Raw genomic sequence first — 276,038 nt, forward strand, 5'->3', positions numbered from 1 at the left:
ACCCAGATAAAAGAATTTTAAAAAATGAAGAAACCTTAAGAATCATGTGGGACTCTATCAAGAGAAATAACCTACGAGTGATTGGAGTACCAGAACAGGCAGGGATAACAAAATACAGAAAAGAATTGTTGGACATTTGTTGGCAAAAAACCTCCCTGACATTGTGAAAGATGAGACGATATCTATTCAAGATGCTCATTGAATTCCACATCAGGTAGATTTTAAAAGAAAGTCACCAAGACATATTATAATCAAATTTGCCAAAACCAAAAATAAAGAGAGAATTTTAGTTGCAGCTAGGGATAAATGAAAAGTCACCACAAAGGAGAGTAAATAAGTTCGGACTACTCGGCAGAAATCACACAGGCAAGAAGGCAATGGGATAACTTATATAAGGCACTGAAGGAAAAAAATTGCCAGCCAAGAATCATATATCCAGCAAAACTGACTCTCAAACATGAAGGTGAAATTAGGACATTTCCAGATAAACAGAAGTTTAGCAAATTCATAAAAACCAAACCAAAACTGCAAGAAATGCAAAAGGGAGTTCTTTGGTTAGAAAATCAATAATACCAGATATCAACCCAAGACTAGAACACTGGACACAGCAATCAGATGTCAACCCAGACAGGGAAATCACAAAAATTAATCAAGATTTTTTTAAAAAGCTCAAAACAGGGAAACAGTGATGTTATAATGCAAAAGAAGACAACATTAAAACAATAAAGAGGGACAAGGAAATGTAGTTATAGATCTTTCATATGGAGAGGAAGACAAGGCAATATAAAGAAATAAAAATTAGGTTTAAACTTAGAAAAATTGGTGTAAATATTAAGGTAACCACAATGGACACTAACAATACTACTCATCAAAATAAAATACAAGAAAAATTAGAGACTCAGCAGAAACTAAATCAAAAACAATGAATAAGAAGAAAAGACAATATATAAACTACTCAGCACAAAAAATTAAGTGCGAAAAAGAAACTGTCAATGACACACAAAAAAAGACATCAAAATGACAGCATTAAATTCATACCTATCCATAATTACGCTGAATGTAAATGGACTAAATGCACAAATAAAGAGACAGACAGTGGCAGAATGGATTAAAAAACACCATTCATCTATACGTTGCCTACAAGAGATACACCTTAGACTTAGAGACACAAACAAACTAAAACTCAAAGGATGGAAACAAATATATCAAGCAAATAACAATCAAAAAAGAGCAGGAGTGGCAATATTAATTTCTGACAAAATAGACTTTAAACTTAAATCCACCACAAAGGATAAGGAAGGGCACTATATAATGATTAAAGGAACAATATACCAGGAGGATATAACCATATTCAATATTTATGCACCCAATGACAGGGCTGCAAGATACATAAAACAAACTCTATCAGCATTGAAAAGTGAGATAGACAGCTCCACAATTATAATAGGAGACTTCAACACATAACTTTCAGTGAAGGACAGGACATCCAGAAAGAAGCTCAATAAAGACGCGGAAGATCTAAATGCCACAAGCAACCAACTTCACCTCATAGACGTATACAGAACACTCCACCCAACAGCAGCCAAGTATACTTTCCTTTCTAGTGCACATGGAACATTCTCTAGAATAGACCACATATTAGGTTATAAAGCAAGCCTTAGTGGAATCCAAAACATTGAAATATTACAAAGCATCTTTTCTGACCATGAGGCCATAAAAGTAGAAATAGATAACAGAAAAAGCAGAGAAAAGAAATCAAACACTTGGAAACTGAACAATACCCTGCTCAAAAAAGACTCGGTTATAGAGGACATTGAGGATGGAATAAATAAATTCATTGAATCCAATGAAAATGAAAACACTTCCTATCAGAACCGTTGGGACACAGTGAAAGCAGGGCTCAGAGGTCAATTTATATCAATAAAAGCACACATACAAAAATGAGAAAGGGCCAAAATCAAGGAATTATCCTTACAACTTGCACAAATAGAAACAGAGCAACAAAAGAAACCTTCAGGCACCAGAAAAAAGCAAATAATAAAAATTAGAGCAGAATTAAATGAAATAGAAAACAGAAAATCAATTGAGAGAATTAACAAGACCAAAAGCTGGTTCTCCAAAAAAGTTAACAAAATTGATAAACCATTGGCCAACTGACAAAAGAAAAACAGGAGAGAAAGCAAATAACCCAAGTAAGAAATGAGATGGGCAATGTACAATAGACCCAACTGAAATCAAAAGAATCATATCAGATTACTACGAAAAATTGTACTCTAACAAATTTGAAAACCTAGAAAAAATGGATGAATTTCTAGAAAGACACTGCCTACTTAAACTAACACAAACAGAGGTAGAACAACTAAATACACCCATAACAAAAGAAGAGACTGGAAAGGTAATCAAAAAACTCCCCCCCGCCCCACAAAAAAAAAGCCCTGGCCCAGATGGCTGCACTGAAGAGTTCTACCAAACTTTCAGAGAAGAGTTAACACCACTACTACTAAAGACATTTTAGAGCTTAGAAAAGAACAGAATACTTCCAGACTCATTCTATGAAGCCAGCATATCCCTGATGCCAAAACCAGGTAGAGACACCACAAAAATAAGAAAATTACACACCTATATACCTCATGAGCTTAGACGCAAAAATTCTTAACAAAATTCTAGCCAATAGAATTCAACAACATATCAAAAAAATCATTCACCATGACCGAGCAGGATTCATACCAGGTATGCAGAGATGGCTCAACATTAGAAAACAATTAATGTAATCAATCATATAAATAAAACAAAAGACAAGAATCACATAATTTTATCAATTGATGCAGAAAAGGCATTTGACAAAGTTCAACACCCGTACATGATAAAAACACTCAGCAAAATAGGGATAGAAGGAAAATTCCTCAACATAATGGTGGGTATTTATACAAGGCCAACAGCCAACATCATCCTAAATGGAGAGTATCTGAAAGCATTCCCCTTGATAAAAGGAGCCAGACAAGGATGCCCTTTATCACCAGTCTTATTCAACATTGTGCTGGAAGTCCTAGCCAGAGCAGTTAGGCTACACAAGGAAATAAAGGGCATCCATATTGGCAAGGAAGAAGTAAAAGTATCTCTATTTGCAGATGACATGATCTTATACACAGAAAACCCTAAAGAATCCTCAAGAAAACTACTGAAACTAATAGAAGAGTTCAGCAGAGTATAAGGATACAAGATAAACAGACAAAAATCAGTTGAATTCCTCTACACCAACAAAAAGAACATCAAAGAGGAAATCACCAAATCAATATCATTTACAGTAGCCCCCCAAGAAGATAAAATACTTAGGAATCAATCTTACCAGACATGTAAAAGACCTCTACAAAGAAAGCTACAAGACACTACTGCAAGAAATCAAGAGACTTACTTAAGTGGAAAAATATACCTTGATCATGGATAGGAAGGCTTAACATTGTAAAAATGTCTATTCTACCAAAAGAGATCTATAAATACAATGCAATTCCGATCCAAATTCCAATGATATTTTTTAATGAGATGGAAAAACAAATCACCAACTTCATATGGAAGGAAAAGAGGCCCCGGATAAGTAAAGCATTACTGAAAAAGAAGAACAAAGTGGGAGGCCTCACACTACCTGATTTTAGAGCCTATTATATCACCCTAGTAGTCAAAACAGCCTGGTACTGGTACAACAACAGATACATAGGCCAATGGAACAGAATTGAGAATCCAGACATAAATCCATCCACATATGAGCAGTTGACGTTTGACAAAGGCCCAAAGTCAATTAAATGGGGAAAAGACAGTCTTTTTAACAAATGGTACTGGCATAACCAGATATCCATCTGCATAAAAATGAAAAAAGATACCTACCTCACACCATGCAAAAAAAGAGCTCAAAATGGATCAAAGACCTAAATATAAAATTGGAAACGATAAGGATCATGGAAGAAAAAATAGGGACAATGTTAGGAGCCCTAATACATGGCATAAACAGTATACATAACATTACCAACAATGCAGAAGAGAAACTAGATAACTGGGAGCTCCTAAAAATCAAACACCTATGCTCATCCAAGGACTTCACCAAAAGAGCAAAAAGATTACCTACAGACTGGGAAAAAGTTTTTAGCTATGACATTTCTGATCAGTGCCTGATCTCTAAGATCTACATAATACTGCAAAAACTTCAACTACAAAAAGACAAACAACCCAATTAAAAAATGGACAAAAGATATGAACAGACACTTCACTGAAGACGACATTTAGGTAGCTAACAGATACATAGGAAAAGCTCACAATCATTAGCCATTAGAGAAATGCAAATCAAAACTACAGTGAGATTCCATCTCACTCCAACAAGGCTGGCATTAATCCAAAAAACACAAAATAATAAACGTTGGAGAGGCTGTGGAGAGTCTGGAACACTTATACACTGCTGGTGGGAATGTAAAATGGTACAACCACTTTGAAAATCAATTTGGCTCTTCCTTAAAAAGCTAGAAATAGCACTACCTACGATCCAACAATCCCACTCCTTGGAATATATCCTAGAGAAGTACGAGCCTTTATACCAACAGATATATGCACAGCCGTGTTCACCGCAGCACTGTTTACAATAGCAAAAAGATGGAAGCAACCAAGCTGCCCACCTACAAATAAATGGATAAATAAATTATGGTATATTCACACAATGGAACACTACGCATTGATAAAGACCAATGATGAAACTATGAATCATTTTATAACATGGATGAACCCGGAAGGCATTATGCTGAGTGAAATTAGTCAGTTGCAAAAGGACAAATATTGTAGAAGACCGCTATTATAAGAACTCGAGATATAGTTTAAACAGAGAAGAAAATATTATTTGATGGTTGCGAGAAGGGGGAGGGAGGCAGGGAAAGAGAGGAGTTTTCAGTAATTAGGTAGTAGGTAAGAACTATTTTAGCTGAAGGGAGAGATAACACACAATACAGGAGAGGTCAGCACAATTGGACTAAACCAAAAGCAAAGAAGTTTCCTGAAAAAACTGAATGCTTTGAAGGTCAGCGTAGCAGGGGCAGGGGTTTGGGAACCATGGTTTCAGGGGACATCTAAGTCAATTTGCATAATAAAATCTGTTAAGAAAAAATTCTGCATCCCACTTTGGAGAGTGGCGTCTGGGGTCTTAAATGCTAGCAAGTGCCCATCTAAGATGCATCAATTGGTCTCAACCCACCTGGAGTGAAGGAGAATGAAGAACACCAAAGACAAGGTAATTATGAGCCTAAGAGACAGAAAGGGCCACATAAATCAGAGACTACATCATTCTGAGACCAGAAGAACTAGATGTTGCCAGGCTACAACTGATGACTGCCCTTACAGGGAACACAACAGAGAACCCGTGAGGGAGCAAGAGAGCAGTAGGATGCAGACCCCAAATTCTCGTAAAAAGACCAAACTTAATGGCCTGACTGAGACTAGAAGGACCCCAGTGGTCACAGTCCCCAGACCTTCTGTTAGTCTAAGACTGGAACATTTCCCAAAGCCAACTCTCCAGACAGGGATTGGACTGGACAATGGGATAGAAATTGACACTGATAAGAATAAGCTTCTTGGATCAAGTAGACACATGAGACTATGTGGGCATCTCCTGTCTGGAGGGAAGATGAGAGGGCAGAGGGGGTTAGAAGCTGGCCAAATGGACACGAAAAGAGAGAGTAGAGGGAAGGAGCGTGCTGTCTTATTAGGGGGAGATCGATTAGGAGCATATAACAAGGTGTATATAAATTTTTGTATGAGACAATGACTTGTTTGTAAACTTTCACTTAAAGCACAATAAAAATAATAGTAAAAAAAAGGAATATTACCAGTGTGCCCTATGCGCCCTTAAAAAATCATGTATATGAGTCCAAATGGTCAAAAAGTACTCTAAAGCAAAGATGAGAAGGCAAGGAGGCAGGGAAACCAGAGCACTGGAAATGGTACAACCACAATGGAATGAATGAGAATAATGTGACATTGTAAAAAGTGTAACCAATATTGCTAAATAATTTGTGTAGAAATTGTTAAATGGGAACCAAATTTGCTGTGTAAACTTTCACTTTAAACACAGTAGAATATTATTTAAAAAAAAAAAGAAGTCACATGTCTCAAACGAGGGTCTTTTCTCCGTAGGTAACAGTGGATTGGTCTGTTGGTTAATTTTTGCTTTATCTCCGAAGCCAGTGCTTCTCAGACTTTGGTGGCATAGAGTCACCGGGAGAATGTGTTATTCACATTCCAAGTCCTGTCCAGCAGAAGCTGATGGACTGAGCCTGGGGTAGAGCCTTCTTCTGTCTTGTTAGCCTGCTCCCTGATGACAGTCAGCTCAGGCTGGCAAAACCACGCTCTGAGGCCATCAAACCGAAATACCTATTTTTAAGCTGTTTGTCTTCCTTACCTTCCTCCTACTCATCCAACTTCTTCTCTGGCGAACACATTTATCCATTTATCTTTATACAGCTTCCATGAGGTTTTGTTGTGTCTCACTTGAAGAGAGTTGCAAATAGTTATGGAAACAGTATTTTTTTTATATACAGGTTTTATTTTTAACCTCTCCTATTCTGTTGGATCCATGTCAGAATGAAGGGCATAGATCAATGATTTTAAAGCAAAATCTTTGGTAAATATCCCATAACTTTTACTAGCATCCCTTAAATACCCTGATATTGCAAGGCATTTCAAGCAATACTCATTTCAGGTAAACATTTATTCTACAAGTAGTGAGCATGTACTATGTACCAGAGACACTGAGAAGGCCTGCTTCCCTGGCCTGTTTTCCACAAATGTCTCCTTTGGAACCAGGAGAACGACCTGCCTGTGATTGTAGTAATAGTGAGTTGCCAGTTTGTGTTTAATTTTGGCTTTTTATTGTGAAGGTTAGTAGATTCTAACTGAGTTGCCCCCTCCCAACTCCTCAACATGCAAGGTGAGCCAGTGATGGTGCGCTTTCTTTTTCTGCCGAGAAATAATGGAGAGGTCTTTGAGGGGCCTTATGTGGCTCTACAGGGGCAATGGTGGTGGTTCAATGGTAGAATTCTCCATTGGGAGACCTGGTTCAATTTCTGGCCAACGCACCTTATGGGCAGCCACCACCCATCCGTCAGTGGAGCCTTGCGTGTTGCTATGAAGCTGAACAGCATAGCTTCCGACTAACATGGATTAAGAAGAAAAACCTGATGATCTACCTCCAAAAAATCAGCCAATGAAAATAGTATGGATTACAAAGGTCTGATTCCATTATGCATGGGGTCACTTCGGCTCGTGCTAACAACAAATGTGGCTCTACACCATGTGTATGTCAGGCTGAGAAGTAACAAGCCCTTTGAAGACAGACCTGACTGTATACGTGAATTGTTAATAATCACCTCCTTTAAAGTTATTTGAAAAGGTGCTTAGCTAGTTCCCTTTCCAAGATTCCTGAAATATCTCAAGGAAAATGTCACTTTGTAATGAGGATTTTGGGAATAATTATCTGCTGAATTAGTTGAAGTCTGTAGGCCTTGAACATAAAATTGGTTAACATAACTTGTTATAAAACAGCAGTTTGAATTTAGGTGCCGGTACTGTTTCCAACGGGTAAGTGGGTTTGATGGTTAAGGTTTTGTGTCAACCTGGCCAGCCCGTGATTCTCAGTGGCTTGGCAGATATTACGTAATTGTCCTCCATTTTGTGATCTGAGTAAGCAGTCCATCAGTTGAAGGGGAATTTCCTTGGGGTTGTGGCCTGCATCCAATACATATGGTCGTTCTGGCGAAGCTTGCTGTATCCTGGTACCACATCCATCTTGTCATTCTCTGACCTCCAGTTCTTGGGACGTAAGCCAGCAGCCTGCCACCTGATCTGCAGATTTTGGATTTGCCAGCTCCCGCAATCTCATGAGCCAGCAGCCTGCCACCTGACCTGCAGATTTAGGGTTCATCAGCCCCTGCAACCATGTGAGTAAGCAGAAGCCTCCAGCCTGCCACCTGACCCACAGATTTGGGACTTGCCAGGCCCACATTGCATGAGCCATTTGCTTGAAATAAATCTCTCTCTCTCTCTCTCTATATATATATATTTACACATATGCTTACTGGTTTTCTCCTTTAGAGAACCCAGCCTAAGACAGTGGGATTGGCTGTTAGCTCAGATGACTGGTGAGTTACTTGTGCCTTGGCTTGGCCCTATCTGCTCAGTGTCTGGCTATTCTTGATAAGAGCCAGGACCAGATCAGGTGACCTCTCACAGAGAAGGCACAGTGGTTGGCCCCTCGGATAGACCAGGCCCTAGGGGCTTCCACTTCCACTGCACCTACTGATAGAAATGCTGCCCCAACAAGGAAGGACCAGTTTCCTTGTAGCTGCCAAAATAATATTCATATCTCTTCTCTAGTGAACCTCTTCTTGGCACGGGGTCCCTACCCTAGATGATCCCATATAGACAGTTCTTAAAAGAGTATAATGCTCAAGGCTGATATTCTTTACTATTTTTTGTTGTAAGAAGACTTCAGGGGATATTTTTCCTTTAAGTTTTAAAGATCACCTCAGGACAATAGCTTCAGGGGTTCATCCAGCCTCCATGGCTCCAGGGAGTCTGGAGTCTATGAGAATTTGACATTCTGTTCTGTATTTTCCCCCTTTTGATCAGGATTTTTCTTCTAAAGAATCTTCAATCAAATGTTCAGTAATGGTAGCCAGGCACCATCCAGTTCTAGTCTCATGGCAAAGGAGGCAGTTGTTCACGGATGCAATTAGCCTCACATTCCACACCCTCCTCCTATTCCTGACTCTCCTTCCTCTGTTGCTGCAGATAAATAGGACCAATTGTTGTGCCTTGGATTGCCACTTGCAAGCTTTTAAGACTCCAGGCACTACACAACAAACTAGGTGGTAGAACTGGAGCACTAAACACATTATTAGGCCAATTAAGTGGGATGTCCCATGAAACCATGACCCCAAACCTCCAAACCAAATCTCATAAGGTGTTTGGTTGTACATGAGCACCCTCAGCAGCATTTTTTTTTTTTTTTTTTTTTGGTCCCCCTCTCTATCTTCAAGTCTTTCAGGTATACACCTAGGAGTGGAATTGCTGGGTCATATGGTAGTTCTGTTTTTCGTTTCCTGCAGAGCTGTCACAATTTTTCTTAATCATTTTTTAACAAAGGGCTCAACATTTTCATTTTGCACTGGGCCCCACAAATTATGTAGCTAGTTCTGCCACTGATGCATTCTTCACTTTATTTTATTTATTTTTTTATTGTACTGTAGATGAAGGTTTACAGAACAAACTAGTTTCTCATTAAAGAGTTAGCCCACATATTGTTTTATGACATCAGTTAACAGCCCCGTGACACGTCAACACTCTCCCTTCTCAACCGTGGTTTCCTTATTACCAGCTTTCCTTTCCCCTCCTGCCTTCTAGCCCTTGCCCCAGGGCTGGTGTGCCCCTTTAGTCTCATTTTGTTTCATGGGCCTGTCCAATCTTTTGCTGAAGGGTGAACCTCAGGAGTGACTTCGTTACTTAGCTGAAGGGGTGTCCAGGGGCCATACTCTCAGGGTTTCTCCAGTCTGTCAGGCCAGCAAGCCTGGTCTTTTTGAGTTAGAATTTTGTTGTGCATTTTTCTCCAGCTCTGTCCGAGACCCTATATTGTGATCCCTGTCAGAACAGTCAGTGGTGGTAGCCAGGCACCATTTAGTTGTACTGGACTCGGTCTGGTGGAGGCCATGGTAGATGTGGTCCATTAGTCCTTTGGACTAATCTTTCCCTTGTATCTTTAGTTTTCTTCATTCTTCCTTGCTCCCAAAGGGGTGAGACCAGTGGAGTATCCTAGATGGCCACTCACAGGCTTTTAAAGACCCCAAACACTACTCACCAAAGTAGAATGTAGAACATTTTCTTTATAAACTATGTTATGCCAGTTGACCTAGGTGTTTCCCGAGGCCATGGTCCCCGCAGCCCTCAGCCCAGCAATTTGGTCCCTCAGGGAGTTTGGATGTGTCTATGGAGCTTCCATGACCTTGCCTTGTACAGGTAGTGCTGGCTTCCCCAGTATTGTGTACTGTCTCACCCTACACCAAAGTCATCACTTATTTATTGTCTATTTAGTGTTTTTCCATCCCCACCCCCTCCTCCCTCGTAACCACCAAATATTGTTTCTTTTTATATATAAACCTTTTCAGTACAGTAGTGGTTTCATACAATATTTGTCCTTTTGTGATCGACTTATTTCACTCAGCATAATGCCCTCCACATTCATCCATGTTACGAGATGCTTCACAGATTCATCACTGTTCTTCATCGTTGCATAATACTCCATTGTTGGTAATTCCATGCTTCACAAAAAAAAAAACAAAAAACTTTTAACTTTGAAGTAATTATAGGGTCACAGTAAGTTGCAAAGATAATACAGAGAGGCCGTGTATACCCATTTATCCAGTTTGGTTATATGATCCATAACTATACCAAAGGTAGGAACTTGACATTGGTATAAAGTGTACATGAGTAGTTCATGTGACTCACCCCAATCACAGATCTCCCTTTTGCTATCCCTTTATACTCACATTCATACCTCCTCCCCGCACCATCCTTAACTCCTGGCAACCACTAAGCTGTTCTCCATATGTATAAGTTTGTCATTTTGAGAATGTGATATAAATGGAATCACATAGTATGTCCTTTGGAGACTGGCTTTTTCACCTACCATAATGTGGTTAAGATTCATCCAAGTTATTGCAAATATCAGAAGATCTTTTTCTTTTTTTTTGCTGAGTAGTATGAATGTGGCATGGCTTTTGTGAATGATTAAACAAATTATGTAGCTAGTCCTGCCACTGGTACATACTTCACTTTAAAAAAAAACTTTAATGTTTAACCATTCACCTACTGAAGGACATTTTGATTATTTCCAGTTTTTAGCTATTACTAAAAAAAGCTGCTATGAAAAATTGTATGTGGTCATACATTTTCATTTCTCTGGGATAAACGCCCAAAAGTGCAATTGCCAGGTCATATGGGAGCCCTGGGGGTGCAGTGGTTAAGACCTTGGTGGCTAATCAAAAGGCCAGCAGTATGAATCCACCAGAGGCTCCTTGGAAACCCTATGGGGCAGTTCTCCCCTACCCTTAAGGGCCAGTAAACCAAAAAAAAAAAAAAACCAAACCCAAACCCATTCCAGTCGAGTCGATTCCGACTCATAGCGACCCTATACGACACCAGGTGCTCCGTGGAAACCCTATGTGGCAGTTCTATCCTGTCCTTTAGGGTCAGTAAACAAACAAAAAAAAACCTGTTGAGGTCAAGTGGATTCCAACTCACAGCAACCCTATAGGACAGAGTAGAACTGCCCCATAAGGTTTCCAAAGAGCACCTTGGTGCCCTGGTGGCTTCAAACTGATGACCTCTTTTCGATCAGCAGCCCTAGCTCTTAACCACTACGCCACCAGGGTTTCCTTAGGGTCACTATGAGTCGGAATTTACTTGATGGCATCAGGTTTGGTTTTTGGTACAAGTGTATATTTAGGTTTAGTTTGTTTGAAGGATACTATTTATACTGCTAATTAACTTTCAAGTATTTGTATGGCACATAAGAAATAAGGCTGCTCATATATATATAAGAAAACAGGTTGTTATGGATTGAATTGTGTCTCCCAAAAATTTATGTTATAAATTCTAACCCTTATACTCATGGATGTAATCCCATTTAGGAAGAAGTTTTTCTTTATTATGTTAATGAGGCCATATCAGTGTAAGTCCTGTCTTAAATCAATCACCTCCAAGATATAAAACAAGATTAGATACAGAGGAGCAAGCAGAGATGGGGGAAGATAGATGCCAGGCCACATGAAGATTGCCAAGGAACCAGGTAACTGAAGCTGAACAGAGACAACGACCTTCCCCAGAGCCAACAGAGAAAGCCTTCCCTTAGAGCCAGCACCCTGAATTGAGACTTCTAGCCTCCCAAACTGTGAGAAAATAAATTTGTTTGTTAAAGCCACCCACTCATGGTATTTCTGTTATAGCAGCACTAGATCACTAAGACACAAGTCAATGAAATGTGCATATATAGTTTTTAAGAAACTGCCAGACTACTTTTCAGAGTGGTTGTATCATTATACATTCCTACCAGCAATGTGTGAGAGGCCTAGTTTCTCCACAATGTGGCCAGCATCTGGTATCTGCGTGTCCACTTCAGTGCAATGTTTCTTTATGGCATTTGCTCATTTTCTAATCAGATTGTGTTTTTACTGTTCCATTTCAAGAGTTTTTTTTTTTTTTTTTTTAATATATAAACATTCTAGATATGAGTCCTTTATTAGATATGTGATTTGCAAATATTTTCTCCTGGTCTGTAGCTTGTCTTTACATCCTCTTAATAGGTCTTTCACAGAGCAAACATTTTTAACTTTAATAAATCCAATTTGTCACTGTTTTATGGATCTTGCTTTTGGTGCCATGTCTAAGAACTTTTCACCAAGCCTGTGTCCCAATGATTTTCTTTTATGTGTTCTTCTAAAAGCTTTGTAGTTTCATGTTTTAGACTTAAATCTATGATCCATTTTGAGTTAATTTTTTTACAAGGTGTGAGGTTTGGGTTGAGGCTTTTTTTTTGCCCTATAGATGTCCCACTGCTTCAGCACCACTTGTTGAAAAGATGATTCTTCCTTCATTGAATTGCTTTTGCATCTTTGTCAGAAATTAGCTGGTGTGGGCTATTTCTGGTTCTCTCTTCTGTGATCGATGTATCTATCCATCTACCAATACCACAGTCTTGATTAACATTAGGTAGAGTGATTCATTCAACTTTATTTTTCTTTTTCAAAACTTTTTTTAGCTGTTCTGTTTCCTATGCCTTTCCATATAAATTTTAGAATCAGTTTTACTATGTCTACAAAAAACTTTGCTGGAATTTTGATAGGAATTACATTACACCAATAGATCAATTTGGGGAAAACTGACCTCTTTTACTATGTAATCTTCCAATCCATGAACACTTTCTATCTCTCCATTTAGATCTTTCATTTCTTTCATCAGCATTTTGTAGTTTTCAGCATACAAGCCCTACACGTGTTTTGTTAGATTTACACCTGCCTGTTTCATTTGTTTGAACAATTAAAAATGGTATTATATTTTTAATTTCAGCTCCACATGTGCCTTGCATGAACAATTGGTGTTTCATTTATGCAAGAGTACAACTGATTTTGAAATATACATAAAAGTGAGATAGGTAGGGTTAACTGTGCCTGTTGCTGAAGAAAAGAGCTTTTAAAAGATTATCATCTAGAAGTTGGGTAAACAGGAACCACATCCTATCCTGAGACAGACAGGGTTAACTGTGCTGGTGGAACAAAAGAGCCTTTAAAAAGATTACCATCTAGAAGTTGGGTAAACAGGAACCCACCCTGTCAACATGAGATAGGATTGGGGCAGCCCGTGAATCACTATCTCCTTCTTAGTGTCTTTCTAGTCCCCTCCTTATTTGCAGGCTCCGAATGAGCAGAGGACCAGAGTGTGACTACTGTTTGACCTTCCTTAGCCCTCAGAAGATGGCGATGTAGTGCCGAGGATCAAGTGCACGTGTGCTATATCCCATAATAAGTGATGCCAAGGGCTACTGAGAGGACTCCATCTTGAATATCAGCGGGTACCATCTTAGATTCCAGATGCACATGCAACCTAGTTAACATACACCGCCATTCTGAGAAGTACCTGCCCCTTGAAAGAAGCCCACTAAATATTCATTACTCTGTTGTCTCCATATAAGCCCTAGCCTTGCTTCCCTTTTCTAGTCAATCTTTTGGAGAAGCTTAGATCCTCCCTGACTCCTTTTGCTTGACTCAAGCAAATAAAGCTTGCTGAAAATAAAGTTTGTCTGTCGCGTGTGTTCTTACTTGGGAAAAGACAAGGACATTTTGTGTCAGATTGGCAATGGGTAACAAAAGTACAATTTATCTTTGTACGTTGATCTTGTACCCTTCAATTTTGCTAAATTCACTTATTAGCTCTAGGAGCTTTTTTGGCAGATTCCTTGCAATTTTGTATGTAGAAAGTCATGTCATCTGCAAATAGGGATCATTTCATGTGTTCCTTTTCTTGCTCTATTGTATTTGCTAGGACTTCCAGCACTGTGTTGAATATATAGTTCACTTTTAAAGAGAATTTTAAAATTTTGTTTTTCTTTTCTCTTTTCCAAATTACAGTGTACTCCCCCCCCCCCCCCCCCCCATGTATCTATTAAACACTTACTAAGCACTTACTTTGATCACAGCTCTGTGCTGAGAGCTAGGGAGACGGAGGTAAATGATCCCTGGTTCTGTTTGGAACAACTCTCATCCCAAAGGGAGAAGGGGACAAGGAAAAAAATTATAGCTGTACAAGGAGAGACCAGCAACCAAGGAGGCACGAATAGGCACTAGGTACCGGCACAGTGGCTGCTCAAAGCAGCCCTGTTCCCTTCTGTCTCTCCTTCCTGGCAGGCGGGGGAAGGGGTGGTGGGAGATGGGCATCAAAGACTTCGGAGTGGCCCCAGACAGTACCAGCACCTCTACTGGGAGCATTGCTTCTTCATAAGCATGATGTATTACATGGTCCTTACGGTCCAAAACCCTTATTGTTTTGGATCCAAGTGGCATGACTAAAGAAAATGAATGGGAAAACTCAGTTCTGACTTGGGGGACTTTCAGGTGAACTCCTCTAAGTAGGCAAAAGATAGCAACGTGTAGAGGAGGTCTTATGTCTAAATTGGGCAGCTGGCAGAAGCTGAGCTATTGTTGTCCTGTCACAGTGCTGAGTCAAAAATACCCCTGTGATTAAAGGCTAGAAAAAACATATTTATTCCCTGCCAGAACAGGGACTAGTGGCCACGCGGTCCGTCCCTGTGTGTCTGTGTCTGCCCTTGCCTGCCTCACTGTGAGCAGAGGGGCCCGGTTCCCGTCCCCTCCTGAACCCTCCTCGGCCTGTGCTCCCTGCACCCTCTTTTCCACAGTTTCGCAGAGTTTAGAGGGAAGATGAGCATCAGATTGGCCCATCTCGGCTCTCTTTTTCTGGAGAAACGTGTGCCAGGAGTGCAAGTCTCTAAGGCTTAGGAACTCAGTTTCTTCAGAAGTTGAGACCCCTGCCCTAATAAGAAAATATTCACGGCATGTTTAGCCCTTCAAACTCACCTATTTATTTATTCTTTCAATCACACATTTATGCCAAGGGCTGTCAGTATACAGTGCTTCATGTTTTGCCATGTTGAACACACCAAATGCAGAGCTTTAGCTGAAAAGTCTTACTGAATTCTGGGGAGCAGGGAGAGACAGGGGAGTCAGTGAGCAAGGATTCCTGATACTCCCAGGCATACTTGGTTTCTTTTATTCTGCCTTGGTGTCACTCCTGGTGTTTCAGCGTGTACTGCCCTGCGTCTGCTCAGCGACCTCCATTCATCATGTTTACTCTCTGTTGTCCCAGAGCAGGTCCCAAAGATAGTTGTAATCTTCCTCAGGACATATCAGTATCTCCAGTGGTAGCTTCTCTCCAGTTTCTTCCTTCTGGGTCCTCAGATCCTGGCTTTCTTTTTCTAGTGAGATGTTAATTGTTTATTTAGTCTAATTGTTGCCCCCTCATGTCTTTGCACATCAAATTCTCCTAACAGTGAGGAAAAAAAGTGGTAGTCTTAAATTTCTCTCATTTTTTTCTTATCTCTCAGAAACTTCAAGTAATTATATTAAGAAGGCCCTTGTAACATTTATGGCTCCCTGGGAAATGCAAAAGGTTAACATGCTTAGCTAATCGAAAGGTTGGCAGTTCAAGTCCACCCAGAGGCACCTTAAAAGAAAGGCCTGGTGATCTACTTCTAAAAAATTAGCCATTGAAAACCCTATGGAGCACAGTTCTACTCTTGACACACATGTGGTTGCCATGAGTCAGAGGTGACTGGATGGCACCTGTGAGACAGATTGAGTTAACTGCACTGGCAGAACGAAAGAGCTGTTAAAAGATTACCATCTAGAAGTTGGACAAACAGGAACCACACCCTGTCAACATTAGAAAAGGCTGAAACAACCCATCTCCTTCTTAGTGTTTTTCTAGTCCCTCCCCCCTTTACAGGCTCCCCATGTGCAGAAAAACAAAGTGTGACCACTGTTTAAACTTCCTTAGCTCTCCAGAGATGATGATGTAGTGCCAAAGATCAGTGCACTTGCACTATAGCCCGTAATAACCAATGCCAAGGGCTGCTGAGAGGACTCCATCTTGAATATCAGAGGGCTCCATCTTGGATTCCAGATGTGCACGCGACCTAATTAACGTGCACTGTCATTCTGAGAAGTACCTGCCCCTTGAAAGAAAAAAAAAAACCAAACCCATTACCCTTGAATTAATTCTGACTCATAGCAACCCTATAGAACAGAGTAGAACTGCCCCGTAGAGTTTACAAGGAGCGCCTGGAGGATTCTAACTGCCGACCCTTCGGTTAGCAGCGGTAGCACTCCTTGAAAGAAGCCCACTAAATATTCATTACTCTATTGTCTACAGGGAACCCACATAAGCCCTAGCCTTGCTTCCCTTTTCAATTCAGTCTTTTGGAGAGGCTTAGTCCCCCGATAACTCCCTTTGTTTGACTCAAGCAAAACAGTTTGCTGAAGATAAAGTTTGTCTTTCACGTGTATTCTTACTCAGGAAAAGACAAGGACCCTTTGTGTCAGATTGGCAACTGGTAACACCTGGTTGTAGTGGTATAACATTTGTAAGGCACTAGCTCTTGGAATGGGTCCCGCTGACCTCAGGCAGGGCTAAGAAGGGAAAGTATGTATGACTCTGACTTTTCTTTTCCTGGGGTGTGCCCAGTGGCTGCAGCTTTGGGAGCTACAAGTTCAAGAGCATGGCCAGCCCTCAGGTGCCAAACAGCTCAAGCATGGTGACAGCTTTCAGCATTATTGGGAGAAGCCCAGTACTTCTAAAGTTTCAACAGAGACCAGGAGTTTCTACTAGCATATTCCCAAAAACCAGACGGCAATCTTCATACTTAGGTTAAACCTTGAAGTGATAGCTGTGCCAGTTATTCACCTATTGTTCAGGTCAAGCTGGAGCCCTGGCAGCACTGTGGTTAAGCACTCAGATGTAGCAGTCTGCTTCTGTAAAGATTACAGCCTTGGAAACCCTTTGGGGGCATTTCTACTGTGTCCTACAGGGTCGCTATGAGTTGAAATCAGCTTGACAGCAGTGGGTTTGGCTTGGTTGCAGGTTGTCTTAGTCATCTAGTGCTGCCATAACAGAAATACCACAAGTGGATGCCTTCAATGAAGAGAAACTTATTTCCTCACACTAAAGTAGGCTAAAAGTCCAAATTCAAGGTGTCAGCTCCAGGGGAAGGCTTTCCCTCTCTGTTGGCTCTGGAAGGAGGTCCTTGTCCTCAATCTTCCTATGGTCGAGGAGCTTCTCAGGCACAGGGACCCCGGGTCCAAGGACACACTCTGCTCCCGGTGTTGCTTTCTTGGTGGTATGAGGTCCCCAACTCTCTGCTTGCTTCCCTTTCATCTCTTGAGAGACAAAAGGTGGTGCACACCACACCCCAGGGAAACTCTCTTTATACTGGATCAGGGAGGTGACCTGGGTAAGGGTGGTATTACAATTCTACCCTAATCCTCTTTAGCATAAAATTACAATCACAAAATGGAGGACAACCCCCACAATACTGGAAATCATGGCCTAACCAAGTTGATACATATTTTTGGGGGGACACAACTCAATCCATGACACAGGTCAAACCCACCCTTCTCTGTTTTCCAAACTACATTTCCCATTCTCCCTTGCTACCTGATTTCCTTGTAGGTTCTGCCAATGGGAGGTGCTGGTGGATGACCCAAAGTAGGAGGGGAGGAAAAGGAAATCTCTTTGCTCTCCAAGTACTGGCCCAAGGGCACCCCTTGAAAAGACCCAGCATCTGCTCCACAGCACCTTCTGAGCACCAGATATACAACAGTTGCTCAAGTTCCTAGGTTCTGGTAACACCAACTCTTCCCTTTTGCTTCCTCAGCCCTAGGGGTGGTAGCTGCTTCCCACAGTTGCTAATTTCTGGGTTACCTCAAAAACTGCCTTTGTTGTTTTAGATTTCTTGACTCAACGGCAACTAACAACAGCTGTAACCAATTCCTTGCATTAAATTTCTTTTGTTTGAAATGCTTAGTGTGGTTTCTATTTCCTGGGTCATAATTAATTTGGGCTACTAACAGAAAAGTCTGGCAGTTTGTATCCACCTGACAGCACCACGTAAGAAAGGCCTGGTGACCTACTTTCACAAGATTACGGCCACTGCAAACCCTATGGACCACAGGTCTACTCTGACACACATGGGGTAGTCCATGAATTGGAATAGACTTGACAGCAATGGGTTTGGCTTTGGTTTTGATAGTCCTTGCTACCAGGATTAGGGTTTACCTCCCACCTTCTGGGACACAGGTGACTTTCTAAAGCATCTAAGGTAGTTGCTGCTGCCTGCTCATTGGTCCAATCAGCAAGATGTCACCAATGTAATGGACCAGTGTGATGTTCTGTGGAATGTTAGGATTAAGTTCTTTGCAGACATGACTACGACAGAGAGCAGGATTGGTGACATAAATCTGAGGCTGGAAAAGTGAAAGCGTACTGCTCTCCCTGAAATACCTGCATCCTAGATCACGACTGATACAATAGCCATCTTTGAACCATGGCAATTCGTGAGTGAATAACTTTTGGTGTGCATGACGGAACCATATCTGCCCTACCTTCCCTTCAAATCCTCTTCATTGACATTGCAGAAAATATGAGATCTGGTGAAAAGTCTTAAATCTCTAGACTGAGAAAGGAATAAGGTTATTTTAAAACAATGCTAGATAAACAAATTACGGCAAAATCATTCAACAGAATACTATGCAGCAAAGAAAATGAATGAATTATAGCTGGGCACTACCAAAGGAGTTAATGTCTTAGACACAATGTTGAACAAAAGAAACCAGACACAAAAGAGTATACACTCTATGAGTACATTTGTATGACATTCAAGAATAGGCAAAACTAATCCACAGTGATGAAAGACACAATAGTCTTTTGAGGGAGGAGGCACAAGGGAGGTTTCCTGGGCTGCTGGAAATGGCTACACCTTGTGAGAACTGGGAGCCCTGGTGGCACAGAGGTTAAAGCACTTGGCTGCTAACCAAAAAGGTCAGCAGTTGGAACCCACCAGCTGCTCCATGGGAGAGAGATGTGGCAGTCCACTCCTGTAAAGATTTATGGCCTTGGAAACCCTATAGGGCATTTCTACTCTGTCCTATAGGGTCATAGGAGTCAGAATCAGGTCGATGGCAGTAAGTTTGGTTTATTTCTGTGTGTGTGAGAATCAAGCTATACACTTAAGAGCCGTGCATTCTATTGCATGTATATCTCAATAAAAAAGCAATACACTAAAACACAGCATTCCATACAGAGTAGAAATTAAGAGAATATTTATTCCATTTATCAGTAATTCTAAAAAGTTTAGAAATTTTTCATGTTAAAACATGTGCCCAAGTGACATACTGAGTCTGAAAATGCATCTTCTCACGCACTATGGGTCTCAATCAGTTTAAACTACTTCCTATTTCTGAAATACTCAATGAAGTATACATATCTGTAGGTAAAGGTTTATTTTTATCAGAATAGAAATTGATCATCCCTTTTAAGTGCTCAGCAGGACACAGGAATGGAGGATACACATGAGACGGACATTATCCCTGGAAATTACACTCTGTGCTTGCCTTCTGTGAAGGCCAGAGCACAGATACAGACTCTGTCCCTCCAACTAAGACTAGACTCATGTCAGTCTAGAAGGTGGGACAGATAAAGGTTTATTACCCATCAGTGTCTCCCTTGAAGCCTTATTTATGGACTGGTAAATGCCCATAGCTCATCAACGCACTGCTCCTGGAAGGTAAAAATCCAAAATAATATGTATCCCTGGTGTGCAGGATAACTTTATGTTTATCTCAAAACACTAATACTAATGAAGTTCATGTTTATTAAGCATTTTTTACATGCTAAGCCTATAAACTCCACACGGTCTATCAGTTTGTAGTACTGTGGGGCTTGTGTGTTGCTGTGATGCTGGAAGCCATGCCACCAGTATTCAAATTATAGCAGGGTCACCCACGGCAAACAGGTTTCAGCCAAGCTTCCAGATTATGACAGATGAGGAAGAAGGACCCAGTGTTCTACTCCTGAAAAGAATTAGCCAGCGAAAACCTTATGAAAGGCAGTGAAACATTGTCTGATACAGTGCCGGAAGATGAGTCCCTCAAGTTGAAAGGCACTCAAAATACAACTGGGGAAGAGCTGCCTCCTCAAAGTAGAGTCAACCTTATAAGATGTGGATGCAGTCAAGTTTTCGGGACCCTTCATTTGCTGATATGCCACAACTCGAAAGAGATCAAACAACTGCAAACATCCATTAATACTTAGAACGTAGACAGTACTAAGTATGAACCTAGAAAAAATTGGAAATCATCAGCAATGAAATACAACCCATAAAGATTCATAACCTAAGCATTAGCAAGCTCAAATGGGCTGGTATTGGTCATTTTGAATCGGACAATCCTATGGTCTACTATGCTGGGAATGACAACTTGAAGAGGAATGACGTTGCATTCATCATCAAAAAGAACGTTTCAAGATCTATCTTGAAGCACAACATTGTCAGTGACAGAATAATATCCATAAACCTATAAGGAAGACCAGTTAATACAGCTATTATTCAAATTTATGTACCAACCGCTAAGGCCAAAGATGAAAAAATTGAAGATTTTTACCAACTTCTGCGGTCTGAAATTGATTGAACATTTAATCAGGATGCATTGATAATTACCAGTGATTGGAATTCAAAAGCTGGAAACAAATAAGAAGGGTCAGTAGTTAGAAAATATGGCCTTGGTGACAGAACCGATGCTGGAGATCGCATGATTGAATTTTACAAGACCAACGACTTCTTCATTGTAAAAACCTTTTTTCAACAACATAAACAGCAACTATACACATGGACTGCACCAGATGGAATACCCAGTAATCAAATCGACTACATTTGTGGAAAGAGACGATGAAAAAGCTCAATATCATCAGTCAGAACAAGGCCAGGGGCAGACTGTGGAACCAACCATCTATTGCTCATATGCAAGTTCAAGTTGAAACTAAGAAAATTAGAACAAGTCCACGAGAGCCAAAGTACGACTCTGAGTATATCCCACCTGAAGTTAGAGACCATCTCAAGAATAAATTTGATTCACTGAACACTAGTGACCAAAGACCAGACAAGTTGTGGAAAGACATCAAGGACATCGTACATGAAAAATGCAAAAAGTCATTAAAAAGACAGTAAAGACCAAACTGGATGTCAGAAGAGACTATGAAACTTGCTCTTGAATGTCAAGTAGCTAAAGCACAGGGAACAAATGATGAAACAAAAGAGCTGAACAGAAGACTTCCCAAAGGGCGGCTCAAGAAGGTAAAGTACTATAATGACAGGTGCAAAGGCCTGGAGATAGAAAAGCAAAAGGGAAAAATACGTCCAGCATTTCTCAAGCTAAAAGAACTGACAAAAAAATTCAGGCCTCCAGTTGCAATACTGAAGGATTCTATAGGTTATAGGGAAAATATTAACCAACTCTGGAAGCATCAAAAGAAGATGGGAGGAATACACGAGTCACTATACCAAAAAGAACTGGTCGGCATTCAACCATTTCAGGAGGTCACATATGACCAAGAACCAATGGTACCGAAGGAAGCAGCTCAGGCTGCACTGAGGCATTGGTGAAAAACAAGGCTCCAGGAATTGACGGGAATACCGAGATGTTTCGACTAACAGATACAGTGCTGGGAGTGCTCACTTGTCTATGCCAAGGAATTTGGAAGACAGCCACCTGGCCAACTGACTGGAAGAGATCCATATTTATGCCTATTCCCAAGAAAGGTGATCCAACCAAATGCAGAAATTATTGAACAATACCATCAATATCACACACCAGTAAAATTTTGCTGAAGATCATTCAGAAGAGGCTGCAGCAGGATACTGACAGAAAACTGCCAGAAATTGAAGCCAGGTTCAGAAGAGGATTCAGAACCAGGGATATCATTGCTGATGACAGACGGATCCTGGCTGAAAGCAGAAAATAGCAGAATGATGTTTACCTGTATTTTACTGAGTATGCAAAGACATTTGACTGTGTGGATCATAACAAGTTAATGACAACATTGCAAAGAACAGGAATTCCAGGACACTTAATTGTGCTCATGTGGAACCTATACCTGGATCAAGAGGCAGCCATTCAAACAAAACAAGGGGTTACTGCGTGGTTTAAAGTCAGGAAAGGTGTGTGTCCGTTGTATTCTTTCCCCATACTTACTCAATCTGTATGCTCAGCAAATAATATAAGAAGCTGGACTATATAGAGAAGAATGAGGCATCAGGATTGGAGGAAACAACCTGCGTTTTGCAGATGACACAACCTTGCTTGCTGAAAATGACAAGGACTTGAAGCACTTACTGATGAAGATAAAAGATCACAGCCTTCAGCATGAATTATGCCTTAACATAAACAAAACAAAAATCCTCACAATTGGACCTATAAGCATCATCATGATAAATGGAGAAAAGACCGAAGTTGTCAAGGATTTCATTTTACTTGCATCTACAATCAATATCCATGGAAGCAGCAGTCAAGAAATAAACAATGCATTACACTGGACAAATCTGCTGCAAAAGATCCCTTTAAAGTATTAAAAAGCAAAGACATCAGTACACAGCAAGGTGTGTATACGTTTTTGTATGAGATACTGACTTGATTTGTAAACTTTCACTTAAAGCACAATAAATAAAAACAGCAAACACATCACCTTGAAGACTAAGGTGGGCCTGCCCCAAGACATTGTGTTTTCAATCACCTCATATGCATGCGAAAGCTGGACAAAGAATAAAAAAGACTGAAGAAGAACTGACGCCTTTGAATTGTAGTGTTGGTGAAGAATATTGAATATACCACGGGCTGCCGAAAGAAAAGAACAAACCTGTCTTGGAGAAAGTACAGCCAGAATGCTCCTTAGAAGCAAGGATGGTGAGATTAGATCTACATACTTTGGACATGTTATCAGGAGAGATCAGTCGCTGGAGGAGGACATCATGCTTGGTAAAGTGGAGGGTCAGCAAAAAAGAGGAAGACCCTCAATGAGATGGATTGATACAGTGATGTAACAATGGAATCAAGCATAATGATTGTGAGGATAGCGCAGAACTGGGCAGTGTTTCGTCCTGTTGTACACAGGGTCACTATGAGGCCGAACAGACTCGACAGCACCTAACAACAACCAGCCTACAAATGGCTAACATGTATTACCTTATTTAAATCTCAGAACAACCCTATAAAGTAGGTACAGCTACAATTTCTGTTTTACAGATGGTAAATCTGAGTCACTGACATGTGGACTTGTTCTAGGTTTACAGCTAATCCATGTCAGGGCTGAAATGTGAACCCAAGTTGTCTGATTCCAGAGTGCATTGTCTTCAGTATTACCATATATCCTTAACTACTCAAGATAAGTGAGAAATGGTGGAATGCCATGCATCAGGGAGGCAGATGATTTGTTTTTGCGTATTCTGATAATGAATGATAGAGCTCTATCACAGTAGACTGGGGTGACATTTCAGGATCCTGCATGATGAAGCTTCAACCACCTACCTTTTCTGCAGTTTCCCTTTCCCAACTGTATTCCCGATGCCTGCTGGCTTCCTTCTTTATTTACTCAGTCAGGCTACAAATAATTATTGTATGCCCACTATTTGTTTCTGGATTATGCATACGAAATTAAATAACTAAGACACAGTCTCTTCCACATTTATGTCATATACCACCTTCACTTTCTTCCTCCTGTGTATAATTTCATACTCTTTGGGAAAAAAAAAAATTTTTTTTTTTTTTTTACCCTTCAGTTAGTCCAGGCTATTGCTTGCTGACATGAGGTAAAGTCAGAGTGACTTGTCTAAGTTCTCACCCTTTGCCTTTCAGCATCAGTTAAAAACAGCAGGCGCATCTGGGTCCTCCTTTTCAGTAAAATGCATTCTCGGCAGCTCGAAGCAGGGTTCATTTTTAATTTGGAAGTGTTTCAAGTCCAATTTAGTTCCATCATTTACCTCCTGGCAGTGTGATAACCAGGGAGCGGTAAGTTCCTTATCTGTGGGCTATTTAATGACTATATAGCACCACCCTGGGAGCAATAGACCAAGGCCCTTTTCCAGATGCCATGTTTTAAGACTTTCAGCTGGAAAGACCTTTACTATGTGAAATTTATTCTGATTAAGTTAGGATTTAGCTTTGTTATTCAGAAGCCAAAAAATTGACCTCTGGCTTGCTGCCTCCTGCACTTCTGGGTCTAGGCCATATGATCATCTGAATTTGTAGTTTTTCAGGCAGACAGAGAATATTAGAAACTGGCAAAAGTGGCCTCAACAGCAGAAAAGTGCCTCGAGCCAGTGACAGGAATATTGAAGGCTGCTATAGCTGCTTTTGTTTTTTTGTTTTTGTTCCCTCCTGCCCCACAAAGCAAAACTCTCTTCCTTTCTTTTGTCTCTTGGCAGGTTCTCTTTGAGATCGCCACGTCCAGGAGGCACCAGGTGGGCAGTTGCCTCGGGTTTTCTGCCTACTGGTAATTACGCCAAAAGTCTGCCGTAATAGAACTCATTTTGCTTGTGTACGTTATATATTCTAGAGCAGGCTGTTTTTTTGCTGGAAAGCTTCACTGTTAGAAGACATGATTTGCATTTTTCCTAGATACTTTTTTTTGGTCCTTGAAGACAAACATGATAAGAATTCCTTTACGCATTAACAGAAACGCTGAACACAAAACAAGTCTATTTGTGGATGTGAATCTGCGCTTTTAACAATATAAGCCATTGCTTTAAAACACGGCATACGTGTCTTTGCTGCGGGCCTACACAGCTTATGCTTGGAGTGGTTAGGGTAAGAGAACAGGGTCAAATTAACATTTTTTGAGCAACTCCATCTGTAAAAAAAAAAAAAAATCTAAACCATAAAAGCAAACCACGTCAAAATGACAAGTATTTTAAATTAATTTACTCCTAATTAAGAGAAAACTTTCTCCCTTTTTTAGGCCCTTGTCCTGCTAAACACTGAAGAACGTGCTTGGTCAGTCTATTGGATAATCCTGCACTGTGATTAATTCCACTGAAGTAATCTCCAACCTGGAGAGTCGGGGAGTGAGGATACAGAGATGGACTCCTAACGCGAGTGGGCGCTGCTTCCGCCCAGCATCGGACACAGGGTGTCGTCTGCCCCTTCCCGCCTGTCCAGTGCCTGGTTAGCCCCAGGCAAAGCGAGCACAGAACCCGGAACACGTTCCCGCGGGTCTGAGGTCCAGGGGCAGGGCCGTGTCCTGTCCGTCGGCTGGATCGAAAGCTGGCCTGAGCTGCTCCTGCCCGGCTGCTTTCCAAGGCTGCGGCCGGGTCAGACGAGGAGACCGGAGAGCGGGTGCTTTGGGAGCAAAGCCGTTGGCGGCTCAGTGTCAGCGTCCGGCCTGGCGGCGAGGCAGAAGCACCAAACCACGTTCCGAACCGTCCGAGTCGCACGCGGACCATGCAGCTGCGGGAAACCACACTACAACTCCCAGCGCGCCCTGCGCTCGCCCAGGGCGGCGCGCCCGTCGTTCGCTGCGACGGTCCACCTGAGGGCTGGGCGCCGCGATCGGCCCAGTCGGCGCCCGGCTGGCTTGCTTTCTGGGCTCCCCAGTGTGTATGCTCAGCATCTACGTTCCTCCATACCCCAATTGCCTGGGACTTAGCCCCGCGAATAGAAAGTAGCCTCCTAAATTCAACTCGGTGGTGTCGGCGCCAGCCAATGAAGTGAGAGGACTATGGCCACGTGACAGTAGTGGGGCGGTGCTCTGGCGGATCCCTCATCTCTATGGTTTTCGCGACTCGCTAGAGGGCGTGTGGTACGCTGGAGGACTCCCTACATTCTTCCTCCATTACCTCACTGTCTCCGGTGCCTGCTGGGATACCGGAGGACTCGGGTCGCGGCTCGGCTCAGTCCTCCAGCCGCCCGGGTAATACCTTCAGCAGTTCTTCCCCTCCGCCGCCGCCGCCGCCGCCGCCGCTTCCTCCTCCGCCCGCCTGGCCTTCGCCCCGCCCCGTCCGCGCCGTGCGTCCGGCCCACCTGCGGGCCCGCTTCTCTCCGGAGCCCCCACCCAGGCGCATGGCTCCATGAAGCAGCAGGAGGAGGCAGAGTGCGAGAAGTCCCGTCCGCCCCGGTTGCGTTTGGGCCAGAAGAAAAGGTGGGAAAGTCGGGCTACGCCGCGCCCTCCTCCCCGAGGCCAGGCCTCCCTCGCTCCGCCGCCGCCGTGTCTGCCGGGTCTCCTCAGCCTGTGGCGTGCGGAGGGACTAGGAAGGGGTCCCGGGAGTGGCTCTCGGAAGCCGAGGTCGGTTGTCTCGGGAAGTGGGTGCCCGGGGTCATGGGGCGAGGGTCCCGGGGCAGCGTAGAGGTGGAGCTCCTGGGCGTCGGGGGAAGGCGGCGGGGCGGGGCCTGAGGACCGCCTGTCCGGGAGGAGGGCAGGGGGTCGTCAGGGCTTGCTGGGCTGGAGGGCAGACCGATGCCCCTGCGCCGGGCCGCGAGGCAGAGCTCCAGCTCCTTTTCTGTACTCCCTCCTGGAAACAGTCTCCGGTCTGTGTGTGTAAAGTTTGGTGGTCTCCGGCGCCGCCTGGCGGCCCCCATCCGACCGTCCCACGCCCCCTCCCCCGCCTCGCGTCTGGATTCCACCCCCGCGGCTCGGCCCTCGCTGCCCTACCCGTCACTCCCTCATCTCTTCGACTCCCCCGGGCCCCTGCGCTCTCTTCCTCATACCCTTTTTTTTTTTTTTTTTTTTTACCTTTCACCTTTTCCCTCTGCCTCCTTTGCCCCTTCCCGGCCTCTCCTTTCCGTGCTCTATCTCGTCCTTTTTTTTTTTTTAAACACTGTCAACACACGCGCTTTCTCTTCCTCTTTTTTCTAGCCCTCATTTCCATCATCCGTACACCTTACTCTCTTTGAGTTTTATGCCTCTCTTCTTCTCAGAGTGCAGGTTTTGCCCTTCATTCCTTGTCCTGATCTGAACTCCTGTCTTTGCCACGCTCCCTCACCCTCATCCCTCTGGGCCTATCCTCTTTCACTGCCCTCTCCTTGGATGGAGTGGGTGGAGCCTGGAGTCTCCTGTTTACTTCTTTGGGAATAGCTCGATTCTCTGGTACTGGGTTGGGGGAGCAGGGGCCACTGGAGAGAGTTGAAGAGGTTTATCCAAGACTGAGAGTGAGGATGGATGAGTCTTACCAAGAATTATTTCCACTTGGAGTAACAAAGTGGCCTGTCCTCAGGGCCCTCGCTCTGCAGTACCCAAAAACCACTGCCTTCGAGTCGATTCCAACTCCTGGTGACCCTTTAGGTTAGAGTAGAACTGCCCCATAGTGTTTCCAAGGAGCGGCTGATGGATTCAAACTGCCGACCTTTTGGTTAGCAGCCAAAGGCTTAACCACTTTGCCACCAAGGCCCTGGGATACTGTTCAGTAATTCTTCAGCATCACCTTTGTAGAAGACTTGAGAATATGTTTGTATTCTGAAACCAATGGATAGCCTTGAAATGGTATATCCCTGCTGAGAGCAAGTTTTGATCTGAATTGGGGGAGGAGGGGTTTAATGCATGTCTCCCTCAAGTTCAATAAAACCTTTGATCCTCAGTGTCTTTCCCTTTTATTGATGACACTGAGCATGGGGTGACTCAATTGATGGGACCGCCATTGCTGCCTTAGATTTTGAGATGTTTTGAAGTAAAGAGAGCCTGTTCTAAAAAATATATCTTACCTCTGTACTGCCTTGATTTTGCTCGTTGACTGCACCTGCATTTCTGTCTTAGGTACAGGAAGAAGGAATGGAATCGAATGGAAGAAAATTCATTCCGGAGACAAAATAGCTTCCCTCCTCTGTTGTAGCTGTTCCCTGGCAATATAAACTTTCTGCTTTCAGTGAGTAGTATTACCTTGGACATATTTAGAATAGAATTTTGTTGCTGTTTTTGGTTTTAGTCTGTACTAGGACTTTAAAATGTATGTGTACTTTGTTCACTTGTATTTTTCAACCTCATGAGAGGGTACTAATGTTTGCAAAGTTCGTTCCACTTGCTCTCTTGAAATAATTTAAGTATGCAAAGACAAAACATTTACTCTAAGCCCTCAGAGTGGCCTAGCTTTATACTTCCTTTATAATCTATTAAAACATTGTGTGTGTGTGTGTATATGTATAAATAATAAGGCATCCAAACGTCATAGCCTAGAAGTTAATACAGTTCCTAATCAAGGTCAATTATTGGGTCTCTTTTGTACGGTTATAGTCCTTAGAGATTTCTACAACATTTTGGTCTAACTCTGCTATTGGCGATATTATCCCATCACGGATTTGAAAATAGTTAAAATTCCACATGTAAACTTCCAACACAGTTATGGGGGAAAAAATTCATTACTGCAGCATCCCCTGGAGTTTGTTAATGATAGTATGGTGACATTTTTCTGAGTGCCTTGCATTTCATTGGATCCTCACAACCCCTCTGTGAGGAAGATGGGATAAATGAAGAACCAAGACCCGGAAAGACTCAGAAACTTGCCGTAGATCACATCAGAAAGAGGTGGACGGCTCAAAACAAAACTTTTGACTCTTATATTCGTATTTTTCTTAAGCCAACTTGACGTGAAAATACATAGTTCAGCACATTTTTCTAAATCTATAAATCCGAAAGGTGATTGTGTAGGTAAATTGTATTCTGTGGTGAAATTTTTCACTTACCAAGTGTTTTGTATGCGTGTGTACAATGGGGTTTCAAAAATACAGGAACAATTATTTGAAATGGTTACCAGAATGTTTGTGGGTTTTTCACCTATTTCCTGGAATAGAGCCATAAGTAGGCCAGAATTATAGCTCAGATGCCATTTCAAGTACCCATAATATAATTATTAAATTGGAATTTCAGTTCCACACTGTGTCACAAAGAAAAGGACAGCCTGCTTCCTTCTGTGGAAGGCTTGATTTGAGCAGACATCTAGACTTTAAATGATAACAGAGAAAATGTAAAGAATTCCTTTTCTCTTTGCTTCTTTCCCACCTCCCAAATCTGTGTCTTTGTTACGAGGTCATGCTCTCCCTTAAGCTCTTTTGAGGCTTATCTTCAAAAGATGAGTTTCAGTTTTTTGCACCTCCAGGCTTGTGTAGGTAATTGTTTCCAGGTTATTGTTTGAAACCTACCCTTTTCTAACTACTTTGACACAGTAGTTTCATTAGTAACCTGTGTATCAAGACTTAAGACTACAAAATAACATATTTAAGAAATTTAGTGTCTTTTTAGTCTATGTCTATGAGCTTAAATGAGGACTCTTGTAGAGTAGAACTCCATTCAACTCTGTGACAGTCCAAGATTCTTTTTTTTTATTTCCCGGCATCTCACAATGAAAGGAACAGTAGGTGATAGATTAAAAGGCATTGCTCTCCAAAGAGGAAAAGCATCAAGGTCATCAGTAATAATTCCATGTTAATAGTATGATCTTTACCAGTTAGTTCTTAATAGAATTCTGTATGAGAGCATTTATTTCTCTGGAGATTGTGAAAACTCAGAACTATGGCATTTTTATAACTATAGCCTAGCCTTTACTGGTAGGGGGAGTGGTAGTATTAATAGTAGACACTCAATACATAGTAGCTGTGTAGCAAAGAACTGTGCCAGGTGCTTTCTCGTTATGCTCATTGAATGCACACAAACAATCCTCTGGTACTGGGAGCCCAGGTCCCACAGAGATGTGAGAACGCGCCCAAGTTTACATAGCTGGCAATTGGCAAATCAGAATTGGGATCTCACCCTAGACTGTACCTCCACAGCCTAGTAGGCTCTGCCCCCTGAAGGTGGGAGCTGCTCCAGGAAAACATCACCTTATGGTTTTCAATGAACTCAGCCTTGGAAGGGGCCTACAGCAAAGGGAGGAAGGCACTCCTGCCCAGTCGGCCACCTCAGTCAGGGCACCCTCACATCCTTGTCTCAGTACTTTTTAAAATAAGCATAAGCAATTTTTGGGAAATGGTTTATACTGATTCCTGAAGTCATAAATCATAAATACTCTAGTGGGTGGCTTGTAAAGCACCCCCTTCTTCAAAAAGGAAAAAAAAAAAATTCAAGTGTAGTTTGAATGGCATGTCAAAGGAAAGCTGTGAGCCACATAAAATTCAATGAGAGCAAAAATTGTTCTATAGTTATAGCACCTGAGGCCAAGTCCAGGACTGACCAGTTATTGGTGATTTTTAGCAAAGAAGACAACTACCAGTGTAAATCGGACCAAGAAGTGAATTTAGATGATAGCTGACCTAATTTTTAGAATGAATTATCCACATTGGCTGTGCATGTTGCTATGAATAATAATTAAACCATGCTTTGTTTTTTTGGTTTGGTTTGGGCTGAATAGAGTTGGCATTGTTGATAAGAATAGATACTTGTTTTTCAGTCACCCTCAACTCTGGAGACACTCCCTGGTCAGCACTTTACAGTGGAACCAGATATATATAAAGATAAGGCTGTGCCATAAACATTCTGTTTATAAAAGAGACAGACAAATTATTGTATCTATAGATAAGTTTCTTTGTAGAGACCATTTACTCAATCAGTAATTTTGTTTGTTTTTGTATGTGTATGCATACTGTATGCAGGGCCTTCTTAGGTGTTGTGAGAGATAAGAAACAAATGCCACCTGGCTTCTCACTCTAAAGGCAATGATGAGTTCAATGCTGGCTGGAATTTTTAAGTGGCATTATAAGTCACCCAGCCCAGAACAGCAAAGTACTGCTCAGTTTCCCCACAGAGAGGGAGGAAGAGTCATGTCTGGCTGTGTTCATGGACCCTATGAAGTTCAGGCGCCCTCAATTTGTTGTAAGTCAGGTAGAGGGGAGAGCTTATTCTGTAAGGAGCAGGATGATGTAGATGCCACAGCATGACTGAGGAGAGTATGGTGACCCTTTCAGCACAGAGATTTTTTTTTTGTTTGACACTTGCTAGGTAAGGGGGCTGATTAGTCCTAAGAGAAAAGATAACCATGATTCTTATTTCTTACAGCTTTTGGTTAAGTATGGGTATTGTCTCCATCTTGGAGCGACCCAGTTCTAACTAGTTCATTCTCGTTGATTGTTCTGAAGTAGATAAAAAAAAAAAAACCAAACCCACTTCCATCGAGTCGATTCAGAACTCATAGCGACCTTACAGGACAGCGTAAAACTGCCCCATAGAGTTTCCAAGGAGCACCTGGTGGATTTGAACTGCCGACCTTTCGGTTAGCAGCTGTAGCACTTAACCACTACACCACCAGAAGTGGATAAATAGTAGGAAAATGAGATCACTACTGCCCTGCCCACTCTTAAAGTGGCCCTTGAGTTTAGTTCAAGGCTTGGGAGGGTCTAAAAAAGCAAGGCTTTTTTTACACCTAATTCCAGTTATTTTAAGTGAAACATTGGTCTAAGAGTAAACATTAATTTACGTGTATTATGACCAAAAGATCGTAGATTTATAAGGTTTTGGGGAAGAGTGAGAACAAATTCACGCCCAGCTTTAGAAGAGGTGGAGTATGTCATTAGATAAGGTATTTATTTTTAACTGGTCAGACAGATGGTTAGTCTGTTGTATGAAAATGTGGTTACTCAGAAGTGTCTTGCGCTCTTCTCTCAGATGCTGAGCCTCTGTAAAGAATACCTCTTTAATCGTTACAGGGCAGTCCTGGGAGCTGAGTCTGGGACTGCTGACTTCTGAGATGTTGTGATGCAGTGGGTTACTTAATGTGGCCCTTGCAGCTATAGTACTTGTAACTCCTGCCGTATGACTGGGTGTGATTATGTGAATGAGTTGCTTGTGACCCACCAATGGGATTGGATAGCTTGCTAATAATGTAAATAAGGTATGTGGCACTCTTGTGGTGGTGGTGGTGGTGGGGCTATGCGTATAAAGTATATGGAACCCTAACTAGGAGATTGGTCAGCTTTGCCGTTTTGCTAGGCTTAAAACGAGCCATCCCAGGGGCAGGAAGGGAGACCTCATGACCACCAAGAAAGAAGAGCCAGGAGTGGAGCACACTTTTTGGACCAGGATCCCTGCACTAATAACCTCCTGGGTCCGGGAGACAGAGAGCTCTAACATCAGAGATGGCAAGAAGCAGCAGCAGAGAAACAGTGGCAGCAGAGGCAGAGGAACCAGGAGGCTGACAGGAAATGGCCTAGTGGGCTTCCCAGTCCACGGAGCAAGAAAGCTGAGTGCCTTCGAGCACGAAGCTTGCTGGCAGAGTGGGGTGCCTCTGGGCACTTATTGGCAGAGCTAGAAGAGCTTTGTAACACTTGAGCAGGGGAGAGGCCAAGAAGCCAGAGAGAGGCGTGCCCGTGGGCACAGCTGAGAAGAGGCTGTCCTGATCAAACAAGTGTATCCTGAACATTTCCAAACCTGAATTGTAATCTGTTACTTCCCTAATAAACCCCATAATCATGAGTATTGTCTGAGTTCTGTATAACGGTTACAACAAATTATCAGACCCAGCAGTGAAGTAGAGAGTGCCCTGGGAGGAATGATTGGGGTCAGAATTGGTGAAAAAGGTTGGGAGGTGGAGGCACGTCTGACCTCCGCCTCAGGAATCGGCCTTGGGCTGTTGATCTGGATTCTCCCTCCTTCTTGGGAAGTTAGAGGAGGTTTGACACGTCCTCCACGCCATTTTTACAGATGCCCACTTTGTTATATAGAGTAAGAAGAATCTTAAACCTAAAAAGGAAAGTTGTAAAAGTGTGGTTGATAGCAGTTAAAGCCTTTACTTACTGTTAGCACCCTGATTTATTTCACATTCTTTACCTGTGGTTGACTTAACATCTGCTTTATGCTGGTAGTTAAGTAAAATACTGACTTTCTTTAAAATGTACCTTGAAGATAATTCAGTAGAGCGATGGGAGATGGGTGATAGGTGGGGTATGGATGAATTGAGATGGCCCATGTGTTGAAAATGGTTAAGCCGGGTTTTGGGTACTAGAGGCTCATTATACTATTCTCTCTAGTTTATGTTTGAAATTTTCCAGAGGTTTAAATTTATGGAATGAGTTTTCAAAGAAATGGTCTTTAATATGTATGTATATTTTATGGATGGATTTTTAAAATTAATTTAAAAATAATTTAATGAGGTGAAATTCACAAAACATAAAATCAACGATTTTAAAGTGAACAATTCTGTGTCATTTAGTACTTTCACAGGGTTGTGCAACCACACCTCTTCCTGGTTCCGAAACATTTCCATCACTCCAAAGTAAAGCCGTTTACTCATTAAACAGTCTTGGAGTCCTCTTCCCCTGGCCCCTGGCAACCGCCAGTCTGCATTCTGTCCCTGTGGATTTACCTGTTCTGGACATTTCATATGAATGGAATCATATGATATATGGCTATTTATACCTGCTTTGACTTTTTTTTTTTTTTTTTGACTTAGCATAATGTTTTCAAGGTTCATGTTGTAGCATGAACCTTCATTATTTTTTTATGGCTATGTAATATTCCATTGTACGGACATACCACAATTTGTTTATCTGTTTATCCACTGATGGACATTTGGGCTGTTTCTGCTTGTTGGCTGTCGTGAATAATGCTGTTACACACATGCATGTACATGCACTTGTTCTTGGACTTGAGAGGTAATGTGGTAACTAGCTTTTTGAAGAACCACCAAACTGTTTTCAGGCTGAACTCTTTTACATTCCTACTTTTTTTTTTTACTGGCAGTGTACAAGGGTTTCAGTCCCTCTACATCCCCTGTCAACACTTTTCTGTTTTTCTGATATCAGCTATCCTAGTGGTATCTCATTGTGGTTTGGATTTGCGTTTCCCTGTGACTGAGGATATCTAGCATCTTTTCATGTACTTGTTGACTGTTTGCATATCTTCTTTGGAAAATGTCTATCCAAGTCCTTTGCTAGTTTTTTTTTAAATACTTCTTGTTGTTTTAAGAATACACACAGCAAAAACATACACCAAGTTTCTACACGTACAATTCAGTAAATTGATTACATTCTTTGAGTTATGCATCCATTCTCCCTCCTTTTCTGAGTTGTTCTTCTCCCATTAATGTAAACTCACTGCCCCCTAAGGTTCCTATTTAGTTGCTGTTGTCGGCTTGATCCCATATAAACAGATAGATCTTAAAAGAGCATAATACTGAAAGGCAGGCCTTTTTTAGTAGTTAAGCTAAACTATTCTTTGATTTTAAGAAAATTTCAGGGAATGTTTTTGGCTTAAGGTTTAAAGATTATCTCAGGGCAGTAGTTTCCGGGGATTCATCCAACCTCCACGGCACCAGAAAATCTGGATTACATGAGAGTTTTAAATTATGTTCTGTATTTTACCCCTTTTGATCAGAATTCCTCTGTAGACCCTTTGATCAAAATATTCAGTAACGATAGCCAGGCACCATCCAGTTCTTGTCTCATGCCTTTGCCCATGTTTTAATTGGACTGTTTATTTTTGAGTTGTGAGAGTTCTTTATATATGCTGGATACTAGGCTCTTGTCAGATGTATGATTTGCAAATATTTTCTCTCATTCCATAGGTTGTTTTTTCACCTTCTTGATAATGTCCTTTGATGTACAAAGATTTAATTTTGATGAAGCCCAATTTTTTTGATTTGTTGCTCATGCTTTTGGTGTCATGTTTAAGAATCCATGGTCAAATGTTCTAAAGATGTACCCTTATGTTTTCTTCTAAGAGTTTTATGGTTTTAGCTTATATTTGGCTTGCTGCTCCATTTTGAGATTTGTTTGGGTTTTTTAATGTACAATGTAAGGTAGAGGTCCCACTTCATTCTTTTGCATATGGCTGTCTAGTTGTCTCAGTACTATTTGTTGAAGAAGGTATTCTTTTCCCACTAAATGGTCAAAAATCAATTGGCCTTAACGGTATGAGTTTATTTCTGGACTCTGCTACCGTGTATATATATATTTAACATTTTATTGTGCTTTAGGTGGAGGTTTACCTAGCCAGTTATTTTCCCATTCAGCAGTTCATACACGGATTGTTCCATGACATTGGTTGCTGTCTCCACAGTGCGTCAGTGCTCTTCCCATTTCCACCCTGGCTGCCCCTTTTCCATCTCTCCAGTTTCCCAGCCCCTCTTTGCCTTTTCATCTTTGCCTTTGGGCAAATGTTGTCCATTTGGTCTCATATAATTGACTGTTCTAAGGAGTACATTCCTCACTTGTGTTCTTGTTTATAAGCCAATCTATTATTTGGCTGAAAGGTGACCTCCGGGAGTGACTTCAGTTCCAGGTTAAAAAGGATGTCTTAGGGCAGTAGTCCCAGAGGGTTTCTCTAGTTAGTCTCTATCATTCCAGTAAGTCTGGTCTTTTTTACGAATTTCAGTTTTGTTCTACACTTTTTTCCCATTCTAACTGGGGCCTTTTATTGTGCCCCTGGTCAGAGCGGTAGCTAATGTATTTTTGATGTAGAATGTTTCTAACTGCCTTTGATCACCAATTGAGACTATAAATTGGATTGTTTGCCTAGTGGCCTCCAGAGAAATGCTTAAGCCTAAAGAACCACAAGATTGTGGTTCATTCTGTTTATTTCATACTCTAGTTTGAAAGGGTGGGGGCAGTTGTTAAGATGTAACCACTCAATAACACTTGTGATCCTGTCCTCTGCAGGTAAGTGATTGTATGTGGTGTGTATGCCAAGCCTTCTAGACTTGAATTCGTTCGCCTTGGCACAGTTTGGAAATCACTTCTGTTGCTCTGTTTTAGGGTTTCACCAGTCAGATCGCTAGTGTTATCTGCTAAGGAACACTGGAGTTGGTGCCACCATCTAGTGACATTTAGGTGTTGTTACAGGTGTGGTTGGAAACCCTGGTGGCACAGTGGTTAAAAGCTACGGGCTGCTAACCAAAAGGCTGGCAGTTCGAATCCACCAGGCGCTCCTTGGAAACCCTATGGGGCAGCTCTACTCTGTCCTTTAGGGTCGCTATGAGTCGGAATTGACTCGACGGCAATGGGTATGTATGTGTATGTATACAGGTGTGGTTTGACAGAGTGGTGCTGGGAACGAGGAGATACTTATTTTTTAACTTTGCATCTGATTCGTTCAACTTGGGCTGTAGAGGCAGGGCACCTCAGAGCTCTGCTGGCCCTGTTAAAACTCTAGCTCTTGAGATAGTCCTGCTGCTTCATCCAACAAGAGTCCTAAGCCCCCTGGCCACAGTTACGCAAAAGGTAGGAGGTCAAGTGAGAGCCCAGAGGTCTCTGATGATCCGTGGTGGACTCAAATAACAGTGGGGGGATACTGATAATTTTCAGAATGGTGGCTAAGATGTTGGCTTTGAACTTGGTTTTGTTTTTGTTTGAATTTTTTTGGCCTCCATTTTCGTTGGCAAGATTCTGCAGCCTATTAAGTTAGTTTTTAATATACTCTTCAGTGTATAATAAAGGATTTCATTTTATTTGGATCTACAATCAATATCCATGGAAGCAAAAAAAAAAAAAAACCCATTGCTGTCGAGTCGATTTCAACTCATAGTGACACTATAGGACAGAGTAGAACTGCCACAGAGTTTCCAAGGAGCACCTGGCAGATTCAAACTGCCAGTCCTTTGATTAGCAGCCATAGCACTTAGCCACTACACCACCAGGGCTTCCATGGAAGCAGCAGTCAAGAAATCAAACAACGCTTTGCATTGGGCACATCTGCTGCAAAAGACATCTTTAAAGTGTTAAAAAGCAAAGATGTCACCTTGAAGACTAAGGCTTGCCTGACTGGTATTTTCAGTCCTCTCATATGCATAGCTGGATAATGAAAGAGGAAGACTGAAGAAGAATTGATGCCTTCGAATTAGGGTGTTGGCGAAGAAATGGACTGCCAGAAGAAAGAACAAATCTGTCTTGGAAGAAGCACATCCAGTGCTCCTTAGAAGTGAGGACAGCGAGACTATGTCTCACATACTTTGGATGTGTCATCAGGAGGGATCAGTCCCTGGAAAAGGATATCATGCTTGGTATAGTGGAGGGTCAGCGAAAAAAGGAAGACCCTCAACGAGATGGATTGACATAGTGGCTGCAACAGTGGCCTCAAGCATAACAACGATTGTGAGGATGGCGCAGGACCGAGCGGTGTTTCATTCTGTGTGCATAGGGTTCCTATGAGTCAGAAGGGACTCAGTAGCACCTAACAACAACAACATAATGTAATTCCTTTTGCTTATCATGCCCTTAGTGAAAGTATTGAATCTAGTGGCTATTACTGTCAGGCCTACTTCTTGTGGCTTGGTAGGACAGACCAGGCCTTGGAGTCTGAGATAGATTGTGGCCCAGACCTTAGCTCTGACACTTAGTGGCAGTGTGGCTTCAGGCAGGTTTTCCTGCTTGTTAAGCCTGAGGTTCCATATCAGTAAAATTATGGTAACATCGTCCTCCTTGCCAAGAGGTTAAGGGAATTCAATGAAAGCATGTTGAAGAGCACTTAACTCTGCAGGCCCTGAGTACACAGCCAAGTCCAGGCCCTTAAAGGAGCTTCCATTCTAATGGGAGCAGTCAACCAAGAAGAGCTAAATATATTGATGTTTACTAGGTGCCAGGTACTGTTTTATGTAGTTTACGTGTGTTAAACTCATTTAATTCTTAAAACCACTTCAAGAGATAAGCACTATTATTATTCCCGTTTTGAGGAAATGAGTCATAGGTCAATCCTGAAAGAACCAGGATTTGAACCCGGTCCTCTGGCCAGTGGAGGCAGCAATTCTGACCAAGATATTATGCTCTTTTTCTTAACAGTGAACATGACACTGACAAACTAAAAAAAAGCCTAGTCATTGGAGGTTTCATTGTGTCAAATTTACAAGGCTTTGTCAAAAAGACAACTGTTTCAAGCTAGACACTGAAGTGTGCAGGCTATTATCCTTCAGCTACAGACAGCCTTTATCTCATTCAGTATTGTCCCATATGTGTATTTTGCTACAGATAGCACATATGAAGAATGTAAAAAAAATAACGTTTGTGAAATTTTTCTCTCTCTCAACCTAAAAGGCCCCTGAGTGGCACAAATGGTTTGTGCTCGACTGCCAACCTAAAGTTGGAGGTTTGAACCTATCCGCCGAAGAAAGTCCTGGCAGTTTGCTTGCGTAAAGATTACAGCCAAGAAAACCCTAGGCAGCACAGTTCTACTCTGTAATGCATGAAGTTGCCGTGAGTCAAAATCAGCTGACTATGGCAGTGGGTTTTTTTTGTTTGTTTTTTCAGCCTAAAATGGCAAGTTTTTTTAGTACAAGTAATGACTTTGCAAATGGGTATGTAGATATCTATTTAAAAGGTGGTAGGCAGTTCTACTGTGTCCTATAGGGTCACTATGAGTCAGAATTGACTCTATGGCACTGGGTACTGTGTTGTAGAGCAATGCCTAAACAGGTAATTTTGTTCTACATATCTACATCACAACAGAAAATTGAGGTAAGATAGCACAGTTTTTTTTCCAGAACGATAGCATATATAGTGACTTGAGAAAAAACAAAATAATTTTCTGAAGCTAGCAGAATTTTACAAACTCTGATTTATCCACATTAAAGTAATTAGGATCTAATATCCTGATTCAGTTGTGTATTTGACACTTTTCAGACAAGAAAGGCCTCGATCATGTTACAGCTCTACATTTTACCTTCGGCTTTTCCAGGGGAAAAAAATCAGTAGAAGAAAATCCCCACATCTCCTTCACATCGTCAAACAGGAGGTGCTGGCTCCCTGGCCCATCTAATGCCATCTTTTGACGAGTGGCTTTGTGTCTGTCTGCCTCACTGTGATGGCAGAAATGGCCACCTCACAAAAGGACTGGGAGGCTTGGGTCATTTTTATGAACAAAGTTTATACTAGGTTGCAGTTTTCGTGTCTGGGATCTTCCAAGGGTAAGAGACATGTATAGAAATTGGAGTAAGTTCAGAAGAGAACCAAAAGCGATGAGTAAGGCATTGGAGAATGAGAACTGTGAGGACAGAATGGTGAGAGCCTTATAAGTGGGCTCTTGTCAGAAAGACAGCTAATTGGTTTCCACCTTCACTAGGGTTTGGGGCTAAAACTACACAGATGGATTTAGGTTAGCGATAAAGAAACTGCTGAAAGGAAGTGTTTAACAAGGAAAAGTATGAAAGTTCTTTTGGAGTTTTTTAAAAGGTAGGCCAATTCAATCTGGGGCCTACAATAAGTAGAAAGGACAACCTGATGAAAAGTCTGACAAGGTCAAGTGTAGTCTTCCATTTAGTCTCTAAATGTCGTTATCCAGCTTCCAGCCAGCTGCCACCCCAACCCTTCCTTCTGACCTGCGGAGTCTTGCCTGCCTTCCTCCATGGTGATCATAAGCTTTTTGGAAAATAAAAAGTAGTTCCCCTTTAGGAAAAAGTTAGGAGTCCCTAGAATCAGGGTCTCATCTAGTTATGTTGGTTTGCAACCCTTTGTGAACAGGTGAACTAGAGATTTGGAGGGGAGGAGAATCTGGTGACTCTTACTCTTTGTCTTTGATTTTTGTTTTCTTCTTTTAACTAACCATTCAAATTAATACTTAACTGTTATATTTTTGGTTAGGGTTCTGCAGCATTCCAGACCTCAAGCACTGAATCAGGATGGGAAAAAGACGTTGTGTTCCTCCACTTGAGCCCAAGTTGGCAGCAGGCTGTTGTGGGGTCAAGAAGCCCAAACTATCTGGAAGTGGAACACACAGTCACGGGAACCAGTCCACAACTGTGCCCGGCTCTAGTTCAGGACCTCTTCAAAACCACCAGCATGTGGACAGCAACAATGGGCGGGAGAATGTGTCGGACTTAACTCTGGGGCCTGGAAACTCTCCCATTACACGAATGAATCCCGCATCGGGAGCACTGAGCCCTCTACCCCGGCCCAACGGAACTGCCAACACCACCAAGAACCTGGTGGTGACTGCGGAGATGTGCTGCTACTGCTTTGACGTGCTCTACTGTCACCTCTATGGCTTCCCACAGCCACGACTTCCTAGATTCACCAATGACCCCTAGTGAGTAAATCAGCCACGGGACAGTGCAGAAGGCGTGGCGTCATCTTTCTGGGTCATTCTCTTGAGAGGGTCTGCTGCTTATAAAAAGCTGTAACTTCATATGGGGAAAGGGTAATAGGAATAGAATGCTGAGAAATGTCCAGACAATAATTAGACCATCCCCTGGAGTCAGTAATGGAAGAAGACCAGGTTGCATTCGAAGAGCACTAAAATGCTTTTTGTCCGTTGTTTTAAGATGTTTTTGAAAAATGCATTGACCTAAGATCACCCCTCACCTGTTGATGCCACACTGAAACTGTATTGAACAGGGTATGGAGGGCATGTGAAGGAAGGCCCTTGCTCTTTGGGGATGTGTCATTGAGTTGGCAAATCACACACACAAAGCTGAGAGTACTACAGGAGAAGTCACTCCTGTGTGATGACGTTAGAGAAGGGAAACTGGGATGACTTTTAAAGGGAGTGTCATAATGAGATGCCATGGTCAGGAAAGTCTTGGCTGAGCAGGTGGGAGTTCTGAGCATGGGTGGGTTCAAGGGTCATCCATACAGGGGAGGGGCACAAGTATGGAAGAGCAGGTATTGGTCCCAGCTGTAGGGTTTAGACTGTTGTACTCAAGAGTTTGTGTTTCCTTCCTGTAGACAGTGGAAGCCTTGAGGGATTTTTGCTCAGGTTTTGGGACAGTAACTCTGGCTGATGTTTTACTTTTACTGGAGGGGAAAGACAATTGGGAGATTTGCCGTGAGCCTGCATAACGCTGATCAAAGAAATAGATAACTTTTAGAACATAAGTTGGTTTTTAGCAGTGATGAACTCAAGAATATAAGCAGTAAGAATATAGAGATATGGAGTAGGGCAGGAATTTTAGAAAAGGGGCAACTCTGTAACCTCTTCCTAAAAACCCCACCACCGCCAACTATAGCAGCCATAGCCTACTCAAGCATGACTTTGGCCTGGAAACAGAAATTGGCAACTTCTGCTAATAAAAAACTTTCTTCAGAAGACATTGGTTTTCTTTTCTGAGAATGTACGTGGCAGGAGATATTTGTAGTTGCCAGGGACAGACATAACCATGGGGAAAGATGTGGTGTTGCAAAGGAAGCTTGCAGATAAAGGGGGGCGTGTCCAGGCCAAGTGTATTGTGTCATAATGAAGGATGGAGCTGGGGAACATGTATGCTCATAAAAGTAGAATAAAGAAGAGAAATATAAGGAGAAGTAGAAGAAGGAAAAGTTGAGTCCTGGCAGAAGAGAAAAATAGTGCATAAATATGTGTCAGAGTGAATTAACGTTGTCACATGGAACATAGGAAAGGCAGCACAAAGCTTTTTTTCTTGCCACCCTGCAAAGTTTTCCTCTCTGTTTCCAACCAGGGGCTGTTCAAGTCCCAGGAAGGCAGAGGGTCCTTCAGATAGCCGCCAACTCAGAAAACAACCCTCTTGGGGACTAACAGAAATGACCAAGAACAAAGCCTAAAGGTTTTGTTTTTCTACATGATTAATTTGGGGCTGGAGACTGTTTTGTGTTTTCCTTTTTTTAGTCCGCTCTTTGTGACATGGAAGACAGGGCGGGACAAGCGGCTTCGTGGCTGCATTGGGACCTTCTCAGCCATGAATCTTCACTCAGGACTCAGGGAATACACGTTAACCAGGTAATGAATCCCGCCACCAAGATCTGTGGATAAATTTGCTAGAATTGAGAACAACTGACTGACTTTATTTCTTCTAAGTAATAAATTTTGGGGATTTGGTAATCGGGAAATACAGGGAATTTTAATTTGGTGAGTCATTTAGTTAAAACTTTAGTGAGTAATTTAGCATCAAGTTGTTTTAGCATGTTAGTGTTGACTGATAATAGTCGTTCTCCACATACAAGATTCATAAATACCCAAGTCTTAAAGTTTCTCAATAAAGAAAAAAACCTCCTTAAAAAAATAAAGATTCATGAACGTCTGGACTTCGTGGCACCTGATGTTGGCCCGTGACCCCAGAGCAGCCTCACCTGTGTTTTCTGTCCCTTCTAGTGCACTTAAGGACAGCCGATTTCCCCCCCTGACCCGAGAGGAGCTGCCTAAACTTTTCTGCTCTGTCTCCCTCCTTACTAACTTTGAGGATGCCACTGATTACCTGGACTGGGAGGTGAGAACAGCCTCATTTGGAACTCTGCATCTCTCGTTGCATTTGGGTTCGGGTTAGTACATGGTAATGTATCTCCTTCATTGAGAGAGGGTATAAGAATGTGGAAGCAAGATTGGAGCCAGTTGTGGGAACGTAGGTGACAGAAAAGGTGCTGCTATGATAGGAGTAGGAAAAAACGTACAGACTTTGTTCTGCTTCCCCCATTTTATCTCAGCCCACTCTCCCATGTCGTCCTACCATTGCCTGTTAAGAAGTCATAGTGGGGATAAAGGAAAATCTCTCTCGGTAAGCCCTTGAGTAAAAGTTTTTATTAGAAGTCAGATGTAGGGGATCATGAACCCAAATAAAAGCATTGTAATATGTTCACTTAATGGACTAGGTTATAAGGAAAATACTCAAAATTACTGGATGAACTACCAGTAATTTACTACTTTCCTACCTCATACTCTCAGAAAGGTAGCTACACATAAACTCGTACCTGCCCTAAGGCTGAGAGAGAGAGAGGGAGCCGTGACAAACAGGAGAGCCTCATTTGCCCAGACCTAAGTGACGTTGGCGCAGGAGACAATGTCAATTTATGTGTGGGTGGTTGAAGTCCCATTAGAATAAGTAAATGGCATTTACTTGGTTGTGTTTTTCTGTAGGTAGGGGTCCACGGAATTCGAATTGAATTCATCAATGAAAAAGGCATCAAACGTACAGCCACATACTTACCTGAGGTTGCTAAGGAACAAGGTGAGTTGGGCGAGTGGGATTTTGATCAACAGTATCACGCACAGTTTTGCCAGTTAAGCGCAGGGAAGTGAAATGTGCCATCTTTCAGTCTAAACACAACTAAGGATCAGTGCCTTTCTTCCTCCTAATACCTATCAAATTCCGGTAGAACTGGGGGAACTCCCAAAAAAGATCTAGGAGCTAAAAAAAGAAAAGGACAAACGCTTATCCGCCTGCTTGTTTCAAACATTTCACCGAACATTTTTATTTCTTGATTCCCTGAACTGCAGTGGTAATTGTAGCAAAACTCTAGCCACCACCTAGACCGTGTTACAGAGTTCATTACGAAGGGAAGTTGCCCATCTCAGTGGATTTTGAACCTTTGATTGTGTGTTGCTAAATGACGTTATACTTGGCAAAGGGCAAAAGTAATCCCTTCTGCTTTCTAAAAAAACAGTAGTTCTTTTCAATAGTTAATAAGTTCTTACTAATGGGACATTAAAGGTAGGAAGTAGGTTGGGCAGGTTTTCTCTTTAAAAGAATGTCTAGAAAAATATCTTTAAATATTGCTTATGCATCCTATGATATATAATCCAAATTTCTTCCTTTCTTGGAATTAGACTATTTTTGAAAATAATATGTGAAACTGTATTTGTTGGGTGTGAACCGGGAATAGAGAAAATACCCAGTTAAGTATATCCGTGAACTAATTATATGGAAAGTGATTGCCTTGTTTCCATTTTGATTCTATTTAAATTTTTTCAAAAGCAGTGGCATAAGAAGAAGCCTTTTAGCTACCTCTTTGAAGCCAGAACACTAACACATTTCGGTACAAGGAAGCATACCACAAGTATTTGTTAGTAGTGAGATGGGATGATAACCTAGGTAGATATCAAATTTATGCCATTTGAAAGTTGGTTGAGAAAATCAAAGGTTTTGGGTTCTTTAGCATAGTAATCTAGGGATTTTTGGTTGGTTGGTTTGGTTTTCCATTTGTTGTATTTGATTTTATCCATTAAGAATGTATAAGAACAGCAGAAGAATATATATATATATGAGCAAGTATCCTGTCCTTCCTGAAAAAAAAAAAAAAAAGCTTCCTTCCTGCATTAGATTCTCTGTAATAGAAAACAGGATTCCTAGAAGTCATCAAACACTTCTGGAAAGCCACACAAAGGAATAAAAGCTGCAGAATTCTAACGTTTCCTCCCACAGAACAGCCCTGGGTACCGGGACTAGGCCAGTTGGCCCATCTAAATTGGGACCGTGTTTGTTGGTAAATGATTACACATGGGTAACATCTGACAAGAATGCTGCAGGAGCTGGGAGCCCGGGGACAACACTTATGGCATGTGCTGGGCTACCATGTCATGTTTCAGAGACTCCACTGGACTGTCAGGGAGGCAGGCAAGGGCTGCAGGTACGTGTGGGCCAGCGCCTAGGGTTTCCTCTGCCCACGCAGATGTGGCAGCTTCTCGAATCCCATTCCTGTCTCCTCACATTGGTGGTATGAAATCATGCCCCGCTCTTGTGTGATCAGACGCTGACCTCTGTGTGGCTTCTCTTCCTCCTCAGACTGGGATCAGATCCAGACCATAGACTCCTTGCTCAGGAAAGGTGGCTTTAAGGCTCCAATTACCAGTGAATTCAGAAAAACGATCAAACTCACCAGGTAACTCACTGTCTCATTTTCCTTGTTTTAATTTAACGGGGCTTAGAATGAGGATACTTTTGATGGGAAAGGGAAAAAGAGAAATTTCTCTGTTAATGTCCCTGAATTAAAGAAGTATGGGTAAGGTTTAAGCTCTGGGGAAGCAGCGGCAGAAACACAGACTGTGTCCCACAGCACCTGTGCATCTCCACAGCTAAGCTGATACTAGCGCTGGAGCAGGGTTTGGGCTGCTGAGCAAGTGGCGAATGGCTTTGCAGGGCCCACTTGGTTAGAGGGCTGAGGGCTAGGAGTGAAGTTTGGAGAGAAGGCTCTAAGAACGGAAGTAGCAGTTGAGCTAGTTACCTCTCTCTAGCACGAGCAGTCAGGTGGCAGGGCATGCTAACAGAAGAGTCAGAAATGCTTTTTACCAGAAGTTAGAAGGAAATGCCTCTACCAATTTGGGGTGAGTGCTTCTTTTGGGGGGCTGCCTAGTATAACAGAGCTCTCGATGACTTGGGATTCTGAACCCCAGCTCTATCTAGGCAAGTTATTCAGCCTCTTTGAGCCGGTAAAGATAAAGGATAATGCCTCAGGGTTGTTTTAGGATGAGATAAGATAATGTAAGTAGAATTTTTAGCCCAGGGCCAGGCAACATCTGTAGGTGGTCATTAGATGTCAGTTCTCTTCCCAACCCTTTTGACATCAGAAATACTGAGGGGCTTAGTGTCTGGGCCTTTGTGGCCTCCTCATCTGTAAAATGCTGATAATCATATACTAACCTCACAGGTCTGTTTGGAAGATAACCCAGTGTTTTTGAAATGCTTTGGATTCCAAAAGGAAAAAAGAAAAAAAAGAACACTTCAAATACAAAGCATTATTATTACTATTATTATTATAATTTATTTGAACAGCCATTTCCCTGTCAAAATTCAGGAATAATCACCTTGCAGTGGAGGAGTGATTACAGTGGGAAAGAGATGGCTCTGGGTAAGGATTGTCACACCCAGCTCCTGTGGTCTGTAGTAGGCTCCATAGGTTTGTAACACCCCATGCTTTGCATCCTGACTCATGGCTCTTTCCAAGAGCAAGGCCAAAGTGCTCTGAATTCTGTTCTGATGGCCCTGTGATAATGACATATTCATTTGGGAATTGAGACCTGTTTTATATAGCCCCAGGATCCTTTAAGCTGTTTCATCAGAATTTGACCCAGAATTAGGTATCTGTGCCCCTTTTAGTTATAAATAACTTATTTGTTGTTCTTCTGCAAATTGAGGATACATTGTTGCATTTCTGTCAAATCTATCACATTTTAACCTGAACGTAGATATACAGTTTAAACTGGGCTTTGGTGCAGCCATCTTCCAGTATACCACCTGGGTAATTCAACATTGAAATTCTTCATCCAGACCCCAATAGCAGATTGCTTACGAGCAGTTGCTGATGATAAGCAAATGTAGCGTTTGAAGGTGGGATGTTCTGAAAATACATTCTCAGGTGTGAATTGTGATTGTGCTTTTTCATCTTGTTCATTTGTAATAACAACATTGTTTTCTTGTGCTGTCTTTCATTTTCTGTAAGTAAGATTGCTCTTGGTCTTCCATTTTATTCTTTCAAAATATAAAACAAGCTTTTGGTTTTCTCTGCTGAGTGACTCTACAAAATGAATTGTTTGGGGTTCCTTATACTCTTTCCTGTTTCCTTATACAGGTACAGAAGTGAGAAGGTGACAATCAGTTACGCAGAGTATATTGCTTCTCGTCAACACTGTTTCCAGAATGGCACTCTTCATGCCCCGCCCCTCTACAATCATTACTCCTGACACACGGCTGCATGACCAGTCCCACCCCCCTGTGGCCGCCAATGGCTATGACATCATCGGAGCAGATGCCTCCTCTTCCTGGTCCAGTTACTTCTATTACTGCACCATTTTATGATGCTAGCTTCCGTTGCCAAGTCTGCCCCCTGCTGACTGAGGGGGTGGCGGGGTTACAGTGAATGAAACAGAACTCGAGGGGCCCAAGCCTTATCTCAGCCTTTCCTCAATATGGGGTTCAGTTGGATTGGGGCTCCTCCATGCTTAATAAGAATTACTATGTGGGTTCAGAAGACCATTGGCATGCAAGTGCCACTGGTGATTTGCTGCATGTGTGTTGGCCACACAGTGGAAGCTGGAATTAAACATCCATGAAGGCTTACCCCACACACGCCCCTACAGCCTCCCCAGATCAAGTAGGTATGTTCCCCTGGCAGTCTGGGCAACGGAGACCAACAAAAAACATTTTTAGGTTGTTTTAAATTCCTTTTTTTAAACTTCCAGTTTATTGCATACCAAGAGTTGATCACAACCTCCATGCTTCATAACCAGACGCCATGTTAGGGTTGAGTGTGGGCACCATGAGTCTTTTGAGGCTCCTGGACAGAGACCCTCATCAAGATCGGAAGCCCTTTGGATGGCGTTGCAGATCTCATCATTGCTCAATAAGCCTTGAAGGTTTTAAATCTCATCCTACTATCAGTTGGATTTTCTGACATCCTTCCTGCATTGAGTCTCCTGGTATTAAACAGAGCGCTGTGGTGTAGCCTGCTGAGGAATGGAGATGCCCACAGGAGAGCCTGATGTCATCGCTGCACACATGTGAAAGGAGAGATCTCTTCCTTACCACCAGGCTACCTCACTCCTCTACTGGTAGCAGTGCCTATAGCTGGACCTAGGTTCTCAGAAAGCATAGATGTTCAGACAAGCAGCTTGGTTGGTGTTTTATAAGGACACATTGTCCTAGGAGAGAATCCAGGGTCTCCAAGCTGTTTTTCTTCCAGGCAAGCATTCCAAAGGACCCTTAACAGGGGAGTTCCTCCAGGACTGTAGAACAAAACTGTGTAACTAAACAAGGTGAATCTTTATCTTGCCTAATACGCTGGGAGTCTTCACCCCACCAGGGGAAATTCCTAAGTAACTCATTTTATTCAAGATCATTCAAACTTTCACGTGACATAACTTCCCTTTCCCGTTGTTGCTGATTTCCAAATATCTGTCAGCAAGTGTCTCTCCTTCCTCTTGCCTGTTCTTCACTCATTTGGTGGCATAGTTCATAGAACTAGGGGACTTGGAAGATGCTTTGGAAATGTCATAACAGAGGCACTGCTCACATGATTCACAGGAAGAGGTGGCCAGTTGGAAGAAGGGATCCTAAGGATGTTAACACTGGTTTTCAACAACACGCTTAGAGAACTCATGAAGTGGATTGGGTGTCAACCCAGTGAACACATACTGTTTTGATTTAGTATATTAAAGTTTATGTGGTGATAGTGTGGCTTTCCGAAATGGGCAAGTAAGTCAAGAGCTCTTTCGAGTTTTCTTCTGCCGGGAATCGGGGAGGGGGAGCAGGGGCACAGTGTAAGAAATGACATCATGCTATTTTGGGCATCACTGTCTTGTTTCTTGGGAAAAAATGAAAAACCGGTGAGTGGGTTTGCTTGTCACCATCCTCTGCTGTTTGTGGATGTGGAAAGGGCAGGGGAACTGTGGGGCCGGCATCAGGACACCCATGCCGTGTCACGTCTTAACTGTGCTGGGCTCCCGCTTGCCACTGTTCCCTTGCAGTGTTGATGAAAACCCTTAGAAGATGAGGGGATCACTTAATGATTTCCTGCTGCTGAGAATAATAAATGAGTCTTGTACCATGGCTTGATGTAAGGGTGGTCAGCTCTGGACTGAACATCCACCTCCGATTTGTTCGACAGTATTGGTACATAGGGCTACACTCATTAATGTTCAAGTGTTCTACGTTAAAAGTTGTGTTTTATTTCTAAAGATTAAAAAAAGCAAAAAAATTGGTGCTAAACTTACACCCCTGAGCGCGCTCAGTGAGACTGGTCATGCAAGCATTTACAGTGCCATGCTTTTCACGCCTGTTTGTCTGTGTACATGTCGCCCTATTTGTCACCCCAGTGTAGAGTTTGTTTTTTATTTTATTTTATCGAGGGTGGGATAGGATACCTGCCATTTAAGAAAATGAACAGAAAAAATTAAAAACCCACGAAATGGGGGGAAAAATCAGTGCACAAGGATCAGCTGCTTTAAGCCCAGCACCACACTGCAGGTGGGCTCTGTCTTCTGGAGTGAAGAAGCCTTACTCCCTCCACACTTCCTCATTCTCCCACACACGTCTAGCAATGGGAATGCGCTCGTTCCTCTTGCCTTGCCAAGGGGACTCAGGAGTCGACCAAGGAAAACTCTTTGGCCCTGTAAATAATAACACTGTCAAGTGTCAGTCCTGAACAGGGCCTAGTCAGGAAGCGGTCTGCAAGTGTACAGTCATGGTCACCTCATGGACATGCATGGCAGGTGGCTCTCAGGAAAAATACCAAGTCTGGATCATCCATGTGGCAGCTTTGCATAGGGAGATGACAGCTCTGAACTGGAACTGAACTGCCTTCCATGTGCTTGACCAAATCAGTGACGAGGGTGGCCAGATACATGGGATGTGATTGTAGGTTTAAAGAAAGGGAATGTTTCCACTTAGTATTTCCTTTGTCCTTGGGCTGCTCAAGCTGAACAGTAGGTAACCAGTTTTCAAGGAACCAGCCCAACTTTGCTGGCTTGGTTCAGAGTTTGTTTCATCCCTAGCTGTGAGTGCCTTTTGGTCTGGAAAATTGGCTTGTCTCATAATACCCACAGCTAGGACATTCTCTGTAATTATGAATTGTCCTCGTTTCACAGTAAGAGAATGTCTTTGATCACTAGAGTTCGTCGGCGTTGGATTGTTTCCACTGTGAGGTTCTTAAACTTTTTCCCTTTCTAATATTAAAGCAACTCGTGTTAGAGACCTTTTCAGCAAGAAAGGTTTTGTAGTTGAGATATTACATATTTTATTGTTTATAATATCATCTATACAAAAGAAGTCCTAGGTGTTAATATTTGCACAAGATCTGTTTTCCATGTTAACATCTACAATTACACTAACTGTTGATGTTATTTTCTACCGGAATTCTGGAACCTAGGGAACTATGTGTTGTTTGTTTTGTTTTTGTTTCTTTTCACTCTCATTTCCCTGAAACAAGAGACTTTGTATGGCCTTCAGTACAAAGACTTCAGACCAATTCTTTGTATTACACTTGGTTGCCTCTTGGCTATATAACTTCTGAGTGCAAATCATTGAACTCTTTAACAAAGTATTGTAGAGAATAAATCATAATGGGTAAAAATTGTTTTTTGTCCTGCCTTTTTTTTAATCACGTGACTTTTATGTGAAATAAAGGTAACAGTTGTCTTATTTTTTAAGATAGCCAATTGAATTATTCATTCTGTGTATTTTATGTGGTGTTCATGAACCCCTATTAATCTTGCACTTGTATATTTTTGTGTGGTGGTTTAGAGCCAAGTTTCCTGAACTAGCATTCATTCATGAACCTTTTTTTAAAAATGTATGCAGTCCTGTGTATGTAGAGTTATAGAAAGAGGACTCATTGTTTCCACTGGATTTTCAAATGAAACCTTGCCCAAAAAGTTAAGATGGAAGAGGAAAAACTCAAATTTAAGATTTTTTTCTTTTCATAAATTTTATTTTTGGCAAAAATATACACAGGAAAACACACCAATTCAACATTTCTACATGTACAGTGCAGTTAAGTTGATGGCTTTCTTCAAGTGGGTGCAACCGTTTTCATACCCTTTTTCAAATAATTCTACCACCATTATTTACTGCCCCCTAACGGTCTCATCTAACCTTTTGAGTTGCTGTTGTCAGTTTGATTCTGCACCATGCTCAGGGCAGACATTCTGTACTTTCTAAGCTAGGCTATTGTTTGGTTTAAAGATGACTTCAGGGGACAGTTTCGAATTAAGGATTAAAGATTATCTCAGCAAGAGGTACATGAGAATAAAGGATGACTATGGTAAACCCTATAATAAATTATGCAACAACAGTAATAAGCAAAAAATATGTGAGTGGTTACATATGTAGATATGTATGCTATATGGGTGTGGGAAGACATGGGAGTACATGCCTGTACACATACAGGTATATTTCTGGGTGTACGTATATACCTGTTTGTTCTGCATATATATTCACATAATAAAACACAGAGCACAGTTATACATACTCCTTGGACATATCCAAACACCTTGCGGAATTGATTTACTGCGTTTGAAGCCTCAGGACTGTAGTCTTGTAGGACAACTAGGTCAACTGGCATAGCTTAATTCATAAAGAATGTTCTACATCCTAGTTTGGTGAGTAGCATCTGGGGTCTTAAAAGCTTGCAAGTGGTCATCTGAGATACGACTGTTGGTCCCTTCCTGTCTGGAGCAAAGGAGAATGAAGGAAACCAAAGATTCAAGGAAGAAATTAGTCCCACAGGCTTAATGTCCCTGTGAACCACACCTTCTTCTAGCCAGACACCACAAGACCTAGATGCACAGCTACCACTACCAACCATTCTGACCAGGGACACAATAGAAGGTTCTGGTTAGAATGGGAAAAAAAATTAGAGCAAAACTCAAATTCACGAAAAAGACCCAACTTACTGGACTGATAAAGATTAGAGGAACCTTCAAGACTATCCCCCTGAGATACCCTTTTAACCTGGAACTGAAGCCACTCCTGGAGGTTACCTTTCAGCCAAACAATAGATTGGCCTATGAAATAATAATACCCATGAGAACTGTGTTTCTTTAAACAATCAGCCATAACAGCCCAGTCAACATTTACCCAAAAGCAAAGACGCAAAGGCAATGAGGGGCAGGGGATCTGGATGGATGGGGCAGGCAAGGTGGAAATGGTGAGACTACTGACACATTGCAGGGATTGTAACCAATGTCAAAGAATTTTTGTATCAATTGTTGAAATCTAATCTGCTGTGTAAACTTTCACCTAAAACACAATATTAAAAAATAAAAAAGTTCTAGTGGTAGGGGAAAAAAAAAAAATCTCAGAGCAATAGTTTCAGGGGGTCATCCAGCCTCAGTTGCTCCAGAAAAATGGATTCCATGACAATTTGAAGTTCTGTTCCTTAACTTTTCCCACTTTTGATCAGGATACTTCTATAGAATATTAGATCAAAAAGTTGTATAATGGTAGCCAGGCACCATCCAGTTCTGGTCTCATGGCAAATGAGGCAGTTGTTCATGGAGGCAATTAGACGTGCATCTGATCATTGTCTCTCTGCTCCTTGTTCCTTTCTTCTGCGGCTCCAGGCCACTTGAAAGTTTTTAAGACCCCAGGCACTACACAATGAACCAGGAGGCAGAACAGAAACACTAAAAGCAATATTAGGCCAATTGATGGGATGTCCTATGAAACTATGCCTAAATCTCCAAACCAGGAAAACAGATCCCATGAGGTGTTTGTACATAAGGAGCCTCAGCAGCTGCTCTTTTTTGTTGTAAAATATATATATAACAGCATTTACCAATTCCACCTTTTCCAGGTGGGCAGCTTAGTGATATCAATTACATTAACCATGTTGTGCAACTATTACACTTAATTGATGCCAAATTTCCCATCACAGTGAACGAAAACTCCTTGCTTTCCAAACAATGGCTCCCCCTTCCCACCTCCTCCCACCCTAAAGGTATCATTTAAAAAAAAAAAATTTTTTTTTTTCATTAGATGATATTAATTAGTCCAAGCAAGGAACCAAGGACATATCGATGAGGTCTGACCTAAAGGGGAGAGATCCTTGCTGTTGGGTGGCCCAGAAAGGATGAGGTGTATTTTGAAGAAACTGACAAAGAATAACTTTTCAAACATAAAACTGTTCAATTACTACTGGGGATTGTTGGTCTTTAATTTATTTGCAAGGAGGATGCATCTTTTTTTTTTAAGGCCCTTAAATTTTGTAGAACTCACAAACACATGCCACAGATATACAGGCTGTCAGGTTTGGGTAGTAATTTTGAAAATAGACTACAGGAAGTTGGTTAAACACTCACAGACTTTGGTAATAACTGGTGTGTGCCAAGAGGCATCCTCTGTGTTTCTTCAGGAGAAATGGAGGTTCTAGAAATTACATTATGTAACTACACAGCATGGAATTTTCTGTTGTCTGTTGAAATGTGAAGTAAGCCATCTGGTCAGATCAGTGGTGCTAATTTTTGCAGGGGAAGGAGACATGGTAGGGGAGGTGCTCTACAACTGCTTCCAGATCATTCTAGGGTCTGTGACCTTTGCTTGAGTATCTTGTGTTGTAAACACTATTCAATAGGAGAACTGAAGGAACTTGACTTTCTGAATCAATACTGTACGAAGAACCATAGTTCTGAGGAGCATAGAGAACGGGGCAACTTCCACCAAGCCCAGGCCCTTCTCAGTCTGTTCTCCTCATTGTAAGATGGGCTGTCAGACGAGGACTTAGGGTCTTTTCCTGCTTCTCATTTGCTCTTTTTCTATGTGTACAGGTCTTGTATGCCAAGGCAAATTAAAAAACAAGTGACTCCTCTAATCTCAAAACTTCAGCACTATTGATGGGGAAAAGGAAGGAAGGCTGAAGTTCAGCCTCTCACTCAACAAAGCTCTGCTGCCTGTCAGATTCAGCCCTGCCACCCAACCCTGGCTCCCAACCAAATAATCCAGGGTTTGACAGCTGGAACCTGCACAGGCTTGAAGTCTGAGAGGCCTGAGCTCAAATCCTGGCCCTGCCATTTATAAGCCAGACAACTAGTTATTTCTCTGAACCACATTTCCTGCTTTGTGGCAGAATTGTGAATTTCCAAGGCAGAAATTGGAAATGCTTTGCCCAGGCTCCAGCAAGTGGTACACAGTGGTACAATGGCTGGAGGGCTGGTGCGCTGTGGTTATCCAGACTGTCATCTAGTGCTGGGTGCAGATAGAAACAACTGGGGAAGTCTCAGATCCTCTGGAACCTTAAGCTTCTCTAGGCACTTGAAGTACCACTCACCTGTCAGTTTGTCATTCTATGGCAGCATGTGGTGCTGGAAGCTATGCCACTGGAATTTCAAATACCAGCATGGTCATTGATGGTAGACAAGTTTCAGTGGAGCTTCCAGACTAAGACAGACTACAAAGACCTGGTGATCTATTTTCAAAAGTTAGCAAATGAAAACCCTGTGGATCACAACAGAATATTGTCTGATATAGTGCTGAAAGATGAGCCCTCTGGATTGGAAAAAAAAAAAAAAAGACTGGAAGGCACTCAAAATACCCAGTGGCTGCAACAATAGACTCCAGCATACTGATGATTGTGAAGATAGCACAGGACCAGGCAACAGTTCGTTCAGTTGTGCACGGGGTTGCCATGAGTCAGAGCCCACTGGACAGCAGCTAAGAATAAAGGCACTTGAGAGGAGGTAGCATAATCTGGTATAATAACCCTTGAGGTCAGCCTGTGGAAGGGCAGGGCAGGCTTCCTAAAAGAAGTGGATGTTAAAGTATCTGGTTCGACCTCCATGACGGGGGGAGGGGAGGGTTCAGGTAGAGGTAAACAACAGTGTGGGCACCAGCGTGATGGTATGGATACCCTCTCAGGAGGTCACACTGATACAGGCCAAGCTTTTAAGCCTGGGTCAAGTCTGTGACTCTAAATACAGTTTTTTGGAGGTTTTCACACTTGGAAGCCAAGGGATTTTTGCAGAATCACACAAAACCCCCGTATACTTCATCCCTTTGTATCCCCAAAAACTAAACCTGTTGCCATCAAGACGATTGTGACTCATAGCAACCTTATAGGACAGTGTAGAACTGCCTCACAGGTTTTCCAAGGAGCAGGTGGTGGATTTGAAGTGCTGACCTTTTGGTTAACAGCTGTAGCTCTTAACCACTGTGCCACTAGGGCTCCTTTGTATCCCTAAGGACTGTACTAATAGCAAAAGGGAGAAGGTTACATGTGAATGGAACACTGGCAGACAATCACTTGTTTACTCCATTGGCCTCCTTTGTAGCACTTACCAGCAGACTTTCAGCGGCAGGTACCTTTTTTTTTTTTTTTTAATGAATGAATATCTTAAATTGGGAGACTCTGTTCAAAAACTTTGAGTATATGGAGAACTGCGAAACATCATCATTCTCTTTTAGGGGTAGAACACCTAGGTCCAGAAAGAAAACATGACAGATTCAGCCAACAACAACAAGGGTCCTTTGAGAAGCCCTGTAAAAGGTTGCTATTAATTTGTTTTTATTATTCTTTTTATTTATTTTTATTATTCCTTTGATTGAAAAGACACAGCAACATTAATGAAAAATGTACTACAGCAAACATTGTTTGACGTTTGTATACCACAAATAACCCATTACTATTGAGTCAACTCTGACTCATGCAACTCCATGTGTTTCAAAATAGAACTGCACTCCACAGGATTTTCAATGGCTGTAATCCTTCAGAAGTCCATGCCAGACCTTTCTCGCATGGTGCTGCTGGGTGGACTTGAACTGCCATCCTTTCAGTTAGTAGCCAAGTGCAGTTTGCACAGCCCACGTTTGTAAAAGGTCTGTATAATTACATTTTCCTTCACTTCCCCAAAATAATACAATGAAAATGACATTTAAGGATGCTGAAATATGAATTTACCTTAAACAGTGAATATTCCTCTTGTACTTGACAATTTCTTTCATGTTACTCTTTTCCCCATCTCTGAACAATACCAACGCTGTTCCTCCCCAAATCCTCCTGTGGCCTTGTCACTTGTAGCGGAAAGTGGCCTTTTTTCCTCCATATCCTCCCATAGCACTTTGTTTTCTTTTCCCTCATACCAGTCGCCACTTTCTTTTATTATGGATAATGTCTAAATCTTGCATCAGCTACTTTTTGTGAGCATCTTGGGGGTAAGACCTGTAACTGAAAACTCCAAGGCCTTTCACATAAGTGTTTATAAAGGTTTCTTGAATGAAAGTATTATGGATAAACTAACCTATGAAACATCACTATACATATTCTTTATTATTTGCTCTTTTCTCTTCACATGTTGACTTCCCTCCTATTGTCTGTGCACTGAAGATACCAAGTGGTGGTACCCAACTAGCCCTTGGGTTGGCACACAGTAAGGTCTGGCAAGTAGTAGGTGTTCCATAAAGATCTGCTGGACAGATGAAGAATGAACTGGAGAGAACCTGACAGAGCATTTCAGGCCCCTTTCTGCCACTCAGCTGCTGTGTGACCACGGGCTCCACATCAAGTCATCTGTTGTGGGGTTTTAATGAACTGTACAGGAAATCACTTTGAAAACACTAAAAAGCTCTGCCAATACTATAACCAAATTAAAAAACAGACACACACACACACACAAAACCCAAACCTGTTGCTGTCCAGCCAATTCTAATTCATGGTGATCCTGTATATTACACAGCAGAAGTGCTCCATAGGGTTTTCTTGGCTGTAATCTTCACGGAAGCCAGGCCTTTGTTTCATGGCGCAGCTACGTGGATTCCAACCACCAACCTTCAGGTTAGCAGCCTACTGCAAACTGTTTATGGCACCCAGGGACTATGCCAATACTACATAACCTCTTACTTTGCCTAGTGCATTTCTTTTAGAAATACAAATACAGGGCAAATCAACCTTTTAACAAATTCTAAGTCAAAGAATACAAGCACATCAGAGTGAACCTTACTGACCGCCTAAATATTGTTCACTGCTGAGTCAAGCAATGCTCTGATTAGTTCCTTTATTCCACAACCTTTTGTTTTCTTTGGACTTGAAAATAACATCTTTTTGTTAAATTTTCTACCCAGAAAAAAAATATCATCCAAATGTTCCAACAGGGATGTTAAAGTTCTTTCGGTATTGCTGTTCACTTGCCCAGAAGTAATAGATAATCCACTATAAATGAATCAATTTTTTAAAGTGCTTAAGACATTTAAAAAAAAAAAAAATTCCACCCTAAGCCTTCAGTCTCCCAGGCAGTTCTCCTTCCAGTAGCGCATTCCGGTATCTCATCTAACCCTTTCCTCCGCCCCGGGGGGTGGTGTCCTTATCCACGCTTCACAGGTGATGAAGCTGAGGCTCACATGAGACCTAATGTCCAAGGATGAGCAGCGAGGGGATACTGGACAAGGGGAAGGGGGCACGGTTTCTCCGGACGGGGGCCAAGCGGTAGCAGGTTGCCCCTCCGCGGCGCGAGCCCGGCTCTAGGAGCCTCACGGCCCTGGACGACGCGGGGCACCCCGCACAGCACCACCGGTTGCCGTGAAGTCCGCTCTGTCTCACATCGACCCTCTGAGCCCATCGCTGTCATTCTCGGCAGCGCCCGTTTAGCCCCTGTCTCAAATTGGCCTCCCGGCTCCGCCACCTCCCGCCAGATCACGCCCCTTCCCAAGACCCCGCGCGTGACCGCAGCCGGAGACTCCACACTTCCGCTTCCGGTGGCGCCCGGAGCGGCGCGCTGTTGAGATGGCGGCGGGCGGCAGCGATTCGCGGGCGGGCGACGTGGAGGAGGACGCTTCGCAGTTGATCTTCCCCAAAGGTGGGGCAGGGCTGCTCCGGGCTGACCGACTCCCTCCGGCCGCAGCTTCGCGTGGTCGCCTCAGGCCTCGCGGTTCACCCTGCCTGCCCAGGGCTCGGCGTCGGGAGGGAGGGAGGCAGGGAGGAGGCCGGGGCGGGCACCTGCCGGGTGCCTTTGGAGGTATGGAGCCAGCCAGATCCACTTCTCAGCCCCGCACCTTCGGCGCTGAGCCCCGGGCAGCCCGGGCGGGAGAAGTAGGGGAGCTCCTCGCGGTCGTGATCGCTCCTAGCCTGGCCTGGCTCACCCTCGGCCTGCCCGGGAGGGTGGGGGCTTCGGACCGGTCTACGGGAGTGTACAGCAAGCCCAGCTCCACGCTGCCTTCTGGGCGGCGGCCTCATGCTGCCTGTGGTAACAGTGTGGAATGCTTGAGCGTCATGACAGGTAGAGCAGCCTTGTTATCAGGGAACGCCTTCCGGTTAGTGGAACGGATCTCACTTTAATTTGGAATGCCAAAATGAGCAGGAGCCTTAGGATTTTAAAAGATGACCTTACCATTTAAGAAGTATGTTTGGTTTAGTGCAGAAAGGGAGGCATCCCTACTTTGGCCTATTTTTCAGCAGTCTTAAAGGCGTTGACAGTAACAATAAACTTTTTGTATTCTTATTAGTAACTCTTGTTTAGGTATCTTTTTGCATTGTGTTAAAATGTGTATCAAAACCAATTTGCTGTTTTCAGCTAGTCTGAAGTGTACAGTTCAGTAACATGAATCACATTCACTAGGCTGTGTAATTCTTACAGCTTTCGGTTTTCAAACTTTATCACCTCGGAGGAACCCAAAACCCCATTGTCCTCGAGTAGATTCCGACTCAGGGTGACCCTATAGGACGGAATAAAACTGTCCATAGGATGTTTAAGGAGCTGCTGGTGGATTCAAACTGCTGTCCTTTTGGTTAGCAGCCACGCTCTTAATCAGTGCACCACCAGGGCTCCCCAAACAAGCCCCAAAACCAAACCAAACCCATTGCCCACAATCAGTTGCGACCCTATAGGACAGAGAGGTTCCAAGGAGCACCTGGTGGATTCGAACTGCCTACCTTTTGGTTAGCAGCTATAACACTTAACCACTATATTACCGGGGCTCCCCAAACAAACCCACTACCCCTTAAACAGTAACTCTCCATTCCCTCCTCCCCCATCTCCTGCTAACTACTGATAAACTTTTGTCTCTGTGCCTGTCCTGGTCTAAATATTTCATATAAGTGGGATCATACAGTATTCATCCTTTTGAGTCTGACTTACTTCACTTCACATAACCCAGTGTGTGTCAGAGTAGAGCTGTGTTCCACAGGGTTTTCAATGGCTAATTTTTCAGAAGTAAATCACCAAGGACTTTCTTTCTAGGGACCTCTGGGTGAACTTGAACCTCCAGCCATTCAGTTAGCAGCCGAGTGTTAACTGCTTGTACCAGCTATTCATTTAATGTAATGTTTTCAGGGTTCATCCATACAGTCACATACATAAGAATGTAATCTCTTTGTGGCTGAATAATATTCCTTTGTACATATTTACCAAGTTTTGTTAATCCATTCATCTTTCCATCTTTTGGCAGTTGTGAATACTGCTGCAGTGAGCATTAGTGTACAAATATCTATTTGAGTCCCTGATTTCAAGTATTTGGGAATAACTGTATATTTAGGAGTAGAGTAGCTGGCTCATATGGTAGTTTAATATTTTGAGGAACCACCAAACTTTTTTACTGTCCCGGACCACTTATCATTCCCACAAGCAATAGATGAGCAATTTCTCCCGTCTTCACCGACACTAGTCATTTTCCATTTTTCTGATAATAAACCAAAAAAAACCAAACCAATTGCCATCAAGTCAATTCTGACTTATAGTCACCCTGTAGGACAGAGTAGAACTGCCCCATGGAGTTTCCAAGGAGTCGCTGGTGGATTTGAACTGCCAGCCTTTTGATTAGCAGCTGCAACACTTAACCACTATGCCACGAGGATTTCCTTTTCTGATGATAGCCATCCTAATAGGAATGAAGCAATATCTCAGTGTGGTTTTTATTTTCATTTCCCTAATGACTAATCCCCCATGTGTCTATCAGTTTGTCGTACTGTGGGGGCTTGCGTGTTGCTGTGATGCTGGAAGCTGTGCCACCGGTATTCAAATACCAGCAGGGTCACCCATGCCAAACAGGTTTCAGCTGAGTTTCCAGACTAAGACAGACTAGGAAGAACGACCTGGCAGTCTACTTCTGAAAAGAATTAGCCAGTAAAAACCTTATGAACAGCAGAGGAACACTGTCTGATATAGTGCCGGAAGATGAGCCGCCAGCTTGGAAGCACTCAAAACATGCCTGGGGAAGAGCTGCCTCCTCACAGTAGAGTCTTCTTTAATTACGTGGATGAAGTCAAGCTTTTGGGACTTCGTTTCATATGCATGTGAAAGCTGGACGATGAATAAGGAAGACCGAGGAAGAATTGACGTCTTTGAATTGTGGTGTTGGCGAAGAATATTGAATGTACCATGGACTGCCAAAAGAATGAACAGATCTGTCTTGGAGAGAGTACAACCAGAATGCTCCTTAGAGACAAGGATGGTGAGTCTATGTCTCACATACTTTGGACATATTATCAGGAGGAATCAGTCCCTGGAGAAGGACATCATGCTTGGTAAAGCAGAGGGTCAGCAAAAAACAGAAAGGCCCTCAACGAGGTGGATTGACACAGCAGTTGCAACAGTGGGCTCAAGCATACCAATGATTGTGAGGATGGCACAGGACTGGGCAGTGTTTCATCCTGTTGTACATAGGGTCGATATGAGTTGGAACTAACTCGACAGCAACAAATGACTAATGATGTTGAGCATCTTTTCATGTGCCTGTTGGCCATTCATCTGTATTCACTGGAGATATGTCTCTTTAAGTCCTTTGTCCATTTTTTCATTGGGTTGTTTTTCTTGTTGAGTTGTGTAAGTTCCTTATGTATTCTGAATATTTCACCCTTTACAGATATATATTTTCTCCCATTATGTAAGGCTGGCTCTTCACTTTCTTGATAAAGTCCGTTGATGCACAAAAGTTTTTAATTTTGATGAAGTTTATTTTGTCTTTTGTTGCTCATGTTTTCAGTGTCATATCCAAGAATCTGTCGTAAAAAAAAATCTAGGTCCTGAAGCATTACCCCATGCTTTCTTCTAAGAGTTCTATGGTTTTAGTTCTTATATTTAGATCCTTGATTTTTGAGTTAATTTTTGTATACAGTGTGAGTTATGGGTCCACCTTCATTCTTTTGCATGTGGACATCCAGTTTCAGCATTTGTTGAAGAGACTGTTGTTTCCCCCATTAAATAGATTTGGCACCCTTGTCAAAAATTAATTGCTCATAGATTGCATGCGTTTATTTGTTGATTCTCAATTTTATCCTATTGCTCTATATAGCTTTATAAAACCAAACCCATTTCCATCGAGTCGATTCCGACTTACAGCAACCCTATAGGACAGAGTAGTACTGCCCCATAGAGCTTCCAAGGAGTGCCTGGCGGATTTGAACCGCTGACCTCTTGGTTAGCAGCTGTAGCACTTAACCACTATGCCATCAGGGTTTCCTATAGCTTTATAGTGCATCTTTAAATTGGGAAGTGTGAGTCTTTCAAATTTGTTCTTCTTTTTCAAGAATGTTTTGACTATTTGGGGCCCCTTGCAGTTCCATGAACTTGAGGATTGGCTTTTCCATTTCCACAAAGAAAGCTGTTGAGGTTTATAGAAAGATTGAATTGAATCTGTAGATTGCTATGGGTATGTGTTCTTTAAATTCTTTTAGCAGTGTTTTATAGTTTTCAGTGTGTAACTCTTCTGCCTCCCTGGTTAAGTTTATTCCTAGGTATTTTCTTCTTTTAGATGCTATCGTAAATGGAGTTGTTTTCTTTATTTCCTTTTCAGGTTGTTCATTGCTGGTTTATAGAAAGACAACTAGTTTTTGCTTTAAATATTGTACCCTACCACTTTGCTGAATTTGCTTATTAGCTCTAGTAGCTTTCTTTTGGATTCTTTGGAGTTTTCTCTACATAGTATCATGTCATCTGTGAATAGAGATAGTTTTACTTATTTTCCGACTTGGATGCCTTTTATTTCTTTTTCTTGACTAATTGCTCTTGCTAGAACTTCCAGTACAGTGTCGAATAGTGATGGTGGAAGCGGGCATCCTTGTCTTAGTTCAGATCTTAGAGGGAAAGCTTTCAGTCTTTCACCATCGAATATGGTGTTAGCTCCTAGTTTTTCATAAAGGCCCTTTATTATACTGAGACATTTTCATTCAGTTCCTAGTTTGTTGAGTGTCAGTTGTCTTTTCTGCATCACTTGAGATAATCATGTGGTCCTTGTCCTTTGTTCTATTTATGTGGTTTATTACATTGATACGTTGAACCAGAATAAATCCCACTTGGTTATGGTGTATAGTTTTCTTTTAATATGCTGTTTGATGTCATTAACTATTATGTTGTTGAGGATTTTTGCATCTATATATTTTCTTGTGGCATCCTTGTCTAGCTTTGGTATCAGGGAAATGCTGGTCTTATAGAATGAGTTAGGAAGCATTTTCTCCTCTTGTATTTTTCGAAAGAGTTTGAGAAAGATCAATATCAATTCTTTACATGTTTGGTAGAATTTCCCAGTGAGGCCATCATCCTGGACTTTGTTGGGAGGTTTTTGATTACCAGTTCACTGTCTTCCCTTGTTATGGGTTTGCTTAGCCTTTTAATTTCCATTTTCTAAGGCTGTCTTCATGCTGCAGCCTCAGAGACTTGAGACTTACCAGGTAATTAGTTGTTTTTGTTTTTTGCCTCATGTCACTTTGTCACTTTTTGCTCGCAGTTGGGATTTTGTGAGTCATGCTAAGGAGCCCTGGTAGCACAATGGTTAAGTGCTTGGCTGCCAACCAAAAGGTTGGGGAGTTTGAACCCACCCTGGCTTCATAGGGGAAAAGACCTGGTGATCTGCTCCCATAAAGATTTGCAGACTAGGAAACCCTATAGTGCCGTTCTACTCTGTCCTGTAAGGGCTCTGAGTCAGAATCGAGTAAACAGCACACAGCAACAACAGTTCTGCTGTGTAATACCTTTCCACTTACTGCTCTGAGCTGGTAGTTTCTTCACTTGTACTAACACCACCTCAGAGAGTTGAAGATGGAAAGAGACACATTTTAGTCCCAGACTAGGCACTCAGTTTGATATTTCCCGTATGATAATTTCTAGGCTAATGGACTGGAAAGAAAGGTGCTCTGAGGTTCTTCCTGGTCAAACTCTACTGCTGTCAGGTTGGAAATTAAAAGTAGCTGCTGGTCAAAATATTCTATAACAACAACAACAAAAACCAAACCCATTGCCATCAAGTTGATTCCAACCATAACGACCCTATAGGACAGAGTAGAACTGCCTCATAGGGTTTCCAAGGAGCTGCTGGTAGATTCAAACTGCTGCTGTTTTGGTTAGCAGCCAAATGCTTAACCACTGGGCCACCAGGGCAGTAATTAAAACAACACAATTCTGGTGTGTTAATAGACGTATAGACCAATGGAATAGAATAGAGTCCGGAAATAAATTCATACATCTCCGGTCAGCTGATTTTCGGCGGGAGTGCTCGGTCCGTTCAGTGGGGAAGGAAGTCTCTTCAACAAATGATGCTGAGAAAATTGGATTTTCACATGCAGAAGGATGAGTCAGGTCCCATGGCTCACACCATACACAAAAAACAATTCAAAATGGATCAAGGATGTAAATAGGAAATCTAAAACCGTAAAATTCTTAGAAGAAAATGAAGAAGTGAGGTTGTAAGACCTAGTTTTTAACGATGGATTAAGTATGACAGCACAAGCAAGAAAAGACAAAATAGATAAATGGGACTTCATAAAATTAAATACTTAATCAAATGCTATATCCACAAAGTGAAGATATAACTACAGATTGGGAGAAGATTTTCGGAAACCGTGTATCTGATGTTACCAAAAAAAACCAAACCCAGTGCCGTCGAGTCACAGCGACCCTATAGGACAGAGTAGAACTGCCCCGTAGAGTTTCTAAGGAGCGCCTGGCGGATTTGAACTGCCGACCCTTGGGTTAGCAGCTGTAGCACTTAATCACTACGCCACCAGGGTTTCCATGTCTGATGTTAGGTGCCATCAAATCAATTTTGATACATAGCTACCCCATGTAATACAGTAGAGCTTCCCCATAGGGTTTCCTAGGCCGTAATCTTTATGGGAGCAGATCACCAGGTGTTTCTCCCATGGAGCTGCTGGATGGGTTCGAACAACCAACTGTTGTACTACCAGCGTTCCTTAAATATGTGATAAAGGTGTAAGATCCATAAATATATTTTAAAAACTTCTTACAACAAAAAGACAAACAACCCAATCAAAAAATGGGTGGAAGACTTGAACAGACATTTGACCAGAGAGGATATTCAGATGGCCATTAAACAAATGAAAAGATGCTCAATGTTATTTGGCCATTACCAAAAAAAACCCGTTGCCATTGAGTTGATTCCGACTTATAGTGACCCTAATGAACAGAACAGAGCTGCCCCATAGGATTTCCAAAGAGCGCCTGGTGGATTTGAACTAACAGCCTTTTGGTTAGCAGCCGTAGCTCTTAACCACAACGCTACTAGGATGGAGATGCAAATCAAAACTAAATGAGATATCGCCTCACCCCCATTAGGGTGGCAGTGATCAAAACAACAGAAAATAACAGGTGTTGGCAAGGTTGTGGAGAAACTGGAACCCTTATCCATTCCTGGTGGGAACGTAAAATAGCGTAGCTATTGCGGAGAACACTTTGGCGGTTCTTCAAAACGTTGAGCATAGAACTACCATGTGACCCAGAAATCCCAACCCTAGATATATACACAGAAGAAGTGAAGGCAGGAACACAAGCAGAAACCTGTACAACAGTGTTTCACCATAGACAAAAGGTGGAAACTGAAATGTTCATCAACAGATAAATAAAAAAATATGTATATGCACACAATGGAGTATTATTCAGCCATAAAGAGAAAAGAAGTTCTGATGCATGCCACAACGTAGATGAACCTAGAAAACATGCTGAGTGAAATAAGTGAGTTACAAAAGGACAAATACTGTATGATCTCACTTATATGAAATAAGCAAATACACAGAAACCAAAGATTATTGGTGGTTACCGGGGGTGGGGAAAGGGGGAGTTTTGCTTAGGGAGTAGTGAGTTTATGTTAATAATAGTGGAATATATTGGGAAAGGCCAGCAATAAAGGTTACACAACATGAAGAATGTAACCAGTATCTCTGAATTGTCGTTTTGGAAATTGTTGAATTGCTGAAGGTTTTGTTTTGTATATTTTTGCCACAATAAAAAAGTAAAAAAAAAAGCTTTTGAGTGCTTATTATATTCAATAGCAATAAGTATTTTTCAAATAAAAGTAGTTTCTTATTTGACTGTGCATGTTATAAAAGTGAATCTTGTCAGCAAGGTGAGGCTGTTGTCTGGACTGTGACATCATCTGGTGGAGTTGTCAGTGATCACCCTAACAGTAAGCACAACCTTATCACATGCAAATGCAAAATGCAAGGAGTTTGGCATTTCCGTCACTGTTGCTTCCCCTTCATCATCGTGCAGTGTTATAAACCTGAATAGGACATGGTCCCTGTGCTGGGGGCACTTCCTGACAAACGGGAACGGTAGATCCAAACCAGCTCTAACTCTTTGTGATAAGTACTAGGAATATATGTTCCTGTGAGATTGTAGGGAGAGAATGATTTTCCCAAAGGGATAATAGCATGTTTAACAGTGCTTTTCTGAAAATATAAGAAAAGGTTGCCACATATTATGTTACGGAGTCCTGGGCTTCTTTTTTTCAGACCTAATTTTTAAAGATTGCTTCTAGGCATTCCTGTTGGTCAAGAGGATTCTTTTAAATGAATATAAAGGGTAAGAGATTTGGGTAAAATGGTGAGTTGAATTGGGTTTAGTCGATAGGCTGCATTAGACTCTGAAATCTGGACGGTGGGGGCTTCCAGCCCTTTTTTCAGTGCCTGGCAGTCCATAATAGGTAGTGACCTGGTTTAATAGTAAATAATAGATTTGTGCAGGTACAAAAATAGAATTGGGGGTACATTATTCACATGTGTTTCCAGACAGTTGGCCTTCCCTAGCATGTGGTAACTCTTAAAATTGAGAGTATAATATAAAGATTCATGTAAGCTGTAAATAAATAACTTCTGGTTATGCTCCATTGTGAGTTCAGTAACTAGACTAGAATTATATTGTTTTTTAATAGCATGTCCAGGTCAGGCTCCTTGATGTCAGAAGCTGTCTAGGCCAAATTACCCAAATTGTAGTAGTTAGTGGACGCCAGTGTACCTTGTGGTGTTCTAGTGTGGATGGAAGCAGCAACGTGGAGTATAAGGCCTCTGAATTTCTGCAGGGGCAAAGACATAAAACGAAATTTAGAAGCAGACTTTTGAATGAATATTTATCTGACGTGCTTCTCCCAGAGTTTGAAACAGCTGAGACACTTCTCAATTCCGAAGTTCATATGCTTCTAGAGCATCGAAAGCAGCAGAATGAGAGTGCAGAGGATGAACAAGAACTCTCAGAAGTCTTCATGAAAACTTTAAACTACACAGCCCGTTTCAGTCGTTTCAAAAACAGAGAGACCATTGCCAGTGTCCGCAGGTAAGTGCTAAAAGATATTTATTAATCTGAAGTATTGGGCGTCTGAAGGAGCCCTGGTGGCACAGTGGTTAAATGCTCAACTGCTAACCGAAAGGTCAGTGGTTTGAACCCACCAGCCACTCCACAGGAGCAAGATGTGGCAGTCTGCGTCAGTACAGAGCACAGCCCTGGAAACCCTGTGGGGCAGTTCTGCGCATCCTGTAGGGTGCCTATGAGTTGGAATCAACTCAGTGGCAACAGGTTTGGTTTGATTTTTTTTATTGGGCATCTGGATGTAGAATGCTGTCCTCATCCTCCTCCCTCTCCCTTCCCTCACATGATCTGTGAGTTTAATGTATCTAAAATAATGCTTTTGTCAGAAAATTTTTAATTTCTTATAAGGAACTTCTGTTAGTAGGTTGGTGAGTATAGCTCTGCAAACTTTTTCCATGTAATCGCATGCATATACATGCAGCTTAAAAATATGTGTGTATATATATATATATATATATAGCATTGTTTTATAGAGGATTTTTCATTCTTAAATAAAATGGGCTTATTTATTATTCATCTAAAACGTCTTAGAGATCTTTGTGCGTTAATGCATATAGGTCTGATTCTTGAGGACCGTTCTTTCTGCATTTTGCTTTTACCTTTCAAACGGTGACTGACTTTGAGGACTTCTTTCTGTTGGGTTGGATGTACCTTGGGAAATGCAAAGATGTGTTGTGGCATGTAGGAGGCCGCAGAGAAACAGCTCTTCTTCCTAAAGTATCAGTTTTACTTGATGGTAGGTAATTTAAAACATTTTAATATTAAAGCAAGCATACCAGCATATTATGAAGTAAAACAAAAATGTGCATGAATTTTTAAATTAAATCATAAGACTTAAAAACTTGAAGTTCTAGAAAGCCATTTCAGCCTATGCTTTTAGGTCCCCTGGGTAGGACAGACATTCGTTTGTTTTACTTTGGTGAAAATATTTGAGCAGTGCTATCCTAGGGAAAAGGCAGATGGACAAAAAGACAACAATACGCAGATACTTTTTAGAGAGCTATTTATAATAACTAAAGATAAAAAAAAGCAAACTAAACATTACCAAAAAAAAATTTTTTTTTTTTAAAAGACAACAATACGCAGATACTTTTTAGAGAGCTATTTATAATAACTAAAGATAAAAAAAAGCAAACTAAACATTAAAAGCAGTGATTAAATGAATTGTGGTAGATCCATTTGATATGGATTACTTTAGCACCATTTAAAATTGTGGTAGAAAATGAAATTGAAAGATGTTCGCATCTGTTAAGTGTGGGGAGAATGAAGGTGATAAACCAGTGTAGGAATTACACTCTGCTTTTCAAATAGTGTGTATACATGAGGGAAAGATTGGAAGGGAATAGGTAGAGCTTCCATGAAAAATTAACAGACTATTGGACCTAAAAGATGACTTGCATAAGGGAAAGTGGAGGTAGGTATTCATGAGTAAGAGGTCTTAATATTATAAAAGTTATGTGTACATTTAATGCCGTTCTAAACCTCCAAGGGATTTTTTAGGGTGAGAGCAAGTTTAATAAAATGATATTAAGCTTGTAAGAATTATCAGTACATTTTCAAAAAAGAATGACAGTAGTTAAAATAGTGTCACGTTGGCATCAGAATAGACAAATCATTTGAACAGACCTTTGAAGGTTCAGGAACAGACTCATATATAAATCTCCTCTCATATTTTATATTACTCCATTAATTGTTGGGGAAATATTTTGAAACTGAGTTTCTCATACCTTACAACAACATGAATTCCCAGTATTTACATGTAAACTATGATTCACAAAGTTGCTGGGTGATAACAAGAGTGAACATACATATTATCATGGCTGTGGTATGGTCAGCAAGACTTCTGAGTGGGGGAAAATTGATAGACGATAGCTGAATGTAAGCTTCCGGATGGTAGGAACGTCATCTACCACTGTTTTGATCTCGTTGTAGGCACTAAATAAATATTTGTTGAATAAATGAATTTGTACATACATCTTCCCTATATCAAAATAAATACCATATATAAAATGTAAGTATGAATCAACTCGAAAAGGGTTGATATCTTTATTATTAAAAGTTCTTAGAAATAAGAAGGATGACACTCAGTTTTTAAAAAATGGGCTTAGTCTATAAATGTTGAATGTACATAAGAACTTCAAATGGCAATTTTATTCATATAAAGTAATATTTATTCTCAAGAAAATTTAAAAAATGGTAATATACCTAAGTAGATTTAAAAGATTAAAAAGTAATAGTGGTGGCCCTGAGATACTCCATAAACCTTGACCTGAAACTACCCCCTGAGGGCACCTTTTACATAAATAATAGATTGGCTCATAAAGAATATTAACAGTGAGTACTATGCATCTTTAAAGAATCGTCTATATGAGACCAAATGGTCAACAGTTACTCTAAAGCAAAGATAAAAGAGTAAGGAGACAGAGAAACCAGATTACTGGCAGTGAAACATTCAGAAGGGAATTAATGAGAATGTTAAAACATTGTGAAAAATGTAACCAATGTCTCTGAACAGTACGTATAGTAATTGTTAAACAGGAATCTAACTTACTGTGTAAACTTTCAGTGAAGACACAAAATATTTTTAAAGAGTGGTGGTGGGATATTTTGGAAGAGGTTGTCTATAATGGCAGCACAACATAAAATGTAATCAATGTCATTGAGTTCTTCATATGGAAGTTGTTGTAAACACACTTGAATTCTTTGCTGCTTCGAATGTGCATTGGTAAAGCCCTTGTAGGACACAACTTTGACACTGTCTCAAAAGCCTTCAAAAGGGGCATATCCTTTGATAATTCTACTTGCGGGAATTTATCTTTAAAAAATACAACTAACCAAGTGTACATAGAAGTATTTGGATGCATTTACAATGAGGTTCAAACAGTGTTACTTAAAAGTGTTCAATTAAAATATGCAAAAAATATGCATGCGCCTTAGCGAGTATGGTGAGACTTGATTTCACATACTTTGGACGTGTTTTCAGGCGGGACCAGTCCCTGGAGAAGGACATCATGCTTGGTAAAGTAGAGGGTCTTCGAAAAAGAGGAAGACCCTCAATGAGATGACTTGACACAGTGGCTGTAACAGTGAGCTCAAACATAACAATTATGAGGTTGGCTCAGGACCGGGCAGAGTTTCATTCTGTTGTACATAGGGTTGCTGTGAGTTGGAAAAGACTCGATGGTGCCTAACAACAACAACGTGTGTGTGTGTGTGTGTGTGTGTGTGTTTATAATATGCAGGTAGTCCCCAATTTAGGATGACTTTGTTGTGAGTTGGTTCTGACATATGTTGAATACCCTTTTTTTTTTTTTAGTTTTCATTATTATAGCCATTTATTATCAGTATCTTATAAATCCAGTCATTGTCTTTGGGGTTGGAAACGTTACATATAAACTTACAGATATATTTTCATAATATGTAAAAAAAAATACCCAAATCATAAAAATTTAGGCCAAGGATGAAAAAGAGTTGGACGACGTTGGCAGTAATAACTCCACTTGTGGGAGGGTCTAGATGATCTCTGGAAATGGGAATGGCGTTTCTAGTCAGAACATTGGCGATAGTTGTCTGTATAGTCGTTTTCTTTTCTTCTTCCTGTATTTTCCGGTAACATTTCAGTACTTCCTGAATCTGCCTATTAACTTTAGCAAAGCGATCAGCTTTTGGTCCATGTTTTCAAGCAACTGATTCCCTTTATTTAGTTTAGAAAACTATATGGCAGTGATTTGCACAGTAAATTGTAAAATTGAGCACCTGTGAGTGAACATCTGAGAATGATAAAATCAGCAAATTACACGCTGCAACATTGTACGTGGTACATATTACTACCGATAAGATATATCCCCCAGAAAATAGGATGGTTGTAAGTGTGGTTCATCTTAACTTGAATGTGTCATAAATCGGGGACTACACGTGTATATATACGTGCATACATATGTACATATGTATATATATGTTAGTTGCCGCCAAGTCAGTTCCACCTTACGGTGATCTCATGTGCAGAGTAGAACTGCTCCAGGTTTGCAAGGCAGATCTTTCAGAAGCAGGTCACCAGGCTATCTTCCAAGATGCCTCTGAATGGGTTTGAACCACCAACCTTTCTGCTAACAGTTGAGTGCTTAACTGTGCTATCCGGGGACTGGCTGTCTCCCTCTTTGTCTCTTTCCCTATGTGTGTGTAAGTAAGTAAAAAGGGCAGAAAAGTCTCTATAAACTTTTTTTTTTAATTGAGCTTTAAGTGAAAGTTTACAAATCAAGTCAGTCTCTCATACAAAAACTTTTATACTCCTTGCTACACACTCCCAATTGCTCTCCGCCTAATGAGACAGCCCACTCCCTCCCTCGACTCTCTTTTCGTGTCTCTTTCACCAGTTTCTAACCCACTCTACCCTCTCATCTCCCCTCCAGGCAGGAGATGCCAACATAGTCTCAAGTGTCCACCTGATCCAAGAAGCTCACTCCTCACCAGCATCCCTCTCCAACCCATTGTCCAGCCCAATCCATGTCTGAAGAGTTGGCTTCAGGAATGGTTCCTGTCCTGGGCCAACAGAAGGTCTGGGGGCCGTGACCACCGGGGTCCTTCTAGCCTCAGTCAGACCATTAAGTCTGGTCTTTTCATGAGAATTTGGGGTCTGCATCCCACTGCTCTCCTGCTCCCTTAGGGGTTCTCTGTTGCGTTCCCTGTCAGAGCAGTCATCGGTTGTAGCCAGGCACCATCTAGTTCTTCTGGTCTCAGGCTGATGTAGTCTCTGGTTCATGTGGCCCTTTCTGTCTCAGGCTCGTGATTACCTTGTGTCCTTGGTGTTCTTAATTCTCCTTTGATCCAGGTGAGTTGAGACCAATTGATGCATCTTAGATAGCCGCTTGCTAGCGTTCCATGAACTTTTAACACTGTTTATTTCTAGATAGTAGAATTTCAGATGATTTTTCAGCTTTGTGGCATTTTTTGTGTGTGTGTTTGGAAATAAGCATGTGCTCATTTTACTGTGAATTCCATCACATACACACTACATTATGAACCTCTTCCCGTGTCACTAAGTGTACAGTATTTTCTTTATGAAATGAAAATCCCTTTATTAAATGATAAAAAGTTACAAATGTGTGAGTATATATTCAGAAACAGAAAAAATGTTTGGAATGGTGTACTAAAATGATAACATTGTGTCTAGGTGGTGTTATGGGTGGCTTTTAATTTTCTGTCATTATAAAGTTGTAACACTGATTAATGACGAATTTGTTTATAATAGAGTGATGAGCACAGTAAACATTTTGTTTCCTAATGAATAATTGGGATAATTGAAGGTCCTCTCTGAAACCAGTTTTTTTTTTTTTTTTTACTTTTTTTTTTATTTGTGCTTTAGGTGAAAGTTTACAGCTCTACTTAATTTCTCATACAAGAATTTATACACATACTGTTATCTGACAGTAGTTGCAGTCTCTGTAATGAGACAGCATGCTTCTCCTTTCCACATAGTATTTCCCATGTCCGTCCAACCAGCTCCTGTCCATTCCTGCCTTCTCACCCTGCGTCTGGACAGGAGCTACCCATTTAGTCCCGTGTATCTGCTTGAACTAAGAAGCACACTCTTCACAAGCACTATTTTATGTTTTAGAGTCCAGTCTAATCTTTGTCTGAAGAGTTGGCTTCGGGAATAGTTTTACTTCTGGGTTTACAGAGTGTATGGGGGCCATGTCTTTGAGGGTTCCTACAGTCTCAGTCAGACCGTTAAGTCTGGTCTTTTTTATGTGAATTTGAGTTCTGTACCTCACTTTTCTCCTGCTCTGTCAGGGACTCTGTTGTGTTCCCTGTCAGGGCGGTCATTGGTGATAGCTGGGCACCATCTAGTTCTTTTGGTCTCAGGCTGATGGAGTCTCTGGTTTACGTGGTCCTTTTGTCTCTTGGGCTGATATTTTCCTTGTGTTTTTGTTGTTCTTCATTCTCCTTTGCTTCAGGTGGGTTGGGACCAATTGATGCATCTTAGATGGCCGCTTGATAGCTTTTAAGACCTCAGACACCATTCATAAAAGTGGGATGCAGAACATTTTCTTAATAAACTTTGTTATGCCAGTTGACCTAGATGTCCCCTGAAACCATCACCTCCAGACCCCCGCCCCTGCTACTCTGACTGAAACTAAATTTATCATAGATAAGCTTCATTTTAAGAGCTTGTTGTTAGTTGCCACTGAGCTAGATGCATGAAAATCCAAGATATATTTTAACAGTGTTCTTTTATGTAGTTTGAACATTTTTAGTACATTTAAAATAAGATGCTGTTTACACATATATTTGTACAAAGTAGGGTATGCTTGTATTTATTTAATCTTACATAATTTTAAGTAACATTTTGTCTAAGTCAAAATTGGTAACAAAGGAAGCAAGAGAGCATGGTAACGAAGAGCAGGGAGCAACAATATCAAATCCGGGGCCAAAGATTTTTGTATACTCCCTGAGGTATAGCGGTTTTTCAAAGGTCGTGGTAGCAGGGACTGGTCCGCCCTGGGGTGCACTCTTCACTTTCATTGTCGCTATCTGACTTCCCCAGAACTTCCTGTTCTTCAGGAGTTGGAACAGGAAGTGATTTGAAAGCAAAATTTTGCAGCCATACCTAGCTGTATTGGAAAGATTGTGATACCCTACTTCTTTTTTTTGCTGGGTATGTTTGTTTCCCCTTTTCCTGTTGATCATTCTTTGATTTTTTTGTTTTAATTTTCTTCCCTACAATCAGCTTGTTACTCCAGAAGAAGCTTCACAAGTTTGAGTTGGCCTGTTTGGCCAATCTTTGCCCAGAGACTGCTGAGGAGTCTAAGGCTCTGATCCCAAGGTTAGTAGTGGATGTGATAAGTATTATGAATTTTGGATAAATTCCTGTAGGTAAAGTTAATCTGTCTAAAAGTGTGTGTGCATTTAAAACTTAGGTAGATAATGTCAATATTGAATGAGAATGTCTTTTTTGATAATGTATGAAATGATGGTTTTATACCATAAGTATTAGCAAGAAGGTAGAACAGCTGGAACTTTAATACACTGATGGTAAGAGTGTAAATTATAAATTAGTACTGTCACTTTGGAGAGCAATTTGGCAAAACCTAGTAAAGTTAAAGATGAATATATCCTATGACCCCCAAATCCTTTCCTGTGTACATGCCCTAAAGCACCTCCCTCCGGTTCACAAGAAGACATGTTCCAGTGTTCACTGCAGCATTGTTAGTAATAGCGGAAATTGGAAAACAGTTTCTCGGTGAACAATAGATAAAATGTCATAAAATGTGAATGATACAGCAGGGAGAAAATTAATGGATTAGAATAAAATGGAATAGTATGAACAAATGCTAGAGGAATTTTAAGAGAAAAAATTGCAGGTGGATGCTATTTCTCATAACGTTTAAAACCAATGCTATATATTGCTTGTGGATATATATATATATAGTTAGGTATAAAAATATGTATAAGACTGATAAATACCAACTCTGGGAAAGGGAAAGCGACCATACTAAGGGCCATCAGTTGTTTCTCTCAGGTTTTATTAAAGAAATCAAGCTCAAATAGGGCTAATTGTTAAGGTTCGACTCGACGGCAGTGGGTGAGTTTATTAAGGTTAACTTATTTACTGTGCCTTTCATATGTTTGTGATATTTCCTACTGTTTTTAAAAGGAAAAGTGTAGTTGAATGGTAAGGATGTCAGTGTTTAGGCGTAAATGGAAAGGTGGGCACGTGGTGCTCACAGGTGAGCATACACTGAAGACTGTGAGAGACTTGTCATTTGCTAAATCACCGATTTGTTTTGGTTTTCTTCTCCTAGCCTGGAGGGGAGGTTTGAAGATGAGGAACTGCAGCAGATTCTTGATGACATCCAGACAAAGCGCAGCTTCCAGTATTAATACCGAAACATCCTGGTGGGACCACACCCCTGGTACAGCACCACCTTCCCAGGGTGTGGGCTGACCTGCACAGAGATTCTACTCAGAAAACAGCTGGGCTTGCTTTGGGATGCGGCTTGGTTTTTGTTTAGGTTGCCATTTCAAACTTGGCTGTTAAACCACGGTAAGGGTGTCATCTTCAGGGGCCTTGCAGTGGCTTCCTCAGCTTGCTAAATCTTCTCCAACCTCTGGGAAGGGTTAGGTAGGGTGATCCGCATATAGGCCATGCTGTTGACTACCTCATCCTGTGGTATTTGGCCCCTGTGTTATTTTTTATCCTTAGTAATTCATGTTTTAATTTCAGTGTGTTTATAGTTTTTGAAATGAGAACATGACAAGAAGCTCACGATGAAAAACAGTTAAAACCAAGGTTAATTGTGCTGAGTGTTGTGGGCCTTCAGGTAGGCAGGTAACTTCGTCTTTTTGGAATGTGGTTTTGGAGTACGTCAAGACCTCACTTTGTCACCCCAAATGAAGATTTTTTCCTTCATAGATCAGACTTGAGGGTCTGAACACTTTGGAGCCTCCTCCTGTGGGACATACCTTCCACATCTTTGGGCTTGTTCGTTAGCAACAGGCAGTCTACAATGGGTGGGACTTGGAGGGAAAGAATCCGCTGCTTCCAGAGCCATTGCAGTGAAGACAATTGATGTAAGGCTAATTGGGAGAAACAGTTTAAAATCTGTACATTGTAGCTTTGATTTCTCTGAAGGGAGGTATATCTGTTTTCTTCACAGTGTGGGGGTTTTTCTTGGGGGCACTTGCCGTATTCACGATCTGAAGAAAAGACTGGAGAAAGAACCAAGTTGACTTTAAAGGTCAAGATTGTTTTATGTCACCTGTTGGTTAAGTCAAAAATAAACTTATTTTCATAATCTCTTGTAGTTTTTTTTTTTAATTGTACTTTAGATGAAGGTGTATAGAACAAACTAATTTCTCATCAAGCAGTTAGTACACACGTTGACATTGGTTAACAACCCCACAATACGTCAAAACTCTCCCTTTTCAACCCCAGGTTCCCTATTACCAGCAGCTCTTGCAGTTTTTGAAATAACATGGTTTTTAAGTAACCAACTGTTTTTTTTTAATAGCTCATTCTTTTTTTCTATTCTCTGGCTTTATCATAATTTATTTAATCAATTACAAACAGTGCTATAGTGATTATGCACATGTAAGGATATACGTATATGTTAAATTCCTGAGTCCAAGGGTACGGCATTTAAAATTTTGATAGAAATTATAAATTATCCTTTCGTGTTAAACTCCAAATAACAATGTACATGAGTACCTGCTTTCTCATACAAATATTACCTATTTTTTTTTAATACTTGCTTATCTAGTAGATGAAAAATGGTTCTCTCATTTTAATTTGCAATTCATTTATTATAAATGTCCTTGAGCTTTTTTTTTTTTAAATATATTTAAAAGTCATTGTTAAAAGACCTGTTGTATTTAATTTCCTAGAGCTGCTATAACAAATTACCACAAACTGTGCGGCTTCTGGCTGCTACGAGTCCGAATTCAGGGTGTTTGTTGACCCATGCTAACTCTGAAGACTCTATGGGAAGACCCTTTCTTGTCTGTCCCAGTTTCTGGTAACCCCAGGCATTCCTTGGCTTGTAGCATAACTCCTTTATTGGCCTTTGTCTTCACAGTTTGCTGTCTTCCCTGTGTCTCTTTGTGTCTCATTATAAGGGCACCAGTTGTTTGGATTAGGGCCCATCCTACTCCAGTATGACCTGATGTTAGCTAATTACATCTGCAAAGACCCTATTTCCAAATACGGTCACCTTTCATAGGTACTGGGGATTAGAACTTCAACATATCTTTTTGGGAGACACAATTCAACACCTACCCCCTGTATTTTTTTTTTTTTATAATTTTATTTTTGTCGTTGAGAATATACACAGCAGAGCATACACGAATCCAGCAATTTCTACATGTACGATTTAGTGACATTGATTACAGTCTTCAGTTGGGCAGCAATCCTCTCTTCTTTTCCATGTTGTTTCTCCCCCATTAACATAAACTTACTGAGCCCTAAGTGTCCTATCTCATCTTTCAGGTTACTGTTGTCAATTTGATCCCATATAGATGTTAAAGGAGCATAATGCTCCTTTAAAAAGTATTGTTTGGTTTTCGTGAAGTTCATAGAAGAAAAAATGGGATCAGTGCTAGAGGTCCTAATACACAGCATTAACAGGATACAAACCACAACCAACAACACACAAGCTCCCAAGGATAAGCTGGATAACTGGGATCTTCTAAAAATGAAACATGCTCATCAAAAGACTTCACCAAAAGAATAAAAAGAGAACCTACAGACTGGGGAAAAATTTCTGGCTGTTACAAATCAGACAAAGGTCTAATCTCTAAAATCTACAAGAGAACCCAACACCTCTACAACAAAAAGACGAATAATCTGATTTAAAAATGGGCAAAGGAAATGAACAGACACTTGACCAAAGAAGACATTCAAGCGGCCATCAGACACACGAGGAAATGCTCAAGATCTCTAGCCATTAAAGAAATGCAAATCAAAACCACAGTGAGATGCCATCTCACCCTGGCATTACTGGCACGAATCAATAAAACAGAAAATAAATGTTGGAGAGGCTGCAGGAAGATCAGAACTCCTAGGGAGTGCTGGTAAGAATGCAAAATGATACAACAACTTTGGAAAACAATATGGTGCTTCCTTAGAAAGCTAGAAATAGAAATACCGTATGATCCAGCAATCCTGCTCCTAGGAATATATCCTATAGACATAAGAGTTGTCACATGAATGGACATATGCACACCCATGTTCATTGCAGCTTTGTTTCGATAGCAAAAAGGTAGAAACAACCAAGATGCCCATCAACAGATGAATGGATAAACTGTGGTACATATGTACAATGGAGTATTTACACAACAATAAAGAACAACGAATCTGTGAAGCATGTCATAACATGGATGAATCTGGAGGGCATGATGCTGAGTGAAATAAGTCAATCACAAAAGGACAAATATTGTATGAGACCACTACTGTAAAAACTCATGATAAGGTTTACATACAAAAACAATCTTTGGTGGTTACCAGGGAGGGGAGGGGTGGGGCTGGAAAAACACTTAATAGACAATAAGTAGAAACTTTGGTGAAGGGTAAGACAGTACACAATACTGGGGAAGCCAGCACAGCCTGTACGAGGCAAGGTCATGGTAGCTCCACAGACACATCCAAACTCCCTGAGGGACCAAATTGCTGGGCTGAGGGCTGTGGGCTGTGGGGACCATGATCTCGGGGAACATCAAGCTCAATTGGCATAACAGAGTTTATAAAGAAAATGTTCTACATTCTACTTTGGTGAGTAGCATCTGGGGTCTTAAAAGCCTGTTGGCAGCCCTCTAGGATACTACACTGGTCTCACCCCTTCAGGAGCAAGGAAGAATGGAGAAAACTAAAGACACAAGGGAAAGATGAGTCCAAAGGACTAATGGACCACATCTACCATGGCCTCCGCCACACTTGAGTCCAGTACAACCAGATGGTGCCCAGCTGCCACCACTGACTGCTCTGACAGGGATCATAATGGAGGGTCTTGGACAGAGCTGGGGAAAATGTAGAACAAAACTCTAACTCAAAGACCAGACTTGCTGGCCTGACGGAGACCGGAGAAACCCTGAGAGTGTGGCCCCTGGACGCCCTTTCAGCTCAGTAATGAGGTCACTCCTGAGGTTCACTCTTCAGCCAAAGATTGAACAGGCCCATGGAACAAAACAAGACTAAAGGGGCACACCAGCCCTGGGGCAAGGACTGGAACGTAGGAGGGAACAGGAAAGCTGGTTATAGGGAACCCAGGGTTGTGAAGGGAGAGTGTTGACATGTCATGGGGTTGTTAACAAATGTCATAGAAAAATGTGTGTACTGTTTGATGAGAAACTAGTTTGTTCTCTAAAGCTTTATCTAAAGTACAATAAAAAAAAAAAAGTATTGTTTGTTTTAAGAAGACTTCAGGGAATCTTTTTGGTTTAAGGTTTAAAATGTTAAGAATATCTCAAGACAGTAGTTTCAAGGATTCATCCAGCCTCCATGGCTCCAAAAAATCTGAATTCCATGAGAATTTGAAATTATGGTCTGCATTTCCCTGCTTTTGATCAGGCTTCTTCTATAGAATCTTTGATCAAAATGCTCAGTAATGATAGCTGGACACCAGCCAGTTCTGGTCTCATGGCAAAGGAGGCAGTTGGTCATGGAGGCAGTTAGCTGCATATTCCATTTCTTTCTCCTGTTCCTGACTCTGCTTCATCTGTTGCTTCAGGCAAGGTGAGACCAATCGTAACTTGGATGTCCACATGCAAGCTTTTAAGACCCCAGGTACTATGCAAGGAACTAGGAGATCAAACAGAAGCACTAAACATGTTATTAGGTCAGTTAATTGGGGTGTCTCATGAAACCATGACTCTAAACCTCCAAACCAAAGATCTAAATCCCATGAGCCTTAGCAGCTACTTTTTTTTTAAGTCACTGTAAATTTGTCTATCACACAACTTCTGAAAATTCACCTTTTTACAGTTGTACAGCTTATTGACACCAATTACATTAATCGGCTGTGCAACTCTACCCTTCATCAATGTGATTTTTCCATCACCATAAACAGAAACCAACATTCTTGATCAATGTTTGGAAGAAATTATCTATCTTATCCTTGGACAACTTCACTTCTTTGAGTCTTAGTGTTCTCAATTGTAAAATGTGGGTAATAATAGTATGTACCCCATGAATTTTTTTAGATTTCATGAGAAAATTACTATGAAGACCCTGGTGGTGTCTGACACACAGTATACTATCAGTAAATGCTGGCTAGTATCTCATATGAACATGAAAGTATACAAAATAAGTTAGCTTGCTTCTGTAGAAATTAGTGAAAGGATTTTAGCATGCCAACTGACACTGGTATCAGACTATGAAAACAAACCAAATTGCTTGCTCCTTAAGTCTCCAGAATTATTAGGAGAGGTGGTTTTGTGTGCAGGCTGGTACCCCTGGGGAAGTAGAAGAACACAGGCTTGCAGCACAGACCACAGTTAAAACCCAGCTTGTGTGCTGGTGGCATGGGAGGAGCACAGTGCCACCTGTCTGTATCCCCTAAAGCTTGTAGAGTGCCTCGTGTATAGTTAGGCAGTAATAAAAATACATGGTAACAATTAGTAGGACTGGAGCCCTGGTGGCACTGTGGTTAAGAGCTCAGCTGCTAAGCAAAAGGTCAGCAGTTTGAATCCACCAGCCGCTCCTTGGAAAACCTATGGGTCCTATAGGATCACTATGAGTTGGAATCGACTTGATGGCAACGGGCTATGGCTCTTAGTATGAGTAAAAGCAGATTTAAAGAGAAAAAGCTCATACTAGGGAATTATTTGCAAAAGCAGCTTCATGCCATATTACAAGTTCTAAGCCTGGCCAGCACATTCTGCTGAATCGTCATTGTGCTCTGCAGAACCCTTAGTCACCTGTGAACACTGTTTGCAGAAGCAGAAAAGAGTTTGCGGACACACTGAGAGCAAAAGGTGTGTTGGCAAACCTTCACCAGAAAACTACAAGAGGCTTTTCTAAAAATTCTACTCTGGTTTTATTAAAATTTGTTAGATTTGAGGCTTGAAAAATAGCATTACTAGGTGAGACCTCAGTACAAGCTATTTTTAGTGATGCTACTAATGTTTTGGGTTTTTTAAATAATTTGTTTTCGTTGTTGAGAAAATACACAGCAGAATATAAACCAGCAATTTCTACACGTACAATTTAATGACATCAATTGCATTCTTCGAGTTGTACAACCATTATCGCTAACTTTTTCTGAGTTGTTCCTCCCCCATTGAGATAAACTCACTGCCCCCCAAGTTTCCTATCCAATCTTTTGAGTTACTGTTGTCCCTTTGACCCCATAAAGATAGATCTTAAAGGAACATAATGCTGAAGGCAGACATTCTTTACTAGTAAAGCTAAACTGTTGTTTGGTTTATTTTTATTATGAAAAAATTTAAACATAAGAACATTTGGAAGACTACCACTTTGATCACCTATGTGTTCACCTATATTTAACAAAATAGTTGTCCTATTTGTTTCGTGTGTATTGTATATCTTGCTAGGAATCATTTGAAAGCACACATGATACTTCATCTGAAATACTTAAGCATGCATTTTTAAAAATAAAGGCACTCTTCTGTATAATTAGTGCTGTATTTAATATCCAGTTCATATTCAAAATTCCGAGGTTGTTCCAAAAATGATTATAATTCTTGAAACAGAATCCACAAAGATTTCACACCTTGCATGTTGTAGTTTTTTCAGGGGCTAAATGAATGATACGAGGTTTTCAGAAAATTGGTTTGTCAGAGTACTAGTTCTATGCAAAGTTCATAAATGTTTTAAGAAGGATTCTTTGGTCAGATTTATGTTTAGGAAAGGCTATATTAGATACAACTAAGCAGGAATTCTTATGGTCTCTCTTACGCTAATGTACATTTTGGATCTAGGAGGGATATAGAATGCAGAGTCCAAATCTTGTTTAGCTTTGGAATATCTCAGAACTAGCAGGAAAAAAAGGTTTGCATTACAGAAATTCATACCAATAAGTGGTGAATGGGAGCTGTGGTGGCACAGTGGTTAAGAACTCGGCCACTAACCAAAAGGTTGGCAGTTCGAATCCACCAGCTGCTCCTTGGAAGCCCTATGGGGCAGTTATACTCTGTCTTATAGGGTTGCTGTGAGTTGAACTCTTGACAGCAATAGGTTTTATTAAAGTGCTGAATGGGAGCAGGAAATACTAAACATAATTTTTCCTACCTTGTGTTGAAAAGCAGAAATTTGCCCTCCCACTCTTTGAAGAGAATCCTTGCCAAATGTAGGTTGCAAGTAAGACAAAACCTGACTTGTGGGCTTAAACTCCAATGGGAATTTATTAGCTCCTGTAACAACAATTGCAGAAGTTGGGTGGGCCTCCGGTGTGGTTGAATCAGGGCTTTGGTGCTCTAACTCAGAATTTTTTTTTACTACCCTCTGTATTGTTAGCTTTGTACTCTGACTAGATACCCTTGCCTTAGATTGGCTGTACCAGTTCCAAGAATCACACCATTCAGAAGAGGGCTTCTCTTACTCCAGCTATCAACATCCTAGACTTCACCCTGCACCAGCTTGGACAATTCATGAACCAACAATGGCCTGGGAGTGCCATGCTCTGCGTCACCCTATCTGGGTTGATTGTGCATGGCTCAGCAGGTGTTTTACATGAGCAAGGTATGTGTTTCCACATACGTAGGTTTCTTTTGGTTTACTGCAATAGTGTCTTGTAGTTTTCTTTATATAGGTCTTTTACATCTCTGGTTAGATTTATTCCTAAGTATTTTATTTTCTTGGGGGCTATTGTAAATGGTATTGATTTGCTGATTTCCTCTTTGAAGTTCTCTTTGTAGAGAAATACAACTGATTTTTGTAAGTTTATCTTGTATCCTGATACTTTGCTGAAATCTTCTATTAGTTCCAGTGGTTTTCTTGTGGATTCTTTGGAGTTTTCTGTATATTATATCATATCATCTGCAAATAGGAATATGTTTACTTCTTCCTTACCAATTTGGATGCCTTTATTTCTTTTTCTAGCCTAATCTCTCTGGCTAGGACCTCCAGAACAGTGTTGAATAAGAGTGGTGATAAGGATAAAGAGAGAATTTCTGGAGTGGCTACAGATAAACAAAAAGTCACCTACAAAGGAGTGTCCATAAGACTAACTCAGCAGAAACCATGCAGGCAAGAAGGCAATGGGATGCCATATATAAAGCCTTAAAGGAAAAAAATTGCTGGCCAAGAATTATGTATCCAACAAAACTGTCTCTCAAATATGAAGGCGAAATTAGGGTATTTTCAGATAAACAGAAGTTAAGGGAATTTTTAAAAAAACAAACCAAAATTGAAAGATATACTAAAGGGAGTTCTCTGGCTAGATAATTAATAATATCAGATAACAACCCAAGACTAGAACACAGGACAGAATAACCAGATATCAACCCAGATAGGGAAGTCAAAAAATAAGTCAAAACTAAAACACTGAAAATAGAGAAACAGAGATGTCAATAAGTAAAAGATGACAACATTAAGACAAAAGAAAGAAGGACTAAATAAGGTAGTCATAAAACTTTCATACAGAGAGGAAGTTAAGGCAATATAAAGAAATAAAAAATTGCTTTAAACTTAGAAAAGTAGAGGTACGTTTTAAGGTAACCACAAAGGAAACTAACAAACCTACATATCAAAATAAAAAAGAAAAACATAAAGACTTAGCAAATACAAAATCAACAACAATGAAAAAGATGAAAAGAAAATACATAAAGAAAAATGACTCAGCAGAGAAAATTAAGTGGAAAAAAGAAACTGTCAGTTTTCACAATGAGTAAATAAAAATGACAGCACTAAACTCACAAAAAAAAAATTTTTTTTTTTTTTTTTTTTACCTATCGATAATTACACTGAATGTAAATAAACTAAATGCACCAATAAAGAGACAAAGAGTGGCAGACTGGATTAAAAAACATGATCCATCTGTATGCTGCCTTCATGAGAGGCACCTTAGACTCAAAGACACAAACAAATGAAAACTCAAAGGATGGAAAAATATATATCCAGCAAACAACAATCAAAAAGAGCAGCAGTGGCAATATTAATCCCTGACAAAATAAACTTCAAAGAAAAATCCACCACAAAGGATAAGGAAGGACACTATATAATGATAAAAGGGTCGATACACCAGGAGGACATAACCATAATAAATATTTACACACCCAATGACAGGGTTCCAAAATACATAAAACAAACTAATAGCACTGAAAAGAGAAATAGACAACTCCACAACAGTAGTAGGAGGTTTCAACACACCACTTTTGGTAAAGGACAAAACATCTAGAAAGAATCTCAGTAAAGACACGGAAGATCTAAATGCCACAATCAACTAACTTGATCTCAAACATATACAGAACACTCCACCCAACAGCAGCCAAGTACACTTTCTTTCCCAACACACATGGAACATTCTCCAGAATAGACCACATATTAGGCCACAAAGCAAGCCTTAACAGATCCAAAACATAGAAATATTGTAAAGCATCTTTTCTGACCATAAAGCCACAAAAGTAGAAATCAAGAAGAGAAAAATCCAGGAAAAGAAATCAGACACATGGAAACTGAATAACACCTTGCTCACAAACTGCTGGACTGTATAAGAAATCAAGGATGGGATAAAAAAAATTCACAAAATTAAGTGAGAATGAAAACATACCCTACCAGAACCTTTAGGACACAGCAAAAGCAGTGCTAACAGGTCAATTTATAGCAATAAATGCAGACATCCAAAAAGAAAAAAGGGCAAAAATCAAAACATTAACCTTACAACTCGAACAAATAGCAGCAAAAGAAGTCCTTGAGCATCAGAAGAAAGGAAATAATAAAAATTAGAGCAGAAATAAATGAAATAGAGAATAGAGAAAACAATTGAAAGAGCCAATAAGACCAAAAGCTGGTTGTTTGAAAAGATCAACAAAATCAGTAAACCATTGGCCAAAGTGACAAAAGAAAAACAGGAGAGGAAGCAAATAACCCAAATAAGAAATGAGGTGGGCAATATCACAACAGACCAACTGATATTAAAAGAATCATAAGAGAATATTATGAAGAACTTTACTCCAGCAAATTTGAAAACCTACAGGAAATGGACAAATTTCTAGAAACACACTACCTAACTAAATTAACACAAACCAAGGTAGAAAAACCAAATTAACCTATAACAAAAGAAGAGACTGAGGAGGTAATAAAAAAAAAAAAAAAAAAAAAAAAACTCCTAACAAAAAAAAGCCCTACCTCCTGGGGTCTTAATCACTAGCAAGTGGCCATCTAAGATGCACCAGTGGGTCTCAACCCACCTGGAGCAATGGAGAATGAAAACACCAAAGACAGAAGGTAATTATGAGCCCAAGAGACAGAAAGGACCACATGAACCAGAGACCACATCACCCTGAGACAAAAAGAACTAGATGGTTCCTGGCTACAACCGATGACTGTCCTGACAGGGAACACAACAGAGAACCCCTGAGGGAGCAGGAGAGCAGTGGGTTGTGGACCCCAAATTCTCATAAAAAGACCAGACTTAATGGTCTAACTGAGACTAGAAGGACCCCAGAGGTCATGGTCCCCAGACCTTCTGTTAGCCCAAGACAGGAACCATTCCTAAAGCCAACTCTTCTGACAGGGATTGGACTGAACTATGGGATAGAAAATGACACTGGTGAAGAGTGAGCTTCTTGGATCAAGGAGACACATGAGACTATGTTGGCATGTCCTGTGTGGAGGGGAGATGAGAAGGCAGACGGGGTCAGAAGCTGTCCGAATGGGCACAAAAATAGAGAGTGGAGGGAAAGAGTGTGCTGTCTTATTAGGGGGGCAGCAATTAGGACTATATAGCAAGGTGTGTATAAATTTTTATATAAGAAACTGACTTGATTTGTAAACTTTCACTTAAAGCGCAATAAAAATTAAAAAAAAAAAAAAGCCATGGCCCTGACGGCTTCACTGGCAAATTCTACCAAACTTTCAGAGAAGAGTTAACACCAGTACTACTAGAGGTATTTCAGAGCATAGAAGAGGCTAGAATAGTACTGAAATCACTCTGTGAAGCCAGAATAACCCTGGTACCAAAATCAGGTAAAAACCCTACAAAAAAAGAAAATTACACACCAATATCCTTCATGAACATAGACACAAAAATCCTCAACAAAATTCTAGCCAATAGAATTCCACAACATATCAAAAAAATAATTCATCATGACCAAGTGGGATTCATGCCAGGTATGCAAGGATGGTTCAACATTAGAAAAACAATCAATGTAATCCATCACATAAATAAAACAAAAGACAGGAACCACATGATCTTATCAATTGATGCAGAAAAGGCATTTGACAAAGTCTGACACCCATGTATGATAAAAACTCTCAGGAAAATAGGAATAGAAGGGAAATTCCTTGACATAATAAAGGGCATTTATATAAAGCCAACAGCCAACGTCGTCCTTAATGGAGAGAGTCTGAAAGCATTCCCCTTCAGAATGGGAACCAGACAAGGATGCCCTTTATCACCACTTTTGTTCAACATTGTTCTGGAGGCCCTAGCCAGGGCAACAAGGCAAGAAAAAGAAATAAAGCGCATCCAAATTGGTAAGGAAGAAGTAAAAGTATCCCTATTTGCAGATGATATGATCTTATACACAGGTACAAAGAATCTACAAGAAAACTGTTGGAACTAATAGAAGATTTCAGCAAAGGATCAGAATATAAGATAAACATACAAAAATCAGTTGGACACTTCTACACGAACAAAGAGAACTTCGAAGAGGAAATCACCAAATCAATACCGTATACAATAGCCCCCAGAAGGATAAAATACTTTGGAATAAATCTAACCAGATATGTAAAAGACCTATACAAAGAAAACTACAAGACACTACTGCAGTAAACCAAAAGAGACCTACATAAGTGGAAAAATATACCATGCTTATAGATAAGAAGACTCAGCATTGTGAAAATGTCTATTCTACCCATAGCAATCTACAGATACAATGCAATTCTGATTGAAATTCCAATGACATTTTTTAATGAGATGGAGAAAGAAGTCACCAACTTTCTACGGAAAGGGAAGATGCCCAGGATAAGTAAAGTATTACTGAAGAAGAAGAATAAAATGGAAGGGCTCATACTACCTGATTTTAGAACCTATTCGACTCGAGGGCACTGGTTTTTTTTTGTTATTATACCATCACGGTAGTCAAAACAGCCTGCTACTGGTACAGTAACAGATACGTAGACCAATGGGACAGAATTGAGAATCTAGATGTAAATTCATCCACCTATGAGCAGCTGCTATTTGAAAAAGACCCAAAGTCTGTTAAATGGGGAAAAGGCAGTCTCTTTAATAAATGGTGCTGGCATAACTGGATATCCACCTGCAAAAAAAAGAAACAGGACCCATACCTCACTCCGGGTACAGAAACTAACTCAAAATGGATCAAAGGCCTAAATATAAAATCTAAAACAATAAAGATCATGGAAGAAAAACTAGGAACAACACTAGGAGCCTTAATACATGGCATAAACAGAATACAAACCACATCTAAAAATGCACAAACACCAGAAGAGAAACTAGATAAGTGGGAACTTCTAAAAAGCAAACACTTATGCTCATCAAAAGACTTCACCAAAAAAGTAAAAAGACAACCTACACACTGGGAAAAAATTTGTGGCTACAACATATCCAACAAGGGTGTAATCTCTAAAATCTACTAGGTATTGCAACGCCTCAACAACAAAAAGACATATAACCCAATTAAAAAATAGGCAAAGGATATGAGCAGACAGTTCACCAAAGAAGACGTTCAGGCAGCTAACAGATACATGAGGAAATGCTCACGATTATTAGCTATTAGAGAAATGTAAATCAAAACTACAGTGTGACACCATCTCACCCCAACAAGGCTGGCACTAATCCAAAAAACACAAAATGAAGAATGTTGGAGAGGTTGTGGAAAGACTGGAACACTTATGCACTGCTGATGGGAATGTAAAATGTTACAACCACTTTGGAAATCAATTTGGTGTTTCCTTAAAAAGCTTGAAATATCCCACTCTTTGAAATATATCCTAGAGAAATAAGAGCCCTTACAAATAGATATATGCACACCCATGTTCATTGCAGCACTGTTCACAATAGCGAAAAGATGGAAACAATCCACGTGCCCATCAATGGATGAATGGATAAACAAATTATAGTATATACACAGCATGGAATACTACCCGACAATAAAGAACAATGATGAATTCATGAAACATCTCATAACATGGATGAATCTGGGAGGCATTATGCTGTGTGAAATTAGTCAGTTGCAAAAGTACAAGCATTGTAGGAGAACTCTAAGAACTCAAGAAAAGGTTTAAACAGAGAAGAGAGCGTTCTTTGACAACAGTGGGGAGGGAAGAAGGGAGTATTCACTAACTAGATAGTAGACAAGAATTATCTTAAGTGAAGGGAAGGACAACACACCATACTGGGGAAGTCAGCACAACTGGACTAAACTAAAAGCTAAGAAGTTTCCTGAACACAACCAAACACTTTGAGGGACAGAGTAGCTGGGGCTGGGATCTGGGGACCATAGTTTTGGGGGACACGTAGGTCATTTGACATAACAAAGTTTATTAAGAATATGTCCTACATCCCACTTCGGTGAGTGGCGTCTGGTGTCTTTAAAGCTTGTGAGCGGCCATCTAAGATACATCAATTTGTCCCAACCCACCTGGCACGAAGGAGAATGAAGAACATCAAAGACACAATAAAAATATGAGCCCAAGAGACACAGGGGCCACATAAACCAGAGACTCCATCAGCCTGAGACCAGAACTAGATGGTGCCTTGCTGCCACCAATGACCGCCCTGACAGAGCGCCTGATGGGGCAGGAGAAAAGTGTGGAACAGAACTCAAATTCAGGTAAAAAAAAAGACCTGACTTAATGTTCTGACTGAGACTGGAGAACACCCAAAGCCATGGCCCCGAGGTGCTATGTGAACTCAGAACTAAAACTATTCCTGAAGACCACTCTTCAGACAAAGATTAGACTGGACTCTAAAACATAAAATAATGCTCGGGAAGAGTGTGCTTCTTAGTTCAAGCAGATACACGAGACCAAATGGGCAGCTCCTGTCCAGAACCTGGATGAGAAGGCAAGAAGGGACAGGAGCTGGTTCCATGGACACAGGAAACCTTGGATGAAAAGGAGGAGTGTGCTGTCACATTTTAGGAATTGGGATTGCAACTAGTGTTACATGTGCATAAAATTTTGTATGAGAGATTAACATGAGCTGTAAACTTTCACCTAAAGTAAAATTAAAAAAAAAAAAATTACGCTCTGGGGGAAAAAAGTTCTGCTCTTCGAAAGACACTGTTTAGAGTGAAAATACAAGCCACAGACTGGGAGACAATATTTGCAAAACACATATCCAATAAAGGACTTGGATGTAAAATAAAGTAATACCTCAGTTTCAAAAAAGGCAACAAACATGGACAGGAATTACATCCAATAATCAAATTAATGGGGAAATGTTCAACCTACTTAGTTTTCAGAGGTTTTTAAAATGAGGATAGATTTTTTTGCCTAGTATAAAAAGTGTACAAAAGAAAAATACCCCATTTGCTGTTTACTGAGCAAGTTTGTGTCAGGCGCTGTTCTATGCACATGGTGTTACAGAGCTGAACGTGACACCAAGATGCCAGCTCTCATGGAGCCTGCAGCCTCATGGGGCAAGTTCAGCAAAGAAAACCCTTTGTTTACCATGTCTTTTTGTGGTAATTGTTTTCTTTTTCCAGCCTTCCAATAGACAGTGTGAGTATAATTTGTTCCCTTGTCTTTGTCTTCCTTGTACTATTTTGGAAGTTACACTTTCCACATTCTTTTAGCAGTTACTTTTAAATTTTTTAACACTCATAATTGTCTTACTAAAGTCTTTTTACTTCTTCCTAAATAATACAAGGACCTTGGAACGCTTTCATTGTAATCACAGCCTTACTTTCCCCCAATACCTTCATGGTATTTTTACCCAGGGCTTTAGTTTGTCCCTGTTTTTAATTACCATGCTGCAACCCGCCAGCACAAACACTTATTAGTCACTGTTTTACAGTAGATTTACCCACATATTTACCAATGTATTTGTTCATCATTGCTCTCCACATCCCACTGCTTACTTCTTTCACACAGGGTTTCCTTTTACACAAAGATCTTCCTTTGATAGTTCTTTGAATGAGAGTAAGACAGAGGTCCCAGGCTGCAGAAAATTCCACTACATCAAGCAGCTTGCTTGGCACTCCCCATGGCTTTACATTAAAATCTTGGTTGCCTTCTCCTTTACTGCTGCCCAAAACAAGAAGAAATTGGCAGAAACCAGTTTAGGTGCCATGTTGACATTCAGGATAACATTTTAGCTCATTAAATACCTCATGCATAGTAACTTCCCTGCTTCTGGGTGGAGTTTAACTGCCATTTTCTGAACATACGACACATAAAGCTATATGTACACCCCATTGCACCTGTGTAGTATGATTAAGAATATTGCTGAACTAACTCGTATGAACTTCGTACTTGAAAACCCCTTAAAAGTAACCTTCCCCCTCGCCCTTGTCTTGGTGGTGGCAGCAGCCCCAACTGTTTCTTTCCTTGTGCAATGAAATAAAGGCACCATTCTACTCTCCCACCTAGGTCTCTTGTTTATTGGCTGAAACAGATTGTGTGGAGCAGAACCTGGTGTTTCCACCCAGCATCAAGAGTATACGTGAGGGTGTTATGTATGCCTATATAATGTTCTCAAATCACATAAACTATCACAATGCTTTCAAAACTGTTATGCCTTCAAACTGCGTGTGTACAATTCACTCAAAATATAAAGTTAGAAATTTATAGATACATTGCTGTGATACACAGTGACACCATTAGCAGGTGCAAGGAGTGTGGACTGTACTGAGTGACACTGTCAGAGGGGGGTGACAACAAAATAACTGTCTAAAATTTTTGTGCACTGTTTCAGGACAAATGCATTATTTTTTATAAAAATATCTCTGAAGTTAGTTACAACAACAAAACCGTTTTTCAGAAACCAGCTTACATGTATCAATACATATACCTACAAGGCTAAAAGTCTATGCTAATTTGGTTTTTGAACCTTCTAAAGGCCTCTGGTCAGAGCTGTCATTGTTACCCCATTACAATTACACTTCGAATTACATGGTTTCATCTGCACGCCCTGATTTTGTCAAATTTTCTGGTGTTTAGCTACAATATTGTGATAATCAGTATCTGTGAACCTATATCAATAACTTTTTTGAGAATGAGTAATTTAATGAAAAGGAGCGATATACAGGAATTACGATTTACAAGTAACGTTAGCACAAAAAACATTACTAAGGATTCTGTATTGTATGGGAGGAGGTCCATGAGGGGGCTGACACCATGAGTTACTGCACTGGGTGACACCAACCTTGGTGACACCCCTGATAATGCACTTTAACCAGAAAACTTATATGTCATTTGCAATTTACAAGCTGTTAGAAACTGTAAGTCATCAGAAAGCTATTTAGAAAAGTCTAAGTTTAGGAAATGATAAATAGAATGTGGTAAACAACCTCTAGGTGTTGGCATTGCACCAACGTGCTATGATAAAGAAATTGTAACTCATAACCAGATAGAGAATTTCTAGATTAGAAATAGAAAGATGTGAAGTATGTCGCCATGATGTAACATATAGTTAAACCTCCCTAAAGTTGGCTTGTCACATACGTGATATCATAAAAACCTCCCTAAGTTGGGTCAGCACATGTATGACATGAAAAAGGAATTGTGACATAAAATTATCTATCTGTAGGGTAGTTTTGGAGCCCTGGTGCCACAGTGGTTGAGCACTGGGCTGCCACCCGAAAGGTTAGTGGCTCAAACTCACCAGCTGCTCCACAGGAGAAAGATGTGGCTGTCTGCGTCCATAAAGGTTACAGCCTTGGAAACCCTATGGGGCAGTTCGACTCTGTCCTATAGGGTTGCTATGGGTTAGAATCGACTGAGTGGCAGTGGGTTTGGTTTTTTTGTAAGGTGGCCTTGAGATACAGGGTAAATCATAATCAACCCCCTAATCTTGGACCTTGAAGTAAAAAAGGCAACATTCTAGTCTTTGTTAAGCGTAACATCATCTAGCCTGTATTATGTGAGGCCAAATTAAAAATTCACATATATACACTGGATTTCGGCTCATATTCTGAAAGAAGAGCAGAGAGGCAAGAGAGCCCTCTCTAGACTCTAACACTTCCAAAGAGGAGATCCTGCCAGAGACTGGGACTGAGCCTTTGCCTGTGGACACAGGCCTTGGACCCTAGCTAAAAAGGACCTCCGCCAAGTTCCAGCTTTGGTCAGGCCTTCCTCCCAAGAACCTCTCATTAAAGGCGAAAACATGAGTCTGAAAAAAAATTGGGACTCTAACCATCGAACTAACATTGTAATTGTTCATTCTGATTCTCCAGTGCTAAAATGAATGTCGGGAGGTTTAACTTGCTTGCCTTGTCATGACTACCTTGCAATAAACTAAAGGAGTTTACGCATGACAAACCTGAGCATTTCTTTATGTTTAAGATAAAATCCTAATCTATTGATTTCTACATTTTGAAATAAAATCCTACAAGACAGAAGGAAAATATTCTCAGCCTTCCTTTAGCCAAACATCTCTTTCATCCTCTTTTTGAGTAGTAGTTCTTGAATTCTATTTCTAGGCACTAACTTTCCCAGAGTACCTTGAAGAAACTATTATTCCATTGTCTTCTGACCTCTGTTGTTACTGATAAGAACTCTGATAAATCTTAATGTTGTTCGTTTGTAGATAATCTGTGCTTGTTCCTGATTGTTTTTATGGTTTTCTCCTGTTTTTTGTGTTTTACACTTTTCCTACAAGCTTCTAGGTACAGATTAATTTTTATTTATCCTATTTGAGAGCTGCTATGCTTCTGCAATCTGGATTTCTGTCTTTTAAAATTTGTATCAGTTTTTCATCATTGTTACTTTAACTGCAGCTTCCTCTCCTGTCTCCCTCTTCTCTGCTTGACTTTTCTCCAATCTGTATTTGATTTTCTTATTCTCTTCTGTATATCTCGGCTTCTCATATTTTTCATCTCTCTCTCTCAATGCTGTTTTGAATGCTTTCCATGAATCTTTTTTTCAGTCATGAATTTTCTATTCAACTTTGCCTAATCTGCTCTTCAATGCAACCAGAGTCTTATTAATAGCTTTATTGAAATATAATTTACATACCATAAGCTCACTCATTTAAAGTGTACAATTCAATGGCTTTTAGTATATATACAGAGTTGTGCAAGAATCTAAATTTAAAACAATGTAAATTTAGAACATTTCTTTACCCCACAAAGAAACCTTGTCAAATCTATTAGCACATTAGCAGTCACTCCCCATTGCCCCATTCCACCCTGCCCTTCCCCAGCTTTAGCTCTATCCACTGAATTTTTAATGTAAATAACTATATTTTAGTCTTTTCCAAATCATTTTTTTATAGTGTCTTACTCTTTACTTATGATTTCTATTCCTTCTTTTATAATTTTAAAATAAATAATTGTTTTATATTCTCATTCAGACTGATTAGTTATTTAAGGTTCTTAGGGCATGTTCTTCATTTGTTTTATAATTATTTTGGTCTTTAGTGGGGTTGGTTTTACTGTAAAAACATGTGCAGCCTGAGTTGTAGAATCTCTGCAGAGGGGCTTGCACTTCTCCCAGGCCTATGGTGTCAATGGCCCAGGAATATTTCTTAAAATAATTTCTCGGCTTAGGGATTCCTATACCACGTGGGTGCTATACACATTTGAATTCCAAACCCACATGAGGCACATGTGGGAATGCCTGATTTCAATTTTTACTTTATCTCTGGGAAGACTTTTTTTTTACCTAGATCCATGGATAATGACAAGCATCCTTGTCTGCCTGGGCCTGGGGGCAGAACCTCCCTTCAAGTTCCTGGTTTTATGCAAGGGGCGCCATTCTAATTTCCTGCAGGTCCAGGCCCAAGACCCCATCAGTAGGATAAACTGAAGCCTCTAGCCCGTCAGACTCAATGCCACCTTCCCCAGTCCAGCCAAGGTTGCCAGCATGACTTTGAACCTTACCGCTCTGGTTTTGAGTTCCCAATTTATTTCTTGCCCCTATAGATTTCCCTTGCTTTCCTGGAGGCTCAATTATACATTAACTTTTTGGGGAGGTAGGGAGGGTTGATTGTTGACCTATTCTACCAATCCATTTTTTTCTAGGATATTTTCTCGAGGGATTCAGTCTGTAATGATGCTGGAACCAGAAATGTGCAGATAAAATGCATGTGAACACATACATAAAGGAGGTATTTTCACATACTGCCAGACCTCCATAATTTAGCCACAGTGAACTTCTCAGGGTTCTTGAAACCAGCTACCTTCCTTTGGCCAAATATGTGGTTGCCCACTTGGAACAGAGGGTGCTGCTCTCTCTGTTTAGAATGCCCTTACCCTATTCTCCATTTCACAGGTTGCTTCTAGTCCTTCAGGACTTTGCTCAGATAGTCTTTCCTCTGTTGAAACTCTTTTAAACTCCTGTCAGTTGCTTGTGCTCTCCACCTATATCTTGGGTACATTCCACATGGCTTCATTATAGGTATATACTGACCACCTATTCTCAGGCGCGTTCTAGGCTCCAAGGTTATTGTCGTGAGCAAGGCCAAAGATCCTTTCTCTCAGGAAGCTTATAATCAAGTAAGGGGACATAATCAAGTAAACAAATAAACAAGATAATTTCTAGTAAGTGGTAATTGCAATGAAAAAAAAAGCAGCTAATACAATTGAGAGTGATGGGGGTTGACTTTAGGATGGTTAGTCAGAGGCTTCTCTGAGCAGGACTGAATGATGAACGGGATAGCCCTGTGAAATCTGGGGAGCAGAACCTACTGGGCAGAGAGTAGAAAGTATAATATCCCAAAGGTGGAAATAAGCCTGGAGGAAACAAAGGTGGTGGACTTGGAGGTCAGTGCATAGCGCTGTAGAGGAGGAATTGTAGTAGGCTGTGTGAAGGGGAACAGCTATGGAGCCGTAGCTGGTAGGGATATGGGGAGACCAAGAGGGGTCTTTCTGAGATGGAGGATAACAGCAGAAGAAAATCCCACAGAGAGGAGAGAAGAAATGGGGTCCATAGGCTAAGTGGAGAGGCTGACAGGAGCAGGAATGGTTTATCTATTTTAACAGGAAAGAAGGCAGAGGATGTGGACTTGGCATGCAGGCAGTAGGCTTGTCCTATGAAGACAAGTGTAACGATGATCATTTACCTCCAGATATCCCTTGGAGCCTAGGGGCCTAACCATGTCCTTTATCTGTAGAGCATGTGTTCATTTCAGTATCTCTGTTTCCAAGCTTTAGCACGGAACATGTCAGAACCTTTATGATGCTATGATAAACAAAGGAGTTAATCCTTTTTTCTTAGGAGGCCATTACGTGAAATTGAGGTTCGAGAGGAGAGAAGGCATCGAACAGTCATTTTGGAGACTTCAGGAGACTGAATGAACAGGGGAAATGCAGTCATATTGTCTACAAAACCATGCTGTTGTTGTTAGGTTCCACTGAGCAACCCTACAAAGAACAAAATGTTGCTCAGTCCTGTGCCATGCTCACAACAGTAGGCACATGTTCGAGCCGATTGTTGCAGCCACTGTGTGGACCCATCTCATTCAGAATCTTCCCCTTACTTTACCACGCATGATGTCCTTCTCCAGGGACTGTTCCCTCCTGGTAATAAGCCATGGGGCTAGCCATATGAATATATTACAAGTGTTGGAAACCCAACAGAAGTACCTTAGACAAAACAGCGGATTTATTGAAAGGGTACTGGATTCATAGAAAGATGAGTTCAACTTCCAAACCTTGGGAAGGGCATGGATAGAGGAATAATTTAAACCAGGCACCCAAATGCCATCCATGTTCTTTTTCTTAGTCTCTACTTGTCTTTTCACATTAACTTTATTTTCATCACTGTCTTCCTCCACTTAGGAAGGAACGGCCTTCTAACTTCTCCTGAGTTTCAAATTTTGACACTTGTTCCACCTGAGAGGGATTGATTCAGGCTCTTTGGACCTGGGTTCAAAACTCCCAGGGAAGGACTTTCTGGCAGGGGTCTCATAGCTTGCACCCAGGAGGAGATTGTAGAGGTGGGATCTGTTAAAAACATCGTGGCTCCCAGAGAAACGACATGGTTGGTGGTGTTTCCAGATGAAGGGAAAAGTTTCAGGTGGATTATATAACCAACGGCATTTTCCAGATGGATCAAGTGCCTTAAGAATGTTCCTACACTGACCTAGTGATTCCATTTCTGGAAATTATCCTGTGTAGCAAATATCCTAAACACAGAAGGAGTTCTGTGTCCAGAGCTGATTCTCACAGGATTCCTTTACGCACACTCTTTGTCCAACTGGACAGAGATGGGATAGGACATATGGGCACTGGTTCGTGGAGTGTTACCTATGAAATAGGTGACCTTTTGTCCAGATACTAAGTGATTCACAACTGAAATAGTTTGATCTGACTTCAGGTAAAAGTCAGATACCCGAGTAAACAGACACAAAAGGGCTAAACATTGGTCCTTCCTTATGGGACATTTGAAAACGGGCCTGGCTGCACCTAGCGCTATTTCCTTCAGCTTGGACAGAAAAGTGTCAAATGCCCACTTCCCACCCCCTTGGATAAGTAAGCTCTATGTGTTCACTGCTACCGACCCCCACGGGACCTTGTCATGGCTCCCCTACACCGGATTGGCAGGCTCAGTCACACCAGGGCTCCTTGGGCTGCGTCAGCTTGGCTGCAACGCTGCCTCTCACAGTGCCAACCCAGGCTATCCCTCCATACACCATTGCACCAAATCTCTGGCTGGGGCCAGAGCCTGGCGTGTGCGTGTGCAGTATGCATGTGTGTGTTGGGCGGGGAGGGTGGCCACCGCTCTTTGCCTCACATGGGGCTCTCAAGATCTCCCCTATTTGCGCTTCATCATCACGTAAAAATCTACCTCTGTGAGGTGGAAAATATACATGCTGTGCTGGTGGATAAAAATGGGCTGGTTTAGTAATGACTTGCCTCTCTAGGTGTGATTGCACACAGGCAGCTTTCGGCAAAACAGATTCTTCATGGCCTATTCTGGAGACATATTCTCAGAAATTTGCTTCTGCCAGTTAACTATTCCTAATAAGCCCAGATGGTTTCCAAAATGCTTAGCAACTTAGGACCACTGACCTTAATGCCCTCAGGCTTTGACCCTTTAGCAGGGGATTATGGTGAGGTCCGGGAGAGGGGTGGTTTTCAGGGTCTCCTTTTCAAAGTATTTCAATATTGTAATAACCGGTATGGCTCTGGCACATTCACCAGGCGAATCAATCTCTCTCTGTCTCTCTCACACACACACACTCACACCCATGTCCATGAGGTGTTGGCTGAAAAGGACCTGTGACTCCCAAGCTTATTTGCATTCGAAATAGGGAAGAAGACGACGAACTGCTATGGGCCCAGATGTTTGCGGCCAGGCAGTTAAATGTTTTATGTATCTTATTGAAACTTCACCACAACCCTTAGGGTAATTTTAAAAAACACTCTAAGGCAGGCTCTTATGCTCTAATACTCTTAAAATTATCTGATAATTCATTAAGTTAATTCAACAGATTGTATTCAGTACCCGCCATATGGATTGGGATAATAAAGGAGAGCAAGATGGCAAGGTTTCAGCTCCTCTGGAGCTTACATCCTACCAGGGAGAGACAGACAAGAAAAAGGAGAACGGGTGCTACAGTAGACAGGCTACTTAGGTCTGGCTTCTCTGAGGCCACACTGTGAGCAGACAAGGTTCTAGCTATGAGAAAATCTAAGAGAAAAAAAGACTTCCAGACTGAGAAGGAGCTAAAGTGCAAAGGTAGGTGGAGTGGCCCCAAGGTGAAAGAGTGCAGACAGAACAACTGCAACAACTGGAAGGTGAGGTTGCAAATGTAGCTAGACCTGGATCCTGGGGCAAGGGGCTTGGAATTTGCACTGAGCACATTAGGAAGCTATTGGGAGGTTTTAAGTAAGAAGTGATATGCTCTGATTTTTGTTTTAAATGTCAGTTTGGCTACAGTGTGGAAAATGGATTGAAGGTAGATGGAGTTAGGGGGCTGTTGAAACAGTTTGTACAAAAATGGCTTAGACTAGGGTAGGAGCCAACAAACTTTCTGTAAAGGACGTGAAAACAGTATTGAATATTTCAGGGTTTGTGGGCTACACAGAGTTTCTGTCACATATTCTCAGTCCTCTCTTTCTTTCTTTTTTTAAAATAAGCTTTTAAAAACAAGAAAGGCATTCTTAGTAAGCCTGCAGGTGCACTCTGCTCGTATGTGGACTAGAATGATAGCAGAGGCAGATGAGGAGATGTGTTCAGGTTTGCAACTGATTTTGAAGTCTGCACTATATTATTCCTTTCACCAAGAAGGAAATCAAAATTCAGAAAAATCAAGATTTTATGCAGCCAGTAAATTAGAGTGGATAAAATGTAAATTCTGGAAAAGACTTGAATCCAGGACTACGTGGCTAGTGGGGTTCCTGGAGACAGAGAAGTATTTAGGACTTTAAAGGATGAAGTTTCATGGTGGCATTTAGGAGCCTTTGTGGCACAGTGGTTAAGAGCTTGGCTGTTAACCAAAAGGTTGGCAGGTCAAATCCACCAGCTGCTCCTTGGGAACACTATAGGGCAGTTCTACATTGTCCTGTAAGGTAGCTATGAGTCAGAATTGACCAGGTAGCAAATGGTCAGTGGCTTTTTTTTTTTTTTTCCAAAGGCCAAGGGCAAACTCTGGGCTGGGGATTTAATTTGCCAAGTGCTCCAAGAATTCTTTAACGAGCATGACAATGAAGACAACGGAGGCCAGTGCCAGTTCACACGGTGGCAGAGTAAGGATTCTGACCCGGGCATATTGACATGGGGTGCAGTGTTCTTTTTCTCCCTCTGCATGCTTTGCAGGCCAAATCTGCAGTTGTGTATGCAGTATTCTAATATGCATTTTTGTTTCCTGGAAGCGCGTCTGAAATGTATATTTGGTCTTTAATTCAGACATGTGTTGCTTTAATTTGTTCTGTTTCTGATTTGATGCTGTTGTTGCTGGATTGAGCAGGCTTGCTTTCTCTGCCTCCAGAGAATGAAGAGAGCCCTGTGTTATCTGGAGCTGACAGGCTATATTAAGTGTGTAAGGAGCACACAAGGGTGGTCATTGCAGCATTATTTGTATTAGCAAAAGGTTCCTAAAGGCCCATCAGCAGAGAACTGGTTGAATAATTGTTCATCCACACAATGGAAAACCGAGAAACCGTTATAAGGATTGACACATGCCAAGATAATGAAACAAACAAAAACAAAACAAGATAATGAAGGTTTGTATAGTACCCTGTTTGTGTAGACAAAAAACACATATGTAAGCAAGCATTTTCACGTGTGTGTCTTTGGAAGGGTACGTAAAACATTGTTAGTACTGGCTGCCCGCCAAGAGGTGAACTGAATTTTGTAACATCTGCATGTATTACCTATCTTCTCCAAAATAAACAAAACAATTTATTCAACTTTTATTGAAGAAAATTTCAAATACACACAAAAATAGAATACCATAATGAACTCTCATTTATGTATCACCTGGCCAAACTTTATCTTCCTCTTCTTCTCCCCCTCTTACCGAAATTCAGTCATTTTTTCTTGAATAAAAACTCATCAGACTGTTGTAAGCCCTTGATTATTTTCCAGTGTTCTGAAAAACTGAAAAGGGTGATTTTGGCAATTTTTTCTCAGTGTTTTAGTCATTTTTATGGATAGAGGAGAAATTTTTCAGAAGTCCTTACTCAACCATTTCTGCTGGTGTCCTTGGCTAGAATCTTCTAAACAAATCCCAAACACCCAATCATTTTACCCATAAATAGTTCAGATTGTAACTAGGAGATTTTTTTAAGTTAACAAAAATATAATTATTACATGTTACAAATTTAACAATTCCTTAATGTCATCTAATATCCACACAGCCCATGTTCAAATGTCCCCATTTTCTCAAAGTGTTTTTTTTTTTCAACAATCAGTTTGTTCAATTTAGGGTCCAAACAAGGGCTATACATTGCGTTTGGTTGATATAGCTCTTAAGTTTCTAGTCTCTGATGGTTAATCTATAATAGTTCTCTCACCTCCATTTTTTAAATATTATTTTGTTGTTGAAGAAAGTGGGCCACTTGTGTATAGACTTTCCCACATTTTTAATATACTTTAATATAGTTGATTGCACATTTGTAGTATATTTAACAGATTCCTCCATCTCCTCATCAACTTAAAAATCAATTTCCAGGTCGAGACTATGAGACTAGAGGTGCAAATGGCCTTTGCCGTTCATTAGAATGACCCTCCAACTCAGTACATTTTAAGGACTGTAAAGGATCAGGACACCATTATATTCCTGAATGCCTTCCCTATGACCACCTATAGCTATAATTTCTAGAAATGGGCCACTTGCTTGTTACTTCTCTTTTTTACCTTACCTTCAGAATCCAAATTTAGGTTGGACTCCTTAGAGTCACCTTCCTGACCCCATTCCCTGCCTTCGGCTTCCCATCCTGGTTTTCCTGTCTCACTTGGCCCACACTTACCACATGGAGCTGGGATTGTTTGTCTCTTGTACTGAACAAGGAGCTTTTTGGGGTCTGGTTTATTCTGTCCCCAGAAATTAGTAGAAATGCAGGGCAGTAACTATATTTCACATGCATAAGTGGTTTTTTGACTAAGTTATGGGCTCTTTTATAACACACATCCCAGCTCCCCCCAACCTACCCCCAACATACTCACAGACCCTTACTTTTTCAAATCCTTGCGTGTTGCTTCTCAGTTTATGATAATCTCTGCCTTCCTGGATAGGAAAGAACGAAGAAACATGGAGAGGTCAGTGGTTCTGGTATTTGTTAATAATGCTTAGTGGCTTCCAAATTGTGTCAAAACAAATGGAAAGAGAAAGACTACCCAAGTAATATGTGATAAGACATTAAGCAATCAAAACGAAACAGTATATTGTGATTAGTCACAAGTAGAGATGCATTTAATAACATAGATAACATACAACATCAGTAACGTGCTTTAAAAAAAATCCTTTTCTGCTGTGATTACAAAAGCAAAGCACGTGTAATAAAGAAAATAGTTATCCTTAATTCCACTACTAGTGCTAACATTTTAATACCTTTTCTTAGATATTTCTAGGCACATATACGTATATACAGTTGTTTGTATTCATGTTCCACTAAAATTAGATTATAAACATTTCTGATGTCATCATAAAAATGTCTTTGTATAAATACTCTGTAATAATTATAAAATATTCTATTATATGGATGTGGCATTATTTTTTTTGCTGTTAGATCTTTGTTTCCTTTTTTTCCCTATCATCAATACTACCTCAATGAAAGGTTTATATACAAATCTTTGTCACATTTTTGACACAACTTTTTTTTATAATGAAACTATTTATTGACCTCAAACATTTTACCAGGTACTTTATATGTCTCTACACCTATTTTGTACGTTATTTTATCTGTAGTATCTAATATAGTGATGGCACATAGTTGGTTGAATGAACAGATAATTTATTGTAGCAAACCTATGAGGTAAGTTTTAGTACTCTCATTTCATAGATGAGGAACTGAGGTTTAGAAAACCTAGACAATAAAGTTATACAGATAGTAAGGGAGTAGAATTGGAATTCAAACCAAATATAACTGGCCTCAAAGCCTGCGTTGGTGCCACTGGGCTGTTCTGCTTCCAGTGGGCAAGCTTTGTTGTTAGTGCTAGTAAGAAAGGGAAACCAAGGGCCACAGGCTCTGAAGGTGAAAGAGGAGGTTTCCAGAGGGTTGAGAAACTAAAGTTCTAGTCATGTGGGGACACTGGGCGCCACTCTCCTCCACTCCCTCACTTGGATACACAGCCCCTGAAAGTAAAAGAAATAAACTATTACTGATACAGAAGTCCACTTTGTACTCCTTCATCCCCTCCCCCTTTTCTCTCTTTCTGGAGAGGAACCACTGTCTTGAGTGTGGCATGTTTCGTTTCTGTCCACATTTTTCTTCTCTTTTTTAATTATATTTTAGGTGAAGTTTTACAGAGCAAATTGGTTTCTCATTAAACAATTAATACACGTATCGTTTTGTAACATTGGTTGCCAACACCACAACATGTCAATACTCTCTCCTTCTCAACCTTGGGTTCCCCATTACCAGCTTTCCTGTTCCCTCCTGCCTTCTCATCCTTGCCCCTGAGTTGGTGTGCCCGTTCAGTCCTTTGTCTTACGGGTCTGTCTAATCTTTGGCTGAAGGACGACCCTCAGGGGTGACTCAGCACTGAGTTAAAAGCGAGTCCAGGGGCCATACTCTTGGGGTTCCTCTAGTCTCTGTCAGACCAGTAAGTCTGGGTTTTGCGTGTGTGTGTGTGTGAGAGTCAGAATTTTGTTCTACATTTTTCTCCAGCTCTGTGTGGGACCCTCTATTGTGATCCCTGTCAGAGCAGTCGGTGGTGGTAGCCAGGCACCAACTGGTTGTGCTGGACTTACTCCGGTGGAGGCTGTGGAAGTTGTGGTCCATTAGTCCTTTGAACTAATCTTTCCCTTGTGTTCCTTGGTTTTCTTCATTCTCTCTTGCTCCAGATGGGATGAGACCAGTGGAGTACCTTAGATGGCCACTCATAAGCTTTTAAGACCCTGGACGCTACTCAACAAAGTAGGATGTAGAAAGTTTTCTTTATAAACTATGTTATATCAATTGAGCTAGATGACCCCTGAGATCATGATCCCCAGCTCTCAGCCTAGAAATTTGGTCCCTCAGGGAGCCTGGATATGTCTATGAAGCTTTCATGGCCTTGGCTTGGTCAAGTTGTGCTGACTTCCCCAGTATTGTGTACTGTCTTACCCTTCAACAAAGTTACCACTTATGTATTGTCTATTTAGTGTTTTTCCCTCTCCACCCCTCCCCTCCCTCATAACCATCAAAGATTGTTTCTTTTTGTGTGTAAGCCTTTTCGTGAGTTTTTATAATAGTGGTCTCATACAGTATTTGTCCTTTTGTGATTGACTTATTTTACGCAGTGTAATGCCTTTCAGATTCATCCATGTTATGAGATGTTTTGCAGATTCATCATTGTTCTTCATCTTTGGGTAGCATTCCATTGTGTATATGTGTCATAGTTTGTTTATCTATTCCTCTGTTGATGGGTACTTAGGTTTTTTTCCATTTTTTTGCTATCGTGAATAATGCTGCAATGAACATGGGTATGCATACGCCTATTTGTGTGACGGCTCTTATTTTTCTAGGATCTATTCCTAGGAGTGGGATCTGACACTATTTTAGGATAGATTTTTAGAAGAGGGATTATGAGGTTAAAAGTCATAATTATTTTTAAGGCTCTTGATTTATATTGCCAAATTAATTTCCAGAAAGTTGGAGGACAACTCATTTGTTTTGAAGCTGTATTCTGAACTTCATATGAAGGGAATCATACAGTATGTCATTTTTCATGCCTGGCTTAACTCTTAACAATATCTGTGAGATTTATCTAGGTTTACCAGGAGTTAATTATTTCCTATTCCTGTGTAGTAGTCCATTTTATGAAGATGCCACAATTTATTTACCTATTCAACTACTGATGGACATCTGGGTTGTTACCAGATTTTGGTTATTATAAATAAAGCTGCTGTGAACATGCATGTACATGCCTTTGATGGACATATGCCTTCATTTCTCTTGCAGTGGAATTGCTAGGCCATAGGGTGAGGGTATACTATACACTTAGCTTTGTTGTTAGTATTGCTAGGTGCCATCGAGTTGGTTCTGACTCATATTGACTCTATATAAAACAGAACGAAACACTGACTGGCCCTGTGCTGTCCTAACAATTGTTGATATGCTTGAGCCCATCGTTGCTGTCACTGTGTCAGTCCATCTAGTTGAGGGTCTTCCTGTTCTTCAGTCACCCTCTCCTTTACCAAGGATGATATCCTTCTGCAGGGACTGATCCCTTCCAATTACATGTCCAAAGTATGTGAGACATAGTCTTGCCATCTGTCCTTAGGACCTGAGGTTCCTGCACTGAAATGCTACCAGACCAAGGGAAGAAGGATGACAAGAACCTTCCTCCAGAGCCAACAGAGAAAGAAAGACTTCCTCAGGAGCTGAAGCCCTGAATTTGGACTTCTGGCCTACTAGACCGTAAGAAAATTAATTTCTCTTTGTTAAAGCCATCCACTTGTGGTATTTCTGATATAGCAGTACTGGATGACTAAGACACCATCCTTGCTTCTAAGGAGCATTATGGTCGTACTTCTTCCAGGACAGATTTGTTCATTCTTTGGCAGTCTATGGCATATTTAATATTTTTCACCAACGCCACAGTTCAAAGGCATCAATTCTTCTTTGGCCTTCCTTATTTATTGTCCAGCTTCACATGCATATGAGGCGATTGAAAACACCATGACTTGGATCAGGAGCACCTTAGTCTTCAAGGTGACATTTTTGCTTTCCAACACTTTGAAGAGGTCTTTTGCAGCAGATTTGTCCAGTGCAACGTGTCTTTTGCTTTCTTGACTTCTGCTTCCATGGGTGTTGATTGTGGATCCAGGCAAAATGAAATCCTTGACTACTTCAGTCTTTTCTCTGTTCAACATGATGTTGCTTATGGGTCCAGTTGTGAGGATTTTTGTTGTCTTTTTGTTGAGGTGTAATCCATACTGAAGACTGTGGTTTTTAATCTTCATCTGTAAGTGCTTGAAGCCCTCAGCTTTAATAGTGTTAAAACAAAAATCATATTAAACCAGTAATAGAAAATATTGAAGTTTATTTAATATATGATTTGCAAATCAGAGTAACATTTTGACTAAGAAGTCAAAAATGTTCTGGAGATGAGAAATCCTCTAAAGACTTTTATAGTGAATCTTATTAGCATTACCACAGAAATGAGGGTCAAACAGTGTTTATATAATAACGATTTACCCTAAAACATAGCTTCCAACCCAACCCTGGCATTCCTATTTCTCTAAACTGACTGTACATCTTTTTCTTTTGGTTTTCTAAGAGTGATTAGGCTAAGAGCATCTTTGGTTGACAGCACATATCAGTCCTTGGTAAGATGGGAAGTGCCACCTCAACATATCATAGTGGACCCCCCTCCAGGACCCCCACTTGTTATATGCTTAAGAATGATGGCACCAGTACAGTTCAATATCATGAATCATGGCATGAATTTACAAGGGAGGAAATCTCGAGAAATTGTGGCCAGTTTGGAGGAGTTTTGAGTTCACCAAGTTAACCTTTTGTGCATTAAACTACTGGCTAAAGGCTCCTGAAGTAACCAGAACCAGTGAGAAGCCTATTTTAATTGGTTTTTGGAAGCTTCCAAGAGACAAAATGAAAATAAATTTGCCTCAGTACAGGACACGGTGTCCAGGTAAGCAAAGCAAATTAAGGAATTGCAATGCAGCATGGTATCTTCTCCTCCCCTTGCTGCTCCTCCAGAGGCTGGTTCTTTGTAGCCATCTCTACCTTCTTTTCCTGACAACACTTTGTGTGACCTTCCTTGTTATCTAGGGAATCCTCGAAAGAAACCAAACTAGTAGGTCCAGGAGAGACTAAACCAGCAAGTGAAATGCCTTTCAAAATAAAATATCCAAAGGCAAGGGGCAGACATCCTGAGGTTGCTTTTGCCCCCTGAACAAAAGTGGAACTTTAAACCATTGTTAAAGAATTCCCTGACCCTCATGAAGATCCTTAAAAGTTTTGTCAGGAGTTCAAAATTTTACCAGAAACTTAAGAACCTGGACTGGCAGATTTATGTAATGTATTACACATGCTATTGGGACCTGGGGATGCACAAAGGTGGATGGAAGAAGGCAAATGGAAAAAACCTGAGAGATCATTATCTATCTAATGTCCGAGGTGTAGAATTGCTAACTCAGACTAAAGCTATTGTGTTCAATCTAGTTGAATGTTTCTCAAAGATTTTTTCCCCTCAAGACAAATTGGGCCGAGGTTCTAACTTTCAAGGAGGACAAAGATGAAAATGTCTACAATTATAGAGATCATTTAACTAAACTTTTTATGGAACATCAGGGATAACTTTAGAAGACGCTGGAGCCAGAATTGCTTTTAATTCCATTTTTATTAGAGGGCTCGACCCCAAACTGGCCAACTTAGTTAAACATCATCAACTGAATCAGGAAAATAGTGAAACTTCAGAATTAACTACCTTAGCTTATAAATTAGGCCAAACTCTAAGGAATAGGAGCAAAAAGTTAAAGGCGTAGAATAAATTGAAGGCATTACAGTTACAACAATTACAATCTCCATGCTGTAATGATAGATTCAAACCTCGGTTTAGAAATAGACTCAAGGTTCCCCAGTCATGAGTCCCTGACATTTGCTATTATTGCAAAAATCCAGGACATTTCTAGAAGGATTGCCTTAAATGGAAGAACAAGCTTTTACCATCTGCACCACCCAAGCCTGAATGAAAGGGCTCCAGGGATATATTAGAGGCTTTTCCAGTAGTAGCTCTCAATCCACAATGAGAAACAACCCTCCAAATTAGTGGAGAACCATGCAAATTCTTGATTGACATAGAGGTTAATCTTTCCATTACTAACCCTGCAAGTTTGCAAAAGCCTCTCCCTTGAAATGCAAATATCTCTAAAGCAATGGGCGTTTCAAGTCGTGAACAGACTTTAGTACACGCCTAACCTGTTTCTATTTCTTTGGAGCCTATAGAAGATATTCACTCTTTTTACTCAGTTTAGTTACTCCAGTTAATTCGTTAGGCAGAGACTTTTTATTTAAATGAAATTGTCACATCAAAGTTATTGATCAAGGAGAAATTATCTTAGATTTGCCTGATAACTCTTTACTTCCCAAATATTTAGACTCAGGGGAGGTCTTATGCCATTTTCAGGCACTTATGCCTCTAAATCTTTACTTAAGCCCCCTCAATACCATTTAAAATGGGATGCCAGAGAGATTGGCTCCCATAATTCCAGACTTTGTGGCCACTAGTCCATGCAATACTCCATCCCGGTTTTTCCAGTAAAAATGCCCAATGGCAGGGGTTGGATGTTTGTGCAAGATTTGAGGGCACTTAACTGTATTGCCATTCCAAGATTTTCCATGGTGCCCAATCCACATTTGTTTTTGTCTAATGTACCTCCAGATGCAACTCATTTTTCAGTGGTAGATTTGTGCAGTGTTTTTTTTAGTATTCCAGTGCATCTGGACAGACAGTATCTGATCACATTCACCTGGGATAATCTACAATATACCTGGAGTGTCATGCCACAGAGATTTATTGAATCTCTCAACTACTTTCCCCAGATTTTGCATGCTAATTTACAGCCTCTGCAGTTCATCAAGGGATCCACATTATTACAGTATGTAGATGATCTCGTTGTCTGCTCAAATTCATTGCAAACCTTCATAGAGGAAAATGCTTTACTGTTAAAGCATATACCTGCTAGAGGGCACAAAGCGTCCAAAGAAAAATTACAGCTAGCTTTACCAGCAGTTAAATATTTAAGGCACATTATCTCTGCACATGCTCTGCATTTCTCAAGCTGAAAGACCTGAAGAAAAAATTCAAGCCTCGAGTTGCCATATCAAAGAATTCTGTGGGCAAAACACTGAACAACATAGGAAGCATCAAAAGAAGATGGAAAGAATGCACAGAGTAACTGTACCAAAAAGAATTGGTCGATGTTTAACTATTTCAAGATGTAGCGTATGATCAAGAACCAATGGTACTGAAGGAAGAAGTCCAAGCTGCATTGGCAAAAAACAAGGCTCCAGGAATTGACAGAATACCAGTTGAGATGTTTCAACAAACAGATGCAACGCTGGAAGTTTTCACTCATCTATGCCGAGAAATTTGGAAGAGAGCTACCTGGCCGACCAACCAGAAGAGATCCATGTTTGTGCCCTTTCTAAAGAAAGGTGGCCCAACAGAATGTGGAAATAATATCAATATTAATAATATCACAAATAAAATTTTGCTGAAGGTGATTCAAAGATAGTTTTAGCAGTACATAGACAGGGAACTAGCAGAAATTTGAGCCAGATTCAGAAGAAGACATAGATTGAGGGATATCATCGCTGATGTGAGATGGATCTTGGATGAAAGCAGAGAATACCAGAAAGTTGTTAACCTGTGTTTTGTTGACTGTGCAAAAGCATTTGACTGTGTGGATCATAATAAATTATGGATAACATTGCAACAAATGGGAATTCCAGAGCACTTAATTGTGCTCATGAGGAACCTGTACATAGACTATGAGGCACTCGTTTGAACAGAACAAGGGATACTGTGTGATTTAAAACCAGGAAAGGTGTGCATTAGGTTGTATCCTTTCACCATACTTATTCAGTGTGTATGCTGAACATATAATCTGAGATGCTGGACTATATGAAGAAGAACATGGCATCAGGATTTCAGGAAGGCTCATTAACAACATGCAATACGCAAATGTCACACCTTTGCATGTTGAAAGTGAAGAGAACTTGAAGCACTTACTGCAGATCAAAGACTACAGCCATCAGTATGGATTACACCTCTACAAAAAAGAAAACAAAAATCCTTACAACTGGACCAATAAATAACATCATGATAAATGGAGAAAAGACTGACCTTGTCAAGAATTTCATTTTACTTGGATCAACAATCAATGCCCACGGAAGGAGCAGTCAAGAAATCAAATGACATATTACATTGGCAAATCTGCTGCAAAATACATCTTTAAACTGTTAAAAAGCAAAGATGTCACTTTGAGGATTAAGGTGCACCAGACCCAAGACCTGGTATTTTCAAACACCTCATATGTATGCAAAAGCTGGACAACGAATAAGGAAAACCAAAGAAGAATTGATGCCTTTGAATTATAGTGTTGGCAAAAAGTATTGAATATACCATGGACCGCCAGAAGAATGAACAAATCTGCCTTTTAAGAAGTATAGCTAGAATGCTCCTTATAAGGGAGTATGGTGAGACTTCGTCTCATGTACTTTGGATATGTTATCAGGAGGGACAAGTCCCTGGAGAAGGGCATCATGCTTGGTAAAGTAGAGGGTCAGTGACAATAGAAAGACCCTTAATGAGATGGATTGACACAGTGGCTGCAACAATGAGCACAAGCACAGAAATGATTGTGAGGATGGGGAAGGACTGGGCAGTTTTTCATTCTGTTGTACGTAGAGTCACTATGATTTGGAACCAAGTAGATGGCACCTAACAATAACAACATCTCTGCACAAGGGGTTTCTATGTATCCCAAAAGAAAGAATGCCATTGTAGCCTTTCCTACCCCCAGGAAAAAGAAGCAATTCAGGGGATTTTGGGGGCTCTGTGGCTACTGCTGAACATCTTTCCCTAATTTTTTGCTGATGGCTCAGCTGTTATACCAGTTTTCAAAACAGTCTGCCCCTTACTCATATCTTTCACCTGAGAAGTGTGTTCAAGCTTTCTTTAAACTCAAGAAGTCTCTTCTCACTACCCTAGATTTGAGGTTCCGTAATTATAACCTAGACTTTTCTCTGTATCTTCTTTAAATGGCTGGCAACGCCTTGGGATTCCTCACACAAGCTCATGGGTGTCAACGGTGACCTGCTTGCAACTAAATTCTGTGGCCAGAGAGTTTCCCCTCCCCCACCAGGCCTCAGGGCAGTAGCTGCCATGGCTCGATTAGTTGAGGCCACGACTGACACCATGCTTGGAAATTTCTTGCTTGTGTATGTTCCACATGCTGTGCCTGCTATTTTAAATTCTATACTCATCCAACATTTATCCACTAGCAGAATAACCTCTTACGAAGTCCTTCTTTTGGCTACATCCAATATCTAGTTGCATATTGTCAATTCTTTAGACCCAGCCACTTCGTTGCCTTCACCTAGTGATGTTGACTCTGTTCCTCATGATTGCCTTGATTTAACAGATCAGCTACTTATCCCCAGACAGGACTTGCAGGAGACTCCCCTATTTAACCCTGATCTAATTCTTTTTGTTGATAGGTCTTATTTAATATCAAATTCTTCTAGATCTCTTTATCAAGGTGGATACGGAGTTACCACAGCTACCGAGATTCTGGAAAGCAACCCTTTACCAGGTGTCACATCAGCTGAGCAAGTTAAATTGATAGCCTCTGGACAGTCAGTAACCATTTACACAGATCCAAGGTATGCTTTTTCAGTGGTTCATGAGTTTAGGGTGCTTTGGAAACAAAGTGCGTTCCTAACATCCTCTGGAGCATAGATTAAAAATGACCCCGTGGTGGCTGACCTCCTGGAGGCTCTCTTGCTCCCTTCTGAGATAGTCGTAGTCAAAATTCAGGCCCACCAACTGAAAAAGTTTCCTCAAAGTCAGGGGAAATGTCTTTCCCGACATAGCTGCCAACGAGCTGCCTCTCGACATTTCATTTCCCCTTATGACAGCTCCTGCCACGACCAGAATGAAGAGGAGGGAAAGAATTATGCCCTTTGAAACTGCCGAACTCTAACAGTCCATGGCCAATGTCACCTTTGTCACGGCAAACTCTCAGGCATGTCCAAAGTTCTGGTGAGTGAAGACCCTAGACAGAACCCCACAGGCTGGCATGATTTGGCTTGCCCCCGAACAAATGCTCCTAAACCTGAGGTGGGGCAATGGAAAAGGGAAGGCTGTAAATTTAACAAAAACTCTTCATTATGGGAAGGGCCAGGTGTCAAACCTGTGATTCCCAAAGTCCTGCATATACCTCTGGCAACTTCCTTCCATCTGAAGGAATATTTGGGAAGAGAGAAAACCATAGATATTTTGCCGAAATACTTTTGGGTACTGTTATGGATTTAATTGTGTCCCCCCAAAATGTGTTGACTTGGCTAGACCATGATTGCCAGTATTGTGTGACTGTTCACCATTTTGTCATCTGATGTGACTTTCTTATGTGTTGTAAATCCTCCCTCTGCGATGTTAATGAGGCTGGACTCAATCTACAAGATTAGGTTTTGTCTTAAGCCAATCTCTTTTGAGATACTAAAGAAAAAAGTGAGCAGAGAGACAGGGAGACCTCCTACCACCAAGAATGCAGAGCCAAGAGGGGAACGTATCCTTTGGACCTGAGGTCCCTGTGCTGAGAAGCTCCTAGACCAGAGAAAAAGATGACAAGGATCTTCTTCCAGAGCCAAAGGAGAGAGAAAGCCTTCCCCTGGAGCTGGCACCATGAATTTGGACTTCTAGATTTCTAAACTGTGAGAGAATAAATTTCTCTTTGTTAAAGCCATCCACTTGTGGTATTTCAGTTATAGCAGCACTAAAAAAAACAGAGGCGTTTTTAGAAAGCTGTAGATCAAGTAGCATGACAATGTCCTGTTTGCTCTGAATTCAACCCTGGCAGACCTTACTGACCTTCACCTTGAAAGTATCCTTTGCCAACTAAACCGATACTGAAATGAAAGATGGATTTCATCTAGTTAACCCCTTCTAATTTTTTTTAATGTTTATAAACTTGTTTTGGTTTTAATTTGTAGATATTCACATTGGGTTGAAGTTTTCTCTTGCCATAAGGCCACAGCACCTTTTGTGGCCAAAAATTTATTAGAAAATATTATTCCCCTGTGGGGAGTTCCAGCTATCCTCTGCAGTTGCAGAGGGACCCACTTCAGTGGACTAGTAATCACTGTCATATGTAGCATGTTTCCCATTTTTCAGAGACTTCATTGCCCTTATCACCCCCAGTTCTGTGGGCTTGTAGAGAGAACTAATGGTATCACAAGAACTCAGCTGTCAAAGCTTACCTCTTCCATGGGATTGACTTGGCAGCAGGCCTTCCCATTAGTCTTAATGAACTTGAGGGCCACTCCCTTTGGCCCCCATAATTTAACTCCATATGAAATTCTAATAAGCTGAACTATGGATTTGCCATGTTAAGTAGCTATTGCTCACTCAAATTTAATACAAGCAAATTTATTTTAAAGCACTGTCAGTCTTTAATTCATTATGCTAACAAACATTCCTTTCCAAAGGAAGACTCAGAGAGTAAAGATACTGAAAGATCTGCTATTCTACCCCTTTCCCCTGAAGATTGTTTATTGGAAAAGACACCAGCTAAAAGACTTCCTCGAATTTCAATGGGACCTTATTTAGTTTTGCTCACTAATCCACGTACTGCAGAATTGCAGAGTGTCAAAGCCTGGAGTTACCTGTTCCAGTTGAAGAAGGCCCCTGTCCCTGAATGGAATGTTGAATACACTGAAGGACTCAAAGTTTAAATGATCCTGGGACAAGATACAGATGACATCTGAGTAGACGACTTGCTTTCTCAAGATCCTGGACCAGACTTGTATTTTCCATTTGAGCTACTATCTATGCAACTTTTAGAAGATTCTGGACTTAGTTTAGTGATAATAGGCGTGATCATAGTTGTTGAGTGTTGGTGGTATTATTCTTTTGTGTATTCATTTTAATAATGATTTCTACTATTGTTTTGATACCTTTATTGTTTCCTTTTTCTATTGCTTGGCAAGAAAATGCTTTTTATCAAATTAACTCAATCAGCCATTGCTAGCAATTTAACCGAATAGTGGATATGTCAATCTTCCCCTAGGTCTACAAAAGATAATACTGATCCTTTTGCTGTACCAATACGAGATTATAAGTGCACACCTAATTTTACTATTGATTTTTTAAAAAACCTGTTTAAATGGGCTATTCATGTCAAATTATGGCTACCTCCAGAATTATCCACTTACCCACCTGCTCCTTGTTTCAACCTCACTCATGGCTGGTCAGAATGTTCTCTTTCTGCACCTTGTGAGCTTCTTATTAATGATGCTTAATATTATTCAACTAGAAGATAACTGTTCTCAAAATAATCAAATCTCCCACTTGTGCCCGACTCCGGGATGCCCTAGAATTTGGAGAATTATTCATTTGTAGTGACTCATTAACTGCTAATTAGCTCGAAAAGGCCAATCAGCCCATCCCACTACCTAATATTCAATCCGGGGTAGGTATGTTGTGTGCCCCATCTAGATATGTCTTTTTATGTGGAGGATCAGCTTATTCCAGGAAAGAGTCCAGTGATTCACCCTATACTTGGGCTTTGCCACATCTACATGGTTGGAATATGCTAGGCCAATATATTTTAAGAACTCCGGTTGTTCTTTTAAGAGAAGCCCTGGTGGTGCAATGTTTAAAGCACTTGGCTGCTAACTCAAAGGTTGGTGGGAGAAAGATGTGGCTGTCTGTTTCTGTAAAGATTTACAGCCTTGGAAACCCTATCGGGCAGTTCCACCCTGTCCTATAGGGTCACTATTTTGGTTTTGGATGTTCCTTTAAGTATCTACACTCATGCTGATAGCATTCAATGGACAAGTGACATTAAAATCCTTTCAGTTTCTAAAAGGGAGTTAGTGCTGCAGGGAAACCCTATAGCTGATCACCCAGGTTGTGGATGATCATTTCTGCATGCCACTATACCCTAGTTTGGGACCATGCAGTTAGAGCAGTCCATTTGCAGCTTGTCAGCCACAGGGCCCAAATTGCTAATGATGTGGCCCATGGAATGGCCACACAACAAAAATCTTTAGAATTCTTAGCAAAATGATCATGGACTATAGACTATCCCTGGATTTCCTCCTATCCCAGCAAGGATGGGTTTGTGACATTGCTAACACTTTCTGTGTCTCTTGGATTAACACCACTTGAGAAGTTGAACAGGATATTGGTAAGATTTATCAAAGAGCTGTTTGGTTACATTCTTGTACCCTCTATGCCTTTTCCATCCTTTTTAGTTATCTTCAGTTGGCTACCTAATAGTACAGGTTCTTGGTTACAATCTCTGTTGCAACCTGAGTTAATTATATTAATAATAATAGTTCTTATTATTTGGAATTATAAAATGTGTCTCAAAATATGCATCTACCATAGGAACTGATAACCCTGCTTTATCACATGCTCAGAGAATTAAGTATGTCAATAATGCATTAAGGACTCAAAACTAGAGCTTTATGACAGATTAGCCCTTTGAAAACAGGCCAAGTTGCTCCTCCAATGTGGCCATACTCTATCCACTCCATATACTAAGATCACTGAAGCTAGCTGCTCAGCCATGGCATGGTAGACTTACTGGAGCTGGTCAGCAACCAAGGTACCGCTGGTCTTCGACTATGGGGAAAATAGGCTTAACATGAGAAAACAACGAGGATTGAACTGCCACCTGGGAGCAGCATATCGATGAACCCGTGCAGAAGAGAGTTTGCCTTTAGGTGTGATCAAAGGATGTTCTTCAAAATCCCTGATCAAGAGGAGGGAATGATATGATATAAAATCAAGAGGTGTCTGACCTAAAATAAAATGGCTTAAGTAATGTTAAGGCTCTTACCTTTCACACAGATTCAAACCCTGTTGCTTAGAAACCAACGCTATTAGCAAAGCCTTGTGGTAGTCTAAGACTTTAAATCTGTAACCAAACCTTATCAAACTGTCTTAAATCTCACCAGGACATTTTATGTTTGGGGCTAGATAATGTTTAACAACCTATTCCTACAGTGGCTGTCATGCTATTGTCATGTCACTATTTTTTGAGTTGTGAGACACCCTCCACAATTACAAACATATGTAATAATGTCTTCTGTCCAATTAATGTATTCCATGTGTATTAATGTAACAAATGTTAAAAATCACACTTTGCTTTGTGTGAATGACTTCAGTCACTGTAAACCGATCAGAATATTGTGTCTGTAGTTCCTCATATGGCAGTGTATAACCAACGATGATTTGTACCTCTCCCTTTGGATTAGTGACCTTCAGACTCTGAGGTTTTCACAATCCCCATTCGAATGAGTATCTTGGCTTCAATAAATCCCTTTTGAGTTTACGTTAACAGAGCTCAGAGTTTTTTTCTTTACAACAGGTAAAATGGCCTCGGTGGGTCACCCCAACTCCATGGACCTCAGAAATCTGGATTCCAGAAGGATTAAAACGGTTTCTCAGTAGAAACTGTGGAACACTTTTCCAAAGTGGTTGTACCATGGGGCTGTTTTTATAACTTGGTCTCTTGAACATAAGAACCCTCCCTTTCTGCTTGACACTTAAAAAACCAAACCAAACCAAACCCATTGCCATGGAGTCGGTTTCAACTCCTAGCGACCCTAGAGGAGAGAGAAGAACTGCCCGGAAAGGTTTCCAAGGAGCACCTAGTGGATTTGAACTGCCAGTCTTTTGGTTAGCAGCCCTGAGCTCTTAACCACTACGCCACCAGGGCTTCCTGACCCTGTTAGCTGCTTTCAAATACTCAAAATCTTGTAGTAAGTACACTTGGTGCGGCTGCGCGCCCCCCGCCGCCCCCCGCCACCCCACGACTCTTGCGGGGCTCGGCTACAAAGCCTGCTGTAACCACCGAACAACCCAGAACGAATTTCTAATTCAAATTTTGGAAAACGGGTGTTGTTGAGAGCATCAGCGTTAGCTCCTAACCCGAAGAAAATCTTCGACAGAAAACCCAGTACCGCGAAACTCCCCCGTTTCACTCCACCTCCAGGAAGTGGTGCCCTCCAGCTCGCAGAGGGAACAAAGAAGGTACTCAGCGAATTCGCGCGGGGTTCGGGCGAAGCCGCCCCTCACCTATGGACATGCGCAGATCGAGCCCTAAGGAGGCCTGTGGCTCAGGCGCGCGTGACGTACTACCGTACGCCGGTTCGTGATGACGCAAGGTCGTGAGCTCGGTGGCTCAGGGAGGAAGATGGCTGCTGTTTCTTTGGCAGAGGGGGCTTGAGAGGGGTGGAGGGAGGAGGCCAGATAGGCGAGACATTCCCGACAGAGTGAAGCCGAACACTTCGCTCGCCGTTAGGAGCCCTGCCCAGGCCAAACGGTGAGTGCGGCGGCCGCATGAGACCGCTCGCCTGCAGCAAGCGGCGGCACTCCGCCATTTTCAAGCTCGGTCGTTGCGTGCTTTGGGGGGCTTGGAGGGACGCCTGGGAACGGGTTGGAGGAGCCGGGAAGACTGTCCTGCGGGAGGGCTCGTTGAGGCAGGGCCAGGCATTAGGGGAGGAGGATGGGGGCTCGAAGGAGACTAGGGAAGGAGGGCAGAGTAGAATTAGGCCCTGACTGGGGACTGGTGGCGACGAGAAGACGTAGGCAGGGCAGGCGACGGATAAGACGTTTAGTTTGTGGAGAGAAACGTGTTTAAATTGAGGCTTGGGGCTTGGGTGGAACGGAGTGAGTCGAGAGTTGAATGGCCTGTGGCCGGAGTGTTGAGTGGAGTGGTTGGTTGAAGCGTTCACGGGAAGCTAACGCGAAATGTGTAAAACAGATTTATTTAAAAGCATGTTTGTTCTTGACATTGTCGTCACTGGAAATAAGTATTTGTAACCAGGGTAAGTGCACAGCTCGGCAGGGAAAGCCCTGTTCCTTTGGAATAGTTGGATTCCTATTTGGTTTGCTATAGGCCACGCTTCTGCAAGTGTCCCGTTAATAACTCTACATACATCCAATTTTAAGTTGCCTACTGGCAAATTGATGTTTAGGATTTTTAGAAAGCATTCTTTTTTAAAGGAAAATAAAATAGATGTTGATACTTCCTTGTAATCGTTGTGGTTAGTGGTCTTTCAGAGAAAGGAGGAGGAAGGGGATCGAGAGGTAATTCCGTAATTGACCTGTGTAAATCAAATCAGAAAAGCACAGGTTACCTGTGGAAAGCCTCTTAAGCATGTTTTGAAGTAATTTCTACACAGATAACATTAACTTTTCAGTAAATTTGGAAGACGTTGGCGTATGAACGAAAAGCCTTTGTTAACATAGTGACATGGTGATGGTTTCTCGTGTCTGTAAATAGAATAAAAACCATTAAGCTGTACACTTTTAAATGAGTGAATTATATCTCAATAAAGTTGAAAAAAAAAGGAATAACACTGGGAGCTCAGTGTGACTTTTAAGTACATCCTGGAACATTTTTTGCCTGGAACTTGATGATGCAGTGGTAGGTCTCTTTAATTCAAACTATGAAACTTTTTAGATAACTGTTAGTTGAAAGAAAACAAGTTAATTGTTCCCTTGGTGGCGATTTTTTTTTCCTACTCTTAGTAATTGCATTTGACACCCCTTTTTCGTTACTATAAGGTACTTTTGTATTTTTTAATTTGAGTTTGTGTTGAGACTTGAAGTTCCATGTTTAGTTTATTTTCTTGATTTTTACCTTTTTCAAAGATAGGAAGAATTTTGTTATACTTCCTATACTTGTGGTAAGAATTTTGGTAGGAAGTTGGCCTTCCATCACAGCACTTTAGGGAAAAAAAAAAAAATCCCTGTTTATGAAACTTAGGGCCTAACTTGTATTCTTTGGTTGATGGAAAATATTTAAAAGACCGGTGTGCCATCACGATTTTATCCTGATCTGGGGCTTTAATTATACAGTGAAACCTGTGAGAGCCAGAACTCGATGGACTGCCTTGTTTTTCTGAGTCTTGCAAGTTTTCCACCTTGGACAGTTTTACCGCTTTTTTATTGCCCATTTTAATGGAAGATATTTGAGTTTTCCTTCTCTGATATGTTTCTGCCTTACACAGATGCCACCTTTTGCGGGTTTTACTGTATTTTTATTAACCATTTAAAGTACATATTCAGAACTCTTTGTCAGGTAGTAAGCCCATACAGTTTTCACATTACCTTGGGAAAAAATGTTATTGGGATTATTGCAAAGTTTGAACTATTCTTTACTTCAGAATAAGAAAGTGAGCGAGGGTACAGTAAAGCTTTATGATTATGATAGCTATTAGAGATGTTAGTGAAAATTTTTCACTTACGAATACATTTTTGAGGTTGCTTAACCAAAAACTAGGAATTATGTAAGTGATTTTTAGGAAAAGTAGTATTAATTAGTCAGAAACTTTACATTAGAAATCTTCATTATCAAAGTATGGTTAATGTTGTAAACTAGTAAATTGCTGTTTAAACAAGGATTCCAGATTGTCCTAGTTTTCTATGCAACTTGAAGGTTTCATTTGTGTTGAAACTTTTGCTGGTAGTAGATGTTAGTTCTTCTGGAATGCTGTTAAGTTTCTCTGTTGCTGTAGTATGTTGTGTGACAGCGTTTCAGGGTTCTAGTAAGTCACCTGGCTATAGTTTTAATACTTAAAAGTACTTTTTGTTTGGCAGTGATTTAGGTTCAGATTTTTTCTACTGTAACTCACTTTCTCATTGGTAACCATTTAGACTAGTGTAGTACATACAGAGGCTCTTCAGTATGACAGAAAACTGACCCATATTATGCTCATCTTCTCTGGCCTTTGGATATTTAAATAATTTTCTGGTAGAATGACTGACTTCATAAAGTTTGTGTTGTACCTTAAATTTGTAATTTGAGTGCTTATAAATCCCCTGAGCTAGAGCATGGGTTTCAGTAGCAGACAGACCTAGGTTTGAATGTCAGGTGTACCACCAACCAGCTTTTTTATATTAGGTCAGTTAATTAAACTCTGAACTTCAGTTTCCTTATGTATAAAAATGTTAATTATAATACTTACCTCAAAGGTGAAAGTGCCTAATACTTATGAGTCAGTTCCAACTCACAGCGACCCCATAGGGTTTCCGAGGCTGTAAATCTCTATGGAAGCAGACTGCCGCATGCGAACTGCTGACCTGTCCATTAGCATTTGATTGCTTTAACCACTGCACCATCAGGGCTCCTTAATACATAATAGGCAGTCAGTAAATACTGACCTTTTTTTTTGGTAAATACTGACTAAATACTGATTGACTGAAATAATCTTTGTTGAAAACTTACAGTCTCATTCTTCTGCTAAGTTAATTCTTTCTCTGTTGTTAAAGCAATTTTTTTTTTATTATAATGTATTTTGGCTCTACCGCTTTGAGAGCTCTTTGAAGGCAAATACTGCAGTGCTATATATTTTTGTTTTCCTAGAACACAGCCATAAAAATTGAGGAATGAATTGATTTTCTACGAATATTCTCCTCATGACTACCAAAAACAAAAACCAAACCCACTGCCGTCAAGTCCATTCCGATCCATGGCGACCCTGTAGGACAGAGTAGAACTTTGCATAGGGTTGCTATGAGTCCAAATTGACTTGATGGCAGAGGGTTTGGTAGAACCGCACCATAGGGTTTCCAAGGCTGTAAATCTTTACTGAAGCAGACTAGCATATCTGTCTCCTGTGGAGGGGCTGGTGGGTTTGAACCCTTGACCTTTTGGTTAACAGCCGAGCGCTTTAACCACTGTGCCACTCATTCTTCCTCGTGATTCTCCAGGGATCTGTGTTTCAGACCTTCTGTATTTCTGCCCTATGTCCTTTGCTTATGACCTCTTTGCCTGGATTGCGTTTTCCCTTTCAGATTGTTCATATCCTCTCCATTATTCAAAATCCAGCCAAGTTTCATCCTGTTAGTGAAGTCTTCAGTGACTTTTTTATTTAATATAACTGGTCTCCCCAGTTAACCTGGGGTGTGTGTGACTGTGTCTTCTGTTACTTTATGTTCCACACAGTACCTGGCACTATGCCGTACCTGTTTTGAGCAGGTTCTTGAGTGGGATGGTAAATGCAAAACTGTGCTTAGGTTGAGTTTGCTGCCATAAGCACCTGTTCTGTACTCTCTTTACTGTCCCACTTAATAGGGTACTTTTGAGGAGTAACTTCCCTTTTCTAAAAAACTGTGGTAAGTGTATATGTACCACTTCTTTGTATGTGGGATATTCTGGTAATTTTTTTCCAACTTTATATGTTAAGAAAAATTTCAAACATCCAGAAAAGTTGAAAGAATAATACATTGAACACCTGTATAGATTTTGTTTTTTTCTGAAACATTTACAGACATTATACATCTTTTCCTTTAAGAAAAAGATTATTCTTTAAATATCCATAGTATTAACATTCTGGACATTTAACATTAATATAATATCTGATTCTAGATTGAATCCTGAATCATAGAGAAAAAACAAAAATTCTGTAGAGGATGTTATGGGAACAACTGAAGAAATCTGAATTTAAACTGTATATTAGATATTATATTAGATGTATTGGATATTATATATTATAATATCCAATTATCTAATATAATGTCTAATATACAGTGTATATTATATATTATAATATATAATATATTATATCAATATAATATTAGATATATTGTATATTATAATAGATGTTATAATATATCTAATATAATATCTAATATACAGTATATATAAGATAAGATAATATATTAGATGTATTGGATATTATATATTATAATATCCAATTATCTAATATAATGTCTAATATAGAGTGTATATTATATATTATAATATATGTAATATATCTAATATATTAGATATATTGTATATTATATTAGATATTATAATATCTAATGTACAGTATATAATATATTGTATATATAATATAATATTTAATATAAAGTTTAAATTCAGATTTCTTCAGTTGTTCCCATAACATCCTCTATAGAATTTTTGTTTTTTCTCTATGATTCAGGATTCAATCTAGAATCAGACACTGCGTTTAATTGTCAGATCTCTTTAGTCTTCCTTAATCTGGACCAGTTCCTTGGCCTTTTTTTTTTTTTTTTTTCTTTCTTTCATGATTTAACATTATTTTTGAGTACAGGTCACTAGTTTTGTTTTCTCTCACTTTCTTGAATATTCCTATGGTCTCAGTGGGTTTTAATTTTTTCAGTAAGTTGGCCAATTACAATCATTATTATTTTTTTTAATTTATTGTGCTTTAAGTGAAAGTTCACAAATCAAGTCAGTGTCTCATACAAAAAGTTATACACACCTTGCTCTGTACTCCTGGCTGCTCTCCTCCTAATGAGACAGCGCATTCCTCCCCTCCACCGTGTATTCCCCCTGTTCATTGAACCACCTCCTGTCCCCCTCTTCTCATCGCACCTCCAGGCAGGAGTTGCCCCCATAGTTACATGTGTCTATTTGAGCCAGGAAGCTCACTCCTCACCAAAATGTCTTAATAGTCATTATTATTTTTGGTGTTTAGGTTGTCCCAAATGTTGCCAGCTTGAGCCCCTCTTGAAGCTGGCTTCCATATCCTTTTTGACTGTTGTTACATGTTGCTGAGGAGCCCTGGGGTGTAGTGATTAAGCACTCAGCTGCTAACTGAAAGGTGGATGGCTGGAACCCACCAACTGTTCCGAGGGAGGAAGACATAGCAGGCTGCTCCCTTAAAGATTAATTAAAAACAAACAAACAAACAACCCAAACTCATTGCTGTGGAGTGAGTTCTGACTTAAAACAACCCTACAGACAGAGTAGAACTGTCCCATAGGGTTTCCTAGGCTGTAATCTTTATGTAAGCAAATCACCAGGTCTTTTCTCCTGCTGAGCGGCTGGTGGGTTTGAACCATTGCGCCACCAGGGCTACTTTTCCTTTTTTTACTAGCCTGTTGCCATCTAATTGATTCCAACTCATAGCGCCATAGGGTTCTCAAGGCTGTAAACCTTCTTTTAAATTTTTATTGAACTTCAGATGAAGGTTTACAGAACAAACTAGTTTCTCATCAGACAGTTAGTACACACATTATTGTGTGACATTGGTTAACAACGCCATGGCATGTCAGCACTCTCCCTTCTCAACCCTGGGTTCCCTATTACCAGGTTTCTGGTTCCCTCCTACCTTCCAGTCCTTGCCCCAGGGCTGGTATGCCCCTTTAGTCTTGTTTTGTTCCATGGGTCTGTTCAGTCTCTGGCTGAAGGGTGAACCTCAGGAGTGGGCTCATCACGAAGCTGAAAGGGTGTCCAGGGGCCACACTCTTAAGGTTTCTCCAGTTTCTGTCAGGCCAGCAAGTCTAGTTTTTCTTTTTGAGTTAGAACTTTGTTGTACTTTTTTTTCCAGCTCTGTCTGGGATCCTCTATTGTGATCTCAGTCAGAGCAGTCAGTGGTGGTAGCCAGGCACCATCTAGTTGTACTGGTCTCAGTCTGGTGGAGGCCTTGGTAGATGTGGTCCATTAGTCCTTTGGACTAATCTTTCCCATGTGTCTTTAGTTTTTTTCATTCTTCCTCGCTCCTGAAGGGGTTCAAGGCTGTAAATCCTTAGGGAAGCAGACTGCTGCATCATTCTCCTGCCGAGCGGCTGATAAGTTCAAACTGCTGACCTTGGTTAGCAGGCACTTAACCACTGCACCACCAGGGCTTCTTCCTTTTTGGCTGTTGTGTGCTGTGCAGTTCATTTTGATTCGTAGTGACCCTGTAGGACAGGGTATAACTGCCCCATAGGGTTTGGTAGGCTGTAATCCTAATGGGAGCAGATCACCAGGTCTTTTCTCCCTTGGAGCTGTTGGGTCCTTTTGACTAGACCCCCCATTTCTTCAAGCCCTTCTTATACTCAAGTACAGGTACTACTCGTCATTTCTTTCTTGGTTATTGTATTTTCCCATTTCTCCAAGGAGCTCTAGTTTCTTTTGGTAGAAAAATGGTGTTTGTAAACCAAGACTTTGGTGTTAAGTAAATATTGGAGCGCTACGTATACTCAGTTTCCAAAGTGTGTATTGCTGCTGGATTGTCTTTACTTTTAGGCCCTTTTCAGTGGTCAGAGCTAGGAAACTTGTTTTAAAAAAATCGTCAGTTTATACTGGTATTTAAAATTACAATTTAAAGTTAACATCATTGGGATTTCCTACAATAAAATGGATTAAAAAATTATAATACGGGTATTATTATTTACAGTAAATGTATTGTGTGCAACTGATTTTTTTCAGTGCCCTTTTCGCCTATAGTGTATCTTACTAAAGATAACTAGTCAGAGAACTGTAATCAAAAGTTACTTGAAAGTGCACTTTTTTTTCCTGTTATTTTATCTATTTGATATGAAGTTTCTTTTTGTTTGTGTTCATTGTTAAGGTTTGCTTTTTTCTTTTTTAAGCTTTTAAAATATGTTAGGTATTTACATAATTTAAAATTAAAACTATATTCAGAGAGCACTAAAGTCGTGCTTCCATCTCTAAGTGCTCTCTCCCTGTTCTCACTCACCTCTTGTGTGTGTGTAATATATACACAGACATATATTAATTTTTGTTTTCCCTTTCTTAACAAAAAAGTGGCATACTGCATAATACACTAATGTACCTTGTTCTACCAAACAATGTACTGTCGTGTATTCACTCACTTGCCATTATGGTCTAAAGAGGACATATTTAAGAATGAATGGGAAAGCTATTAATAGTTCCTACAGGACAACAGGCATAAGTTCGGGTTCTCCTGGTCAAACTTGGACATACAGTCACCCTACAATTTTTTTGTTTTTAATTGAGTTCTTAGTTTTTTTTAATTTATTTTATTATTGTTGTTGTTGAGAATATACACCAGTCCAAAAGTTTTTACATGTACAGTTCAGTGACACTGATTACATTCTTCAAGTTGAGTCAAATTGGTTTTTTCCCCATTCTTTGGGTGCAGTGGCTTTTAATCATTGTTCTTATGCTTCCGCCTAAGCTGTAGCTCATTATACAGATATAAGACTAGAAATAGTACTAAGGCATTAAAAACCCACTAGTAAGGCTAATGTCTGTAGAATTGGCATACGTTTAAAATCTATGATTTGCTTGTTTCTTCTCATGATTTATGTTCCTTTATGGAGCTTTTCCCAGGTAAGTCTTGATTCCAATTTTGATAACTGATTGCAGATGTTTTTATCATTCTAGTAATAACAGCCCCCCTGCTCGTTAAAAAAAAAAAGAGTACTATATATTTTAAAACTTTGCCTTTATAATATAGTAATATTATAGTTCTGCAGATACTCAGTTACGAAAGTTAGATATTCATAGCTTTGCTAAAAAGCTTTAGTGCAAGACCTATACCAGTAAGGTTTCATAGTACATTAACCATTTTGGTGTGGATGTGCTCTGTATACTGTCATGATTACTTTTGGAAAACTTCTAAAGTAAGTACAAGCTTTGTAAAACACAGTTTTCAATCAGTTTCATATTCAGTAATACCTAGACTCCAAATTAAACTCATTCTGAATTAGGCCAAGTTTAGTTTACAAAAACAAGCTTTATGAATTCTGTGCCTAGAACTAGAGGCACAGAAGAAGTGGGATGGTTAATTTTTTTTTTTCATTTTTGAAGAGAGGGATTTTCATTTTTGTCAAACATTTGTGATTTGAGCTATGAAGCCATAATTTTAATACAATTACTGAATTCCTTAAAATATGCCATTTGAGGTTTAGGAAACACTTGACCATATCAACTTCTCTACCTGTAGTCGTCCCTGAATGTGAAATGTGAATTGAAAGTGAAATGTTAACTATGTCGTTTTTAAATTGTTTACAGTTCTTTCATTTCTTCCCATTTTACTCAGAAGTACTGTCCTCTTAGATATGCCTGAAAATACCAGAAACTTTTCAAGTGTGTTTATGTATAGAGAAACAGTAACTCTTTGGTGGTTTTGATTTGTAGAAAGAGGATATTCTTTTTCAGAATTTTGTCAGCAACTCCAATTTCCACAGATGTGATGAGAGCACTCTGGGACTGCTGATTATATTCCCCGCAGTCTACCTTTTCATCTCTGTTTCAGGACTTACAAATGCTCACAGTTACAGCTTGCCTCATCTTCAGGCAATCTATTAGGAGTTTCAGTAGCGTTGATCTTTGTCGTAGGAACTTCTACATGAATCTGGACTTAGTGGAACCGGCCTAGCCTTCATTTCCATTTCTTCATCCTTCATGTGCACATGATATTTCCATCTTAATGCATTTTGGGTAGCTTCTTTTTCAAAGGTGATTAAGTGCTTATCTTTTTTTTTTTTTTTTAATGCTGCTGTACTTTAGGTGAAAGTTTACAGTGCAGATTTGTTTCTCATTCAAAAACTTATACACAGTTTGTTTTGTGACATTGGTTGCAATCACTGCAGTGTGTCAGCACTCTTCCCCTTTCCAACTTGGCTCCCCATGTCCATCTCCCCTGGCTTCCTGCCTCCTCCTGCCTTTTTGCCATTTCTCTTGGGCAAATGTTGCCTGTTTCTCTTGGGCAGATGTTGCCCATTTGGTCTCATATACTTGACTGAAGTAAGAAGCACGTTCCTCACGTGTGTTACTGTTTTACAGACCTGTCTAATCTTTGGCCAAAGGTAGATTTCAGGAGTGGCTTCAGTTCTGAGTTAGCAGGATGTCTGGAGGACATAGTCTCGGTGGTTCCTCCAGTCTCTTGTTGGACCAGTAAGTCTGGTCTTTTTTTTGTGAATTTGAATTTTATTCTACATTTTTCTCCAGCTCTTTCCCGGACCCTCTACTGTGATCCCTGTCAGAGCGGTTGGGCGTGTTAGCTAGGCACCTTCTAGTTCTTCTGGGCTCAGGCTGGTGGAGGCTGTGGTTCATGTGGCCCGTTCGTTAGTCCTTTGGACTTATCTTTTCCTTTCTTTTTTTTTTTTTTTTATTCTCCTTTGCTCCAGACTGGATGGGGCCAATAGATGTATTTTAGGTGGCCGCTCACGAGCGTTTGACTTTTATTGTTCGTAAGGAACTTGCAAACTCACTTGCATTGAGTAGGAGATATTTAAACACTGGCTGCCATTATCAGGACTCTCTATGGATGTGCGTTTTATCCTTCAGGAATATTAGTCTAGAAGTCTCTGGTGGCCTCTTATAACTCAGTTTCAAGTTTTTGGGTCTCTTCCTTTAGCTGAATATTTTCCTTTGTAATTTCACTTTTTAAATCTTCCATAAATTCTTTTTTTTTTTTCAGTTTCATAAGTTTATTTTGTCAGACATTTTAATTGATGATATAGTTTTATACCAAATAAAAACAATCGAAAAAGTATAAGAAGACTAGGAAGAAAGCTTGATGATCTGCTTCTGAAAGTCGTCGTTGTTGTTGTTAGGTGCCTTTGAGTCGGTTCCTGGTTCTCAGTGCTCCCTGTGTATAACAGAATGACCCTGGGTACAACAGAACAAAACGTTGCCTGGTCCTGCGCCATCCCCATGGTCACTGCCATGCTTGAGCCCGCTGCTGTAGCCACTGTGTCAATCCATCTCGTTAAGGGTCTTCATCTTTTTCATTGACCCTCTACTTTACCCAGCATGATGTCCTTCTCCAGGGACTAGTCTCTCCTGATAACACGTCCAAAGTACGTGAGACAAAGTCTTGTCATCCTTGCTTCCAAGGAGCATTCTGGCTGTATTTCTTCCAAGACAGATTTGTTCATTCTTCTGGCAGTCTGTGGTATATTCAGTATTCTTCACCAACTCCCATGATTCAAAGGCATCAGTTCTACTTCTGTCTTCTGTTTTCATTGTCCAACTTTGGCATGCATATGGGGCGATTCAAAATACCGTGGCTTGGGTCAGGCACACCTAAGTCCTTAAAATGACACCTTTGCTTTTTAATAGTTTAAGGAGGTCTTTTGCAGCAGATTTGCCCAATTTAATATGTTGTCTGATCTCTTGACTGCTGCTTCCGTGAGAGTTGATTGTGGATCCAAGTAAAATGAAATCCTTGAGAGCTTCATTCTTTTTTCCATTTAATCATGATGTGGCTTATTGGTCTAGTTGTGAGAAAACAAAAATTCTGAAAATTAGCCAGTGTAATCCTATGGATCACACAGAATACTGTCTGATATAGTACTGGAAGATTAGTTACTAGGTTGGAAGGCACTAAAAATATACAGTGACCACAACAATGGACTGAAACATAACAGTGATCGTGAAGATGGCCCAGGACCGGACGGCATTCCACTCTGCCATACATGGGGTCACCATGAGTCAGAACCAGCTCAGTGGCAACCAACGACAATAAACTTGTTTGAAATCCCATTATTTGGAGATACCCATGATTAATATTCATATATTAATGTATATTTATGGTATATCATATATGCTTTCTCTTCCATAAATTCTCTTTCTGGCCAGTGCTCCTTAAGAGCATGTTTTGTGTTGTCCTTCTTAGCCTCTCTGATCGGTCCTGCAGGATGACTCTTCTCACCCCACTCCAAACCAGGCAGTGGAATTTTAATGAAATAAGTAAGAGAAAAAGGGGTAACATACTTTGTTGGTCCCTCATTTTTTTTTTTTTTGAGGCTACCAAGATGAGCCTTTTTTCTGAGCCTTGTGAAGCATTAGAATCTAATACTTTGGAGTCTGTGTAATAACTGGCAGTATCTCATGTTATAATCTTAACGTTGTTTACCTTGTCAGAGATATGTGTCTGTAGGTAGTTTTACAACTTTTAAAGTAGAACTTAAAATTTGTCTAAGAAGGTGTACTGCATCTGCACAGCGAGATAAAACTACCAGCTAAGATTGATTTTGAACTAATTTTATTATTTTTTAATAACAACTTTATGAGGTATAATTCATATGCCATAAAATTCATCTCGTTCAGGTGTACAGTTCAGTGGTGTTTAGTATTTTCACAAAGTTTTGCAGCTGTCACCGCTGTAAAGGCCCAGAACTTTTTCATTCTCCGAATAGGAACTCCATACCCGTTAGCAGTTACTGACCCAGCTGCTGGTGACAACTAATCTACTTTCTGTCTCTATGAATTTGCCTGTTTTGGACATTTTATATAAATGGAATCAGACAATATGTGGCCTTTTATGTCTGGCTTTTTTCAGTAGGTCAGTCCTCGAATTATGAATGAGTTCCATTTCTAAGTCTGTCTTTAAGTCGAATTTGTATGTAAGTCGAATTTGTATGGTTCGTATCTAACCTCAGTCAAATGTTTATCTTAGTATATAGTAAAGAGTGTACCTTTCTATGCATAAAAAACATTAAAGAAACACTTTCAGATACACTAAAACATCTTTAACGTAATAAAAAAATAATAACATTTTGGATGTGGGTCACAAAGTAGTACCTCTTTGTTATTACGAACCATCGTATGTACCTAGAATTTTAATATGACAGACTTTATGGAAGCTGGTTTATTATCATGGGTTGTACGTAAGTAACGTGGGGACTGCCTGTACTTAATTTATATTTTTTGCTGAATTACATTCTGTTGTATGGATGTAACACATTTTGTTTGTCATTCATCAGTTGATGGACGTGAAATGTCTTCACTTTTTTGCTGTTATGAATTATGTTATTCTGAACATTTGTGTACAGGTTTTTATATGAACATAATGTTTTTATTTCTCTTGCATATGTATGTACCTAAGAGTGAAATGACTGGGTTTTGTGGTAGCTCTGTGTAACATTTTCGGGAACGTGCAGAATGTGTTTTTTCCCTAATCGGTTGTTATCATTTTATGTTTTCACCAGCAGTGTATGAGAGTTCCGGTTTCTCCACATCCTTCCCACTACTTGTTATTTCCATCTTTTTGATTATAGCCATCATAGTGGGCGGGATGTGGTCTCTCATTGTTTTGATTTGCGTTTTGCTGATGACTGATGATGCTGAGCATCTTTTCATGTGCTTATTGGCTATTTATCTACCTTCTTTGAAGAAGTGTATTCAGATCCTCTGGAAACCCTGGTGGCATAGTGGTTAAGTGCTACGCCCGCTAACCCAAAGGTTGGCAGTTCGAGTCCACCAGGCGCTCCTTGGAAACTCTGTGGGGCAGTTCTACTCTGTCCTATAGGGTCGCTATGAGTCGGAATCGACTTGACGGCAACCAGTTTTTGGTTTTGATATTCAGATCCTCTGCCCATATTTTAATTGGATTATTTTAGATGCAGGTCCCTTTTCAGCAATATGATTTTTGGAAATTTGTTCCCATTTTGTGGGTTTTCTTTTCACTTTTTTGATGTTCTCTACTTTATTTTTCTCTTGTTGATGACACCTTTTTGGTGTCATATCTAAGAGGGTTTTTGCCTACTCCAGGGTCATGAAAATTTACTCCTATATTTTCATCTAAGTTATTTTGCTTTATAGTCAATTAATATGTACTGTAAAAAAAAATGTACTGTAGTCCATTTAAATTTCACTTATAGTAAAAATAGGTTTATAAAAACAAATATAACATTTTTGTATATTTACTGGAATTAGCAGTTGGTCAGCAATTAATTTTCTTAACAAGAATATGCATTTATGTCCATGGATATAAATATGAACATAAGTGTGACTTCATGTTTAGAAAGCTTTAGTTTTGGGTTTAATAAGAGCAATTTTACATAACTGTCCTGAACTTGTAAGGAAAGGTTCAAGTCAAAAATAACTAAGGATATGTATTTCACTGGTGAGTTTTTTTTTTTTTCCTTTTCACTTTGTTTTTAGACATTTGGTTAACTTGCGGTTCATTGCTTCTCTAATAATTACTGTACTTTTGCAATCCAGGCTGACTTGTTTGGGAGGAATCTAAATGTTAAAACAGTATGTGTCATGAGATAATTAAAAGGCTTCGTAAATCCCAGATATACCGAGCAACTAGTTAGTTAGGCTGTTAGACAAATGTGGATAATAGAACTAGAAACTGAAAACCGCTGTTCCAAAATCAAGAAACTCTGAAAAGCCTTAAGCTTGCCATTTGATGTTGTTGACCAGTAGGAATTGGCAGATTTGAAATATTCATGACCAGCCCTTTAGGACTGTATTCTTGGGAGTGATCATTTTTTTGTGTGTTGTGCTAAGTGCTTTTACCTTTAGTTTTAGTTTGTAAGACAGGTTTAAAAATGATCTGAAAGAAATTTGGAAAATGCATCCCTGCTCTCATGTCGTCCTTGCGTGGTGCCAGTGGTTTATCCTTGGCTATTGTCAGAGTTTGGCGCTTTGAATCCACCCAGTGCTGCTGTGGGAGAAAGGCCTGGTGATCGACTTCGGTAAGTCAGTTCAGGCTCACAGCGATCCTGTAGGACAGGGTAGAACTGCTCCATAGGGTTTCCAGGGAGCAGCTGGTGGGTTTGAGCTGCCAGTCTTCTGGTTAGCAGCTGAGAGCTTAACCGCTGCACCACCAGGGCTCTTCTGTGACATCACAGTCATTCTAAACCTCGTGGAGTGCAGCTTCACTCTAAAACATGTGGAATTGCCGTGAGTCAGGGTCGACTTGATGGCCGCGAGTTTGGTTTTTGGATTTTACAGATTTAGTCTCTCGGTGTAATCTTGAAATTATAGAATTCTTTTACTTGTTGTTAGGTGTCGTCCAGTCGATTCTGGCTCATTTTAACACCATGTGGCAGAGTCGAACTGCCCCGGAGGTTTTCTTGGCTGTGATCTTTATGGGAGCAGATGGCCAGGTCTTTCTGCTGCAGCGCTGCTGGATGGGTTCAAATTGCCAGCCTTCCAGTTAGCAGTAGAGTGCTTAATCATTTGCACTACGAAGGCTTCTTCATCTTACTTTTATTGTTCTGTGCCATGGAGCTGACTCTGATACATGCCTCATAGGGTTTTCTAGGCTGTAAGTCATTACAGGAACAGACTGCCAGGTCTTTTCTCCTGTGGAGCTGCTGGTGGGTTCGAACTACAGACGTTTTGGTTAACAGCCGAGTGCTTACCAATTGCACCACCAGGCCTCCTGTTTTACTTCTAGAAGCTGTCAAATCTAGACTCTTTAATTTGAAGATAAGATAAACCCAGGTCACCTGAATCCCGGTTTAGTGTTCTTTTCTCCATCTTTACAAAATCAAAACATTTCGTAGTATAACTTGGAAGGGCTTTTTGGTTCATTGTCTTTAAAAGAGAGCTAAAATTATGTTAACTATATAGCCAGAAAAATCTGAAATAAAAAAATCTTCCATCAGAAATCAAGAGAACATGTTAATTGTTTTGTGGTCCTGGAGTTGTCATATCTAGCTTTGTTCGATTACCAACTAGGGCTTTGGTTTATTTTTATTTTAGTAACCTTTGGTTTAATGATTTTCAGCCTTTAAATATGCCAGATAATCCTGGGATGTAGCAAAAAAATTTATTGTGCTTTCGGTGAAAGTTTACAGAGCGAATTAGTTTCTCATTAAACAATTGATACACAGATTGTTTTGTAAAATTTGTTGCCAACCCTGTAATGTGTCAGCACTCTCGCCTTCTTGACCTCCTGTTCTCCATTTCGGCTCTTCCGGTTTCCTGTCCCTTCCTGCCTTTGCTTTTGGGCTGATGTGCCTATTTAATCTCATACGCGTGGTTGAACTAGTACATATGTTATTGTTTGTTTTATAGGCCTGTCTAATTTTGGCGGAAGGGTGAGCTTCAGGAGTGACTTCAATACTGAGTTAAAAGGGTGTCTGGGGGCCATACTCTTGGGGTTTCTCCATTCTCTGTCAGACCAGTAAGTGCGGCCTTTTTTTTTGTGAGTTTGAATTTAGTTCTAAGTTTTTCTCCCGCTCTGTCTGGGACCTCTCTATTGTGATCCTTGTCATTGTAGTCGGTGGTGGAAGCCGGGTACCATCTAGTTGTTCTGGGCTCAGTCTGGTGGAGGCTGTGTTAGTTGTGGTCCATTTGAACTAATCTTTCCCTTGTGTCTTTGGTTTTCATTTTCCTTTGCACCTTTTTTTTTTTAAAGTAAATTTGTAGGGTTATTTTAAGAATTAGAGAGTTAGCCTTAAAATGTCCAAGTGTCTAGATACCAAATGTCCAGCACAGTGCCTCCTTCATAACGCATCAGGTGCTGAAGTACTCAGGTATTTTTATAGGGCATTATTAAGGAGTTTCTCACTCACATTTCCTGCCTATGATGTTCATTTCCAACTTAATTTTTACATCACTTTTGTGCTAAGAGTAGATGTTTCCAGTTCTACGTCTGAACATGTCCGTAGTTACACAGTTAGTGGCATTACTTTTAAGTTATTTATTCATTCGCTCAAATAGGCACTATATGCATGCATTTAAAAAAACAAAAATAAAATGTGCAAGAGGATATACAGTGACTTGTCTTCTTCCTGAGGCTGTTCTCCAGTCCCGTTTTTATCTGTCCACTAGCCACTGTGGTTATCAGTTGCTTGTGAATTCTTCTAGACATTTTGGGTTATATATTGCAAATGTAGGATTACTACAAGTCTGATGGAAGCTCTATACTTTCTTCTCAGGAAAAAATGTAAATATACACATAAAATTTTACGTGCATTTTCAGGGTGGGGGCGGTGTCATTGAACTCTTTTTGCCCATCTGTACATCCATAGACCTTGCCGTCTTCAGGATGGCGAGATTGGCCTAACAGGCATTTCAGGACCCAGCTCCAGCCGATCCACTTGGATTTTCAGCTTCATTTTCTGCTGCTCCTTGTTCTTGTCACTCTGTCCATGAGCCATTTTTGAAGATTCATTATTTCTATTTTACTGCCGCTTGCTGTTTTCTTTGCCTGGTATTGCCTACTTTTCCTTTTTCCACCTGGTGTACCCCTTCTTTTTTCACTTCATGTGCTAGTTCATCTGAAACTTTTCTGTTCTATATCTTCACCGCCCTCTTGTGACCTCTTGTATTCATAACACTCCCTCCTCTAGCATTTTGTACATACTTTCTCATAGCCCTTTGCCCTGTTCTGCTATAAATATTTGCATGTCTTAAGATTTTTTTCTTATTGTGGCATACATATACACATACGTTTACTAATTCAACAATTTTTAAAAATACTGTTTTATTCTATTTTTGGTGAAAATTTAGCCAGTTCAACAACTTTTACACGTACCGTTCAGTGACATTGATTACATTCATCATGTTGTGCAACCATACCACTATCCTTTGCCAAATTATCCTGCCACCACGAACAGAAACTCAGTGCCTGCTAAGCAGTGACTCCCTATTTCCTCCTTGCTCTCACCCCTGATAACTGCTAATAAGCTTTGGTTGCTATCATTTGCCTGTTTCATATAAATGGAATCATGCAGTATTTGTCCTTCTGTGACTGACTTATTTCACTAAGCATAATGTTGTCAAAAGGAGCCCTGATGGCGCAAGCGGTTAAGTGCTTGGCTGCTAACCATAAGGTTGGTAGTTTGAACACACTCAGTGGCTCTTCGAGAGAAAGACCTGGCAATCTGCTTCCATAAGGATTACAGCCAAGTAAACCGTGTGGGGCAGGGGCTCTGTCACAGGGGGTTGCTATGAGTCGGAATAGACTCTACTGCGCCTAATGACCATAACATTCCTTATCACCTTTTTTTTTTTTAAACCTCCTAGGTTTGGTGAGCTCTTCAAACAATTCTCCAGTTTTTTTTCTTGGGCAACATGTAAGAACTTTTGTTCTTTTTTCTTTCTAGGTTGATTCAAAGACTTTCTAACTCTCTAGCTTTTCACTGTTTCTAGGATCCTGGCACAAGAACAGTACTACTCAAGATCCCATCCACTGACCAGCAGTGTCACTGGAGGTCTTAGAAATGTACGCTTTTGGGTCCAACTCCAGATCTGCTAAATGAGAATCCTTAGGATGGGGCCTGTGAATCAATTTTAACCAGCCCTTTAGGTGGTTATGCTGTGTACTAGTTTGACATGTACGGCTGTAGATTGTTCTCCCTCATTTTATCCATGCTGAGAGTCTGCTACATATTAATTGGCTAATTAGACTTTTGTAATTGTTATTACAGGAGATCCTTTATTTCCATGCTAATTGATAGGACATATGTCTTTGCATAGTGATTCCCTTCTCAGGACTCAGGTTGTTCTAAGATAGAACTTCCCAGTTTTTTAAAAAAAATAATTTCTTCCACTTTTTAGTTTCACAGTTACACATTTTCATTTTGCTGGTAAATTTACATTCAGAAGTGGATCCATGGTTTATTCCTTTTTTTCTATTCAGTTTTATTGTTTATTTAAAACTACCTATACTCCAGGCTCCTATAGGGTCTCTATGAGTCGGAATTGACTTGATGGCAGTGGGTTTGGTTTGGTTATACTCCTGGCTAATGTCTGAGTGTTGTACCATTATTTAAAAATGATCATTATTTAAAATTGGTCGTTATTTAAAAATGACTTCTGTTCCTTTTCACTTTAGGACATTTTTATAGAGCTCCCTAAGGAAGAAGTACTCAGTTGCAAACCAAGTCTCTGTGTTCCTCAGATCTAATTTAGGACTATTTTAAACCACCATTTGCTTTCTCTGTCCAGGTGTTTTTATACATTAAGACAGGTTTCTTGATGAACAGTTATGAGGGCTGTTACAATAAATGCCACTGTTAAAGTTATTCCGGAGAATGATATATTTCTTTAGGTATCTCATGGGTTGTTCTCCCATATCCACATGGTGATTTTGTATGTGCCACACACATCTTCAGTATTTTAAATTAGACCATCCCTAGTATAACCTTCAGGTTTGGTCAAAATCTTTTTAACTTTCTCGCTGTGATACAGAAATAGACAAAAGTTATTGCTGTTCTGTGAGCAAATATTCTTTATTATTGTATTTTTATTAACTTTTTTGAAATAATTTTACACTTAGAGAAAATTTGCAAAACATTTTAAGTTTTAAAAAAGTTTCGTTTTTTTTCTTGCATTTCATGATCTTGACACTTTTGAAAGGTACTTAATTATTTTGTAGACTATTTCTCAATTTGAGTTTGTCCTGTTTTCTCATGATTAGATTAAGCTTATGCATTTTCGGCAGGAATGTCACAAAAGTGGTGTCGATATATCTTATTACTGATGATGTAAACCATGAACACTGGATTAAGATGGTGTCTGCTGGTATATAGTTACTATTTTTTTTCCTTTGTAACTAATAAGTATTTAAATACCCTGTTTCTTCCCAAACGTTGGCCCACTAATTTTAGTATCCATTGGTGGAGCCCACTTGCAGCAGTTATTACTGTGATGTTCCAGTGTTATTTTTCTATTGGCATATCATTTAACGTCTATTACAATTTTTATATATGCCAACACTCAACTACTAACCGAATGGTTGGTGGTTCAAACTCATCCAGAGGCTCTTTGGAAGAAAGGCCTGGTGGTCTTCTAAAGTTCGCAGTCTTGAAAACCCTATGGGATGTAATCCTACTCTGCACACATGGGATTGTTACGAATTGGAATTGACAGCAACTGGTGGTGGCGGTGGTGTGTCAAACTCTATGCAAGACATTGAGAAGTGGATTAAAAACATTTAGCCCTGGCTTAAAAGGAGTGTATAGTTTAGATGGAAAGACAGGCATGTAGTTTTTATCAGTGTGATACATACTTTCTAGGATTATGTATAGTGAGTATAAAGACTGCTGATCCAGAAAAAGCAAACCTGTTGCCATCGAGTTGATTCTGACAGCAAACCTAGCAGAGAGTAGAACCACTCCATAGGACTACCAAGGAGCAGCTGGTAAATTCAAACTGTTGACCTTTGGTTTGCAGCTGAGCTCTTAATCACTGTGCAACCAGAGCTCCAAAGACTGCTGATAAATATGCCTAAATTTACAAAAATAATCGAGAATATCCTTGTCAAAGAGCAAGTACACGCACTCTGTCAAAATGAAAGCAAAGGAATTTATTGGAGGCCAAGAGTTTGAACCAGGGACACACTGAGCCTCACAAAGTGAAACCCAGTGCTCTGGTAAACTGAAGGTGAACAGGTACATTTATATGGTGAAATTAGAGATTTATAATACAATTTTCTGGTTGGTGCTTAAGCATTTAGGGAAATGGAAGGCGGGATTACTTGAAGCGGGGAATCGAAGGGGATTGGTACAAAGTGTATTTATGGGTGACCTGGATTGGTTAATTTTCTTAACAGTGTAGGAATACATGATTATACCGTGTGATCATAGGACAATTAGAGGACTTTTTTTCTGGAATATTCTTTTAAAATAGCTTTTGAGCAAGATGTTTCCTGAGGGCTGCTTAGCAGGAGACTTCTGATAAGCCATTTATGTCAAGACCCTTTTTGGGAACATTCTTTCCACATCCTTAGCTTTACCACAGAGAAAGACATTTCCTGAATTATATGTTACAGAGGTGTTTTGCAGGGGCAGAGTGGAAAGTTACAAAGGTCAGGAGTTTGCATTCTCAGTGTAGAAATCAAACCTTTACTAACAAAATGGAGCCTGAACTTACACTTAAGCCTGTCTTTTTATTATAGTCAAACACCTCGATTTTGGAGCTCTCGTTATTCCCTCCTTTTGATCAAGGATTTCCATGGGCAACCTTTGATCATCATTATAAGAATGCTTTCTTCTGCATGGACTTAAAGAGATTATTCATCTTTTGTGTGTTAAATGACCACTTATTTAAAATAGGCTTTTACGACCCTGGATGCCATCACTTAGATAGCCAAGCACCATTGCTGACTTCCTTGCCATGCCATCTGCTTAGCATTTCTGCTTCTGTGATCTTTGATTATGGGGTTCAGAAGAAAGTAAGGGCACAATGGAAGAATAGCTTGACTATGTCAGAAGACTTTTTATGTCAGAAGACTAGTTTAAGGTTTGAGGTCCCTCCATCTTGTCAGCAAAATGAGTTTCGTCTGTATACATAATCCTTTTCATAGGGATCAGATTTTTTTTTTGAGTTAAAACATTGTAAGTAACTTTCATACAGCATTCGATTGTTCCAGTAAGAATTATAACAACAGTAAGCATCGTTAACCCAATTAGCAATATGGATGTAATCCAGGATCCTGTTCCGGAAGCTAAATAGCTAAAAATATCTAGGAAGGGGGGCTTATACGTAGGAGGTAATTGAAGCCAAGTAGCATTTTGGTGAATTTGTCTGATGTCCTATTCTACTTCTGAGGTGTTCAACTGCACATACTCATCCTTGCTGGGCTTGAATAAAATCAAGGGCAATTCTGTCATCTAATACAAGTTTAAAATTTTTTGTTGAGCTTCTATACTATTAGCGGGTTCATTGGTTCTTTGTATCAGACTACTAGACAAATTGTGAATAAGTTTCTCAAGTTCAGGGATACCAACAAGTGTACCTTGGAGGAATGCCCATCTGTCTTTGGGTCTGTCCATTTATAGGGTTTTCATAATCTCTTTTATGTTGGGTTAGTAGGTTTAATCTATCAGTACAGTGTAAGCTCTCATCATAAGAGTGGAGGCTTAATGGGACTCCAGGAATTCCCAGGGTGCATTGGCCATTCATGTTCCACCCGTCTGAGAACACAAAGCCTAAGCAAAAGGTTCAACACCATAGTATTTCCTCAAATAGGCTCATCCTCCACATAAAAACACATACCCAGGTGGTGTACAAGTAACTCCTTCTGTTGTCTGGTCATTAGGGAAAGGAATAGTCTGATTTGCTTCTTCAAGCCATCTTTCAGTAAAAGAGCCATTGCAGATGAACAGTTCTTGTAGCTCTGATTGTTTTCTAAGATGAAAGCAGGTTGGAGCTTTATGATTGTTTGTTTTACAGGAGTATACTTAAAAAAGAAAAAAAAAAAAAAAAAACCCAGTCCTATTGCCCTTGAGTCAATTCCGACTCAGAGCGACCCTAAAGGACAGAGTAGAGCTGCCCCATAGACTTTCCAAGGAGTGCCTGGTGGATTTGAACTGCCAGCCTTTTGGTTAGCAGATGTAGCTCTTAATCATTACGTCACCAGGGTTTCCAGGAGTCTACTAGGACTGTGTAATACTGATTGTTATTGATAAAAGGTACAGGGTGTCCATTAGAATAAGTAACCTTAGGGTGTGTTCAGACACAAGTGAGAGAAAAGTAAGGCATTAGAAGATAAGTATGGGAGCTAAGTGGATGCCATAGTTTGATGTGAATGGCTTGTTTGGCAGCGGCACTGGTATTGACAGTAGTGCTAGGTGTGAAACTGGTTAAAAATGGATAATACTAATGGATCAGAGTTGTCATGTCCAGATTTTGGAATTTGATGACATATACAGCAATCAGATTATGGGTACTAGCTGCTGACTAGGCTAATCTAACGAAAGCATTGCATGCCATGCATCAGTGGATTTCACAATACATAGTAAGAGAGCACTTACGAAAAGCTTCATAGTGTAGGAATATATAGGGCAAATATAAAAACAATCGCTATGATGAAACAAATTTCTCCTTCAGTTATTTGCATGGGAAAAAGATGTTAAAATGGGATGATACCAACAGTGTGCACTACAGCAACTAACATAAGAATAGCAGTGAGTATAAAACAAAGAGCAGATAGATCAATAGCCTGCTTATATGTTTTTCTTAAAGGCAGTACAAACCTAGCAACAGTAATAATCCAAGAAGTAGTAAAAGGACAGATACTAAAACACAGCAAAGCACAACATCGATAATGTGTTTGAGAAATTCTTACCAATTGATATATCCAAACTGGTAAAATAAGGGAACCTCAGGTGCAGTAAGTATCAAACAAAGTCCAGCAGTTTCAAGAGCTTGCATGAATTCTTGTTCTGTGGTCTTAGGAGGAGCCGTCTGCCTCCGGTGTCATCTGTTTCTGGCTACTTGGGCATTTATTCAGCTTTAGTTATTTTGTGGGTTTAACAGTACAAGTGGAATCGGTGGTAGCCTTCTTTAATTGAGATAGGGGGATCCAAGATTTAATTCCCTGCATTTTGGCAGCACAAGAATTAGTGAGAAGGACCAGATATGGGCCTTTCCAGCGAGGTTCAAGAGAATCTTTTAACTGATGTCTCTTCCAGTAAACGTAATCTGTAGGTAGAATGGAAGGTAATTTAGATATATCTAGTTTCTGATTATCAAAAGCTTCATCAGTGAAGCATTTCCTTTAGGATATTTAATTAAAATTTGGCAATATTTTTACAGACTGACTTGAATCAAATTAGATTTAAGTCCAAGCTGACCGATAGGGAGGACCATAGGTCATCCGGTGATAATCTCATGAGGCCTAAATGGTGTAGACCGTTGGTGTAGATTCAAAAGGGCAAGAGGGAGTACTTGCACCCAAGACAAATCGAGAAAGGTGGAAAGCTTGGCCAGCTGGGTTTTTATAATGCCATAGTTCTTTCCACAAGGCCTGATAATTGTGGGTGGTAGGGGCAATGAAACCTCTGAAATATTGGAAATATCTTACATATATCTCATTATTTGTCCAGTGAGTGCCTGTATCATTGCAGAGTTTTGGGAGTTTCCCAGGTGAAGATAATGTTCTTAAGGCATTTCTTTGCTACAGAGGTTGCTGTGGCTTGACAGCTGGGAAAACCTTCGACCCAACGTGAAAATCTATAAATTGCTAACACGAATTTTATAACCATTGGAGGGTGGTAGCTGGATAATATCCATCTGCCACTTAACTGTGGGTCCTGAAGGTAAAGAACATCTTTCCAGGTGGGATCTTGTAAAGTTTCCCTGAGTTAAATTTGAAGTAACAGAGCAATGTTTGATAACATGATCAGTGGCTTCCTGTCATGGATTGAATTGTGTCTCCCAAAGATATGTGTCAACTTGGCTAGGCCATGATTCCCAGTATTACGTGATCGTCTACCATGTTATCATCTGATGTGATGATCCTATGTGTTATGAATCCTACTGCTATGATGTTAATAAGGCAGGATTAGAGGCAGTTATGTTAATGAGGCAGGACTCAGTCTACAAGATTAGATTGTGTTTTAAACCAATCTCTTTGGAGATATAAAAGAGAAGCGAGGAGAGAGACATGGGGACCTCATACCACCAAGAAAGTAGTGACAGGAGCAGAGTGCATCTTTTGTACCCAGGGTCACTGCACTGAGAAGCTCCTAGTCCAGGAGAAGATTGATGACAAAGGCCTTCTTCCGGAGTTGACAGAGAGAAAGACTCACCTTGGAGCTGACACCCTAAATTTGGACTTCTAGCCTGCTACACGGAGAAATAAACTTCTGTTTGTTGAAGCCGTGCACTTGTGGTATTTCTGTTATTGCGAAAACAAACAGAAAGCCAAAACCCTTTGCCTTCGAGTTGATTCTGACCCAGTGATCCTATAGGACATAGTAGAACTGTGGCATAGGGTTTCCAAAGAGCCGCTCGTGGATCTGAACTGCTGACCTTTTGATTAGCAGCATGATCACTTAACCACTATGCTACCAGGGCTCCTGTTACAGCAGCACTAGACAACTAAGATACTTCCCAAAAGTGCCTCCACTAATATTGGCTCAAAATTTCTGTCATCTTGGGTGGGAGTTCACATGTAATGCTTTCATCAGTGGAATTTGGAGGGACTTTGGAAGAACTGGGAGCCCTGGTGGCTTAGTGGCTAAGAGCTTGGTTGCCAGCCAAAAGGTTGGTGGTTTGAATCCACCAGCTGTTCCTTGGAGACCCCGTGGGGCAGTCCTATTCTGTCCTATAGAGTTGCTATGAGTCAGAATCGACTTGATGTCAATGGGTTTTTCATTTGGAAGAACCGAGAAGTCATTAGGTCTCATCCATATTACTAAAGTAGATTGCTGAGAACAATCATATCTTTTTGACGTAACAGTTTATTCTGCAGGGGCCAATAGTTGATTCGCATAAAGATGTTCAAAAGAAATCTCATTGGGAGGGCAATTTTCTGTTAGTAATTCAGCTGAATAATAGGAAAGATTCTTGTTACCATGATCATGACTTAAAATGCCTCGAATTACAGGTGCCAAAACAATATGAGGAGAACAAGTAGGGCAATAGGAAAACACATGATCTACAGCTGTAGAAAAATCTCCCCACCAGTATTTCTCTAAGGTTTGTATTATTTGGAAGCCCTGGTGGTGTAGTGGTTAAGTGCTACAGCTGCCAACCAACAGGCTAGCAGTTCAGATCCACCAGGCGCTTCTTGGAAACATCATGGGACAGTTCTCCTCTGTCCTATAGGCTCTCTATGAGTCGGCATTGACTCGACGGCAGTGGGTTTTGGTTGTATTATTTTGTCTCTAACTCTAGATGTTTACGTAAGTAATTTCCGACCACAGAGATATATAAACATCCTGTTAAAACAATATTGTTACTGGGTCTTATCCATAATTTGGTTTTCAAATCTTGGTGACAGCCAGCACCTTGCCAGCCTCTTGATTTCATCTTCAGAAGCTAAATATGGGTACTGAAAAAAGCAGCCCCGAGGCTATACGAGGATTAAATTTAGAAAGCATTTCTAATGCAATTTCCAGTGGAGGGGCTACAAATAGTTTAGTCATTTCACTATGTCCTTTCTTTTCATCCTGATCATGAGGTTTATTAAGATCATCATAATCACAAATAGGGATATTATTAATGGGAGGGGGCTGGGAAGCGGCCTGTTTATCTGCTCTATTGGCTAGGTCATTTCCTTTTATTTCTTCAGTTTGGGAAACCCCCTTGGGTTGGTAAGCCTGGATTTTAATTACAGCAATCTCAGAGGGAGGTAAAAGGGCTTTTAAGATGTCTGCCACTAAGGGCCTTTTTTAATCTGGGTTCCAGAAGATGTTAGGCAGCTACTTTGTTTTCTGTAACGTACCAGAATCATTAATTACCCTGAATCAATTCCTCGGGTCCATATAAATATTTATCTACTTCCTAGAAGCCAATTTGCGAGTGCTCTTGGGTGCGAATCAATTTAGTTTGTTGAGGTGAAGCAACTTTAGAAAGGATGCTGCTTTCAAGAACTTCAGTAGAGGTGGTGACAGCACATTCTCCCTTTTAATGAGAACTGGTAGGGTAAGGTCTCAGATACAACCTTCTACAGATAAAATTAAATCTAGGTTAAGAAGTGGAGTTTCTTGTGAATCACCTCTACGAGTTAAAAGTTGGTCTGTGAAATCTAAACAATCATGAGGAGGATAGTCGTCATCATTAAAAAAAAAAAAAAAATCATCATTAGGCAAAGTTAAAAAAGCAACCAGATTCAGACAAGCCATGGTGTGCATTCGAATATTAGAAACTGCTAAAAGGAGGACTTCATAAGAAGTCAATCTGCTGGCTGAAAGATGGAGAGTTAAGGTGGAATTTAAAATAGGAGACACTGCATTAGGTACATAAACATCAAGAAAATTTCCTAAGACTATATCTGCTGTGGCTTCTACTAATTTTGCTGTGGCAACAACTGCCCTAAGAAGGGATTAGTCCCTGGCAACTGAGTCCAATTGTAAACTGTAATAACCAGCAGGTCTTTGTTGTCCCTCATGTTTCTTAGTGAGGATCCCTAAACCATTTCTGGATGCTTCATGCACAAAAAGGGAAAAGCCTAAATTATAATTAGGAAACCCTAAGGCTGGTGTATTTATCAGTGACTCTTAATTTTATGATGGCTTTCTTGCCATCTTTTGATAATTGAAAAGGTTCAGGTTCTAAAGTATTCAAATACTGGTAATGTAAAATTGGGGATCCAGGTTTTGCAACAGCCACAAGGTCAAGGAAATACCTTCAAAAAATTTTTTTTTTGGTAATGGGGACAGGATACACTAGGATGGTCTCTTTTCTCTTGGGGTCAATGGTAATCCCATTGACTGAAATTAAAACTAGTTGCTGTTGGGTCAGTTATGACTCCTGATGACCTTATAGGACAGAGTAGAACTGCCCCATAGAGTTTCCAAGGAGTGGGTGGTGGATTCAAACTGCTTACTTTTTGGTTAGCAGCCAAGCTCTTAACTACTGTGCCACCAGGTTTCCATTTAGATCTCCTAAATATTTGACTGACAGCTGGAGTAGGTGCAGCATTTCTTTAGAGGCCTTACAGCTACCATTAGCTAAGTGTTTTAGTAAAAGGATGTTTTTAGTACAGGTCTGATAAGAATTGGGACAGACTAGTAAGTCATCAACATACTATACTAAAGTAGAACCATGGGCAAATTGTAAAGGTTGTAAGTTGACATGCAAAATTTGAGAAAAGTAATGTGGGGTACTCACTGAAGCTTTGAGGCATCATGGTCCAAGTATATTATTGGCCTCTGCAAGTAAAGGCAAGCATATTGACTGTCAGGGTGTATAACCAAGAAAAACCAAACCCCCATTGCTATCGAGTTGATTCTGACTTACGGCAACCCTATAGGACAGAATAGAACTGCCTCATAGGGTTTCCAGGGAGATGCTGGTGGATTCAAACTGCGGAACTTTTCGTTAGTAGCTGAGCTGTTAACAACTGTGCCACCAGGGCTTCATCGAGGTTTATAGAAATGCTGAAAAATACACTACAAAGATCAACTACTGTACAGTGAGTGGCCTCTGGAGGAACATTGGAAAGGAGTAAATGAGGATTTGGAACCACTGAAAATCTAGGAATTACAGTGCAACTAATGGCTCCCAAGTTTTGCACAAATCTCCAACTTTGGTTATAGGGTTTCTTAACAGGAAAAAATGGGTGTTACAGGGCTGGTGCATGGGATAATCAAACCCTTAGCAAGAAAACTTTGAATTATAGGACCAAGCTCCTCTTTGGCTTCCTTTTTCAAAGAATATTTGAGAAATTTTAGGCAAGGGCTGAGGTATCGGTTTGAATCTTTATTGGCTGACGTTACCAGCCCACATTTGTGGAAGTAGTGGCCCACGAGATCTCAGGAATGGAGGCAAGATCATCTAGAGGAGTGGGAGAGGCAAGGGGGACCGTTGCCTTGTAAAGGCAAGCTGAGCACCTGTAAATAGCAAGAAGCTTTCTCTGGTGAGGTTTCTTCAGCTTCTTTGTAACTGTCAGGGAGCTTGAATAATACTTCACCTTTTTCATTAAATTGTATATGGCAACTTCATTTTTAAATTTCTCCCCACTGAATTAACAGGGGTGTCTTTGCTAAGTAGAAAGGTATGTAAATCTACTTAGGCAGAAGGATATTGGAATGGGTTTAGAACAAGTTAAAATTTGTTCTTGACTAGCAACCCCCACTACCTTAGATGTTTGGTACTCTGAGGTAGGGGCTTTTACAGACATGTAGGGTTAAGGGCTGAGAGTGTAGCACCTGTGTCAATTAAAAATTTGCAAACTTCTCCATTTACTTAAATTACAATTTCCCTTTGAGAATTTAAGGCTGTTCTTGTCCCTGGAGACCCTTCATTTTGTTTTCTTTTGGGTGGCATCTGAAAATAAATCACCTATTTTGTTCAACAATTTGATACAATTCTTTTATAAAGTGTGCAGACTATATTAATGACAGATTCATGGTTTTAGCACCCCCAAATTTAGTGCCTCCAGAAACTTTAAACTTACCATAGTTGGGGGGCTGTACCGGTTGTAATTGCGAAGTCATCAGTGTATTGGTCTTAGAAGTTTGTTTAATTTCTAGAATTTGAGCTAGTTCATGAGCTAGAGTAGTAAGTTCAGAGATAGGGCTATTTTCCGGCACAGATTATGTCTTTTTACTAAGGCTGGAAGTTCAGAATTAAGACCGGATATAAATGACTGCGTTAAAAGCTCCTAAAGCCCCTGGAGTCATTGGATCCAACCCTGAATGTGCAACAAATTTTTGAAATAATCTATTTCAGTAATCGTAAACACTTTTGTGTTTATTCTGCACACAGGAATGAATCTGCGTCCGGTCAACTACTGGAGGAAAAGCTTTGTCCAGGGCATCAAGCAACTTTCTCCCATTTTCTGGAGCTTCCTTAAGTAATTTTTCAGCCGTCTTTTTAATGTCTATGGCAAGGCCTTCTTGGGGGTGTCTCCATTCAGTGTGCTCCAGCCATAGCTGAGTGTCCCCAGGAATAACTAACATATGGACCAGTTGATACAAATCAGAGAGGCCAGGCTGGTGAGCCTCAATGAGGATTGTACATTTCATAGCAAATTTATAAGGATTCTTCTGTAATTCCGGAAAATCTTTATACTGTGCAATTCAGTGCGAATCCAAGGAACAAAGGACACACTGAAGTTTTTTGGGGTTTTCTTTAATACCCACTTTTGGTGGTGTAGGGAGGATTTTAAACAGTATTTCAGTAATTGGTCTTTTTTTATTTTTTTGGTTGGCTCTTTAGAAAAGAAACAGTTCAGAGAGTGTGTTAGTAGAGGGGTTGGAAACAAAGAGGAAGCAACTGGCAAAAGGGAAGAGGGAACAGAAGGAGGTGCCTGGTATTCCATGTTATTTAGCAGTTGTATCCTTCTTGAAAATCATCCTTCTTGGCGCCTGTTGGAAGCTTCCATATACCAGTCAAAGTAAGAATTCAGTTGTATGTGCCAAATATGGGATCATTTCTGTTCTAATTTACTGCACAGAAAAATTAATTCAGATCAAAAGACCCTCAAATTGGCCGTTGACTTTCCAGTGTTCTAAAAACAGGCAAATAATGGGGGCCAAAGTGTTTGTTCATATAAGCAGCTGGAGTGCTCAGAGGTGGCCTTGCAAGTCCCTGGAAGTAGTATTCCTCATTTTACTAAAACAGAAAAATGCACATGCTAGTAAAACCTAAATGGTAACTGAATCCTTTAACGTGCCCTGTGGCCTGAATGTGCGCTCAAAAGGAGAAAGAAACCGTAAGCTGAAACTTAATGGCGGAAACTTCTGGCTCTTCCGCAGATCAGACCAGAGTCTTATCAGGGATTTGTCACTAGATATAAGCTTCACCAAACCCAATCTGGCACTGAACTTGTCAAGATGTTTAGAGCACAAACTGAAAATGAATGCAGGAGAGGCCAGGAATAAACCTCAAAGAACTCAAGATGCGAGGAAATGGAGTTTGGTTCAAGAGGTCATTCACCCATCTGTGGTCCCCTGAGATCTGTGGAAGCAGAGAGCTTCAGGGGGCTTGTGGTGGACCACGGCCTGGTTCCTTGATCCTCTAGGGGGCCACCACCAGCAGTGCACCTTCTAATCCCCCCTTTGATATCAACAGAATGTCAAAGTGCAAGTATACGTACTCTGTCAAAATGAAAGTGAAGAGATTTATTGGAAGCTGAGAGACAGTTCGAACCAGGGACACACTGAGCCTCACAAAGTGAAACCCAACGCTCTGGGGAATTAAAGGTGAACCAGTACATTTATATGGCGAAATTAGAGATTTATAATACTCTGACTGGTACTTAAGCATTTAGGGAAGTGGAAGGTGGGATAACTTGAAGCGGGGAATTGAAAGGGATTGGTGCAAAGCTTACTTATGGACTCTCTGGATTGGTTAATTTTCTTGACAATGTAGGAATATGTGATTATACAGTGTGGTTGTAGGACAGTTACAGCCTGGAACATTCTGTCAAAATAGCTTTTTGAGCAAGATGTTTCCTGAGGGCTGCTTAGCCATGTACGTCAAGACCCCCTTTGGGAACACTCTTTTCACATCCTTAGCTTAAGGACAGAGAAAAACATTTCCTGAATTAAATGTTACAGTGCTGTTTTGCAGGGGCACAGTGGAAATTTACAAAGGTCAGCAGTTTGCATTCTCAAAGTAGGAGTCAAACCGTTAATAACAAAATGGAGCCTGAACATAGACTTAGGCCAAACTTTTCATTATAATAAGCATCTTGATTTTGATGCTGCCATTCATTCTATAGGAATATACCAGTGAAGGTATTGACAAAGTTAGAGATTTCAGATGGGCTTAAAAAAAAAACAAAAAACCAAGAAGCATTACTCTCACCTCATTGTAACAGTACGTAATCTGTATTTGTTGTGGTCAACTTGGAAAATACCCAAAGATATCTTGATGGCAAATGGGTTTGGCTTTTTGGTTTCATTAACTTTTTGATGTGTTCTCTTTTTTTTTACCCTTACACACTAGTACGCAGTTCTTTTAAAATTATTATAATTATTTTGGAATCTGATTTTTTTTTGAACATTAGCTCATGTGCAATTACTGTTTGATAAAAAAATTAAAAAATTTTTTATTGTACTTCAAGTGAAAGTTTTCAAATTAAGTCAGTCTTATACAAAAATTGATGTACACCTTGCTATGTACTCCTAGTTGCTCTCCCCCTAATGAGGCAGCATGCTCCTTCTCTGCACCCTGTATTTCCGTGTCCATTCAAGCCAGCTTCTGTCCCCCTCTGCCTTCCCATCTCCGCTCCAGACAGGAGCTGCCCACATAGTCTTCATGTGTCATGAGCCAAGAAGCTCACTCCTCACCAGTATCATTTTCTGTCCCATAGTCCAGTCGAATCCCTGTCTGAAGAGTTGGCTTTGGGAATGGTTCCTGTCCTGGAGTAACAAGGTCTGGGGACCATGACCTCCAGCATCCTTCTAGATTGAGACCATTAAGTCTGGTCTTTTGACGAGAATTTGGGGTCTGCATCCAACTGCTCTCCTGCTCCATCAGGAATTCTCTGTTGCGTTCCCTGTCAGGGCAGTCATTGGTAATAACCAGGCACCATCTAGTTCTTCTAGTCTCAGGCTGATGTAGTCTCTGATTTATGTGGTCCATTCTGTGTCTTAGGCTCATAATTACCTTGTGTCTTTGGTGTTCTTCATTCTCTTTTGCTCCAGGTGGGTTAAGACCAATTGATGCATTTTAGATGGCCACTTGCTAGCATTTAAGGCCCCAGATGCCACTCACCGAAGTGGGGTGCAGAATGTTTTCTTAATAGATTTTATTATGCCAATTGACCTAGATGTCCCCTGAAATCATGGTCCCCAAACCCCCACCCCTGCAGTGCTGGCCTTTGAACCATTTGGTTTTGATTAAAAATTTTTAAACGTTTAAAATCATTGTATAAAAATCCATGATATAGAAATGCAGAAATTATTTAGTCATCATCCCCCGATGATTGATTCAGCTTGTGTATTGAAGTGCAGGACCTTTTTGCAAAACAATTTTTTAGGTTGCCTACGTAGATCTCTGTTAGATCTCTATTAAGTCATACATTGGTTTTCTGAAATTTATAAATATATAAAGGCACTTCTGGAAATCATGGCCAATTATAAGTTGATTTAAAAATAGCAAAAGTTTTCTTGAATGTTAAATACAAAATTTTAACCAACATTTCTGTGATTTACATTAAGTAATATTAAAGATCTTTAATCATGTTACCTTGTTTTAGAGATTGAGGAAGCAACCCCAGAAATACAAGATTTCTCCAGGGTCTAGAAGTACCAGAGGCTTAAATAGAGTCCTAGATTCTCTAGCTTGTTGTTCTTTGCACTCTAGTGGTGTTTATACTGCCCCTTCCCCCAGGTTTAGAGGTTCTGTGGAAGGTTTAAGACTGACAAAACTTTGTTCTACATCTTTAACATGCTTGTAAGATGTTACTTGAAGGAGTTCTGCTGCTGAGGAAGATTAGAGAGAGAATCCTTACACCATCTCATATAATTCTGTTATTTTCTCTATGAATATTAAGTGCCGGTAAACATTTTGAACACATGGAAATGGTAAAAGTTGTTCCCTACTGAGTCATTTTGGATTGTTAAATCTAGGGATATAAGAAGTATGCTTTTTAATTCAAAATCCAAATAGGATATATACTGAAAAAAATTTTCCTGAACCTAGTCGTGTAGTAGGCAATTGACAAAGGCCTTCATATAGTCAACGTATAACAATAATGTATGTTTGTGTATGTATATGGCAGTATACAAAAAACTAATGTATATAGGGATAGGAATAAAATGGTTAATAAAATGGAAAAAATAAGCGTTCAACCTTATTAATAATCAAGAAAATTAAAATGAAACAGCAGGTTACCACCACTGGGATGGTTATTATCAGAAAAATGGGAGCTAATCAGTATTGACAAGAATGTGGAGAATTTGGAACCCCTGTGCATTGGTGCTGGGAATGTAAAATGGTGCTGCTGCTGTGGAAGACAATTTGGTGGGTCTTCAAAAAGTTAAACATAAGAATTACCATGTTGTTGTTGTTAGGTGCCTCTGAGTTGGTTCCGACTCACAGTGACCCTGTGTACAACAGAGCGAAACACTGCTTGGTTCTGCACCATCCTCACAATCGGTGATATGATTGATCCCATTGTTGCAGCCACTGTGTCAGTCCATCTCGTTTGAGGCTCTTCCTCTTTTTGCTGACCCTGTACCTTACCAAGCATGATGTCCTTCCCCAGGGACTGGTTCCTCCTGCTAATATGTCCAGAGTACGTGAGATGAAGTCTTGCCAGCCTTCCTTCCAAGGAGCATTCTGGCTGTACTTCTTCCAAGATGTACTTGTTGGTTCTTCTGGAAGTCCATGGTATATTCAATATTTTTTGCCAACACCATAATTCAAAGGCATTAACTCCTCCTCGGTCTTCCTTATTCACAACCCAGCCTTCACAAGCATATGAGATGATGGAAAATACCATGGTTTGGTTCAGGGGCACACAAGAATTACCTTATGATCCAGCAGTTGCACTCCTGGGTATATACACTCAAGCAGGGGCTTAAACAGATACTTGTATAGCAACATTCATTGCAATATTATTGACAGTAGCCAAAAGGTGGAAACAACCTAAGGGCCCATCAAGAGATGAAAAAGTAAACAAAATGTAGTTTTTTATTTACATAAAATAAACAGTGGAATATCATTCAGCCATAAAGAGAAATGGAATTCTGATATATGCTGTGACATGGATGAACCTTGTCAGCATTATGCTGAGTGAAATATGTCAGTCAGAAAGGGACAAATACTGTATGATCTCAATTATATGAAATATCTCAAATAGTCAAATACAGAGAGACAGAAGTTTCCATTAGTGGTTACTAGGGGCAAGGGGGAAGAGGGAATGGGAATTATTGAAGGGCACTGAGTTTCCATTTGGAGCAATGTAAAATTTGGAAATGGGTAGTGGTGATGGTAGCACAAAATTTTGAAAGTTAATTAATGTCGGTGAATCATATATACTTCATGGCAAACTTTTCGTCACGTATGTTTATCGTAATAAAATTAAAGGAGGAAAATGCAAAAAAAAAAAAAAAAAAGGAGTTTTTACCTAATTAAAGTAGCAAAGATTCTTTAACACAGTGGGCCCTCTTGTGTATGATGGAAATAAGTGGTTCCGCAGAAGGAGCTTTGTGCACAAAGATGAGCCGTGCAGTCTTTTTTTTTTTTGAGCAGTGCAGTTTTGACTTTAATAGGATAAAATTAAAATATCCGACAATAAGACATTTAAGTAAATCATGGCATAGCTACTTAATGAAACACTAGCAACCTTCAGAAACATTTGCAAAGAGTTTTTTAATACAGAAAACCTTGAAGCTATAATTAAAAACCAGTTGTCATTGAGTCAGTTCTGACTCCTGGCAACCCCTTGTGTGTCAGAGTAGAACTGTGCTCCACAGGGTTTCACTGGCTGAGGTTTTCCAAGTATATCGCCAGGGTTTCTGAGGTGCCTCTGAGTGGACCTGAACCTCCAACCTTTTCGGTGAGCAGTTCAGCATGTTAACTTTTTGCACTACCTGGGACTCCTTAAGCTATAATTATTAAATGAAAAACAATAACAGGATAATAATTATGCATATGATCTAAAATTGTATGTGTATTTAACTAATAGAGGTACTTTTCTTTTTTTCCTCTCTTTTTCCAGATATTTTGTTATTAGCATATATTGTTTTTTCAGTGTAGTATGTCTTTCAAAATACAGAAATTTTGAATGGGCAGTATAAATTTGGCTCACATTTTATGTAATATGTGATAGTCATTGTCCGTAATAATATGACACTGAGATGAAAGAGGATCTTAAAGTACCTTCTAATAGTCAAGAGAGAGAGACTAAATTATGTGCAACATGCTTTTCCCTTATTCGTTCAGTATGTATCTGTTGGTACTTACTATAGTCTGGTCACAAAATGAAAAAGATTTCCTTATCTCCTTGTGGGATGAGACATCATAAAATCATAAACAAGTATTTGAGAAGCGTGAGAGAAAACAGGGGTGCCTGCTTGAAAAAGTGTGGTCACAGAAGGCCTCCCTGGAGAGATGATAGGTAACTGAGCCCTGAAGGATGAGAGGGGTCCAGCCATTAAAGAATCCAGAGAACAATACAGGAGGAGGGAACTTGATAATAGGTTTAAGGAAAGGAAAAGGTGCTAGTCTGGCAGGAGCATGGTGAGCAAGGAAGAGGGTGACACAAAGTGAGGCTAGAGAGTTTGGAATTTATTATAAAATATATTTTTTTGAAAATTGGTGTTGCATATATGGGTTCTCTTAGTCTGTTAAGCCAAGTGTTTCATTATATAATTCTCACCTGACTCTCTATGAGAACACAACATAGTGATCACCCATATACCCTTCATCTGCATTCAACTCTTGTTAACGTTTCGCTGTACTTGCTTTATATGTTTGTATCTTTTTTTTTTTTTTTGGCTGAACTATTTGGAAGATTCAGACTTCTAAAAATGTCAGTGTACATCATGTCTAAGAATAAGGACATTTAAGAAATAGCCGCAGTACCATTATCACACTAGAAAAATTAACAGTAACCAGTATTAACTAATATCAATTCTATATTTGAGTCTCTGGGTGGTGTAAACGGTTAAACACTCTGTTACTAACCCAGAGAAACCTTGGAAGAAAGACCTGGTGGCATTAAAAGTTCTTGTTGTATAGCTCACTCCACCTTGTATTGGTTACATGCTTAACATAAATCTTTGGAAGCTCCTGAATTATTATAGCATGTAGTTTGGGAATAGAAAGTACTGTTTGAGCACATGTGAAAAGGACAACTGTCAAGTTGTATTCCCCATGTAAAAGTAGTTTTGGTTAAAGAATTTCAAATAGACTAGAGTTAGAGCGGTGCGTGAACCTAATTGTCAGTGAGGATCCAGAAATAGTATATTGGACTGGATTCTCCATTGGAGGGACCCATATGTGGCATACCTATTGTTTTTCAGTCTTACAGAACTTCCACATAACTGTCCCAGGTATTGGTAGAAAATCGAATCCAACATAGAATTAGCAGCTGAATTGATATTTTTGTCAGTTGTAAATTAATACCATCTAGCAATTTTTTTTTTTTTTTTAATCATTAAAAGGAGAAGCTCTGGTGGCACAGTAGTTAAGTGCTTGCCTGCTAACTGAAAGGTTGGTGGTTTAAACTCACCAGCTGCTCCGCAGGAGGAAGAAGTGGCAGTCTGCTTTCATAAAGATTTATAGCCTTGGAAACTCTATGGGGCAGTTCTACCCTGTCCAGTAGGGGTCGCTATGAGTTAGAATTGACTCGTCAGCAATGAGTTGGGTTAGTCATTAAAGGAAGTCAGGTAGACCCTTTTGCTTTAGAAAGGCTGCATATATACTGTATGCTTGAATAGAAAAAAGTTTCCTGTATTTCCTAAGTTGATTGAGAGGATTTTAACTGTTTTTAAAAAATTTTATTTTGTTGTTGAGAATATGCACATCAGAACCCAAATTCACCAGTTTATGTACAATTCAGTGATGTTGATTACATTCTTCAAGTGTGCAACCATTCTCACTCTTCTTTCTGAGTTGTTCCTCCTCCATTAGCATAAACTCACTGCCCTCAAGGTTCCTATTTAATCTTTTGAGTTGCAGTTGTTAGTTCGATCCCATATGGATAGTTCTTAAAAGAGCACATTGCTCAAGGCAGATATTCTTTACCAGTTAAAGCAAACTACCGTTTGGTTCTAAGAAAACTTAAGGGAAAATTTTTGGTTTAAGGTTTAAAGATTATCTCAGGACAGTAGCTTCAGGGGTTTTTTCAACCAACATGGCTCCAGAAAGTCTGGATTCCATGAGAATTTAAAATTTTGTTCTGCATTTTCCCCCCTTTGATCAGGATTCTTAAATAGAATCTTTGCTCAAAATTTAACTGGGTATTTAATGCCTCAAATAATGAAACATTATCTGTGAAAGAATTTTTTTTTAATAAAACATGCATATGATATAAAATTCCATATGTACAAGACTGAATTTCTTCTGACCTTCACCCTAAGTCATCGAGTTTCCTTCTCCAGAGGCAGTCACTGGTACTATCTCTGATGTATCTTTCTAGAAACGATGTAAGTATATACAAAGGGTGGTGTGTTTATAGCATGCTTACTCCCTCCCTCTTTTCTGTCCATTCATCATCACAACCATGGTAGCCAACTACAGTAGTTTCATTTATTTTTTTATGAGATTTATATTCATCAAGTGAAAAGCATAGCTTGATCACTTTCATCAGTGAATTTGGAAGCTTAGAAATGGACTAAGTTTTAATATTATTTCACTTGAATAATACCTGATAATACCTTAAACTAGTAATACACTTTGTAAAATTTTTTCTGTGCTAGTTATTTAACCTTTGTAAGGCAGCAATTTTCAAAATGAGGTCAGAACTATTTTCATAATGTGAAGACATTAGCCCTTTTCATTGTGTTGACATTTACATTTATGGATAAACTGTAATGGATAACTGCTGGCGTCTTAGCATGATTCAAGGCACTGGCACCAAAATGTACTACTAGCCATTGTATGTTTTGCTTACCTCCATGCACTGGTAGTTTAAAAAAAAAAAAATGCCCATTTTACTTAAGTATGACATTGATAAAGTAGTAAAAATAATTTTATTAACTCTTGCCACTTGAGTACATATTTTTTAATATAATGTGTGACACAATAGGAAGTATGGAAAAAGCACTTCTGCTTATAGAAGTTAGGCAGTTCTCTTGAGGAAAAGACCTTATGTCACTGTTTGAGTTGTGAGCTTACTAGTCACTTTTTTATGGAACGAGATTTCTACTTGAAAGAATGACAGACTGTCCAAAAAGAAAGAGAAGACCCAAATTAACAATATCAGGAATGAAAGAAGGGATATCGTTACCGACACTACAGGTATTAAAATGATGATAAGGGAGTCCCACAAATGACTCTGTGCTCATAAGTTTGACAACTTGGATGAAATGGGTCAACTCCTTCAAAGGCACAAATTACCAAAACTCACTCAAGAAGAAATAGGTAACCTAAATAGTCATATCTATTAAAGAAACTAAATTCATGGTTAAAAATCTTGCAGCAAAGGAAACTTAAAGTCCAGGTGATTTCACTAGCAAATTCTACCAATCATATACACACCAAAAACCAAACCCAGTGCTGTCAAGTTGATTCCGACTCATAGCGACCCTATAGGACAGAGTAGAACTGCCCCATAGAGTTTCCACAGAGCGCCTGGTGGATTCGAACTGCTGACTCTTTGGTTAGCAGCTGTAGCACTTAGCCACTACGCCACCAGGGTTTCTTCCCAATCATGAAGAAATAATACTGTGTACAGTATCTTCCAGAAAACAGTAGCAGAGGAAACACTTCTCAACTCATTTTACGAGGACAGATACAAAACCAGATACAGCTATTACAAGAAAAGGAAACCACAGACCAATATCCCTCATGAGCATTGTTACAGATTGAATTGTGCCCCCCAAAATGTGTGTCACTTTGGCTAGGCCATGATTCCCAATAGTGTGTGGCTGTCCACCAGTTTGTCATCTGATGTGATTTTCCTATGTGTTGTAAATCCTACCTTTATGATGATAATGAGGGAATCAGCAGCAGTTATGTTAATTATGCAGGACTCAATCTACAAAATTAAATTTTGTCTAAAGCCAATCTGTTTTGAGATATTAAAGAGACAAATGAGCAGAGAGACAGAGGGACCTCATACCCCCAAGAAGCAAGAGCCAGGAGAAAAGCAGGTCATTTGGACCCAGGGTCACTGCTCTGAGAAGCTCCTTGACTGGCAAAGATTGATGATAAGGACCTTCCCCCACAGTTGACAGATGGAGAAAGCCTTCTCCTTGAGCTAGCACCCTGAATTCGGACTTATATCCTCCAAGACTGCGAGGGAATGGATTTCTCTTTGTTAAAGCCATCTACCTGTGGTATTTCTGTTATAGCAGCACTCGATAACTAAGACAAGCATAAATGCAAAAGTCCCAGCAAAATATTACTAAGTCAAATCCATTAATGTATAAAAAGGATAATGCATCTTAACGAAATGGGGTTTATTCTGGGAATGCAAGACTGGTTCAACATTTGAAAATCAATCAGGATAATTCCCCTTGTATTATGGATTGTATGGTGTCCCCCCAAAATACGTGTTGTAAACCCTAACCGCTGTACCTGTGGATAAGGAGCCTTGGTTGCACAGTGGTTAAGCACTTGGCTGCTAATGGAAACCCTGTGAAGCATTTCTACTCTGTGCACATGAGGCCGCCATGAGTCCAGATTGAGTCAACAGCAACTAACAACAATAGCTTACTTTTTTAAATCATTTATACATTAATAGTTTTTAAAATTCAATAAAAATTTATGAGATACAAGAGTATAATATAGTGAAAAGCCTGTCACCTGCTATTTAGTTTTTCTCCTCAGAGGCAACAAACATTATCAGTGTATACTTCAGAGATACCCTGGGTAGACACATGGTTTTTTTTTTTTTTTTTATCCCACCCTAGGAGCCCTTGTGGTGAAGTGGTTAAGCACTTGGTTGCTAACAAAAGAGCTGGCAGTTCGAACCCACCAGCCACCCTGTGGGAGAAAGATTTGGCAGTCTGCTTCCATAAAGATATACAGCCTTGGAAACCCTACAGACAGTTGTACTTTGTCCTCTAGGGTCCCTATGGGTCTAAATTGACAGCAGTGGGTTTTTTTTTTTTTAAATACCTGTGAGTGTAATTCCACTTGTGAGTAGTGTTTTCTTTGTTATGTTAATGAGGTTATGGCAGTGTTGTGTGTCTTACCCAATCACTTTTGAGATATAAAAAGAGCAGATTAGGCACAGCGAGAAGGAAGCACAGATTGGGGAAGATAGATGCCATGCCACATGAAGATCGCCAAGGCACCGAGGAACAGAAGCTGAAAGAGACAAGGATCTTCCCTCAGAGCTGACAGGGAGAAAGCCTTCCCCTAGAGACTGCGCCCTGAATTCGGACTCGTAGCCTCCTAAACTGTGAGAAGATAAATTGGTTTGTTTAAGCCGCTCACTTGTGGTATTTCTGTTTCAGCAGCAGTAAGAAATTCAGACACCATATTGACAGGCCAAGTGAGAAAAATGTACCATCATCTCCATCAGTGAAGAAACAGCATTTGACAAAATGTAGCCTGCTTTCATGGTAAAAACTCTTACAAACTGGGAATAGAAGGCGTTTTCCTCAGTCTGAAAAAAGGGCATATACAAGTGTTCAGCTAGCATTATACTTCATACTGAAGACTGAATGCTTTCCCCGGTAAGATGGGGGACAGTGCAGTCATGCGGGAGAAAAAGAAAAGGCTTTCAGCAGAGGAAGGAAGAAATGAAACTGCCCCTGTTTGCATTGTTATCTGCGTAGGAAATCCTGAGGAATCTGCAAAGAAGCTCCTACCCCATTGCTGTTGAGTTGATTCCAACCCACAGTAACCCTATAGGACAGGATGGAACTTCTCTGTAGAGTTTCCAAGGCTTTAATCTTTACCGAAACTGATTGCCACATCTTTCACAAAGCAACTAGTAGATTTGAACAACTGACCTCTTGGTTAGCAGCAAAGTGCTTAGCCACTGTGCCACCAACCAGGGCTCCTTAAAGCTCCTAGAACTAATAATAAGGTTATGGCATGTAAGGATGTTATGTAAAAACCCATTGTGCTTCTGTATACTAACAATAAACAATTGGAAATAGAAGAAAAAAAAAAAAACTACCATTTTAATAGCACCAAAAAATGAAATATTAGGTATAAATCAGACAGTGTGTACAGGATTTGTGTGCTGAAAACAGACAAAAAGAAATCTGACTGGAAAGATATATCGAGTTTGTCATTTTGAAGACTCAGTATTGTTAAGATGTCATTTGCCTTCAAAATTGATCCATCCCGACTGTCTTAGGTATCTAGTGCTGCTGTAACAGAAATACAAGTGGATGGCTTTAACAAAGAGAAATTTATTCTCACAGTTTAGGAGGCTAGGAGTCTGAATTCAGGGTGCCAGCTCTGGGAGAAAGGCTTTCTCTCTCTGCTGATTCTGGGGGAAGGTCCTTTTCATCAATCTTCCCCTGGTCTAGGAGCTTTTCAGTGTAGAAACCCTGGGTCCAAAGGACACCCTGTGTGCTCCAGTCACTGTTTTCTTGGTAGTATGAGGTTCCCCTCTCTCTTTCTGCTTGCTTGTCTCTCTTATATCTCAAAAGAGATTGATTTAAAACACAACATAATCTTGTAAATTGAGTCCTGCCTCATTAACATAACTGCCGCTAATCCTACCCATTAACATCATCGAGGTAGGCTTTACAACACATAGGAAAATCATATCAGGGCTCTACGGAAGATATACCCATTGCCATCGAGTCAATTCTGACTCATAGCGACCCTATAGGACAGAGTAGAACTGGCCCATAGAGTTTCCAAGGAGCGCCTGCTGGATTTGAACTACCATCCTTTTGGTTAGCAGCTGTAGCTCTTAACCACTGCGCCACCAGGGTTTCCCCAGATAAGATAATAGGAGTGGTAAATAAGTACCTGAAAAGATGCTCAACCTCGTTAGTCATTAGGAAATGCAAGTTAAAACCACAATGAGATACCACTGTTCATCTGTTAGAATGGCTTAGACTCAAACAAAAAATACCCCAATAAACTGATAACACTAAATATTAGTGACAATGTGGAGCAGTTGGAACTTTCATACTTTATTGATAGGAATGAAAAGTAGCACTTTAGAGAACAGTTTGGCAGTTGCCTATAAAGTTAAACATAAACTTACCATAAAAACAAAAAAAAATTATGACTTAGTATTTTTAATCCTAGGTATTTACCCAAGAGAAATGAAAACTTACTTTCATGGGAAAACCTACGTAGGAATGTTTATAGCGGTTTTTCAAATCTCCAAAAACTGGCAACAACTCAAGTGTTCCTTAGCTGTGGTACCTCTACAAAATGGAGTGCTGTTCAGCAATAAAGAGGCATGAATTATTGATACTGCAGTGGCTGAAAGGATCCCTGGAGGCTTGGCTGCTAACTGAAAGGTCGGCAGTTTGAACCCACCAGCTGGCTCCACGGGAGAAAAGACCTGGCAACCTGCTCCTGTAAAGATTACAGTCTAGGAAACCATATGGGGCAGTTCTAATCTGTGCTGTAGAGTCTCTGCAAGTTGTATTCCCCTCAGCAACACACAACAGCAGCAACAGTGGGTGAATCCCAAATGGATTATTCTAAACAGACAAAGCCAGATTCAAAAGGCTACACAATGTATGATTTTATTTATAGGATGTTCTGAAAACGGTAAAACTAGTGATGGGAAATAAATTAATGATGGCCAGGGGCTAGAGGAAGAGGATAGCTACAAAGGGGCAGCATGAGGCAGTATTTGAGGGTGAGGAAACAATTCTGTGTCTTGATTGTGGTGGTTGTAACATGAGTCTGTGAATTTGTCAAAACTCACAAATGAACACCAGAAAGTGAATTTCATAGTATGTAACTTTTTGAAATCTAAAAGAATGGCAAACTGTGGCATTCAGACTTAAGTAGATGGCACTCTCCCATGGAGCAGCTGGGCTGGTGGGTTTGAACTGTTGACCTTTTAGGTAAGCAGCCAAGTGCTTAATCACTGTGCCACCAGGGCTTCATTAAAAAAAAAAAAAGTCACTATCACTTTGATTCTGGCTCTATAGGAGAGAGTAGAACTGCCCCATAGGGTTTCCAAGGAGTGGCTGGTGAATTTGAATTGCGGACCTTTTGGTTAGCAGCTGAGCTCATAAACACTTTGCCATCAGGGCTCCATTAAGAATTAACAACAACAACAGTAAAACAAACCCATTGCCATGGAGTCGATTCTGACTCACAGCGACCCTATAGGGTAGAGTAGAACTGCCCCATGGAGTTTCCAAGGAGCTCCTGATGGATTCCATCTGCTGATCTTTTGGTTAGCATCTGTAGCACTTAACTGTTAACGCCACCAGGGCTTCTCTGAGTTGGAACTGACTGGACAGTAATGGGTATTAAGAATAAGGTGGTTCTCAAATACAGTTTGAGAACTTGCTGCTGTCAAGAAACTTGTCCAAGTGGTTCCCAGAGTTTACCGCATTTTAGAATCACTTGGGAGCTTTTGAAAATCCCTGGTGCCCAGTTCACACCCCATACCAGTTAAATCAGAATAAGGATGGGTGCCATTCATTAGTTTTTTTTTGTTTGTTTGTTTGTTTTTAATTGTGGTTTAGGTGAAAGTTTACAGTGCAAATTAGTTTCCCATTCAAAAATTTATACGCAGGTTGTTTTGTGATGTTGGTTGCAATCCCTGCAATGTGTCAGCACTCTCTCACTTTTCCTTTACAGTCTGGGTTCCCGTTGTGCATTCATCCTGTTTTCCTGACTCTTCCTGCTTTCTCATATTTGGTTTTGGGCAGGTGTTGCCCATTTGGTCTTACATACTTGATTGAACTAAGAAGCATGTTCCTCATGTGTGTTGGCATTAGTATTTTTAAAAGATTTCTAGTTCATTCCAAAATACAGCAAATTTGGGAACTGCTTACTTAGAGTCAAACCCAAATCTTTGAATTCCTTATTTATGATTTGGGACATTACTTTATGATTACTTAGCTTATCTAGAAAGCATGCAATAGTTTTTTCCCCTTTTGCAAAGACAAATTCAGTATTCAGGGAGAATTTGTCCAATTCTTATTGGTTGAAGTAGTTAAGTTAATGTATAATCCAGTCACCTTTTTTAAATGAAATTCTTACTGAGATAATTGTTGACTCACATGCAGTTATGAGAATAATAAAGGGATACTGTATACCCTACCCAGTTTCCCCCAGTGGTAACATCTTGCAAAACTATAGTACGTAGTACTTTATAGTACATTGATGCAGCCTAAGATCTTATTCAGGTTTCCCCCAGTTCTACTTGTACTCATATTTGTGTATTTGTGTGTGTAGGTCTATACAATTTTATCACATGTAGGTTGAGTATCAGACAAGCTATTTAACAGTCCCATCACTACAAGGGTTACTGGTTCTGTCCTTCCATAGCCACAGCCCAGCACCCCAGCCCATCCCTATCTTTTAGCAGCCACTAATGTGTTACTCATTTCTATGATTTTTTTTTTAACTTCAAGAATGTTATATAAATGGAATTATACAGTAACCTTTTGGATATCTACATCTGTCTGTCTGCTGCCATAGTCAAGATGCTGAATCATGTGAACTTTTAAAAACTACTTAAACAGCTTCCTTTTTATTTATTCTTTGAAAGACTGAATGGCCTCAGTGTAATTTCTGCTGATTTATTCAGGATTTGTGTTTATTAAAGGTTGGACAACGAAGAGAAATTGGGCCTGTTGATCATTTTATTAGTAATCTAATCTGTCCTTCAAGTAGATCCCCCCAATTTCTGTGACAGATTAAGCGTCAGATCTCTCTCAGGGTAGACTGTTCATCCTAGGACCTAGTGAATAGGAGATAATCTAAAGCAGAGGTCCCTAAACTGGAGTTCTGACCCTGGGGTCTAGGGCTGTGTTAATGGGATCCTTAAATCTTTTCCTATTTTTAAGAAGCTCTGCAGTGAACTATTTTTAAAAAGCTCTGCAGTGAACTATTTAATGTGTCGATAATTTGCTTTTGACGAGAATTCTGTCATTTCATTTAGGGAAAACGATTTTGTGCTCATCAGAAGCTATGATTAGTGGTTGATATGGTAGAACTTGATAATTGTACCAGACCCTGGTACCATAGCTACTTGCCAGCCAAGCACAAACCCATACTGAACAGATCTTATATGTTTGAACTTCTTTGGCTGTGGATACATAGTGGCAACAGAAATGGGAAATGAGAAGTGATCTTAAGTAGAAGATGCGTAAGTAGGAAACCTGGGCTTTCACCTGATGGTATGTTAACATTAAGCCATTGGCTTTTATATGGTTGACAGATTCACAAGAAGAAAATACTTTTTATCATGTGACCTGATATACACACAATTGAAACAGTAGTTGCACAAAACAGTTCTTTCCTTTAAAATGTGCAATTCAGGCTTATATATTGTCTTTTTTAATTATTAAAATCATGCTGTTTTGACAATTCCTAAGTGTGTATTCATGGATAGTAACAAGTTTTATTGCCTTGGTGATTGTGGTGGTGCCTGTTCATTATCCCACATTAGTTTCTAATTTAAGTCTTACCCCTTTCGTGAATCCCCTCTTAATTCTCCTATCCATTGTTGATCCAATTTTTGAGGTTTTGTTAGCCCTCGTGAACATTTTTTATTGCTTTAATTAAAGGTTTAATTCTATAAAAATGAATTATTGTTTAGCACAATTCTAAAGTGTTAAATATTGTAATGACTTTTAAGAGAAGTATTTATATTTTTTTCTATTCTCTTCAGCTGTAATAAAGTTTGGTAATTTCACATGACTAAGATTATGAAAGAAGTTATTTTGTGAGCAGTTGGGATAAGAAGTAGAATTATAAATGTAACAAAGTATTTTCTAATACTGTTACGAACTCATTGGAGAACTAAGTCTGGGTATTCCAGTTTGTTCAACAGACTAGTCACTACGTTGGATAGAAGAATAATATAATTTCATGCAAAATAGTATCTTTGAACGAGAAGGATTTTTGAGATTATCTACACTAACCTCGTTTTATAGGTTGAGGAAATAGATGCAGAGAAGTTGAGTGATGTGTCTAATTTTGGAGAGTAGTTGAACTCTTGAAGGCGAAGAATATGCTACAGACTTTGGTGTATTCAGGAATCTTTGTATTTGCTAAAGATGGAGATGGGGGTCAGGTACCACAAAATCTGAAATCTACTGTTTATGAATGTGAAAGTGATATTCTGTGAATCAGCATGAAATGCCATACCTGATGCATTGTATAGTACACAGTAGACACTTGATAAGATAAAATTGTGCTGATTGCTTGAAAAGTTGAAGGTTTTTATGTGGGAGAAAGGTATGGTGAATTCAACGTTTCAGATGAATTTTTGTCCTTAAAGCTATTGAGATGACTATGGTCATAGACAAAACCTGATTTCTGGTTTAAATTACAGTGTTTTCATTTACCTCAAGTAGATAATGCAGTGACTAGAAGTCACAGCAATTATTTTTATGAAAGATAATGCTCTTTTTTTTTTCTCTTTCCCTTTAGTTATATATCATCCCTTAAAGTTTAGTCCAGAGTGAAGCCTGAAGAATAGTTTTAATGACTTTTGCATGATGGTTCTTTTCGGGCACTGATTTTCAAACACATGTATTCAGATGTTTGCTGTCCTCAGTCAGGGAAGGCTGTTACAGGTAGTCCTCCACTTAGGATGGTGTTCTGTTCCGCGATTCTGTAGTAAGTTGGTCCTGACTTAAGTCAAATACCTCCACAAAAAAAAAAAAAAAAAAAAAAAAAAATTTTTTTTTTTTTTTTAGTTTTCATTATTATTGCCTTTGGTTATCAGTATCTTTATATGTCTTTGGGAGTGGGAAACATTACATATAAACTTATGTAATACATACTTAAAAAAATATACAAATCATAGAAGTTTACCCTGACAATGAAGAATAATTGGAGGACGTTGGTATTTTGTCAGTTGTGGTAATAACCCCACTTGTAGAAGTTTCTGGATCATTTGGATTATCTCTGAAAATGAGGATGGTGTTTCTAGTCAGAAAATTAGTGAGACTTGTCTGTACGGTCCTTTGTTTCTTCATATATTTCACGGTGACATCCCATTGCTTCGAGAATCTGCCTGTTGACTTAAGCAAAGCAAAATTTTAATTGGAGATCACTGAAGTTGAGAAACTGTAAGCTTTTAACATTTTTCTGTTCAGATGTTAGTTTAATATTGCCTTTATAAGTATGCAAATACGCGTAGTGGAGAGATGTTTTTGTGGTGGTTATTTTGAACCTGACTTAGGTATGTGTGGGACTTTTTGCATTCATTATGGATATAAAATAGTGTAGTTTTCCCCTCTTCCTGTACTATTTCCAGGAAATTTAAGAGGATAAAAGTCAAGTCTTAAACATTTTTAGTCAGTTTTTTATAAAATAGTATCTTTTGGTAAACTTAAAAATGATTTGTTTTGCTTTCAGACATCTAAATGAAAACTTCATTTAAAAAATGTGAACAGTTCCTGGTAATTCTGCCTTCCTTTTCTTCCCAAACATACATACATATCCCAAGCTGTTATAAATTATAGGTTTTTTCCTTCCATCAGACGGAATTTTACAGTGGAAGTTTATTAATACTTGCACTGTGAATTAACCTATTTCAGATGTGTAACTGGTCTCTGCCATTAATCTAAAAGTTCATTTTGTAAGTAGGTTAGTTAAAACCAGGAATGATGTTTGTTAGAAAAGGGAGAAGTGTAAAAAATGTTTATGTAAAAATATTTTCAGACAGTGTTGCGGTGTTGTTATTTGTAGTGAAAGTGCTTTTTCCCTACCCTAGTGTCCTAGAAAGAAGACATCACCATGGCTACAGAAATTGGTTCTCCTCCTCGTTTTTTCCATATGCCAAGGTTCCAACACCAGGCACCTCGACAGCTATTTTACAAGCGACCGGATTTTGCACAACAGCAAGCAATGCAACAGCTTACCTTTGATGGAAAACGAATGAGAAAAGCTGTAAACCGAAAAACCATAGACTACAATCCATCTGTAATTAAATATTTGGAGGTAAGTCCAATTAATATGCTTCAGATGACCAAACTTTGGTTTAAAAGGAAAGCCTCTGAATGCAGGGTAATAAGTGTACTTGTGCTGCTTGAATCAATAGATTGAAGTGGATTTTGAAATAAGGACATTTAAGGAAGGCTTCCAATCCCCAGTACTTTTTAAAATCATCTCAAGATTATTAAGGTAAAGTTAGACTCCAATTTAAAAATAGGTTTTCTTCTAGAGACTCACAGAAAATCTCAAAATAGGGTACTTTATCCCTAGACCAACCTTAAAACAATTAATAACCCACAATGTAGATGAAATAAGAGACTACAGACATAAGAATATTTTTATGGGAACTGACACCAGGAACACAGACTCTCCTAATTCTAAGTCCCTGGTGGCAGGCAGCTCCTGTAGACCGGGCAGAGGGCTCTACTTCCTTCAGAGTTGAGCACCCACTGTAGTCTTATAGGATGAAAATAACTCGGAGGAGTGAATAAAGGCAGGGTAGGGCAGTGTAAGGGCCTGCCCACACCCTTTCTGTGTCTTGGACAGTTTTCCTTTTTGAGTTGTTTACTTGTCTTAACCTAGGAATTAGCCTCTGTGATTTGCCTTTGATTAATAACTCCTGTTACCTTCATTGAATTTTGTTCTACTCTGGTCTTCTGTGAAAATTTGTAGCTTTTCATTGCCTTAGACCTATGGTTAAAGATCTGTTTGCATACTCATCATAATGAGTTTGTTTCTGGCACACAGAGGAGGAAAAAATTCACTCAGAGGTTAAAAAAAAATTTTTTTTTTAGGCTTTTAAATGGGCAGTAATAGCGTCAGAACCTCTCCAACTTCAGGGGGGATAATGACCAGCATCCTCTCAAAGCTGATTCCTATGAAGTGGTGGTCAGGCATACCTCCACCCTGACATGTTTTTACCAATTCTGACACCAGCCATCCCTCCCATGGCCCTCTTTACTTCACTTTTGGATTTGATAACCTGTTGCAGTGGCCACACAGAACTCACAGACCATACTTAGAGTTAAGTGTTTTTTAAAGGAAATAACAGGCTACAACTTGGGATTGGGATCATGAAGCTTGTAGGTAACAATCTCCCTTATGCAGTGCAGGACAGTTTCTCTTCACCGTGCAAGCAAGCAGGCGCATCTCTCTGCTGTGCATGCACCCTCTCAGCCCCCTCAGGACAGATTCCTCATGGCCCTACAGTCTGTCACCACTGCCTTTGCTGCTGGGCCCCTTCTGGGTCATTCCCTCTCTTTAGTATTACAGACCTTGACCCGTGTTACAGCTCTTTGAGGAGTTTCCTTGCTGCCTTTCTCTGCTTTTTTTCTCTCTGTCTTCTGTGTCCTGCTGCTTTTCTTCCTGGTTCTTTCTGTCTTAAAAAAAAAATCTGTGGGGTTGGCTACATATATACATAATTGTTCGTCACTTTCAAGGCACAGCCCCTCCCAGTGAGACCATAACCTGACTGGTCCCCTCTCAGTAGACCTCAGAGACTTCATTTGCACAGTCCATAGTCACTTCATTAGTATAGTATGACCAGTCCCGGCAAGGTACAGACCAGTCACACAGAAAGCTGCTGCCCAGGGTGGAACAAAAAGTATTAAACCTTAAGGTATTTAGCAGCAAGGTACTTAACAGCTTACCTAGGAAATGTCAATCAACCTGAACAAAAGTAACATACCCTCTGGGGTAGCAAAGTAGGGCAAAGGTAACTCCTCAGGGCTTGGGAAAATCTCTCAACCGGTTTTTCCAAAGAACCAAGGCAAAAGGAACACAATTCACCACAACGTTTTTGCGGGTATTTTAGTTGGGAAACTACAAGGGCAAGCTATGAGGAACTGTTTTGTGCAGGGAATTTTGGAAGAATTAGGAATGGTCTGTCTACCCCTATCCTGTTTCCTTTTATTACATGATGTTGTGATACATTGTGATAGCACTTAACCACTACGCCAGGAGGGTGTCTGGTTTTTTTTGGTGATACATTGTCAGAATGTGTTGGGACAACAACATATTGGATGAGTGGGTGGGTCATGATGTGAGAAAGAGAGGAGGGAAATTATAAGCAGTGGAAAATCTCTTTAAAACACTCACTGTTGCTGTGTTTTAAGAACGTTCACTTGAAGCTTAATAAAAGTTATTAAAAAAAAAAAAAAAAGTGGTATGAAGCCCAAATTCTTTGGGTAGGTGGGGTAAATGTGAATTAATAATAAACAATTTGGATAACCAAGAAAGGCAAAAAAAAAAAAAAAAAAATAATAATAATAATGAATAGTCTTCAATCTGTTCTCTTCCCTTTTAGTATAGCTTGCATTTTGTTAATAATTTAAATGGAATATAAGTAGATCTTATAGTTGATAATTAATTTGCTTATTTTTTAACAGAATAGAATATGGCAAAGAGACCAGAGAGATATGCGTGCAATTCAGCCTGATGCAGGTTATTATAATGATGTAAGTGTTTAAGACATGTCATACTAGCTTAATAAAAACTTCTTTCTTAAGACACTTAAACCTAAAAATATGTAAATTCAAATACAGACTTTTTTTATATAATTAAAATATACCCGAAGGAAATAATACATCTGTTTAAGCCATGACTTATGTTTTGTCTCAATTTAAATCTTCCGTTTTTTTCTGATGTTGGATGAATTTTGATTTGGAACTAAAGCAGTATCCTACAAAAAGATAAACTGCCTCGAAATCTGTGTAGTGACAAAGTTAATTTCTAATTTGGTTTATGGTAAACATACTTAATTGTGTTGACATTAAAAAGCTAGTCAGGGAAATTTGGTATTTAATCAGGTACACCCACTCCTCACTTAACTGACATGGTTAAATTCCAAAGACCAGGTCACTATGTGGAAAGGAAATCAGCAGTATGCAAAAATGGAGGATGACTACATCATTACATAAGTGCCAAACCACTGAGAATCATGGCCCAGTCAGGTTGACACATAACCTAAAACAATTACATCCAGCTTTACTGTCATCTCACACCTTAGCATTTGTTATTGCCAGACATGCCATTAATGTTCAAAGCAGTTGGATAGTAGATTTTTTTTACTGTTGACTTAAATGTGAAATGTTGGATAATGAGATAGTCGATAACTGAGGAATGGTTGTACTTGATTTTGCTGTTTAGTAATAATGGTTTTTAACTTTCTCGTATCAAGTTTCCTTCATTTAAGTATAGGCTAATTATAATGTATTACGGTAGTTTCTTGAAAGTCCTTTATAGTCTTGATTTGTCTTTAAATGCTTAAATAATTGTCATACCGTGTCACTGGTTTTTGCTCTTTGTGTAATCAGTAGCTCTAAAAACCCAAATCTCTTTTCTGTAGCTGGTCCCACCTATAGGAATGTTGAATAATCCTATGAATGCAGTAACAACAAAATTTGTTAGAACATCAACAAACAAAGTGAAGTGTCCGGTATTTGTTGTTAGGGTAAGTATTCTGTTGGATATATTTTTTTAAAGTGATGTTAACCCTGAGTTAGTCTTCAGTTGTATTTGGCCGGACAAAGAAAATGAAACATTTTAAATATATTTCTGTGATAATCAGTGTATTGCTAATAATTTCCTTTTGATATACCTAGTCAAAAATGAAGTGGAATGCTTGAAGATTGATATCATAGGCCTTAGTGAGCTGAAATAGACTGGTATTGGCCATTGAATCAGACAGCCATAAGGTCTGTCTGCTATGCCAGGAATGACTAATTGAAGAGGAACGGTGTCACATTCATTCAAAGCTAACATTTCAAGATGTGTCGTGAAGTACAGTGCTGTCAGTGATAGGGTAATATTCATACGCCTACAAGGAAGAACAGTTAATATGACTATTATTCAAATATATATACCAGCCATAATGCCAAAATGAAGGAATTGAAGTTGTTTTTTTTTTTTTTTTAATTTTTATTGTGTTTTAAGTGAGTTTACAAACCAAGTCAATCTCCCAAACAAAAACTTATATACACCTTGCTATATACTCCTAGTTGCTCTCCCTCTAATGAGGCAGCACACTCCTTCCCACCAGTCTATATTTGTGTCCATTTGGCCAGCTTCTGCCCCCCTCTGCCCACTCATCTCTTCTCCAGACAGGAGCTGCCCACATAGTCTCGTGTCTACTTGATCAAAGGAGCTCACTCTTCACTAGTATCATTTTCTATCCCATAGTCCAGTCCGATCCCTGTCTGATGAGTTGGCTTTGGGAATGGTTCGTGTCTTGGGCTAACAGAAAGTCTGGGAACCATGACCTCTGGGGTCCTTCTAGTCTCAGTCATACCATTAAGCCTGGTCAGTCATCGGTTGTAGCCGGACACAGCCATCTAGTTCTTCTGGCCTCAGGCTGATGTAGTCTCTGGTTTACTTAGTGTCTTTGGTGTTCTTCATTCTCCTTTGATCCAGGTGGGTTGAGACCAATGGATGCATCTTAGATGGCTGCTTGCTAGCGTTTAAGACCCCAAACGCCACTCTCCAAAGTGGGATGCAGAATGTTTTCTTAATAGATTTTATTATGCCAGTTGACTTAGATGTCCCCTGAAACCATGGTCCCCAAATCCCCACCCCTGCTGTGCTGGCCTTTGAAGCATTCAGTTTATTCAGGAAACTTCTTTGCTTTTGGCTTAGTCCAGTTGTGCTGATCTCCTGTATTGTGTGTTGTCTTTCTCTTCACCTAAAATAGTTCTTACCTACTGTCTAATTAGTGAAGACCTCTCTCCCTCCCTCCCTCCCCACTCTCATAACCATCAAACAATATTTTCTGCTCTGTTTAAACTATTTTTCGAGTTCTTATAATAGTGGTCTCATACAATATTTGTTCTCTTGCAACTGACTAATTTCACTAATTTCCAGATTCCTCCATGTTATGAAATGTTTCACAGATTCATCATTGTTTTTTATCCATGCATAGTATTCCATTATGTGAATATACCATAATTTATCCATTCATCTGTTGCTGGGCACCTTGGTTGTTTCCATCTTTTTGCTGTTTGAAGCAGTGCTGCAGTGAACATGGGTGTGCATATATCTGTTCTCATAAAGGCTCTTATTTCTGTAGGATATATTCCAAGGGGTGGGATTGCTGGATTGTATGGTAGTTCTATTTCTAGCTTTTTAAGGAAGCACTAAATGGATTTCCAAAGTGGTTGTACCATTTTACATTCCCACTAGCTGTGTATAAGTGTTCTAGTCTCTCCACAGCCTCTCCAACATTGAAGATTTTTTACCAACTTCCACAGTCTGAAACTGATCGAACATGCAATCAAGATGCATTGATAATTACTGGTGATTGAAATGAGAGTTAGACACAAAGAAGAAGGATTAATAGTTGGAAAATATGGCCCTGCTGATAGAAATGATGCCAGAGATTGCATAATATGGTAGTATTTTGCAAGACTAATGACCTGTTCGTTGGAGATTCCTTTTTCCAACAACATAAACGCCAACTATACATGTGGACCTTGCCCAGGTGGGATGCACAGGAATGAAATCAACTACACCTGTGAATCATCAATCAGATACAAGGCTGACTGCAGGTCAGTCCATCAATTGCTTATGTGCAAGTTCATGTTGAAGCTGAGGAAAATGAAAACAAGTCCACGAGAGCCAAAGTACGACCTTGAGTATATCCCACTTGATTTAGAGACCATCTCAGGAAAAGATTTGATGGATTGAAACTAATGAAGAAAGAGAGAAGTCATTAAAAAGACAGAAAAGACCAAAATAGATGTCAGAAGAGACTGAAACTTGATTTTGAATGTAGAGTAGCTAAAGCAAGAGGAAGAAATGATGAAGTAAAAGAGCTGAACAGAAGGTTTCAGAGTAAAGTATCATAATGAAATGTGCAAAGACCTGGAGTTAAAAAACCAAAAGGAAAGAACACACTTGGCATTTCTCAAGCCGAAAGAACTGAAGAAAAAATTCAGGCCTCCAGTTGCAATATCGAAGGCGTCTGTGGGCAAAATATTGAATGATAAAGGAAGCATCAAAACAAGATGGGAGGAAAACCATAGAGTCACTGTACCGAAAAGAATTGGTCGACATTCAACCATTTAGGAGGTAGAATCATCACAAACTGATGGTAGTGAGGGAAGAAGTCCAAGCTGCACTGAAGGTATTGGCAAAAATCAAGGCTCCAGGAATTGATGGAATACCAATTGAGATATATCAGCAATCGGTGTGCGCACTAGAAGGGCTCCCTTATCTATGACAAGAAACTTGGAAAACAGCAACCTGGCCAACCAGTCAGTATGGATTACACCTTAACATAAAGAAAACAAAAATCCACACAACTGGACCAATAAGCAGCATCATGATAAGTGGAGAAAGATAGAAGTTGTCAAGGATTTCGTTTTACTTGGCTCCATAATCAATGCCCATGGAAGCAACAGTCAAGAATCAAACAATGTATTATATTATGCACATCTGTTGCAAAAGACCACTTTAAAATATTAAAAAGCAAAGCTGTCACCTTGAAGACTAAGGTGCGCCTGACCAACGTTATGGTATTTTCAGTCGCCTCATATGCATGGGAAAGCTGGACAATGAATAAGGAAGACCGAAGAAGAATTGATGCCTTTGAATTATGATGTTGGCAAAGAATATTGAATATGCCACAGACTGCCAGAAGAACCAACAAACCTGTCTTGGAAGAAATGCAGCAAGAATGCTACTTAAATGTGAGGATGGTGAGACTGCATCTTAGGTACTTTGAACATGTTATCAAGAAGGACCAGCCCCTGGAGAAGGGCATCATGCTTGGTAAAGTGGAGGGTCAGCAAAAAAGAGGCAGACTCTCTACAAGATGGATTGACACAGTGGCTACAACAGTGGGCTCAAACATAGCAACGATCATGAGAATGACCCAGAACTAGGCAGTGTTTCGTTCTCTTGTTCATAGGGTTGCTATGACTTGGAACTGACTCGACGGCACCTAACATCAAGAAATCGTTTATCCACTCTGTTCACATTTTGTAAGATATTAACTTTGGATATTTTTCCCTTCATGTTGTAATTTCTATAGAATTCTCTCTGAACTTACCCTTGAATAGAAATACTTCTGTTACCTGGTTGTCATTCTGTGGTCTCAACTGTGTATAAAGAAGCATCTTTTATAGCAAGGTGAATGATGAAAAGTTTCTAAATTTACTCGTAAAGAAAATGCCTGAGAAGAACTGAAGACTTGTTGTGTACCATAAGTGTCAGATCCATGAAAACACACAGGCACTCAGTACATTAAAAAAAATATTTTCCCTAAATTTTATTTATTTTTTGGTTGTTGTTGAGAATATACACAGCAAAACACACACTAATTGAACAGTTTCTGCACATACAATTTAGTGACGTTGGTTACATTTCTGAGTTGTGCAACCATTCTCACCCTCCTTTTCTGAGTTCTTCCTCCCCCCATTAATGTAAACTCACTGGCCTTAAGGTTCTAATCTGATCTTTCAAGTTGATATTGTCAGTTTGACCCCATATAGATAGTTCTTAATAAAGCTTAATGCTCAAGGCAGGTGTTTTTTTTAGTATTAAAGCTAAACTGTTGTTCATTTTTAAGATGAATTCAGGGAGTATTATTGGTTTAAGGTTTAAAGATTTATCTCAGGTCAGTAGTTTCAGGGGTTCATGCACTCCCCATGACCCCAGAAAGTCTAGAGTCCATGAGAATTTGAAATTCTATTCTGTTTTTTCCCCCTTTTGATCAGGATTCTTCTGTGTAATCTTTGATCAAAATACTTGGTAGCCAGGTACCATCTAGTTCTTCTGGTTTCTTGGCCAAGGAGGCAGTTGTCCTTGGAGGCAGTCAGCTACACGTTCAGTGTCATCCTCCTTTTCCTGGCTCCTCCTTTCTCTGTTGCTTCAGGTGAATAGAGACGAGTTGTGTCTTGGATGGCTGCTTGCAAGCTTTTAAGACACCAGGCAGTACACAGGGAACTAGGAGGTGAAATAGAAGCAATAAACATGTTATTTAGTCCACTTAGCTGGAATGTCCCATGAAACCATGACTCTAAATCTGCAAACCAAGGAAGTACATCCCATGAGGTGTCACTCAGTACATTTTTACTGAAATATGTGTGTACATAAAATGGATCATACGTCCACATGGTTCAGAAGCAAAGTGGAAGGACTTACCGTGAAAAGTCGTCTATCCCTTTATCCCATGTATCCAGCTGACATCCCTGTAGATAATCAGCAGTCATTTTCTGGGCACTTTAATGACTCTTTCTGCCAGCTGAGAATGCACTCGTCGATTAGTAGTGGTAGTAGTAGCTGAAGTCCAGAGGTATAGGATAGCTAATAGCCAGTGTCGAGCAAATAAACATTCAAAAAAAAAAAAAAAAGGCGGGAAAGGGAACAGAGAAAAGGCCATCCTGGCAAACATTAGTGACAGCTGAGCGGAGTAAGCAGCTCCTCTGCTAGTGGAGAGCTGTGATGGACAACAGAGGTAACTGAGAGATGGGCTGGAAGAAATGCGAGTTTGCACTGCTTGGAAATTCTCGACTGGTTTTAGTCCTCCTGTTTGCCTCAGGGACCCTTGGTGGTACAGTGGTTACGAGCTCAGGCTGCTAACCAGAAGGTCAGCAGTTTGAATGTACCAGCTGCTCCTTGGAAACCTCATGGGGCAGTTCTACTGTGCCCTGTAGGGTCACTATGATTCGGAATTGACTCGATGGCAGTGGGTTTGGGTTTTTGTTTGTGTGTTTGCCTCAGAGGCGTAAGGTGGTAGAAGTGCCAGAAAAGAAATACTTTTATCAGTAGCTTTTGTGTGAATAGAGCCTACCAGTATGTAGTATAATTTTATTAGGGAATTTGGTGAAAGGGCTGTTATGTACAACTAATTTTAATATCCTCTGAGCATAACAGAGAAAACCTTTTGAAATGAGTAAAATCTGAGCATCTTGTTACATGTATTGTTAGATGGAATCTTAGTTGGGGATCAAGGTATAAGGTCTTAGGAGAAAATTGCACATAGTAGAGATCAGTCCAAATTACAGTGTCTTAAGACATGAGGACTGCAGACCTTGTATCTACAGTTTGGCTGCCTGCAGTATTGACTGAGTTAGAACCCATAGTGGATAACAGAAACTAGGCGGGGTTTATTCACTAACAATCAAAATAATGACCTGCAGGTAAGCAATAAAAATCCAGATGTTTACATGTATTTATGTGATTTACCAAATAGTTCCCATTGTAAGTATCTCATACTGTTGTTTCTGTTGTAGTTTTACACTGTCACAGTATTTGTTTTGGTGGAAAATAGGATTATAGCGTTGACATTCTGTGTATTTACATTTTCTAAGGAAAATGTATAATCAGAGCAACTTAATTTAAAAAGTAATTAATCACGACCTTTTTTTTTTCTACTGTAGAAAATTTTCTGGGAGTAGATGAGCATAAGATTTGTCACCGCTAAATACTGTGAATGGAGAGGCTTAACTTTTTTTTTTTTGGCACATTTAGTTGCCAGGAAAAGTTTGATAGCCTTGATGTCTTTAAGTTGGTCCTTATTGTTAAACTCGTTTTTCATAAAACACTTAACTTTTCAGCCTGCTTTGGTCTACCAGCAGTTGTAAGAATCTGAATCCTTCAATCAGTCAGTCTTCATGGTTTTCTGATGACTGATACTAGTTTTACCATATATCCCGCATCTCTGGGTGGTGCAAAGGGTTGAATGCTTAGCTACTAACTGGGAGGTCGGCAGTTTGTATCCACTCAGGTGCATGTTGGCTGAAAGCTGTGGTGATCCACGTCTGAAAGGTTGCAGCCATCGAAAACCCTGTATGTGTAGTTCTACTCTGAAACACGGGGAATTGCCATGAGTTGGAATGAACTCAAAGGCAACAGTTGTTGTTTTGTTTTTTTACTGTGTATCCTAAGAAATCCTAAGAAAATGAAGTCTTTGCATGTTTTGTTTCTAAATGCTTTTTAGGGTGCATGCAAGTGTATAACTTAACCAGCTTGTCATAATGTACTTACTGTTCTCAATAAGTTAATGAGCTAGAACTGCCCTGCTTTATGTTTATATAAGTTCTTTTCTTGATAAAGTACTTGCTGTAAATCTGAGCTACACTAAAGCAAAGGCCAGTATCTTCTACTTAATGTTAATTATTTTAGAAGTGAAGACTTACAAATGTTCTAAAAATCAGTAAAGTTTGAGGGTTTGTCACCTTGTATAACCTGCCTTTTGCTCTGTTCTAGTGGACTCCAGAAGGAAGACGGTTGGTAACTGGAGCTTCTAGTGGAGAATTCACCTTGTGGAATGGACTTACTTTCAATTTTGAGACAATATTACAGGTAACCAAAATCCAAACCCGTTGCTGTCACGTTGATTCTGACTCATACATCGTCAGATCATCCTGTGAAAGTACTTGAGATACACCCACTTTATTGGCACTATTAAACTTAAAATTGGACAAATCATTGCTGTGAGTTAATTTATGCTCCTGTATGCCTTGGATCACATATCCTTTGAAACAATACCTTACAGGTATTTTTCTGCTTTTACAGGCTCACGATAGCCCAGTGAGGGCCATGACTTGGTCACATAATGACATGTGGATGTTGACAGCAGATCATGGAGGATATGTGAAATACTGGCAGTCGAACATGAACAACGTCAAGATGTTCCAGGCACATAAGGAGGCGATTAGAGAGGCCAGGTTTATACACAATATACCATTTTCTGTAGTCCCTATTGTCATGGTTGAACTATTCTCTAAGTGTATTCTCGGTGCAGAGATGCATGGGCTCTGTCAGATTCTGGGAATCTTTCTGCACCCTATGAACACGATATTTTTCTTTGTTTTCACACATTCACCATTTTGCTGGCACCTTTCTGAAGTAGTGTGGTCCTGGTATCTGCCTTTGCAATATGTTAGAGATGTACTGTCTGCCGCATTTTTTGCACTGGTTTTCTCTCTTCATTTATGGTTAATAATGTGTATACGTTATTGCTTTTTATTACCGACTGTGTAAGACAAGAATATTTCATTCTAAATAAAGAATTCAGTCTTTAATTACATAACTGAATAAAATCTAAAGCCTACAGAAAACACTTTCAGAGTTCACACAAAATACAAGAAAAAGGGCTTAAATGAAGAACTGGTTGGCTTGGTTCTGCCACGACTTCAAAAGAAAAGTGTAGTAGGACTAAATCCATCACAGATAACTCTCTGGATGTGGCAAGCATTAACGGATTAATCATGGGTTCTTCAAGCTTTGAAGCTGTAACCAGAGCATTGTCAAGAAGACTGTAGGACTTTTCTTCTGATTCACTGTTGATAACATCAGTTATGCAAATGTACAATAAGTGGAGTTTAAAATATTTTCAGTGAGTTGTATATTTTTACATATCAATGAGATATGTAAAGTAAAACTGAAAAAAGGAGAAAAGGAAAAAGAAAAAAAAAAAAAAGAAGAAGCCTGAAGAATTGCTGCAGCCTCAGAATAAAGGCTCAGAATAAAGCTAAGCAGCATTCTTTAAGGTTGTGGTGCCACCCATACGTGGGAGGAGGTTGACGTCTTTATAGAAACATCACCGCAGTCACTTTTTTTCTGCTTTCGGAATCTTTTAACAAAAATTGTTGGATAAACATGTTTGGGTTATATAGGCCTTGCCCTAGTGTCATGCCTGTACGTTGAGCTTCCGCTGTTGGTCTTATTTACTGAATTCAGAAGTTCAGGGGAATTCTTAACTCGATGGTCTTTCACAACAGGGAGGAGAAAATGCCTCCCCCTTCGCAGCAGGTTCTTTGGCTTTAAACACAAGTCACACCGCTATCTTAAAAGGAGCGACATTCACGGGATAGCTTGCCAGGAAGAAAGTGTGAAAGTTTTCCATAGACCTTTTGAATAAATGGGAAATAACATGTAGAGATGTTTAGCAACCGGTCTTTTAGTAGCCTGCCTGAGTTTTTGCAGCTTATCATTTCATAAAGTACCTGAGGTAGATGGTGATGTTAATTTTTGAGCAGTATTTCTATGTCATTTAAAAGACTGCTTATAGGAATATTGTAGAAATAGAATTCATTTAGTTTCAACACTAAAACTTGCCTTAAACACTTTTTTTTTTTTTTTTTTGGATGGTATGACAGAAATACTATACTGTGGGGAGCATGGGTTTAATTAGTACTGATGATACACTTGTAAAGTTCTCTGAATATTGATTATTGAAGACTAAGGAACAATCAGTTGGTTATTTTTTTTGATGAGATGCATATGTTAGCTGACACTATTCTCTATTAACGGCTTCTTCACTGTTGAATACTCTCCTCTCCTGTTTATAACTCAGCACAGTGTTTTATTTTTCCCTGTCTGAGAAGCACAGATAATCCGTTAAATGCTGACTTCTTTCCCCCACTGTGTGTCTTCATGTAACAGTTTCTCACCCACGGATAATAAATTTGCTACATGCTCTGATGACGGCACTGTTAGAATCTGGGACTTTCTTCGTTGCCATGAGGAAAGAATTCTCCGAGGTATGTGTCCTAACAGTACTGATTGGGATATTTAAATAGGAAAGGCGTTTGTGGCTAAATCATCACAACACCGCAACACTGGCTTATATCTCCATTCAGTTTTTTTACATCTACACCATCTCTGTCAGGCTCTTCAAAAAAAAGCCAAACTCTCCTTCTGGTCCACAGTCATTTTCTAGATTTTTTTTTTTTTTACTAAAAATATCTTTCAATTCTTTCAGCTATAAATTAAATACAAGCATCCTAGCCACATGGGAGCCTCTCTCCTCAGTTACTTGCTTTTCTGTATGCATCTTTTAGGGTCGTATTCCTTTTTCTATCCTTTGTACCCAAGATACCTTTCCCCAGCATACTGACAAAATAATTTTATTTCGATAGTTCACAGTCTGCTGGCAATCATTTTACAATATGTGACAAGGTAGAGGCGTCAGTAACTACACTTCTCAATATTGCTGTTTATGACAGTAGTTGGTTTTTTAGTATAAACACATTTGTACCAGTGGCCCACTCATAACTAAATTTGGGAGGGATTGCTTTTTTACTTTTTCAAAATTATAAATTAACCTTTATGAATTGTTCCATGCTACTAGGGAAATCCATATTTCACTTTGATTAGCTTAGTTTTTGACTTCATGAAGTGGGGAAGTTGAAAGCTTACCAGTATAATGCTAAGTGTATAAATTCAGTGGAAATAACTGTGTTGTACATAAGCAATACAAACACCAAAACAAAAACGTTTACATTTCTAACTAAATCCCATTAGTTTATTATTAATTAGGAAGAAGGCAGTTTTCTCAAGAACTTTCTACTGCATACTCTTGTTTTCAATATGGCAAAAAAGTAAAATCTTCCCCTGACACAAAATGCAGAATGGGAGAGTGGGTGCAACAGATATCGGGTGTTAAGAAATTACTATTTGGAAATTTCCCTTTCTGTCAAGAGCCAGCAGAATTAGTTTTCTCAGTTAAATTGTAAGTTTTTTATAACTTTTTATTTAGCTTTATTTACAACATATAATGTTGATACTGTATAGACAAGAGACAAGCTCTTCAGATATTTAACCCATATTTCAAGCCGGTGTCTTTGATCACATTTGCTCAAACATTTCTGGCTTTGCACAGTTTGTATGAACTTCAATTTCACCCACAATACTTGATTACCGTAACTAGCATAAGGATACAGCACCTGTCTTGTAGAGGAAGTATGCTCAACTGTGAAGGTCTTCATTTTGTATTAAGTACTCTAGAACTAGGAGGATTCTTAAAATCATTTAGTGTGAGTCATTTTATGGATGAGCATGATGACCCAAAAGGCCTACGTGACACGTTCAAGGTAAAATAGGTTCAGAGCCAGAACTAGAATCTTACTTTTGACTCCCAGCCTAATGCCACAGTCATCTTCCATCTTTCCTCTCTGCTGTAGAAGCCTTAATAGTTAAACATAAATAAGGTAAAGAATTTTATCTAGGCTTTGAAAATCCTCAGAAATATAGAGGAAACAAAATTTTATTTATTAAAAGTAATTTTAAGATATCAGAACATTTTGTTTTTAAAATGGACTATAATAACCGTGTAGTCTGATATAAAGCCACTAGACATCTTGGATTAAGAAAAAGAAGAAAACCTGCTCTGTGATAATGTTTTTCAATCCCAAGTTCCAGTGAAATGATGCTTTTTGAGTTTTGGTAATCAGACTTTTTAAATAGTGCTTAAAAGCTTGTCAAATTTACAACTTTTTCACAGCAAACAATGTTGATACTTTATAAGAGAAAGGCTCTTCAAATATTTAACCCATATTTCAAGTCAGTGTTTTTGATCACATTTGCTTAATGAGATATTAATTAGCAGTTAAACATTTTCAGATTTAAATCCAAGTGAATTTGGATGAAGTTAAGTCGATGCTGAATCATTACCTGTTCTTCCCGTAGCTTAAAAAATACACCAGTATCGTATCTGTATTAATTAGATGAGAGTCGAATTTTATTTTTTAAGTGGGGGTTCTTTTTATTTTAAGTTTTTACTTATGAAAAATTTTAAACATACATAAAGGTCTCATGAACCTCTGTGTACAGTCAGGGTTTTTGTTTTAACGTGTCTTTTATTTCTTTTAAAAAAGTATTCACTTGCTCTAGAGTTGTGACTTTTTTTCTTTGTATCTCAGTGAGTACATGGAACAAATATGAATATTAAAAAAAGGAATCTTTCTATAATTTTCCAATCCTCCATTTGGTAAGTTGGAGATAAAGGCAGTATTGGATCTCCAATTGTCTTAAGGGATGATATGAAGTTCTTAATGAAATTTGAAGTGAGCTTAATTCATTTAGCTATTTGGAGAGAGCAAATTGGGACACAAAGTGAAACCAGTAGGGATCGGCCGTTCCCGCTTGTAAAATGTCAGTTCCCCCAGCGGCTGTCAAGTAAGCCAGTTATTCCTGCAACATTGGTAAGGTTGTGTATTAGGTTATCATTTTGGAGGTGAAGTGTTAAGAAAATCTGAGAGCATCTAACTAAAAGGGAGCTTTGTGATCACAAGTCCAAGTCTTTATCAGGCTCTTTTTTACATCATTCTAGAAAGCCAGTTGTCTACCCACATTTTCAACTATATAGTTTTCACTACCTCACGTGATTTCCTTTTCCAATTTTAGGCAGCTCATGTTTTCAGAAAGCTTGTCCCCTTATATCGGAAATCTTCCCTACAACTTGTCCTTTGTTCTGGAACACCAAAAATTAAGGCTGTGCTGTCTTCTCCATGGCAGTCCTGCCGTGTCTTCTCAGCCTAATCTTTGAGCTTTAAGCATACAGGGTCCTTCTGCGTGGCAGAGCTGTGATACCGGATTTTTGACTGCGGAATTTATAGTTACTTTTTAGTGTCTTTTTCGAGATTGTTCTTATGCTTCTTGAAAAACGAAGAAGTTACCAAGAGAAAAGTAATCAGTATTTTTAAGGCTTAAAACTGGTTTAGGTCTGTTATCAAAAGATTTGCTACTCAGAGAGTTATTTGGTTGGTTCCCAGGTAGAAAACATAGACATTTATGAAATTGAATATACTGCAGCATTGAGAAGTACCATGTATATGTCCACTTACTACAAAAGCATATGCAAATCAGTGTAATTTATACACATTTATCTTTTTTTTTTTTTTGCTAGTCTGAATTACAGTATAGGCAGGATTAAAATATTTTAAACGTCATGAGTCTAAATGAACCACTAGGTCACTGATTTTTTGCATCCGACTCCAAGTGAAATAGTCCCATCAAAATCTATTTATTCAATAAATAATGAAGATATACTGTATGCAAGTTACTGTAGATACAGAATTTCCTAGAAGGCATGACCTCTACCCTCATGCTTTTAAACATTTAGTAGGGAAGCTAAGATGTTCACACAAACTTTATGGTGTTGGATAATATGTGAGATGAGTTATGTAAGTGTTAGAAGGATAGTTTTGTCAGTATAGAATTAGGAGGAGATCACTTGGTACTGATGATTGAGCGAAATGGTTAAAAATATGAATAGAAACACTGAAATAAATTTTAGTGAGAGGCATTCTACTCTGAAAAAGAATCCAGTTTAAAAAAAAAAAACCCACTGCCGTTGAGTCGATTCCGACTCATAGTGACCCTGTAGGACAGAGTAGAACTGCTCCATAGAGTTTCCAAGGAGCGCCTGGCAGATTTGAACTGCTGAGCTCTTGGTTAGCAGCCATAGCACTTAACCACTACGCCACCAGGGTTTTCATTTTGTTTTACATTCTCGATTTTAGCAGTAACAGTAGCTGACACATTCAACTTACTGTATATCAGGCATGTTCTAAGTACTTTGTTTAATCTTCCAAATAACCCTCCGAGATAACTACTGTTTGTTCCCCACTTTACAGATGAGTAAACCAAGACATGAAAAAGTTATGTAAACTTGCCCAAGGTCATGTAGTTTGTGAGAGGTGGAGCTAGGATTCAAACCCAGGATGTCCAACTCCAGAGTTTGTTCTCTTAACCACTGTGTTAAGGTGCCTCTTTTATAATTTAGAAGTAATGTCAGTATGGATTTAGCAGTGTATTCCTGAGCTGTAATGACAGGATTATGAAGTAGAGTTTTTTTTTTGGGGGGGGGGGTGAGGAGTGTGGGTAGAGGGAACTAATTTAGGTACTCAAGTTCATTCTAACATTCTTCTTTAAACTCTCCACATAGGTTATGGGTTTTAAATATAGGACATATTTAACAACAAAAAAACCAGAGTCAAAATTTCAATGTGCAGATGGGTTATAAGATACATACTAAGGTGCATAAATAGAACGTGGACTTGATGAGTTATACTGAAACTTACTGTGGAGGCAGGGTCTGTTTTCAGTTTTCAAATATAGTACCCATAGAGAGGAAGAGAACCCCCTGACTACTCACCACATAGCTTAAGAAAAAGAATATTAGTACCTTTGATAAGTCCTTGTATGCCCCTTCCTGACTGCATTTGCCTTTTTTTTTTTTAAACAAATGTGTCTCACCAATTTAATAACCCCACTTGTAATAACAAGTTCAGAAGCTTGAACATGTTAACATATAAGCCGTTTCTGCTATGAAATGGTATACCCTTAGTAATTGACTCTAATGTACTGAAATGTTTTGGGATGAGTTTAAAATAGCTGGGTTGTACCTGTTTACAAGAGTACAGCTGTTTTTGGTTATGTGACAAGCGTTCATGCAGTTCTACGTCGAGGCTGGATAAGAATGTCAACCAAAACATGCTACTCACATGTACAGATACCACATTTCCTCATCACCTTGAGCTGCTTCTCCAGTGATGGTGAAAAGTTTGCACTGATCTATCCATTTTCATTCATTTACTATATATTTATATACTTAGCAACTACTGTGTACCAGGGACCCGGGTAGGTACTGGGGATATAGATTGTGGTGTACTGGAGACAGCTCGGGCAGACTTTTATGAGAGTTCTGCACATCTCTTCCCACCTCCTGCTGTGGTGTCATCTGTTACGCTGGTAGCTTGAAATTGGCTCTGGTGGAAGACTCTTCACACCACAGAAAACAGCATCACTACAAGTCAGAGCTTGGTTTTTAATAAAGAGAAAAACCTCTCCATAAAGGAGCTCATTTGGTTCAGCAATGTGTTTTTGAACAGTGTGAAGACAAGCTTACAAAGTCTGAGTGTTCCAAAAATTCTGCTGCTTTTGATTGGAAATAATTTTACTTTTTAAAGTAAAATTGGCAAGCCACATTGTTTATGGCAGTGGACCTAGTTTATTTATACAGGGTTTTACAAAACATTCCACAAAGTCCTGTCTCTTCCGCCCCAGAAAAAAACACAAAAACAACCAGCTTCCATTAAAATAGCCTGAAGCAGAGTAATACTTTCCACTAACGTAGGTTTTCATATTAAAAGAACTTAAAAAACATCTCATTTGATCATCTAGACAACCATGTGGACCCATTTTACGTAGGAACACCATTTTTTTCTATCTCTAGATATGTGTTTTGAGGAAAAGTTTGTTTAAGGTTCTTACATGCTGTGCTTTTCTAAAAAGTCTGGATCACATAGACTCAGTAATTTCTCCTATGCTCGTACATATCTGGGTATATTATAAGAGAGAAAAAGATTTCTTAGGTTTGTTATTTGAAAAAAATTAGTGGAGTGAGGTCCTGAAATACTCATTTTACATGGCACATTCACATTTTACAGAAATTGTTTTTAATTTTTATACTGAACTTTGTTCATTCTGTCTCTTATTTAAAATATCGTACATACTGTGTAAAAAAAAAGTGTTAACAGTAAACCTGTGGCTTAACTGACGGCAGAGTTGTATGCTGCTACTGTCATTTTATGTTATAATTGAGACACACCAATTCTTAGACACTTGTGTGTGTAAGGGTTTCAGTTTTTTGACAGTGACAAATCCATATGATTAATAATGTAGGCAGTTGATTTGCAGAAAAAAATCTTTACATCTTTATATTTATCAAATGCTCTGTAATTTGATTTCTGCTGGAATTCTCTATCATGGATTGTTTAAACTATTGACACTGTATTAGGCTTATTACATATGATGCATTCAACTGTTACGTGAGCTTTTTTAAAGTTAAAATTCTGAGCTTTGGAAAGGGCTAATGAAATTCGATAAATATGTTGTTGTTGTTGTTAGGTGCTGCTGAGTTGGTTCCAACTCAGAATGACCCTATGTACAACAGAACGAAGCCCTCCCTGGTCCTGAACCAGCGACACAGTCGTTGTTATATTTGAGCCCATTGTTGCAGCCATTTTGTCAATCCTTGAGGGTTATCCTCTTTTTTTGCTGATCCTCTACTTTGGCAAGCATGATACCCTTCTCCAGGGACTGGTCCCTCCTGATAACATGTCCAAAGTACATGAGGTGAAGTCTTACCGTCCTCGCTTCCAGGGAGCACTCTAGCTGCATTTCTTCCAAGACAGACTTGTTTGTTCTTCTGGCAGCCCATGCTATATTCAGTATTCATTGCCAGCACCATAATTCAGAGGCATCTGCTCTTTTTCGGTCTTCCTCATTCATTGTCCAGCTTTCTCAGGCATATGAGGTGATTGAAAATATCATGGCTTGGGTCTGGTGCCCCTTAGTCCTCAAAGTGACATCTTTGCTTTTGAGCACTCTAAAGAGGTCTTTTGCAGCAGATTTGCCCAGTGCAATACATTGCTTGATTTCCTGCCTGTTGCTTTCATGGGCATTGATTATGGATCCAAGTGAAATGAAATCCTTGACAACTTCAGTCTTTTCTCTGGTTATCATGATATTGCATATTGGTGCAGTTTTGAGGATTTTTGTTTTCTTTATGTTGAGGCGCAATCCATACTCAAGGCTGTGGTCTTTGATCTTCATCAGTAAGTGCTTCAAGTCCTCTTCACTTTCAGCAAACGAGGTTGTGTCATCTGCATAAAGCAAGTTGTTAATGAGTCTTCCTCCAATCCTGATGCCTCGTTCTTCTTCATATAGTCCAGCTTCTCGTATTGTATGCTCAGCATACATATTGAAAGTATGGTGAAAGGATGCAACCCAGATGTACACCTTTTTTGATTTTTCACCATGCGGCGTCCCCTTGCTCTGTTTGAACGACTGTCTCTTGGTCTATGTACAGGTTCTGCATGAGCACAACTAAGTGTCCTGGAGTTCCCATTCTTCACAATGTTATTCATAATTTGTTATGATCCATACAGTTGAATGCCTTTGTATAGTCAATAAAACACAAGTAAACATCTTTCTGGTATTCTCTGCTTTTAGCTGAGATCCATCTGATGTCAGCAGTGATATTCCTTTTTCCACATTCTCTTCTGAATCTGGCTTGAATTTCTGACAGTTCCTTGTCAGAGTACTGCCACAGTCACTTTTGAATGATCTTCAAAATTTTACATGCATGTGATATTAATGATATTTGATACTTTCTGCATTCTGTGGGGTCACCTTTCTTTGGAATGGGCACAGATACGGATCTCTTCCAGTCATTTGACCAAGTTGCCGGTTTTCAAAATTTTTGGCATAGATGAGTGAGCACCTCCAGCGCTGTATCTGTTTGTTGAAATATCTCAATTAGTATTCCGTCAATTCCTGAAGCCTTGTTTTTTGCTTATGCCTTCAGTGCAGCTTGGACTTCTTCCTTCAGTAGTATTGGTTTTTGATCATATGCTACCTCCTGAAATGGTTGAATGTTGATCATTTCTCTTTGGTACAGTGACTCTGTTTTCCTTCCATCTTCTTTTGGTGCTTCCTGTGCTATTCAGTATTTTTCCCACAGAATCCTTCAGAAATGGGACCTGAGGCTTGAATTTTTCCTTCACTTCTTTCAGCTTGAGAAATGCCAACCTTCTTCTTCCATTTTGGTTTTCTAATTCCAGGTCTTTGCACATTTCATTATACTACTTCACTTCGTCTTCTAGAGTCACCCTTTAAAATCTTTTGCTCACCTCTTTTACTTCATCATTTCTTCTGTTTGCTTTAGTTACTCCATGTTCAGGAGCAAGTTTCAGAGTCTCTTCTATGTCCATTTTGGTCTTTTCTTTCATTCCTGTCTTTTTAATGACCTTTTGCTTTCTTCATGTATGATGTCCTTTGCGTCTTCGCACAGCTCATCTGATCTTCGGTCAAATCTGTTCTTGAGATGGTCTCCAAATTCAGGTGAGATGTGCTCAGGTTCGTATTTTGGCTCTTGTGGAGTTGTTTTAATTTGCTTCAACTTGAACTCGCGTATGAGCAATTGATGGTCTGTTCTGTGGTTTGCTCCTGTCCTAATGATTTTGAGCTTTTCCATTGTGCCTTTCCACAGAGGTAGTTGATTTGATTATTGTGTATTCCATCTGGCGAGGTCCATGTGTATAGTCGCTGTTTATGTTGTTGAAAAAAGGTTTTTACAATGAAGAAGTCGTTGGTCTTGCAAAATTCAATCATGTGATCTCCAGCATCGTTCCTGTCACCAAGGCCATATTTTCTAACTACTGATCCTTCTTCTATGTTTCCAACTTTTGAATTCCAATCACTGGTAATTATCAATGCATCCTGATTAAGTGTTCGATCAATTTCAGACTGCAGAAATTGGTAAAAAGCTTCGATTTTTTCATCTTTGGCCTTAGCGGTTGGTGCTTGAATTTGAATAATAGCTGTTTTAAATGTTCTTCCTTATAGGTTTATGGATATCACTCTGTCACTGACAGTGTTGTACGTCAAGATAGATCTTGAAATGTTCTTTTTGACGATGAACGCGATGCCATCCCTCTTCAAGTTGTCATTCCCAGCATAGTAGAAATACGGGTGACAAAGCTTCCCGTATCACAGCAACAGGCAAACCACCACAATGTGACAAACTGACAGATGGATGGTATTAAATATATGTAGAATATGTATTTGATTCTTCCCTTTAGTTGTGCATTTTTTGTGGGCGCACCCTTTAATAAAGTATATGGTTCAAGTGTAGCATCACCAAAAATAAAATTAGTAAATTATTTGGCAATGAGGTAAGTACCAAAACAATTACTGTTTTTCATAGCCACCCTTGCTATTTACTTACTTTTTTATGGTATGCCAGAAAACCATTTTAAAGTTTGATTTAAATCATATCTCAGGAATTTCTAAGGAACACTTAAAGTGTTATAAGCCATCTTGCTGGTCTTTTAAGTAAAACCAGAATAAAAATTTTTATTTATAGAAGAAATAGTAGTTTTAGGCCATTTTTCTTTCTTGCTTTTTTTTCCCCACAGATTATTTCATAAGATAGCCTTAATTTCTTTTAATGCACTATTAAATTGCTCAAATTTAATCTGCTAAGGCCCCCCACCATGAGAACTATAATTCTGAATATTGCTTTCTTAGCATGGTTTTAGAATATCACATATTACTTGGAGTAGTCCAGTGAGTTGTGTTAGCTTTAAGTTGCTGGTGTTTTTCAGAATTGCATTGGTCCCTTGGGAACCCTTGGAAGGCACAGCAGAAGTTGTGGCCTGTACTGCCTTTGAGCGAATCCACAGCATAGTCCGTTGCTCTGTGATAGCCTTCCCGTTACCAGTGCCTGGCCCCTTGTTGGTAGTTCTAGACTGGCTAAAGGGTTGGTATTCTCTGCTTTTAGCTGAGATCCATCTGACTTCAGCAGTGATATTCCTTTTTCCACATCCTCTTCTGAATCTGGCTTGAATTTCTGACAGTTCCTTGTCAGTGTACTGCCACAGTCACTTTTGAATGATCTTCAAAATTCTACATGCATTGAAAAAGTGGCTGCATGCTGTTATGCATTTTGTTTGTTTTTCTCCTTGTCCATCATGTTCCAAAGCTGAAAACCTGCGATCTGTGCGCTAGCATCGCCATCTCCCTTTGCCTTCATTGTGGAGGAGAGATGGTCAGAATGGAGATGGGTCTGCAAATACGGGAATTGTAAAGGGGTTTAGGAGATGGTTATAGTCATTTTTAAATATTCAAAGAATTTTGTCTGCAGGTGGGATTGGATTTATTTTATATAGGTCTAGAATATAGGGAGTGGGGAGGATAATAGGACATTGTATTTTGCTTTAATTATGGAAATTTTTCCTGTAGTTTAAACTGTTAAAAGATAACAAAATGGCTGTTGTGTGAGCTGTTGGGCTTCTTTACACTTAAATTGTACCAATTTTAGCTCACCAACAGGGAAATTACAGAAGGCATTTCCTTTTTAGGTTGTGTGGATTGTTGGTTTTGATAATATGCAACCTGAATTAGGTTTTCTGTTAACCCTAGTTTCATGTTCTAGGGCAAGACCCAAAAGTCTGTAAGTTACACATGTGGACACATTGGTTAAGAAGTTTAAGTGCTTGAGTTGTAGCCAAAAGATTGGTGATTTGAACCCACACAGAGAGGCCTCAGAAGGCAGGCGTGGCGATCTGCTTTTGAGAGGTAACAGCCTTGAAAACCTTTTGGAGTAGTTGTACTCTGCACACATGGGGTCGCCATGAGCAAGACTGCACAGGAACTAACAACAGCAGTATAGTAGGTGATCAAAAAGCAGAAGACAGTGAACAAGGCGAAGCCTAGAGGAAGAGAATATATCATCATAAGGGTTAAGTGGATGGGATATATTCCATGATCCTATGGTTTTGTCAATGTATGCTCTAAAATTAGATCATATGTATTATTAACCCTATTGTTCTGGGTACTGAATGGTGTTTGAAAGCCCACCTAATCTTTGAAAATTAAAAAAAAATATATATTAATTGTAGTACTGTACACACAGTGTGTGTAATATGACATTTTTACATTTTATCTACCTATTATACATTTATATGCTCCCAGATAAAGATAAAGAAAAATTTTCAGCACCCTTCATGCCTGTTCCCTACCTGAAGCCCTGGTGGTGTAGTAGTTAAGCACTCAGAGGAGTACAGCCTCGGAAACCCTCAGAGGCAGTTCTACTCTGTCCTGTAGGGTTGCTGAGAGCAGGAATCGATGTGCATCAATTTCCTACCTGGTCTTTTTATTAGACAGCTTAGCCTTTGACAGATATTTTTATTAAATTATTTTTCCTGTTTTGCTACTGTTCTTGAAGCAATTCCCTCATGATATTGTGGTTTCTGATGAGGCAGTTCTACTCTGTCCTGTAGGGTCACTATGAGTCGGAATCGACTCAACAGCAGCAGGTGATAAATTATCATCCCACCGTCCCTTGTGTGGGGTCATCTTACTTTCTTTCATTCATTTACCACTGTGCTCATTTGAAGATACGCTTTCTTAATTTTTTCTGATTAGCTTCATCTGCTAGTCTCTTGCTACTAAAAATAACAAAAACAAAACTTAGCATTGACGAGGCAGTATTGCATATAATTCACAGTCACAGGCTCTGTAACCTGTGTGTAGTCACTCATCCATTTCCTGCCATGTGAAGCTGGGGCAAGTTGTGTTAGTGTATCTGCTTTCTTCTGTAAAATGGGGATTAATACTCACCTGTTGCTGATCTGTGAGAATTAAATGATGACTACTTTTTTACTAACAGCAGCAACAACTTAACTCATGCTTGCCACATAAAGAGCATTCAATCAATGTCAGCTATTATTTCCTCAATTTTTGTCATTTCCATAGCTGATTTCAGCACCTGCCTATTTAGGGATAAAGATTATTTCAGAAATGCATTTTGTTTTTCTCATTTAAATGCTTTTCAGCCATTTTCAGTTATTACAGGCAAAAACAAAATTATTTAAACAAAGTTATCATGTTTTTGTAATGTTTTCAGATGTACAAAAATTCAGCAATAGGAACTTAGAACTAGCCTTTTTTGTTTAAGGTCTTGTACAGATTTTACCTCAAGTGTTAGATGAATCAAATATTTAATGACTACCCACCTTGTACCCACCTTGGTCAAGGTGCCATGCTTGGTTCTTTTGCTGATTCCAATTTACAAGACTTCGCCTCTTCTCTGAAACATCATTTCCAACAGTTTTCTAGTTTTTTTTTTTCATTTCTTCATGTGTACTTTGTGAATTAAGCCAGTTACCATCGTGAACAGGAATGTTAAATACCCTGAAAATAAACAGTTCTCACAGCTCATCACACTGCAGCAGATTGTAGTCATTGGTATTCAGAGATTTCATCAGGGCATACTTTTATTTTTCCTTGGGAGGAAGAACAGGCTTTTTCTTGTTGCTCAAACTTGAAATCACAAGAATTATTTTCTAACCCCATATAGTATTAAGTTGGATAAGCAGGTTAAGTCTCATTTCTTTTTGCCATCTTGGATGGGTAATGTGATCAGAAGTAAGCTAGTAGTCTAGGAGAGTATCCTACATATTTTTTTGTACCAATAGACAAGATTTAAATACAGAAATTCAATGTCACCTGTTTTGGTCTTGAGATCATCCTCTCCCCCACCCCATCAAACTTGCCATTTGGAAGCAAACCGGCTGGAGTGTAACCTGTTCTGTTCCCAAAGTCTTTGGTGGAGTTTGTTGCAGGGAGCTAAATTTTTATCTAGGATGTAGCAGATGTGGGCCAAAGTGATCCCAAGAGAAACGGGATGATATTAAAGAAGACATAAGAAATGAAAGAGCCTTGTAAGTTAAGTGATTCTTCAACTTGAATTCTTAGATTGAGGTTGGTAGGGCACTACCTAGTTTCATTGTTCTTTCTGTAGGCCCTGAATGTAATGCTTCAGAAGTTTGGTGTAATGTTTTTTATTTGTGACAGTAGATACGCTTTATTAAAATCGCAACGGCGTTTTTACTGGCAATGAGATTTACCTTACACAAAACATACTGCGTTAACAGTTTGTGGTCACATATATGGGGACAGTTTTCTCTCGCACAGTGTTTTCCGTTAACCCATCAGTAGGTCATGAAATGAATTTAGGGGCTCTAGATTAACAAGTTTGAAAAAGGAGATAGAATAGAAAATATCAAGAGTGCCTTAAGCATAGTATGGCTGAGGTACTACTTTATGAACGTTTTGTTTCCGTGTGTAGACTAGGTCACAACATAAAATGCCTTTGTTACTGTGGGTCTTGGTCTGGCAACACACTGAGGTAGCATTAAGTCCCCATCAACATCAATGTGGAGGGCATATTCCACAGCAGACCAAGTGATCGGGGGTACAAGAGGAGAATGTGTATGATATTATTCACTTATTACGGAAATATTTATGAGGCACTATTTTAGGTGGTTTTATTAATATTTTATACTTTTTTTTGTAATGGTCAAATCATTTCATTTTCCAAGAATTTATGGGAGAGTTCTGTATATCTTTTTCAAGTGTATTATCATTTTTTAGGATGTTTTTAGTTTTATGGTTTTAATGTGCCATGTAAATGTAAGTTACCAGGGGCCTGCTGGATGAAAATAAAATGTTACTGAAACTAAAATTCTTCAGGAGTATTTACTAGTTGGCACTGAGGCATTTATTTGGTTTATTAAATTCTAGCAGAGAAATCACTAAATCAGTTACTATAAAATAACTTTGAATTGTTTAAAATTATTTTTTTCTTTATATTTTGAACTTTTCTTTCTTTGTAAGCATTTGCTGTTCTTCCGCATTAAGGAAATAAAGTAATGATACAGTACTGAAAACAAGTGCATTTCTGATTTAGGGTTAGACACTAAAAATTAAAACATATGAAATGAGAAATATTTGAAAGACAGTACAGTAGAGTTGAGTTTCAGTACTTGATGGGAAGGTATGTTAAGGACTCTCTCATCGGTTTAAAGAGGTTTGGTGTTGTTATTAGGATCTAGAAGGGTTTCCCGGTTGGCACAAATGGTTAAATGCTCAAAAGTTGGCGGTTCGAACCCACACAGAGGCATGTAGGAAGACAGGCCTGGAGATGTGCTTCTGAAAGGTCACACAGCCTTGAAAACCCTATTGAGCAGTTTTTTTACTCTACATACGTGGCTTTACCATGAGTTGGAATCGATTCGATGGCAACTAACAACAATGTAGGGGTCTAGATTTTAAAGAGAGTGCAGTCAACGTTGTGATGTTTCCTTGATCGTTGTTTTAGAATCAGATTTGAATTACACATTTGAATATTACACCAATATTGAATATTGCAATAAATCTGAATTTCTTAAAAAAAAAAATTGGGAAGCGATTTACAGTGGAGGTTGGATTTAATGTGAAGGTTAGCCTTGCTGTTGGATTACTTCTAATACCCTAACACAAATGCAGTGAAGGGGAATAAACCTACTTTAAAATAGAGCCTATGAAAATCCAATCCATTGTACCTAAAATATCTGTTAATACCTCATTACTACCTAGGCTTTGGAAGACCACAAACTTAATTTTAGTCCAGTGAGTTACACAGGCATTACTTGGTATGATATATTTTCTTTGAACATATTTTTAAAAACTGGTTTTCTTTGTTCAAGTAATGATTTTGCTCATTGCTCCTTCTGCAAGAAGTGGTAATGCCTGTCTCACAAGTGAGATCAGCTTGGAATGTGTGCACACTTCAGTTGTGCAATAGATAGAGAGTAGTGGTGGTAAAAATCATCGTTTTCTCATTCAAAAACTCCCACATAGTACAGACTCCTAAGAAATGAGGTATCTTTGAAGAGAATGTCTTTTATTTTTGAGATCTCGGACTGCAGCTTCAAATTTAGAACTTCCAGGGCCAGGCAGGAAACAGTTGGAACCTAAGGAACTGGAGTATACTTACCCCCTCTCCCAGCCTTCCAGTTTTATCAGTGATTTTTCACAGGTTTTTTGAAAGCTGGTCTTATATGACAGTTAAAAAAGTGTTCCCTGCCTTTTCTTTGGAGTGGAGAGGGGCTTCTTTGTGATTTATTATTATTCCCCTCAAGTTTTTAACTTTTTCTAGTTTTTAACTTTTGTGTTAAATATATAGTTATGAATAGATTAGCTTTAAAAAATAGATTTTTTTGACAAAATGCTTAGTTACCTTAGTGTCTATAGTAGATTTGTTTGTGTTGTAGAAACTTACTTGCCCTAAGTTGGCATTCTCGGTTTTTTTTTTACCTCTATCTTTGTGTGATTAATACTTAACAAAAACAACATTTCAGCTACAAAGCAGGAGATGGTGCACATTTAAAAAACCTTTCAGAGGAAGAGTGCATATGAGAGTGTTGTTTTGTGTTTTCTTCTCACTGCTAACCAATTTCAGATTTTCTTGTAGTTGAGGTGAGTACTTTCGTTAAAAAAAAAAAAAAAAAAAAAGTTACCCTCTTCCACATGCATAGTTTTTACTTTATTATTGCTTGGCATTTTCCTGGAGTCTTCTGTTACATTGTTCCTGAACCTGGGTATTGCCCAGCTAGTGTCAGAAATCTGATTAGAACTTCAGTAAATCTGGTAGGAAGGGCAGACTAGAGTGAGGAATAAGGCAGTGATTGGTAAAGAACCAGCTGTCACTCATTTAGCAAGAGGGAAGGATGTTTGGCATTTTGTGAGTTGCACAGTGACCTTTTTGTCTCACTTTTCCGTGGTCTCATAATGACTTCCTTTGTTAGGCATTGAGTGAGATTGTTTATGTCCAACAGGAGAACAGAGTGGTTTATCTCTGAATGTCAGATCCCTTTGTAATGACATTGGGGCTTAGCTGTGAGTGTCAGATTAGTTCTCAGAAATCAGGGGTGCTTTTTTCATTTCTCACAAGGGTTCAGATTCATTGATCCCATCTCTCACTTCGTAAGGGACCAGCCCAGGGAGAATAAGATTGAGTAGCAATGACATCTTGGTCATGTATAGGGTGGGACAAGCTGCAGTGACACTGATGGTTTTTACAAAACTGAGAGCTGTTGGGGAACATGTGGTGGCATATTAACCAGCAGATGCCATTTTTCAGCTGCTTAGAAAAGGAAGTAATTAGTAGGTAAAATACGAACTTTTAAAAAAAGGAAAGAGGTGAATTTTCCTGCATTCATCACTCTTAGGGATCCTAGGACTTCCTCCACTAAATTTTAGTGTCTAGGAGTTAGTTTTTTATGCTTCGGGAGTTGTTTCTGAACTGTTAGGTTGACCTTCGGCAAAGAAATGAACATTTTTTCACTGTTTCACTCTCCAGCCTAGTTACGTACATCAGGTTATGTGCTAAAAGGATCTTTGTGTTTATCCGTGTATTCAAATAACTAATATGTACTATGTGCCTGGCAAGGTGCCGGGCACTGATGGGGGAAGAGGGATCAGTCATTTTGGTCATCATGACCAAATGCCACTGATGACTGGAGACTGGGTTTGGAAGCATCTTTTTTTTTTTTTTCATAATTTATTTTATTTGGAAGCATCTTTTTTAATGGTATCTTAATTTTACAAACATATATTCTAAAATAACCACTGCATTATTATAATACTGTCTTAGTCATCTAGTGCAGCTGTAACAGAAATACCACAAATAGATGGATTTAACAAAGAGAAATTTGTTTCCCCACAGCCTAGTAGGGTAGAAGCCTGAATTCAGGTCCTCAGCTCCAGGGGAAGACTTTCTCTGTCGGCTCTGGAGGAAGGTCCTTGTCATCAGTCTTCCCTTGGTCTAGGAGCTTCTCTGCACAGGAACCCTAGGTCCAAAGGACATGCCCTGTTCCTGGTGCTTCTTTCTTGGTTTGAGGTCCCCATTGTCTCTCTGCTTGCTTCTCTCTTTTATATCTCAAGAGAGATTGGCTTAAAACACTCTCTGATCTTGTAGATCTTATCAGTGTAACTGCTAATCCATCTCATTACATCATAGTGATAGGATTTACAACACATAGGGAAATCACATCAGATGACAGAATGGTAGACAGTCATACAATACTGGGAATCATGACCTCGCCAAGTTGACAGATATTTTGGGGGGACACAATTCAATTCATGGCAAGTATATACAAGAATATCTCTGATTAATGAGGTAATTTTTGTAAAGTTTTGTAAACAGTTTCGAAAGTAACTTTTAAAAATCAGGTACTTACTGAGTATTTGCTACATGTATGTTTGGAACTATCTTTAAAACATTTTAGTCACAGAACAAAATTTGGCCTCTAGTAAACTGTAAAATAGGCTTCTTCCTTTGTATCTTCACCTTAACATTGAATCCTTTTATTGTTTGGTAGCAACTGAGTAAGTTTTAAAACTAAAAAGTTAGGTTTGCAGTTAAGATTTAATCATGAGTTTTTACTAAAAGTCTGGGAGACTTGTGGTTAGTGTCATATGACTACAGAATTTAAAATGTCTGGCTCCATTAAACAAGACACATGATAGGCAGAACCAGCCTGAAGTGGTCCTACTAATTCAGCCATTCCTCTGTGGAATTTTCCTAGAGAAATAAAATGTAATCATCTTTCGTCATTGAGATTTCTGTAGCTTCTTTCATGATAACTCTGAATGAATATGAGACCTCAGAAGCCTTTAAAAAAGGATTTAGGTTGCAAAGGTTTTTACATCTTAATGCTTCAGTAGAGCAGATATAGCCTTAGATTATTGTTGATTTGGGCCAAACTAAGGTTGAAAGCTTTTCAGAATAAGATTTTTCTCCTAAAGCCTATCTTACATGGAAAAATGTGTTCATTTTAGTTTATTTTATTTAGAAAGTATAGTACATAATTTTGCATGGAAAAAAGGTTTTAGTATATTCCAGAGTTACCAAAGATTGCAGGATTGAGAGGAAAATTATTTTGTTACCATTTGTATCTATGTCTAAAGTATGTGTAGATGCCAGAAAACATCTTCATGTAATTTAGGCAGCCAGTGCATAGGTTTGTGGTACATTCTCTTGGTTTAAGTGCCTGGTTTAGATTGTGTAATTACCTGGTTTTGAAACTGAATCTCTTTCCATAGTAACCAACCCACTTTTATCATCTCCACAAAATTCACCGGTCCTGTCATACACTATAATCAGTACATTTACGTTTATGCCTTCTTTATAGCTCTCTCTAAAAAAAAAAAAATTTTTCTTCTTTTTTTTTTATTTACCAAAAGGATTGCTGTAGATGAGTACCAGTTAACTATCTCTTCTTAGTCAGTGATAAGCGCAGGTTTATTTTTATTGTGGGTTTTTTTTTTTTTTTTTTTTGTATAAAATGGGTGGAATAAACTGATGTATTGTTACCTTTAGAATTTCATAATGGGACACTATAGTATAATTGCTGTTTAATGATAAAGGAAGAAGAAATTATTATTCCTGAACCTCGTCTCCTGCTGCTCCAAAATTCTAGACACAGTCATAGTTTCTACTTGTGCCAATCTTTGTTCTTCCTCTGGGGTACTTGAAACATTACTCATTTGATAGTCAGCAGGCCTGGCTTGGAATCCCAGCTCTGCCACTGGGCAAGTCAGTCTCTTTCAGTTTACGTTTCTTCATTTGTAAAGTGGGGATAATGACACCTACCTCACAGGGTTGTTGTGAGGGTCAAAGGAATAACACTGAAGAAGAAGGCACTTTGCCCATAGCAGGCACTGAAATGTTTGTTGCGTGTTAACTCTTACATATGTGCAAGGGAAGTTGCTGAAGAAGCATGGAGGGAGTAACATATATGTAAGTTCATTTGATTAAGAAGAGGCTGGGATTGGTTAGGAAGGGTATTAAAGGGTTTATTTAAAGGAGAGTATTGTTGGATTAAGAATTGGGGTGGGATGTCGTATATGATTATCCTGTTTTCAGTAGTGACTCTTAGGTTTAGAAGTGTCATTGATAAAATTAATTGTATTGTAAGCCATATTTAAATAAATAACATTGTATTGAAATGAACTATGAGTTATTTTTTAAAGGAATAATCTGCATACTTCACTTCCAGTGTCATCTCAGAACCTCAGTGTCGCCTTACGGCCTGCAGTACCTCGTTCTGCCACTCTGCATGCACCGCCCCCGGAGCCTTTTCCTCCCTTTGCTTGCCTGCTCCTGTTCGAATAGATGATACACTTGAATCTTTCTTGAGAGCCACTTGAGCTGCTTTTTTGAGTTCTGGTTAGATAAATCCATATTTTACTTTGTAGGTATAAGATATACTGTATTATTCTATAAACTTATTGCAGAATATTCTTTCTATTGCTATTTTTTACTAGAATACAATTTCTTGAAAAAATACAAAGACCCCCCCAAAAGATACATATGTTTGTGGGACGAGTTGTTTATTTGGACGTTTTAAGTTAGATCAAAATCAAATGCTTTCGTTGTTAGAAATGTTTATATAACACTGTGATCACATTGTGAATCCTCATTTATTTCTTCTATTTTTCTTCAGTCCTTGATTTCTCTCCTTTTATTGTTGCCCTTTCTAATAATACTTAGTGAAAGAAAAATCATTTTTTTGTACAGCTGAGGGTGAGAAACCTCCACTCTGCCGCATTGCTTTGATGTTGCATTCAAAGATAAATCCCTTTACCAGTCTGATGGCTGAAGACGAGAATTAAAGACCAGAAGATGGGAATGTCATGGCCCATTTTTACGTCCCACACATTCCTGTGTTAGGCCTTACTGATACCATGCTGCTCCCACAGAGCACAGGGAGGCAATTCTGCTGTAAATAATTTGCTAACCCAGGATGTGCTTTGGGACGTATTATTGCTTGATAGCATGATTAAGTAACTTATTTGTGGATGACTGAAAAAAGTTAAAAACTATGGCCATACATGCACACAAATGTGTTCTTCAGAATACAAAATGTGACTATCATCAGTATGTGTATGTATTTTCAAGAAGTGTTCCCACTACTTAAAATGGTTTTAGCCTCGATCTTTCCATATCTTGTCCTTCTTGTGAGCAGAAAGATGACAGATGATGAATACAAAGGCAGGTTGACTGCATTACAATTACTAACCCATATGGGGGTCTAACCAGCAAACTTGGCTTCATTAGCAGCAGCACCATGCCCTAACCAAACACAACATTAAGATTTTTTTTTTCGTCAGCCGTGTGTGGCAGCAGTGTATTCTGTGTACCACATGGAAGTAAGAATTGGAGTAAATTTAAGGTTTGGATTCACACATTCACACTGTGTACCATCTCGAAGGTTGAGATCTATGTTCATGACACTGTTGGGGGGCAATGGGAGCGCAGAAAGGTAAGGAAAGAATGGAGTGGGGTTAATGTGGAAGTTATTTTTCTTGAGAATTTTCCACCTTTTATGAAGGTAATAAACATTTATAAAAAGTTCAAACAATTCAAGCAAAAAGTCAGAATCTTCCCCTATCCTTTTCCAGTCTCAATCCAGAGGTAACACGTTTCTCATTTCGAGTGTGTCTTTCCAGAATTCTGGTGCGTATATACAAAAAGATACTTAAAAAAAAAAAAAAAAAATACATGAAATGGGATTATACTAAATATATTCTTTTGTAATTTGCTTTTTTTCACTGTACAAACAAATGATGGATGTCATTCTGTATCATTACTGTTGTTGTTCTCAAGTGATGTAGGGTCGATTCTGACTCATAGTGACCCTGTGTACAACAGAATGAAACACTGCTCCATCCTGCGTCATCCTCACCATCATTGCTGTGCTTGAGCCCATTGTTGCAGTCATTGTGTCAATCCATCTCGCTGAGGATCATCTTTTTTGCTGACCTACTTTACCAAGCATGACGCCTTTGTCCAGGAACTGATCCCTCCTGATAGCATGTCCAAAGTGTGTGAGATGAAGTCTCGCCATTCTTGCTTCTAAGGAGCATTCTGGCTGTTCTTCCAAGACAGATCTGTTCGTTCCTTTGGCAGTCCATGGTATATTCAGTATTCTTCGCTAGCATCACAATTCAGAGGCTTCAGTTCTTCTGTCTTTCTTATTCATTGTACGGTTTTCACATGCATGAGGTGATTGAAAATACAGTGGCCTGGTCAGGTACTCCTTAGTCCTTGAAGTGACGTCTTTGCTTTTTTAACACTTTAAAGACGTCTTTTGCAACAGATTTGCCCAATGCAGTATATCGTCTCATTTCTTGACTGCTGATTCCGTGGGCCTTGATTGTGGATCCAAGCAAAAGGAAATCCTTGACAACCTCGGTCTTTTCTCCGTTTATCATGATGTTGCTCACTGGTCCAGTTGTGAGGATTTTTGTTTTCTTTATGTTGAAGTGTAGTTCATAATGAAGGCTGTGGTCTTTGATCCTCGTCAGTAAGTGCTTCAAGTCCTCTTCACTTTTCAGCAAGCAAGGTTGTGTCATCTGCATTGCATATCGCAGGTTGTTAGTGAGTCTTCCTCCAATCCTGACGTCTGTTCTTCTTCATATAGTCCAGCTTCTCAGATTATTTGCTCAGCATACAGATTGAATAGGTATGGTGAAAGGATACAACCCTGATGCACACCTTTCCTGACTTTAAACCATGTAGTATCTCCCTTGTTCCGTTCGAATGACTGCCTCATGGTCTAAGTACAGGTTTCTCATGAACACAGTTAACTGTTCCGGAATTCCCATTCTTTGAAATGTTATCCATAATTTGTTATCCACACAGCCCAATGCCTTTGCGTAGTCAGTAAAACATAGGTAAACATCTTTCTGGTATTCTCTGCTTTCAGCCATGATCATTTGACATCAGCAATGATGTCCCTTGTTCCACATTGTCTTCTGAATCTGGCTTGAATTTCTGGCAGTTCCCTGTTGATGTACTGTTGTAACCACTTTTGAATGATCTTCAGCACAATTTTCCTCTTTGTAACTGCTCAGTGACATTCCACGATATGTGTGTACCATAACTTACTTAACCATTGCCTATTGATAGGCACCTAAGGTTTGTAGGAGGCCTTTGCTAGGACAAAGCTGTGTGCTGAGCTTCCTTTTGTCTTATATTTTTGTACACTTTGAAAATTTTCCTTTAGGAGAGATTCCTAGCAATAAACTTGATGGATAAAGGGGTATGGACATTTAAATTTCTGGGGTCTACTTCTCAATTGCCCTCAATTTCCTAGAAGCTGTTAATGACATTTAAGAAAATTGTTGCAGTATAGCAAAATGCTAAGGATTATATAGGAATAACATTTTAGAAAGTTTCTACCGTTTACATTTTAAAGTTTATTTTAAAAATTATAAATAATATATATGCTAAAGTCTTTTTCCAACACCACCAATGGATGAAACTTGAAATGTAAAAATCTGTCAATCCTTTACCACTCCTCGGAGATACTTTTAAAACTATTTTGTTTTTAATTATTCCTGCATAGACGGCACTGGGTCTGGGTTGGGTAGGGTGACTGAGTCATAATCAACTTGACGGCAAGGGATTTTTTTTTTTAGTATTACCATCAGAATTAAATAATATTTTACTTGGATCCACAATCAGCACCCATGGAAGCAGCAGTCAAGAAATCAAGTGACACGTTGCATTGGGCAAATCTGCTGCAAAAGACCTCTTTAACATGTTGAAAAGCAAAGATGTCATGTTGTGAACTAAGGTTTGCCTGACCCACACCTTGGTGCTTTCAGTCTCCTCATATGCATGTGAAAGCTGGACACTGAACAAGGAAGACTGAAGAAGAATTGATGCCTTTGAATTGTGGTGCTGGTGGAGAATATTGAATATACCATGGACTGCCAAAAGAAAGAACAAGTCTGCCTTGGAAGAAGTACAGCCAGAATGGTCCTTAGAAGCAAGGATGGTGAGACTGCGTCTTACCTACTTTGGACATGTTTTCGGGAGGGATCAGTCCCTGGAGAAGGACATCATGCTTGGTAAAGTAGAGGGTCAGTGAAAAAGAAGAAAACCCTCAACGAGATGGATTGACACAGTAGCAGCAACAATGGGCTCAAGCATAGCAACGATTGCGAGGATGGTGCAGGACTGGCAGTGTTTTTGTTCTGTTGTACCTAAGGTGGCTAAGAGTCGAAGCTGACTTGACAGTACCTAACAATAGAGAAGGAATGATAATCCTGTGGCAGTCAAAAAGTTCTTCTGCTTGAAGAATGTCAACATCAAGTGATATTTTTTCTTAAACCTGTCATCAACTGTTGAAAATAATGCTTGATTTAGTTTAGTTTTTCTTGCAGTTTTTAATTACCTTCCCTTTTGTTTTTTCTGGAAACCCTGGTGGCATAGTGGTTAAGAGCTATGGCTGCTAACCAAAAGATCAGCAGTTTGAATCTGCCAGGTGCTCCTTGGAAAACTCATGGGGCAGTTCTACTCTGTCCAGTAAGATCAGTATGAGTTGGAATTGACTTGATGGCAACAGGTTGGGCTTGGTTTGGCTTTGGTCATGTTCTCTTTTAATGGCAATCAAAGCCTTTATTATAGCAATTTTTTAGATTTTTAACTTTGCAATTTGAGGAAATGGATTTGTTTTCATCTTGAAGGTACTCTTTCTCAAGTTCTACTTCCTGTTTTAATTTGGACTAATTGTTTTCTCTGCTTGTGTTGGTGCTGAAGTCATATGGGGCAGGGGGTGCCGCAAGGATTCCTTTGCCTTCTTCTGTTAAGTCTACTCGTTTTCTTCTTTTGAAAATAACAGTTTCAAACCCCCCCCCCCCCCCATAAACGGTGCTTGGGAGATAAATTCAAAATTCATGTGTTTGGGAAGGTCTTTAATTTGCCCAATTTGTAGTTGTTCTGGTTGTGAATTCTTATTTCAGAATCCTTTTTCCTTAGAATTTTGAAAGCCTCTATTGTCTTCTAGTATTGGTTTTTTAAAAATTTTTTTATTTTGCTTTAAGTGAAAGTTTAGAGTTTAGTTTCTCATACAAAACTTACACACGCATTGTTCTGTGACCCTAGTTGCTCTCCCTACAGTGTGACAGCACACTCCTTCTCTCCACCCTGTACTTCCTGTGTCCATTCAAACAGCTCCTCTCCCCCTCTGCCTTCTCCTTTTGCCTCCAGACGGGAGCTGCCCACATAGTCTCATGTGTCTGCTTGAGCTATGCAGAAGCACACTCCTCACCAGTAACATTTTATGACTTATAGTCCAGTCTGATCTTTGTCCAAAGTGTTGGCTTCGAGAATGGTTTTAGTTTTGGGCTAACAGAGAGTCCAGAGGCCATGACCTCTGGGATCCCTCCAGTTTCAGTCAGACCATTAAGTCTGGTCTTTTTACTAGGATTTGAGGTCTGCGTCCCACTTTTCTCCTGCTCCATCAGGGATTCTCTGTTATGTTCCCTGTCAGGGTAGTCATTGGTTGTAGCCGGGAATCATCTAGTTCTGGTCTCAGGCTGATGAAGTCTCTGGTTTATGTGGCCCTTTCTCTTTTGCTCATGTTTTCCTTGTGTCTTTGGTGTTCTTCCTTCTCCCCTGCACCAGGTGGGTTGAGACCAATTCATGCATCTTAGATGGCTGCTTGCTAACTTTTAAGACCTCAGACAGCACTCACCAAAGTGGGATGCAGAATGTTTTCTTAATACATCTAGTATTGGTTTTGCTGATGAGAAGCCAGACACTGTCCTGATTCTCATTATTTTGTATGTAATCTAGTTTTCCTCTTTGAAAGTTTGTTCTGTGATCTCTTTTTTCTTTGTGAACTTAAATTACTGTAGGTGTAGATGTGAATATTTTAAAAGTCGTCTTTCTTGGCACACTTTAATCTGCAGACTCCAGTCTTTATTCAGTTCCAAGGATTTTCTTTGTCTTTTGCTTGTCTCTACATGTATTATGGGAGTCTTAACAGGTGCGCGTTGGGCCTCTTAGATCTGTCGTTGTTGTCCTTAGATGCTGTGGGGCCGGCTGCGGCCCGTGGCCACCCTGTGTCTGCCAGGGTGAAGCTCTGCCTGCTCCTTCACTACCCTCGTGACAGTTGCGATGCCTGAGTCTGTTGTTGCAGCCACTCTGTCAACTCTACTCTGAGGAGGCAGCTCTTCCCCGGTTGTATTTTGAGTGCCTTCCAACCGAGGGCCTCATCTTCCAGTACTGTACCGGACAGTGTTCCACTGCTATTCGTAAGGATTTCAGTGGCCAGTTCTTTTCAGAAGTAGACCGCCAGGTTCTTCTTCCTAGTCTGTCTTAGTTTGGAAGCTCAGCTGAAACCTGTCCACCATGGGTTACCCTGTTGGTAATTGAAACATCGGTGGCATAGCTCCTAGCATCACAGCAACATGTGAGCCCCCACACTACGATAAACTGACAAGCATGGGGCTCTTGGATCTATCTACTTTGTATTACTTTTCCCTTTTACGTTTTCTGTCTTTTAAGTATTGCAAGATTTTTTCTGTCTTCCAGAATACAAATTTTGTCTTCAGTCATGCCCAATGTTATTCACCCCTTCTAATGAAATTTTTATTTTGACCACTGCATTTTTAATTTCTAAGAACTCCTAGTGACTCTCTGGTCTTTTTTTTTTTTTTTTTTTTTTAATAATGGACTGTTGTGGTGGTGTTTAGAGTACATGTCCTAAAAACTTTTAGCATAGTAATTGAGGTTTTGGAGTGTGTTCTGTTTGGTTTGGTCTATTGTTCTATTTATTTCCCTTGTATCTTTTTCTCTGTGTCTTTTTCCTGGTCTTTCTCTTTCCAGTATGATTTTTCTCAAAAGTCCAATCCTTGGTTGGTTGGTCATATATTTGAATAATGGTTTATTTTGGTTAGTATAAGTAGTTGTCTTGGATTTCTTTTGCAGTTAGCTAAGTCCATTCACCCAAAAGGCTTTTCTTGTTGTGGACTCTGTATGTATATGTGTATGTGTTTTGCTGGGTGGATAAGGAAGGATGATTTCGGAGTAAACAGACAGCTGTCACAATTACCAAAGTAAGTGGATTGTACTTCGTGGTGGAGTAGTTTAGCTTATCTCACTCTTGGATGAAACTGCCTTTCTTTCTCCATCTCCTCTACTCACTGTCTTTCCTTTTTCTCTTCCTTCCTCATTCCTGTCTTTCAGCCTCTTCACCTTCCTCTCCTGCGTCCTACATTGCTCCTCTTTTTTTTCTTCCCTTAGGGTGTGGCACTTCCACAAGCTTTGTGCTGCTTTGCTTTCCAGTCCCAATTCCTGCTCTAGGGTTTCTTCCCAGATTTATTTTTGCTTTGGTTAGATTAGAAAGCAGTTGTGTTGCTTCAGCTGAGGGCAGCTAAAGGGGAAGTTGGAGGGACCACCTGGGTAGGTTGTTCTGTGGAGAGTCCTTCATTTATTACTGCTTCACAGCCTTTTTCACTGAGCTGTCACTGAGGTCAGAGACTTTCGAGACCCTAACAGCTGCAGATTTCTGTGTATTTTGCGTTTTATTTTTCCCTGCTCTGGTTTATTCATTGGTATGATCCCATGTATTTTTGGTATATCAGTCTTGGAAAATAATTGCACTGACTACAGATCTTTAAAAGTAATTTAGGAAGGGGCTTGCACACCATCATTTCGCTTAGTACTAAAACCAGGATTTAATTCTAAGATACACTTTCTTATTCACGTTAGTGACCTTGAAACTGGTTACTTTATTTCCCTCCTGGTGTCCTCTCTTACTTTCATCATTCCCACATTTCTCATGAAGTCTTACGTATTTAAAATTTTAATCATATATTTAAAGTTTAAGGTAACCCATTCAATTAGAGGATTTAGAGGTAAGTGATCACTTAAAGTAACTGAAGGATATTTGAGTTAATTCATGACTGGGCTATTTTCCACTTTTAATTTTTTCTTTCTTCATTAATGGAATGCATGCTTATTTATTGAGTGTGTCTGAATTTTTAGTAGGTAATATGGATTTTGAATAATATTATGTAGGACATACATGTCCGTCCGTACTCTGGGTATAGGATTATGTTGGACACATACGTCCTTCTGGACTCTTGGGATGGGATTGGTGGGATGAGAAATCAGCTTTCAAATAACACACAGAAACCTGGAAATACACTTAGAAGACTTATCTCACCATACAAAAGCCAAAAAAGACAAAAGTTTTGCACAATCACACCTCCCGGATGCACTGTGTGAAATAATCCTCTATAAAACCAGTAATTTGTGGCACATGGCCGTTTCTTAGGTTTCAAATATAGAGGTTCCTGCCTGCCGGCGGCACATACTGTCAGTGGGAAAGCAGGTTCCCAGGAAACCCCAGAGATGGAAAATATTGGTGTACGCTGTATGTCCTGAGGGTCACAAAACGGTTAACCCTGGTATTTTTGTTTTCCCCTTCTGTATGTTTTTTTCTTTAGATATGAGCTAATATACTTTAAAAATAGAGAAAACGTAGAGAGAATCATCAAACATTTACACCAGAAATACGAAAGGAGGTGGTTGATGTCATCTTTGCAATAGTGGAGACTGCATTTTAGTATAATGAGATCATCAGTAATTACATCAAAAGTATTACCTGTCTTTTTTAGTTACTTAAAACAGAGAGTTAAAATAATGAAGTTAGTGATGATCTTCCATTTTAGGTTTTCTGGTTCCTACAGATAAGTGACATTAATTTATATCAAGTCTAATACTTGAGCTGGATTTTGTAATGAAACTTCAGGTTTTTTTCAGGCAGAATTTGAAAACTGAAATTCAGCAAAGTCTTAGAGAAGTCTCATTTTGGGGAGTACGCTTTTCAGTTGAGGCATTTTCTGCTTTCCCATACTCTGTTCATACAGCTATTTCTGTATAGCTAGGTGTATATGGAAAAACCTATTGCTACTGTGAACTCTTTCAGGGCAGAGACTGGATCACAATAAGAACTTCTACTTACTGAGTGTTCAAAATTTGTGCAGGACATGGTGCTAAGTGCTCCACATATTTAATTTCTTAAACAATGCAGTAATTGAGTAATCATCTTTTCCACATGAAAATATTAGGGCTTGGCAAGGGTTAAATAGATTTCACAAGACATAACTACTATCATCTGGAATTTAAACAGATTTGGTTTACTCCAAAATTTTTACTGTTAACTATTACGTAGCATGTGAGCGCTGAACACAGTACCTGTTTGAGTTAAATTACGTTTAAATATCCTTTCCCTTTTTTTCCAAATAAAACTTTTGGTGCTGTATTTGTGCTACTGGACAAGGCTAATTTCCTCTCTTGGTTGTTCCCTTCCTCTGGGAATAAAGGATGGCTGATACAAGAGGAAGTAAGAAATGTTCTGATTCACTCTTGGTACTGCTCAGAGAGGAATGCAGAATAAAACAATCCATTTTCCCCAATAACACAATTATGGTTTTTAAATACAGTGTGTGTATATATGTGTGTGTGTATTTTGCTCTCTGGGCTTTTCATTATATTTGTTTATTGTACTTTTTTTTAGATGAAGTTTGTAGAGCAAATTAGACATTAAACAACACGCATGTTGTTTTGTGACATTGGTTGCCAACCCCATGACATGTCAACACTCTTCCCTCCTTGACCTTGGGTTCCCCGTTACTAGCTTGCCTGTTCCCTCCTGCCTTCTCATCCTTGCCCCTGAGCTGGTGTGCCCATTTTGCTTTCTTTTATAGGCCTGTCTAATCTTTGGCTGAAGGGTAATCTCAGGAGTGACTTCAGTACTGAGCTAAAAGGGTGTCCAGGGGCCGTATTCTTGGGGTTTCTCTAGTCTCTGTCAGGCCAGTAAGTCTGGTCTGTTTTTGTGAGATAGAATTTTGTTCTACATTTTTCTCCATCCCTGTCTGGGATCCTCTATTATGATCCCTGTCAAAGCAGTTGGTGGTGGTAGCCGGGCACCGTCTAGTTGTACTGGACACAGTCTGGTGGAGGCTGTGGTACTTGTAGTCCATTAGTCCTTTGGACTAATCTTTCCCTTGTGTCTTTGGTTTTCTTCATTCTCCGTTGCCCCAGACTGGGTGGGACCAGTGGAATATCTTAGATGACTGCTCATAAGCTTTGCTACTCACCAAAGTAGGATGTAGAACATTTTCTTTATAAACTATGTTACGCCAATTGTGCTAGATGTCGCCGAGACCATGGTCTACAGCCCTCAGCCCAGCAGTTTAGCCCCTCAGGGAGTTCAGATGTGTCTATGGAGCTTCCATGACCTTGCCTTGGTCAAGTTGTGCTGGCTTCCCCAGTATTGAGTACTACTGTCTTACCCTTCACCGAAGTTATTATCTATTGTGTAGTTAATAGTTTTCCTTCTCCACCCCCTGCTCCCTCCTCACCATCAAAGATTGTTTCTTTTTTTAAAGATTGTTTCTTTTTGTGTGTAAACCTTTTCATGAGTTTTTATAATAGTGGTCTCATATAGTATTTGTCCTTTTGTGGTTGCCTTATTTCACTCAGCATAATAGGCTTTTCATTATTTATTCATTCAAAAAAAACAATAAGGTGACAAATTTTAAACACATGCGCAAGGAAAAACTGGTACTGTTTAATAGTATATTAAATTTAATTTGAGCGGATTTGAATTTTCACTGTTCCTAATAAGCATTAATTTGGTTCTCATATTTCTAGATTGGTAAGAGGATTTTTCCCTCTGAGACCTATGGGCACTTTTTTTTTTTTAAAGCCGCCTTCTGTCTTTGTGTCATGCTTACGTTTATAATGAGGCTTTAGCTGGGTAGGGAATTCTAGCTTCAGAGTTTTTTTTCCCCCTCAGCACTTGGAAGATTTTGTTCCACTGTCTTCTTACAGCCCGTGAGTTGATGAGAAGTCTTAATGGTGATTTGAAGAATGCCCCTCACATGGCATTTCTCTGATATTTTCCTCATGATTAGACTGGGGTTATAGGCTTTTGGGAGGAAGACCACAGTGGTCAAGTCCATTGTGTTTATCACATTATATCAGGGGTACATGCTGTCAGTATGACTTTTCACTGTTCATGCTGACCTTGACCACCTGGCTGAGGTAGTATTTGTCAGGTTTCTTCCATTTGCCCTGTTTCCATACTCTTTGCAAGAAAGTCACCATGTACAACTTACACTTAAGGAGTTGGGGACTTAACGCTTCACTTCCCTGAGGGGACAGGATATACATAAACTGGAATTTTTCTGTGTGGAAGATTGATCTGTTGTTCCGCATTTATTCAATTGTTTACATCGGTGTGGACATATGGATATTTTATTGAAATATGCTTTTCATATGATGGAAACTAGGCGATACAACCAAATCCCAGGTGAAATTTTCTCAATTATCTTATTTCTGCTTTGAAACAGAAATGGAGATAATTATCAAGACCCAGTTGGAGTGTGTCATCTCAGATCACTTATTTATACAAAAAAACCTTAGTAATAATTAGAAATTGAAAAAGCTGCTAGAGATCATGTGATAGCACCACCCCTGGCATTTTTTAGGGATTCTTTTAGCACTCTTCTTCTGATACAGGTAAAATTTCATAATTTTGCCATTTTATAGGGAACCAAAACCGTGCGAGTGTGCCCAAAATGTTCCTGGCAAAACACGGGAATTCAGAATGCATAGTTGATGCTATGCATGGATGTGGTTACCATGAGGATAAAAAATTACTTTTTTTGGCCAGGATTATTTGTTGCTTTTATGTATGTAAACTTACAACTTAAAAAATATATGTAATCTAGCCTTTTTACTTTGCTTTCAGAAGGAAAGCTTACTCTACAAGTGTCCTAAAGTGTTTAAAATGTGTCTTTTTGGCCTTCTTGGTTCTGCTTTTTCTTCCTTGTTAGAGGTTTCAGTCATGTCTTCTCTTCGTTCTTGGTCAGCGGTATCTGCTGGTACTAATAATTCAATATATTATTAATGTCACCTAAGTACTCTTCTTCCTGGTAACCTTGATATTGCTAGGCTCCCATTTGTGTTTTAAATTTTTTTTTTTTCCCATCTCCCTTCTGATTTTTCAAGTGATGACTATATTCTTCTTTTCTTGACTTTTTAAAAGAATATTGTACCGTCTGTATTGAATTGTGGATGTCTGCAGATATGTTTACAAGAGAGCCTTTGGTTACACACACATTCACATAGCAGTACACACTTTCTCATATAGGACTTTGCGGCTGCTCTCGGCATCGCATGCAGGACACCTGTGTCTCCCATTCCAGGCAGATAACTGAAGTGCTTTGCAATACTGGTGTTTACTTCAGGCAGCTGGGAAAATACAACAGCAGTCAGGTTGAAAGAATATTTGATTCTTGCATTCCATCCCTGTAAGCTTCTTTGAGGAATAGCCTGGCACTTTTTGAATACTCTAAATTTTTCAAAAAGCCAACAAAGAGGAATTTGCCAGTTGGCACGAAACACTGCAAAATTACTTCTGCTCGGTTATCACAACTGAAGAGTATAGAGAATTGGCACACATTCCAGTAAACCCTCAGGAGAATGTTGTGGAAAAATAATGTTGAGTTTCCTGTTGTAGCAGTCACCTCCTGGTGAGTGTTCTCCTTTTCATAATTCTCATCATTTTTCTAAGTACAGTCTTTAAACTTGTGCTAAAATGGAAGTTGTGCTTTTCCTGTTTCTAATCCTTCCCCCCACCTTAATGTATAAAAGTTTAATAGCAGTCTGACATGTAAGTTACAGCAAACTATGCCTGTATGTTTTTATTGGACTCAAAAATTATATATTTAGCCATATATGCATAGGACTTTGTTTGCTTTGATGCCAGAAACAGGTACCTGGCATTAATCTTCAATTTCTAACCTGTACAATTTCTCTTAGGTCAGCTTTTGCTGGTGCTGGTAAAAATAAATAAAGCCATTTTATCTGCATACGCTAATTAAACATGTGACTTAAGTGGGAGACTAGTAAACTTATGGTATAAAAAAAAAATTTTTTTTTTTTCCTACCCCTGAATTCTATTTGAGTTTGTAGTTTTATGCTTGTGTACTGGTTTTTCTGACAACATAAATTTCAAAAATTTTCATAATCCGAAAAACACTTCTGTGCTGCCACTCTGCTCTGTCATATTCTTACATTTTGCCACACTTGCCTCTGACTTTTTTTTTTTTTTTTTAAAGAAATAAAACTTTACTGATAGAGTTAAAGCCCCCTTAGTATGCTCCTGCCCATCTTCACCCTGAATTTAGGCTCCTCGTTACCAGACAGCCTCATAAGCTACCAGTTCAGCATTTCCCAAATCAGTCTCCTGAGGAACTTAGAGTGCTCTGAGGAAGAAGACTCCTGGTCACATTCTTACCTCCTAGAGATGTGTAATATGTATGAGAGTGTGGAAGGGTCTTAGACCTCCTCCTGGAAGAAATGTGCCAATTTTTAAGTCAGCGTTGCCCGACTTACTTGGCCACAGAACCCTTCACACCGTGACTCTGTGTCCGCTGTTGCTGTGAACGTGCTCGGTGAAAACACTGCCTTGAGTTACACCCTTTCCGGAGGTCACTTTACATTTAATTCTGTAGTTTTTCACTAATGTAACTTTCTAGATTTGGATGACAAACGTATTAATAGTAATCACTCCCGGTTGACTCTTGGATCCTGGTGAAAATCATTTTGATAAAAAGAAAAGTAAAATGTCAATAAACTGCATATTCATTGACCAGTGCACCAAGTTACTTAATGCTTCTTTTTCTTTTAATTCTTGAGTCCTCCCATCTACTAAAGTGTCTGGCTGTGGACCACTGCTTCACACACCCTTTGCCTTAAACTAACCTGTTACATTTTATCCTCTTGTGCTGGAAGTATCCTGAGTTTGTTAATGTTTGCCACATTTTCTTGAATAACAGTTCCTTAACTGTTAATATTGTACAAGACGGTGTTTGAATCTTTGTTTGCCTTTTTTCTTCCTGTATTAGAAAATCTTGGTGCTTTTTCTAAGCTATGTGTAAAAGCAAAAAAAAAAAAAAAAATTTTTTTTTTTTAAATGTATAAAAGAGTGATTTTTTTTTTTTTCCCCCTTAAGATTTGTTCATATAATGGTTTGGTTCAGGAAAAATAAAAATGGGAAAATGAACACTATTTCTGACCTTCAAATAAAACTTATTGTATATTCGTTTTCAGACCGTTCGCCAAGCTTTGGGGTCATGGGCATTGTCTTAAGGCAGGGCTGTTTACCTGTGTCGAATGGCAGGTCCCTTGGGGTCTCATGAGGCTGTGTAGGGGTGAGTGAGGTCCTGAGAAACATACACGGGTTACGAAGTGTATATACAACTTCACAGAAGCCAGGGAACCCCCTGTTCTAAGGGAAGAGTCAAAAAAAAAAAAAAAAAACAAAACCTTTCTTATTAGCTTTTACTCTTCACTATACTACACTGACCAAAAGATCAGCAGTTCGAATCCACCAGCTGCTCCTCAGAAACCCTGTGGGGCAGTTCTACTTTGTCCAGTAGGATTGCTATGAGTTGGAATCCACTCAGTGGCAATGGTGTTTTTTTTTTTTTTTTTGGTTTGCCCTACACTATTCAGTTGTGGGTTCTGATATGGAAAATAATGAACACTGTCTACAAAAATAAAAAATCCAGAACATGTTTTAACCGAAATCTCTAAAGCCTAAACCATCTATCCTATTATTCTTTGAATTTTAGGGTTTATAAAGGAGTCTTTGCATTGTTTTTCTAGACTCCCCCCCCCCCCCAAAACACGTTATTTTTTTTATTAGGGAAAATAACTGATTTACATTCTGCACCTTGCTATTTAAGACATAGCTGTGCAATGTGTACCTGCTTGGCAAAGGTATATTTCTGTTACTTTGTGGAGAATGATCTCTGAAAAACTGTTTTGTTTTTTAGCTTAATTTCAATCTTGTTTCAGAAAGCTTTTCTGAGTATTTCTTGGAAGTTACTATACTAGGACTATGAGATTTTACAAATAGTCCCCCAATGTTTTGTTTGGTGATGGCATATATCAGAGGTCAAACACCTTCAGTAGGAGACCAGATGTTGCTGGTGTCAAGCACACTTACTTTGAAATAATGAACACGTGAGTGAGAGAGCACATGAATAAATGTGTGAAAGAATGAACAGATGGAATATGTGAAATAGTTGTTTACCTCCTGTTTGGTGTATACTTCAATGTGTAATTAATGTTGCTTCTGCCAGTAATTATTACAAAGTAACAAGTTAACCAGTTTCCACAAACCATTGCCACCTGTCTCAGAGGCACTAATTCTGTCAGTATTCATTTAGATAGGAATTTATGGGAATGGTTGGCTAGGTTTGGTTTTGTTTTGTTTTCTGATGAATTTAGAGGTGGACTAAGAAATGATGCAGAAGTCATCACCCTCAAAGCTTGACCTTTTAAAAATAGCCTCATTTGCTCAATTTGGAAGTTCTTTTCGTGGAACTCAGGCATGGGTAGCACATTCCTTTATTCTTAACAGGATCCTGGTCTTCAAAATGGATCTGATTACTTCTCAGAGAGTTACAAGAAATAATTATTTATTTATAGATTTTTTTCCCCCACATTCTTTTCTGGGTTAGTCCTCAGAGATGAAAAAGGGTTGAGAAGTTGTCTTGTACAGCACCTCACTTAGAGTTGAGAAAGGGAAGTTTATTTGTACATGAGACAAAACAAGAAAAACTGTTATGCCACTTCATGTGGCAGGATGTATCCAGTGAGGTGAAGAGAGCACTGGTGCGGAAAGAAGAAAATCTAGGCCACCACAGGCTTCATTTTTCTCATTAGTAAAAATTGCAGAGCTGGACAGCTTTACTGGTCTCCCCTCACTCTAGGGTCAGTTGAAGATAATTTCTTTTTTTTTTTAATAATTGTGCTTTAAGTGAAAGTTTACAAATCAAGTCAGTCTCTCACACAAAAACCCATATACACCTTGCTACACACTCCCAATTACTTACTCTCCCCATAATGAGACAGCCCGCTCTCTCCCTCCACTCTCTCTTTTTGTGTCTGTTTCAGTTGAAGATAATTTTGTTGGTGTTGCTGTTCATCGTGTAACTGAGACAGCTGTAAAAAACAATGTAATTATGGAAATTTAAGGAGGAACTTTCTTTAAAATGGCTAATTATAGCATAAATCAACATTGTTCAATAGAACCTTTTGTGACGATGGAAATAGTCTATACCTGTGCTGCCCAGTATGCTAGCCATTAGCCAGATGTGGCTACTGAGCGCTTGAAATGTGGCTAGTGTGACTGAGGAACTAAATTAACTTTATAATTAAGATTAAAATAGCTGTATGTGGCTAGTAGCTATTATGTATTTGTGTTCAAAGGGAATCGCACACATAGATTTATGGCAGCCTTGTTCTTTATATTTTGGTTTGCAACTGGAATCTCTTAATTTTAGAACTTGGCAATTTTGCACTTCCAAGTCTTAGTAGTGAAATCTTTCTTCAGTCATATTCTCTATTTCCAGTTGCAGTCAAGTGGAGAGAAGGGCTATAAACTTTACCCAGGGATCCTAAACTCCACTTGGCAAGCACGTGCATATATCCCTGTCGTTTTAAATCTCTACCATGTTACTCTAGACTCTGTGTGTTCATTGCTGCGGGCCCGTAAAGTCGTGCAGATGACATAGTGCTCTTCGTGGTTCCTGCGTTAGGCTTTGTGTTATCTGGAGCAGATTTGCCGTTGGAGCTCGAATCTGAGAAGTTTAATTAGATGCCACTTTAAAAAAATCTGTAAAAATTACTTGGCCTTTCATTGGCAAGAAGTTACTACATACTTAAGCATTTGGCTGCTAACCAGAAGGTCGGCAGTTTGACTCCACCAGCTGCTCCTTGGAAACCCTATACCCAAACCCATTGCTGTCGAGTTGATTCCGACTCACAGTGACACTCTAGGGCAGAGTAGAGCTGCCCCATATGGTTTCCAAGGAGTGCCTGGTGGATTCAAACTGCTTACCTTCTCGTTAGCAGGTGTTAACTCTTAACCATTACACCACCAGAGTTTCCTGGAAACCCTATAGGGCAGTTCTACTCTGTCCTGTAGGGTGGCTATGAGTTGAAATTGACTTGATGGCAGTGGGTTTGTTTTTGTTTATTTAGCACTAAAATAGGTAGGTCACTAGGCCATAAAGATAGCTGCCACCTGAATGAATTTTCCATGAAATCTATACTACTGTATTTTTTCGCAAATAACGTGCCCACGTAAATAACGTACCCGCATATAACACACAGAAATTGGCATGGCACGCTTACAAAAATAGCATGTGGGGGAAAAGGGGTCTCCACAGTTGGCAAAAACTTATAACACATGCGTTATTTGCATAAAAATACAGCAATTGCTTCAGTATTGGAAATACCACACATTCTTTGGATTTCCATGTTTGAGCATCAGGAGTCTTGAATGACTCTATCCTGAAATTCTCGGCCTTCAGAAATAGAACGATCAAAATTAGCATAGAGGCATTCTTTAGGGGTAATGGTTGAAATTGGAAAGCCGGGTGTTTGGAATGCAATCATTTTTCTATGAAATAAAAATTTATGTAAGATTAGGTTTTTACATATGGCATACCAGCTCACAAAATGCATAATATCCTTGGAACTTAACCCAGCCACACCAAGTCACAGTGCCGTCGATGAAAATATGCTGCATCCCCACCGAGGATCTGAAGCGTGTCTGCCTGGGAACACAGACACAGGCTGTGCGAATGAGGGCACTAGCTGGTATTGGCATGCCCTTGAGCGTTTCTGGTTTAACCGTGGTAAGACTGTATATAACGAAACTCCCCAAGTCGACGGTTTTTACTTGTACAGTTCATGACGTTAATTACATTCATCATGTTGGTCTGCCGTTACGACTGTCCTTTCCCAAATCGCTTCTCCACCATTAATGGAAGCTCAGTGCCTTCTGAGCAAAGCCTCTCCCTTTTCGCCTTTCTTACCCCTGGTAACCACTGATAACCTTTGGCCTCCGTATATTTGCCTATTTCATGTAAGTGAGCGCACACAATATTTGTCTTTCCCTTGCGTTTTGAGCACAGGAAAACCAAAGGCTGCTGCTATTAAACAAGTAATATATATGTGTGTTAAGAAACTTCAAGTAGTACAGAGGAATAAGTGCCTTCTATTTCCACAACATTTCTTCTCCTTAAATTGTTAACAGTTTAAATTTTCTTTTATACAAATGAGAACATATTGCACCTTGCTTTTCTGCTTGCTTTTTAAAAGTCAGGTTTATTGACGTATAATATGGCAACGGGTTTACAGGTAATATACATGAAGTAACATTTACCTGTTCTACATAAGCAGGTCTGTGAACTTTGGACAAGTGCATATACCATAATCAAGATCAGAATGTTTCAATCTCCCAAAAGAGCTTCTTTGTGCCTCATTTTTGTAACCCCCACCATGCTCAAGGAAACCCTGGTGGTATAGTGGTTAAGAGTCCAAAAGGTCAGCAGTTCAGATCCACCAGGCACTCCTTGGAAACGCAATGGGGCAGTTCTTCTCTTTTCTGTAAGGTCGCTGTGAGTCAGAACTGACTCGATGGAGATGGGTTGGGTTTGGTTTTTTTTTTTTTCTTCAAAACCATACTCAAGATACAGAACATTTCCATTATCCCAAAAAGTTCCCTGTTTTCTGCCTCAGTTTTAACAGCTGTATTGTATTCAATTATATGAGTTTAGTTTTTCTAAATAACCCCTCATTGATTGATATTTACATTGATTCCAGTCTTGCAATTCAAGCGAAATACAGTAAACATGTTTGTACCTAAATCTTGGTGTGCTTTTGCAGTTGTAGACATAGGGCACATTCTTAGCAGATTACAGGATCAAAGGGTACGTGCATTTAAAATTTTGATTGATATTGTCAAGTGGCGTCCTATAAAAGTCAAACCAATTTACTTTCCAACCAGTTATGGATGAGATCGCCGGTTACTCCTATTAGCAGTGAGTGTCATCAGATTTGATTTCGATAAGGAAGATGATATCTAGCAAAGTAACTTGCATTTAGTGGGTTTTTTTTTCTTATTTCAAAAATTTATCAAAAAGTTAATACATACAAAAATCCAGTCCATGCCATTTACTGCTGAGACCACCGTGTACACCAGAGGAGAGATGAAGAGAGAGAAGTTTACCTTTGTTTTCACTACTCCATATAATTTTCATTTTCTCTTTTTCCGTCTTGTACATTTTTGTAACCATACAGGTTGTGTGTTGTTTGTGTGTGTGTCTTATTTGCTTTTTAGTTCACATTATTTTATGAACATTTTTCTTTGTTCCGGCATCTTCATTTTAATAGTTGTGTCATTCTTCTGTTCATTGACTGTGGCAGAGTTCGTTTAATCATTGCTCTCTAAAGTTGTTTATAGTCTTTTAGGAACAAGGCTTCAAATTCTTTGACATGGTTTTTTTTTTGCATGTTTAAAATGATTTTCTTAGGATAAATTCCAAGTAGTATGGTTCTTCTGAATCTGAATGTGTTCATGTTGACCTGGGAGGATGGAATTCCATCAGTTTAAATAGTTTTTGTCAATCCAATTTTTTTTCCCTGAAGAAGGAAGCAGTTGCATATCAATTTGCTTATATGCCAGTTTAATCTATTTTTCATTTTCAATTTTTTTTAAATTATAAAGGTGAAAATATGCTATTTGAAAGATTTCAAGCCTATTTGCCAGAGGTAATTCACTATTGTTTAGTAAATTAAAGTTTTTAATTGAATTTTTTTCTCAATAGGTGCCTTCATGTTTCAAAATTGAAAAAAATTACAAAACAGTGTACAATGAAAAGTCTCCTCCTTTCCACGCTGCGCCCCAGTTCCCCTGGAGGCAGTCAGTATGATCAATTGCTTGCGTATTGTTTCGTATTTTACGCATCTTTGAAGAAATGTGTATTATTCGTGTATGTGGGTGTCCCCTTTTTTAAGCCACAAGTGTTAACATACTGCGCATACTTTTTGGTAATTTTTTTTCCTTTTTTAATTGTACTTTAGATGAAGGTTTACAGAGCAAATTAGTTTCACATTAATTAATATACATATTGTTTTGTGACATTGGTTGCCAACCTCACAAGACATCAACACTCTCCCCTTCTTGACCTTGGGTTCCCCATTACCAGTTTTCCTGTCTCCTCCTGCCTTCTCATCCCTGCCACTTAGCTGGTGTGCCCTTTTAGTCGCTTTTTGTTTTATGGACTTGTCTAATCTTTGGCTGAAGTGTGAACCTCAGGGGTGACTTCAGTACTAAATTAAAAGGGTGTCTGGGGATGGTACATTTTTGTTAGGGAACTTTATTTTATTTATTTAATGGTAAAAGAAGATAATATATACACATGGTTCCAAATAAAATAACATAAAAAAATGGACAGCACCCCTCCTGTCCCAGATCCCTGTCTGCCAGGTGCTGTCCCTCAGTGAGTTTGTATTTATGCGTATGTAAACAAATAGGAAGATACATATTCTTACTTTTTTCCTCCTGTAACTCTTAAACTAACTATTTTCATATCTGAGAAGGCAGTATAGCATGGTTGTTAAAACCAAAGGTTCTGGAGCCAGACTCCCTGCATTCAGATCTCTTTGCTGCCACATACCAGTTGTGTGATCATGGACACGTCAGTTAACCTACTTTGTTATCTTCGTGTATAATATGATGAGTCATCATACATACTGCGCTTAGTAAGTGCTATGGAAGTGCTTGCTGCTGCTAGGGTAATAATGTTATGATTATGAACGGTGACCAATAATATAATGTTCTAGAATCAGCACCAGTAAATTTGATTTATGTTAGTGATATGCATGATATGGGTAACTTCACTTAACAGATATGAGTAGATGGAGTTCCTTACTTGCTTGAATTCTACTTAAATAAATTTTAGGGTACTTCAGAAAACAAAATTAAAGCAACTGAAACATATCTAATTTTGTTCCTTTTTATGATATGAGTTTGTTTTTTAACATATAGTTCTTTAAACTGAACAAATACCTCCTTCTTTAAAAAGATAGACGTTATATAATAAAAGTATCCTAGAGAAGGTGACAGCAGAGATGAACTTTTCGCATAGTGCATTACAATTTAAAAGTGCTTTCTCATGCATTTTTCATGAAGTCAGATGGGATTGTTAAAATTCATACATATTTATACATAATATTAATTTTCAGGTGATAGTGACTCAAAGTTTTTAAATTCACCTTCCACATCTTTTTTGGTTTAAATGTTAATAAAACATTAAAAGTTCTTGAGATAAACAAGGGACCAGGGGTATTCAGCTATATTTTTATTTCAATTTTCCACTTTTATTTAGTTCTTTTCTTTCCTTAGTAAAAAATATAAAACCTCTGTCCTTCCCTACCCTCACACTGGTTACAAAGTAATGTATGTTCATTGTAAAAAATATAGGAAAAATAAGAATTGCCTTAATCCTACCATCTAGATTAATATTTACAGTAACAGTTCGTTGTCTAATCTTTTCTCCTTTTTTGTAGACAAACCGAACCAAACCCACTGCTGTTGAGTCGATTCCGACTCACAGTGACTCTAGAGGACAGAGTAGAACTGCCCTATAGGGTTTTCAAGGAGCAGCTGACGGATTCAAACTGCTGACCTTTTGGTTAGCAGCCTGAGCTCTTAACCGGTGTACCACCAGGGCTCCCTCCTTATAAACACATGCATACAAGTATATCAGTGTTACTGATTTGTTTCCCCTTTATGGTAATGGTGTTAGGAATCCTATACACATTGTTGTTTTTTAAATAAATTTAGTGTCATGAATATTTTAATCATGTCATTAAATCATGTATAGGGCCATTTATAATAGATGCATGTTATTCCATTGAGTACACGTACCGTGCTGTATATTTGTAATATATTTTTGCCATATTTAAGGAAATTTTAAATATACTGCCTCAGTAAATATCCTAGTAGAGAAATCCTTTTGAAATCCACTATTTCCTTATGATAAATTCTGGGATTATTGGGTCATAGACTATGTACCTTTTTTGTGCTTTTGATACACATCGTGAAACTGTTATTCGGATACCTGATACCTCACTACAAGCTTGCCAGCATGTGGTATTGTCTCTGTATAAATCCATGCCTATTTGAGATGCGAGTTGCTTCCCTTTCGAATTGCTTTATCTCACTTCCAGTGCCCCTATAGAACCATCTCTCCCTTTTTCCCTACTTCCCCTTTTCTCTATTCTCTTTCCTCCTTCCTACCTTAAAACTACACAGAAGCTGGATTTGATCCCGGTTAGAGAAGGAAATTGTTTCAAATTCTCTTTACTTCTGAGTGAATTGGCTGTATGAAATATCCTTAGGACTTTAAAGACTTGAAAATTCAAAAATCATACCCCTTTCTTTCAGTTTTTCAGTCCTGCCATTCACATCTGTGGTTTTTGGTTAGGAGGACTAGCTCTGGAGTCATATAGGCCAGGTCCAGACTTCAGCACCTGTTCCTGTTCACCAGCTTTGGAATCCAGGATGTGTGATTTCATCCTCTAGTCCTTCCATTTTTTCACTTGAAAATGGAGATAATGCTAATACTTCCTCAGGATTTGTGAGGATTTGTGGGAGTGATGGTTATAATCGCTCAGTAAGAGTGTCTTGTCATCTCATATGATTGTCACAACAAATGTGAACCCCATGGGTTAATTTTCTTATTCTTCATTTCAGAAAACAGGATCAGAAAGATGGAATACTTTTCCCATCCTCATACATAGAGAGTGTTGTTGTATAAAGCCTTAAGTTAGGACTTGTGATCCTTAAAGATCCACAAGGACTACCATAAGGACTACCACAAAGTGGAGGAACTAAAGTGCATGACATGAGTAGTGCCTGACCATCAGGATAACCCTAGAAGGTGTGAAACGTTTCAGAAGTTTTGCGCATAGAGGCTTAGAGGTGCATCATCCAAAAAGCTTTGAGTGGCCTACCAGCAAGTGGGTAGGAAGATGAGCTTAGTACCAAGAGAAGAGGACTGGTTTCTGAGGGTCCAGCAGAAGGGGAGAGCCTGCCATATCCAAAAAACTTAAAGACCAAAGAGCCTCCTAAAAAGTTGAAGTTTACTGAGCACTAAGATCAAAACTTTTCAGAGGTTTCTCTACTTTGATTTAAATTAGAATGGAGTCCTGCTTTAAATACATATGACTGATTAGGTTTTTATCTTAACTTGTCTCTGACAGGGCATGGTGCTGATGTGAAATGTGTAGACTGGCATCCAACTAAAGGGTTAGTTGTTTCAGGAAGTAAAGATAGTCAACAGCCAATCAAGTTCTGGGATCCCAAGACTGGGCAGAGTCTTGCAACACTGTAAGTGATAGGAGCCCCCACCCCGTGCCCTAAGCGGAGGGGACCCTAGCAGCCCGTTTGTGTTCATTTTAGCTCTCTCTTTTGTCATGTATTCCTGAAAACCTAGTTTAGTTAACAGATGGACTTGGATCTCTAGACTTCTCATTAGTTAAATATGATTTGTCTCTAAATTCCTAATGAATTTGTTCTGCCACATAATACCTAATTTAGTTCTCATGCCGGGGCGGGGTGAACTTGGAGGAGGTGACTAGATTATTACTAATTACTATTCTAGTTTACTGTCTCTCCTCATCAGAATACCATTTGGCAATGTATGGAATTGATGTGTGTCACTTAATAGATGCAGCCCAGCCCATCTCAGTCCATCTATTTGAAGAGAAGTTTTTCCTTCATTTTTGAATTAGCTCCCGTATTTTGTCTGAGGTGCTCACTTATGGTGCAGCCATGAAGTAAAATGTTCTCTTTGAACTATTTGTAAACATTCATAGCCCTATGAATAGGTTGTTAACTTTGTTTTTGAACAAAGCAACTGTATGCTGGTCCTTCTGTATGGGAGGTGAACCATGTCCAGAGTAAGCTGGTTGCAGTGAGGCAGCCTTGTTGCACAACGCCAGGGACACACCCAGCCTAGAGCTCCCTGTGAACGGTGCCCCCTGGAGGTGTGTATTGGGTAGGCCTTGCGTAGCTGCCTTGCCTTTAGTTAAGATTACCATTAGACTATCCAAAGCCCATATTTAAACTTTATCTGAATGAGAGTACCTTCACTGAATTTTTTAAATCTAATGAGCTTTATTGAATGTTAATTTATGTGTTCAGGTGCTTCCTCTGTTTCACAGATAAAATTTTTTATCCATTTGAAGCTCTGCTTCTATTTAAACTAATTAATGAGAGCTATTAGGTGGTGGATATTATTTCTGTCATTGACCTGTATCTTTCAAGTGTATTTTTAACTGGTCTATGTAACATTACATGCCTTACTACTTCTAGACCAAACCTCTTGCCATCTTGATCCATGTGCTTTTCAACAAAAATGACCATTATATTGATATATACTTGTTTTGAGTTCTGACAAATCATTTCCTTGGTGCTTTGTTTCTAGTCATGCCCATAAAAACACAGTAATGGAAGTGAAATTGAATCTCAACGGCAATTGGCTACTCACAGCGTCACGTGACCATCTCTGTAAACTTTTTGACATCCGAAACCTGAAAGAAGAGCTTCAGGTCTTCCGAGGTCATAAGAAAGAGGCCACAGGTGAGGGGCTGTGATGTGCTTCTCATCCTGCTGATTATTACCTGTGGCATTCTCGGATCCTAATGGTTTTGTCTCTCACCATGTTTTTGGTTTACAGCTGTGGCCTGGCATCCTGTTCATGAAGGACTTTTTGCCAGTGGAGGGTCCGATGGTTCTTTGTTATTCTGGCACGTTGGGTATGTAACGTTTGTTATGTGAAGAAGTAGTATGTTTTATAAAGAGATCACCTGAATGTGTAAAAACAGGATAAAGTTTTGTACCTTTCCTGAGTGTTCATATATCCTATATTGGAGACTACCAGCAGTTTTCAATTCTGTAAATCCAGCTTGGAGTGGACAGCTAGCACCTCTATTTTTGGATGTGGAAGTCATTGAGGGAAAGTAATAAAATAGATTTGCTACTTTCTTGTTGGAGTCCCTGGGTGGTGGTACAGTTACGCACTAAACTACTAGCTGAAAGGTTGGCAGTTCGAACTCACCCAGAGGTGCCTTAGAAGACAGGCCTGGCAATTTGCTTCCAAAAGGTCACAGCTTTGAAAACCCTATGGAGCAGTTCTGTGCACACATGGGGTCGCCCTGAGTCAGAATTGACTCGACAGCAACTAACAACAAATTTCTAGTTAGAGAAATTATTCTTGAGGCATTTCTCTCTCTTTGAATTCAAAGTGCTCTTTGAGTAAAAGAATGCAACAAACCATTACCCGTAAAACTTGTGCAGTTGACCAGGTTCAAAATAATAGGTTTTAATTAGCTTCATGTTTTTTTTTTTAAGGTTAAAAGAAAATGTCTTTTTTTTTTTTTTAGTAACTTGTATGAAAAAGACTTTTCTGTGGTGCTTTTGCAGGGTGGAGAAGGAAGTAGGTGGAATGGAGATGGCCCATGAAGGAATGATCTGGAGTCTGGCGTGGCATCCTCTTGGACATATTCTCTGCTCAGGCTCAAATGACCACACTAGGTAAGTTTTACGTTGGAAATCACAAGGAATTACTGTACTCATGGAGCCGCAGGAAATAAATACTGTGTATGCCTGTTTTATTGATTGATGTATTAATCAACATTCCAACTTCTTCTTAAAGATATTTGTAGTGGTTTATGAATACACACACAACAATAAGGAGATTGCATGTGGAATATGACTTTGGTTACCTGAATTTTGTTGTGCCTTCTGATTTAAAAAAAAATCTTCTCCACATTTTAAATTTTTAGAAGACTAGCATTATAAAAATGTGTTGGATTTACCAAGAGTCTTTACCATCCATTACCATTGAATCAATTCCGACTCATCGTGACCCTACGGGACAGAGTAGAACTGCCCCGTAGGGTTTCCAAGGCTGTAAATCTTTACAGAAGCAGACTGCCACATATTTCTCCCATTGAGTGGCTGGTGGGTTCGAATCCCCGACCTTTTAGTTAGCAGCTGAGTGCTTTAACCACTGTGCTACCATGGCTCCTACTGAGAGCCTGCTTAGCCCATAATAAGTGATCAGAGAGACACTGAAATCATGGTTTCCCCCCCTTTATTTTTATTTTGTCAGCAAATTTTGGACCCGAAATCGACCGGGTGATAAAATGCGAGATCGATATAATTTAAATCTACTACCTGGAATGTCTGAAGATGGTGTAGAATATGGTGAGGCTTTTGGATATTATCCTTCTTTGAAATCCTGTTATAAAAGTGTTAGGTATTGGGAAAACCACATAAAACTCACTTTAGTTTTATAATTTATTGATTTACGAATCAGCAACAATTTTTTTCAGTTTTATAACATATTAATTAAAAAAAAAAAATACTGTGTTTTCGGTGAAGGTTTGCACAGCAGTTTAGGACCCCGTTCAACAGTTTCTACACAGATTGTTCAGTGATAATGGTTACATTCTTCACAGTGCATAAACATTCTCATTATTTCTGTTCTTGTTGTTCTGTTTCCATTAATCTAGTTTCCCTGCCCCTTTACATGCTCATCTTTGTTTTAAAGTAATTGTTGACCATTTGGTTTTCATATAGGTGATTTTTTAATGAGCATGCTACTTACAGGTGATATTCATTATTTTTTGAGCCTATCTGTTATTTAGCTACAACATAACCTTGGGTTAGTTTTGGTTCAAGATTTGAAGAGTATCTCAGGGCAGTAGTCTTGGGAATCTTCCAGTCTGAAATGGTCCAGTAGGCCTGGGTTTTTTGCTTTGTTTTGTTTTTAGGAATTTGAGATTCTCTTTCACATTTATCTCCCAGTCTTATCAGGGTCCATCTGCTGTGGTCCTGATTAGAAAGGTCGGTAGTGATAGCTGGACACCGTCTAGTTCTTCTGGTCTCAGGATAGATGAGGCTGTGATTCGTGTAGGCTATTTGTCCTATAGACTAAGTATCTTCTTTTTTTTTTTTTTTTTTGCTCCGGACAAGTAGAGACCAATAGTTGTATTTTAGTTGGACGCTCATAAGCTTTAATGACCCCAGACACTGCTCATCAAACTAGGATGTAGAACATAACTTTTATTATGCCAATTGTCCAAGATGTTAAAATATTAATTTTATTGGGCCACTGCTTTTATGAAATCTTTATTGATATATTACTATTTGTAGATGACCTTGAACCTAATAGCCTGGCAGTAATTCCAGGGATGGGAATACCGGAACAACTAAAATTAGCCATGGAACAAGAGCAGATGGGTAAGAGAACTTGTACCAATACATTTATTTTTATATAAATTTTATAGACCTATTTCTTATTTTTATGATATCAAATTATGTTTAAAGTGCCAAAATGACTTATGTTGAGAAATGTTGATGACGGTTATGTACATCGTATAATATTTAGAGTCTCTTCTTCCAAAAATATGTTCATCGGTTTATTTCATTTCCTTACCTAACTATTTGTCTTTATGGTTGTAGGGAAAGATGAGTCAAATGAAATTGAAATGACAATTCCGGGTTTAGATTGGGGAATGGAGGAAGTGATGCAAAAGGATCAAAAAAAAGTACCTCAGAAGAAAGTTCCATATGCAAAACCTATTCCTGCTCAGTTCCAGCAAGTAAGTAACTAAAAGTCACATCGTCTCACGCGTGTTCGTGCTTGGGCGTCTGCCTGAAGTTCAGGAGTATTTCTTATGGATCATTTCATCTGTTAGAGGTGTTCTGTACTGTAGGCCCTTTTTGGAGCACTATCCACGTAATCCATGCATCTTAGATGTAGCTTCCATCTGCTATTTTGCAATTAGTGCTAACTTATCAGGAATCTGCTCTGTCTTCTGTCCTCACCTGCTCATTATCACTCAGGCTCTCAGAGGAAGGAAAATAAAGAGGTATGGAGCAGACAGAGTATGATGGCTCTCCTACATTGCACGTCTGTCTTCTCCTGTCATTGTCCCTTCAACGCAAAGTGCATATGCCCTTTTAAAGAGCCAGGCAAGCTTTGTACTCTTAATAATACGCAAGATTTTGCAGCTGTTATTAAGTTACTAATTTCTACATGGTAATGTGACTGTCTAATTCCACTCCCATGTCACTTCAAGAATTAGCATTATAAATAAAGACCGTATGCAAGGTGAATTAACTTGTGTTCAACTTATTTGAATGAGTAGGTGACTGTAGAATATAATGATGGAATGATATAGGCATAGTAGCTGATGTATAGATGGTATAAATATAATATTAGCATGCCATTCTATCTTTATAATTTATGCACCTGTGCCATGTTTTAAGGAGCTGTGGTAGCATAGTGGTTAAGCGCTTGGCTGCTAACCGAAACGTTGGCAATTTGAACCCACCAGCTGCTCCATGGGAGAAAGATGTGGCAGCCTGCTTCTGTAAAGATAACAGCCTTGAAAACCTGTGGAGCAGTTCTGCTCTGCCTAGCAGGGTCGCCATGAGTCAGAATCGACTCGATGGCAACGGAATGCTATGTTTTCACATTCTCTTCTTTCCCAAGGCTTGGATGCAAAATAAAGTTCCAATTCCTGCTCCAAATGAGGTACTAAATGACAGAAAAGAGGACATTAAATTGGAAGAGAAGAAAAAAACACAAGCAGAAATCGAGCAAGAAATGGCCACACTGCAGTATACTAACCCACAACTCCTAGAGGTGTGTAAAGCTATTTAGGGGGATTGAAGATTAAGACGGTATGTTTTTAATTAATATGCTGTTAAAGAGAAGTGAAAGGACTGTCAGTTGGGCCTGGTGAGCGCCAGTGTTTCCTACTGCTCTGTTAAGCTGTTTTCTAAGAGAACTAGTGGGGCAGTGAGTAGACCAAAGTTCAGTATACTTTTTTTAGTAGGAAACCAACATAGGTTTAATTTAGATTCACTTACTTATCCAAAGATAAAAGAATTTTTTTTTTTTTCTGTTAGCTCATACAGTAGGTGGTTCTTATTTTTCCCACTTTTGGAAACTGCCAAGAATGGTAAAATTCTGGAGTCACTTTCTTGCTGGTAAATCATTGAGCTTTTCCTGATCAAAATGGATGTAAATAACCTGACTGCTGTCTCCCAGCATCTCAGTGCTTATGAAGTTGTGAAGGCCCTCAGGGTGTTCGAATGTCATATGGACTCTAGTTATTGTTGAGGCATTAAGAGGATGTTTGTTTTGAGACTCCCCCAACGAAGTAAGTGATATAGTATCTCCAAGATCTCTGGCTTATTTATTCAGTATGTTTTTTTTTTCTTCTTCTTCTTTTCCAGCAACTTAAAATTGAAAGACTTGCACAGAAACAGGCTGAGCAAATTCAGCCTCCTCCCTCATCTGGCACCCCTCTTCTCGGACCCCAGCCATTTCCAGGACAAGGTCCAATGTCTCAAATTCCTCAAGGTTTTCAACAGCCCCATCCATCTCAGCAGATGCCAATGAACATGGCTCAGATGGGGCCACCAGGCCCACAGGGACAGTTTAGACCCCCTGGACCGCAGGGACAAATGGGACCACAAGGCCCTCCACTGCATCAGGGAGGTGGGGGGCCCCAAGGATTCATGGGACCACAAGGGCCTCAGGGCCCACCCCAGGGATTGCCCAGGCCTCAGGACATGCATGGGCCCCAAGGAATGCAAAGACATCCTGGACCTCATGGCCCTTTGGGACCTCAAGGGCCACCTGGACCACAGGGTAGTTCTGGTCCACAAGGTCATATGGGTCCTCAGGGCCCACCTGGCTCACAGGGTCATATAGGCCCCCAGGGCCCACCTGGTTCCCAGGGTCATTTGGGCCCTCAGGGACCACCTGGTCCTCAAGGTATGCAGGGACCACCTGGTCCCAGAGGGATGCAAGGACCTCCTCATCCTCATGGGATACAAGGTGGACCAGGGTCTCAAGGGATCCAGGGTCCTGTGTCTCAGGGACCTCTGATGGGATTGAATCCAAGAGGAATGCAGGGACCTCCAGGCCCCCGAGAGAATCAGGGTCCTGCTCCCCAAGGGATGATGATGGGCCACCCGCCTCAAGAGATGAGAGGACCTCACCCTCCAAGCGGACTGCTGGGACATGGCCCTCAGGAGATGAGAGGTCCCCAGGAGATGCGAGGCATGCAGGGGCCTCCACCCCAAGGATCAATGCTGGGCCCTCCCCAGGAATTGCGGGGGCCTCCTGGCTCACAAGGTCAGCAGGGGCCGCCCCAGGGCTCCTTGGGGCCTCCACCCCAGGGGGGCATGCAAGGGCCCCCTGGACCTCAGGGACAGCAGAACCCGACAAGAGGGCCACATCCACCTCAAGGGCCAATACCATTCCAGCAGCAGAAAACAGCTCTGCTAGGTGATGGGCCCCGGGCCCCCTTCAATCAGGTATTATTTATTTCCAACTTGTAGGCATTAGCACATTGGGAAAATAAACTCCAGGGACACTTCTAAGTGTTGTGGAAAGTAGTCACAACTGGGTATAAATGTTTCTTAAGCAGTGATGAAGAAGGAAATCCTAAGAATGATGTTGTTAGGTGCCCTTGAGTCTGTTCCAGCACATAGTGACCTTATGTATAACAGAACATTGCCTGGTCCTGAGCCATCTTCACATTGTTTGAGCTCATTGTTACAGCCACTGTGTCAGTCCATCTCCTGGAGGGTTTCCCCCTTTTTTTTTCACTGACCCTCTACTTTACCAAATATGATGTCCTTCTCCAGGAACTGGTCCTTCCTGCTAACGTGTCCAAAAGCACATGAGACAAAGTCTTGCCATCCTTGCTTTGTTGGTTCTCCTGGCAATCCATGGTATATTCAATACTCTTCGCCAGCACCATAATTCAGAGGCAGCAGTTCTTGGTCTTCCTTATTCACTGTCCAGCTTTCGTATGCACATGAGGACATTGAAAATGTCATGGCTTGGGTCAGGGTCCAGCTTTCGTATGCATGTGAGGTGATTGAAAATGTCATGGTTTGGGTCAGGTGCACCTTAGTTCTCAAAGTGACATCCTTGCTTTTTAACACTTTAAAGAGGTCTTGAAAATCATGGGATGATGAGTTAGGTTATGCCACCACTACCTATGAATCTTTATTTCTCACTGTTTTTTTTAAATAGGTGTTCTTCCAGAAAAAAAAATATATACTCTCAATTAAATGTAATTTATAATTGTCACAGTGCTCCAGAAAAGCTTTGGTGCTGAGGAGGAAGCATGTTACCTTGTGAGCAGCTTTGTGGCTGGCAAGCCCTTTACTTTGTAACACGATGTTCCATGGGCCTGGCAGAAACAGAACTGGCCACCCTAGGACATGCTTGCCAGCTCTGCCTTTTAAGACAGGAGGGGCTGTTTAACTCGTGAATATATTGGAGACTAGGTACCTCACCATCTTCATTTCAGTGAATGGTTTCACAGACCACTGATTCTCTAGAAACAGTGACCCTGCAGATAAAATTTTGTCCAAGTTGTCCAGCTCATATATACACATATTTGCAAGAGAGAGTATTTATGTGAAAATTGGCCTGGCCCTTTTTTGAGGAATTTCTTTTTGTCAGCCATGTTTTGTTACCCATTTGCTGAGTTTGTGCTCGAGAGATGTTGTTGAGGAAAGACCAGGTGCTTGGGGTGAATTACAAAAAGAAAACGTCAGCATGAATGGATTTAACACTCCTTGGCTATGTGGTTTTATGGTTCCCTGAAGTTCTTAAAAAAAAAAAATTTTTTTTTTTTTTTTTTGCAATTATTTGGGTGAACAACTGGGTTTGTGTCAATTATGGAACAAAAGCGAGCAAGTGAACTAATAATACTGACTGCCTCGGTCCTCACTTAGAGGCAATGGATGTACTTGGAAGATGACACACCTCAGATACTGCATGTCAAAAACACAATGTGTTTTTGCTTTCTCAGATGCACTGAGAATCTGTAAAGACGACTATTTAATGGACTAAAATAACTAGTTAAGTAAATTATATGTTATTCTCCAGTAAATCTTCCAGGACTTAAAAATGTCATAGCAGTAAAGAATCTGATGGCATTTGAGTTTTTTCCCATATTTTGTTATTAAACTCATTCTAAATTCTGGAAAGTGCCTTTAGGTTTACCATCCTAAATTATCCTGAAACTAGAAGTATTGTATATTTTATTAATTAGTGTGTATGTGTTTGTATTTTTATTTACTGTAAGTTGTTTTTAAGCTATTTTACTAACCTTACAGTAGTGAATTAACATTTTAGAGAATAAAAAAGTGATGAATTTTAGCTCCCACATTATGAATGAAATTATAGACATGTCAGATACAGAGGACAGGCCTGAGTTTCTGGGATAATTCAATATACGTTTTTATTGTGCCATGTAGTAAAAGATTTTATGCATGAAAAGTTTAATGATCCTAAAAAATTAATTATAGAAATATCGGTAGAATATTTGAAAGTTTGATACATGAGAAGGTTTTTCACATCTCAAAAGTTGCCTGCTGGAAATTTTTTCTCATGTCTTTCTTATATGCTGAAATCTGACTTTCTTCACTTTGACCACGCTGGTTGTTTAAACCAAAATTTTGACCAGTAGAGTTGCTTTCAAGTGTTAAAGTAGCAGCATGAAGCATGTTGATGAGAGTAGCCCTTGGCAACAAAATAGAATAGAATAGAACGCCTGGTGTTGAGTTAATAATGGCTAGTGCTGTGCTTCCCATCAGGGCTGCTCTCCCTTGTAGCTCACTGGGGAAATGAAAGCAGTTTCACTGTTCGTAAAGTCTGGATATTGTTGAAATTGAATTATTCTTACAGTCACAAGTGTATTTTTTTGAATGAGGGAATGAATATATATTTGTCTAGAGGCATTTTTCAGAATTTAGGGTGAGTTTAATAATTTATAAATATACAGTAAGTTTATTATATATATATATATATATATATATTTGTCAAGAGTCTTGATCCAAGGACAGAGGGGAATAAGAATTCAGACATGGCTAGATAAAAATACAGATTATTAGGCTTAGGGGCAAGTTAGGGTCCCAGAGCAATGAAATTCAGAAAATGAAAGCAGCAAGTTTATACCGGACAAGAAGCTACAAGAACCTAATGAATCCAACAAGATCTGAGGTGACATAACTGGAAGTAGGACAGTTCAGACAGAGAAAATTAGGAAGCAGAGATAAAAAGGAAGTGAAAGGAGCCACCCAACATGAGTATCTTGCTCATTAAGACATCCTTTCTTCCCCTTCCTTGTGCCCTCCTTTTCAGCATCTTGCCCCAGCCTATTAAGAGGATTGGTTACTTTGGCTAACGAGGAGTTGTGGATGTGACAGGAGATTTTACCTGTCCTGGCTGGTTTCTGGGTCTTCACTTATGCCAGAGATTCTTCCTGTTTGCAGTGTCAGAACAGTCTTACTGTGTTATTACGACTTGCGATTTTAGATTGAAGTTCTTACTAGGCATTACAAGGGAAAGATCTAGATTTCAATAAAACGTGTCATCAGGTTTAACATAAAAATGTTTCCTTTCATTATGGCAGGAGAAGTATTTCCTTCCCCCCAGTTTAAGGACAATTTTGCTATAATGTTACTAGCTAAATATTTCCTGCTGGAAGCTTTGAGGAGACCTAGTGTTTTTGTTTTGTCACAGTGTTAATAAAATTGCTATCATGAAGCACAGTCCTGTGATTTCACGACACCCATGCTTTACAAACGTCTTTTCAGGAAGGACAGAACGCAGGCCCCCCACCCCTGATACCAGGCCTAGGGCAGCAGGGAGCACAAGGTCGCATCCCCCCTCTTAATCCTGGACAAGGACCTGGCCCTAATAAAGGTAAATATCTGTTCGGCTGGATAAGAGATTGTGTTTTACCACCTTTGTGGAAAATTAAAAATTAATAATTTTATTGGTAAGTAATTAATAGAATGGTCATTTGAACCTCTAGGGAAAATAAGAAAACGGTCATTTCACGTAATAGCTAAGTCTTAACGTTGTTTTTATAGCTCTAGTTAGCCAGAAATGCTGGCAAGAGGACATTGGCTCCTCACTGAGAGTTAAGTGGTGAAACCACCTGGACAGTCAGTAGCGGTGGTACCTGTGCCTCAGGCCTTACCCGTCCATCCTAAATAGTGGAATTGTTTCCGTTTAAACCTTTTAATGGAATTTTCAGGGTTTAACTGTGTTTTTAATATCGCCCCTTCTCCCCTCCAAATTGTGTCATATGTTGGTTGAATACTTTAGCTGCATCATTTGAAAAGAAGAAAACAACTTACCTATATGTCATGCTTCAGGTAGTAGAAACGATGAAAAGCAAAGAGATGAGAATTTTCAGTTAATCCCAAGGCTTGAAAGAGTGTAAAAGCACAGGGAGCCAGAGTCACTTGTTGCTCTGATGTGTCAGGCTCTCATACACGCATACCCACACACAGATGTGTAGCTGGAGTGATGTTTTATGGACTGTGTGGGAATGTGGATGGGGGGAAGGCAGGAAATAGTCAACACTCTGAGAGGAGTGACACAAATCAGTTACTCTGTAGATTGCGCTTCAGAGGATTTCACCCTTTACATTTTTAATTGGTTAAGCCCACCGCATCTGATGGTACATGTTAGGTTTATGAAATTAAGAAAAGTTCTTGTCAGCATTTATACCCTAGGACTTTGGGAACGTGAAGCTCAGAGCTGAATTTTTATGTGTTAATAGAGGAGGGAAAGGGATTAAGAGAATGTTCATATTAGTCCCATGGTATGGGAGAGGTAGCAAGGATACACAGAAGGAAGGTGGCCAACAGGAACAAAGAGAGGGAAAGTGTCAAGAGGCAATCTTTGAAATGTTGGGGCCCTAAGAAAAACAGAATCTTTTACCCTCAAGGTGCAGCCATCAGCGAACTGAGAGTCTGTCTCTGTTCTTCTCCCCCACCCTGTGTCTCTCTCCACCTCCTTCCCTCTCTCCTTGTTCCTCCCCTTTTCTCCTTACCCCTCTCTCTCCATCTTTCTCTCTCTCCTTCCTTTTCTCCTCCCAGGGACCAAAGGGAGAAGGGAGAGCCGAGAAAATGGCCCTGCCATCCTCCCTCCTGGATTAAAATGCCACTGCCCCCATCACTAGGGGCCACATCCCTTCTAACTTGTAGTGGTGGGGTTCTTTCCCTGGAGGAGCAGGGTACTTTTAAACAGATAGAGGTCATAGGAGGTAAGTGGACTGTGTTGAGCCTCCTCAGGTCAAAGGTCTGCTCTGTCTGAGGTCACACCAAGTTCTCTGCAATTGAAGGCAGAGAAGGAACCATTAGCTTCAAAGCAGTAGGGGCTTGTCTATGGAGATGGATCTAGAATATTTGCAAACTGATTGAAGAGGCAACTTAGAAGGTGCTTTCCTCAGAATGGAGAGGACTGGTTACTGGAGTAAGGCAAGGGAGCAGAAGGGACAGGAAGAGCTTCAGAGGAGAGAGACTTCCTCTAGTGGTGTATTTCTGTACTGAGATCTCCAGGCTTTTTCTTATCTATCGGTAAGGAGAGATTGAAGTGGCCAAGAGAAATGCACACACAACCAAGGGTGGAAGGATGATAGGAGGGTAAGAATCATGGCTGTCTGTGATACAGGAAAGGGGTTTTGACTTTACTGCCAGGGAAAAACAGTAAAAGGCATGAGCTGAGGAACTACAGAAATCATGTTTAAAATTCTTAGTTTTTTTTTTTTTTTTTTTTTAAGAAAAGGGAGTATCCCTTTGTTACCTACTTTTAAAAGATGTTTGATTTAAATTGAATATTGACAGAAAATGAGTATACATTTACAATAGTTATAATTGTTCTGTAGCCAGGAAAAAATCTCTTTGAAGCTAGTATGTAAACTAAGTTAATCATTTTTAATCAGTACTTTTATAAATTATATATATTGAAATATGTTTAGAAAATTTTAACGGGTTTCTAACCTTTCCCAAAGTCAACTCTTCAGACAAAGATCAGACTGGACTATAAGACGTAAAATGATACTGGTGAGGAGTGTGCTTCTTAGCTCAAGTAGACACATGAGACTTAAATGGGCAGCACCTGTCTGGAGGCGAGATGAGAAGGCAGAGGAGGACAGGAGCTGGTTGAATGGACACGGGAAATAGAGAATGGAGAGGAGGAACGTGCTGTCACATTGTAGGGAGAGCAACTACGGTCACATAACAATGTGTGTATACAATTTTGTATGAGAAATGAACTTTTGCTTAAAGCACAATTTAAAAAAATTTTTTATTGGGTTTCCAACATTGTCTGCAAAAAACAGCAGTAATAATGTAGATGAGAAATATACACAGAAAGGGGCAAGGAAAAGTGTCAGGGAGACCCTGAGATGGAAGGCTCAAGGCTGTTTGGTCACCAGGCAGTGAATGAGAAGATCGTGGTTCCATATATCTTACAGAGAGATTTGTCATTTTTCCTTGTTACAGTTAAATGAGTTAAGAAAGTAAATTAATGAAATAAAGTTGGATGAGTTAGGTGCTAAAGGAGCAACACTGCTGGGTGCCCTGGTAGATGGGCTCTGCAGGCCTCTCTATGTGCAGAGGTGATGCCTGGTGCTTGGCTTCCTGGCCTGCAGCTCTCATTTTCTGCTGCCTCTTCCCTGGGGTGTGGAGTAGGGGCAAGGAAGGCCTCATTCTATGCCCATGAGGCTTTCTGCTGTTTTCTAAATTAATCACCACAGCAGCCAGACTAGAACGTGGGCGTTACTGTTTGCATCTGAAAACAGTACTGATAGAACTAGGTCAAGCTACTTAGCTAGTGTTGATGGAGTTGAAGTCTGCACCCAAAGCCTGTGTTTTTCCCGCTACATGAATCCCCAGGGACATTTGTCTTCTATGTGTGCTAACAGAACCAAGGAGGGAAACATTTTAAATAAAATAATGCATTTTGAAGCTATAGATACTGCAGATCAGACCTGTGTGGGCAGGTCTGATGGAAGACATAGTAAAAGTCAGCTCTGTTTCCTTTAGGTGACTCCCGCGGCCCTCCGAACCATCACATGGGCCCCATGGCAGAGAGGCGGCATGACCAGAGCAGTGGCCCTGACCATGGTCCGGAGAGGGGGCCTTTCCGGGGCGGCCAGGACTGCAGGGGCCCCCCAGACAGGCGTGGCCCTCACCCTGAGTTCCCTGATGACTTCAGCAGACCAGATGACTTCCACCCTGACAAACGCTTTGGCCACCGGTTACGTGAATTTGAGGGGCGAGGAGGACCTTTACCACAAGAAGAGAAATGGAGGCGAGGGGGTCCCGGACCTCCTTTTCCTCCTGATCACAGGGACTTCAGCGAAGGAGATGGTCGGGGTGCCACTCGAGTACCCCCAGGGGCATGGGAAGGCCGCCGACCGGGAGATGAAAGATTCCCCCGTGATCCTGAGGACCCGCGTTTTCGAGGGCGCAGAGAAGAAAGGTGGGACGGGTACTTTCTGGATCCATTTCCTCTTCTTTGGAGTGTATTTGTCTTATGCACAGCCTCCTTCCCTTTTACCAGGGAGAGAGAGTACTGCGTTGATCACTAGCCCTGTTCTCTCTAGCTTTAGCACTTTTTAAAAAAAAATTGCACTTTTTAACCTTTATGTTTTTTTTTTTTTCCTTTTCATTTTAGGAGTCTTTTTCTTTTTGCTTATGTTTTGATTAGGATGATGAAATATGAGACAGATACCTAGATTGGAGACAAAGGAATTATTGAACAAAGTTTTTTGCATAATTATGTAAAGATCTTAACAAAGAGAAATCAAACTGAAAGATAATCTGCAGTCCTGAAGAAATAAATGAGGTCAAAATCAAGTTTGAACTCTCAGCTTGCTTGGGGTAAAAAAAAGGGAATAACCAGTGATGAGAATTGAGTGTTTACTGTGTGCCAGGTGCTGCAACCTCATTTAATTCCTAGACTAATTTGTGAGATAGTTTTTACTGCCGGCATTTTACAGGTGAGGGATCGAGCTGAGAATCTGAGCAGCTTCACGGTGCACTGAGTGCCGTGTTGCTGAACGTTCCTGCCTCTGCTGCAGATTTAGCCACCCGTTCCCTGTCCCTTCCCATCACTTTTCTCACTGCTGCCGCTGCTGGGCGATGGGGCTGAGGTGGCAGCCCTTGTGCTCAGTGCTCAGGAGAGGAAATGGAAAAGAAGACTGATGTCCAGGAAGGGGAATAGCAGGGCCTGAGGAAGGCAGCTGTCAGAGGAGACTGTTTTGTGAAAACATTAAAGGCTTCCCAGTTTTCTTCAGGGCCTCTCTTGACGACACCCAGTCTCTCTCTGAAATGGATTTTTATGTCTGCAGGAGCCTCATTTTCAGTGGCTTTGGCATCAGCATCGCCTTCCCGTCCCATCTCAGTTTCTACCTGTACAATTCAGTGACATCGATTACTAAGGTGTACATGTAGAAACTCCAAGTTGTGCACCCATTCTCACTACCCTTTTCTAAATCATCTCACCACCATTAACGTAAACTCAGTGCCCCCTAAGCAACGGCTCTCCCTTGCCCTGTCTCTCCCATCCTGGTAACCACTAATTAGCTTTGGTTTCCACATATTTGTTTATTTCATATAAATGAGATCATACAGTATTTGTCCTTTTGCAGCTGATTTATTTCATTCAGCATGATGTTTTCAAAGTTAATCCATGTCGTAGCATGCATCCATTTCTTTTTTTGGCTTCAAGCCTTCATTTGTTTTTATGGCTGGGTAGTATTCCATTGTATGTATGCACCACATTTTGTTTATCCATTCATCTGTCGATGGACATTTAGGTTGTTTCCACCTTTTGGCTCTTGTGAAAAATGCTGTGATGAACACTGGTGTACAGGTTTCTGTTTGTGTTCTTTCCTTCACTTCTTCTGGGTATATACCTAGGATTGGGATTTCTGGGCAGTCTGGTAGCTCTGTGTTCACCTTTTTGAGGAACGACCAGATTCTTTTCCACGGTGGCTGTACCATTTTATATCCCCATCAGCAGTGGATGAGGGTTCCAGTTTCTCCACATCCTCATCAACACTTGCATGTCTTGGTCATTGCCATTCTAATAGGGGTGAGATGGTTTCTCATCGTAGCTTTGATGTGCATCTGTCTAATGGCTAGTGACATTGAGTATCTTTTTATGTGGCTATTGGCCATGCAAATATCCTCTTTGGTGAGCTGTCCAAGTCCTTCACCCATTTTTTGACTGAGTTTTTTGTTGTTAAGATGTCGATGTTTATATTTTGAATATTAGACCTTTATTGGATATGTGGGCGGAAACCCTCGTGGTGTAGTGGCTAAGTGCTACAGCTGCTAACCAAAGGGTCGGCAGTTCAAATCTGCCAGGCGCTCCTTGGAAACTCTGTGGGGCAGTTCTGCTCTGTCCTATAGTGTTGCTGTGAGTCAGAATTGACAGCACTGGGTTTGGTTTTTTTGGTATTGGATATATGGAGCCCTGGTGGCACAGTGGTTACGCATTTGGCTGCTAACCAAAAGATCAGTAGTTCAAATCCACCAGCTCCTAATTGGAAATCCTATGGGGCAGTTCTACTCTGTCCTGTAGGGTCGATGGCAACAGGTATTGAATATATGCTTCCCGAAAATTTTCTCCCAGTGTAGTTTGTCTTTTCACTTTGTTGATGAAGTTCTTTAATGGAGGAAAGTATTTAATTTTAATGAGGTCCTTTATTTTACCTTTTGTTGCTCGTGCTCTTGTCATATCTGATAACCCATCATTAAAAACGAGGCTCTGCAGTCTCACCCCTATATTTTCTTCTAAGAATTTTATGGTTTTAGTTTTCACATTTAGGTCCTTTATCCATTTTTAATTGGTTTTTGTGCATGGTGTGAGGCTTCGATTCTGATCCAGTCTTCTGCATGTGGAAATCCAATTGTCTAAGCACCGTTTATTGAAGTGACTCTTCCCCATTGAATGAATTTATTTATTGGCTTCTTGAATCTTGCAAAATTTGGACTTCCACTATGCTCAATTTGTGTTGTATTTCCTGTGTTAGTGGCAGACTTGCAGCCTAGGTGTGGCCACAGGAGAAAGCCATGCTGGCTCCTTGCTGTTGTTCAGTGTGCCAGCTGTGCCCCCGTTTCCGGGTTCTTGAGCTCTCTTCCTGTCCCAGCCAGCTTCTTTGTCCTGCTTTAATTTTCTTCATAGCACTTAGCCCTGCTTGACACTGAGTAGAATATTTATATATTTATTGCCTGTATCTCCTGCAAAAAGGTAAATGTCATGAGGGCAAGGGCTTTGCTTCTTTATCACTATGTCCTTCAGACTGAGAGCAAGACTGTCTGTTGAATAAATGCATCGTGTTAAGTGTAGAGGGGTATTAATTAGGCTAGGTTCATTAGAAGGCATTTCCTAATTAGGGCAAACTAGATTCTCTGTATGTCTTTGTAATTAGGACCAACATCTAATGGATATCTTGTGGGTAGTCATACAGGAAGAGCCCTAGAGTGCTTTGGGTCCTTCCTTGAGCCTGTCTGGGGACACTCTTCATGCCCCCATCTCCTCCTCTGCCGGGCTAAGACCACTGTCACTGCAAGTTGTTACTTCAGCTGGTGTCCTGGACATAACCACTTGGCTTGCAGGCAGCGTGATTCTCAGAACCAAGAGGGTTATTAAAAAGATAGGTCAAGTGGAAAAGGAAAAGGCCCTTTTTACAGTAAAATGCCAAGTAAGAAACATAGGAGGAGTGACAGAAAATCACCTTGGTTGTAAGTAATCAATGTGACAATTGATTCAGGCAAGGGTCATCAGTGGGTGCTGAAACCACGGACCAAAAGCTTGTGGGGAAACAGGCTGCTGTCAGGATGCCAGAGTATCACCCCACAGATCACTTACTAACTGCAGAGGGAAAATGGACCTCTGAAATGGTGAATCTAGCCGCAGCATCACCTTTACGTCACTGACAGTAAGACAAACCAGCATCACTGAGGCACTTGCCTCCCCTCAGCAGTATTCTTCTCACAAATGTTTTACCTGAGGAAACAGTTGGAGACATTCAAATTGTGGGATGTTCTATAAAGCAGCTGGCTGGACCCTTTAAAAATATCAAGGCCATGAGAGACAAAATACAGGACAGGGACTGTTCTAGATTAGAGTCTAAAGAGACATAGAAACCCTGGTGTCACAGTGTTTAAGAGCTACAGCTGCTAGCCAGAAGGTCGGCAGTTCGAATCCACCAGGCACTCCTTGGAAACCCAATGGGGCAGTTCTCTTCTGTCCTGTAGGGTCGCTATGTGTGAATCAACTCGACGGCAATGGGTTTGTTTTGGTTTTTTGGTAAAAAGACGTGACCACTGAGTATCAATATGTGATCCAATAGAGGACATTTTGGGGACAGTTGGGAAATTTGAATTGGGCTGTATATGAAATAAAGTTGTATATTCCGGAGAGTAATGGTATTGTGGTTATGTAGGAGAAAGCCCTTGTTTTTAGAAGAAACATTCTGAAGTACTTCGGGATGAAGCGTCATATTGTCTGCCACTGATTTTCAAATGGTTCAAAGTATGTATTTGTAAATAGATGAATAGAAGATAGAGCAAATGTGGCTAAAGGATAAGAATTGGCATATCTAGGTGAAGAATGTATGGGTGCTCATTGTGCTGTTCTTAGGTGTGAAGTTTTTAAAAATGTTGGGATAAAAAGTCAACTGACTGGAAACTCAAGAAAAAGTAGGAGGCCAGCCTGGGCCAGGGCAGGCCAGATGCAGGGCGACTCATCCAGACTGGCCTGCCCCCTCACTCCCTTCTGACCCTTGCCTGGTTTTTGTGGCTCCCTTGGTGTGCTTTTGCACTTTTCCCACCCTGCACACCATGTCCGCTGCCTCCCTCAAGCTCTGGCTGTGGCACTGATGCTACCATGTAGCCTCTCTCCTTCAGTAACACTTAATCAGCTTGGTTTCCCAGTTTCAGAATTTCTGACAGAAGGTAAAGTTGCCAACTAGCCTATGGATGGGCTGCCCGTAGCCACTGCCCACCCTGCTCCAGGCATTTGTGGAGTGGGGCCGTGGGGAAGCTCAGGGCCTCTTAGGCCTGCTTCTGAGTAAGGCCAGGGGGCTCGGATGGATGGCAGAGCAGGTGCCCCAAATGTGTCTGGTACTCTTGGCAGGAATGAATCAGTGTCTTCCTTTTTCCTGACTATATAAATACTCAGTACAAAAAAAAAATAGAGATATTAGTGAGGAGTGGTAAAGGGAGCTAGCAGTAAAGGGGAGTCAACACAGGCTGAGCCCAGATCCCAACGAACACTGCTTGTGTGACCTTAAATAAGTGATTTGACGTCTCTGTGCTTCAGTTTTCTCATTGGTATAGCTAGTAGTACCAGCTACAACGGACGGTGGTGGCGGTGCTGGCATAATACAAGCGCTTTAGAAAGTGTTCCTCAAAGCCTAAGAAAATTAAGTTAATTTACCACATTCTGGTATGTTTGCTTCCTGTCTGTTTTTGCTTCTCATATTGGGATTGTAAAATTTATATTTTAGAAATACGTAATTTTATTTTGTATTTCTCCCATTTAACATTAAATCTTATTTTCTCATATTGATAAGCCTCTGGAAACCCAAGCATATTAGAGGAGTATGCCATTTTTTTCTTTAAAGCTTCAGAAGAGGAGCCCCCCCAAGACATGAAGGCCGTGCTCCCCCTAGAGGAAGAGATGGGTTTCCTGGTCCTGAAGAATTTGGTCCAGAAGAGAATTTTGATGCTTCTGATGAAGCAGCCCGAGGAAGAGATCTCAGGGGTCGAGGTCGGGGTACACCACGAGGTGAGAGTGCGTGGGGGACCCTGTCTGTGAAGGACAGGGGCAGCAGAGCTAGGTTGTTGTGAACATGCTGGGAACAGTCTGTGAGAGCAGTAGTGTTTGTTCCCCTGCAGGAGGAAGGAAGGGCTTACTTCCCACTCCTGATGAGTTCCCTCGCTTTGAAGGAGGACGGAAACCAGACTCCTGGGATGGAAATAGAGAGCCAGGTAAGGAAGGGGTGATTCCAGACCAGTAGTCCACGAAGTGTGGTCCAGGGACCCCCAGGGGGCCTGAGCCCCTTTCAGGGATCTGCACGGTTCTTTCTTTTCCAACTTGCATGTCCTTAGGAGGCTGGATTTTCTTCATACGTGTCACCCAAAGCGTTTTATCACCAGTAGATTGAATGTAGAAGCAGATAGGAGAGTCCAGCTTTCTTCTATTAAGCCAGACATTAAAGAGATTTGTTGAAATATAAAACAAGGCTATGGTTTTCCGTAATGGTTTTTTGTTTTAGAAAATCTAGTTAATGAATTAAAATTTTCTCCATTTTAATTGCTAATATGGTAAATATTAGTAGATACAGCTCTCATAAATGAAATCTTGTTGAGGTCCTCAATCATTTTTAAGGGTGCACAGATATCCTGAGAGTAAAATGAGATCTGGCTCTCCGGACTCTCCCCATACTGCCTTCTCCTGTTTTAGGAGGTATGTTAACTTCTACAGAAGAAAAGCCTTCTGAAAAAAACCCAGCCACGGGATACCTTATGGAGCAGTTCTACTCTGACACACATGGGGTCACCATTATTCAGAATCGACTCCACAGCAACTAGCTTGGTTTGGTTAATTTCTAATCTTGAACTTTTTGTGTATTCATGATGTGACTTGTAAACTTCAGGGCCTGGCCTATAGTGGGTATCTCGGCAAGTATTTCCTGCATGAATGAATGTTGGTTCTCAAGTCCTGCTTACCCTCAACAGTATGATTTCCACTTGTTTAAATATGGAGACTGTACTTTACACTGTACTTTAATATAATGAGGTTGTTGGGTCTTTAGCCTCATTGGAACCATGGTTCTTGTTTCAGGCCCAGGTCACGAACATTTCCGTGATGCCCCTCGCCCTGATCATGCCCCCCATGATGGTCATTCCCCAGCCAGCAGAGAACGGTCCTCTTCTCTCCAAGGCATGGACATGGCATCACTGCCACCCCGAAAGCGCCCCTGGCATGACGGGCCAGCGACTTCTGAGCACAGAGAAATGGAAGCCCCTGGGGGGCCTTCGGAAGATCGAGGTGGCAAAGGTAAGAGGCCAGTGGTTAGAGTCCAGGAGCTGTTGTCTGCCAAGTCTCCAGGCCGGCCCCACCCAGTCTGTGCCTGTTGCGTCTTTCCCTAATAGAGTGGTTGGGGTCCTTTCTCCATTCTGCCCACCCAGGGTGTGGACTATTTCCAATGTGGAGGACATATTTCCAAACGTGGCACAGATGTAGTGCTTATGCCCATACCACAGCCAGCTGGAGCTCTCACCTGGACGAGTCTCCTTCACTTGCTTCCAGGAATCCCTGGGTCATTCATGTTTTTCACTCTGCTATTTGTCAAGGTGCCTCACCACTCTCCCTACTGAGGTCACTTCCTGTGAGACTCCTGCTGCCCTCCACGGCATCCTGGTGGAAGGGGAAGAATTATCCTCTCCCAGATTCTGTGTTGCATTTTATAGTCTGGGCCGAGAAGGACTGAGTGCCAGGCGTCATAGAGACTTTGGGGAGCATGATCTGGGAGGAGTGCCCCCTGGGGATATTCAGTTATTTCTACAACTTGACACTTGGGATCTCTGTTTTATAGGTGGCACTAAGTTTTAGCCAGAACCAGTAGCCACCAAATGCTAACTACAGCTCAGTCTCAGGTTAGGCTGGGAAGGTTGTGTGTGTGGTGTGGTTTGGAGGCTGTTTAGAAAGGCTGCCCTTTTGCCCCAGCTTATGCTCCATCCTCGGGTTAACCTGCTTGGCCTTTACAGTCCTGCTGTTAGAAAGTTCTGCTTTTTGGTCTTCAGAGCTGTTTGGTCCTTCTCAGAGCAGAACTCTCAGAAACTACTTAACGCACGACCAGAACATTTCCCTGCCCAGACATGCATTTTGTAGCTGGTCGGTGCGGTGTAATCGTGGACTTCCGTGGGCACTCGTGACAGTCATGTAGGACTGTTGTCCAAGAACTTGTGGCTAGTGTGGAAATGATGGGGTAGCAGACACCTTCCCTGCCCAGGCACCCTCAGGTGGCCCCACGTTGTGGTTCCTGAGAAGCCGAAATGATTCCTTTGGTAGTTTTCTTAACCTCTTGAGCATAACTGGACTCAAATTCCTTTTAAAAATTTATAGTAAAACAAAGTTCTGAGAGTTTACCATGGGAGATGTGACAAAATCCTATCATTTCATGGGGAAAAAAATTTCAAGACATGTTAGCATTACAGAATTTTACTATTTTTGTGTGTCCAAGTCTGAAACATAGTTATCCCTAGGAAAAACAACTCCAAAAGCCAGCGTTTTTCTTTTCATGCTTTTGTTCTTCAGGAAATATTTCACATAGCTATTTAAAAAAGAAACCAAGGGGCCACATGGTAGTGGAGCAGTCACCAGTAAACCCTGATCCTGGCTGAAATGGTCATAATTAACTCTGTCAGCAGTGTGGATTTTGTAGTTGCTTCCAAGGAGTCCCTTAGGTGGTGCAAACATTTCATGTGCTCAGCTGCTGACCGAAAGGTTCGGGTCCACCCAGAGGTTCCTTGGAAGAAAGGCCCGGTGATCTACTCCCCAAAAACCAGCCATCAGAAACCCTGTGGAGCACAGTCCTAATCTGACACACATGGGGTCACCAAAAGTCAACAGCACGTGGTCTGGCCTGGTGGTTGCTTCCAAAGCCAAGTCAGCTCTTTTCAGACTTTCCGTCATAATAGCCCTAAGGACGTAGGTGTGGTGGGGGACTCCCTTGGCTTCATGTCCTCTCTGCCACAGCCTTGGGACTAGTTGGAGCCAAGAAGTATGACCACAAGCTAGCATGGAAATGAGGTGGTAGTCAAGAGGGGCTGCATGGAGGGCGAAGGCTCACCAGTCACCTGAAGAGTCAGCTCAGTTTCTAAGACATACTTTTCAGTGTTCTAATGGCCACTACTAATGTCCTCAGAAGCTTTTTAAGGAAGACCCAGGGTATCCCAGTGTCACCATAGAGTAAATGTTTGTACGACAAGGTATTGATAATGTCTATTACTAAGAAAGTCATCTGTGAAATCAATGTTTCATTTCAGGCCGAGGGGGCCCAGGACCTTCCCAGAGAGTGCCAAAATCTGGGCGTCCCAGCTCCTTGGATGGTGATCATCATGATGGGTACCACCGAGATGAACCTTTTGGGGGCCCTCCGGGCAGTGGTACCCCTTCTAGAGGGAGCAGGAGTGGCAGTAACTGGGGTAGAGGGAGTAACATGAACTCTGGGCCACCAAGGCGAGGCGCTTCAAGGGGTGGTGGAAGAGGCCGGTAGAAGCTGGGACTAGGCACCTTTAGGCCTCTCTGGACAGTATTTAAGAATTTCTTATGGACTCACCAAGAGAAACAACAGGAAGCCTGTACCACGGTATCCCTGAACTCTTCTGTGGCTACTGAATCCAGGAGTCCCCAATGAGGTCCTCAAGATGAAGAGACTTGTGCTGCTGCTTCCCCGGAAGTAGTAGCTGGCCTTGTTCTGTCCTGTCCACCCCCATTGCTCTAACCCTGCATTGTTTTGTGAAGATAAAGCTGGAATTCTTTTTTTTTTTTTTTAGTGTCATGAGACATGAAGCACCTCCACAAATTTAGGTTCATGTCTAATTGGAAATTTGTTTCTATATGTACAGTTTGTCAGAGAAAAAAATGTTGTTTTTGTATGAATACAGAATGTGATTTACGCAAGAATTAACGGAAAATAACTAGTTGTGAAGTGCTTACTTCCAGGAAATACTTTAGTTTCCATCAAACACGATCTGTTAAGTAAGTAGTGCACACCACTGCCGATATACACGAGCATATTTGATGGGAACCTCTAAGTCGTCATCTTGCTTTTACACAAATTCTCACATGGCTATTCTATCACACTTTTTAGTACAGAGTGAGAAAACACTTTAAACCTACTCTAAAGTAGTCTGAAGTAGGTTTAAAGCCTGAGACATGCCCTGGCAGACGGAAAATCCAAGTAGATGCTTTCTCCTGGGTGAGTCTTCTAGTGACCCCACCTTCAACTTGAATTGCCTTGTTTCTGATGAGGAGAGGTATGTGATGGAAGCCAGCTTTTTGGTGACCATAAAGGCAGACGACAGTTCTAAGTTAAACCAGGAAGTTTTTGTCCGTTCCTCCAGTTTTAAATAGACTAGAAGGCAAAAGTCCAATTTGAGATAACCCATGGTATTTTCTGTACTGACCCTTATTTTGTTTTCATAAGAAGAAAATTTTAGTAAAAATACAGTCCCATAGCCACCTCCAGTTTGTCACCAGACTGGCAAGTTTAGTGGTGCTAGAAGTCTTAATGGCTACTTAGGGATACTGAGATAGTTGTACAGTATATGAACACCTCTTAACTGGTTCTCTATCACTGTGAAAAATAGTACACACTAACTTATTTCTGTGGAAACACTGAGAAAATATCGACCAGACACACTGCTTTTTGGATGTTAGAGCTTGGGAGACTTCAAATGAGTAATCTTCAGTTTCCTTTGGAATTAAAAATGCTTAATGGATCAACACCACACTGTAAAAGCAGTATTAGGAGTCTCAAGTTTGCTTTACATTTGTGGACTTTATTTACCCTCCACTGGTATAGCTTAAAAAAAAAAAGAAAGAAATCATGTTCAAATTCTGAGAAGCTAAAAAGGGATCCAGAAACCACACCCGTATCTAAATTAGGGTTCTCTTCCTGAGATTCATGTGGTAAGAATTTTATCATCTTAACATTTAGGCTGTAACTTTAAAAACACAGTACACCTCAGTAAGCAAACCAGATCATATTTTGAGAACAAATTAGAAAAAACCTGAGTCTCTACATTATGCATTTATTAAATACTAAGGACATATATTTATATATACATCTGTATATATATGGCATTTTAAAAGTGTCAAAATACATATTTAAGATTGTGCTTTTAATTTTGAATTTTATAAGGCTTGAGTTCTTTAAAAAAATGTTGGGAAAGAATTTTTAAAGTTTGATTAAAAAAAAATAATACCAACAACATAAAAATACAGTTTTAAGCCATGCAAACCACAACCATTCTAGAGGAACTAAACCAAACCAAAAACCAAACCCAGTGCCATCAAGTCAATTCTGACTCATAGCGACCCTATAGGACAGAGCAGAACTGCCCTACAGAGTTTCCAAGGAGCGCCCAGCAAATTCGAACTCCTGACCCTTTGGTTACCAGCCATAACACTTAACCACTATGCCACCAGGGTTTCCACTACTGGAACGTAAATGTAACGAAGGGACTAGGAAGAGTTCCTTCCTCCCAGCCCCAGACAGAGCAGCCAGCAGCAAAAAGCTTTACAATTAAAAACTACATCACTCCCTGAAACAGTGCATTTGCTCTTAGAAGCACCCTCTCGAGGTATGTAGCCCTAGTCATGGATATGGAGACAAGGGAACACTGACTGTGGGGTGGGGGTACCCTGGAAGCCTCTATTGTGGATGAGGTCACTTCAGAGTCACTTTCTGGAGCACGGCCCACACACTGACCGGACCTAGGAACCCAAGTGTGGGGTGGAGTGGGGGTGGACAAGGCAGTGCTCTATCGCTGCCGGACACAGCCTGTTAAGGCAACGTGGGATCCCAGTCCCCCAAAACATCAGTTATTTTCAAATTTATATGCAAACCAGTACACAGAAAAGTGGTTCTCAACCTTGGCTGAACATGGACTCACCTGGGGGAGCTTTATAAAAACACTGATGCCTAGTCCTACCCCCAAGATTCTGATTTAAATTACCCGAGGTTTGGCTCCTCGAGTCACTGATGTGCAGTCAAGACTGAGAACCACTGTCATGGAATTTCAAAACTCTAAATACATTTTGCTTCCGAGTTGATAATACCTAGCTACTGACAAAACACATATGGACATTTTCTGGACTCATCACAACACTTGGCCCATACTTCCTGGCAATAAATTAAGACATGTAATTAGCTTCTAAAACAACAGCATTTGGCAACGAGATATGGCAAAACATCCTAGTTGCATTATTTGAGATCAGCCTACAAATTCTAAACTACAATTTAAAAAGCATATCATTAAATTAGGAGTGACAATTAGACCGTGTAAAAATCCATGGCTTCCATCAAATATGGTAACTCGATGTAGAACTGCCATCTCCAAGGTCTCCCTAGACGAGTTCTCCTCAGAGACCTTAAGCATTCCGAAGCCACCACCGTTTACACGTACCTCACTAGATACCGTGCTACTTGGGACAAAAGACCTTCCCCTTTGGTCCACTGCTTTGTCTAATACAGAACTAATCTTTCTTGAATGCACCATATTGACTATTTCCCTCACTGAAAAAAAAGCCCAGGTAAACCGTCTCAAGTGCTTTTTAAGATCCAGCGGCTGAATATCATTAAAGTGCTTCTGCTACCCTCATGTTGTCGTCAGGTGCTGAGTCGATTTCGACTCAGAGACTCCATGTGAGAGTAGAATACTCCATAGGGTTTTCTAGGCTGTCATCCTCACGGGGCCCTCTGAGTGGGTGCCAACCTTTCCGTTAGCAGCCAAGCACTTAACAGTTGAGCCACGAGGACACCTTACCGCACCATAATTTCCAAGCCCTCCAAAAAAAAAAAAAAAAAAAAAACCCAAACCCGCTGCCTTGGAGTTGATCCCGACTCAGAGCGACCCTATAGAACAGAGCAGAACTGCCTGCCCCATAGGGTTTCCAGGGAGCAGCTGGTGGATCTGAACCGCCACCTTTTGGTAGCAGCCTGAGCTTTTAAGCACTGCGCCACCAGGGCTCCATCCAAGTCTTAGGCATGGCAAAATAAAGAGGGGAAGGGAGGTAATGAGGCTAATCTAGCTTAGCCATTAACAATCGACAACGGCAACACGTAAACCAGAGATACATCACAAAAGCAGCTAGTTAAAACCGAAGAGCCATTCTTTTTTACTGAGCTCATTTTAAGATCACGGTTAATGCAAAAGCATATATCACCAATTCAATGACAAGCTCTCGTGTTTTCAGAGTACTGAACGCCGAAACCGAAGCTTCCCAAAGTCCTCGTGTTTCAGTACACGACGGCCGCTGGGTCTGCAGATGGCCGCCGGTCGGCGACCCTCCGTCGCTGCGCGGCCGTGGGTGTCCTCAGCGTGGGCGCGGCGCCTGGCTGGGCCGGAGGCTCCACGGCGGGCTCCACGTCTCCCGCCCGCTCACACGGGAAGGGCTTTAGCGAGGCCGGTGCCCGGGGCCAGACGCCCGAGGGCAAGGCGCAGCGCGGTACCGCCGCCCCAGGGCAGCAGGCCGAGCAGCAGGCAGACCAGCGCGGCCACCTGCGCGCAGGCGCCCAGCACCGTGAGCACCGCGCTGCGCAGGCCTAGCGCCGCGTACAGCGTGGCGCCCAGCGCGGCCGCGTATAGCAGCGCGCTCCGTGACGGCGCCTCCTCGCCACGCAGCAGCCGCCCGCACGCCGCGCCGCCTCGGAGCAGGGCGCCGCCCGCCAGCGCCAGCGCCGAGCCCAGCGACCACAGCAGCGCGAATTTGCGGGCGCGCAGCAGCAGCACGGGCGCGTAGAGCGCGGCCAGGCCGAAGCAGAGCGCGGCCAGCAGCAGGCACACGCCGCTCGCCGCCAGCCTCTGCGTGCGAGTCACACTCGGCAGGCACGCAGGGCCTCCTGCCGCCGGTCCCTCAGGGTTCCGCGCCCACGTCCAGCGCAAGCTCGAGCGGCCCAGCCACGGCCCCGGTGTGCGGTTCTCCGCCGCGGGTTCCTCCGCCTGGTCCTCGTTGAGCAGCGGCACCGCGGCCGCTGACCCTCCCGCTTTAGCCTGCGCCAGGTACTCCTGCAGCTGGCGGTGGAGGTCCGCCATCTTGAGCGGAGTGCAGATTTTGCTGCCCACTTCCGTCTCTTCGCGGATCGTTGGCGGAAGCCGCTCTGTTTTCGTGCGGCAATTGGCCGGCCGGGGCTCGTACGGCGGAAGGAGCCAGGCCTGCGCCGTGCCGAGAAATGCCCGGGCTTCTGGGTTTACCTTTCCTAGCTCCTGGCCCGGCTCTTTGTTCCGAGCGGGCGTTGTTACCATCAAGATACATTATCTCAGCATTAAAAAGTTAGTTGGGGGCGGGGGGGGGGGGGAGCGGGCGCTGCTTGTGGCTATAAAGGCACATGGGGTCCCCTTGTGGTGATGGAAATGGACTTTTAACTATCAATGCTATATAATCTTGCTGTGTCCATGTGCCTCCCATTCTCTTGAAATCCCTTCCATTGGGTCTTCATGCCAACATGCTTGCAAAGTTATGAGAGTCATGAAATACCTGTGTTGCCAAGTCCAAAGAAAGTTTGAGACCATTCTCTCCTTACACTTCCAACAGTACTTGACACAGAGCTCACCCTCCTCGAAGCTGGCACTTAGCTTCTAGGACAGCACCCTGCCGTGTTACGGTCTCGGTCTGTTTCCTTTGCTCCTCTTCCCCCCTCCCCCCCAAGAGCATCTCCTCTTTTCCTTATTGGGCTGTACTTCCTCGCCATGTGTCCAGCCTCGTGTGGTTAAATACCGTGACTTCTCCAGCAGATCTCCCCTTGCTTCACTTGTATATCTAGTAAGCATCTTGAAAATAACACGCAAAACAAACTTTCGACTCCCAATTTCTCCTTCCCACCCCCAAAGCTTTTAACTACCCCCTTTTTCCTCAGCTCGATAAATCTTTCCACGATTCCTTCACTGTGTCGCTCAGGCCAAGAATGTTGAAATCATCCGCGACTTCTTTCTCATGCCCACATCAAGTCCTGCCAGCCATACCTTGGAAATGCATGTAGTATTTGGTTATTTCTTCTCACTGCCAACCCCTTAGCCAGCCCCCTATCAGCACCCGCCTGGACTCCGCCATGGTGCCAGAGCAATGCTTTTAACGTGAGTCAGAGCGTGTCGCTTCTCTGTTTTGAATTCTCTAATGCTCTCCATCTCACAGGAAAAGCCAATGTCCTTACCTTGCCTACATGGCCCTGTAGGATCGGAGCCAGCTACCTCTCTACCCTCATCTCCTATCTGTCTCTCTCCCCTGCGGTTCTGGACATGGTGGCCTGTGGGATATTGCTAGATAGGTAAAGTATCAAAAAAAATTACTGAAGTACAACAAAATTAAAGCATACAGGGCTTATTTAAAGGGAGACCTCTCTTAAGAAAAAAAACTGGAAGGGGCCATTTTGGGTCAGTTACAATGAGGTTTTAAGGAGGAAATAGAGTAGAAAATAAACCATTGGTGGCACAATGGTTAAGCACTCAGTTGCTAACTGAACGGTGGATGGTTCGAACCCACCAGCTGCTCCACGGGAGAAAGATGTGGCAGTCTGCTTCTGTAAAGATTACAGCCTTGTAAACCCTATGGGGCAGTTTGGCTCTATCTTACTGGCTCGCCGTAAGTCGGAATCAGCTTGATGGCAACAGGTGATCTTAACGTGACTGAATGAATCCTGCAGCCCTCTCTGAGATCAGCTGACATCAGGTTACTAGGTGGTCTCTGTGGCCTGGGCTGCCCCCTGTTCATTTGCACAATAAAGGTATCTATTACTTGGGGAACTCCAAAGATTGAGAAATGTCTTCTCAGGAAAAAACCAGATTATTTTGGGTAAAATTAAATTCTTTGCATAAGATAAACTCAACTACTTTATGGTTAACAGATGCACATTCGTGGAGGAGCAAAGGGGAGGTGCAGAGGGCAGGCATGAGCTACAGTCCCTCTGGCAAGTGCAAGAAGAGAGGAAGCTAGGAATTAGTACAGGGACTGCTAGTCAGTAGTGGTACCTGGTCATTTAAATAGCAGACGCCCAGAGAAGTCAACCTGCAGAGTAACAACTAGAAGCCCCCCGCCCAAAACTGGCCCTGTGCAAACCACCCGCTCCTGTCTCTGCAGATTCCCCTTCACTCCCCTTTCTTCCCAGATGCACTGCCGTATGTGCTAATGGGTAGAATCCTCACCCTGCCCTCCACTTTCTGAGGTGCAGGCCCTGCTGACCCCAACCTCCCCCCAATGAGCCAGACCCCACACCCTGCCCTGCTGACCCCATCCCCCGTGGAGTGGTACCCCATGTTCTGCCCTGACCTGTTCACTCCCAGCTGAGCGGGACTCTGTGCCCTGCCCAACCAACCCCTTCCTGGTTGCATGGCCCATCACATCCTACCCTGCCCACCTTTCTCTGCATCCCATCCTGCACTTCAGGAGTCCCATTTACTGCTTGTGACAATGCAGTTGGAATGCATTATCCCCAAGAGCTGTGAAAGAACCCTGACCACTCTATACCTGGTGCCTCACATCAGTGAAATGACCTGTCTGTTCATCATCAAGCTGTCCTCTAAGAGAAGTCATATGTGCCCAACAACAGGGGACCCCAGTGTGTGTGTGTGACCCACCATACCCATCAGTGAGAAGAAGGCATATGCAGCCAAATGACAGCACCAAATCCATACATAGACCAACCAACCGGCAGCACCATAGTCATACACAGACCAATAGTACAAAGTGACATCAATTAAAACAATACAATGGAAGGTAGACCATGTAAGGAGAAAGGGAAAAGGCCAAGCTCTAGATAAAACAAAAGCAAATCAACACAAAGAGGGAAAGAAACAGAACCAATAAAGATAAAATAGCTTAATGCCTCAAAGACAGCAGTCAGTTACACATCATATGAGGAAACAGGACATGGTGACTCAAGCTGATGAGCAAAGTAAAGGGATGGAAAAATTTTCTGAGGAAGAACTGATAATACAACTGCCTGACAAGGAATGCAAAAGACTAATACTTAGGTTCCTCAAAAAGATCAAGGAACACACACACACAAGCCAGAATCATTTAGGAAAACAAACAAGAACAAAATGAGAAACTCAATTGAGAAATAGAAACCATACAAAACAATAGCAATAAAATATCAGAAATGAGCAACTCTATGGAAGAAAATAAAAGTAGAATCAGTGGAAGAAAGAACAAGCAACATAAAAGACAAATCCCTTGATACTAATTTGTTTGAGAAACAAGCAGAAAAAAGATGGAGGAAAAATGAAAAAAGCCTAAGGGTTACATGGGACACCATCAAGAGGTAGTATATACTCATATTAGGAATCTCAGAAGGGGAAGAGACAAAATAGAGTATAAAGAGGATTTTTAAAGACATAATGGCAGAAAACTTCCCAAATATGAAAATGAGATTTCCATCCAAGAAGCTTACAAACCCAGCACAGGATAGACCCCAAAAGAAATCCACCGAGGCATGTTATAATCAAACTTTCCAGAACCAAAGAGAATTTTGAGAGCAGCTCAAGAAAAGGGAAATATCACCTACAAAGGGGCCTCAAAAGGCTAAACACTGATTTCAGCAACAATGCAGGCAAGAATGCAATGGAATGACATAGACAAAGCCCTGAAAGAAAAGAACTGCCAACCAAGAATCATATAACCAGCAAAATTGTCTTTCAAAAATTAGGACATTCCCAGATGAGCAGAAATTAAGGGAATTTGTAACCACCAGACCAGCCCTACAAGAAATATTAAAGGGAGTCCTTCAGATTGAAAACCAACAACATCAGAGAACAACCTGAAATAAAAACGTGACAGCATCACCGAAATACCAAGACAGCTAAAAACTTCAAAAATAAGATAAAGCTACAAAACTGATGATTAAAGGGAGCCAGAGATACGAAGATGTAAACTATGACGACTTCAAAGCAAAAGGTGGAATGAATGGTGTGGTGATGGAATTTCCACATGGAGAGGAAGTCAAGGTGCTCTCAAGATACAATAGACTGTTTTAAATTTAGGATGTTAAATGTAAACAGGGTAACCACAAAGAAGAGTAATATATGCAATATATGCACCAAAATGAAGAAAATCAAAGACTCGGTAAACACAAAAACAATAACAGATGAAAAGAAAATCTATATACAAAAAGAACTCAAGACAGAAAGATGAACAAAGAAACACCATAAAAAAAGTGTAACAAAATGACAGCAGTAAATCCACGCCTGTCAACAATCACACTGAATGTAACTGGATTAAATGCACCAGAGAAGAGGCAGAGAGTGGAAGAATGGATTTTAAAAATGACCCATCAGTATGTTATCTACAAGAGACACACCCTAGAAACAAAGACACCAGCAGGTTAGAAATCAAAGGACAGAAAAAGTTATATACTAAGCCAACAGTAATGAAACAAGAGCAGGAGTGGCAATATTAATATCTGACAAAAAATCCTTTAAGTAAAAAACCATTATAAGGGACAAAGAAGGACACTATATAATGATTAAAGGATCAATTCACCAAAAAGACCTAACAATTATAAATATGCACCTGTGATGTTTAAGATTCTGTGTCAACTTAGCTCAGTGTTTTGGCAGTTGTATAATGTTGTGATCACTTCCCTGTTGAGATTTGATATGTATTCACCCCCGTGATGGAATCTTCTGTGGTACCAGAAGGGGTGGAGCATGTGGCAGCTCACTGCCCTCCCCGCCCAGCCTTCATCTCCCCATCCTCCGCCGCCCAGCTCTTCCTGCTCGCCTTGCTTGGGCTTTTGCTTGTTCTAGATTGTGCAGGTGGCTCCTGTTTGTCTGACCTCTCATTCTTGGGACTTGAGCTAGCAGCTTACCTGTGGTCTTGCCTGCCAGCCTTGGGATTTGTCAGACTTCACAGTCTGCAACAGTGCTGCTCTCAGGCCTGCTGATCTTGGGTTTGCCAGTGCCTGCAGCTACGATCAGGAGAATCCTCTATCCTGCCCCACAGACTTGGGATGTTACAGCCTCTAAAAACCGTGTGAGCCATTTCTTTGATACGAATTTCTCTCTCTGTATGTATGTGTGTGTGTATATATGTGTGTGTGTGTGTGTGTGTGTGTGTATGCTTTACTGGCATTGCTTCTCTGGAGAACCCAGCCTAAGACAGCACCCAATGCCAGAGCTCCAAAATGTATACAATAGACTAACATAATTGAAGAAATAATAGTAAGAGATTTTAACACTTCACATTTGACAATGGACAGAACAACTAGAAAGAAAATCAGCAAAGATACACAAGACCTAAATGACGCAAACAACTGGATCTCCCAGACATATATAGCATGCACCATGTAACAACAGAACAATGCACATTCCTCTCTAGCACACGTGGAACACTCCAGAACAGACCGTGTCTCGGTCATCTGGTGCTGCTGTAACAGAAATATCACAAGTGGATGGCTTTAACAAAGAGAAATTTATTCACAGTAAAGTAGGCTCGAAGTCCAAATTTCAAGCGTCAGCTCCAGAGGAGGGCTTTCTCTCTCTTTTGGCCTTCTCATCCATCTTCCCCCAGACCAGGAGCTCCTCTGAGTGGGGAACCTGGGTCCAAAAGATGCACTTTGCTCCTGGCACTGCCTTCTTGGTGGTATGAGGTCTGTCTTAGTCATCTAGTGCTGCTCTAACAGAAATACCACAAATGGATGGCTGTAACAAAGAGAAGCTTATTTTCTCATAGTAAAGTAGGCTAAAAGTCAAAATTCAAGGTGTCAGCTCCAGGGGAAGGCTTTCTCTGTTGGTCTGGAAGGAAGGTCTTTCTCATCAATCTTCCCCCTGGACTAGGAGCTTCTCTGCGTAGAAACCCCGGGTCTAAAGGATGCACTCTGCTCCCAGTGCTTCTTTCTGGGTGGTATGAGATCCCCCTGTCCTTCTGCTCTTTTTGTATCTCAAGAGATTGCCACAAGACACGGTGCAATCTTGTAGGTTGAGTCTAGCTTCACTAACTCATCCTCCCTCATGAGGCAGGATTTACAACATATAGGAGAATCACACAATACCAGGAACCATGGCCCAGTCCAATTGGTACACATTTTGGGGGAACATAATTCAATCCATGACTAGGTCCCCTCTCTGTTCACTTTCCTTTTTATCTCTAGAGAGAGAAGAGGTGTTGCAGGCCACACCCTAGGGAAACTCCCTTTACATTGGATCACGGATGTGACCTGGGGAAGAGTGATGTTACAACCCCACCCTAGTCCTCTTTAACATAAAATTACAGTCACAAAATGGAGGGCAACCACACAATACTGGGAATCATGGCCTAACCAAGTTGATACATTTTGGGGGAGACAGTTCAATCCATGACATTCCATCCCTTGGCCCCCCCCCAGTCACATCTTTGCAACATGCAAAACATATTCATCTGATCAAAGCAAAAGTCTTAACTCCAAGTCCAAAATCCAAAAATTCTTCATCTGTGAAATCTTGAATACAAGTTATCTGCTTCCAAAGGTACAACGGCAGAACAGGCACAAGCTAGACATTTCCATTACAAATGGGAGAAACTGGGGGGAAAGAAGGGATAACAGGCACCAAGCAAGTCAGCAGAACACATTGCATTAGCCCTTAAGGCTTTGAAGATAATCTGTTCTCTGAGACAATTTACACAATGGCCCTGCCCTCCAGACTGTAGGTATTGGCCAAGCTCCCCAGATTCTTCGTGGAGATCGCTTGGCCCTGGGCTTCAGCTCCACTGGGATAGCAACTCTGCTCCCTCGGTTTTAGGTGCCATTCTCCTAGTCCATCTGAGTGGTGACTCCAGCCTTAGAAACAGCAGAGGCCATGGCTCCACCCTTTGAAACCCCAGAGATCATGGCCATACCTTTTGAGACTGAGGCAGCTCGGCTTCTCGTGTTCCTTGTCTCTTCAGCTTCTACTTCCTGGTTTCTTGGCCCCTTGGCTCTTCAGGCCTCACACCCACATCTGCCCTTCTAGGGCAAGTGTTCCAAAGCTCTGTAGTTCCACCGATAAGTGCCTGGAGGCACCCCACTCTGCCAGGAAGCCTCCTGCCCACAGGCACTCAGCTCTCTTGCTCCATGGGTAGGCAAGCCTAGCTCCACTGATAAGTGCCAGGAGGAACCCCACTCCACAAGGAAGCCAGCTCTCCCCGTGGGTCAGGTCCAGCGGTGTCTGGTGCTGGTCTCCTGGTTCTGCCGCTGCTGGTTCTCTGCCGCTGTAGGTTCTCTGCTGCTTCAGGCCTGTTGTTGCTGCCACTACTCTATCCATTCATAGTTTCCAAACGGCTTCCACATTTTAGGTATCTGTTAGAGCAGCACCCCACTCTCTTGGTACCAAATTCTGTCTTGGTCATCTAGTGCTGCTGTAACAGAAATACCACAAGTGGATGGCTTTAACAAAGAGAAATTTATTCACAGTAAAGCAGGCTAAAACTCCAAATTTAGGGCATCAGCTCCAGGGGAAGGCTTTCTCTGATGGCCTTTTCATCCATCTTCCCCCAGACTAGGAGCTTCTTTGCTCAGGGAACCCAGGTCCAAAGGACATGCTCTGCTCCCAACACTACTTTCTTGGTGGTATGAGGTCTCCCTCTGTGCTTGCTTCCCTTTTCTTTCTATTTCTTGAGAGAGAAAAGGTGATGCAGGCCCCACTCCAGGAAAATTCCCTTTACATTGGATCAGGGATGTGACCTGAGTAAGGATGGTGTTACAATCCCACCCTAATCCTCTTTAACATGAAATTACAATCAGAAAGTGGTGAACAGCCACACAATGCTGGGAATCATGGCCTAAGTTGATACACACCTTTTTTTGTGGGACATAATTCAATCCATGACAGACCATATCTTAGGCCACAAAGCAAGCCTCAGTAAATTTAAAAAGGCTGAAGGTATACAAAACATTTCCTCTGACCATAAATGGTATTAAACTAGAAATCATTAACTGGAAAAACATGGAGAATAAGTACATGGAAGTAAATAACACATTACTAAAACATTACTGGATGATAGAAGAAATAAAAAGTGGAATTAACTAAAATCATGGAAAAAAATCACGTGATCATCTCAATTGATGCGTAAAAGGCATTTGATAAAATCCAACACCCTTTCCTGATAAAAACTCTCAGCAAAACAGAAATAGGGGGAAATTACTCAACATAATTAAGGGCATATATGCAAAACCAACTGCCAACATTCTCATTGGAGAAAGACTGAGAGCCTTCCCGTGAGTATGGGAACGAGACAAGCATGCCATTATCACCACTCTTATTCAGTATTGTACTGGAAGTCCTAGCCAAAGCAATAGGCAAAGAAGGGAAATAAATGGTATCCAGATTGGAAAGGAGGAAGTAAAACTATCTCTATTCACAGATAGCATGGTCCTACACATAGGAAATCCCAGAGAATACACAAGAAAATTACTCAGTCTAATAAAAGGATTCAGCAAAGTGGCAGGATATAAGATCAACACATGAAAATCATTTAGATTAACTATACGAGACCAAATGGTCAAAATTTACCCAAAAGCAAAGATAAGAAGGCAGGGTGGTAAGGGAAGCTATATCAACGGAAACAGAACAGAATGGGAATAATGAGAATGCTGACATACTGTAAACACTGTAACCAATGGCATGGTGCAATTTGCATAAAAATTGTTAAAGGGAACTAGATTTAATGGCCTGACTGAGACTGGAAGAACCCCTGAAGCCATGGCCCCTGGACACTCTGTTAACTGAGTGTCACATAACAATATGTGTATAAATCTCTGTATGAGAAATTAACTTCAGCTGTAAACGTACACCTAAAGCACAATTAAAGAAAAAACTGTTAAAGGAGAACCTAATTTGCTGTGTAAACTTTCACCTAAAACACAATAAAAGATTATTTTAAAAAATTAATTGACCCCTGATACTATGGCCCCTGGATGCTCTAATAACCCGGAACTGAAACCATTCCCAAAGCCCACTCTTCAGACAAAGATTAAACCTAAAACCCATTGGCCGTTGAATTGATTCCGACTCATAGCGACCCTATAGGACAGAGTAGAACTGTCCCGTAGAGTTTCCAAGGAGCACCTTGGTGTATTCAAACTGCTAACCTTTTGGTTAGCAGCCATAGCACTTAATCACTACGCCACTAGGGTTTCCTGACAAAGTTTAGACAGGACTACAAAACAAAAAAATACACTTGAGGTGTGTGCTTCTTAGTTCAAAACGATACACAATACCAAATGGGCAGCTCCTGTCCAGAGGAAGAACCAGAAGGCAGGGACAGGAAGTGCTTAAATGGATACAGAGAACCCAGGGTGGAAAGGGAGAGTGTGCTGTCACAATATGGGAATTGAAACTAATGCAACAAAACAATATGTATATAAATTTTTGTATGAGAAATTAACTTGAGCTGTAAACTCTCACCTAAAGCACAATTTTTTAAAAAAAGTGTAAAAAAGAAATTACTTTAGAGTCGAGACAATCCTTTTGTTTTTTCCTAACTTTGTGTTTTAATTTCTCATTGTGTCATTCCACTGCTGTATTATGTAATAAAATATTTATCCATGCAAAGAAGATGGTAATAGCAATTATATTATTGTAATAAATGTGCCAGTATTCAAGAAAAAAAAATTGAAGCATTGAAAAATAATAAAATAAAAAATAAAGATTATTTCTGTATTAAAAAAAAAAAATCAGTTGAGTTCCATTACACTAAGGAGCCCTGGTGGTGCATTGGCTAAAGCATCCAGCTGTTAACTTAAAGGTCAGCAATTCGAACCTACCAGCCGTTCTGCGGTGTTGGACATGCTCTCTGGGTTCTGGGTGGAGGCCCCTCGGCCCTGGGCTTCAGCTCTGCCTTCCAGGCCCACTGGGATGGCAACTCTGCTCCCTTGGTTTTGGGCAGCTCCATTCTTCTAGTGGGAAACTCTGGTGGCATAGCTACAGCTGCTAACCAAAAGGCTGGCAGTTTGAATCCACCAGGTGCTCCTTGGAAACCCTGTGGGGCAGTTCTACTCTGTTCTATCGGGTCACTATGAGTCAGAATCAACTCCACAACAACAGGTTTGGTTTTTTGTTTTTTATTGTCCTAGTTCATCTGAGTGGTGACCCCACCCCTCTGCCCCCTCAGGCCTCATTTTCTGCCTCTTGGGCATGGCAGTCTCACAGTCTGCAACGGAGTTGAAGATCTGAAGAGAGGAACCCCCAAGACTATCACCCTGAGATACCCTTTAAACTTTGAAATGAAACTACTCCCGGAGGTCGCCTTTCAGCTAAATAACAGATTGGCTCATAAAATAAACATCACCTGTGAGTACTGTGCACCTTTAAAAAAAAAATCTTAGACCAAAAGATTAACATTTACCCTAAAGCAAAGATGAAAAGATCAGGGGGGCAGGGAAGCTGGATTAATGGAAGTGGAACAACCAGAACAGAAGTATTAAGACTGTTGACACAGTGTGGAAATTGTAACTAATGTCGCTAAACAATATGTTTGTTGTTCTTATGTGCTGTTGAGTCAGTTCCGACTCACTGTGAACTTTTGTACAACAGAACAAAACACTGCCCAGGCCTGCACCATCCTCACAATCGTACCTGGGCCCATTGCTACAGCCACTATGTCAATCCATCTTGTTGAGGGTCTTCCTCTTTTTCGCTGACCCTCTACTTTACCAACCATGATGTCCTTCTCCAGGGACTGGTCCCTCCTGATAACATGTCCAAAGTATGTGGGATATACTTTGGAGCATTCTGGTTGTACTTCTTCCAAGACAGCTTGGTTCATTCTTTTGGCAGTTCATGGTACATTCAGTATTCCTCGCCAACACCCCAATTCAAAGGCATCAGTTCTTCGGTCTTCCTTATTTATCGTCCAGCTTTTGCATGCATTATGAGGCAAATGAAAACACCATGGCTTGGGTTGGCACACCTTAGTCTTCAAGGTGACTGACATGTTTGCTTTTTAACACTTTAAGAGGTCTTTTGCAGCAGATTTGCCCAATGCAATGCGCTGTTTGGCTTTCTGACTGCTGCTTCAATGGGCATGGATTGTGGATCCAAGTAAAATGAAATCCTTGACAACTTTAATGTTTTCTCCATTTATAATGATGTTGTTTATTGGTCCAGTTGTGAGGATTTTTATGGCACTGGGTTTGTTTGGGTCTATGTTGAGGTGTAATCCATACTGAAGACTGTGGTCTTTGATCTTCATCAGTAAGTGCTTCAAGCGCTCTTCACTTTCAGCAAGCAAGGTTGTGTCATCTGCATAACACAGGTTGTTAATGAGTCTTCCTCCAATCCTGGTGCATCATTCTTCTTCATATAGTCCAGCTTCTCAGATTATTTGCTCAGTATGTAGGTTGAGTAAGTATGATGAAAGGATACGACCCTGATGCACTCCTTTTCTGACTTTAAACTACTCAGTATCCCATCGTTCTGTTTGAACCACTGCCTCTTGGTATATGTACAGGTTCCTCATTTAAGCACAATGAAGTGTTCTGGAATTCCCATTCTTTGCAATATTATCCATAATTTGTTATGATCCACACAGTCAAATGACTTCGCATAGTCAATAAAACACAAGTAAACATCTTTCTGGTATTCTCTGCTTTCAGCCAGGACCCATCTGACATCAGCAGTGATAAGCATAAAAAAAAGCATAGAAAGTGTTAAATGGGAACCTGATTTGCTGCATAAGCTTTCACCAAAAATTCAACAAAATATTTAAAACACAGTTTTTAAATTAAATCCTTGTTCTCAAATTCTGTGCTCTTTTCTGTGAAAGCAGATGGCCTCGCTCCATGTGGTCGAAAGTGTGGCTGCTGACAGCTACACTGAGGTTTCACCATGTCAGTCACCAGACAGGGGCTGACATAGCTCTCTAATATCCCAAATCTACAAATCCTGTGAAAAAACCCGTTGTCTATCCTGGATCAGGTGGCAGTCATGCGCCCACAAAGAACAGGCTGCTGGGTCCCCATGACGAACTGTACTCAAAACTCTACGTTAGTTTGTTGCACAGTACTGAAGACAGAGTTGTCTAGGGGTCTCCTTTGATGCCCACATCCTTCCCTCCCACTATAGTCAGACGATATCGTCCCAGTCCCAGATATAGTCAGCACAACACCGTCCCAGTCCCAGATATAATCAGCATAACATTGGGCAGACCCCTGCTCCTAGCCCTCCAAGGGGAAAACAGCTGGACTAAATCTCTTGTTTTTCTGAGGACTTTCAACTTGACCTATGGAGGTAATACTCCACTTGTCAAATCCTTTCCACAACCTGCAGGACTTCAGTTTCTGCCAGAGCCACTGAGTTCCCAGGTTCCTCCCTGTCTGTTATGACCATCCATGCCTCGCTGGGTTTTCTGTAACCTGCCTGGCTTTGCCCTTCCTTCACTGAGGAAAAAGTCTGCTGGCACCAACCTCATCTTCATACAACCCAAATATGCTCATGTTGCACTTGCCTAACATCCTTCAATGGCCTTGCTTCCTAAAGATTAAAACCCAAACTCCTTGCCTGGCCTCTAGACTCTCCACCCTAGGCCTCAGCCTACCCTCAGTCTTGTGGGTCCCCCTGTGCCCCGCAGCAGTTCAGCCACCCCCTCCTCTGTGACTACTAAGGCCAAGGTCTCTCCTGGGCTGAGTGCCCCCATTCCCTAACCCTTGCTCTTCTCTGCTTTTGCTCCTCCTCCCCCTCCCTTCTTTGTTTTGTGCTAATCTTTCCGAGGTCCACATAACATAGGGGCCCTGGTGCACTGCCTGTGACATCCTCGATGCCTTGAGGATTACTTTTTTATTTGTTTATCTTTTTTTGTGCTTTAAGTGAAAGTTTACAGCTCAAGTTAGTTTCTCATACAAAAATTTAACAGACATTGTTATGTGACCTTAGTTGCTCTCTCTATAATGTGAAAGCACACTCTTCCTTTCCACCCTGGATTTCCCATGTCCATTCCACCAGCTCCTGTCCCTTTCTGCCTTCTCATCTCACCTCTGGACAGGAGCTGCCCATTTAGTGTCATGTTTATCTACTTGAACTAAGAAGCACACTCTTCACAAGTATCATTTTATGTCTTATAGTCCTGTCTAATCTTTGTCTAAAGAGTTGGCTTTGGGAACGGTTTTAGTTTTGGATTAACAGAGAGTCTGGGGCCATGTCTTCTGGGGTTCCTCCAGTCTCAGACCATTAAGTGTGGTCTTTTTACTAGAATTTGAGTTCTGCACCCCACTTTTCTTCTGCTCAGTCAGGGACTCTCTGTCCTGTTCCCTGTCAGGGCAGTTATTGGCTGGGCACCATCTAGTTCTTCCAGGCTCAGGCTGATGGAGCCTTTCATTTTATGTGGTCCTTGTTGTCTCTTGGGCTAATATTTTCCTTGTATCTTTGGTGTTCTTCATTCTCCTTTGCTCCAGGTGGATTTGGACCAATTGATGCATCTTAGATGGTTGCTCGCTAGCTTTTAAAACCCTAGACGACAATAACTAAAGTGAGATGCAGAACATTTTCTTAATAAACTTTATGCCAGTTGATGCAGATGTCCCCTGAAATCATGGTCCTCAGACCCCTGCTTTTGCTACTCGAAGTGTTTGGTTGTATTCAGGAAACTTCTTAGCTTTTGGTTTAGTCCAGTTGTGTTGACTTCCCCTGTATTATGTGTTGCCCTTCCGGTTACCTAAGGTAATTCTTGTCTACTATCTAGTTAGTGAATACCCTTTCCCTCCCTTCCCACCCTTGTCACCATCAAAGAATGTTTTCTTCTGTGTTTAAACCTTTTCTTGAGTTATTATAATAGTGGTCTCATAAAATATCCGTCCTTTTGCAACGAATTTCACTCAGCATAATGCCTTCCAGATTCATCCATGTTATGAGGTGTTTCGCAGATCCATTGTTGTTCTTTATCATTGCTTAGTGTTCCATTGTGTGAATGTACCATAATTTGTTTATCCATTCATCCATTGATGAGCACGTAGGTTGTTTCCATCTTTTTGCTATTGTGAACAGTGCTGCAATGAACACAGGTATGCGTATATTTATTCATGTGACGGCTCTTATTTCTCTAGGATTTGTTCCAAGGAGTGGGATTGCTGGATTGTATGGTAGTTCTATTTCTAGCTTTTAAAGGAAGCACCAAATCGATTTCCAAAGTGGTTGTACCATTTTACCTTCCCACCAGCAAAGCATAAGTGTTCCAGTCTCTCTGCGACTTCTCCAACATTTATTATTTTGTGTTTTTTGGATTAATGCTAGCCTTGTTGGGGTGAGGTCTCATCTCACTGTAGTTTTGATTTGCGTAATGATTCTGAGCATTTCCTCATGTATTTGGTAGCTGCCTGAATGTCTTTGAAACAGGCAGTTATAGAAGGGCTAGTAAGGGTTACTAACTATCCCATAATAGTTGTTTTTCAGAAAAGCCCACTCTTGCTACCTTTTTGTTACAGCTGTTACAGTACTTCACCATGATTGGTCGAGTCCCCAGGTTTCTTCTCTTCTCCTGGCAGGAAGCCGAGGCACAGGTGCACTGACTCCAAATTTACTTGCTATATGACCTTCCTGGGGTGGCAGTAGCCAGCGGTCGCCATTTTTTAAGGGCTGTTCGCAGTATTTTTAGAGCCACGTGCAAAAACCCGTTCACTAATATTATGCAGACTGCTCCCTCATTACAAGACTGAAGAGCCTCCCCTCACTGTTCATGCATATGTATGTCACTCCCTATTAAAGGAGCGAATCTGCCCTGGTTCAGGGAGCTGGCAGCCTTAGGTCATGAGACCCTGCCTGTCTACCAGTTTGCACACTGTGAATAAACCTTTCTGTTCACTAGTCTGCTGGACAAGAACCTATTAGTTGACAGCTTCATCTTTGATGAAGTGCTTGTTCATATCCTTTCACATTTTTTAATTGCGTTGTCTTTTTATTGTTGAGGTTTTGCAGTATCTTGTGGGTTTTAGAGATTATACTCTGGTTGGATATGTCATAGCCAAAATTATTTTCCCAGTCTGTAGGTTGTCTTTTTACTCTTTTGGTGAAGTCTGTGGATGAGTGTAAGTATCTGATTTTTAGGAGCTCCCAGTTATCTAGTTTCTCTTCCAGTGTTTGTGCATTGTTAGTAATGTTTTGTATTCTGTTTATGCCATGTATGAGAGAGCCTAGCATTGCCCCTGTTTTTTCTTCCATAATCTTTATCATTTTAGATTTTATGTTTAGGTCTTTGATCCATTTTGAGTTAGTTTTTGTGCATGGTGTGGAGCCAGGTATGGGTCTTGTTTCATTTTTTTGCTGATGGATATCCAATTATGCCAGCACCATTTGTTAAAGAAACTGTCTCTTGCCCATTTAATGGACTTTGGGCCTTTGTCAAATATCAGCTGCTCACAGGTGGATGAATTTACACCTGGATTCTCAGTTCTGTTCCATCGGTCTATGTATCTGTTGTGGTACCAGTACCAGGTTGCTTTGACTACCGTGGCGGTATAACAGACTCTAAAACCAGGTAGTGTGAGGCCTCCCACTTTGTTCTTCTTCTTCAGTAATGTTTTACTTATCCGGAGCCTCTTCCTTTTGCATATGAAGTTGGCGATTTGTTTCTCCATCTCATTAAAAAATGCCATTGGAATTTGAATCAGGATTCATTGTATTTGTAGATCGCTTTAGGTAGAATTGACATTTTCACAATGTTCAGTCTTCCTATCCATGAACAAGGTATGTTTGTCCACTTACGTAGGTCTCTTTTGGTTTCTTGCAGTAGTGTCTTGTAGTTTTCTTTGTACAGGTCTTTTATGTCTCTGGTTAGATTTATTCCTAAGTATTTTATCTTCTTGGGGGCTATTGTAAGTGGCATTGATTTGGTGATTCCCTCTTCAAAGTTCTCTTTGTTGGTGTAGAGGAATACAACGGATTTTTGTATGTTGATCTTGTATCCTGATACTTTGCTGAAATCTTCTATTAGTTCCAGTGGTTTTCTTGTGAGTTCTTTGGGGTTTTCTGTGTATAAGATCATATTATCTGCAAATAGAGATACTTTTACTACTTCCTTACCAATCTGGATGCCTTTTATTTCCTTTTCTAGACTAATTGTTCTGGCTAGGCCCTCCAGCACAATGTTGAATAAGAGTGGTGATAAAGGGCATCTTTGTCTGGTTCCTGTTCTCAAGGGGCATGCTTTCAGACTCTCTCCATTTAGGATGATATTGGCTGTTGACTTTGCATAAATGCCCTTTATTATGTTGCAGAATTTTCCTTCTATTCTTATTTTGCTGAGATTTTTTATCATGAATGGGTGTTGGACTTTGTCAAATGCCTTTTCTGCAACAATTGATAAGATCATGTGGTTCTTGTCTTTTGTTTTAGTTATGTGGTGGATTACATTGGTTGTTTTTCTAATGTTGAACCATCCCTGCATACCTGGTATGAATCTTACTTGGTCATGGTGAATTATTTTTTTGATATGTTGTTCAATTGCATCAGCTAGAATTTTGTTAAGGATTTTTGCATTTATGTTCATGAGGGGTATTGGTCTGAAATTTCTTTTTTTGTGATATCTTTACCTACCTGGTTTTGGTACCAAGGTTATGCTAGCTTCATACTATGAGTTTGGGAGTATTCCGTCTTTTTCTATGCTCTGGAATACCTTTAGTAGTAGTGGTGTTAACTCTTCTCTGAAAATTTGGTAGAATCCTCTAGTGAAGCCGTCAGGGCCAGGGCTTTTTTTTTTTTTTTTTTCTTCTTTTTTGTGGGGGGTAGTTTTTAAAGTACCTTTTCAATGTCTTCTTTTGCTATAGGTTTATTTAGTTGTTCTACCTCAGTTTGCGTTAGTTTAGGGAGGTAGTGTGTTTCTAGAAATTTACTCTACATTTCCTCTACATTTTCAAATTTGTTAGAGTACAATTTTTCATAGTATTCTGTTATGATTCTTTTGGGTCTGTTGTTATATCACACATCTATTTCTTATTTGGGTTATTTGTGTCCTCAGTTTGGCCAATGGTTTATCGGTTTTGTTGATCTTTTCAAAGAACTGGCATTTGTTCTTGTTAACCACTTTCATTTGTTTTTCTATTCTCTATTTCATTTAATTTTGCTCTAATTTTTATTATCTGCTTTCTTCCGGTGCCTGAGGGCTTCTTTGCTGCTCTCTTTCTATTTGTTCAAGTAGTAGGGTCAATGTTTTCATTTTGGCCCTTTCTTCTTTTTGGATATCTGCATTTATTGCTATAAATTGACCTCTGAGCATTGCTTTTACTGTGTCCCAAAGGTTCTTGTAGGATGTGTTTTCCTTCTCATTTGATTCTGTGTATTTCTTTATTCCATCCTTAATTTCTTCTGTAACCCAATAGTGTTTGAGCAAGGTGTTGTTCAGTTTCCATGTGTTTTTTTCCCCCTTGCTTTTTCTGTTATTGATTTCTACTTTTATGGCTATATGGTCAGAAAAGATGCTTTGTAGTATTTTGGTGTTTTGGATTCTGTTAAGGCTTGCTTTGTGGCATAATATGTGGTCTATTCTGGAGCACGTTCCATGTGCATTGGAAAAGAAACTATACTTGGCTGCTGTTGGGTGGAGCATTCTGTATATGTCTCTGAGGTCAGGTTGGTTGATTGTAGCATTTAGATCTTCCATGTCTTTATTGAGGTTCTTTCTGGATGTTCTGTCCACCCAAAGTGGTGTGTTGAAGTCTCCTACTATTATTGTGGAGCTGTCTATTTCTCTTTTCAGTGCTGTTAGAGTTTGTTTTATGTATTTTGGAGCCCTGTCATTGGGTGTGTAAATATTTATTATGGTTATCTCCTCCTGGTGTATTGATGCTTTAATCATTATATAGTGTCCTTCCTTATCCTTTGTGGTGGATTTTACTTTAAAGTCTATTTTGTCAGAAATTAATATTGCCACTCCTGCTCTTTTTTGATTGTTGTTTGCTTGATATATTTTCTGCCATCCTTTGAGTTTTAGTTTGTTTGTGTCTTTAAGTCTAAGGTAAGTCTCTTGTATGCAGCATATAGATGGATCGTGCTTTTTAATCCTTTCTGCCACTCTCTGTCTCTTTATTGATGCGTTTAGTCCATTTACATTCAGCATAATTATTGATAAGCATGAGTTTAGTGCTGTCATTTTGGTCCTAGTTTTTTTGTTTTTGTGTGTTGTTCACAATTTCTTTGTTCCACTTAATTTTCTCTGCTGAGCAATTTTTCTTTACATATTTTCTTTTCATCCTTTTCATTGTTGTTGATTTCATATTTGCTGAGTCTTTATGTTTGTCTTGTTTTTTTGTTTGATGGGGTGGATTGTTAGTTTCCCTAATATTTACCCCTATTTTTCTAAGTTTAAACAAATCTTTTATTTCTTTATATCACCTTGACTTCCTCTCCATATGAGAGATCTATGACTACATTATTTAGTCCCTCTTTTTTGTTTTACTGTTGTCATCTTTTACATATTGACTTCTCTGTTTCCGTATTTTCGTCATTTTATTTGATTTATTTATGACTTCCCTACCCATGTTGATATCTGGTTGTTCTGTCCTGTGTTCTAGTCTTGGGTTTTTATCTGATGTTATTGATTTTCTAAGCAGAGGAATCCCTTTAGTTTTTCTTGTAATTTTGGTTTTGTTTTTACAAATTCCCTAAACTTCTGTTTATCTGGAAATGTCTTTATTTCACCATCATATTTGAGATATAGTTTTGCTGGATATATCTCTTGGTTGGCAATTTTTTTCCTTCAAGGCTTTATATATGTCATCCCATTGCCTTCTTGCCTGTATGGTTTCTGCTGCATAGTCTGAATTTAATCTTATTGACTCTGCTTTGTAGATGACTTTTTCATTTATCCCTAGCCACTCTTAAAATGCTCTCTTTTTCTTTGGTTCAGGCAAGTTTGATTACAATTTGTCTTTTGGGGGGATCTACTTTGTGTGGGCTTTGATGAGCTTCTTGAATAGATATGTTCTTATCTTTCACAATACCAGGAAAGTTTTCTGCCAACAAATCTTCAACAATTCTTTCTGTATTTTCTGTTATCTTCCCCCCTTCCCCTCGTTCTGGTACTCCAGTCAGTTGTAGGTTATTCCTCTTGATAGAGTCCCATGTATTTCTTAGGGTTTCTTCATTTTTAAAAAATTCTTTTATCTGATTTTTCCTCAAATATGTTGATTTCAAGTGCTTTATCTATAATCTCAGTAACTGTGACTTCCATTGCCTCAATTTGGGTCATTTGAATTTCTATTCAGTTGTCTAAGCCTGAAATTTTATTGTTAATCTTTTAGTTTTTGGCTTGCTGTTTCTATGGATTCTTGCAGCCTGTAAATTTGGCATTATGCTTTTGTGTAATTTTCTTAAGTTCCTCTATTGCTTTGCGGCAGCATCAAGATTGAAGAAAGACTCATTAACAGCCTGCAATATGCAGGTGACACCGCCTTGCCTGCTGAAAATGAAGATGACTTGAAGGATTTACTGAAGGTCAAAGACTGCATCCTTCAGTATGGATTACACCTCAACATAAAGAAACCAAAAATCCTCACAACTGGACCAATAAGCAACATTATGATAAACAGAGAAATGATTGAAGTTTATTTGGATCCACAGTCAATGCCCATGGAAGCAGCCGTCGGGAAATCAAATGATGTATTGCATTGGGCAATCTAATGCAAAATGACTAAGGTATGCCTCACCCAAGTCATGGTATTTTCAATTGCCTCATATGCATGTTGAAGCTGGACAATGAAAAAGAAAGACAGAAGAATGCATTTGAACTGTGGCGTTGTCAGAGAATATTGAATGTATTGTGGACTTACAGAAGAACAAACAAATCAGTCTTAGAAGAAATATAACCAGACTGCTCCTTAGAAGTGAAGACGGTGAGACTTTGGCTTGCTTACTTTGAGCAAGTCATCTGGAAAGACCAATGGCTAGAAAAGGACATCATGTTTGGCAAAGTAGAGGGTGGTGAGAATGAGGGAAACCCTCAATGAGATGAACTGGACACAATGGTTGTAATAGGATCGAGCAACATTTCATTCTGTTATACACGAGGTCACCATGAGTCAGATCCAACTCAATGGCAACCATCTAAGAGTAATAAATACTTTGTTAAAGTAGAGCAAGGAGATTTATTGTAGGTTCCATAATGGTCCAGACTGGAGAAAATGTCTAATTTTACAGAGAGAACAAACGTTTCCAAAATGGCAAAGATTGAGAACAAAGGACTTGAGTCATACTACTTTGATTGGATATTACAAACTGAGATTAATGTAAGACAGGTTACTGGAAGTGAGGCTAGGAGGGGGAAGGTTACAGGACATTTCTCTCTTAGAAACAGGTTGCTCAAGTGTAATGTTTCTTGTCCGCAGATAAGAGTCAGCATCAAGGTCTTCCTGAGACATCGTTTCAGGAAGTGTCTTGATAGCTCCCATGAGACAGTTTATTATTATTCTCTCAGTTTAACCACAGAGAAAAGGAGAAAACTTCCTTTAGTTTACATTTAGTCACAGGTTTAAAGAACAAATCAGGGGTTTATATACATTAAAAGAAAGGCAAGATGGAGTAGGGCCCTAAACTCTAAAACAGCCATTTTTCTTTAGTTAAGTGCCTCGGTTCACTTGCTCTAACAAATAACAATAACAACAACTGGCTGAATAAGCTGGCACTACTTCTACCACATGTCCAAGATTCTGAAAAAACTATAATTTTGTTTAACCAAATCGAACCATTATTCTGACAAGTTTTACTTAAACAGTCATGTTTTCTAGTATGTCAACTTGAAGATAATTTCCAAGTTGTTTCAGTAACTTAAACCCTTGGAGTTATACTACATTGACTTAATTAATGGATATTCATTAGATATTGTGGAATCAAATTTACAATTAAAATAGATATTTTACTTTTATTTCAAGAGGGCTTTTAAAAATTTTTTTATTGTGATTTAGGTGAAAGTTTACAGCTCAAGTTAGTTTCTCATTTAAAAATTTATACACATGTTGTTTTGTGATATCGGTTGCAGTTCCTACAATGTGACAGCACTCTGCCCCTTTCTACCTTGGGCTCCCTGTGTCCATTTGTCCAGTTTTCCTGTCCCTTCCTGCCTTTTCATCTTGCTTTTGGGCAGGAGTTGCCCATTTGGTTTCGTACACTTGATTGAACTGAGAAACACATTCCTCACCAGTGTTATTGTTTGTTTTCCAGGCCTGACTAATTTTTGGCTGAAAGGTAGACTTCAGAGTGGCTTCAGTTCTGAGTTAGCAGGGTGTCTGGGGGCCATGGTCTCAGGAGTTCCTCCAGTCTCTGTCAGACCAGTAAATCTGGTATCTTTTTTTTGTCAATTTGAATTTTGTCCTTCATTTTTCTTCCACTCTGTCCGGGATTCTCTATTGTGATCCCTGTCAGAGTGATCAGTGGTGGTAGCAGGGCACTACCTAATTCTTCTGGGCTCAGGCTGGTGGAGGCTGTGGTTCATGTGGTCCTTTAGTTCTTTGGGCTAATATTTTCCTTGTGTCTTTGGTTTTCTTCATTCTCCTTTGCTCTGGACTGGATGGGACCAATAGATGTACCTTAGATGATCACTCACAAGCTTTTAAGATCCAAGATGCTACTCACCAAAGTAGGATGTAGAACATTTTCTTTATGAACTATGTAATGCCAATTAACCTAGATATCCCCTGAGACTACGGTCCCCAGCCCTCAGGCCCAGTAACTCGGTTCCTCAAGGTGTTTGGATGTGTCTAAGAAATGTCTGTGACTTTGCCTTGGTCAAGTTGTACTGACTTCCTCTATATTGTATGTTGTCTTTCCCTTCACAAAAGTGGACACTTGTCCACTATCTAGTTAGCGATTTGCCCCCCACAGCCCTCCTCATCCTCGTAAACATCAAATAATGTTTTTTCTGTGTGTAAACCTTTTCTTGAGTTTTTATAATAGTGGTCTCATACCATATTTATCCTTTTGTATTTGCCTTATTTCACTTAGCATAATGCCCCCCAGGTTCATCCATGTTGTAAGATGTTTCATGTATTCATCACTGTTCTTTATCATTGAGTAGTATTTCATTGTGTGGTGTTGTTGTTGTTAGGTGCCGTCAAGTCGGTTCCGACTCAGCGACCCTATGCACAACAGAATGAAACACTACTTGCTCCTGCGCCATCCTTACAATCGTTGTTATGCTTGAACTCACTGTTCCAGCCACTGTGTCAGTCTACCTTGTTGAGGGTCTTCCTCTTTTCCACTGATCCTGTACTTTGCCAAGTATGATGTCCTCCTCCAGGGACTGATCCCTCCTGACAACATGTCCAAAGTATGTAAGACGCAGTCTCGTCATCCTTACTTCTGAGGAGCATTCTGGTTGTACTTCTTCCAAGACAGATTTGTTGGTTATTTTGGCAGTCCATGGTATACATTCAGTATTCTTCACCAGAAACCCTGGTGGTGTAGTGGTTAAGTGCTACGGCTGCTAACCAAAGGGTTGGCAGTTTGAATCCATCAGGCGCTCCTTGGAAACCCTATGGGGCAGTTCTACTCTGTCCTGTACGGTCGCTATGAGTCGGAATTGACTCGACGGCACTGGGTTTGGTTTTTTTGGTTTTTTTGTTTCTTCACCAACACCATAATTCAAAGGCATCAATTCTTCTTTCATTGAGTGTATGTACCACAATTTGTTTATCCATTCATCTGTTGATGGGCACTTAGGTTGTTTCCATCTTTTTGCTATTGCGAATAGTGCAGTGAACATGGGTGTACATATGTCTATTTGTGTGATGGCTCTTATTTCTCTAGGTTATTCCTAGGAGTGAGATTGCTAGATTGTATGGTACTTCTATTTTTAGCTTTTTAAGGAGGTGCCATATAGTTTTCCACAGTGGTTGCAACATTTTACATTCCCAAAAGCAGCGCATAAGAGTTCCAATCTCCCTGCAACTTCTTCAACATTTATTATTTTGTGCTTTTTTGATTAGTGCCAATATTGTCAGGGTGAGATGGTGTGACCCCAATGCTCCCCAGCATGTCTTCTCCTTTTTCAAAACGGGCAACTGAGAGCTTGACATAACTAATGCCATGATGAACCTGTAAGTTTTTCTACTTCCTCTGCCTGCTCCCTCCTTCACATACCTCTGTTAATGACTTTGTTTTGACCAAATGTTAATGACTTTGTTCTAAACTGATGCAAATATCCTTTTGTTATGTCCGACCACCTGTGGCATACAACCCTCACAGGAAAATTGGAGCCCAGGTATCTGATATGTATATCTTTAGCCTACTAAAGAGATGTCTGGCAGGTATCTTTTGTCACTATCCTGTAATGAATAACTCCTCTTGAGCATACCTCCAGCCAAGCAACTACAAAGAGGCTTCTAACCCTTGTAAAATTCTATATAAGCTCTAATGTAAAATTGCTCTTTAGGACTCCATAGAGACAGCCTGTGTTGCTGCTGGGTCCCCGGTGTTATAGGCATATCCTGAGTAAACTTTCTCACTCCTTCTGACACGGAATATGTTTCATTGGCTTGACTGTTCCAGGGCACAGATCCTAATTGGGTAACAATGGTATCTCATTGTAGTTTTGATTTGTATTTCTCTCATGGAAACCCTGGTGGCTAGTGGTTAAGAGCTATGGCTGCTAAACAAAAGATTGGCAGTTCAAATCCACCAGGTGCTCCTAGGAAACCCTACGGGGCCAGTCTACTCTGTCCTTCAGGGCCACTATGAGTCAGAACCAACTCCAGGGCAACAGGTTTGGTTTTGGAATGGCTAATGATAGCGAGCATTTCTCCACTTGCCAGCTAGCTGCCTGAATATCTTCTTTGTTGAAATGTCTGTTCATATCCTTGGCCATTTTTTAATTGGATTGTTTGTCTTTTTGTTGTTGAGGCATTGAAGTATTTTGTAGATTTTAGAGATTAGACCCTTGTCAGATATATAGTAGCCAAAAAAAATTTTCCAGCCTGTAGGTGCCTTAGTTATCTAGTGCTGCTATAACAGAAATACCACAAGTGGTTGGTTTTAACAAACAGGAATTTATTCTCTTACGGTCTAGGAGGTTAGAAGTCTGAATTCCAGGTGCCAGCTCCAGGGAAAGGCTTTCTGTGTCTGTCAGCTCTGGAGGAAAGTCCTTGTCATCAATCTTCCCCAGTTGAGCCTCTCAGAGCAGGGACCCTGGGTCCAAAGGGCACACTATTCTCCTTGCTCTCGTTTCTTGGTGGTATGAGGTCTCCCTGTCCCTCTGCTCGCTTCTCTCTTTTATATCTCAAAAGAGATAGACTCAAGACACAACCTAGTCTTGTAGATTGAGTCCTGCCTCATTACATAACTGTCTCTAATCCTGCCTCTTTAATGTCATAGAGGTAGGATTTACAACTCATAGGAAAATCACATCAGATGACAAAATGGTGGGCAATCACACAATACTGGGAATCATGGCCTAGCCAAGTTGATACACATTTTGGGGGGCCACAATTCAATCCATAATGGTAGATTGTCTTTTTGCTCCTTTGGCGAAGTCTTTCGATGATTACAAGCATTTAATTTTTAGGAGCTGCCAATTATTTAGTTTCTCTTCTGGTGTTTGTGCATTGTTAGTTATGGTTCGTATTCTATTTATGCCATGTATTAGGGCACTTAGCATTGTCTTTATTTTTTTCTTCCATGATCTTTATCATTAGGTTTTTATATTTAGGCCTTAGACCCAGTTTGAGTTAGTTTTTGTGTATGGTGTGAGGGATGGATCCTGTTTCATTTTTTTACACCAGCACAGTTGTTAATCAAGAGACCTTTTCTTATTCACAAACTTGAAAATTCCTGACCCAAAATTAATCTGCCAGTGAGTTTTTTTTCCTCTCTCCGAAGTGGCTAATTGACTTTCTTTCCAGTTCCAAAGAGCAGAACATAACAAAACCACTAAGCTGTGGTTAAATGAGAAAGAATTAGATTTCTTTAGTTTGAATTTCTAGATATCTCAGGACTGCAGGTGAATGGAGGAGCAAATCTTTGGGGAACTTACCTTTTTAATGTTAACTCAGTAGCCCTTAAGTACTTCATCACCATGGAAACCTGTATTCTTTAAACAACAGTTATCTAAGTCTCTGTGAATTCTCCATTCTCTGAAAGAAGTTTTCTCTGGCATGAGGGATGTTTCCCCAATTTGCAAATTGTTTATTAAGTCATAGAGCAATCAAATATCGTGTTATGCTTTTGAATTAATACATGGTTATATTTTTAGCAATACCTAGTTCGTCTCCAAGTAAGAGAATGATGGAATATTGGTTACTAAGCATAATCTAACTCTATATGTTTTGCGTCTTATTTTTGTTTTCTACAGAGAGGTTGTATCTTGGTTTTGTGATATCCCCATCACAACATCATCTGCAGGTGGAAATTCTGAAGCTGTTCTGCAGGGCTTGTTGGTTGGTATGGTGAGTAGAAGCAGGCTCGGTGTGAGAGTGGTGGATCCACACTCCCTTTCTGGTGGTCTTGACTGTGGTGTCAGGGGTTTGTTCTCCCGCCGGATCTATAGTGCTCCAGGTCTTAGCATGGACAGAGAGACTTCAGGTTGTGGAAGAGTCTGTCAAGTCATATACCTGTAAAGAGAGTAGACCACCCCTGCCACAGAATACAAATATTGTTTAATAGAGAGCTAGTTTTTTAGTTTTGTGCATGTCTGTAGCCTCCAAGGTATTCTCAGGACCCAGACTTCCCACAAGTTATAGAGGAGGGGATCCCCATACATAAGCTCAAAAAGGCTTACCTTAAGTTTGGTTCTAGGTGCAACCCTAGTCCTGAACAGAGCCAAGGGAAGGGCCTTAACCATGTTAATTAGGTCTTCTGGCAATGTTTGACCAGATGGGCTTCAATAGTCGGATTCCCCTTTTTTCTCTTGCAATCTTCTGGAACATATTCCTGGTACTTGTTCCCCTCTGATGCTGCCAAGAAGGTCTTTTTTTTTTTTTTTTTCTGGCAAATACCCAACCACCCAAACCCAGTGCCGTTGAGTCGATTCCGACTCATAGCGACAACAGTGGCCTTTAATACTGAGGGAGACATTGTGCCTCTCTTCCTACTTCCTTCTCACCTTTCACTTCTTTACCTTCTTTCTCCCTATTTTTCTTTCTCTTGATATTTTACCTTTTTTCCTTCTTTTCTTCTATGCCTTTTCTTTTTTCCCTTTCTGTTTTCTCTTCATTCTTCCTGCTTTCTACCTTTTTACTCCTACAAGTCTCATTAGCTGTTTCTCCCCTGTCCAGCCCCTATATCTGCAATTATCACAAATGGCCCATGTAAAAAGCTTCTGTAACTTGTCGCAAGCTAGAATCAGCCACTACTCCTGGGGTCATGGTTCTCACTGCCCGCTTGGCCTCTAAGTTGGCCCTTTGGTGGCCCTGGGCCACTACTGTATCTTCCTGCTGATGCCCTTTGCAGTGTACCACAGCCAGAGCGGCGGGGAGTGACACCAACTCAGTGAGTTGTAAAATCTGTTGGCCGTGTCTGATTTCTTTACTGGCCCAATTTAGAAGCTCCCTCTACTTCTACAAAGCCCTCTATACAAGTAAAACTGACAGCACTTACTCAGAACCTGTATAAATGGTCACACAGGCTTGGCCAGCCACAAGGCCTGGAGCATTGCAATCACTTGGACTTTTGGGGCGGAGACTCCATTTGGGAGAGTGTTTGCCTCAAGGACCTTTGTGTGACTGACAGCTGTGTAATCCACTCTGTGTTGGCTGCCCTCGATGAAGGTAATCTTGCCTGTGAAGATTTCTAAACCACCGTCTGCTACAGGTTGATCTTGTGGACCTGGGTGGTGGCATGGATCAGGCCCACTGCCCGGACACAGTCTTGGTGGATGGAGTCTCCTGGGGGTGGAGTGAGGAGAGGTGGCCAAATTTGGAGCAACAACAGATTGGGCCAAAACGCTGGGATTATCATCAACCAGAGAAGCCTGGTATTGAATTACCCGGTATTCGCTCTTTCTCTTGGGACGCTCTTTTTTTCCAGTGGCCCTCCTGCTTAAAATATACAGCAGGGGTCAGGGTCTGGCTCTGCTAGGGCCTGCAGACCTTCTCTTCTCAGCAGGCCCATTCCATACTGCTGTTGGTGGTATGGTAACCTGGCATTTTCTGCCTTTAACTTCCCTGTTGTTATAGGCTTTAAATGCCATCTTAACTAGGTGTCTGATAATCCTAGTTACTCCCCCATCTATCTTATGAAGATTTCCCCCAATGTTTGGGGCACATTGTCTTATAAAAATACTATTGATCATTTGAGACTTTGCTGGGTCCTCTGGATCCTAATCAGTATATTGTTTAAAGACTCTATAAATCCTTTCTAGAAAAGTCGAAGGATTCTCATCTTTATGCTGTTTAATTTTGTATACCTTGTTCCGATTTAAAAGCCTAGGCACTCTACCTTTAAAACCCGTTGCAGTCGAGTCGATTCCGACTCATAGAGACCCTATAGGACAGAGTAGAACTGCCCTGTATGGTTTCCAAGGAGTGCCTGGTAGATTTGAACTGCTGACCTTTTAGTTAGCTGCTGTAGCTATTAACCACTATGCCACCAGGGTTTCCATTCTACATTTAAGGCCCACTAAAAGATCCAGCTCTCTGAAGTACACCTTAAGAGTGAAGGCTTTGGAATGCTTTTAGGATTATCTCTGTTCCTACACTTGCACACTCGTGTGAAGACACAGTGACAAACAACACCAGTACCAAACGCATTCAGACAGAAGGACACCCCTCCTGCAACCTAGGGGAGTGCCCACCAGACAAAGAATACCAATGAAAAAAGATGTCCCCTATAAAAACTCACTGCCGTCAAGTCAATTCCGACTCATAGCGACCCTATAGGACAGAGAAGAACTGCCCCATAGAGTTTCCAAGGAGCACCTGGCGGGTTTGAACTGCCGACCTTTTGGTTAGCAGCCGTAGCACTTAACCACTACACAACCAGGGTTTCTATGTCCCCTATACCAAAGCCAAAACAAAAATGAGGGCTTTACCAAAATCAATGACCATAAATTAAATTACCCATTTTCTGCTGTCAGAGAGCAGAGATAGAGACAAAGAAAGGGAAAGAGGAAAAGAAGGTTCTGAAAGAAAGAAAGTAGCAATGGTAGCGTGACCTCCGAGGGACTTAAATACCCTCTATCAACTACTGATTAACATTGGGTGATCACAGACAGACAAAGATCATTGCTGGTGGTGGGGCAACCTGATACCCTTGGTTTCAGATGGAGTGAGGGACCGCAGCTAGGCTGAGGATGGGTCCCAGGGGCCACGACCCCCACTTCCCTTGTTTTACAACCCTTGGGTTTGAGTCTTAGGGCTGCACTGTTGCCACCCTCTTCTTTGCCTAGATCCCTGGGGGGACTGTAACCCCCCTCAGGGGGAACTTTAACTCCCCTCAATGAACAATGAAACAACCTAGTTCCACGTGCTTACCTTAATTCAGAGACCTCTCCCATCCAGTTTCCAGTTTCTTTTTCTTAGCTGAAGTGGGGACCCAGTGGACCTCGTTCTGTGGTGGGGATCACAGCTGCCACCTGAAGCTCCTTACTGACCAAACGGGGCCAGGGCATGACTTAAGGGGTTGTGGGGGTCCAGATACTCACCACCTAGGCTTCAGAGTCCCCAAGCTCCAGCAGAGCTGCCAAAATCTGTAACAAGGGTTCTTGTCCTGTCCTATTAGCTGATCAAAATAAGACATATGCCACACGGCCAGTTGCAAGGGAAACAGAAAGTGGAAATTTATTGTTTGCACAAACAAGGAGCAACATAGGGCCTAGCAGCCGAAAGACCATGTGCTCCCTGTCTGAGGGGGTTGGAGGTTGGGTTTAGTGCCCAGAACTCTCTGGTCTTAGCCCTCCCTGTCCACATTTGGAGATTGGGATGTTGAATCATGTCGGTGATGTTCAGATCCGAGGACAGATTGAGGACACAGCTCTTCAGGTCCTGCACATGCACAAAATCCTGGTTCATGCATGTGTGGGATTCTGGCACCAAATTCTAACTGTGTTAGGGCTGCAGTGTGGTCAGGCCAAACCAAGTTAGAAGCCATGGCTTTGCAGGCTGTGAGGGGGTGGAACCACAGTGGAGTAGGGGAAAATCTCAGTGGAGGCTTCATCCCTAGCCCTCACTGGTCCTCAACTTCACCAAACATGCCCTTCTCCAGTGATCAGTCCCTCTTGATGCCACATCCAAAATATGAGAGTTGAAGTCTTAGACAATACTCTGATCCATAGGGTTTTCATTGGGTAATTTTCAGAAGTAGATCACCAAGCCTTTCTTTCTACTGTCTTAGCCTGGAATCTCCCCTGAAACCTGTCCACCATGCGTGACCCTACAGGTAATTGAATTTCTGGTGGCATATCTTCCAGCATTACAGCAACATACAAGCTACCACAATATAACAAACTGACTGGTGGGTGCTTGATTGATATTTACTGTATTAGAAACTGAAACTGAGACATCTTTTAAATGCTTACTTATGGATTTACTTGATGGTAGCAACCATGAACACATTGAATGCTAATAACACCTTGGTAGTAATATTAATTCTGACCTTGTGGAGCCCTGATATTGGTCTAAAGAAAAGTGTCAGTTTATTTCAGAATGTAAAAGAGAATAACAAAAGGCAAATTTGGGTAATTAATTTTATTTGCCTTGGTTTATAATACCTGAGTTTAAAAAGCCATAAAATTTTGCTAAAATTGAGTTTGCTCAGTTTTAATGGGCTTGTTTCCTGGGTTTACTGTTTTTTGCCTTTACCTATAAAAAAAAAAAAAAAACTATGTTGTAGGGTAAAAAAATCCGAATGTTTAGTAAAGCAAAAAGAAAGTTTTACTCAGCATATATTCAAAAAGACAAAAGTGGGAAGCAGACAAGCATGCTGCCAGAGCTAATGTCTGCCCGAATCCAAGGAAATATTACAGAATAAGCTAGAATGGGAAACGGACAAGCAGGCTGCCACAGCAATGTCCTTCCGAGTCCAGAGAATATTAAAAAATAGGCAAAAATGGGGAAATGGACAAACATGCTGCCACACCCATGTCTATCCGAGTCCAAGGAAGGTTACAGAGTCATCAGTGTATTTTAACATTACAAATAGACAAAACCATTGAAAGCTTCACCTTTTCACAGATTGGCTGGAAAATGTGATCTTACATTTTGAATTGTCTTTCTTAACAATCGTTGGTACAGGTTTCAGTAAACGACAGTCAGGAGGGTCTTCATTGGTCCAACAAATTTTCTATTCACTAAATGCTAATAGAAAAAGAAAAGTGTGGAAAGTCTTTTGTGTTCTGGTTTATGTGAAAGGTTCCCTAAAAGATATTTTCCAAGACTATTCTATCTGTTGTCTTTGTCTCAGGGCCCAGTTGATGTGTCCTTGTGAGTCCTTGTGAGCCCACCTCCAGGTGGGTCACATTCGCTGTGCTCAAGGACAGGGAATAATGACTCCAATAGTATTTCCTAAATCATTCCCTCCTTTCAAGCAAAGATTGAAGATAACACATCGATGATCAATACCGGGACTTAGTTAAGTTCCTAGATGGTGGCTATTGCAGGCTCTTTAAACTCACAGTGCTGGTTTTCCATTGGATACCATCTGGCTCTTCACCAGGATCTTAAGTAAGGGCTGTGTTCCCATCAATCGCATTGCTAAAGTGAGCAGGTTCAATGTACAAAACATTTCAGCCTGAGGCCTTTTCTTTTGCCTTTTAAGTGTGTAAGACAATAGAAGATAAGTTTTATTATGTCTGATACTATCAGGATGCAGACTAAGAATATTACTATTCCTTACAATAGTATCTAGCCCATGTACTTATTCCTGATGGCAACCAACAAAATACATCTGGTGTTTGTGAGGATGTTACAGTGTGTAACCAAGTAGGTTGCTATCCAGTTCTATATATATCCTGTTCTTCTCCCATTTCATTTATCCAAATGCAAGAAGAGGTATTTGCTATAGCACAGACTACAATTTTTGGGGGATAATAAAAATCTAAGGCTATTCTGTTATCTCATGTCAGCTTGGTTTAATGAGGTCAAAGATCGTTGTTGTGTTTCCATTCCACTAGCAACTTCATCTGCTATTTGTCCTATAGTGACTGATAAATTTCGTACAGATTTCTCTAATTCAACTATACTGTAAGTAGGAATTAAATCTATCAACCATACCCTGAGTGTTGGACCAATGGGTTTTCTTCTGACTCTCGTTTTACAGTGGGTAACAAATTAACATTACCTTTCTAATTTTTACTATGAACATCTAAAGATAATCCTAAAGTTCCCAAAGTGCATTGCCCATGCATTCACCAGGAATCTAAACAAGAGATTGCCCATGTAAATTCACTATCATTTGGAAAGGAATCATCTAAATAAGTTTAGTTGGATATACCACACAGAAACAAATACCCATGAAACACAGTTTGCCTAGAGAAAACAGAAGGTATAGAAAAATTTACATGTGACAAATTTCCATTAAAGAATACATGATTAGCAAGATAATACAAGATGGACTTCTTCTGTTGGACTTCTCCAGTTAATCTGTCTAAAACGTATTAAGTGCTCTTCCCAAGGCCAAGCTGCCCCTCCTTGGTTTACCTATTAACAGTCATGGATCACTTTCTCAAAGGCAGAAGTGGAAAGACAAAATGGAGTCTAAGCCACGAGGCTGATCTCTTCTTAGAACCTGGTGTCTTCAAGATACATGATTTTACCCAAAACAGGAACCGTTCCCAAAGCCAACACTTCAGACACGTATTGGACTGGACAATGGGATAGAAAATGATACTGGTGAAGAACGAGCTTCTTGGGTCAAGTAGACACATGAAACTATGTTAGCATCTCCTATCTGGAGGGGAGATGAGAGGGTAGAAGCTGGCCGAATGGACATGAAAAGAGAGAGTGGCAGGAAGGAGTGTGCTGTCTTATTAGGGGGAGAGCAATTAGGAGTATATATATAAAAAAATATATAACAAGGTGTATATAAATTTTTGTATCAGAGACTGATTTGATTTGTAAACTTTCACTTAAAGCACAATAAAAATTAAAAAAAAGGATATATGATTTTCTGTATAGCAAGAGGGTGAGAGTTTGATTACAAATGTTAGACAGGTATTTCATACAACATTGTCTTGAAGACTGAATAAACTATTTACTGCTTTACCTTAAACATAAATTTCAGTTTGATCTTTGGAATCAGTTTAAAACGGATTGAATTCCTCCAAAAACACAATGCCCAGAGCAAAATGGTCTTTCTAGTTTATCTGGACAATTGTTTGATTCAAAGTGGTTTCAGGAATCAGTTTTTTTCTGAAAGCTCAAGGTTCAAAAGGACACTCAAAGGCAATAATAGCATTTGTGGGTTACCCTAGCCTCCGGGAAAGCCAGAAATCTGGATTCCAGGAGAATTACATGCAACTCTTTCATGGTTCCCTCCTTTGGATCATGCATGATCTTATCATATAGACTCTTTGATCAAAAATGCTCAATAAATGGTAATTGGGCATCATCTGGTTTTTAAGATCTCAGGCACCATACAGCAAACTAGGAAGTAAAACAGAAACACTAACAATAACATTAGGCCAATTGTCTGAAATAACCAGTGAAACCATGACTCTAAGGCCTTTGAACCAAGGAAACAAATCTCATGAGGTATTTGTTTATGCATAAGCAGTGTCGGTAACGGCTTTTCATGTGCCTCAGCAGCAGCTACTTCCTGTAAAACCTAAGATTGCGTATTAATATCAACAAAGCCAACATCCATCTATTAAGGCACAAACTATCCCTGGAGAGAACTAATGGGAAATCCAATGCTCTTCTAGTTGTAAAATCAAAGCTCAAATTTCAGGCCTTTCTCTGGTTATGATATTTACAACTTTGCTAAGTTAATCAACAGAAATTTTTAGTTCAAGAGTTAAAATATCTAAACCCATTAGTTAGATAATTTAGGAGAAAAGAGGAAAATGGTTTCTTATATCCAGAAAGTAGGACCTTAAACCCTTTCTTATTTCTAGGAAGACTTTAAAACATCAGCAATATTCTCACATAAAACCCATAGTATCATTTCGTTAACTCGGTCTTATGCAGTTAATTTCTGTTCCAAGTGATTCTGGATCGAT

General features: G+C 40.3%; 4 protein-coding genes across 14 annotated transcripts; 3 read left to right on the plus strand and 1 right to left on the minus strand.

Annotated features, from left to right (window-relative positions):
- Positions 1-26,169: 26,169 nt before the first annotated feature.
- Positions 26,170-49,822, plus strand: AMMECR1L (AMMECR1 like). 3 transcript variants are annotated; one of them, XM_003416705.4, is made up of 8 exons: positions 26,171-26,331; positions 27,940-28,048; positions 39,672-40,116; positions 41,653-41,763; positions 42,136-42,250; positions 42,895-42,985; positions 44,540-44,636; positions 46,323-49,822. In XM_003416705.4, exons 3-8 carry the CDS (start codon positions 39,710-39,712, stop codon positions 46,432-46,434), a joined length of 933 nt encoding a protein of 310 aa, XP_003416753.1. In that variant the 5' UTR covers positions 26,171-26,331; positions 27,940-28,048; positions 39,672-39,709; the 3' UTR covers positions 46,435-49,822. The 3 variants fall into 3 exon arrangements, with proteins under 3 accessions (XP_064143402.1, XP_003416753.1, XP_010594706.1); XM_010596404.3 differs by lacking the exon at positions 26,171-26,331 and adding an exon at positions 26,349-26,475; XM_064287332.1 differs by lacking the exons at positions 44,540-44,636; positions 46,323-49,822 and adding an exon at positions 44,180-44,355 and having other exon boundaries at positions 26,170-26,331.
- Positions 49,823-56,910: 7,088 nt separating this feature from the next.
- Positions 56,911-74,557, plus strand: POLR2D (RNA polymerase II subunit D). Its single transcript, XM_003416706.4, has 4 exons — positions 56,911-57,030; positions 65,547-65,727; positions 72,488-72,583; positions 73,563-74,557. The coding sequence occupies exons 1-4, from the start codon at positions 56,958-56,960 to the stop codon at positions 73,639-73,641; spliced, it is 429 nt and encodes a 142-aa protein (XP_003416754.1). The 5' UTR covers positions 56,911-56,957; the 3' UTR covers positions 73,642-74,557.
- A 39,520-nt stretch (positions 74,558-114,077) lies between these two features.
- WDR33 (WD repeat domain 33) lies at positions 114,078-238,942 on the plus strand. Of its 9 annotated transcripts, XM_023556085.2 has the most exons (23): positions 114,078-114,242; positions 142,512-142,599; positions 161,218-161,444; positions 163,826-163,894; positions 164,785-164,889; positions 171,645-171,740; positions 171,954-172,105; positions 173,826-173,923; positions 215,569-215,695; positions 216,795-216,949; positions 217,047-217,125; positions 217,793-217,903; positions 218,484-218,578; positions 219,530-219,616; positions 219,839-219,978; positions 220,875-221,027; positions 221,624-222,712; positions 226,016-226,124; positions 229,262-229,700; positions 234,859-235,022; positions 235,133-235,225; positions 236,082-236,297; positions 238,289-238,942. In XM_023556085.2, exons 3-23 carry the CDS (start codon positions 161,241-161,243, stop codon positions 238,516-238,518), a joined length of 4,011 nt encoding a protein of 1,336 aa, XP_023411853.1. In that variant the 5' UTR covers positions 114,078-114,242; positions 142,512-142,599; positions 161,218-161,240; the 3' UTR covers positions 238,519-238,942. The 9 variants fall into 9 exon arrangements, with proteins under 9 accessions (XP_023411853.1, XP_003416755.1, XP_064143405.1 ...); XM_003416707.4 differs by lacking the exon at positions 142,512-142,599; XM_010596407.3 differs by lacking the exons at positions 114,078-114,242; positions 142,512-142,599 and adding an exon at positions 142,627-143,950.
- Positions 238,754-243,272, minus strand: SFT2D3 (SFT2 domain containing 3). The gene has a single exon (XM_064287338.1). The coding sequence runs from the start codon at positions 243,062-243,064 to the stop codon at positions 242,411-242,413; it is 654 nt and encodes a 217-aa protein (XP_064143408.1). The 5' UTR covers positions 243,065-243,272; the 3' UTR covers positions 238,754-242,410.
- Positions 243,273-276,038: the final 32,766 nt, after the last annotated feature.

Source organism: Loxodonta africana, chromosome 6, assembly GCF_030014295.1.
Source record: "Loxodonta africana isolate mLoxAfr1 chromosome 6, mLoxAfr1.hap2, whole genome shotgun sequence".
NCBI classification, from domain to species: Eukaryota; Metazoa; Chordata; class Mammalia; order Proboscidea; family Elephantidae; genus Loxodonta; species Loxodonta africana.

Bases quoted from the DNA above. Each gene is read 5' to 3' on its own strand.
- SFT2D3 (XM_064287338.1), bottom strand. From the start codon at position 243,064: ATGGCGGACCTCCACCGCCAGCTGCAGGAGTACCTGGCGCAGGCTAAA.
- AMMECR1L (XM_003416705.4), top strand. From the start codon at position 39,710: ATGGGAAAAAGACGTTGTGTTCCTCCACTTGAGCCCAAGTTGGCAGCA. The intron at 40,117-41,652 runs GTGAGTAAATCA...TCCTTTTTTTAG, and splicing joins AGATTCACCAATGACCCCTA to TCCGCTCTTTGTGACATGGA. The intron at 44,637-46,322 runs GTAACTCACTGT...TTCCTTATACAG, and splicing joins AAAACGATCAAACTCACCAG to GTACAGAAGTGAGAAGGTGA.
- POLR2D (XM_003416706.4), top strand. From the start codon at position 56,958: ATGGCGGCGGGCGGCAGCGATTCGCGGGCGGGCGACGTGGAGGAGGAC. The intron at 57,031-65,546 runs GTGGGGCAGGGC...TGCTTCTCCCAG, and splicing joins GCAGTTGATCTTCCCCAAAG to AGTTTGAAACAGCTGAGACA. The intron at 65,728-72,487 runs GTAAGTGCTAAA...CCCTACAATCAG, and splicing joins ACCATTGCCAGTGTCCGCAG to CTTGTTACTCCAGAAGAAGC.
- WDR33 (XM_023556085.2), top strand. From the start codon at position 161,241: ATGGCTACAGAAATTGGTTCTCCTCCTCGTTTTTTCCATATGCCAAGG. The intron at 216,950-217,046 runs GTGAGGGGCTGT...TTTGGTTTACAG, and splicing joins TCATAAGAAAGAGGCCACAG to CTGTGGCCTGGCATCCTGTT. The intron at 236,298-238,288 runs GTAAGAGGCCAG...GTTTCATTTCAG, and splicing joins GGAAGATCGAGGTGGCAAAG to GCCGAGGGGGCCCAGGACCT.